Source organism: Mustela erminea, chromosome 8 (genome assembly GCF_009829155.1).
Source record: "Mustela erminea isolate mMusErm1 chromosome 8, mMusErm1.Pri, whole genome shotgun sequence".
Classification (NCBI taxonomy): domain Eukaryota; kingdom Metazoa; phylum Chordata; class Mammalia; order Carnivora; family Mustelidae; genus Mustela; species Mustela erminea.
The window spans coordinates 32772975-33061332 of record NC_045621.1 but is presented as its reverse complement, the minus strand read 5'-3'; the positions used below and the strand labels follow the sequence as shown (position 1 = coordinate 33061332).

The 288358-nt window shown below is 42.8% G+C and overlaps 4 protein-coding genes across 5 annotated transcripts; 3 read left to right on the top strand and 1 right to left on the bottom strand.

Annotated features, from left to right (window-relative positions):
- Positions 1-72943: 72943 nt before the first annotated feature.
- SERPINE2 (serpin family E member 2) lies at positions 72944-133294 on the top strand. Its single transcript, XM_032354976.1, has 9 exons — positions 72944-73148; positions 108644-108924; positions 111720-111947; positions 117277-117474; positions 125504-125702; positions 127268-127368; positions 129461-129547; positions 131885-131968; positions 132897-133294. Exons 2-9 carry the CDS (start codon positions 108666-108668, stop codon positions 132932-132934), a joined length of 1194 nt encoding a protein of 397 aa, XP_032210867.1. The 5' UTR covers positions 72944-73148; positions 108644-108665; the 3' UTR covers positions 132935-133294.
- Positions 133295-142591: 9297 nt separating this feature from the next.
- Positions 142592-152550, bottom strand: MRPL44 (mitochondrial ribosomal protein L44). Its single transcript, XM_032354975.1, has 4 exons — positions 152321-152550; positions 150304-150772; positions 146167-146345; positions 142592-143335 (listed from the first exon to the last, which is right to left on the bottom strand). The coding sequence occupies exons 1-4, from the start codon at positions 152497-152499 to the stop codon at positions 143164-143166; spliced, it is 999 nt and encodes a 332-aa protein (XP_032210866.1). The 5' UTR covers positions 152500-152550; the 3' UTR covers positions 142592-143163.
- A 5307-nt stretch (positions 152551-157857) lies between these two features.
- On the top strand, positions 157858-200479 carry WDFY1 (WD repeat and FYVE domain containing 1). 2 transcript variants are annotated; one of them, XM_032354974.1, is made up of 12 exons: positions 158025-158247; positions 173280-173347; positions 178589-178662; positions 181735-181789; positions 183568-183718; positions 185351-185463; positions 187241-187367; positions 188705-188810; positions 194400-194501; positions 196048-196178; positions 197023-197131; positions 197867-200479. In XM_032354974.1, the coding sequence occupies exons 1-12, from the start codon at positions 158111-158113 to the stop codon at positions 197924-197926; spliced, it is 1233 nt and encodes a 410-aa protein (XP_032210865.1). In that variant the 5' UTR covers positions 158025-158110; the 3' UTR covers positions 197927-200479. The 2 variants fall into 2 exon arrangements, with proteins under 2 accessions (XP_032210864.1, XP_032210865.1); XM_032354973.1 differs by lacking the exon at positions 181735-181789 and having other exon boundaries at positions 157858-158247.
- A 26456-nt stretch (positions 200480-226935) lies between these two features.
- AP1S3 (adaptor related protein complex 1 subunit sigma 3) lies at positions 226936-282286 on the top strand. Its single transcript, XM_032354972.1, has 5 exons — positions 226936-227131; positions 266621-266799; positions 269060-269168; positions 276228-276365; positions 281450-282286. The coding sequence occupies exons 1-5, from the start codon at positions 227129-227131 to the stop codon at positions 281483-281485; spliced, it is 465 nt and encodes a 154-aa protein (XP_032210863.1). The 5' UTR covers positions 226936-227128; the 3' UTR covers positions 281486-282286.
- Positions 282287-288358: the final 6072 nt, after the last annotated feature.

Sequence of the window (288358 nt, the reverse complement as noted above, 5' to 3'; positions counted from 1 at the left end):
TCAATAATTCCTTGAATTTAACCCGTAAAAATTCATAGGTGGGGCTCTTACAATGGAGTTGTTTTGTCACAGTATCACTGCCTTTAGTAGAATATTTGAAGATTTTAGTATTTTCAAATTCAGAGACATAAAATCTCAAAAGACAATTGTGGCAATGTTACTCATAGAATATTCTTAATACATTTCTTTACTGAAATATACATCTTCACTGACATACCTCTCTAACACAAGTGCTATCATCCCGCTCTGATCACAAGATTGGGAGTTAGTGCCAGGACAAACCATTGCCTGGTGGAGGACTCCTTAAATGCTGAATAGTTCCAGAAACATCTGTGTGAGTCTACCCGGCGGACTTGGATATTACTTGGGGTGTGGTTTCTAGGTGGTTGGTGATTCCTAGAAGGACGTAAGGATCAAAAGTGTAAGGTAGTTTGACTCCATTTATTGGTGAGCTTCTGGCTACTGGTTAAGTCCATTGGCATCCATAATCCCCCAAATTAGTGTTTAAAAGGAATGCAAAAGAAGACCTTGATGGGAGAGGGCCAAGATGACACCCAATAAAGTACAAATATTTATGAAGCCAAACAATAAGACATTGCTTCTGGAATTCATATCATCCGATTTTATTGGTATTTAGACAGAAATGCATTTCTTCCTCTCCTCCTGCCACAGAAGGAAAAAAAAAAGTTACTTATTGGTTAGAAGTATCTCTCAAGATTATTATATGCTTTCTCTTCATTTATGCAGACAGCAGACAGGAGATAGGAGAAAATGAAGTCCTTTAGTTAGAGAAATTTTTCATTTGATCCAGTGAAACAATTTTGTTTTAATTTTTCTTTTCAAACACAAACACATTTATTATTAAGTATATAAACATATATTATATATACAAATAAATTATAAATAAATGTATTTATTTATAAAAATAAATACATTTAAAATATTTTTATTTATTTATTTGACAGACAGAGATCATAAGTAGGCAGAGAGGCAGGCAGAGAGAGAGGGGGAAGCAGGCTCCTTGATGAGCCGAGAGCCCGATGTGGGGCTCGATCCCAGGACCCTGAGATCATGACCTGAGCCGAAGGCAGAGGCATAACCCCCTGAGCCACCCAGATGCCACAAAATAAATACATTTATTATTGTTTTGTTTAAATTTTTCTTTTCAAACACAAACACATTTATTATTAAATAGATACATATATAAATAAATTATAAATAAATGTATTTATTTGTAAAAATAAATATATTTATTATTATTTTTGCACCTTTTTATTTTCCAGATGTTATTTGGTTTTAAATTTTTTGTCACCATTTACTGGCCAGAAGAGGGCTCGCTCAAAAGTGTTGGAATTTTAATAGGCAACTCCTGTTATTTTCTTTCTGTTGAACTGATTTGTATATATTTAAAATTGTTCATGTAAATTATTTCTTAGGATCTTAGGTCACGCTTTTAGCTAAAGTTTTTCTCTTTTTTTATACACTCCGAGATTAACGTTATTCACTTCTGTGCAACTCAGATTTTATGGTTCTGTAATATTTTTTCTAATTACAAATCTCTTGTATCTTTTATGCAGCAAGTCAATGATACATTCAGAGCAATTTGATTAATACAACATTTTTTAAATAGTCAACAGAATTCTGATCACGTTTCATAGTTTCATTTCAACATAAAAAATTTAAATGCTTCAATTCTTATGACAACCTCAATTTAACACATATTTCAAAATTTTTAATACATTTGTCTCTATATAGTCAATGCTCACTTTTATTACTTCCCTTACTTTGTTTTGCTTGTCATTCCCCACCCCCCATTACTTGTAGATTATTTGTAAGAACAGATTCTACATCAAATTTTGTACCCTGAGGTTCAAGTTTCCATTATTCAAAATGACTCATGTCAGAGAAAGTAGATCCCAAAATAACTAGCCCTCTTTCCCTGGGCAAGTCTCTTAATGTTTTTGAAACTCCAAAAAACAAGATTGAGGATCTCTAAGGTTGGTTCAAAACACAAGCTGTGTAATCTTCTTGCCAGAAAGGCAGGTCCTTAAGGAAAACATGAGGGTGTCATACTTTCCTTGAATACAATTCTCATATAAGATGATAAGTAAATCTCTAGCATGCAGCCCCATAAACTGGAACCAAGGTAGCCATATAAAATACAGGACCCAAGGAATGCATGGGATAGACTTATATTAAAAAATTAAACCCTGATTATCTGAAACTCAAATTTAACTGAGTATTTTGTGTTTTCATTTGCCACCTACTCAAATGTTAACCAGAACAAATTCTTCAGTCATCAAGCAGGCTAGCCCCATAGCATTAGAAGAAAATTTCAACATCATTTCTATTAGCCATACATTATGTATCCACAATAGGTAAATTACAGTTGTCTAAAGCCCTGTAATATCTAATAGTCTCATCACTATTTCCCCGTGTGCAGCAGGGAAGCCAACAACATGTGATATAACAGAAACTCTACTTCTAATCTTATTATCCCCTTAGCCTCTAGACCATTGTCTTACATGCACACTACACATCCAGGGAATCCTGTTAAAATGCAAGTCATTGGGTAGGAGAAGAATAAATGAAACAAGATGGGATTGGGAAGGAGACAAACCATAAGTGACTCTTAATCTCACAAAACAAACTGAGGGTTGCTGGGGGGAGGGGGTTTGGGAGAAGGGGGTGGGATTATGGACATTGGGGAGGGTATGTGCTTTGGTGAGTGCTGTGAAGTGTGTAAACCTGGTGATTCACAGACCTGTACGCCTGGGGATAAAAATATATGTTTATAAAAAATAAAAAATAAAAAAATTTAAAAAAAAAGAAAATGAATAAAGAAAAAATATAAAAAAGAAAAAATATATATGTTTATAAAAAATTAAAAATTAAAAATTTTAAAAAGTGTTACAATAATAAATTCTATTAGAGTAGAAATAAAATAAATTCAAAATTTAAAAAAAATGCAAGTCATTGTTTAGGTCAAGGTGGTGTCCTGGTGCTGCATTTCTAACAAGCTTCCAAGAGGCACTACCGATGGTGACCACCATTAGTTAGCCTAAGAATAGGCAGGCTAACTAAAACCATTCCCTGGGCAATTTCACACCTGTTCAGGGATGGACAAGATACCTAGTTGTTCCCATCAGGCAAGAAATACAGTCAAATCACTTAAAGGTACCATGAAAATCATCGTAATATTATCTTTTCCCCCCATTCCAGGTGAAATTCCCCCTTTCTAGCTGCTTAGCAGCCCTAACACATAGCCTGAGGGCCAATTCAACTAAAACAATCCTGGAGAAGATTAAATTTCATAATCTCTGACCAGTTAGCACTACATTTATTTACTACTTAAAAAAAAATCATTATCAAAAAGATAACCAGTAAAAAGACAACACTATTAATTGAAATGGCTTCCTTTACTAGGCTTTTACAGTTTTCCTATTGATATTGTACGATTCCCTCACTACTGGGGCACCTGGGTAGCTCAGTCAGTTCAGCAACTGCCTTCGGCTCAGGTGGTGATCCCAGGGTCCTGGGATCAGGCTCTGGATCGAAGTCCCTGCTCGGTGGGAAGCCTGCTTGTCCCTCCCCAGCTTCCCGAGCTTGTGCATGTTCCTCTCTCTCTCTCTCCCTCTCTCTCTGTTAAATAAATACATAAAATCTTTTTTAAAAAAAGATTTCCTTACTATTAATTGCATAATCCCCTTGATTTATTCAGAAAAACGTCCTGGCTCTCATAATAATCAACCTGTTTTCAGGACCCATTCTGCCTAAATCACTGCAAGGTCAACGACGAAGCAAAAACAGAAAAAAAATAATCTATTCTTTTCCTCAAACATAGAAACATTAAATGCCTACCAGCAATTTTCTTGACTATTTATTTTGCCTCTTTGAATTTTTACAAGAGCCCTCTGGAGTGTTGATGATCCTAATCTCCATTCTTTTTCTTTTTTTTTTAACTTTTTTAAAAAATATTTTATTTATTTATTTGACAGAGAGAGAGATAACAAGTTGGCAGAGAGGCAGGAAGAGAAAGAGGGAGAAGCAGGCTCCCCACTGAGCAGAGAGCCTGATGCGGGACTTGATCCCAGGACCCCAGGATCATGACCTGAGCTGAAGGCAGAGGCCCAACTCACTGAGCCACCCAGGCACCCAATCCTAATCTCCATTCTAAAGTTGAAGAGCTACAACAAATTCAAAAGCTTCTGCATAACAAAGGAAACCATCAAAAGAAGGAAAAGTTCCTCTATGTAGTGGGAGAAAATATCTGCAAACCATCTATTTGATTTGGGGTTAATACACAGATTATATAAAGAACTCAAGCCATTCAATATTAAAAAAATCCTAACTTAAAAAATGAACAAAGACTTGAGTAGACATTTTTTGAAGAAGATATATAGATGGCCAACAGGTATTTGAAAAGGTGCTCAACATCACTGATTATCAGGAAAAGACAAATCAAAACCACAATGTAGGATATCACCCCACATCCGTTAGGATGTCTTTTATCACAGGGATAAGTGGTAACCAGCGCTGGAAAGGGTATGGAGAAAAGCGAACCCTTGTGCACTGTTGGTGGGAATGTAAACTGGTATAGTCACTGTAGGAAACAAGATGGAGCTTCCTCAAGAAAGTAAAAAAAAGAACTACCATATGATCCCACAATCCCACTTCTGGGTATAATTCCAAAGGAAATGAAATCACCATCTCAAAAAGAAATCTATACTCCCACTACACTGCAGGGTAATTCACAATAGCCAAGGCATGGAACCAACCTAAGTGCCTGTCAGTAGTTAAGTAAGTAGATAAAAACAAAACAAAAGTTGAACTCAGAGAAGAAGAGAGCAGAAGAATGGTTGCTTGGGGTTGTGGTGTGGGGGGAATAGGAAGAAGCTGGTAAAAGTGTACAAACTTTTATTTATAAGATGGATATGGTCTGGGGTCTAAAATATAATATGGCGACTATAGTTGATTATAATGTGTTGTATAATGAAAATTGCTAAGAAAGTAGAACTTAACTCCTCCCATATCACACAAAAGTAAATATGTCAGATGATGAATGTAGTAACTCAAAATAGAAATATTTTAACAATGTATATATGATATAAAATCATCACGATGTATATTTTAAATACCTTAAGATTTTTTGTCAATTATACTTCAAAAAGCTGAACAAAATTGAAGAAACTGGGGACAAGTTGTTTATTCAGGGTCACATGGCTAGTAGATGGTAGACCAGGGCTTGAACTCAGAAAGTCAAGTTTTGGTGGCTGGATTTTCAAGCAGTGTGTTCTACTGCATGCCTATCTCATTGAGGCAGCCACAGATATATCTACTTCTTGGAAAGGATAATGACAAGTGGATCTGGAGGCTGGAGGATAGTTTGCTATGCAAGTAAAGATACTAGGATTTCCCTTCCAAGGCCAGGGGCATGAGGGATGGCACAGAACACACTGAGCCAACAGGTGTGGTCCAGCCCTGGTGCCAGTACTTCTAGTGTGATCTGGGGCTGTGTATTCAACCTCTTTAAGCTTTAGTTTCCCTTGCGTAAATGGGCCACCTCATACAGGTGTTATTATAGATAAAGAAAATAATATAAGTTTAGAATACAGGTGCCCTCCAAATGTTAGCTGGTAGTGTTAAACAATGCCCAAAATCAGGTGGCAGCATGGAAATGAAGGAAGGGAATGAAGACACCTCATGCAGAGACAATCCACACACAGCTGGGCGGTTAGATGTACAAGGCAAAAGAGAAAAAAGAGGGGAAATTCCTGAGGTCTCTATGACCAGGAAAATGGGAATGCCACTGATGTAGGCAGGACAGCAGGAGGGAGGATAAGTCATGAAAAATATGAAATTCATTTTATTCAACATTTACTATATGCCACCCAACTAGCTGTTTAGAACCACTGCTTTTTTCAGTCCTCACCAAGAAGGAGATACCATTCTTCGTATTAATATTACCATCCCTGTATTACATATGGGAAAATTGAGACTACAGAGGGTAAGAAATCTGCTGAAGGTGATACAGCCGATCAAAGACAGAGCTGAGAGATAAACCCACCTGTCGGACTCAAACCCATGCCTTTGGGGAGACTGGATGGCTCAGTGGCTAAGTGTCTGACTCTGATCTCGGTTCAGGTCTTCATCTCAAAATTGTGAGATCCAGCTGTGTTGGGTTCCATGTCTAAGACAAACCCAAACAAAACCATGCCCTAACCCTTCTGATGGCTGTGACCTCAGAGGAAGGACTTGAGCAGGAACCAGAGCGTGAAACATGTGTTTCTCTTTCCTCAATACTCAAGTTACTCTTTTCTTATATATTTTTCATTGTATATCAAGTATTCATGAATATCAGAAGGATGTTTTATTTCCCCTTCTAGATTATAAACTCTTTGAAAGCAGACTCTGAAAATCTTGACTGTAAGTGCCTAGCGCTTAGGAGGTACTCTCCTACCTAGTGAATGAATGAATGAATGAACAAATGAAAAAATAAGAAGAGTAATAGGGACCAGACAGAAGGATCTTGAAGCAATTGTACAGATGCAGTATTTTACATATTCATGAAAAGAAAGCTGATAGAAGTTGGTATTAGAATAGCATGAGGAAAAACACATTCAGACTAAGGCACATCCCTGAGATCTGTGAGCATCTCTTATTATTTTCCCAAGCTCCTTAATTTTTCACAATTGCCTGCCATTGAACCCTGTGAAGATCAAATTCATGGGAAATGTCCACCATTTGTCAAGATGCCATCTATTACAATCGTTCATTTTCTTTTCTTTTTTATCTGCTTTGCCCTTTCATCCAGAAAATTAAAACAATGTGTTTTTTTTCCCTGTGATATTTGAAGTTCTAAAGGACTATTGGCATCACCCTTTATCCATTTATTAAAGTCCTCTTCCTAATAACAATGACAATTGATAAAGAAAACGTGAATTCATCTCTACTACAATCTAGATAACTTGTATACAAAGGAAAGACAATAGTACAGAATAGAACATTTGAGTTTTTAGTCATACAATAGTAATCAACAGAATCTTCAGAGACATCTCAGCTCAAATATTCTCTTGTGTTTAACACCAAGAGATGGGAAGTAAACTGAGGGAGAAGATTCTGTGCCAGGAACATTTCTCAGTGGGACTCTGACTCACAATCCAACTTGCCCACTTGCCTAGGATCAGCCAGTCATCTTGGGTAGATCTGGACCAAGCTTCCACTCAAATCAAGGCAGAGGAACCTTGTCTTCCAGAGTAAAGGCTATTTCCAGGAGAATAAAAGTGAATGTGATCTTTCACTGCACACAAGTAATTTCCTGGAAAAACAGACACTTACCTACAAACAGCTGAGTGGTGCAGAAGGACCTGCCTTTCCAAACACCTTAGAAGCCTGACACAGGGCTGCTGTCCACTCCCATGGAGCTGTCTGGAAATTTTAAGCTGGAGTCAGAACTTTAACCAGAGGATCAATGTTAGGCCTTTAAAATATCATAACGTTAATGACATAGGCTGCCTGGATAAGGTGGAAGTTTTTTTCTTCCATCCTTCTTCCTGGATTAAATAAAAAAATATTTTCTATTACTGGAACATAGGCTCATGAGAGTCAAGACCTTAACTGTTGTGTTCACTTTACGTTTCCTGCATTTATCACAGTGCCTGTCAGAGAAGAGGTGCTCAAAGAATATCAGGGAATCAGTACCCAAATCTATTGTGAAGCAAACAGATGAATGAATGAGATAATGCATTAGCATATAGGATATGCCATCTGGTATATGCCTTCTGTGCCTGGTGTTATTAATTTAAAGACAACATTCTCTGGGCACTGCTAACCTGTTTTTTTCTTCTGAAGATTCCAGGATCTTACTCTATAAGGTCAAGTCAGGTCCACTCATACCAGATACACACTTCTGAGCACAGGTGAAGGACTCTTAATTTGAGATTTATGAAAAGATAAAAGCCATTGATGAAGACTGAGGATGACGGATCCCATGCCCCAAAGGAAAACAAGTTCCAGGGTCTTGAATACAGTCACACATGAGAAACTATAAAGGAGGGACAATGGGTTTTGTATTGGGTTTTTGTTCCTTTTCACAAAAGAGCTGGTTTCCAGCTTAACCAGTGTGACTAAGGCTCTTCGTGAATCCGATCTCTATCCTTTCTTGAGTGTTCTGTATTTTGTCTCCTAAGCTCCCCTGCTTGCTTGAGAGTCCTTAGTATCATCACAGAGAATCTTCAGCCTATGTTAACCTGTGCTCTTTGCCCTGATATCTTGTCTGCATTTCACGACCTCCATGGTCTGATCAGAGGGAGGCTTTCCCAGGGTGCTGGATGATGGGACAGTTTTGTTAGCCCCTTTTCAGGGAATCACTTTGTGTTCAGAGTCCAACAGAGATTGTGCTCCCCATTTGTTGATACCAAGACATTTTTCAGGCATCACCATGAATCAGCTCTCAGAGGCTGAAACAATATTATTGTCTTCCATACCTGAAGCCCTTGCTTACACTTTCACATACAACTTCAATTAATCCTGATAGCTACCTTGGGGGCAATGATCATTATTCCATTTTTCAGAACTTGCAAAAGGCAGACTTGCCCTAAGTACACACCATAAAATACTACTCACCTAGATGCTTCATTTTGGAAGGAAAAAAAAAGCATGCATTGATCAAAGAAGTTTGAAAAAAGATACATTAATCCCCTTCCAGTATATTCCCACATTAATCCTGTATCAGGAAATTTATTTAACTTTGTTTAACCTAGAATATCCCACATTTGGATCTCTCTGTTCCTTTATAATACCTTTGGAAATGCTGTCTTAAATCGCAGAACAAGTAAGGGAGCAGAGGATGGGAGAAACATGAATCTACAGTCTTTACACAGCATACCACATGGTATACCTTCCCTTAATAGTTCGTTAATGTATATAAGTTTATCTAATATTTATAAATTTATCACAATGTACATACTATACCACACCACACCATCTTCTTCATTTTACTAGTTCATTGACATGCAAAACTTTACCTGAATATCTAGGTACAGTATTGAAAGTAGAAAATATGAGCCTAAGGGAAATACATACCGGACCCTTTGGGGAAGAAGCAAGATTAAGGACAAGCACACAAGACAGAGAAATTTTCTCCAGACTTAGTGTCTCTGTAGTGATTTAGGAGAAATAGGTGAATGCTGTAGAAGTGGTCCAGCAGATTCCAGGCTTTGGTATTACCATTAACAATATCTTTCATATTTACATGATATCCTATTCCAACACAGGAAGCACACTCTTGCCCCAGTGAGGAGTTACCCCTCCTTTAGTAGAGGCTGGTGGGACATTTGGGAGTGTTAAGAATGAAATGAGTTTGGGCAAGAACTTTTACAGGTTGGGATCCCTTCCCCCAAAGCAGGCATAGGGGCATTGAAGAAATTGGAGAGGCTGGTAAGCCAAAACAGGGTTAGGGTTCCTGGGCCCAGAGTGGGAGGATTTGAGTAATTCTGAGCTAAGAGGAAAGAGGCAGCTTGGCAAGTGGTAAAATTAAAAGTCCACACGTAAAAGGGAAAGAATCCTTCAAAAGAATGAAAACCAAGTGTTCAGACATCCCAGAAGGAGAAACTTCAAGGGAGTCCTAATTAAATTGTGATGACTGAGTCATAAATTATTTCCACGGGAAAACACAATGTATTTCCTTCTCTCGTGCATCATTTTCTTAGAATTTCTTTTGTATCCATTTTCCCAAAACACCAAGCATCGTGGCAAGATTAAAAAGTGGCTGGTCCCATTGACCATTACATGAAACAAAGCATAATCACCAAACTTTACTTCAAGGGAGAAAAGAGTAGTGATGCCTGTCTTTCCAGGTTCCTGTCTTCTATGTGCGATCCAAGCTCCCAGACTACATTCCCCACCCCCCCCAGAAAATGAAAGATTAGTTCCTAAAACCCTAGATTTTGAGGTAGAAATAAAACTGTTCCTTTATCAATCATAACCAGATTTCTTCCTTCACATCTGCAGAATGTTAAGGCAACAGCCTCCCCATCTTTTCTGAAACTCCTACTTCTCCTGGCAACTTGCTTCCAGAACTAGAAGCACCAGGAACTTCCTGAATTTCCTCCAGTAGCCTGTGACACAGGTCAGGATCCATATACCCATCCAAACATGCAGCATGTCTGCCTCAAGCCTCCACCGGACATAAAATACTTCAGTGGTCTCCCCAATGCCTGCTGGATAAGGTCAGAATTTGTTAGCATAATATGTAACGCCTTCATGATATGTCCTCAGTCTACATGTCTAGTATTAACTGCCAAAGGTCCACTCCCCAGCTTGCATCCTACACCTCAGACTCACTGGGATTTTTGCCTTTACTCAAGCAGGTCAACCATGTGCTCTCCCCTCTCCAAGGTTTGGCTCAAGGTGTCACCCCAACTTGAAATGCTGTCCTCATAAGGTTCCACCCCTGTGTTCTTTGTTGGCCTATCACCTTATAATCAAGGGTTCCATTTAAAGGTCATTTCTGGAAGTTTTTCCTTATCCTACCTACCCCACAACCCAAACCACATTAGATGAACATGGGTGTTTACACTACCATCACACTGAATATTGTAATCATCTTCTGACTTGTCCCATCAGTCTACATATATCACACAATAGTTTTTTGAGTACTCACTAGATATTGAGTAGTCAACAGTGAGCAAAACTAACATCCAGCTTGTAGTCTAGTGGAGAAAATCCGCAATCAAAAGATCCCATATAAAAATAAAAGCATTGACTGTGTTGAGTGTAATTAAGGGAAAGGATTCCATTTATGCCTAAAATTATGGGGTGGAGGAGGATTTGGAGGGGGGAGGTGATTACTGTGTCAAAACTTAAAATATGAATAAGAGTTAATTAAATGATGAGAGGAGGAAGCATTCCAAAGAGGACAAAAAGCCCTGCTTTTATTTATCTATGAGCCCTGATGAATGGAGGCATGAAGCCATTTGTTGGGAGATAGAACGCGTGAATGAGTGAGGGATTTAATAAATAAATGATAAGCTGGGATGCTAGAGTTCTGAGAATGGCCTCAGGCCTCTATGTTAGCAGCCAAAGAATTTAATCTGAAAGTTGTTGGATCTTCCCTGTTAGCCTGGTGTCAAACCCCCTCTTCCCACTGCTGTAGGATAAGGAAAACTGTTTCAGTTGTCAATCCCAAAGGACCACCTGCCACCAAAGGATGGTCAAGAGGAAGTCAGTAAGAAAACAGCCTTTTGGAAATTGAGACCAAAAGTCCAAGGCTAAATTATCTGAAAAATAAGGACAACATTAGGAAAGGGGAAAGGAAGGAAGTACAGATGAAAGAAAAGAGTGGGAACCATGCAAAGATGGTTCTGGCCATAGAAAAGGCAGCCGTTGAACCCTTTAGTTTGGGCAGAAGCCAGGCATAATTATTAAGAATATAATCCTGTTCTAGAAGTGGTGAGAGGAAATCTGAACCCTTGGGCTCTGTGTAAGTAAAAGTTTGTTTTCCCAGCCCAAAGTGTGTGCTTGCTTCCAAGCCTTAGGGCTATTTGTCACTGTCAGACCCCCAGGGGAGAAGGCAAGAGTCTCCATGGAGAATGGGGAAACTTAGGGACTGTTTGTTTATATTTTTGATATTATAAAGAGTGTCATTGTTATCCTGATCTCATTAAATCATTTTCTCTTTCATTTTTCTAATTCACTATGCAGGGAGCCTAGGAATTTAATTTCATTTACTCTTAAACCTCTAAAGTCATGCCAGGAGCAGATATACAAGTGTTCCCTTTGGGAAGGAGCATTGCCTTCCAATCTGAAAAAGCATGAAAGAGCTGGCCTCTATTGATTTTTAGTCAAAGCCATTGTCACTGGCATAATCACGAGCATCTGTCCCATGTTGAAGGGAGCTGTTTGTCCAAATATCTGCTCTTTCATGCTGTTGCAGACTCAAGCACTAATCTGAAGTTTCTTCTTTGGTTTTCTAAAAGGACCCCATTGCTTTCCAGAAACAAGAGCTATAAAGTATGCTATAAAGTATCTTTGACAAGAAACCTGCCACCTGAAATTTCAACTTTATAAGGAAGGTAGAGGGAAAGAGAGGAAGAAAGAAAGAAAGAGAGAAAGAAAGAAAGAAAGGCAGAGGGAGGGAGGGAGGGAGGGAGAGAGACAGAGGGAGGGAGGGAGGGATGAAGGGGGAAGAAGGAAGGAAGGAAGAGGAAAAGTGAGAACCAGAAAATTAAGTCCCATCAGCAGTAAGGAGCCACAGTGTAAGTGTCATGAAAGGAACTTTATATACATTACTTGAAAGAACACATTTCCAGGTCCTCACTGAAGCAAAATGACAGTAAGAAAAGAGTGCTAACTCTAAAACTAGACAGAACTCAGTCCATCTCCATCCCTGCCACTGATAAACCACGTGAATTGGGACAACTTTGGGGGATAGGCCTCTCCTGCGTTCTCATTTCCTCCATCCATCAATGGGCAATAGGAAACTTAGCTTAAAAGATTCTGATGTGATTAGGAGTTGGAAAATAAGATCTCAAAGTTAATGGTTACTTATTTAGTCTTATTTCCAACACAAATATAGCACACTTCCTTCTCTGGATTTCTCAAGGCCACCACTGAGCAGGCCTGGAATTTGAAGCAGGAAGAGGTTCCCCCATGTGGTGGTGAGAAAGAACCTGTGGTCAACTGATAGCAAAGAAGAGCTGACTCACCAGAACTCAAATAGGCATTCATCTGCAGTGTTTGACCCCAGAGCCAGAGACACTGCTCCTACCCTTCTCAGTAGGCCCTGAGGACAACTTAAAAATTCAGCAAGATGAGAGTGGTTCAATATAACACTCCCCGCTAGGCCCCCCCCCCAAAAAGCAGTTTAGGTTCTTTTCTAGAATATCATAGTTAAGGAGGCAGGCAGTTACGAAGATTTTGGAACCATTTTCATCTATGATTTTTTAAGTTTCCTTCATTCTACATTCACCCAGTTGAGCACCTGTCACATTCCAGGCACTGTTCCATACTTGAAACATATCAGGAAACAAGACAAAAATCTCTGCCCTTGGGAAGCTTAAATTTTTTGCAGAGAGAAACAGGCAATAACCAATGAATACAGCAAAGAAGTAAACAAACACATGGGCTAAATGTGATGAAAGAAATATAGGGCAGGGGTGATGAAAGTCAGGAAGAGAGAGACAGATTACATTTAAAATAGAGTAATTGGAGATGACGCAAAAACAGTTCTGTACTTTTTGATATCTGAAAAACCTGAAAAAAGGCTGGTTCTGGAAAAATCAAGAAGTCACAACTCTTTTTCTGTTATTGAATTCCTAAACTGAAGTCTATCTCACTGCCCAGGTAGACGTAAATTCTTTAAGAATGAGCTCAAACATGTTCCCACAGTGCCTATGGTTATCAACAGACAGTTACACAGTCAAGCTATTCTGAGGAAGAAAGAAAGAAAGAAAGAATGAATGAGTACTCAATAAGTGGGACACTCTCCTCTGAGAAATCCTGGCTTATTTTGTTCCAATTGAGCATCTATTATCTTCCAAGGGGTTTAGCCACCTTGTCCCCCAGACCAAGCATACTTCCTCTTCCCTTTCTCTCTCCCTGGTCAATATCTCATTCACTTCACTGTCCCCCAGAGAGTAAATCTCTTGGGACCAGTGTGGCACCTTCACCACGGAAGTTGACTCAAGGCAGCATCCCAGCAAGCTACCTCATGGCTGGATTTCTTTATAGTTCTTTCCTGTTATGGCAAAGAACAGAGGTCCAGTCTATTGTGAGCAGGAGGACAGAGACCCTGCAGTAGGCAGGTGAAAATAAAGACTGAATCTCCCAAGACACATTCTTCAGAAGGAAGCTACAAGAAGAACAGGCACACGTAGTTTCAACAATAAATTAGAAGAGATGGAACATGAGACATAGGTTATTAGAGAAGCTCCTGACTCGTGTGAATTTCTGTGGTTTTAATATTGACTCATTTCACGGGAAGCTGTAATAATAACTTGAATAGGTTCAGGCAGCTGTACAAAAGTGGGCCCTTAGCCAGAAAACAACTAAAATAGTAAATTCTCAAATGTATAATGTGTTTCATTGTATATATTTACATAGAGCGGTGTTTCTCATACTTAGACTTAGCACTTCCTATGCCATACCACCCATCTGCAAAATCCCAAAACTTAAGAGTCAGTATCATAAATAAGCACTGGGAGAAAGGCCATACTTAAGAAAATGTGTCCAAACCAAAACCAAAACCGCAGGAACTGAATTTAATGGAAGGGTTCACTGAACCACAAGTTCGGGCCTAAATCAGTTCCCAAACCTCTGAACTATATCTACCTTTTGTTGCCTTTGCAGGAAGATCCTTCTGGGCCAAGCAAGCATCTGTTTCCTCTTTGTAGCTATCTCAGGGCCCTGGACAAGACCTTCGGCAGAGCAGCAGTGGGATAGAAATGTGCTGAGGTTGCTCTAGTTACAAAGAGATGTGGTTAGGAGGGTGGCCTGGTGTGAATCCATCTGGTTTCAAGAGGAGAGGAACAACTGCAGCCCTTTGGGTTTCATTTTTAAGGTGTGATGGCATATAGGATTATGCATCTGATAATGATCCTTTTCTTTGTTAGAAAGAACAAGAAGGAGACATTTGCATGGGCTTAGATCTGACACGAACCAACAGTAACACTCTTCCCTGATGATGAGGTTTGCTTGGTTCTCCCTCAAGGGAATCTTTTCTCAAATGTCTGGGACTGTTTCAGACCATGCTCATCAGCAGTGAGAAAAATTTTGCCTATGGGCAGGATACAGGTCACAGGTAGTTTTGATGGGTCTGCCCAGACTTTGGGAAAAAAATTGAAAATTGTTTCCAGTGTTTAAAAACTGGGAGGTTTCCTATAATAATCCTGATATCCAACTTCTCTTGACAAATCAGAAGATTTGGCAGGTGACAGGAAAGCCGTACATGTGGGACTGGCCACATACTTTCTGATTCTCTTACCTGATTTCACTCATGGGATTTACCTGTCTTGCCCTTAATTTAAATCAGTGACAAACTGCTCCAACCATTTTGACAACTTGTCCAAAGCAGAGAGTAATAGCCATCACCTATCAAGTGTTCATGATGAGCCAGACACTCTACCGAAGTTTCTTCATGAATGAACTTATTGAACCCTCAAAGGACTCCATGAGGCACACCCTACAGATTATAAGAGGGGAAACTGAAGCAAGAAAAATTCAGTATTTGCCTGAGGTCACAGAGCTAGTAAGTGGCAGAAATCCAAGGAAAACTAAAGAGGGTTGAGTCTGGAATCCCAATGCCCGACTTCTGAGCTACGCTGACATTCAGACTGGCCAAATGCACTCTCTTCTTAGAATGTTTCCAGTTCCGTGACCTCTCCCCAGTTCGGTTCTAGCCTCACAAGTTTATCTCACCATAGGTGCGTGCACATTGCACCTATAGGCTGACAGAATATGTAATAAATTTTATATTCATGATATATGTGCCAGGGCCAGTGTGTGTATGTGTGTATGTGTGTGTGTATGTGTGTGTGTGTGTGTACACCAATGATCAGATTCAATGTTTTTCCATCTGTTCAAACTCTGAGGGTCCTAAAGGAACAGAAGAACTGAGTAATAGTCATTGGAGCCACAACCTGCTCTCTGAGGAGGTGGTTGCAAGGGCGTGAAGAGTTGACCATGTGGCAGTGAGGGGACCTGAGAGCTTCCAACCCTGCTGGCTCTTTGGACGCTACATGTGCCTGGGCCCAAACCACACACCAAGTGGAGCTTCTCAGATTCATCCCAGAACCTCCTTTGCTCAAGTTCCTGGCAACAACTTCAGGCCAGTCCCTCCCAGACCACCTTCCACAGCCTCCACATCAGCCAAACTTGGCTCTTCCCCAGAAGCGGCTCCCTGGGGTTCCTCACATCCTGCCTACTTCCCCTGCAGAATATTCACTCTGTTCTGAAGCCTCCTTTATTAACAAGGTTTGAAGGCTGAAATCGGGTTTTTTGTTCTTTTGCAACAAAATAAACTTCTTCCATGTTATTTGTTTTATTTCTGAAGACTCCCACTTTTGGGGTGATTTTTGTTGTTATTATGTTCTAAGGGTTGTTTAGGTTGTTTTGTTATTATTTGTTTAATGAAGCCCAGACTGAAGACACTGTGACATCCCCAAGGCCCTGCCTCTAGGCTCTGGAATTTTCCTTCCTCCCAAGCCAGCCACGCCCTCCGCTTCCTGTGGGCCCTGGCTAAGGGCTGCCTCTCAGGGCTGTCTCCTGCTCCTCTGTGCTCAGGTCCTGCCTGGCCTCTCTGGGAACCTGGAATACCCCAATTCCCATGCTCCTCCCTGGACAGTCTCAGATCCCTAATCTTCATGGAGAACATTTCCTATCTTTATTGTCCAGCACTTCATAATTTAAATAGATCGTGTTTCAGGGGAGGTGAAATTGATATCTTCCAAAAAAAAAAAAAAAAAGAAAGAAACTTCTTGGGAAGTCTTTAAAATGAACACTCCAATAATGAGGTACCTGTCCTACCACCCGTAATTTTTAATTTTTCCTTTAAGCACGGGGTACTGCTATCAACACTGATAATCCCTGAAAATTGGGGAACCCTTTGGATTTCAGCATACTGCAAAAGCAGGGCCCTTTGTTTTGTACACTGATACATTCCAAGTGTATTTAATAGGCAATCAGGAAAATGTTTACAGCGGAAAGGAAAAGCTCTTTGTCTAAAAACCATTATTATAAACTAGAAAACATATGAGGCATCCACTGATATGACTTGTTAAATATGAGCACTGAAATGGTCTCATCGATACCAAGGTCCTTACTGAGACATAGTGTTCCTTTCAACTTGTAGTCACCCTGTGAATTTAGGTTAAGATTTATCCCACTCCTTATGCTCCTGGATGTCAAATAACTAATATGTCCCGAAGAAGAAGAAGAAGAAGAAGAAGACGACGACAACGACACAAGAATACAGAAATTGAGGGTGTTAATTTTGAAACTAAACATCATATTATCTTTTTTAATACTCCTACAGTCCAAAATCTACCTGGATTTTCAAGATAATGGTTTTTGTCAATGTTTAGAGCAAATATATATGTAATAAAATATATCATTTGCTTAATACCATTAATTGTAAGACATTCCTAGAAAGCTTTCTAGCAATAAAATCCTCCCCTTTCTTCTAATAAACCCAATGTTTAAGCAAAAAGGTTGCATTTAATATCTTTATATTTACAGAACCTAGTACATACTAGAGACTCAATAAATATTTATCAAGGGAATGAATTCAGTGATACTTTTCCATCAGGTTATTAGCATCATATTTTGAAAGCTAAGTCTGACCAAATGGCCAGTAACCTTGGCATACAAGCACCATGGAGCTACAGTCTATTCCCAGAAGATGTTATTGTCCTATATTTTGAAAGAAGAACTAAATGGTTCAACCTGGTATATTTTGCAGAAAAAATAGGATTGGTAGAAGTCTTCACTTACTTCATCAATCTCAGAGAGGGAGGATGTTGTGAGTGAAATACAGTAGACTAGAAAGTTCTGTAGATTTTTCTGAGAGTACCTGACGGGTGTGGAATTGAATAGAAATCACAAACTTGTGTAGTCTTAAGATGGACATTGCTATCTGGGGCAGGGCCTGGGAGTCTGTATTTTTGAACAATCCCTACAGTGTATTTTTTTTTCTTTGAGATTCTCAAACCCCTCTGCCCTTCCCCATATCCATGTCATTTGCAATGTGGCATGGCAGCTTCTCTTGCGAAGATGTAATGTCTATGTCCCCACATTGGATCTGGGCTGGTCTTTGGACTTGCTCTGACCAATAGAGTGGAGCAGAAGTAACACTGGGCCAGTTCTGAGCCTAAGCCTCAAATGGCTTTGCTTATTTTCACTTGTTCTCTTACTCACTTGCTCCCAGGTGAGCAGGGCCTGTCTAGTCTGCTGCATTATTAGAAACCCATGACCTCTGTCACCCCAACACCCAATTGACAGCCAATCAGCCATCAGACATCTGAGACCATGCAAATCTGAGTGGGAGTTGAATGCAGACACACGGTGAGCCTGGCCAAGGTGAGCCAACCTGAACTGACTAGCAGACACACAGTCAGCCCACAGACTTGACGGCAATAATAGATGGTCGTTTTAAGCCACTGAGTTCTGGGGTAGATCACCAATGCACTCTTTTAATGATCCGTGTAATCATGCAAGCTTAGGAAATGTTAGTCTAGAAGATACTTGCAACTTTCTTGGAATAAAGAAATGTCTGCATTCCAGCTTCTATAAATCTCTTAATACATGGTTCTTCTGCCCCATTAATTGAAAACAAATTAAAATATAATTAGAAAAAAAATGTATACTGACTTCTAATAGCTTTTTGAAAAAGCCACTGACAGCTGTAAGAAACAAAAAAACAAGAATTATGACTTTTGGGGGTGGGTTTGGGGTTTAGGTTATGGAAATAACCACTAGTACTCAGGTATACGATCATTACAAACCAACACATATTTCAGTTTCCCCATCCCCAGAAGTGATATATAAAGCAAATAACGGTGCTTAATTGTGTTAATCTTAGAGTAACAGGTTATGTATAGCAATGATTTTCAGGTGCATAATTTGGAGGCCTGGAAATGGATACTGAATTCTTTATTTTTCAGCAATGGACACATTCCACACTCCTAATCCCTTGCCTAATGACAATGCTGTATTTTAATATTAATGATGAATGCCTATTGCTGATACATGCAGATTAATGGTTGATGACTGGACAGGAAATGCTGTGCGTGTCCACAGGCAAGTTGCCTTAGCTAGTTATTAATCACCAAAAAGTGAACTGTATGAAATCACAGCAGCAAGTGAGAGAGAATAAAAGTTGGTTGCATTGATCATTTTGAATTTGCCTTTAGGTCAGCTGGAATGATAAGGCAAGACATTATAGGAAAGTTATGTCTAGGAAAAATACCAGGCACCAAGGTGCTTGAGCGATTTCACATTCCTCCTCCTTCTTCAGAGGCTGATGAATTACAACACGATCTTAATGATCCGACAACAGCAAGGAAAACGAACTGCTTTTTCAATTAGCACATTGATTAAAGATTTCACAAGTACTTTTATCCTCCTTTTACCAGCTAATTGATTTTCTTACTGAAATTTAAAAAAAAAAAAACAAAGGCAGCCTAACATGGTCTTACCTATTATGATATTTGGCTAAGACCTGTGACATTTTGAAATAATAAAAAGAAAATAGTGTCATAAAGATGATCCAAAAAGTAACCCCTTTTTGAAAGATTATGATTGATAATTTAAAAGTTCTATGATGTTTTGTTTAGCATAAAATAGGTTAGAAGAGGAAGAGTCTATAGTTTGTGAGAAACTTCCTTTATGAACCTGGTTATGTAAGACGAAATAACAATCTCACACATGGGAGAAGACTGAGGGAATAAAATAAACCCTAGCTGTGTGCAGTTTTTGGGTTTCATAAAGCCCTTTGCATGCATATGATAATTTCCTTTGATCCCATCTAAGTAGACAGGCCTCGTTTTTTTAATTTATTTAATTTATTATATAATAATAATAATAATAATAATAATTTATTTAATTAATTTAATTATACAGATGAAGACATTGAAGTTCAGTGATACCAACTTGCCAAATACCCAGGTTGCATATCAATAACTAAATACACTTAAAACAAATAGTCAACTTTGGTTCAAAGTGATGTATTAAACATATATCTCTCTCCCTCCTACCTGAGCCTCCACTAATATGTTGCAAGGAGAATAATAATAATAATAATAATAATTTTTGAAGGTATAAACTTACAACAAAGAAGAGAAAGGGTGTTCTTAGTAGATTTAAGGTGTCAATACATTTCTTAAAAATAGAAAGCTGATGCAGGCACTGTGGACAATCCAAGTAGAACACTTTGTGGTCAAAAATAGGCAGAGATAGGTGAGCATCTGAGAAGGAAGACAGCCTGCCTTGATTCCAAGAACCACAGAAAAGCTTGAATTTGGGGATTCTAAGTGCAACAGAGGGTCAAGATGGACAACTGAAGTCTAAAGACTAATAGGTCGGTCCAACCTTCAGCCCAGGAGCAGATGCCCCAGTAAGCAGGAATTTACCCTTCCAGGAAGGAGAGTTCTCTTCTTAAAAATCCTAGATGAGAACATAGGCAATAACCTCTTTGACATTGGCCACGGCAACTTCTTTCAAGACACATCTCCAACGGCAAGGGAAACAAAAGTGAAAATGAACTTTTAGGACTTCATCAAGATAAAAAGCTCCTGGACAGCAAAGGAAACAGTCAACAAAACAAAGAGGCAACCCACGGAATGGGAGAAGATATTTGCAAATAACACTACAGACAAGGGTTGATATCCAAGATCTAAAAAGAACTCCTCAAACTCAACACACACGAAACAGATAATTAACGTCCAAAAATGGGCAGAAGATGTGAACAGACACTTCTCAAAAGAAGACATACAAATGGCTAGCAGACACATTAAAAAATGTTCATCATCATTAGCCATCAGAGAAATTCAAATCAAAATCACATTGACATACCACCTTACACCAGTTAGAATGGCAAAAACTGACAAATCAAGAAACAATGAATGTTGGGGAGGCTATGGAGAAAAGGGGACCCTCTTTCACTGTTGGTGGGAATGCAAGTCGGTGCACTCACTTTGGGAAACAGTGTGGAGGTTCCTCAAAAAACTAAATAGAACTACCCTACAACCTAGCAATTGCACTATTGGGTATTTACACCAAAAATAAAGATATAGTGAAAGGAAGGGCCGTATGCACACTTAATGTTCATAGCAGCAATGTCCACAATAGCCGAAGTGTGGAAAGAGCAGAAATACCCTTCAACAGATGAACAGATAAAGAAGATGTGGTCCATATACACTATGGAGTATTACACAGCCATCAGAAAGGATGAATACCCAGATTTTGCATCAACATGGATGGGACTGGAGGAGACTGTGCTAACTGAAATAAGTCAAGCAGAGAAAGTAAATTATCATATGGTTTCACTTACTTGTGGAGCATAAGGAATACCATGGAGGACATTAGGAGAAGGAAGTGAAAAATGAAAGGCGGAATGGGAAGGGGAGATGAACCATGAGAGACTATGGACTCTGAGAAACAAACTGAGGGTTATAGAGGGAAGAGGGGAGAGAGACATCAGTCAGCCCTGTGATGGGTATTAAGGAGAGCACATATTGCATGGAACACTGGTTTTAAGCAAACAATGTATCTTGGAACACTATATCAAAAATGATGGGGCTTCCTGGGTGGCTCAGTGGGTTAAGCCTCTGCCTTCAGCTCAGGTCATGATCTCAGGGTCCTGGGATCAAGTCCCGCATTGGATTTTCTGCTCGGCAGGGAGCCTGTTCCTTCCTCTCTCTCTCTCTCTACTTGTGATCTCTCTGTGTAAAATAAATAAAATATTTTTTAAAAAAATGATGTACAGTATGGTGACTAACATAACATAATAAAAACATGGAAAATTCTAGAGAACTAAGGCCCTTGTGGGAGATGTTACCTTAAAGAGATGATCTGTACATTTTAAGATTAGGTTTTAAGAGCAACACCACTGGAATACTGCTCTTTCACCTAAATTAGACAAAGAACAAGCTTCACCCCTTTCTATAGAGCTGCTTTCTTTAGAAACCTTTCTGGCATATTTGACTTTTAAATTATATATTTTTTTTCATTTTTAAAAGCTGTTTTCATATATTTGAAAATTAAAAACTAAACTAACTTTCTTAGTAAATTCTCCATCATCTTAGAGTTTATTTCCCATTCACGTTTATAATTTGACATTAATTATGAATTATAACATTTACCATATCTTCAACCTTAAAAAACCCTACATACTTTAAAGTAACTTCTTAAGGATGTGAGTTGATTACCAGATTGATTTTCACAGCATCAAATATTATGAGAAGGAAAATGTGGGGGAAAAGATAAATATGGGAATGATTAAGTAAATCACTTACATAAAAGGATGGGCTATGAAGTTAGTCACATTTTTAGAATACGACTTCTTTTCATGAAGATACATCTATCATGTTATTGAATGAAAACATAAGTTATAAAATACAGTATAAGGTGTTATGATAGTTTTTATTTAAAAGTTATACTTAAATGTGTATATGCACATTGCGAGAAGTCTAACAAGATATTCAACAAAAAGGAAACAGTGCTTAGTCCTGGATGTTGAGATTATATACAGCTTGTATTTTCTTTCTTTTTAAAATGTCTTTTCTAAATTTTCTACATAAACATGTTTTATTAAGTGATCTTATAGGATTTTTTTCCACTTAACATCATAATATGAGTTAAAGGGTTTTATTACAGTCTGCTGTTAGTAAAAATATTTTGTCTGATGCATTTAGACTCTTGTGTTTTGGAGACTGTGTATATAAAATTAAATTACTACAGCATAATTTATATAAACATTTCCCTGTTGGATATTTTTGGGAATCATAAATGATGCTAAAAGAAAAATCTTTCTTCAAAAATCTTTATCTCATATATGAGTTTTCTAAGGATGTTTTCCTAGAAGTGGGAATGTGAATTTTATTAAAGCTTATGGGATATGTCACTGTATTTTATACTTATAAATCTTTCTCCAACTCTACTTTTTTCATAATCTTATGTCTTGGATTTAACTTTCATATTTTTGTCATAGCTATAAGATTTTAAGTTTAATATTACCTCTAGATATTTTGTCAGTATTCCCAACAATGTTGTTGAAAATCATTCTTTTATATTAGACACGATATCTATATATGCACATACTCAGTTGATTATGGAACTACTTGCTTTTTCTGATGATTTTTTTTTACATCACTTTTTGGTACAAAGAATGACACTGCTTTGATTATCAAAGTCTTAAAGTAAGTTTTAATATCTTATACACAAAGCCTTTTTAAATTCTTCTTTTTCAAAACATTCTAAGCAATTCTTACTGTATTTTCTCGTGTTCTGCAATAGATTAAATCACCAGAAATTTAGTAGCTGAAAACAACACCAATTTATCATCTCACTGTTTTTATAGGTCAGAATTTCACAAGACTGAAAGGGTTTTAAAGTGTCAGTAAGGCTGTGATTCTCATCTGAGGTCTGGCATTCTCTTCTAAGTTCACTGGCTCCTGTGAAGGAGCCAGTGGTTCAAGATTCAGTTCTGTGTGGCCCTGTGACTCCATTTCCAGTACTGAAGACAGCCAGTGATCTAACAATAAAGATACTCAAAACATCACCTTTTGATACTCCTAATCAATGACTTATAGGAAGTATGGATCTGGATGACTTTACATGGATGACATTATGCTGATTGGACCTAGCCAACTAAGAGTAGCAACTACTCTAGACTTACTGGTAAGACATTTGTGTGTCAAAGGGTGGGACACAAATCCAACTAAAAACTGGGAGACTTCTACTCCAGGGAAATTTCCAGGGGTCCAGTGGTGAGGAACATGTCCAAATATCCCTTCCAAGGTAGAGAATAAGTTGTTGCTTCTGGCCGTTCTTACAACAGAAAAAGAAGCACAGCACTTAGTGGGCCTTTCTGGAACTTAAAGGCAGCATATTCCTCGCTTAAGTGTGTTACTCAGGTCTATTTACTGAGGGCCCTGAAAAGCTGCTAGTTTGGGGTGACGTCCAGAATAAGAGAAGCCTCTTCAATAGGTGCAGCCTGCACTGTTACTAGGGCCATAGAATCCAGCAGGTCCAATGGCTCTTAAAGCATCAATGGCAGAGAGGGATGCTGTCATCTTACGTCCCTATATGTGACTCACAGGAGGCCCTTTGAATTTTGGAACAAAGCCCTGCCATCCTCTGCAGATAATGACCCCTTTTTGAGAAAGAGCTTGTGCCCTGCTGCTGGGCCATTGCAGACTGAACACATAACCATGGGCCACCAAGTTACCACGTGACCTGGCCTACCCATCAGGAACTGGGTGTTGTGGGACCCACTAAGTCATAAAGTTGGGTGTGACCAGCCACACTCCATCATCAAATGGATGTGGTATATTCATGACAAGGTCTGAGTAGACCCTGCAGGCACAAATAAGTTACATGGAGAAGTGGCCAAAATTCCTATGGTCTCTCCTGCTACACTGACTTTTTTGTCCCATCCTGTACTTCATTGGAAGTTCCTTATGATAAGCTGGCAGAAGGAGAGAAGATTCAGATGTCTGACAGATTATTCCGCACAGTATGTGGGTACCACCTAAAAGTCAGACAGCTTCAGCAGGCTGGAACATCCATGAAGGGCAGCAGTGAAAGGAAATCCTTCCAGAACTTTGAGCAATATACCTGGTTGTTCACTTTGCTTGGAAGAAGAAATGACCAGATGTGTGATTATATTTTAATTCACGGGCTACATGCATTGGTTTGGCAGGATGACCAAGGACGTGGGAGGAATGTGATTGGAAAATTGGTGACAAGGGAATTTGGGGAAGAAGTTTGTGGCAAAAAGCAAACTGTGTCCTATGTGAATGCTCACCAAAGGGTGAATTCAGCATAGGAGGATCACAATCATCAAGTGACCCATTCTGTGGATATGAATCAGCCTTTTCTTTCCCCAGCTACTTCTGTGATCACCTAATGAGCTTGTGAGCAAAGTGGGGATGGTGACAAGGATGGAGGTTAGGCATGGACTTAGGAACATGGCCTTCAACTCACTAAGGTCAAGCTGGATATGGCCACCACTGACTGTACAGCTGCTAGCAGTAGAGAACAACACTGTGTCCCCAATATGGCATCATTCCCCACGATGATCAGCCAGTTGACTTGTAACAGATTGATTACATCGGACCACTTCCATCATGGAGGGGACACTGTTTTCTTTTTGATGGAGTAGACTTTTAGTCCAGGTACAGATTTGTCTTCCCTACATGTAATGCTTCTCTCAGAACTATGATCTGTAGGCTCACAGAATGCCTTTGCTGCTGTCAGAGTATTAACACCCAGCACTGCTTCTGCTCAAAGAACCCACTTTACAGCAAATGAAGTGTGGTAGTGGGCCCGTGCTGATGGAATTCAGTGGTCTAACTATGTTTCCTCCACCATCCTAAAGCAGCTGACTTGGTGGAACAGTAGTATGGCCTTTTGAGTAAGTGGCACTAGCTAAGGCAAAGTTCTTTTGAGGGCTGTATAAGCTCTGAAACAGTGTCCAATATACAGTGTGGTAACCCCCATTGCCAGGATTCCAAAGTCTCATAATTGGAGGTGGAAATGAGAATGGCACCATTCACAATTACCCCTAGTGACCCATTAGCAAAATCTTTGCTTCCTGTTCCAGAGACTATATGCTATGCTGGCCTAGAGGTCTTAGTTCCAGAGGGAGGAATGCTTCCACAAGAAGATACAACAATGATTCCATTGAACTGGAAATTAAGACTGCCACCCGGCCACTTTGGCCTCCTCAGGTTTCTGAATCATCAGGCAAAGAAGAGAGTTACTGTTGTCTGGGGAGACCAGCTCTGCCTGCCAATGGGAAACTGGACCACAACTCCACAATGGAGGAAAAAAGAATACATCTGGAATACAGGAGATCCCTTACAGTGTCTCTTAGTACTGCCATGCTCTGCCATTAAGGTCAATGGAAAACTATAACAACCCAATCTAGGCAGGACTATTAATGGCCCAGACCCTTCAGGAATGACAGTGTGGGTCATCCCACCAAGTAAACAACACAGCTAACAGAGGCATATGCTGAAGGCAAAAGTAATACAAAATGGGTAGTGGAGGGGCGCCTGGGTGGCTCAGTGGGTTAAGCCTCTGCCTTCAGCTCGGGTCGTGATCTCGGGGTCCTGGAATTGAGCCCCACATCAGACTCTCTGCTCAGCAGGGAGCCTGCTTCCCCCACCTTTGTCTGCCTCTCTGCCTACTTGTGATCTCTCTCTCTGTCAAATAATGAAATTTTTAAAAAAATCTTTTTAAAAAAATGGGTAGTGGAAGAAGGTAGCTATAAATACCAGCCTTGATGACATGATCAGTTACAGAGATGAGAACTGTAAATGTCATGAGTATTCTTTCATTTTTTGATGAATATGTGTGTCTCTTAACATATATACATATAAACACATATACATGTATATATGCATGTATGTGCAAATATAGCAGATATCTCTACATGTGTATTTGTATACCTATACACACATATATGTGTGTATATAATGGATATCTCTATTTTCTTTCCTCTATTATTCCCTTATCATGTAGCATAATATTTATATTTATTATTTATATCATATTTAAATATTGTTAATTTTTATAATAGTATTTAAATTATATGACATCAAGGAGGAGAGCAAGGACTATACCTCTCCTACTAGTTAGTGTGTTTTTAATTGTACATAGGATAGTTGGATCATGTTAGGTGGAATTATGACTTTGTTATTGTTTTTATTTGGAGATCAAGTATGGTTCAAGGAGATGCATATGGGTGCCAAGTTGACAAGCATTGGACTGTGGTGGTTGATTTTTGTGTGTCAATTTGACCAGGTTACAGAGTACCCAGGTATTTAGTCAAACATTACTCTGGGTGTGTCTGTGAGGGTATCTGTAAATGAGTAGGCTGAGTAAAGCAGACGGCACTCCATAAGTGAGTTGGCCTCATTCAATCAGATGAAGGCCTAAATAAAACAAAAAAAGCTAAGAAGGAACTGTTCTTACCTGACTGAGTTTGAGCTAGACATTTTGCTCATGCCTTGGGACTCAAATGGAAACACCAGTTCTTGCTGGATTTCCAACCTGCCAGCTTTCATACTGCAACTATACATTGGCTCTCCTGAGTCTCCAGCTTGCTGACTGCAGATCTTGGGAATTGTCAGCCTCCACAATCACATAAGTCAATTTCTTAGAATGAATATATGAACATTTTCTTTTTGTTTCTCTGAGGAATGCTGATTAATAAATGCACTTACTGTTATAATTTTCCAAATAAGCTTCAGAAGAGTTTGGTCAAGTTCTAAAATAAAATCCCGTGGAACCATTTCTTTACTTGCAGATGATGTACACATCTCATGAGTATAAGACATACCTACAGAAAAGTACCCGTCATCAGTGTACACCTAATTTTCACAAAACGAGTACTTTCCTACTTAGTTTCCAAATCAAGAGCCCCTCATGCCCTTTCCAATCTTTACTCCTCCACAGTAGCTACCATTCTGACTTCTAACTGTACAGATAGCTTTTGCCTGTTTTTGAATTTTATATAAATGAAGTCATACAGTATGCGTTATTTTGTGTCTGACTTCTTTTATAAACCCAATGTTTGCAAAATTTATACATGCAGTAAAGTGTAGCTGTTCTTTCCCACTGCTGTATAGAATTCCATTTTGGGATTACACAATTTTTTTATATATTCTACTGTCTTATTTCCAGTTTTCAGCTACACTTGAATTGTGCTGCTACAATCATTCTTGAACACATGTTTTGGGAACATATGCCTATGGGGATTTTAATTGGAATTTTTGTTAACTCTATATGTAACTGTGGCAATAATTGAATATCCATACCCTCTTTGATCCAGGAACATGACCTTCCATTTATGAAAAATTCGTGTGTTTTTCAATAATACCTCTCCCATAGTCACCCAGTTTGATGTCCACTGTTCCCGATCAAAGAGACAGAAAGAAGACAGAAGCGAGGAAATTTTAACCTTTCTTTTATCTGCTAATGTTGCACCATTTTGCAAAACATTGTTCTGAGCCATTTTTCTCATATTCTGTTCTGAGAATAGATATTATGCCTTTTGTTTTCTTGACTTTTCACAGTGTTAAATTGAGCCTAGTCATTAGCTTTTACAACATACTCCTTTGTTTTTCATTCTTGGTTATCTCTTACTCAATTTTTGTGTACATGACCTTTTCAAATGTACGTTCACTGGAGAGCTCCTTGGGAGACTGTTTAGGCTGTTTTAGAGACTTCCTTTCCTGCCTTATGCACTCTCACTGATGCCCTTCCCTCTTGAGTCATACTCTTGTTTAGAACACTTTCTTCACATTTAAGAAATATCTGCCTCAGTAAAATCTTGGAGACACATCTTCCTATGTCTGAAACTCCTCCCAAACAATGAAATGGCCATTAAGGCATGCCATGAAGTGACCAGAAGTCCTACTTTAGGCAAACAAAGCTTGCAGCTGATGGTGTAGTGTTGACCCCTCCTGTCACTATTCCATCTTACTTCTGAGCTGAGCTGGTTTGATAAATCTTCATTAGAAAATCATCTGTAATATGGAATAGTCTACAAATAATGAGGTTCTGACATAGACAGTGGCTTGTATGTTGGGACACTGAGCCCCTTCCAACATTCCCCAGAGGTTCTCTTCCAGGCTTTCTAGGGGCTGTGGGAAGTGCCAGTTTTTTCAGGTACCCCAGACCATAGTCCATATTCACTCCTTTGGCTCCATCTGTTCCATTAAACATCCCACCTTCAGGTAATTCCAGGTGAAAAGGAATTTACAATCTTTGTGTTTAACAATGACTCCAGACTCCTCCCAGAACCCATTAAACTCTTATAGTTACTACTTCACGACACTGTCCATTCTGTAGCTAGTCAATCATCTATCATCTATCCAGGAAGAAGATAATAAACTTTCTTCAGTGAAATCCCCCAGCTCTAGGAACAAATCTCTTGTAGACTCCGGGGTCACTTGATTGGGCTGGATGGTAGTGGGAGTAGAGGAAGTAACTTCCCAACATTCCACAAGGCCAGTAGACCCTGAACCCCCATCTCTCTCCCAATCCCCAACCATTTCCAGAAACCTCTTCCCAATATGTTGGGGGTAACAGGGACATATCTGCATTATTTAGTTAGATCCAAGGGAAGGACCTGGGCCTGATCTTTCATGGCAATTTTTAGAATTCAGGGGTATATAACAACTTACTTGTCCTCGGCTTTGAACCTAAGTCAGCTATTTAAAAATAATACAAAAGGTTTCAGTCAACAACAGGTTACAGAAGGAAACTCACAAGATAATAAGTTCAGATAATTATAAATGCTATGCAGAAAATGAAACAGAGCTCTGTGATCAACAGCAACAGTGAACCATTTTAGCTATGAAGGTCAAGGACAGGTGATATCCAAGCACACACTGGAGTGACAGAAATTGCCAAAAACTTTGGAGATCTGGGAGAAAAGCATTTTGAGCAAAGGAAGCAGCATATTCAAAGACTCTGAAAGAGGAGTAAACTTGAGAAACAGAAAGCCAATGCTTCTTACATGCATTTTGCCTGAGCAGGCAAGACTACACTCCCATCCTCAATCTCCTAGCCAAATGACACCATTCATTTACCAAGGAGTCTACAATGAAGAGCGTCTCTTCACAAAAGAGGGGATAGGTGATGCTCAGTGAAGCCACTCTTTAAAAGAACAACCTAGAAGCAAGTTTGACATAATTAAACCCTCGGCCCTTAGATCTCAGTAATGTAAAAATCATTCCTGTCTACTTTTATGTGATCTATATACTACTGGAAACACAACATGGGGTAATTATCTTCTGTTGTTGTCTGGACATTCTTTAAAATGAGGGAAATAATTGAAGCCTTCATAAAGGTCTCTGGTACCTGGGAGGCAGCAGTCTGCAACTTTAAGTAATATACTCAGGAAGGCTTTAAACAACTGGGTGATCCAAAGAAAATGTTTCATGCTATGCATGTTATGAGCAACAAAGCAAAATAAGCTCATGAACATTTCATTGCAATTTCTAGAAAGAGAAATGATAAAACTGTTTCTAGGAACAAGGGATGATAAAATAGAAATTAATTTCATGATTCCCATTCTGAGCTAGGATTAGAAAATGCGACTGATATTTCTTTCAAAATGAAATTTTTATTAATTTTTTTTAATTTTAGAAAAGCCACCCAAACTTATCTTCTCAATGTGGAATAATCATCAAGATTGATTGTCCTAGACCTCACCATTCCCCCGGTGTTGTGAGGTCCTGGAGCTTTGACAAAATGGCTTCTTCTGGGTACTTTTACACTGAAGGTTAAAGCTAACATAGGTGTTGAGAGCTGTTGAGTATGAGGGAAGTTTGAGGTCCGCCACACTCTGTTACTAAAATTTGTGTTTCTGATTCCCTGAACTCAGTCATTTTCTGCTTACCTATGCTCTTTCCTCATTCTCTATAGGGGCTCAGAGTCAGTTAGTTCATGGTGGTTATGAGGAATGTACAGGTTGTTTTCTTATTCTCTCCCCTCACTTGTGGACACCATTGACAAAAACAAGGCAAAACAAAGATTCCCCTCTTTCTTTCTTTAGTCAAAAAAAAAAAAGTCTCTATGCATATCAGCTCATGTACTCAAATAAAACTCAAACATAGTCCATATACACCTTTGCTTCATTGTCTGACCCTCCTGCTACACAAAGAGGGAAGTCTTTTAAAATACCAATAACTGTCAAGTTTTGGTACTGTCTACCACAATTATTAGATGGTCCCCACCTCCAAGCCCAATATGTACTCTCTGCATAGTTCATATGACTGTGAACTATGGTGGATTTTACTCCCATGATTAGGTGATGTTATATGACACAGTTGACCTTAAGATAGGGAGATAATCAGGGTAGGGCTGACCTAATCAAATAAGCCCCTTGAAAGCAGAAAGTTTCTCCAGCACATCATAGAAAAGAAAGTCAGAGATTGGGAGCTGAAGAAGGAGGTCATACACCCTTGCTAGTTAAAAGATGGAGAAGACCATGAGAGACTATGGACTCTGAAAAACAATCTTAGGGTTTTGAAGGGGTGGGGGGGTGGTAGGTTGGGGGAACCAGGTGGTGGGTATTGCAGAGGACGCGGATTGCATAGAGCACTGGATGTGGTACAAAAACAATGAATACAGTTATGCTGAAAATAATTTTTTTAAAAAGATATTAAAAAAAAAAAAAGATGGAGAAGACCAGGTAGCAGAGAACATGGGTGGCTTGAAAGAACTGAGAACAGCTCCTGGATGAAGGCCAGTGGGAAATGGAGACCTCAATCCTACAACTTCAAGAAACTGAATACTGCCAATAATCTGAATGTACTTGAAGTGAATTCTTCTCTAGACCCCACAAACAAGAATTCAGCTTGATTGATGTATTGAATTCAGCCCTTTGAGACTCAGCAGAAAACCCAGCATGTGCCTTCTGACTTATGACACTGAGAGTTAATACATGGGTGTTGTCTTAAGCTATTCAATTTGTGGAAATTTGTTATGCATCAGTAGAAAACTAATCACTCTTCGGGGAACTAAAGTAAAGATTCTAAAATAGCGGTGATATCCTCAGTTCAGAGTCCTTTTCCCTGGTCCAGGAAGGATGAGATACTGAAGTCCACTCCCAAGCCTTGGGAGAGTTGCAAAAGTGGGTTCTGGGACAGCCAGCTTGCTCTCAGATAACTGTTAGAAATACATTATTTCAATTTTTATATATTTCCCGAATCTTTCTTCTACTGTTCTCTGATATATAGGTACTGTGCACGCTCTCTCTCTCTCTCTCTCTCTCTCTCTCTCCCTTTCAGTCTTATTAGCTATTTTCCTCCTTTCTTAAATATGTTTTTAGACATAAGAATTAGTTTTTATTTTTTCTACAAGGGCTCAGCCTAGGAGCACTGAATGAACAGATAGATGATGGTATATACGACAGAAGAGGAAAAAAGGTAAGAGGGAAAAAAAAAGGAAAGGAAGGGAAAATAAATGGAAGGGGGTAGGGAGGGAGGCGGGAGGGAGAGGGAAAGGTAAGGGGAATGAGAAGTAGTGTTTCAATTACCTATTGCTGCATAATAAATCCCTCTAAAACTTATGGCTTAAAACAACAGCTATTTTATTATCTCATGATTCTGTGGGGTTGGCTGGCTCAGGTCAGCATCTCTTCAGCTCAATATGATATTGGCTGCGGCTACAGGCATGAAGGGAACTGGCTAGGCTGGCAAGTTCAAGAGGGCAGCTGACCAATAGTACTAACTGCTATCTTGGAGCTCCCCTGGGGTTGCTGAGGGCAGCTTCATTGTTTTCCTCTACATGGCATCTCTATATGCCTTGGGTTCCTCATAGCATGGCAGCTGAGTTTCAAGAGACAGAAAACAGAAACAGTTCATCTTCAGGTCTGGACTCAACAATCCAATGATGTTACTTCCCTTGCATCCCTGTGGTCAAAGCCAATCATAAGAAAAATTCAGATTCAAGAAGAGAGGAAATAGGCTCCACTTCTTGTCATGAGGACGAATGTACATGTGCAGATTGGGGAAGAACTGTGAGCCATTTTATTGGGACCAACTACTAGAAGGAAGAAAGAAGTACACACACCTTTACCATAAGGATCCTTCTAAAGCTTAGGTCAGACCATGTTGCTCCTCCACTCAGGGTATTACCATGATCTACAAAGTGGTGTATGATACGCTCTAACACTTGAGTTTCTCCTGAGTCCAACTCTTGCACTCTCTCACTGGCTCATTGAACACCGCACCTGCTGGTCTCTTAGCTGTTTCTATTGTCAGTCTCTCTCCACACACATTCTTATTTAGGGGACTTTGCACTTTTGTCTATCTGGAAAGCATTCTCTGGTTATCCACAAGGTTTCTTCCCATACTTCTTTGGGTCTCAGATCAAATGTCAGGGGAGCTTTTCCTGACTATCCTACGTAAAATAGCAACTTTCTTCATCTCAATGTGATAGACTGTGTCCATCCAGTATTGATATGTTGAAGCCCTAACTTCCAATAGGACTATTCTTGGAGTTAGGTATCAACTAATGTTGAATAAAATCATAAGGATGGGGACTCAATCTGATTAGTGTCCTTATAAGTGCCCCCTCTCCACCATGTGAAGAAATATCTGTCTATAAGCCAGGAAGAGAGTCTTCATCAGGAGCTGAATCAGCCAGGACCCTGATGTTGGACTCCCCAGCCTCCAGAACTTTGGGGACATAAATTTCTATTATTTAAGCCACTCTGTCTATGGTATCTTTTATGGCAGTCTGAGGTAATTAAGACCACTACCAACATTCTCTCCCCCACTCAACTTACCTGGTTTTTCTTCATAGCCCTTTATTACCATCTGAACCACTGTACATTTATTTATTTGTACACTGCCAGTCTCTCCAAACCAGACTGCCTTCTCTATGAGAAAAAACTTGGTTTGTTGAAATCCCTGCCCTCTAATACCTAAAAGAGAACTACTGAAAAATATTTGCTAGAAACTAGAATGAACGAGTAAATTGGATTTTTTTTATTTTTTATTTTTTTAACATTGGTAAGAGTGGAAACAGCACATTTCTCCCCATTACTAGCAAAGACAGCTGAAGTTTTCAAAAGATAGCAAGGATGAATCTGCAGAGATAACACCTTAGTTAAAACTTATGAGAATGGAGTAGAAGAGGAAATAAAATAGTCTGAAGATGGTAAATGACTTTGGACAGTTCATAGTCTAGAAACTCTGATATGGTGGACATACTTCGTTTTCATACTTGTTCATGTCTCTGTGTTGTACTTGAGTGCCTTGCACCCTCAGGATCCTGTCAGTGTAGCATGAGTTAGGTAGACCTCTCCACTGGGAAAAAGTACTTCATCACTTTGCAGACCCATGGTGTGTGTTTTGAATCTATGGCAACACTAAAGGTGTATCTCAGTGCATCTTCTAAGAGCCCTGGGGGTTCGTTTCCATAGCAGGCTTGCGACTGGTGCCCACTGAGACTTTGCATCATGAGTCTGAATATTGTGATGCCAGAACATTAACCCTTTGTGGGGTGTCATCACAAACTCTTTAACACCACAGGACAAATCTGCAACAATCTCTGGGACAGAAAAACTGGAAAGCAACTGTGACACTTGTCCCTCGGGCTTATCTCAAGCCTGTAACATTTCCTAAATACAGACTACTCGATCTTTCTGGCCAATGGCTGAATAAAGCAGCTGATGGTACAGTCCTGTTTACCAACCAGGAAAGTGATATTGATTAGATTGCTTAAGGTTAACCCACAAAAGGAATTAAAGAAGAATCAAGATGAGGAGTTGGAAAATTCAAACTAACGATCTGGTTTTTAGTGCCAGTTTAGACCATTCCACAGTGAGAATATAAAAGCTACCACCTAAGAGGTCACTTTAAGGAATGCATCTTTTCTAGTTCTAAACTGGAATAGCCAGCTCAGTTTCTCTCTTACCAAATCATTTCTCTAAAGAAGCTCCATAAACCCCTGAGAGCGACAAAAATGCAGGTCCACAGACATGCATGTGATGGGCACTCTGTATTGGTTTCCTAGGGCTCCCATAACAGATTACCATGAATTTGGTGGCTCACATAGAAATTTATCTTCTCATAGTTCTAGAGGCCAGAAGTCTGAAATCAAAGCATGAGAAAGACTAGTTGGCTCCTTCTGGAGGTTGAGGGAGAACCTCTCCTCTACACCTCTTTCCTAGCTTCTAGTGGCTCTGGAAATCCTTGGTATTCCCTGGCTTATGGAAAAATTCTTCAACATCTGCCTCTGTCTTCACATGGCTTTCCCTCTGTGTTTGTGTCTTATTTTCCATCTATTATAGGATGCTCGTCATATAGGAAAGTCATTAGGTTTAAGGACTCACCCTAGTGCTTCATGATCTCGTTTGGATATTCTTACCTTAATTATGTCCGCACAAACCCTAATTCCAATTAAAATCATATTCTAATGTTCCATGGTTTAGAACTTGGACATACCTTTTTTCAGGAGAGGAGTGTTACTACTTGACCCCCTGTGCACTCTTAACCCAAGTTCTCAAAAGGTTCCCAGCTCATAGCTACAAATAGTTACCTGGTTTCAAAGCACAAATAGGACGGGTGACATTGAGCTCTTTGTAATATTAATCAGTAGCAACTTCTTGCCACTTTAAAGCTCTTTCATTCTTTCCTCAAGTCTCAATGTGTACCTTCCTGAATACAGACCAATAATTTCTTAGATTGTTGCCTCTCCTCCACCCCAAAACCCACTTGTTTCTCAAACATATATCTAGTTGCACAGTATATTGAAAAGCATATGGACATTAGATCTGTCACATTAGCTTTCTAATGGCAGCTTGGATGAAGTACATACCCTTTCTGAGGTTCAGTCTCCTTATCTATAAAATAGGAGTTGCCAGAGATAAAAAGCATCCAGTTCAATGCCCTGCTCATACACAGCAAGGGCTCAGTCCATGCTAGCCAGTATTACTGTTCTGCTAGGGATCACATTTCAGTTGAATGTTGAGTGCTTACTCTGGGTAGAACATCGTAACAGGAGTTGTGGGAAGTTTCCTGAGGCCAAAGAAGAAACAGAAGGGCCTTTTGAAAACTCATAAATGGATTTCCCCATGTTTTGAAGTTCTTAGAAGGCGTTTGGTAATATTCTTGATTAAGAATGCAACTTGCATGGATTATGGCTCTTTCTGTGTCTAGAAGGCATGCACTTTCACAATTACTGATCATGGGCATTTATCCTAATTTAAAACCTCTCCCAAAAAGAAATTATCTTTCAATAACAACCCTCTTTCTCCTGAAAACTTGCTTTCTGTAGCAGCTTTCTGGCAATTCCTACAAATGAAATAAACCCATCTCTTCCTAATTTTCTAGGTGATTACTGATTTTCACCCATTTGGTCACTTTTTAGCAATCTTCTCTTGTTTTAAGTTATGGTGTTTTGATTTGCCCAGAAAATTCCATTGGTCTAATCTCACCACAGCAAATCTCCTATTAGCACTTGCACTATCAAGTGAAAAAATCCCTACAATATGAATTTGACTCTTGGCCAATATCATGCCCCCAGAAACATTGCCAGCCTCCTCCAGTGTCTTCTGAATCATTGGAATAATTGATAATGATCAGTCTAGTTTGGAGGCTAAATATATTTCTCTCTTTGCCAATTTCATGGGAATGGAAAATCTGCATATTGTTTGTAAGATAAAGCTGGATTATAACCACGAATTATAAAACATGATGTTGATAAGCCAATTATTCAGTTCTCTAACCTTACTTGCTAGGAATATGCCACTATTTTCTAGGATCATCCTAGCTGTTATTACTGAACTTTTACTTTTCCTTTTAAGGTCAAGACAGGGATTACACACTGTCATGGCTTGTAATTAATTCAGCCCCCAAATAAATTGTATTTGGAAGACATAGTATAAAATTTTTTCTTTTACTTTAAGGGGTCAAGTCCTTCCCAATTCAATATGTCTACCCCTCTATATTACATTTTTACCTATTTATGCTCTTGCTTCAGGACTTTGAAATAGTGAGTCCTAGAAAGATTTAGCAATCCCATTGGAAGATGTTCAGTAAGATGTTGGCTAACAGGTCCATTCAGGGTTACTAATAACTCCTGGTCTGTAGGCACACCCATGCAGAGTCGGCTTGGTCATGCTGACTCATGGATTCATATTTCAACCTTACTCAGACAGTTAATTGTCAGATTGTTTGATTCCAAGAACCACATGCTGAATTTCATTGAGTTATGGTACTTTGGTATTTCCTAAGCCATGCTGTGAAAGGACCAGAAACAATATGCTTGAAAACTTTTCCTCTGTAGAAAATTTAATTTTTTAATTTAGCATTTTAAATAAAATCTAAATTAGCCCAATAAAGCCCCCCCCCAAAAAAAAGTTAAAAATGTATCCAGGAGCTTGTGTTCATGTGGCAGAGTAAACACCAAACAGATACATCAGTCTCTCCTGCATGGAAAATTTGATCTATTCCAGTTAGTGGGTATTACACAGAATAAGTGTTTCTTGGTCAAATATATTGGGCAAACTCTCTGATAAGTATAGAGAACTTCTTTCTTTTCTTTTTTTACTGTAAAACATTTTGGGTTGTTAGTATGTTTCAAGAAGAGCTGCAGTATGTTGTTTCCCAAGTTCATTTGTTTAGCAAATTCTTTTTTTCATAGAACAACTGTTCACCAGTATTCCAATGCACATATTTTAAGAAAGGTTGATGGAGTCATCTGACGACAGAGTCACCCCTAAAAACTATCAGACCTTTATGAGACTTTGGGCAAATGTCACAACCGCCGTGAGTCACCCTTTTCTCATCTAGAAAGTGAACAGTTTAAGTTCTCTTCCAGCTTGAATATTTTTTGATTTGCCACAGAGCTTTATAATATTGTATTTGGTCATTTTCACTGAATGACTACAGAGGAAGAAGAAAAACAAACAAACAAACAATGAGTACTACTCTATAAAACAGAGTTCCATGACTTCCTAGACCCACTTAACTTTGCAGAAATACAATTAGGATTCCAAAGCCAAATGGTTATTATTTTCCTAAAGACTCAATGCATTTTCTTTAAGTAGAATTTCAAGACTTGAGTATTAAAATCACTAAAAATTTCTACTCTTGGATGCTTCATTAATCCAAGATATTTTATGGTTCACCAGAACCCTGAGATAGTCTTACTTGAGTAAGGACACTTAGAGATGATAATGCATCTTCATTTCCTAACCTTGGTAGAAGTAGGTCTGAAGTTAGGCTCCCCCACCCCCACCCCCACCCAGGTTTTCCAGTTTATCCATGTGTTGAGTTTTCTTTCTTCACTGTGGTGAATGAGGATGGAAATGGAGGTCATGGACACATCTCCTCTCCTTCTGAGTCTTTACTTCCTGGGGTTTAAATATAATGACTCATCTTCAAGATTGGCTTAAGTGGCCTGGCAACAACCCCGCTATTTTCAACAGTGATTTGTCTTTTGATGGTTCAGGAAGTTGTGGAAGCAGTTTGCACAAGTCACAAGTACAGACCACCAACCTCTTCAATTTATGACTCTTTTTTATAAATACAGGAAATAGAAAAAAAATATTTCTGCTTGTTTCTCAACCTAAGAAAGAGATAGTTTTCTGTTTACAGATCAAAACAGAGCTTTGTCTGAAAATAATACCTACAATTATGTAATAGGGTTGTAATAAAGTACATTCATAGGAAAATTAATTCCCATTAAGCAACTCATTCTTGGTACTGTTTGCTCTTAACACAGATGCAAACATACCCTTTGAGTTTTCTTCTGGATGGTAATCTGTACTTAAAGCATTGAAAGTCTTCTCTTACAAATTTGAGTGTGTCCAAGAAAACTACTCAGCTATCCTACATGAGAAATTGGCAATGTTTGGTGGTGAGAGAAAACTTTACATGAATTTATATCTACTTTGTACAGCAAGATTTAGTGGAAATGAAATATACATACATACATACATACATACATACACACATATATATATATATATATATATATACTCTTTTGAAGTAGATATATATTACTTTGAAAGTATGTACCTACTGATTGTAAGAGATACAAATCCAATTCAAACAAGCACTTAAACCCAAAAGGTAAAGCATTGTCTGGAAAGTCTGAGAAATGCATCTTGCTTCAGGTATGGGGAAATCAGGGGGCCCAAGTTGTGATGCCTACACTTTCTTCCTCCTTCTCTCCATCTCCCCACTCACATCTGCAGTGTTAATGTCAGCCTCTTTCTCTACCTGGAAACAAGGTGTCTGCCCATCATCCTAAACCCATTTTGTCTTTAAAGCTTCTAATCCTAGAAGGAAAGACTCTCCTCCAGCTTTCACATATCAAATCTGGCAGAAGAGTTCTAGTGGCCCTTGCTTGAGTCATGTGTTCATGGCTAAACCAATCATCATGGCCAGAGTAATGGTCTACTCTGATTGGCCAATCTTAGGTAATGAGTCCACTCTAGAGTCAAGGCAAACAGGGCCAACAACCTAGCAATATGATGGGGCAGTTTCTGGAAGGAATAGGGTTAGCAGGCATACACAGAGATGGCTAGTACAAAAGACACTAACTTCTTGACCAGCACAGGTGCTGAAGAACTGAAGATAAGCTCAGAGCTCAGCTAGACTCCTCTTTCCTACACAAGACACTCCTGAGGACTCCTGATGGTTGGGGTAACCCATAGCACATTTGCAAACCTTCTTCTCCCCAAGTAGTATTACTCCTGTCTGACATATTAGCTGAAAGGAGATTTGAAACCTGGCACTCAGAAATGTAGTAAGAACAAGAAGATAAATGAGACACAATGCTTAGAATTCAAGGAAAACATTTTTAAATTTACTTAGAGAAAAACTGTTTCTTTCTTTCTTTCTTTTTTTTTTTTTTTTTTTTTTTAGGGGCGTGGAGAGGAGAGGTAGAAACAGAGGGAGAGAGAGAATCTTAAGCAAGCTCCAAACATGGAGACTGATGGGGCCTCAATCTCAAAACCCTGAGATCATAACCTGAACAGAAATCAAGAGTCCCAAACTTAACCAACTGAGCTACCCAGGTATCCCTGGAAAATTATATTTCATGCAGACCTCAGGAGCTTCCTTCATTCCCCCTCCAGTTTGCAATTTCTTAAAATAAGGTTAATAAAAATGCTTTTTTTAAATTTAAATTCAATTAACATATAATGTATTATTTGCTTCAGGGATATAGGTCTGCAATTCATAAGTCTTATACAATACCCAGTGCTCATTACAACACATACCCTCCCCAATGTCCATTACCCAGTACCCTATCCCTCCACTTCCTTCCCCTCCAGCAACCCTCAGTTTGTTTCCTATGATTAAGAGTCTCTTATGGATTGTCTCCTTCTTTGGTTTTATCTTGTTTCATTTTTTCCTCCCCTCCCCTATGATCATTGCCTTGTTTCTTAAATTCCACATATCAGTGAGATCATATGATAATTGTCTTTCTTTGACTGACTTATTTTGCTTAGCATAATACCCTCTAGTTCCACACAAACATTACAAATGGCAAGATTTCATTGTTGATGGCTGTGTAATATTCCATGTATTTATATGCCATGTCTTCTTTATCCATTCATCTGTCAGTGGACATCTGGGCTCTTCCTATAGTTAGGAAAAATATTTTTAAATGCTATCTTACTATCCTACTGGAGTGTTCCTCAGCCCAACAACAAGTCAACTGATATGAAAACTATAAGTAACCTAATGATGAACATGAACGCCTGAAGACATACCCTGAAGACTCAAGTAGAATAAATGATGCACAGTTAAACAAAAATTCTGACTTGCCCTCTGAGTCATGGTTTTCACACTTGCTATTCCCCTGCGTAGAGCACCCATCTTGCTGTCTGTGTGGTTAGGCCTTTCTCTCCTACATTTTCACCTCCACAGAGAAGCTCTCTTGCCCCACCTATAAGAATATGTCACTCAGTTATTCACTGTCAAAAAGCCCCATTAGATTCCTTCATAGAGTTAACCATAGTTGATTATAGGTTTATTTATTGGTCTGTTTCCTGTTGGTTTTAGTTTATAAGCCCTGGGAAGGCAGAGGAGTGCTTTGTGTTGCAAGGCTCACCCAGCAATTAGCATCATGCCTGGCATGTTGTAGGTAACAAAACATGACTGAATAAAATATACTAAAAGAAAGAAGTAACCTAGGGTTTCTTGGCCATTGGCCAGGCTGAGAGAAGCAGAGGGAGGCTAACCTACAGAACACGGATCATTTCTTTCTAGCAGAAACTGAGAAAGTGATGAGATGGAATAGGGGGAGGGGTTCAGAGGCTCTGCCTTACCCATCATCTGTAATTCCTCCATCTTCTATAGTTCCCATTTTTGTATGTCTCCTCCACAGTCTGCCTTAGCAAAACTTGCTCTTAGGAAGGAACAAATAAGCTTCTTCACTGTGTTGTATATAACCTAAAACAGCTTAAAATGATAAAGTTTTAATAAAAACCAAAGTCTCAAACTCATGGATAGATTTCAGTCACAGGGGCTGAAAAGGATAGGAGATGTACTGGCATCCTTAGAGTGTGAAAAAAAAAAAAAGGCAAATATGCAAACTGTCCTCCACAAAATCTTCAATTTATAAAGAAATAACATATTAGGGACACCTGGGTGGCTCAGTGGGTTAAGCAGCTGCCTTTGGCTCAGATCATGATCCCAGCCTCCTGGGATCGAGTCCCACATCGGGCTCCTTGCTCAGCAAGGAGCCTGCTTCTCCCTCTGCCTCTGCCTGCCACTCTATCTCCTGTGTTCATTCTCCCTGTCAAATAAATAAATAACATATTTTTTTAAAAAGAGAAATAACATATTATCTATGTTTCTATACTTAATATACATCCTTTTTCTATACCTAATATACCTTATTTACTTCATATATATATATATATATATATATATATATATATCTTATATATTATGTTTATGAAGGGAAGGGAAAGGAATTTTTTTTTTTAAGATTTTATTTATTTATCAGGCGGTGGGGGAGAGAGCGAGCACAGGCAGACAGAATGGCAGGCAGAGGCAGAGGGAGAAGCAGGCTCCCTGCTGAGCAAGGAGCCCGATGTGGGACTCGATCCCAGGACGCTGGGATCATGACCTGAGCCGAAGGCAGCTGCTTAACCAACTGAGCTACCCAGGCGTCCCAGGAAGGGAATCTTTAAAACACATTTTTTAAAAAGTTCTGAGGCAGAGAGAAATTGGAGTCTTCTTGACTAGAAATAAAGAGTGGGCATAGAGTTTGACACTCTAGAGTAATTTTCAAAAAAGGCTGTGGGGTAAGGGAGGGAGTGAAGAAAAGAGAGGACTCAAGGCAAAGGAGAAGGATGAAGAGGAGGACAAAAGACCTCTTAATGAGTTCTAAGAGAGTGGTTGGAAAGAAATATTTTTTGCCTGGGGCAGATTAACCAGGGTTGAAACTGTGTTTACTTACATGAAGGAACATTTTTTGTCATTGTTGTTGTTCTTACTGAGACTTGAAGCTGAGGCTTGAATAAATCCATCCTTAGCCAATGTCAATGGAATTCAGATTTTAAAGAAGTCAGCTCCTTCTGGGACACGTCCAATTGGTTTACAGGTTTCTAATCTCCCTTAAAACACAGAAATGTATTTGATTTCTCTCTGGGTGTAAGTCCAAACCATAGACCCTGTCACAGTGCACCATTAATAAAAGCACTAGTTCATCTATGGTCACACGGATAAAGTCTGGCCACTTTGTGTAGGGGCTCTCACTTCTAGACAGGCCATTCTCAGCTGAGGTGGTCTTTTGAGCCCTTACACCTGAGCTTGCTTTCAATCTGTTACCTATGAGTAGTATTTAGGTCTCCATGTCAACTAAATACTTGATTTCCAACTTAGGAAAATATAAATATTGCTACTAATGATTATAGATGCTAGAAACTGCTTTCCATTTTTTTTCCTTCTGGACGCCAACCACTAGAGTTTTAAGAGTGATGAAATGAATAACTGGGTACCAGCAAGCATTTTAGTGCCAGAAAAGACTTGCTCATACCATAGACACTAAAAAAATCAGACATGACTTCCTTCTACTTGTGACACTGATAAAACTGGCATCAACCTGTATGAAGGGACCTGCAATGCCATTTGCTCAAGAGGCAACTCATGTCTGGGTCATGTGTTTCCATGAACGCTTCTCTGTGGTCAAATAAAAAATGGTGGTGATTTTATGCCTTTATCCTCACCAATGAGCCTGTAAGGATATTTCTCAACTTTTCAATATCTCTGTTCTTAGCATGAAAGAACAAATTGATACTCCAGTAAACACTGTTATTTCTTCAAACATTTGAAATATTTTGAAAAGATCACAAAAGCTTTGAGTTTCCTGTATCATTTGTAATCATTTTGAATGAACCCTACTGCTTAATTTAATTTGTATTGGGGATTTCTAGACTGACTGACCATATTATCTCTGTAAAGTGGTTTTAGAAATCATGAATACTGGAATTTAATTACATGGACATATTTTTCCAATAAGAGCTTGTTCAGTTTTGGCTTAGATATGCCTTGGGTCAAAACAAGCTGCTCCATAAAAAATGAGGTATATAAATCAGTTAGAAAGAGAAATTCTTGAGTAAGACTACTGTGTGAACACACAGAACTCCAGGATAATCCCAATCAGTTTCAGTTCTAGTCACATAACTCTGGAGCTAGGATGAACCTCTTCTAGCTTTCCATCTTATAGATGACTCCCAGAGAGGTTGAAGGTCTTGTCCAAAGTCAAAGAGCAGGTTAATGGCAGAGTTAAGACCAAGTTCAATACCTTGACTATAAAATGAAGTATTGCCATAACCTTATGATCCTTTTCAGGCCAAATCTGTTCAGTATAATTTATTCAATCAATGTAAATTTATTGTTTAATCACAAGGTACCAGGCATTGGGATTTGACTGTGAAATAATACAGTTGGTCCCTGCCCTTATGGAGCTTACATTCAAGTGGCTGAAATAGGTGAACATGTATTTTTAAAAAATTGCAAACTGGGATATATGCTACAAAAAAAAAAAAAAAAGTCAATGTGCTGAGAGAGAGTAATGGAAGTATCTACTTTAGATACAGCTGTTATCTGCCAAATGATAGTTCCTAACTTTTGGCAGAAGGGGCATTGAAGCTCAGAGATCTGAAGGATGCAAAAGAGATAGCCATGAGAAAAGTTTGGAGGGGCATGAGAAGATTCCAGACACATAGAAGTACTTTCAATGTTGTTGAGCATGAGGGCAGTCTAGACTGTTCTTTGATGAAGGACATATTTCGTTGTCCAAGGATGAATCATGCCTGGCCCCAGTGCATACCTGGTTCAACTCTTCATTCAACTGAAGACAATGCTTCTTATATTCATAAGAAGGGAGCTCCTCCTGTTACTTAGAATTAGACCCACGCTCTTACCCATCCTCTGCCCCATCCATCTGCCATGAACAAGATAAGAAACAGTTCATTTCCTCGTAGCCTCCTAACCCTGCTCAAGAAAGCCTGACTTTTGGGGCACCTGGGTGGCTCAGTGGGTTAAGCCGCTGCCTTTGGCTCACGAGTCATGATCTCAGCGTCCTGGGATCAAGTCCCGCATTGGGCTCTCTGCTCAGCAGGGAGCCTGCTTCCCTCTCTCTCTCTGCCTGCCTAGTAGATGGAGAATCCACTTGTGATTTCTCTCTGTCAAATAAATAAATAAAATCTTTAAAAAAAAAAAAAAGAAAGAAAGCCTCACTTTTTTTCTGATTAAATTGAGGACACATTTTTCTAGCAGGTGAAAAAATTATGAAACATAGGACTTAGGAAGTGATTCAAATAGTTCATGAGTGGTTGAATGAGAGGATCCACCTCTCTCATTGGTTATATTTATAACATAATAAGCTTGGTCCTCCATATTTTACACACAAAATAGAAAAATGATTCTCAGAAAGTGCAATTGCCTTGGGTTTGCTGATTTGATGACGTGGAAAGTTGTGCTCACATCTGAATCCACTGACCTTCAAATCTGTCCCATCAAGATATCCCAAGCTACTAATCGTCATCTTCCTTTTTTAAATTGTTTTTTATTTTCCGTTTTGGACATAAATAAGAATACTTTCTCAAAGTTTCAGCCAACTGCCTGTAGACTCCCTAGGGTCAGACCTCACAAACTATGATGTAACCGTTTTATAGATAACATGAACATAAACCCACCCCATCTGTCTGACTTTGTAAATAACTTGACCTCTTGGATAATCTTGGATTTGACTGCTACAGCCGGCCTGAAGCCTGGTTGTTCTCCAGCCAGTTGATTCAGCTGGGATGATACTAATGAAGCTGGAGCTATGGATTCAGCTCCCCTGGGGACTAATTAGATTCACACAGAGAAAAAAAAAATCTTCCAATTTTCCCTTATCACCCCAACCATTATTTTGGAAGTGTGCTCACTGGGGAAGAAAGGATATTTTAATTCATTCTGCCCAAATCTACAGAATCTTTCTTCTCAGCAAAGTTTCTTGCAAAAGAGGTTTAGACTCATTAGCTCAGTTTCCTAATTTCAGAGTTACTTCTTAATTATCTGGATTCCTCTTTCCTCCCAACACTCCATTGAAATAATTCCTGCTGAAACCACCAACAAAATGCTAACTGCCCTGAGTAAGGACCATTCAGGGCCAATGCATTTCTCCAGGGAGGAAAAACAATGGCAAACGTAGTCCCACTCATGGAAGATAAATGAGCCTCAGTTGATGCTGTGCTGCCAGATCCTTTCCCATCTGCTGGGCTAGCTGGGGGCTGAAGGCTCTCAGCTGAGTTGCTCTTTGGAAATCCACGTCAGCTAAAGGAAGCTGCTTCTCCAAAAGTCTTGTGCCTTCCAGGGGACAGCCATCATCCAATGACTGGTTGGCAGGGGAGTGAATATAAAGGTGCCAACCCTCTTGACTTAAAAAAAGACAACCCTGATGGCCCATTCTTGTTCCCAGTCTCCCTGTGGAATTGATTGAAGACTCTGTTGCAACTGCTGTGATATGACACCAACCTTGGTGAGGACTACATTAGACTCTTTTCACCACGGAAGGGATGGCAATTGATTCTGGTAGACATATAAACACATTTAGAGTGTCTAGGTTTTGCCTTTCCTTCCCACAAGGCTTTAGCCAGCAACACATTTAAAGGGCTTACTGATCCACTGATACGAGTCCAATATGACATCACATTGAACCAAAGAACTCACTTTACAGCAAAGAGATATGGAAATTGTCACATGACCATGGGATCTACTGGTTCCATTACTTACTGGACCACTCAGAAACTGCCAGCCTGATAGAGCAATGAGAATTTTGAAGGTACAGTTAAGGTGTGTCAGCTTGGAGATTACACCCTGAAAGGGTGCCCCCTGTACCCAGGATTCAGTATATACTCTAACTCATTCACCATTATATGGTATTGAATCCACAGAAGGTGAATACATATATCCAGAACCAAGGGGTGGAAGTAGGAGTGGTTCCATTTACCATCATGCCCAAAGATGGTTTTTTAGCCCCAATAATTTCAGTTTCTATGGATTTAAAGATCCTAGTTCCTAGAGTGGAAACACTTGCACCAAGGGATAAAGCAAGAGTCCCTTTCAACTTTAAGCTACAACCAGTCACTTTAGTCTTCTCATGGTAAGAAACAAGAAGGCAAAGCAAGTTGCTTCCAGTCTGATTGGATTGGTTCTGATCATTAGGAGGAGGTGAGGCTGCTGTTACACAGTGGAGGGGTAGAGAAGACTGTGTTTGGCCCCCAGGCAACCCAGCTGAGCTTCTCTTGGAACTCCCTGCTTTATTTTGATAGTGAATGGATAAATATAGGGTAGCACAGCCTGAGAAGAGTATATTTATCAGTGTTCAGAGACCTCAGGGTGGAGGTTCTGAGTTGTTCCATCAAATAAACCACCCAAACCAGCAGATATATTAAGAAATATTATTAAGATATATTATATATATATTATATTATTAAGATTATTATATTATTAAGATATATTAAGAAATCTAGAATGGGCAGATTGGTTGCAGCTTTAAGACCAGCTATGGTGGTGAGGCCTGTAGATCATCCTTGTAATTTATTTTCTTATAAGTTTGCCCAAGGAAAGAGATTACAGAATCCTCTGGGAGTTATTCTCAGAAGGTATTATATTTTAAAAATTGCATGTAAGCAGTGTAAAGGGTAGTAGTAGAGCACATTTTAGTACAACACTCAGATCCTCATTCTCAAGATTAAAGAAGCCATTCCCCCACTTGTTGGGAATGTTGATAACAGAAAACTTTCAGATTAGTTTCCCTCAGAAATTGCCTATGTTAAGTAGAGTTACCTCACCCAAGGTAATGACTTCTTCTCATGCTCACTTTTTCTCACTTCTCAATGACTGGGTGATCCTGGAAGGGTATACAGAACAAGGCCCTTTGCCTCAAAGACAATTCAGAAGGGCTATAGCAGTTTCTGAGCTCCCCATGGAATAAAAAAGTGCATCATAGTTCAGTTTCTCCCTATGACCAAGGCTGCTTTCATCAACCTCCCATTATTATTGATATTAATGATACTTCCCCAATGAATTTTCTGCACACCAATCTCCATCTCAGGGTCTCTTTCCTGGGGAAACTAAGACAGGAGCCCTCATAAAGGAAGAAGGTATTGCACGGGTTTTGAAGCCTCATAGAGCCAGTTCAAATCCTAGCTTCCCATCAACTCTAACCTGTGAACTCTTAAGTGCAGTGCTTACATTGTCTGAGCTTCTGATTCTGTATCTATACGATGATAATAATGTGGCACTAAAATGGTTATGCTGATAGAATATTGCATGATATAGTTCTTAACACAATGACATAATAAGTACTCAGTCAATGGAAGCACATATATTTAAATGTCTTCTGCTGGGTTCTTGCTGGAGCAGACCCTGAGCCACATATTTGCGTGTGGGTCGTTGATCAGGGAGGTGATTCTGGGAAGCACTAACTGGGGAGAAGGGAAGTATGAAGAAGAAAGGGAAGAAGGCAATGGTGGATTCAACAATGAGCAAGTTACTGCTATGAGCCGTAAGAACTCCGTCCTACCAGTGACCACTGAAAGACTGTCTCAAGCTTACTTCCCTCAAGTCGTACTACCAGAAGGCTAAGGAGGCTGGGATACATCCTATCCATCATTGGTTGAATTATTTTCCCTGGTGCATTAATTCCTTGGTATATTTGCTTCGAAAACCCTTAGGCAGAATGAGAGAAGCTTGCAAGTAGAAGGTGTTGGTGTATCTGGGAATCGTTGCCACGGAGGGGCTATGAACAAGGAAGTCACAGTCCTGGCTACAGTGTGTGTATGCACAGACTATACAACAGCAATTGTCTTACATATTTTCATGTTCATGTACTTTCCTTTTCTCTCGAGCCCCTTACTTTTATGTGTTGGGGTGCGTAGTGGATTCAAGGATGTGCCCTCTCCCTCAGAAGATATGTCCACATCCTAACCCCTGAAACCTGTGAATATAAACTTATTTAGGGAAAGGGTCTTTGCAGATGTAATTAAGCTATGGATCTTGAGTGGGGCTGAGTCATGTGGGCCCTAAATCCAATGACAATTGTCCTTTATAAGAGAGAGAGAGAGCATGTTGGGACAGAGGAGGGAAAGGCGATCTGACCACAGGGTCAGAGGTTGGAGTGATGCTGCCAAAGCCAAGGAACACCTGGAGCCACCAGATGATAGAAAAGGCAAGGAAGGATTCTCTGAAAGACTGGAGAGGGCATGGCCTCTGGAACTGCTCAAGAATCCATTTCTGCTGGTTTAAGCCACCCAGTCTGTGGTAATTTGTTATAACAGGCCTAATAAATGAAATTAGGTTCCCTGAATTTGTTTCTGGCCCATCTTCAGAGAATACCACCAGCCATTACAGTATTTGAGCTTTTTACTGGGGAAAGGAGAGTCTACACTGACTGTATTCCCAGGCTGGTACAGGTGAGGCAGGCCTTAAGACCAAGGCTCTGGACCCCCGGGTCCTCTGGCTCTAGACCACAAGCATGGCCTTTCTCTGAGGTTCTCAGGCCATTTCAATGAAGCCACAGAACATGTGATCTCTTCTGTGCTCACTCAGGGAGTCTGAAAGAAAATGATTTAAATTAAAGCTAATTGATGAAGCTGATTACTCCATCAGAAAGACTTCAAAAATGCTTTCTGAAAATTGATGCAAAGGTTGGATATTTATTCCAAAAACATTTATAAGCTTCTCTGTGTGCAGGAATTTTTCTGGGTGCTAACTTCCCAAAGGCAAGAATCCTTCAGGGAAAGTAACGGTTGTTGTGTTAAATGTACATTTATTGAAGTCCATATTCCTACTCCAGACAAGGGCTATATGGTGTGTCAGGGTGGAGAAGATCCATTTTGATTCCGTTCAGAGTTCTGACCCTCTGACCCTTTAGCTGGGGACTGATGTTCATCCTGCAGTCCCTTCAGTTCTGAAAGTGCTATCTAGACACAGTGTACAAGAGGAGGACCATCCCTGGACAAATTGGATGCAAAGGCTGAAATACCCACCAGAGTTCCATCCATATCTTAAAGAGCAATAACTGCAACCTTGAAATAGAAGGAAAATAGGTACCTTTCCCCCTATCCTTCCTGGACCAGTTAGTCCAGCCTCTTCCAGAATGCTTCCCAGACTTTTCTAACCCAAGTAATCCACCAGTGGTACTCTGGGTGAAACCACTCAAGCTGACCCAAGCATTTATATTGTCATTTACCTGGTTAAGTTTTATCACTCTTGTAGTGGTTAAGTGTTATCACTCCTGTATAGTGGATGAGAACCAGGAAAGCAAAAATAGGACCCCAACACTGCTTTAGCTCAGGAAATCTAATAGATATTCAATAATTTGTTTGAATGATTATTTTTTTAATTAAATTTATTTATTTTCAGCATAACAGTATTCATTATTTTTTCACCACACCCAATGCTCCATGCAATCCGTGCCCTCTATAATACCCCTCACCTGGTACCCCAACCTCCCACCCCCCTGCCACTTCAAACCCCTCAAATTGTTTTTCAATGAATGACTATTAAATGAAATTGATTAAGCACTTGGAAGAAAATGAATGAATTTCAACAATTAATCACTCAAAGCTTCCCACTGGCTTCCCATTACATGCAAAGGAAAAACCAAAGTTGTTACAGTGGCCCTCAGGCTCTCTGGAACCCAACTACCTGCCTCCTCTATGTCTTCAACTCCCATCAGACTCCCCTTGCTCCTGTCTCGGGTTTAGTCAGTGTTCCTTAAACACACCCACCATATTCTTTCCTCAAGATTTGGCAAGGGCTGCCAGATTTAGCAAATAAAAATATAGCATGACATGAAAACACAGCATGACCAGCTCAAATTGAATGTTAGGTAAATCATGTGTTTTTTAGTATAAACGTGTCTCATGCATTATTTAGTACATACTTACACTTAAAAATTTTGGGTTTTTTTAAAATATATAATTCAATTAAACCTGGGAATCCCATATTTTACCTGGAACCCCTATATGCTAATACTTCTGCATGGGCCACTCTTTCCCTAGGTGTTTGTGTGGCTTAGTCCCTCACTTCCTCAGATGTCACCTCATTGGAGAAGCCTGCCTTTAACATTCTGTCTAAAAGAGCACATCACCTTACCAAATCTGTTCCTATCCCCATTCCCAGACTAATTCTTCTTAGCACTTATGACAACTTGACAGAGTACATTTTTATAGGCTATTGTATATCTTCCCCCACTGACATGTCAACCACATATGAGCTGGGACTTGTTTCCTTCCCTGATAGATTATTCCTCATTTGTAGTACAGAGTCTGGCACAGGGTGGGCCCCTAGTAACTACTTGCTGAATAAATAAATTCAAAGGACTTCTAATTTGCTTTTAATTGTTGATTCCTATGAATGGGATTTGAAGGTAAATATCTAAGCTTTAAATTTTAATATCACTCCCCTTCAGGATTAATGCTCCCTTCCCTCTCCCCTTCATCCATCATGACAGACCCTCTCAATCAGAAAACATCTCAGAAGAGAAAGGAATTTACCTTGACTCTTGGGATTCGCTGGTTCTGTCTTTTCCCTCCTTTGCTCCGTGCTGAATGCCAGCTTGGAGACAGATGTCATTTATTTAGAAATCACAGAAAAACATTCAAGTTTTCATCTTTTAGTTGGCAGAAAAGTATTGCATAGAAGTCCCACAGACACTTAAATCAGAGGACTTGTTTGACCTTGAATTTTCACTGAAGTGTTGTGTGAGCCAGTTTATCTGTAATTGACAATCCAGGGAAGGCAAAAATAAACATTAGTAATTGAGGGGATGACCCATGTTATTCCATCCCACGTTCCACTTTTCTATTTGTCCCTTGCCCAGGGATAGGGAGAGAAATTTCGTTCTCTCTTATTATAGAGTTTGGGTAGAAAGAAAATTGTAGCTGTGGTATGAGCGCCAGGTGAGACATGCTGTTCTCATTCCCATTTCTCACGTACTTAAAGGACTAGGCATTGCTTGAGAGCATCTAACAGGCAATACCCTGGTTTCTGCAAAGCTGCCAATAAGGGAATCTCAGATCACTCATCCACTATCCAACATGACAGTTTTTGCCTTCTACACCTTTGCCCAAGGCAGAGGTTTGAGCCAGAATAGCACTGGTCAGCCTAGACTAGGTGGGGCTCAGAAGAACCTATAGCTCTCCCAAACTCCTATAGTGGAGAGTCATTGTGACTTTTTCCCATCCCTACCACCACCACCGACACCACATTGGACCAGGTTCCACTACCATGTCCCTGACTCCCCGCCAACCAACACTTGATTCCAGATGTTGCTCAGGAATCTGCTGGTCTCCTGCAGGGACTGATTTTCATGATCTCTTTCACTTATTTAGAAATTGTTAGTAATCTGTCTGCCAAGGGTCAACTGCCTGGTTCTCAAAATCCTCCATCTCTAATTTCTTCCTAGCTCATCAACCTCCCCACTCCCCACCCACTCATCTCTCCAATTTCTACCTTCTTTTCTCATCTACATCCACCCCCAGGCATTCATCCAGAGAGCCCCCCCTTTGCCATCTCTCTACCCTGAGACTGTCTCACCTTCAGTGTCCACTCAGCCTTTATCGATCTCCCCTTGAAAGTCCTAAAACTCCAAATTAAGCATTTGATGACTACTTGCTGCATTTCAAAGTTTTTCTGTTGTCTTTTCCTCCCAGCTGAATTACAAGTGCCTTGAGATCTGGAATAACTATATGGAAAATTAAAAAAAAATCTGTATCTGTTGATTTATTTTTCAATGGTTCCAGTAGCACTGTAACTAACACCTAGCACCAACATCTAAATTGGTAGCTATCCCTTTGTTTCTCTCCTACAAGCAATAATGAGAAGAGAGGTCTTTTTGGTTCAACGGCTTCCTGACCCTGGACTAAATAAGACTAGTTATTTTACCAAATTTGGGGAAGCTGTAGTAGTTTGACACTGGCTCAGTAAAGGCTGATCTATAACCCCTTTTTGAGGAATCATAGATGTACATTTATGTACTCAACACTGATTATACATTATCCCTCAATCTCAAAATAACCTTGTGTAAAAGGATTATTAACCTCATGTTAAGATTTTTAAAAAAGCTTATTCATAAAAGAAACATGCCCAAGTTCACATGCCCAAACTCACATAGTAGAGTTGAAATCAGGATTTGAATACAAGATAGGCTAACTTTCAAGCCCTCAGGTTTTGGCTTCCAGGGCATCTCCCATTCATTTGACAGGTATTTTTATAGAAGTCAAGCACCAACACCATTAGAACAGAAATGGGTGAACAAAAAAGTATGTGCTCAGTGGAGCTGTCAATGTTCAAATACACGGGCAGCATCATACCCTTAGGAATTAGTCAATACATCATTTCTTTACATTTCCACGGATATTTGGAAAAACTAAAATCACAAAGTCTTCAGAAAGCTCCATATTTGCTCAAAATTTTGACATGCTAAACCTGATGGTGCTCAAAATATATTAAATATCTAAATATGATTGATTGACCTCCTTGGCAGGCAGGAAATCAATGTTTTGCTTTTCCTCTAGTTTGGAAGAGACTTTTTTCTTTTCTTAAGCTCTTCCTTTAGAAATATAAATGTTTAATCCAAGTAAGTCCTGGGACCCCCACATAGCTCCTGTACAGTTGCATGGAAAAATGCATTGCTCAATAGCCAAAAAAAAGTAACTTAATGGAAATTCCATTCTTTATTTGCATCTCTTATAGAATATCAGAAGGGATCAAATTCCTAAACCATGTAAACACATATCCAAACCCTATTTCCTCTCACACCCATTTCTTTTCTATACAGAAGTTGTTTGAAGCCTCTCATTTGCCACATCCCCAAAATTCTTTCTGACATTCAACCCACATGAACTCTCACTCCCCTCCACCCCCTCCTCTCTGTTTACTACCCCTCTCTGCCCATTTTTCTCGTTGATGTGGCAAAAAATACCAGGCTAGCAGAGTTGCAGCATTCCTAAGTGTGGAAAATTAAAACTGTCCACAATGTTTCATGCCTCTCTATACCCATACCTTTTGCAGTATGATTTCACAGCTCTTTCTTGTTGAGAGAGAAGTGACTGTGTATCAATTCCGAGCTTAGACTTCCAAAAAAATGTTTTGCCTGTCATTTCTCTCAGAACACTGACATGGCAATCTGGAAAAAAAAAAAAAATGGCCAGCCTACTGAAGGATGAGTAGAGAAGAGCCTTGTTGTTCCAGCTAAGAACATCCTAGACCAGCACATAGCCAAACCTCCACCAAGCATGTGAGTGGAGTCAAGATCACAAAGCCAGTCAGGAGCTACCCTTCAACTCATCCCAGATTCATGAGCAACCCCAGCTAAGACCAGAAGAACTAGCCAGCCAGCCCAGAAACTCATGAGCTAATTAATGTTTGCTATTTGAAACCCCAGAGCTGAAGTTGAGCAAAATAGAAAATATTCTCTTTTAAATATGTTTTGTTTCCTTTTCATACTTACCAGTGAGTTTCTCACAGTCAATAGCACTGGTTTCAGTCCTATTTTCTTCTTCTTCTTCTTCTTTTCTTTTGGGGGGGGGGGGGGTCTGATCTATCAAAATAACATTGGTCAATTTTTTCAAATGTCCATGGACTTCCTATTGTAAATGTAGAAATATTTTCTAGCCCCTGTATGATCATAACAATTTAATCTGCAATCTCCCTTATAATCTGAAGAAAAGGTCCTTTGCCACCACCCACAAGGCCTCTGGTCAGAGTCCAGTGCTTGAGGGTTTTGCTGAGAGCAGAGCCTACATATCAAAGAAGGATTTATCATAATCTCTGATAGGTTTATGTGTAAGTGACAGCAGTGAGTAAGTCATTGGTTCCTGGGACAGAGCTATAATAAAATCTACATATTGGCTGCAGCCACTTAGGAAATATTCCCCTACTGAGGATATTTGTTTGCCTTCAGACATTTTGGACATAAATTATTTTGAAGTCAGGGTGCCTGTTTCTGAGATATTGCCAAAGTACTGTTTTCATCACGCCCAAATCCTGTCCCCACAAGACACTCTACAGCTAGGTTTTTAGACAGCAGAACTATAATATAATCATGATGACAAAGCATTTCCCCAAGATTTAACAAGCACACATTTGGAGATAAATTGGATTAGGAAATAATATGTAATGTCACCATCTGGTGACTCCCCCCAAATGTTACAACTATCTCCATGCCAATAATCAACATTTCATTAATGCCTTAAAGCAAGAAAAGATAATATTTAAAAGGACATATGGGAATTGTTTTGCTGTGTTTGATAATCTCATAAAGAACAGTGTATCGGCGTGTCTTTGGGGGTTCTTTGCTTACAACACAGAAATGAACCGTAACTAAGTTAAACAAAAAGGAACGCACTGAGAAGGATAGGGGATGGCTCTCATAATCAACAGAGAAGCTAAAAGGAAAACAAAACATGACAGACTCCAGAAAGATAAGGCATAGCAGAGCGCCAGGTACGAGATGCTAGAAACTATTTAATGTGTCACCTCTTCAAGTTGTTATTGTCATGATGAACCAACTTCAGCAGAGAGCGTCTACTTGGCCAACCTTATGTCACTTACTCAATCTTGCCCAAGGGAGGGCTGGGCCATCTCAACTGGCAGGCCCAAGAGGACTGCTCCCAGTAGGGCAGAGAATGTGAGAAGGGAAGGGAGAGGGTTCCCCGCAGCTACAGGGTTTCCATAACTTGACTCATAAAAACAAGAGCTGGGAAATAAAAAACTAGAAGTCTACACAGAAATCCAAGCTCAGAAGACTGTGGGAAGCTGAACAAAACCGAGAGCAAAGACTCCTTCCCCTCATACTCTATCAGCTCTGTGTACAGACTTACAAATAGTGTCAAAAACACTCCATGGACAAGGCCTGGGGGTGAAGGTTGAAGACAAAGTGTTTTAAGGGCAATTTGAAAGGAGAAAGGGTATTCGTTTTCAGCTTAATTAGTATTAAGAAGATCCTGTTATAATCACTAAGGTAATGTGAAAACGGGAGTAGAGCATGTGTGGAAAAGGGAAAATGAATACGGATAATGAAAAGCAAAGAAGGAAGTGAGTCTATTATCACTAACAAATGTCATAATAATTATAACTTCCTATGAAACCATGCAGACTAAATAGACCCATAATGGATGCCCGCCTGTGTTAACATCACAGCATTTTCCATGTGAAATGTGATTTTAAGGATTACCTAGAACAATTCCAATTTCTGTATTTTCTAAGCTGGTTCTTACTAGAACTACCTCTGTCTTCTTTTCTTTGTATCTCAACTGAATCTTTCTTTTTTTAATGAATTTTACTTAATCTTGTACTATTACTAGTGATGGTGTAGAATAAGATTTCATTACCCTTCCTATAAATATCTTCTCATATACTTACCATTCTAAACCTATCCCTGATCCCATGATGAATCAAGCTGAAAGATTAGACAATCTTCTGCCATCGCTCCTGTGTACTCGGACTTTAACAAGCTTTTTGGAAAGAAGAGGTGTCTACTTCACTGTGTTCCCAGAAGAGGCAGAAGTCTATTTGTTCTCCATTCAGAGTGGAAATTATTTTTTAAAAGGGAACGATCACATGGAACTAACTTGGGTTTGATCCCCTTCCTTCCTCTCAAATATATACACGTGAACATCCCCTCACACAAAGATAAGGATAGAGTTTCAACCTGAAGGTATACTAGCATCTCAGCATCTCAGAATGCTGAGGAAGGGCGGAAAGCCATAAGAAGGAGGATCCAGGACAAGCTTGGTGAGCAGCCCCAGCTATAAGATGAGCCCCCAATCAAATCAGACAATTGCGAGATTACTAATGATCAAGTAATATTGCTATGTGCTGGACCTTGCATCAGATGCTTTACATACATGATCTCATTTAATTCTCTTATTCACCTTTGCTTTAGGGTTATTTTTTTTTTTACCTACAAATGAAGAAACTAGGGCTTAGAGGGTGAAGAAATGTACTAAAGATCACACTGGTAGGAAGTATCAGACCCTGGAATTCAGATCATGTAACCTGTTTCCATGGCCCAAGTTGGAAATTTCTGTCTTCCCAGGGGCAATTCTCGATGCTGGAGGTGGAGATAGAGAACCCAGGCTGGTGGGAAGCTGCCTGAGGGTTCTGGGGGAAGGTAGAAGGGCAGGTATAGCAAATCCAGTTAAGACTCCTGGGCTTTGCCTGCAGCCACAGTGGGAACCTGTAAGCCAAGAAGTGTCAGTCCCTGACTACCTCAGGCATGCCCAGGATGAGGACCAGTGACCTGTTACCTGATGGGTCATTCAAGCAGAGCTCCTGAGCCAATGAGAGACATACCTGGTGATATATTAGCAGTTGCCAAACCACTAGAGCCATGCTCAGTGTTTGGCCCTGAACCTAGATAGATGATCACCCAAGAGTTTCAGAACTGGAACTAGAACCTATGTACTTACTCCCTACCCTAATCCCTGAATGTGAGATTCAGTACTTCATATGCCCAGTCACTATGTCCATCCAGGCTCCTGATCCATTCCCTGCTGGACCAGAACCCCAAGAACGTGCCCAGCTTTTTCCTGTCCCCTTCTTTCTCCAGTGAGTGGAACTCTGTTCCTCAGCCTACCAGCAATTTTGTCAGTAACACTGTTCCATTCCAAATATATTCTCCCTGGATTGAAAATGCTACTATCCACTACTCCTCAGAGAGCTTATTACTGTACCCTCAGTCCCCAAACTGGACCGCTAGGATCCTGATGCCTGTCACATTAAGCCTTTCTAAGATGGCTCTCTCCCTTTCTTATACAGGCTCTCCCAAATGGCCACTCCCCCATTGTATTAGTCAATGTGACCCCAGCCCCATTGAATCATCTTACCCCCATTCCCTGTGAGTTTGTGGGTGGGAACCCCAAATGTTTAGGAACAAAGATTAAACATGTCATCACAACACAGGTTGCAAAGCAGAAGTCCAATTTTATTGACTAGTCCCACAGAGGGAGGGGCAGGCTGTGGTGAGTGCTGACTGACAGGACATACATGCAGTTGCAGTCACCAGGATGGGCTGCTGTGAGCTCTCTGACTCCACACAAGTATGGATGGGGATCTTGGGGCCCACCAGCCCTACTCCTTCTCACATACACTTCCATTTCTTGGCATCCATACAAGACGTTCTATTACCATGGACCTGCCTCTTAACTATGCTCCAGGTTTCCCCTGGATAGCCACTGGATTTTCCCATTTGAACTTTGCATCTATTCTCTGCTCATTGTTTTTGGAAAAGAATATTTATGAAAGCCCTTTCTGTGGCTATCCCCTTGGCCTATCTCCAGGCAGCTAGGGCCTTACTTCATTCAAACACTGGGCTGTTGAAGCTGATGGCTTCATTCATTCGGGGCAACATGGAACCACTCCAGACAACCCTCACGAAGAATAACCTCAGCCTGGCTGCTGTTCAACAGGTATCAGAAGCTGGGATGAAGAGGCAGTTTTTCCAGTGGTCTGAAACTACTTCCCGAGAACCAGATTGAAATTCAGGAATGAGAACAGGTTTCAGGAGTCTATAACAAGAGTCATTATGATTATATAAAATTTTTGACGCCACAGGTTGGGGCAGTCAGTTAACTGTCTGATTCTTGGATTCAGTTCAGGTTGTGATCTCAGGGTCCTGAGATTGAGCCCATCGTCAGACTCCCTGTTGAGTGCAGAGTCTGCTTGGGATTCTTTCTCTCTCTCTCTCTCTCTGCCCCTCTCTCTCATTCTCACTCTCTAAATCAATCAATCAATCAATCAATCAATCAATCAATCTTAAAGAATACTTTTTTTAATGTGAATTTCATTGAAAATAGTAACCACAGCTTTGGTCAAATTCTTTCCCTTACCCCTCTTCTTATGCCTTATCAGTACTATCCCTGGACTCTGTCTGCACCTGTGTTCTTCTACCATCACCCTGGTCCAAGCTCTCAGGACTGTTACAGTAGCCTCCCAATGGCCTCCTGACCTATGCATGCTCTTGTCTGCTCCCCATCATCAGACTCAACTGCAGCCTGAATGATCTCTTGAAATACAGATCTGATGGGAAAAGTAACTTAGGCACTAAAAATTTTGGCTTTTGCTTCTTAATTTCCTCACCTTTTCTCTGCCCTCTATGGTTTTACTGCCTTTGTCAGCCCAGTTTCCAGGACTGTTGTGATCTAAAATCAAAATGAATGTATGGAGAGGTGATACACATTAGGTGGGAGGAAAGGGGCGGGTAGATAGATAGAACCATGGTCCTGTAGGCTGAGAACTGGGAAAGAGTAATGGTAGAAGAAGGGATGGGCAAGGAAGAGGTGACAGGTTCCAGAGCTGCCCTGCAATTGGGGTTGATATAAGTGGTGGTTTTAAGAAATACCACTCTGTATTATAAATTATATCCTGGATTAGTTTATTGTAGTGAGTTGAATGGTGTCTTTCCAAAATGAATTTCCACTAGGAACCTCAGAATGTGACTTTATTTGGAAATAGGGTCTTTGTAGATCTGATTGGTTCCATTAAAATGAGGTCACACTGGATTGAATTGGCCCCTAAATCCAGCAGTGGTGTCTTTAAAAGGTCATCTGAAGACACAGACAGAGACAGACACACATGGAGAAGAAACCCATATGAGGATGGAGGCAGAGACCGGGTGATGCAGCTACAAGCCAAATAACACCAAGGATTGCCAGAAGGACCAAAAACTATGAAGAGGCAAGGAAAGACTATTTCCTAGACCTTTTGGAGAAAGTACAACCGTGCTGACCCCCTGATTTCAGACTTCTAGCTTCCAAAATTGTGAGAGTATAAATTTCAGTTGCCACTCATTTTGTAGTAATTTGTTATAGCAGCTCCAAGGAGCTAATACAGTTAAATTATACCACAGTAACAAGAAAGACTAAAACCTCAACGCCTTTAAAGGCAGGAGGTTTGGGGCACCTGGGTGGCTCAGTGGGTTAAGCCTCTGTCTTAACCCACTCCCAGGTCATGGTCTCAGGGTTCTGGGATCAAGCCCCACATCAAGCTCTCTGCTCAGCAGGGGGCCTGCTTCCCCCTCTCTCTCTGCCTGCCTCTCTGCCTACTTATGATCTCTCTCTCTCTTTGTGTCGAATAAATAAATAAAAACTAAAAAAAAATTTTTAAAAAGGCAGGAGGTTTGTTTTTGTTTTTTTTTTTTTATCACCTACCCAAAGTCGGATCTCTGCAGGTCACCACAGCTGTTTCACATCTTGCTTACTGTGACCTCGAAGTTCACAGTAACAGGTAAAGCAAGAACTGGAAGATCATAGGCATGTTTTTAAGAATCCAACCTGGAAAAGACTTACATCATTAATGCCAAACCCAGTCTCATGGTCCCAAAGAAACTGTAAAGAAACCTGGAAAATGGAAAGGAGCCAACAGATACTGGGAGAGCTTTCAAACTTTCTGTCAAGATCCCCTTTAAGAGGCCCAAGTAATGATTAGAACGTTCACTGACAGTATTATGCATTTGAATGCAAGACTATGGCAAGCCTGAGCCCAAAAGTGCCCAGAAAGTACTGGTTAGGTCGTGATTCTCAGAGCCCATCATTATCTCTTTTTCTCTTAGGAGAGAAAGAAAAGTCCTTACTATGGTCTCTAAGATCAAGCCTCTGTTGTCTAGACCTTGCCAAATCTTTAGTCTTAGATGTGCTACTCTTTGCCCTTGTTCCACAGATCTCCTGCAGGTTCTTCTAAGGCATCATGCTGCATCCCAACTGGAGGCATGGCACAGGCAATACTCCCTCCTTAATACCTTCCACCCCCTACAATGGCTCTCAGATCTCAGTTCACACATCACCTGCTAAGTGATGTTTTACCTTAATGCCTCCCCTTCCCAGTCTAAATTGTATCTATTAGTTATTCTCACATAGGTCCTTATACTTTCCCTTCTTCTTAGTTATCATAAGTTGTCATTATTGTGATTGTTGTGATTATTTGCTCACTAACGTGCTCTGTCTCTCTCCCTCTCTCTCTCTCTTCTGCTGCCATTTCTTAAATATTTGTTAAAAATAAATGGATGGATGGATGGTGAGTTCTGAAAAGAGCTTTGGATCTAAATAAAAGCTAATAATTGCTTTAAAATATTCTAAAGTAGGACATGATTATTATGATCTTTCAGCTATAAGTAAAATAAATCATTCAAATTACCAAGAGAATAAGGAATACTTATTATCTTATATAACAAGACATTATAAGGTAGGGGCATCCTTGGGCTGGTTAGGAGTAGCTCAATGACATCGTCACAGACCCAGGTTCTCTCCATCTCTTGTCTCTTTGTCCTCAACGTGTTGCCTTAGTTCTTCTCATGGTCAGAAGATGGCTGGTGTAGTTCTGCGCAGCAAGTAGACATGATTTCTTTCAATATGAATCTCTTTTCATTATCAAGGCAATCTTTCTCAGAAGCTCTCCCACCAATTGACTTCCTGTAAATTATTTCTGCCTATAAACCAAACATTGGCAAGGAAAATGGAATTATCATGATTGTCCAAGATTAACCAGGGTTTACTTCTGAAACAGCTCTCAGAGAGATAGATGAATAAATGGCTGAACAAAATCCAATCTCTGTGAGCAAGAAAAGGGGATGGCATTTGCAGATGTCATTATATGTGCTCATGATTACTCAATCAATATTTCTCTCTTTTGCTGCCATTTCTTAGTAAGTATTTGTTAAAAATGAATGAACAAGAGTTGTTTAGGTAACTTACGTACTATATACAAGCATACCTGCTACATAATGGTTGGCAACCAATATGCTGCCGAGTATCATAATCTCTCCACAAGTATATTCCAGATTTTGACCTGAGTATTGGATTTATTATATGAATGCCCAACTTGATGTGTTAATAGGCATCAGAGAGAAATGTTATATTGAGCTGTTCGTACTGCTGTGGTATGGTACAGGAAATACTTTTCCATGAGTAAGATGCAAGAGGACATCAAATATTACCAAGGTGTGTGCACTGGAACACATGAAAACCTTTTCTCGTGAGTGAATCAGAGTAAGCTCTAGACATAGGGCTAAAGAGGGACCATGTGGATTATTTCATACCTATGTGTATAATAGCAAAACTTTAGCTTTCAAAACTGTTCCATGTCTTAGTATGAATAAACACCCAGAGTGGCCATATCTTGGTTTCTCAGTGCTGCTCTGCAACATCAGGAATCAGGGCTCTTTGAATAAATGACTGATTCTAGGATTGGGTAGGTAAGTAAGATGAGCCTGGAGCATCCTAGAGTTCCAGAAAGCAAGAAAGTGATCAAAAGACAAGAGCAGGGAGGGGATGGAAGAGGACATCCCAACGGCAAACTCTGGACAAATCTGAACAACAAAATGAATAGGGAGTTAGAGTATTACAACCCCAACTCTAAAATAAATAAAAATAAGTCCATTGGCATATAAACAAATAACTGAATTAAGTATATCCATGAGGAAAAGGGACAAATCTTTGCCCATGGAAGATCTCCCGTTTAATTCAAGTAGATATTGCTACCTCCAGGAGGTGGAGCTCATTCTCCTTGAGGGTGCACTGAACTGAGGGGCAGGTAGCCAAAGAACAGAGCATGAGAAGGGGGAAATTGGAGAAACATGGCAAATACCAGCTTACCCAAATAACCAAGGTTAATGACACCAGTGATGTTATTGATAGAATGCAGTTCTGATGTGTTGTGAAGGGAAGGGAACCTCACATTTGTGGTCTTTTCCCCCAAAACCCAGCACTCCAGTCTAATCATAAGGGAGACTGTAAACAAGCTCAAATCAAGAGATATTCTACAAAACACCTGCTCAGTATTCCTCAAACAGTCAAGATCATGAAAAACTAGGGAAAACTAGGAATCTGTCACAGACTGAGGACGCTACAGAGACATGACAGCTAAATCATTTTCTCAGAGGAAAAAAAAAAACTGGTGAAATCCAACAAAGTCTGGAGTTTAATGACTGTGGCAAGGTACATCTCTAGATTTTGACAAATGCTCAATGGACTGTCTATGTCATCTCTTCAGCTTTTCTGTAAACCTAAAATTATTCCAAAATAAAAGTTTATTTTTTTTGTAGGGTAATAACATTTATTAATATTTTCCTATATTGTTTGTGCTTTTTTTTTTCAATTTACTTATTTTCAGAAAAACAGTATTCATTATTTTTGCACCACACCCAGTGCTCCATGCAATCCGTGCCCTCTATAATACCCACCACCTGGTACCCCGACCTCCCACCCATCCTGGCCACTTCAAACCCCTCAGATTGTTTTTCAGAGTCCATAGTCTCTCATGGTTCACCACCCCTTCCAATTTACCCCAACTCCCTTCTCCTAACACCCCTTGTCCTCCATATTTGTTATGCTCCACAAATAAGTGAAACCATATGTTAATTGACTGTCTCTGCTTGACTGATTTCACTCAGCAAAAGTTTATTTTGTTTTTAAGTGTGGTTTGTAAAATGAAGAGAGAGAGAAAAAGGAAAAGGAAGGAGGGAGGGATAGAGAGAAGGAAGCTCTCTAGAGACTGTATTAATCAACATGCTGCTGGCTATTGCCAGACTGGCAGGATTTGTGGAAAGTAAAAGGATCCCACTGTCACTCCACTCAAAAATATCTGCGCCACGGGGTGATACACTGCTCACTATTTTAGGGTTGATGACAAGAAAATATCTCATTAAAATGCAAATAAAAGCGAGGGTTGAACTTGATTTATCACCTTCCTTGGCCAGTCCTCTGGGATGAAGCCCAGGGCAGGTGACTTCTGATGTGTGGAGGAAAGAGCCCGAGTTTATTGGCCCTCCCAAGAGTCAGAGAGAGGAAGAGCTCCACTTGGGAAATCGGTGAGGAGTCCCACCTGAGAATGTTGGGGCTGGGGGTCAGAGGATGCCTATAGCAATGAGACAAAGAAGCACCCAAAAGCTGAAGAAGAGTGTGAGTGAAAGCCTCGGCCACCTACATGTTTCTCCAGGGACTGGCTGGTTCTACAGGTCATCATGGAGAAACCGGGTTAGGGTCCTGGGGGAGCAGGAGTCTGAGAAATATCCCAGGTGTACCATGTTCTGTTTACTTTACTCTGGAAAAGTGAGGGAACCCTTGTCCTCATTCTTTCAAACCCTAGAATCTAAATTAGACATAACAATCTCAAAAAGACCAAATTTATGTAAAACACTATTTCTCATTTGTTGCATGCTATATGGGATGCCTATAAGCCTGCACAGAATCAGAGCATCTCAGTTAGGATAATGATCATAGAAGTTGTTTCTAAGTGCTTTTTACATGCTTTTTATTGTATCTTCTCATCAAGCCTATGAGGCAGTATTACTACTTTGTTTAACAACAACTAATTGAATATAGATATATATATATATATTTATGCATTTATAGATATTTGCAGGGAGTTACCTAAGACTTTAAGTTAATAAAGGTGAGAGCCGGGAGTTGAACAATGGTCTATCTGGCTCTTACCCAGTTATCCATATGGCCTCCTGGTCTACCTATGTAGCTTTGGACATGTCACTTGGGTTCTTGGACCCTAGCTGCCTTGTATATTAGGTAAGTGAATTAGACCAGTATTCTTAAACTTCAATATTCATATGACTCAAGTGGGGATCTAATTAAAATGTAGATTCTGATTCAGTAGGTTGGGGCAGGCCTGACATTCTGCATCTCTAACAAGCTCCTGGGTGATGTTGATATCACTGGATCTAAAAATTGCATCTTTCAGAAGTAAGGGCTTGGACTACATTGGTGGTTAGATGTGTATGTATAAGTGACACGTGGCAGGCTTGTTTAAAATATTCAGATTCAGAGGAATGCTGAATGTCTTGATCTTCGGATGGATTCCCAGGTGCATTTTTAATAAGAGTCTCTCAGATGATCTTGCAGACTATCCTTGGACTACATTTCTAAAACATCCTGGATGGAGGATCTATAAGGTCCCTTCTTCATCTTAGAATTGCTGAAAAGATGTTAGATACTAAGATAACACAGGCATTGACAGTATGTGTTAAGAGATGCAGTGAGTCAAACTCATGAGGACCACCTCCCGGTGGAGTTGCTTCTTCCTAGATCCTTTAGAAGTCAGCAGAGGGTACACTGGAGAGGCTGAAGAGTGTCTCCAGTGGTCCTTTAGGAGTTATTGCTTAAAAAGTGACCATGGGTCTCTGTGTCTAGTGTTACTTAATAATTGGCTTTTATTCTTTAATCAGAATCAGTCTTGGGGTACCTGGGTGGCTCTATTGTTTAAGCATCTGACTCTTGATTTCAGCTCAGGTCTTGATCTTAGGGGCTTTTGGGGGGTTTTTTTAGGGGGGAGGGACAGAAGGAGAGAGAGAGAGAATCTCAAGCAGGCTCCATGCTCAGTGCAGAGCCTGACATGGGGCTTGAACCCAGGATGCTGAGATCATGACCTGAGCTGAAATCAAGAGTCAGATGCTTAATGGACTGAGCCACCCAGGTCCATCTTGATCTCAGGGTTTTGTGTTCAAGCTGCATACTGGGCTCCACACTGGGCATGGAGTCTACTAAGAAAGGAAGAAAGAAAGAAAGGAAGAAGAAAGAAAGAAAGAAAGAAAGAAAGAAAGAAAGAAAGAAAGAAAGAAAGAAAGAAAGAAAGGAAGAAAGAAAGAAAGAAAGAAAGAGGAAAGGAAAGGAAAGGAAAGAAAAGAAAAGAAGGAAGGTAGGAACGAAGGAAGGAAAAGAAAGAGCGAGCCAGTCTGTCCTCAGGGTCTCACAGAGATGAGGGCAGCCTTATCCTCATTAAATCTAAAATGGTGCGCGAGGAGAGGTGGACGTGGAAGCAGAAGAGGGAGGGGGCACTCAGCGTCCTTCCCCGCGGTGGGAGGCTGGTGGCCGGGATCTGTGAGAAGTGTGCTGTCGTGGAACAAGATTCAGCGCGTGTCAGCTCCTGCCCAGTAACCAGACACGGAGCTGGTTCAGCAGCCTGCAATTTTTAAAAATTAATTTTTTTTTTCTCTCCTGCTCAGAAGCTCTTCTTGAGAAGGCTGGTTATATCCCCTCTCCAGTCTGAGTGTAATTTCTTGGTTCAGGGGTCTTCCTGAGCATTTGGAGACAGTGCTCAGAAAGCTCTCGAACCTGGTGTAAAGGGAGGGACCTAAGAGAGTAGACCCTTTCCTCTGCTTAACTGCAGAACACTTAGTTTCACTTTCCCTTCCCCCAACATCTATCCTTAGGGACTGGGACAATAGCAAATGCGATCATTTATTGATTTCCACAATGTTCCAGCAGCTGTAGAATGTGTGCAGAAAGTGCTGGTAGGGAGCAGAATCAGCAAGGAACCAAACTAGACTAATGAAGATCAATCGTGTGCTTCAGAATTAACAACAACGATGTTATAGGCTGACTGTTTGTTTCTACCCCACTCCCAAATTCATCTGTCGCAGCCCCGACTCCCGTGGGACCGAATCTGGAGATAGGGTCTTTGTGGAGGAAACTAAGGTTAAAGAAGGTCATAAGGGTGGCCCTCATCTAACAGGATTAGTGTCTGTACAAGAAGACACACCTCTCATTCTCCTGCTTTCTGCGTAAGCACAAGGAGGTCATATGAACTCACTGAGAAGGAAGCCATTTGCAGCGCCCAAGGGGAGAGTTGTTTTTTGTTTTGTTTTGTTTTGTTTTGTTCAAGAGGGAGAGAGGGGGCGGGGAGGGGCAGAGGGAGAGAAAGAGAATCTTAAGCAGACTCCATGCCCGGCTCGGAGCCCCATGCAGGCTTGATCTTACCACCCTGAGAATATGACCTGAGCTGAAATCAACAGTCGGATGCTTAACTGACTGAGGCTCCCAGATGTCCTTCAAGGGGAGAGTCTTATCAGAAACTGACCATGCTGGCAAGCTGATATTGGATTTCCGCCCTCCAGAACTGTGAGAAAACAAATTTCTTTTCATTTTGCCACCCAGCCTATGGTATTTTGTTATGATAGCCCCGCCAGAATAATCCAAGTACTCACATTTGTGAAATTCTTGGGACTTTACAAAACACTTTACCTAAATTATCATATTCCTTTCTCACAGCCCATAAAAGGATTGTTATTCTTCTAGCAGACATGAAGAAACTGAGGCCCAGGAGAAATCAAATGACTTGCCCAGGATCACAATGTAGAGGTTCCAGCACTGGGACCAGAACCCAGGCTCTCCTCTGTTGTGCCGTCTTCTGAGTTCTTCCCGCATGCAACAATTTGAAGAGCTGAAAGAAATAGAAGATAAAAGAACACGCAAACTGCTCACGTGCCAAACCTCGCTTGGTCTGTGAGTAGTCTTCATTTTTTGAAACAGTAAAATTAATTGTGTTGTTGATTCATTCCACAAACATCTACTGTGGCTTTCCCTATGCCAGGCACTGTATGAGAACTCAGAGATATTTTAAAAAAAAGAAAAAGAAAAACCAACTATAGCCATTGCCTTGAGGTTAGAACCTACACCAACCAAATGCTTACATGCAAGGCAGGATGTGGTCATGTGAACTAAGCAACCCACACTTAGAGCTGCAGGAGTGCTGAGTGAGGACCCATCAAGCCTGGCCAGGCTGAGGGAGGAAATTGTGAAGGATGGAAATTATTTTAGTGGCGGAGAAGTGTGGTGGGTGATGTCCAAAAGTGGGTCCAGACATCCCTTGCATCCTGCATGTGCCTTTGCCATGCGATTTTTCCACTCTTCTTGTTATGGACTAAACTATGTTCCTCCAAAATTCATATGCTGAAGTCCCAATCCCCAATGGACTGTGCTTAGAGCTAGGGCTTTCAAGGAGGCAACAGAGGTTAAACAAGGACGTAAGTGTGGGGCTCTAATCCAATAGAACTAGGGTCTTTATAAGAAGAGAAAGGGGGGGCATCTGGGTGTCTCAGTGGGTTAAGCCTCTGCCTTCGGCTCAGGTCATGATATCAGGGTCCTGGGATCGAGTCCGGCATCGAGCTCTCTGCTCAGCCAGTAGCCTGCTTCCACCTCCAACCCCCCGCCGCCTGACTCTCTGCCTACTTGTGATCTCTCTCTGTCAAGTAAATAAATAAAATCTTTAAAAAAAAAAAAAAAAAGAAAGAAAGAAAGAGAAGAAAGAAGAGGAAGAAGGGACCCCAAAGATCCAACTCTCCCTCTGCCTCTCTCTCTCTCTCTCTAAGAACACGCATGCACACAGCAAGAAAGCAACCATCTATAAGACAAGAAAAGAAGTCTCACCAGAAACCAATCTTGACGGTATCTTGGTCCGGAATTTCTAGCCCCCAGAACTTGAAGAGAATATATCTGTTATATCAGCCCCTGAGTCCGTGGTCTCTTGTTATAGCAACCTGACGTGCCTAGAAAATCTCTCATCAGGAGGGAATCTACTTCTCCTTGAACCTAAGATAGCTCTGTGATCTGCTGTGAATGCAGCCAAAGTGACTTTGTGCTAAACCCAAGGCTAATCCTTATGAGGTACTGCAACTCCTGTTTTCACCATCTTGGAGTCCTGAGCTATCACATAAAGGAGTCCGAGGGCTGCTGGAAAATCTGTGTAGAGGGAATGCCCTCAGTCTGAAATACAAGGGGGGAAAGACCCATGAAGATGAAAACTGGAGGAGATCCATGGCAGTGGGTTCCCACCGTCCTTGCAGACCATCACTACATGCGAGTGAGGCCACCTTGAATCCTGCCGTTGCACGACTGAGGTCAGACAACACTGGTGAGTCAGAGATGAACTATTCAGCTGAACCCTGCCCCACCGACCCACAGAATTGTGAACAAACAAAATGGCTACTTTAAGCGATTAAGATCGGGAGAATTTATAGTTCAAGAATAGGTAATCAATATAGTAGGAACAAGAGAAGGGTATACAGTGCAGAGAAGACAGTTTGAATGATGGTACAGTGATAGAAAACTACAATATGGATTCAGGTAAATAATTCTGATTAGTAAAGACTTTAGGACCATCTTAGAGAAAATAGAGCTAGAGGTAACCTAGAGGTAACCTGGAGTTAAATTGTGGGGAGCTTTCATTGTATTAAATTTTTTATTGAGCACTTAGCTCACTCAGCTAAACCCCTTCATGGATTAACTACTTCTCATATAAATCCAGGTTAAAATTATACTATTACATTCCTCCATTTTACAGATAAGGAAACTAAGGCTCAGAGGTTAAGTTACTTGAAAAAAAATCACAAAGTGGTGAGAAGTGAATTTGAACACAGGTAATTTAATTCTGGAAGCTGTGACCATGACCTCTACAGAAGATTGCCTAAGCCAAGGAATTTTGACCTTAGTGATAAACATGGAAACATTTTAAGTCAGGGCATTATGATTAAAGCTGGCAATGGTGGGTAGAATCTGAAAGCTGAGGTAATGGCTAGGTGCTATTGGAGAGAGGTCCAGGCATCAAATGATAAGCGACTGAATTAGTAAAAAAAAAAAAAAAAAAAAGAGGCGAGGGAATGGGAGGGATTTGGGTGAAAAACTGTTACTCTACCCCGGGGAATGACTGAATATGGATGAATAAAGGAGAGAGAAGAAGTCAAAACACATTCCCATCTTTCTGGCCTCAGTGACCAAGAAGGCAGTCATTCCTCTGAAACACTTAGGGAGTGCATGGAAAGAACTGCTTAGAGGAGGTAGAGAGTAAGTCGGGTTTAGACTCACTAAGTGGAGGTGACAACAGGACACTAGGTGGAGGTGTCCGCCAGGCATTTGGAGATATGCATGTAGGATCTGGGGACAGAGGCCAAGGTCATCTGTAGATGTGGGTGTGGAATGCACTCAGAACTAAGCAAAGTTACACACATCAAGGATATGCCTGTTAGGGGTCCCTTGTTGCAAGCAAAAGAAACAAAACCTGGCTAAAAGTGGAAAAGACTAAAAAAAAGGAAGGGTCAACTGTAGACCTCTACCCACAAGGGGCAGGAACAACGGTTTTGGGGGCCCCAGTGGGAAGAACTCAGGAACCCTCTCATCAGGCTGAGATGAGTCAGCTCCAATTACTTTCCCCACTCCTCAGAATTCAAAGTCCTGGGAGGGAATCCTCTTGGCTTGGACATATACCCACCGCTGGGCTAAAGGGAAGTAAGGACACTTCATCTTCCATTCCCAACTATGTGGCGCAGAAAGCAGGAGAAGCGATTTTCCAAAGGAAACCAGATTCGGCTACCAAAAGATAGGGGTGGGAATAGATGTGTGGCCACAACCAGTTAATGGTTACTCCCCTGAGCGAGTGTGCAGAGGAAAGGGAGCTGCCAGCAGCTTGCAGGGCAACAGGCAAGGTGGAGGAGGATTTGATGAGGGAAAGATAAAGGCTGGCTAAGAACCTGTTAGAGAGAGAATAGGCTGAGTTTCAAAAATGGGCAAAACACCAGAGTTCAAGGCTGCCAAGAGATCAAGGGTGATAAAGAACGGCGAAACACTGCTCGGACTCTGCCATCCCTGGAAGTCATCGGTAACCTTTGGGAGACAAGTCGGGGAAGGATGAAGGGGCTGAGACAGGTGGAAGACGACCCAGTGACTCAGGAGAGAAGGCAGATCAGAGAAAGGGGCGGGGTCAGGTGGCAGCATCCATTGTTTGGTGGTGAAAGGAAGAAGACCTACGCTGGGAATTGAAGGGGGCAGTACTCCAGGGGTCCTCAGTGCCGAGGGCTTTCCATCTCATTTGGCCAAATATAAAGACAAAATAATGCTCAGCGTGGCACTACTGATATCTTTTCTCTGAAGCTCTTGTGAAAAGCAGTGACAATGGGAAAGTGTGAATTGATGCTCTGCCTTCATCTGTTTCAGAAGTTACAGAAAAAGAAAATTGGATTTATTTAAAAGCCAACCAATAAGGGAAACAAAGAAGACAAATGCCATTTGTAAGCTTAAAAAAAAAAAAAATCATACAGATGCAACAGTCCCAGAAACTAATTGTCCAACTGAACTGTTAGAAGTATTCTCCTTTCCCCCAGTTGAAACAATCTTACATAACAACATTTGCATCCATAATGTTGTGTAACAAGTAGTCTTGTGGTGTAATGTTTTAAATAGGGGTTTGCTAGCAGAGGAGTGACTACTACCTTACTATCATGATATCGGTCACTCTTCCAGACAAAACACCATCACCCGTTGGGAAGTAGGGACAGTTTTTCCTTAAATACAAGGTCATACTGTTTGGGTGTATGGGGGAGCAGTGGGGGTGGGGCAGGGGGATTTTCATCTTCTTCCAAAGCACTCAACTCTGGATCTCTTCCAAGAGAGGAAACGAGACTAAATAGATCATTTGTTTTATTCTGTTTGGGCATTTCGTGTGTTTCTCTCAACTGCGGCTTATGGACACAAAGCCAAACTTAGAAACTGGCTGGAGCTGGCTAAATTCCAGGTCACTTTTGAAATTTTTTTAAGGAATAAACAATTTGAAGCTCTATCTGAGGATTAAGGCAAGCCACACAGTTGAAGGACAAAGTGAAATTCTGCTGTGACTGTGAATCGCAAAGGAAGAGGAAGGTAGGATAATTATTTGGATTTCTCAAATAAGACAGAGGTAGGGACAGGAGGGAAACGCACGCTTAAAGTACACATCGATGAGAAATAAACTTCAAAGAGGGCCAAATATGAGAAGAATGGCTGTTTCTGGGCACCAACTGAGGTAGGAACACAGCTGCTTTGGGGCAGCCCCCTAATGATGAGTGTCAAAGTGCCTTGTCACTTGAATGTCACGGAAAGCTTAGGAGATTGCTTCTGTATCCTCTTGCTGGCATCAGGAGGGCCAGCCAACACCAGCCATGCACATTCTGTAACAAGCATAGTTGGTATTCCCCACATATCCTAGTGGCAGAATGGGTCTTTGTCTTGAATCACTTCCCTTTGGGAGACACTCATTGGCAGTCCCATCCAATGTCCAAGGAGAGAGAAAGGCACATTCGTGGTTGGGCTTAGTTTAGCAGATTAGTTAACACTGCATCCTGTCTGATTTCAGAATTGACAAGTCATGTACAGTATTGCTCAAAATGTTCCTTCGACAGTACTGGGTAGGACAGGGAAGTGAATGGCAGTCATTAAAATGTAAACAAAAGAGGTAAGTCCCAAAGACTTCTGACTATCTTTTATAACTGAAGAATTCGGACCCTAATTACACCCTAATTGGGAAAATAAAACATTTTCCCCCTAAAAAAATGTTGGCTCCATTAAAACAAGAGACCAAAACCCTTTAAAATAGTATCTGTGTATTCTTTCAAAAACTTAGAGTAACTTTACTCTAAATTTCAAATTGTAGAAAATTAACCAAAGTGTTTGAGATATAAATCAATACATAATCTTCTGATTGGGATATCATATAATAGTTTTGCAAAATGTTACTCTTGGGGAAAACTGGACAAAGCATACCCGGGAACTCTCTGTGTTATTTCTTACAACACAAAAACCTACAATTATCTCAATAAAAATTTTCAATTAAAAAAAAGTGATTTGGGAGGAAATGGGTGCAGGGAATCAGGCAGGCTTTCCTAAATGGGCTCTACCCACACTTCTTTGTTCTAATTTATTTCTCCATCCACTAGTTCCCTGAATGACTCCCTTCCATCTGGAAGAGGCTACTCCCAGCTTCTCAAACACAGCTCTGGGCTTTTCTGCTCTTAGCTTCCCGCTCTGCCTCATTCCTCCCAACTCCAGCTGGGCCTCCCTGTCTAGAGTAAGCCCTAACACGCTGCCTGGAGCAATACTTACCATGTCAATAGTCACTTGGCCCTTGTTCACCCACCAGTCAACAAATATTTATTGAGCAACTACTGTATGTGTCATGTTGACTCCAGGCACTAGGGATGGGGTGAGGTGAGAACCATAGTGAAGTGGTTTCTCTTCCCTGCTTTCTGGGAGTATAGTTTCTAATGAGGAAGGGTGGAAGAGAATTAGCCAAGAAAAACGTAGAAAGAAAAAAAAATTAAATGATGATGAGTGCTATGAAGAAAACAGTAAGTTGGAAAAAGTTGGAAGTGATTTTAGTTCAAGCGGTCAGGGAATGTTTCCTAGAGAAGGTGACATTCGAGCTGTGACCTGACGTATAAGGAGGCAGTCATAGGTCGATCCTGGAGTGTGGGAGAGCATGTTAGGCAGAGAGAACAACAAGGAAAAAGCATTTATATCCTGCTCTGTAATTAAATATGAATATCAGGCATGACTGTAAAATAATGAAACAGGTTTTCTTTTTGTGGACTGTGCTTCCTTTTTATTTGAGGAGCCAACCCTCCCATAGCATGTTTCCCTGTAAGAGAGGCTGTGAATACCCTCAGGCTGGCCCAGATTTTACACTTTTAAAAAGTGACTCCTTCACCCCAACACACACACACACACACACACACACACACACACCGTCTAGCATGGCCGCCTACACACCAATTCTAGATCATGAAGTTGCTCTAATCAGTAGATACAACCTTATTTCACGGCTGTGTCTAGGAGATTTACCACATTTCCTTCTCACAGTTGGGGCCGTGGGCCTCCGGGGAGGGTTCTGCACTGAGGGTAACATAAATTATGTCATTAAAGTTGTGTCTCCACAAACCCGGGTGGACGCAAAGGAGGACTGCATATAGAGGGTGATATGTCGCCCGCCTCTGGGATCTGAGCCTCTGTTGCCCACAAGGTCCCATCCGTTGTAGTTACCGACTGGGAAGGCCGGATTCCCAGGACTCTGCGGGTACCTCATGCTGTCACCGCAGACACGAATCCAGATTCGTGTGGATTCGTGCCCCTCCGGGGCACCCTGCGAAGCGTCTCGAAGGGTGGTCTGCCCCTTCCGGGCCGCGACCAGACACCGTTATCCCCGTCACCCAGACCGGTGTGCACTGTCCCGGGGCAACCCCCTCCCCCCGTATCTCCCCCAGGGGGCGGCCAAGACGACCTGCCTGCGTCCCCGGGACGCTCCGTGAGCCCTTGGGTCCCTCCCTGTCCCCACACACACCCGGACCCCGGCGACCCACGTGCAGCTCGGCGGGGACTGGCGCCGCACCCCGGGCTCGGCGCGTCTCCCGGCGCGTTCCGGGCGCAACCCCACGACGTGGAGCCCTTGGGGGCAGCATCCGCGAGGCCGCGGCCGGAGTGGGGGCGTCCCGGCGTGCGGGCGCGGGGACGCTGCGGCCCACTGGCACACAAAGGAGGCGGCGGGAAGGCGGGGCGGGGCGGGCCGGGGGCGGGGGCGGCAGGAAGGGGCGGGGGCGAGGCGGGCGGTGATAAAGCCCCCGCCGCCGCGGCCGCCCAGCTAGCGCTGTGGGACTGCCGGGCTGCTCCGGCTGCGCATCGAGTGCAGGCGCCGCCGCCTCTCTGCTCCCCCGACCTGCCTCGCCGCCGCCGCCGCCGCCGCCGCTCTCCGTCCTCCGACTCTCCGCCCCGCCGCCACCCGGCTCCGGCTCCGGCTCCGGTTCCGGCTCGGGGCGCTCTCCGCCGCCGCCACCTGGGGATCGTGCGAGGGGTGGTGAGTACCGGCTGCGCGCCCCGCGGCCGATCGCGGGCGCCCGGGGTCTGGAGGGGCGCGGCCCGCGTGCCCCCTGCGCCGGCGACGGTCCCGGGGCTCTGCGCGCCTGCCGCTCGGCGACCTTGCGCCCGGTCCGGAGGCTGCGGGGCGTGCGGGGCAAGCGGGGCAAGCGGGGCCCCGGGGCGGCGACGTCGAGGCGGAGGAACTTTCTCAGTCTCCCTCGGGCTGCCTCGGCCGAGACTGCGTGCGCGCCCGGCTCTGTACCCGGCCCGCGGGGAGCCCGAGGAGGACCCGGGCCGGGTGAGGAGGGGGCGCGACGGCTGTGGCGTCCAGGTGTGTCTGCATCTGGGAGCCCCGGGGCCCGCGCTGCTTGTACCGGCGCATCCTTGCTGGCGCCGGTGACCCTGAACCTGAGGTACCCACGTACTAGGCAGGCTTCCTCTACCCTGTACTTTGCGTGTGCGCTGCCCGATGGGGAAAAAGACAAACCGACTCTTGTGGTTACCGCTGCCCAAGCAGGGTGGGGGTGACCGGTGTTTGGGGGGAGAGCCTTTAAATTGGCCTCTGGCGATCAGTTCAACCCTATGGAGCAGAATTTTGCTATTTTCATCATCTGTAGAAATGGGAATCGAGACATTGATTAGTGGCTACAGGTAAGGTGAAAGTCCTCAGAAATTCTGGGCGGAATCAGGTATTTCATTTGCCTACGAACTGATCGGGGATAGAAGGCTTCTATTACATAAGACAGCACCCCACCTTCAGGTGATATGGGAGATGCTATTGAAGGTTTTAGTGTTTTAATGAACGAAAAATAATCTTCATGTGTGTCTCTCTTGAGAAATCTCAAATGCTGCTGTGTCTTGCTTTGACCACTTTGCAGGGATCGTTCTTATATTTAGCATCAACATAAAAAGGTGTTTGAAGGTCTGACTGCCTCTTTTAAGCCAGGAAGCAGTTTACTTCTCTGAACTGTTTGGGAACAATTTACGTGATAATTTTATACTTTGGAGGTTTTATATCCAAAGTTGAGCAGAGATAACTGGAAGGAATGTAAGTATTGCTAATTTGTATATCTAAAGCACACTTCAAAAATTGAAGATACTTTCAATGCTGTCTGCATATCTAAATCAGTATTTCTGTTTGCAGCATTTCAGCAAAAATTATCTTCAGCTATGCAAATGAAAGTGTTAGCCTAACTAATCTAAGGATCCTTTCAACCCCCAAATTTTGATTCTAAATTAGAGGATGTTTGAAAATATTGTACAGGGTAGGGCAATTACTGAAGGTCATAAAGATGTCATACATCCTTTATGCTAAACAAAAATGAATCTATGCAGAAAATCTCTGCCCCCTATGACTTCATATATTAGTGTAATTTTAAAAGAACAAAACTGACTCAGTCTCCAAAGGACGTTAGTTTTGAAGTTCCTCACATGGGTGAATAAATACCAGAGAGAGACTGAGGTATTAGAGTTGGAAATGAACCGTGTCCCACCTACCCCTCCGTGTAGCCATCCTCTGCCAGCCAGTCGTTCTCCTCCAGGGACTTTGGCTCCTGGGCTTTTGCTCCCCCTCTGGTCCCAAAGTCCATGTAGGGAATGCTGTCTGTTGCCACTTCCTTGACCATCTCAAATCCAGTGACCTCCAGCCACTCTAGCAACTGAGTCCTCTAACTATATCTAAGTCTTGTCCTCGCTCAGAGATGCTCATCTTCTGATCTCAATGTCTCAGTCACAAGCTCCTGCCTTCCAGGTTGCCAACTGGCGCTCCTGTTGCAACTCTTCCTCAATACAAGAGACCTCTTCCCCTCCCTCTTCCAGTTTAACAGGTGGCTTCATGGCCCACTCTACCTGGAAAGTAGGGGCCACTGAACTGAAGTCTGTCCATGCCCTACTCCATTTCCCTCCTACAGACTTTTCCAAATTTACACCCTCATCCAGGACATTTTCTTCAACTAATCTACTGTGTTCAGGTGCCTTGCCTGGCCCTGAAGTGTGATAAATACAGCAGATCCTTACTGTCTTGGAACTGTCATTCTTGTGGGAGGAAACAGATGAAAAGCAAACATAATTAGGCTATGATAAAATGAATTGGGTAGAATAATAGAAGAAAAATCAAGTTGGGGCAGGAAACTCAGGGAAAATTAGAAGGCCTCCCTTTGGCACTGCTTGGTGTCTCCCCAGGAACGCTTTTCTAATTGGACAGTATTTATTTTTAGAATGCCATGATCTCCCTTGTCCCTGTACCCCCACCTGCTCTCCAGCAACCGTTGGGTCTCCCCAGCTTCTCAAATAAGTTAACATTTCCCCCATTCTCTGCTCTCTTAGCTCCCTGTGAGCTGGCCAGGGGCTCCCCAGAGTAGAAGACCCCGCAATTCCTAAACAGCGATCCTGCAGATTCTCTCTAGACTTCTCTGTGGCATTGGATATGGACCTTTCCTTCCTTTCTGGTACTTTCTCTTTCTTTCCTAGTGCCTGGTTTTCCCTCTGTCTCCATTGCCTCTCCAGTACCTCCCAGAGTTACCCAGGGCTCTGTCCTGATCTCTGTTCTGCTCTGTATAGAGTTATTCAGTGAAGCACTTTCCCAAGCTTCAGCTGTCTCCAGAATAATGTCCAGCAAGTTACCTGCAGTCCAGTGGCTTACCCATCCACACCTTGTAGGCAAAAAAAAAAATCCCAGAGTGAGTCCAAGACTGACTGAGTTTAGTTCTTACCATCTACCCCATACCCATTCCATCATCAGCCAAAAAAATTAATTTTTGTTCTTTTTTTTTTTTGGTGGCGGCTCTGCTAGTCACCAGGATGTTAAAGCAGAAAACTTCTGGGAAGGCTGGACTTCTCCAGCACTCCCCACATGCAGTCACTCCCTCCATATTGCTTCTCCGTGCTGTGAAGTCACCTTGCCCTCTCCTGTAGTCATGGTGGCCTGGCCCTGCTTCCAAGTCTGGAACCAGCAAAATGGTGGCCAGTGTGCCATTTCCAGTTGGCAGATGTGTTGTTGGCCTGCACAAAGTATAGAGAAATTGAGTTAATATTAGAAATATTAAAACACCACTTGCATTTATAGCTTCTCTTAAAAATCAGAAGGCCTGGGGTGCCTGGATGGCTCAGTGGGGTAAGCCTCTGCCTTTGGCTCAGGTTATGATCTCAGGGTCCCAGGATCGAGCCCTACATCAGGCTTTCTGCTCAGCAGGGAGCCTGCTTCCCACCCCTCACCCCCACCTCTCTGCCTACTTGTGATCTCCCTCTCTCTCTCAAATAAATAAATAAAATCTAAAAAAAAAAAAAAAAAAATCAGAAGACCTGGAACACGAGGCCTCCATTCCCACGTGGCAACACTTGGCTCGCATGGAGTTTCCAGCATCCAACTCCGCTGGCTGTTGCCTGCTTCCTAGTTCTCCCTGGACCCGTGGTCCTCATTTATGGTAGCCCCCGGCTCCCACAGGCTTCTGAGTTAGCAGCCATAGGCCAGGAGGCCAGCAGCAACCTGTGAAACCCTGGTGCCTAACTGTGCAGCCTCCCACCAGATTTCTTACATCCTACCATATGTACCCCTTTCCAACGTCTCCCACATCAGTGCTGGGTGACTTTCCTCAGTTGCTCCAAATCCAAATCGGCGGGGGTCCCTCCTGATAAAGACTCAGCTTCCCTCTTGCCTTTGGGGTAAACCCTGACTTGGAAGGAGAGGCTGTGTTGTATCTGGTCTGGAAGCTCCAGTGCAAAGGGAAGCTATTGTTTCTACAAGGTACTGTCCCTCCTTTTCTCAGCACACCTTAAACTCCTGTAGGGAGAATGGGGAATACATAATTCCGGTGTTACCTCGCCTGTGCCAAGATGCCATCTCTCCTGTTTGTAAACCCCTCCCACAGACCTCACCACCCTCCTGCCTCCTCGCAATCACTCTGGGAGCAGATGGGACGCAGTGGATTCCACAGTAGGGAGACCCCTGGAACATGGCAGGCTCCAATTAACCCCTGATGCCTAGAGTCCTACACTGTGCTCCTGAGGTCACTCCTTGGACCCTTGTGTCGCGGAACTTCTCCACATTCAGCCGGGGCACTTGCCACGGCGCCCCACCATCCTTCCAGCAGCTCCTTGGTCTGCTGGCCATTTGCAATGACCTGACAATGTCTAAGTTTCCTTCCACTCCTCCCCACCTCCCTGCCTCGTGCCCTTCCCCAAACTTTATTTTCTTGCAAAACCAAGCTGCCTGCAAGCTCCTCACACCGTGGGGCTGCCATGCCTCTTTGCCTGTGCTCCTACTGGACCTCGGCCTGGAATTCTCTTTCTCCATCCTCTGCATTCATTGTCTGGCTAATTTCCCCCTTTTCAAGACTCGGGTCCGGTGTCATCTGTTCCATAACCTCTTTCCTGAAAATCGCTACCCCCAACCCTCTCTGGCATGTGTGGCATGTGTGCACACATGTACGCCCTGCCCCGGGGAGGCCTCTCTGATGGCGGGTACCGTGTTGTAGCTACATGCTTTCCCCACTAGACTCTAAGTGCAATGAAGACGGGTCTGTGTTTTAGCTTCATTTGGTCTCATAGCGGTGCATGATCCAAAGGCACTTAATGGCTATCTGAACTGAACCATATTTATATTTTTCCTAAGTTTACTAGAGTTTTACAAAAGAATGCTTGTCTTTTGGACTTGAAGGGGAACTTCCCCCTGCCCCCACCATACCAGGACCTCTACTTCTCTTTTGGTACTTCTGCAGTAAATATATATAGTTTCACAGCAGAAAAATTTTTAAGAAATTAAAAAATCAAAGTCTTTTTTGATCAGTCATGTTTTTTGAGATAGAACGTACTTAGAAAAAAAGCAAAAGTCTAACCCAGGAGTACTTATATCCCTATAGTCACTTCAGTTATCCGTATCTGAACCTCTTTTGGCTTGGTTCTGTCTTCCTTGAGATCCACTGGTTGGGCTGTACTCCCTATTTTGTGGCTTGTACAAGGTAGAAGAATTCTCTCTGGCTTCCGTTAACCTTTTAACGGATGTGATGCATGCCCTCTAGCTGACTTTTTTTTTTTTTCCTTGCTAGTTTTTTGACTAACATCTTCAGTCAAGTTTGATGGAAAGAGCCCTACATTGGGAGAGGTCTGGGCTGTGCTGCCAATGATTTGTATAGTTAATCATCTAGAACTTAATTCTTTTGTCTATACAATGGGTGTGATGAAATCAAAGATGTCATTTAAAAAAAAAAAAAAAAAAAAAGAACAACCAACCTGGGGCGCCTGGGTGACTCAGCTAGTTAAGCATCCAACTCTTGATTTCAGCTCAGGCCATGAGCTCAGGGTTGTGAGGTAAAGTCCCTTATTGGGCTCCATGCTCAGTGAGGGGTCTGCCGGTGCCTCTTCACTCCTCCCCCCGCACCCCCTCTTTTTCTCTCTCTCTCTCAAAAAAACAAATAAAATCTTAAAAAAATAAGACAACCTATAACTTCTTTTCTCTCTCTCTCTCAAAAAAATAAATAAAATTAAAAAAAAAATAAGACAACCTATAACTTATTTTCCTTTTTGGTCTGGCTTTCTCATAAAGATCAGATCTAGATGAAATTTTTTCTTAAATGCATTATTTTATGTTTATCTACATGAAATTCTTATCATCTCTCTCTCTCTCTTTCTCTTTTAAGTCTATGAAATCATTCAGCTTGGCTCTTTAGTATTCAGAAATAGTGTTAAGGGCCAAAATGGAGATTTAGTTTATATTCCCACTTAAAGGCGTTTAAAAAATGTTAAATAAATTGGGTTCCCTATACTTGATCTTCTTTGTAAACCTCTGTCTCTATCCATGAATGTGCCTATCTTCTCTTTCCCAAACCGTTTTTCCTCATTAGTAGATGGCATGTCTGATCTGAAAGTAATGTTGGGTTAAAAAAAAAAAAAAATTACCCTTAGGTGTAGAATAGAGGCAAAGGCAATAAACTACATCTTTAGCTTATTTCTTATCTCTAAGTTCACAGTTTGTCTAAGAGCACTGAAAGAGTAGTAGGATTTTATTTCTCTTTTGAGAAATGCTGCCTTTCACCCAACAGGGCAAGTCTATTTACACAGTCAATGATTCTCCCCTTATTCTGCTGTTAGGTTTCTAGGTCTGGATGTAAGCCCAGTCCAGAGAAGTTGGCGTTGCTTCTGGGGCTCTTTTTTGTGCATGTGGATGTACACTGAGCCTAAGAAGTCCTCTGTTTGCAATTCCACTCCTGCATTTGGACAAATATGTCCCCTGTTTCATCCTTGAGTTCCTTCAAAGTTGGGGTGCACGCCCCAGTTCAAGGTCAGCCCAGGAACACCTCGTGCTCTCGCTTCAGGTTGACCTCAGAAGTTGTTGCCCTTTGCCTCAGGAGGGATAATTCCAGAATCAGAACCCACTGTACCTTTCTATTTTTGCTAGTTAATTCTTGGGAGAAAGATAGTGTGGAGGAGATTTTAATATAAAAGGGAAAAAAATCCTGTGAAAAGGCAAAAAGGGTTTCTTGTAGCGACTGCAAATCTTGGGAAATGTACTTTGTTTTGTTGTTGTAATGCCCTCCCCCACTTGCTGCAGTGAGAACTCTGGTAACCTGGGGAATTTCTCTTAAGAGCATACCAAAAATAACATCAGTGCTTTCTCCCTGCCACCCCCCCCCCACCAATTTTCCTTTCTCTTTAGTGCCAACTAATATAGCTACAGGGAAAATAACCACTTGTTTTTGCCTAAGTTTTTATGGACCAAATCTTGAAAGTGGGTGTGGGTATGTGAGAGCGTTTAACACCCAACATGAAGCCCACTTGAAAATGACTAAGGTGACTGCAAATGAAAATAGATTTTTCTTCCTTTCTTTTGAGAAAATGCTGTATAAATAAAGGCAGTGCTTGCTTCTTCTACTAAATTTATTTCTCATTCTTGAAATAAGGAATCTGCTTAGGAAGAAACGTTCATGTTGGTTTGGTCACTGTTCCGATTATATGAGCTATTAACGACTGCCTTATCTTTTGGTTACAAACGCAGAAACCCAATCAGTGTAAGTGATGCAAAAAGATGGGGTGCAAGGGAGGACCTAGTGGCTTATGCCACAGACCCTGAGATGGTGGGGGTGCCTCTGGCCCCGGAGGTGACTGAAACCAGAGACTCAGGGCTTTGGGGTGCTCTTCTCTCCGTGTGTGTCTCTTTGCAGGTGGTCTTCCTCCTCTCAGGGACCAGCCTAATGACCCGAGGGAAGAGGGGCTTCCTTCCAGTTCCAGGTAGAAAAATCCTAGGGAGGCATTCTGATTGGCTCAGTTTGGGGTCATTTGCGTTTCCCTGGACCAATGGCTGTGGTAAGAGGAATGGGATACTGTGATTGGCCAGAGTCTGAGTCACATGTTCAAACCTATGGTCAGGAGGGGAGAGAGTACTGAGAGGGGTGTGCTGGGCAGACTAGTTACCCCAACTGCCAGTAGTATTTGTTTTCATTTGACCAGAGACTCTCTGTTGTCTCCTGGAGCCTCATCTGTGTCTGTAGGACAGATAGTATCCTCCACTCGCTCAGTTGGGAAAGAGGAGTTGGCAGCAGCTGAAGTATCCTTGGCCCTACCTCCAGCCTGTATGTGTCAATGCCAGAGCCTGAACCCAGGTGTGTAAATGTGTGAACTGTGAGCTGATACCGTGAATTTTCAAAGATTTATATCGCATCAATATCTATAGCTTTTCAACATAAGTTCTTGTCAAACAACATGCCTCCTTTCAAAAGACCATCTTCTCACTTTGGCTGCTAGATAACCTTCAGTAACACAACCAGAACTCACTGAAAGAAGCTAATATTTTTGCCTTCGCTTGGAAGTATTATTTTTAGACCTGTTGCTGCCCCACACTCCTGCCCAGTTTATTTCTTAGACACTTTTTTTTCCCCCCTAGGACTCAAACTCTAAAATTAGTACTGACCTTTAAACTGAAAGGGTAGAGTGCATTTACCCAGAGTGGAGGGAATAACTTGGGCTGAGGGTAAAAGTCGAGGTAACCAAACAACGTCAGTGACATGACTTTTAGAAGATAGAGGGGAACCTGGGTGGCTCTGTTGGTTGAGTGGCAGACTCTTGATTTTTGGCTCATGTCAGGATCTTGGTCCTGAATCAAGCTCCTGGTGGGGCTCCTTGCTCAGCCTGGAGTCAGCTTGAGGATCCAATCTCCCTCGCCCTCTGCCCCTCCCCCCACTTGTGGTGCATGCTTTCTCAAATAAATAAATAAATCTTTTTTAAAAATACCTACTTGAACTTCACAAAGGTGTGGAGGTTTAGCTTAGAACATTGTTTGAGATCTAATTTTTGTTTTTATACCTTTTTTTTTTTTTTTTAAGAGTGAGAAAAAGAACAGCAGGCACACAGGAAGGGGGTTGAGGGGCGGAGGGGAAGAGAGGGAGAGAGAGACTCTTAAGCAGCCTCCATGCCCAGCTCATTAGGCTCAATCTCATGACCCTGATCATGACCTGAGCCAAAACCAAGAGTCAGGCACCTAACCAACTGAGCTACCCAGGTACCCTTTATAGTTTGTTTGTTTGTTTAATAGTTACATTTTCCCCCCCAAAATTTGTGTATCTAAATGGTATACTTTCCCTTCCCTCCCCCGTCCCTTTCCTTCCTTAGTATAGTATAGTACTTAAGTGTATGGAGGGTTTGGAGGCCAATAGACTGGTCTGCATCTAGATTCTGTCAGTTACTAGCTTGGGGTCAGGAGGCCATAAACTTCTCTGAGCCCCCGTTTCTTCATTGGTGAGTTGGGCATGAAGGTAACTGTGTCTTAAGTTTGGAAGGAGGCAGCGGAATGTATGCTTTAGGTGCGGAGCACAGGGGCCGGAACAGAGCTGCCTTCCTGGTGGTGGGGTTCTCTGTGCCACAGTTGTCCAGGTAAGCATTTCTCTCCTCTGGCACTCCGGTTGTCGTCGTGTCTTTGATCCAGTGAATGAGGGGCTTGCTGTGTGTGTTCATATGTTTGGTTTCCGGACCCGTAATAGTCTCTGTAGGGAGTACTCCCAGCAATCAGCTGGTCATCGGTCCTTTCGCCAGCCTTCCAGCTCTTCCAGTACTGGCTGTGGGGCCGAGAATGGCCAGTGCCGGTAATAAACTCCCTCTTAAACCTGTGTGAGGAATGTAAACAGCTGTGTTACCAGAAGGTCTTTCTAGGGCCACATTGCAGGCTAGCCCTGTCAGCTTGGGTGCTTTTATATATGTATGTTAGTTATGAAGAATTAATAAATGTCTCTGCAGCAGAAAAAGAATCTATTTGGTTTAATATCTGGGTCTTTGCAAATGTGGTATCCAGAGTCTTCTCTTTCTGTTCTTATTTTCCAGGCTGTGAAAAAGTCCTATATCCATTCATATCCACTGATATCCAAAAACCCAGAAATAATCATTTTTGAACACATACTGACTATACTTTCAGCACATAGTCATTTAATGATGATTTGATTCTCTCTGTATACGGGAGAGTTCTATGAATGTTGGACGAGCCCCAGCAAACTTTCCCGGATAGGAAATATATTTTCTGCTGCCATTAATATGATATTTTAGAATTTTACTGGTAGGTAGCCATTTGGGACTTTGTACAGCACGCGGTATATGCCCACACCTGAATTGTTGCTCGGACAATGAAATAGGAGGTGGCAGGGAGATTGATTCTGTGTGATGACTTAATTATAAAGAGAGCTTCCTTTCCCTAAAGGTGTGGATTTTCTCTTTGAAATTAATTTACTGATAGACTCCTATCATCTCATGCCAAACCTGTGTTCATTTCTTAATGACACTTAATTAAAACAGCAATTTAGAGGATTGGCCAGAGATGCCAAAGTATGCATAGCCAGCCTGTCCTTGTGCAGCACAGTGGTAAATCACGAATATCAAAGTGCTGATCATACTCATGGTGAATTAATGCAGCAAGTACTGAACACATAGTTGTTTCCATGCATGTGTGTTATTCATTAACCTACAATTTCTTTTGGGTAGGATAAGTATGTATTTTTTCCATGTACAGTGGCAAAATCATGCTTTTTGTCTTCCTCTCTGTCTTGTGTTGTGGTTCTTTGTGTCTTATCTGCCCTGTTAGGAACCCTTGAGGATTTTTGGTCTTTCTTATCCTCCTGGGTTCTTTCCACAGTACCTGACTCCGAGGAGGCCAAAAGGGAAAAAGGAAATAAATGAAAGAGCGTGGATCATCAGTGTGTCAAGTACTGTTAGGCACATTTTATACATGAGCTTATTGAATCTCAGCTACCCTTGGAAGGTTGAAATTAGTCCTAGCTGGCAGGCAAGAAAACAGAAATTAGCGTATGTGGAGCACCCTACTGAGAATCTGACCCATGGGATATTCACTCCAAGTCTGTGTATCTTCGCAGATCTTTCATCCTGAAACATTGTTTTCAGGGAGTGACTGAGACTAGACAGTGGTGTCTGAGCAACAGTGCGGAGCTCCACACGTGAGAGGTCAGAGCATCCTGGACAAGGTGAACTTGGGAACTGGATGAACCTGCATTTAAACCCCAGCTCTACAATTAGTCATATGATGTCCACAAAGTATTTTCCTCTCTGGGCTTCATTTCCAGAGCTGGAGAATGGAGCTGATGAGGTTATTCCCTTCTTTGTAGAGAAAGCTAGCACTGTCCCTCCTTCACATACAGGGAGATAACAAATAGTGACTTAAATCACTTGGCAAGATCAGAACTGAGGCAGGTTGAGAACTCGGGTCTCTGCTCCTATCCCTTGTTGCCTCTGCAGTCACCAAGTCTGGGTACAGCAGCCAGAACTGCCATCACCCGTCACCTCCCCTTGATTAGCTCTCAGAGTTCCCCGCTGACTTAGGGACACTCACCATCCATCCCTTAGAACCATTTGGCTGATTTATGTCTCCTCTTCTCTGTGTTGTTCAGCCCCATCTTCCTGAAGAGGATTATTCCCAGAGAGTAAAGAGGTTCCCCAAGACTTATTCCTGATGCATCTGCCCCACATAAGACTTCAGAGTGGCAGCCCTATTGTGTTTGGGTGCATTTGGTTTAAAAACTAGTTTTTCAGCCAGGTGCTCTGAGGGATGCAGAAGTCTCCACAACATCAATTGACCTTTGAGGGGCTTATATGTTTCCATTAGAAAGGGCGTATCTGTGATGCTTTAACAGTTCAGAAACTATGGTACACTGTCCTGGGTAGACGCAAAAAGGGGGTGCATTTTCTGTAGAGGATTTCAGGGCAGCAGTAAAAATATCTCAAAATTGTTTAGCTTTTTATATCATCAAGTACCATGGTGATCAATTCTTCTTCCCCTGGAGGAGACCCATCAGTCTGACTGACCCTCAGTACTGCACTAGGTCAGTAATACACAGCCAGAATGAGTGCTTTGCATGAGATGTCTAGGAGACCAGACCGGAGGGAGTTAGTGTGGACTCAGTCACTGGAAAAGCTGCGCAGAAGCCCTCGCCCCTCCCTCTTTGTGAGGAAGGACTCCGGGAGAGCAGTGTGTGACCCCGATGACTAGTCTAGTTGTGGGGCCACCATGAGTCATGGGCTGTGGAAGCTCTTTAAAGGCATGTTCCCCCTGCTTTCTCTTGACAGCCTTGAAAGGCTGGCAACCCAAGGCTTCTCTGTAGATGAAGAATCCAGAGGGTCCATGAGATTCTGGAATGAGGGCAAGTGATGGATAGTCTCTGGGTCTCTGTTTCCTTCTGCATGAAGTAAAGGTAGGAATGCCCAGCTTTTGGGGAGTGTAGGAGGCTCAGCAGTGCTAATGCTAAAGCCCTTTACTGATAGAAGGTTCTTAAATATCAGTTACTGCCAGTGGTCGTGCATGGGAGAGTTAAGTCTATGCACAATGTGAAATGTTGTCAAGTAGCTGATAAACGCAAATGTCTAGATAGCCCTCATGGGTAATGCAGTCCTTATTTTTTTCCTTTTGTATTTACTCTCCACAAAACCCTTTTTGCTCTAAATTTTGTCGATTGCTACTTACTAATTTGTAATAAGAATAATAAGAGTAGGCCATTTAGTCTCTCAAGTACTCTCCATGAGTAAATACAAGGAGATAACTCCTTCATGGAGGAGAGATCAGTTCTCAGAAAGAAAGAAAGAAAAAAATTGAATTGAATTGAATTTTAGTGGGCAACTTTGCAAAGGGGTAAAGCATTACAACTTCCCTTTCATTGAATGCCCATGAGTACAAGACACTTGAGAATGTAAAACTGCATGAGAGCTGGGTCTCTTCCGGGGCAGGCACGCAAGGCAAAAGTGCCAAAGTGATTACTTAGTCAGTCATTAAAAGGCATCAAAATGTATAATTTTTCTCTGTGAAAAGAAGTGTTTTCTAATTTGAGAACTCTGTGCGTGAATACAAAAGGAAAAATTTTCCCCAGAATCATTCCTCAGGGTTGCTAGATTTTAGGGGCCTTTCAAAGTCTCCCATTTGCAAAGATCATGATAAGTTCATTAGTCAGAGTTCACCAAAAGCCCTGGATGGATTAGATTAATGAATGAATCTTGGGAACAAAGGGAGAAGAGCACATAAGCCTGCCATCCCTTTAATCAGTATTTATTCTGAAGACTCATAGAGGTTGTACCATGCAAGAGGGTTAAAAAAAAAAAAAGGCACAGAATTAGAATACAGATTTAGTAATTATTCCTGAGGTCCTGACTTCTCAATTGCCTAATTTTGAATGCTGTGTTCATTAAGATAATGCTGATTGCTATAATAAATATTCCCAAATACGTACTGTGGCACAAACTTCCACTTGCATAATGCCCGAAATGGGCACGTCTGTTCCAAACCTGGTGATTCAGGGAGCCAGCCTCTTTCCACCTTCTGGCTCCACTTGATTTAGCAGGTGGTTTCCAAGGTCATGATGCTTGTCAGCGTCAAGCTGGTGGAAGCAGAAAGATCATAGAGGATTGCATATGGCGGCTCTTGGTGGGCCAGCTCTGAGAATGGCATATATCACTCCTGTTCCCGTTTCATCAAATACATTTCAGTCTCACGGACACTCCCACGTACAACAGAGGCTAGGAAGTGTAGCCCTAGCTCTGTGTTTGGAAAGGAGAAGAAATGGGTTTTCCGAGGAGATAGCTATTCTCAGTTAAATGAAGTTTCATGAAGACTATAAGCCACTTTAAAAAGTCACACAGTAACATGCCGTAACATGGCAATCATGTATGTATTTTCTTCTAAGAGGCAACTGTCCTGAAGGCCTACGAAAAGCTTCTTATGGCTTAGGAGAGGTTTTTTTCAGTGACAGCATGACACATAGATTTGAAAAGTGCTGTATCATAGGCAGCTTGGACAAAAAGAGGATGTGCTTGGGAAAGTTGTTAGACAACTCAGAGTGATGACAGGCTTGGAGAAGATGTTTGGGAAAACGCCGAGTAAAATTGCGTCATGGAAGGGGAGACCGGAAAGAAAAGTGCCATTTCTAGATCGTAATATACGTGATTCCGCATGTTCATGAAGTTTATTTAGTCAGGTTGACCAAAACTCAGGTGGGCGGGAACGGGAGGTGTTGGGGCTCTTCTCACTGGGAAAAAAGAGGTCTGTCTTAAATGGGAGCTAACCATCAACTCAAGCACATACGGGGATTAGAACTTAAAGAAGAAAAGACTTTCACCTTATGAGACAGGGTGTCTTCCCAGTGTGGGAGAGGGTCATCAGATACGCTGGGAACACCATGTGGGAGCCAAAGGAAAGACAAAAGCTCGGGAATGGGGTCAGTGCCAGTGCTGAGCTCTGACAGGAAATGAAAGGACCACGGATTGGACCAGGAAGAAGCAGGCGACAGGAGCAGCTCTGCCCTGTTTGGGAGAAGCCTCTGGCAGCATCTGACTTGTGGGCATATCCGTGTGGTTTTTTTGCTGTGTGATGTGGGCAGATTAGTCAGTCTTCTTGCCTCTGTGTTACCTCAGCTGTATCCGGAGGGGCTTATGTGAGATTCTGTGAGATGACATGTTCACAGGGCTGGGAACGCAGTAGGAGCTCTATAAATGCCCTTCCCTCCACCCATTTCCTGTGCAGCTACTCCCCGGCTCCGTTGTTAGTGAACGTCGTTTCCGTAGCTGCTTATGAGATATTGGGGATTCGGTTCTCCCCCATAAAATGTGACTTCATAACCAAAGAAGTGCAGCACCCCCCATCCCTAGAGATCCCTCCATGCAGTCAATGTCTTACAGCAGAGTTTAGGCTGAAATAAGGAGAACTTTCATTATGTCACCGATTTTTAATTCCAGAATTCCTTGTTCTTCTGCCTTAGCACTGGATGTGGGGAAGTAAAAAGCTGCTCTTGTGAGGAAAAGCTGTGCGATGCGTAAGAGCTGTCACGTTATTGCCCAGGATGGAGTCTTCTGTGATCCTCATAGCAACCTTCTGAGGGATATGGGAGAGGGGGGTTGTCATTGATTTTACAGATGAAGAAACTGAGTCACAGTCTATGCAGTTCAGCCAGTGCAATTTGTCCGCTGCGGGCAGGCCCGGGACTAGACTGTAGGCCCATCCCCCAATTGTGTTCATGCAGACGCAGGTTTCTGCTGTGAACTGGCTGAACATACCCCCTTCCAAATCCTTTCAGAAGGCATTAGCGGGGAGCTCAGCAAGAGAAATAAAGTCGGGCTAAAGGAAGAACCTCAGGACTTGGGTAGCTAAAGCCAAGTTTGGAATCGTGCTTCCCATCACGTCAGATGGTTTCTGAGCTTTGCAGAACTTTGCTCATTCCATGGTTGCTTGCCGGATATAAACATGTAAACATAGAGGGTTCATCTTTTTTAAAATATTACTTTGGGATTTTGTTTGTTTATAAACTCTTTGTACTGAAAGAAGTGAGCAGAGAATCTGAGATCATGGCAGAAGAGATTTTCTTAAAGTTATTAACTATTTTCTCTTATCTAATCCCATCCCTTATTCCCTCCTCCTAATTCAGAAGTATCTCCAGATCCTGTGCCTATAGTTACATGTATTGATTTCAGAAGATGTCTGCCTCAGATGATTTCCCCCCAGAAGTTAAAATGAGGGGACCAGGGAAGCTTACGCCCATTCCCAACCTCCCCTGCATGACTATTGCATTTGTAATAAATACCAAAAACTCGTTCTGAGAGATTTAGATGGGATTAGCCTGTTTGGGTCTCTTGAGCCACGCCTGGGTAAAGAGGGGGCTTACTCACCAGAACTAGACACAAAACTGAGGGAAGAGAGAGAAAAGTGTGCCCAGGTGTCACAGGATCACTTCTGGGGGCTCCCAAAACTTTACCTCAAAGCTGCCCCAGAGCCATCTGATGAAAAATGGAGCCTAATGGCTCTGTGTCCACAACCGAACCCATTAATACAACATCATTAATCTATTTAGAGGGAGGGTAGGAGAGATGCTGCCTGTCCATTTTCCCTAAGCCTTTCTTTCCTGAACTGTGTCCTTGAACCTCCCAGGGGATGGAGGTGGCTCTGGAGGCCGATGAAGCCATACTGCTCTCTTCCCGCCCCTTCTTCCTTCTCAGGCTCCTCAACACACGTTCAGCCCTTTCCTACCTTCCTCTTGTTTGCCTGGGAAAAAAAGATCATAAATAAGTACCCAGTGGTGCCAAAGGAATAAGGAAAACACAAGATGGGTCAGTGAAGGTTGTCGTATTTTATTTCCATGATGTCAGAGAGGCGGACTTTCTCAAGTGGGCTCCTCTGAGGTGGCCTCGCTTGGGGGGGAGGGGGTGCACAGTGTGCAGCACCAAGGAAAAGCTCAGATTCTGTCAGGAGCCACAGGAATGTTGCAGAGCAGAGAGGCTCACAGTTACCAGACTCATAAGAGATGGAAGACTGAGAAGATGGTCCTTTAGCTAATTAGCCTACTCCCCACTCTGACAGTCTTCCTAGAAAGCCCACTTGCCATGGGAAAGTTCTTTGCACATGGGACAATTGATGGTCCAAGTCCTAGAACTCAATCTGGGTCGGTTCCAAATGGCCTGTGGGGAAGTTCCTAGTCCGTCGGCACTGGAGGCTAAGTATTGTCAGCACAGTTCCCCACAGTAGATGCCTTCATTCTCAAGCAGCAGGGCCGTCTGTGTCTTAATTACAGAAAATATAAAACTTTAGCCCTTGGTGACAAGTTATTAAAAGAGGTCGATTTTGCATTTTTTCATTTTTTTCTAAATTCTATTGTTTAACTTTGTAGAACAAAAGCTAGGAGTTAAAGTTTGCATACCTGAGGAACAACACTAATTTGTGAGTGGTGCTGTCATTTATTGAATAAATATATATCGAGTGTCTGTTGTTGCTTTAAATTCCAGTGCTTGTGATTTTCTGATAGTTTGGTTATTACTTGTCGGTTGCCACCATTGCTGGTCACTCTTGTCTTGAGAGGGGAGGTTATGGCTACTTTTCTGGTTTTCATCTCGTCTGACTAATCTTCCCTATAGAGAGATACTGATGGTCAAATGCGGTGCTGTTGAATGTAAAATAAGGCTAACTAACACTTTTCTCATTTGCTTGGAAGTCTCAATACTACATACCAGGTCCACTTAGCTTCTTACTCCATTAAGTACTTCTGTCTCTGGTTTGCCCGTAGCTCTTAAGGTCAGACTGTGCTTTCCCTTCATTTTGTCATTTCTACCACTGTGACTTACTTAGGCCGCAGGACCAAGGAAACTCTTGTTGACTGAGAAAACGCATGAGCGTTGTGCAGAAATGGAAAATGATCGCGAATTTTGCAACTCCCTTTCCCCTGACTGGGCACTCCTTCTTTGGCACCTGTTACTCTGACAGCCCCTCTCATTAAGGCCACATACTCTGCTAGCCACCATTTGATCAACCATCAAGAATATTGAAGCATCCTTTCTCACTCCAGGGCAGTGCTGTGGGCACTGAAGAGATCGCAGTTTGGATTCCTGAGTGAAGGATGTTCTACACAGTCCCTTGCTCCTGGCAGGCATCTCACTGCCGTGTGGGGAGTTTTGTCTGGGCTGCAGAGATTTGAACCAGTCAAGTCTAAGAGTGTTTGTTTTCTCGGGGAAATGCAGCCCTATTAAAACTATTGTTTTTAAAGTCGCTGGGAGCATTAAAATCCTCAGTCATCAATTAGTAGTGTGAAAATGTAGAAGTGGTTGGGGCTTCAGGCAAGCAATATTGACTTAAATGTGTAGGGCACTTTAAGACAGCTCTTGATTGTACATTTTAAAATAGGGAATGCAAATTGAAATTCCTCCTGGGTGCTTTAAATCATGCATTATATGTGCAGTATTTTCAATTAGCTGCAGAAAAAATATGTTCCGTGTGGCTCTATTTTTACAGCTGGGAATTGCTCTGAGAACACAATTGACTATTTCATACATGTGAGATTTATTTAAATGACTCATGGGGCATTTGCAGTTTAACCAATAATTGAAAATATTGTTGCAGTGTGGCAGGTAAAAACTAGGATGTCATTTTGCATTCCTGAAGTGGTACTCCAAGCTCAAGCATTACGTTAGTCAGAGGGGTGGGCGGTGGACAGGAAATATTGAGATTCGGTTCTTCACATTTCATTCCTGGGCTGTGCCACACCACAAAAAGACCAAGGGTGCTTGACTCTCGGAGAGTTCTGTGGGTTGTGCTTTCACGAAAGACCCCAACATGAAGGCATTACCTTATTTCTCTCTTTTGTTTGCATATACCAGACACAGACAGATCAGGTCAGATAGGGGGAACCCCAGCCTTCCCCCAACTCTTCTCTTACCTCCCATTCCTTCCCCACCATGCTTTGCCAGCCATCTGGTGATATCAGACATCACCTATAGTGCTGATGCAGAAAGCTAAGTTGACGCTCAGGATGGACCAGCCAACCTCCCTGTGGTTGTTTATAAACGTTACTGGGGATTTAGAATGCAGGTTCTCACTGAAATCATGTTGTAAATGGTGGTTAGCTGATTGTTAGAATGCATTATTGCTCAATGTGATTTGAAGTATGGGTTAGTTAGGTATTTTGTGGTCAGCATTAAAGTCCTAACCACCAATTTTTTTAGTTTTTCTCTGGATCGGTGGTTCTCAGCCAGGGTGAGCCTCCCTTTCACCTCAGGGACATTGGTCAGTGTCTCCGAACATTTGGTTGTTGCACTTGGGTGGCTGCTGTTACTAGCATATAGTGGGGAGAGGCCAGGGTTGCTGCTGAACACCTGCAATACACAGGACAGTCCCTCCCAACAAGGAATTATCCTGTTCAAAGTGTCAGTAGTGCCCAAGTTGTGAAGCCTTGCTCTAGAATTCCTTTTAAAAAAAAAAAAAAATGACTTCCCCCAATACTTTAGAATACAGCCTGCTCCTAACATGGTAGTTTCTGTAATTAACATTAGCACATAAAGGGAGTTAAGGTCATGGTTAAAAACTTGGCTCTTTCATCAATGCCTTGACACATTGAGCTCCTCAGTGTCCCCTTGTGCTATGTTGGATGCTGGGGCAGAGTAGTGAACAGGACAGACATGGGCTCCCCTCACTCACAGACACAAAGAGAAGGGGAGATGACAAGTGTTCCAGTCAGGGGGAGCATGAGCATGGAGGCCTGAGGCTGGAAAGAGCCTGGCAGATCACGTGAACAGCTAAGAGGAAAGTGTGTCTCTAGAAGAAAGCCAAATCTGAACAAGGCAGGTCAACTCCTAGGCTGTGGGAGGGAATTTTATTTCATTGTAAGAGTTAGGGCTGCCATTAGAGGGTTTAACGCTGGTCTTGGTGCTGAGGGTCATGGCCAGGTTCCTGGTCAGCAAGGTCACTGGGGTCGTACAATGAGTTGAGTATAAGAGACTCATGTTCTATTCCAGGAATGCTGGTGGCTTGACTCTGGAGGCAAAGGAGGTGGAGAGAGTAGACCGTTCAGAACTGTGTCAGAGGTAGAGTGGTAGGGTTTGTTGATGATGGGTCAAACCGGGAAGAGAAGGATGAAGGGTAACTCGCACACTTTCAGCTTAGATTCTTGGATGGATGGGGTCCTGCACCAGCTGGGTTCTAGAACCTGGAAGTACAGCAGGTTTAGGAATGAGTGTGTACTCTTTCCTCCCATCTTAGAATTTCTATGAAAATGGGTGAGGGGACTTCTATGTGTCTTTTTACTTACTACGAGTCAGCCCTGCTTACTAAATGTAAGGTATTTCTCCTGTAGTACCTCTGTTCTCTGCTTACCATCATAATGGGCTTTCCACTGTAGCTCAGAATTCTTTCTAAATGGCTTCTTTGGGGGAAATTATCAAGCATTTTCTATATTAGATGTTTTTCTATCTAAGCAAGCGGAACAGAGAGGAGAGTCAGCTTACCATCAGACTTATACCACTGAGACTTTCAGCCACTAACGCAGGTCTCATCTGGCTTCACCACACTAAGAATTTTTCAAATTGTTTTAATCTAATCCCACCCTATTTCAGTTTTAGCCAGAAGGAAAACATTTTATCTTATTCTTGAGCCTGGCAGTCTTGGAAAGAGCACAAGGAAAGTCCCCAGAGCCTGAGTCCCAGTCAAAGTCACCCAGTGACCATCAGTCATTTCCTGACCCCATCACCAGGGCCATTTTTGGAAGCTGCATGGACCCTAGCTGCTGCCCCAAGAGCACAAGGCTACCTTCCCCGAGGACTTGTGACCAGCTGTCATGCTCTGATAAAGTCACATATTAGATCTTTGAATTCCTCCTCCAGCAAAGAAATGAAGGAAACAGCCCACCACTGAAAAAAGACCGCAAGCAAATAGAAACATTGGCTTTTAAATTTTTGTTTAGATTTTTTAAAATTGGAAATTGGAGATATTTTATGATTGAGAGAACTATGAAGATAGGTTGGCATGAGGACCTTAAGAGGCTGAGGAGAGACCCAAGGACTCTTGAGCTACCACGGTGATGGTAGTAAGTGGCAGTAATGGCAAAGCCAGCTTTGGTAGAGCCCTTAGTATCTTCAAGAACTGTCTAAAGAACCTGAGATGTGCGCCCTTTTTTATTCTCCACAACAGCTCATAAGGCAAGACTGCTATTATACATACCTATTTCACAGATGAAGAAACTGAGGCACGGTAATGTGAAGTACTTGTCAAAAGTCATGTAGTTAGGGCGCCTGGGTGGCTCAGTGGGTTAAGCCGCTGCCTTCGGCTCAGGTCATGATCTCAGGGTCCTGGGATCGAGTCCCGCATCGGGCTCTCTGCTCAGCAGGGAGCCTGCTTCCCTTCCTCTCTCTCTGCCTGCCTCTCCATCTACTTGTGATTTCTCTCTGTCAAATAAATAAATAAAATCTTAAAAAAAAAAAAATTAAAAAAAAATAAATAAAATTAAAAAAAAAAAAAAAAAAAAAAGTAATGTAGTTAATTGGTAACGGAGCTGGGATTTGAGCTTGGGTGGTTTGTCTCAGGAGCCTGCAGAGGCCAAGAAGATTAATCAAAGAACTGTGAAAAGTCATAATCATGCAAAAACATTTTTTTTTTAAGAATATTGAGTTTTTCTTAGCATGTTTGCCATGTTGGGAAAAGAATTAAAGTAAATTTAAAAAAGATGTCTTCAGGTGCATTTGTTGCTGACAAACATTTTTAGGTAAGGTTTTTTGTTCTTTCCTTTTTTTTTTTTTTTACTTTTTATCTTGAGATAGTTGTAGATTCATATGCAGTCATAAAAAATGATACAGCGAGATCCCTTGTACCCTTTTCCTAGTTCCCCTAATGCTAATATGTTCCATAACTATACACAATAGTAAATAGCGCAGCTAGGAAATCGACATTGGTATAAGCCATTCATCTTACTCAGGTTTCTGCAGGCACTCATTTGTGTGTGTGCACACTTACTTGTCTGCAGTCTTATCACGTGTATCACCACCACAGGGAAGATAGCAAAGAGCTCCATCATAAGGACCCTGCATATCACACACCCCCCACACTCCCAGCCTCCCTAGCTCCTGGTAACCACTAATATGTTCTCCATCTTTATAATTTTTTCATTTTAAGAATATTTTTATATTTTATATATATTTTATATATTTTTATATTTTTATATTTTATGGAATCATGTGTTATATAACCTTTTGGGAATTGACTTTTTTTTCACTTACCATAATTCCCTTGAGAGCCATCCAAATTGCTGAGTGTACCAGGAGTTCATTCCTTTCAAGCTGAGTGGTGTCTCCTGGTGTGGATGGGCCACAGTTTCCTTAAGCATCCACCCAGTAAAGACCACGTTGGCTGTTTCCAGTTTGCAACTATTACAAATAAAGCTGCTATGTACATTCGTGTACAGGATTTTGTGTGAACATGAGGTTTCATAAATGTGCGAGTCTGCTGGATTGTATGATTAAATGCATGTTTAGTTTTGTAAGAAACTGCCAAACTGTTCTCCAGAGTTTGCTGCACCATTTTACATACCCACCAGCAGTGTGTGAGTTACCCAGTTTCTTTGCCTCTTCTCCAGCATTTGGCATTATTACTAACTTTTATTTTGGCTGTTTTAATAGGTGTGTAGTGATGGCCCATTGTAGTTTTAATTTGCATGTTCCTAATGGCAAATGATGTTGAACACCTTTTCATGAACTTATTGACCATCACTATATTCTCTTCAGTGAAACATTTATCCATCTCTCTGTCCAGTTTCTGATTGGACTGTTTGATTTTTCTTTTAATGTTGCATTGATAGAGTTCTTTATGTATTGTAGATACTAGTCCTTGGTCAGATACGCAGTTTCCAAATACTTTCTCCCAGTATGTAGCTTGTCTTTTCATCAACCTCACAGAGTCTTAGAGCAAATATTTTTAATTTTGATGAGGTTGGTTTATCAGTTTTTCCTTTTTTGAGTCATTCTTTTAGTATAAAGTCCAAATAGAATTTTGATTCCCGTCTTTCCTAATGCAGTGGTCTAATTGTTGAGAAAGAAGGCAGGGGGACAGGATGGACATTGGAGCATGTATGTTTCTTCCAGCTCCTGTCTAATTTGGTCTCTGGTGTGTCATGAGCAGGTTGTCACATTTATGGCCCCAGAGAAGACCCCGTCTTAGAAACACTATAGGAGGAGGATAGTGTGCAAAGAATGGTATTTCCAGAGTCTCAGTTTCCAGAAAAATTTATGATACCTCCTAGCACAAGACTTTTTTGCAATTGAGATCTTCTGTCTGGAACATTCCTTCTGGCCCTCCTTTGTGTCCCCCTTTGTCCCATCATGTCTATCTCACACTCTGATGGCCCCACTATGCGGCCCTTCCTCAGAGCTCCCCCTCAGCCCTGTTGACATTCGGAGCAGACAACTCCTTATTGTGCAGGGCTCTCCTGAGCCTTGGAGGATGTCAATCAAGATCTTTGGCCTCTGTCTTCTAGAGGTCAGTATACCTTTCCCCAGTTGTGACAACCAAAAGTGTCTGCAGATGTTCCCTGAGGGACACACCTGCTCAGGCTGAGAACCTTGGCTCCAAGCCCTCAGTTCTGGGAGAGTAGGTGCTGAGTCTGTCTTGTTCATGTTCTCACCTTGGCACCGTGCCTGTCACACTGGTATCCACTAATGTTTGTGAGAAGTAAGTGGACAAAATGTAGCTACTGTCAAACCGTTCTTTATCTGGCAGCCTTGGAAATCCCACCCTGACTGTAAGAGAACCAAGTTGTGAATATGAGCCGTAGAAAACTAGAGTCCTCTCTACACAGAGGAATATGGGCTTCCTTGTCCTTCTGCCCACTGGCTGAGATGAGGATGCATGCGTCTTCCAGTTCCTGCCTGATTAAAGCCCACATCCTCTCCTAACACCGCCGATGCAGGGGCCCTCACAGCCACTCACTCTAGACCTCCTTCTGAGAAAAAGAGGGTGTCCTTGCAGACAGGACAGGAGCTCCTACAGGTGGCATTTGTGGGTAATGTGGTGCAGGGCACTCTCGGAGACCCAATTCAGCATTCACCTGCTGGGTCCCCTTTTCCTCTAGCTGAGCCCTGCTCCCTTTTCATGAGGCAAGGGAGGAAAAAAGGGGTTTGGGCTCCATTTTGCTTAGCAAAGCACATAACCAGATATAATTAGTGCAGAAAGTTCCCAGGGAGTAAGTACAGTGGCCTTAAGAATAATTTAGGGTATGTGTGAGTGATTTAGGTTTTTCTCTCTGTACCTGGTAGTTCTGCTCCCTGGGCCTGAATGATAGAGCTGGCCGTGGCTTAGCAAAAAGCCTGCAGTGGGGGTGGCTGGAGGGGAAAGCAGGCAGCCATTGAGGAGGACAAAGCCTGGTTAGGTCACCCCGGCTCCCTGCTTCTGCTTCATGGGGAGGCTGTCAGGGGTCCCAGAGGCTGCACAGCATCGGGAAGCTTGGGGACTCACCCTTTCTCCTGTGGAGGAGCCAGTGCCTGGTGGAAATGCCTTCCCCGATGCTTATGGCTCAAAGCTTTGTGTGACATGGGCGTCCCCATACCGCCCGCCACAGAACTTCTGTACAACAGGCTGTAGGTGAAGGTGCTTCGATGGGATGGACCAACCACCCAGAGCTTTAGATACTAGTAACACAAACCTTCCCCACTGGGATTCGCAGAAGGGAAGCCACTGGATTCCCTCCTCTCCCACATGGAAAAGGCTCAGATGGAGAATCCTCGGGAAAGCCGCCATGACAGTTGGTGTCCGTGCAGTTGTTGCTGTAACAGGAAACCATCTTTAACTTCAGGCAGAAGCCTTGATTCCAAATGAAGGAAAGTCAGTGTGTCACGGCATGATAGTGTTGGGGGGTGGGGTGTGCTTTCTTGTGCGCTAGCCAGGTTCTCCCCCTTGGCACTAACACACACAGATGATTCCTTGTGTGGGGTGTTGTCTTGCACATGGTAGATGTTTAGCAACATCCCTGACCTCAACCACAGGATACCAGTAGCACCCCTCCCAGTCATGACCACCCAAAATGTCTCCAGACATTGCCAAATGTCCCCTGGGGGAGTAGTGTCACCACCCTCCCAGTGGAGAAACCACTGCATTAGAGTAACAAACATTCTGTTCAATTCTTGTGCCTCGTAAAGCTGTGGTCACTTGTTTACTCCTAGTATTTGATGATTTAAGCGCAGGACAGAGAGGTAGAAAGAAGGCAGTTTTTCTTCTTCTTTTTTTTTTTTCCCTTTGGTTGACCCTTTAAACTCCATCACAGGACGCAGAGTGACACATTGGCTGAGTGTGTCCATTTTCAGATGTGTCTTCACCACCCACGATCTGGGCAGGCTCTTTAATTTTTCTGGGCTTCCGTTTTTGTCCTCTATAAAGTATAAATACTAATGTCTATGAAGTTGAGGATTCAGCTAGATGTTGAATGTGTAAAATTCTAGGTAGGGTGTCTGGTGTATAGGAGACCTTCACTGAATGATGGCCATTATTCTTGAGTACTTAAGAATGCACTCCACAAGTTGTTTTGTTGTTTTGTTTTTTTTAAGAGAGGAAGGGAGGAAGTGCAGAGGCAGGTTGCAGAGCAAGACGGAGAAAGAGAATCTTAAGAAGGCTCCATGTCTGATGCGGAGCCCAGTGTGAGGCTTGATCTCACCACCCTGAGATTATGACCTGAGCCGAAACCAAGAGTTGGATGCTTAACTGCCTGAACCTCTTGGACCACCCCCTGTACTCTACACGTTTTAAGCAAACTGGAATTTTTTTTTTCTTTAATTAGCACTAACAGTTGCTGCTGCTACTTAAAATAGTGGCTGGAACAGGTAATTTCCATTGAGCTACAATGTGTTTCATAAATATTGAGTTCCTGCTCTATGCCAGGTATTATAGTAAATGCAGGGAATAAAAAAAAATTAATAAACTGTTAATCCCTGCCTTTAAGTACCTAATTGGCAGATTCAGCTATATAAATGTGTCAAATCATGTTCATCAAAATAGAGCCATCACTTACTTAAAAAAACTTGCTGTGCCGTGATCTGTGGGCTGGAATGGGGTATGACATGCATCTAAGTGTATATAAAGGGATCCCACTGTATTTCTCAACTTTCTCCCTTTCCATAACTACCATTTTAATTCAGTTTTCTATGATCCTGTGACTTAACCACTGTTCTCATGCTCTGTAGTCTTCTCTGCTGTCCCTTACTATACATTTCAGCTGGTCTAAGTTCCCACTGCTGTGGTTTTATAAACAGAAAAAGGGATGCTTGTTCTAAAGTGATGTGTTAAAAATAAATAAATTAATAAAATAAAATAAAATAAAGTGATGTGTTCACTGTAGAAATTTTGAAAAATACAGAACAGTATAAAGAATGATAAACTCCGGGGCGCCTGGATGGCTCAGTGAATTAAGCCTCTGCCTTCGGCTCAGGTGATGGTCTCAGGGTCCTGGGATCGAGCCCCCCATCAGGCTCTCCGCTCAGCAGGGAGCCTGCTTCCCTCTCTTTCTGCCTGCCTCTCTGCCTACTTATGATCTCTGTCAAATAATTAAATAAATAAATAAATAAGTAAGTAAATAAATCTTATTTTAAAAAAAGTAAAATAAAAAAGAATGATAAACTCCTCTTCCCACCACCAGAATAATTACGTAGATAATATCTGGATATCTATCTTTCTAGTCTTTTTTTTTTTCCCCTTGTGGTGTGTATTATTTTTACATAGTTGATTATATCGTCGTTTTCCTTTTCCCATTAGGATATATCCAGAGTCTATTACCGTATCTTCAAATTTTTTTCCAGTATAGTTTCTCAGCAGCTGGTTGATATCCTGTTGGGTGAATGTCATGAAGTGACCCTTGTGCTCTCCCAGACGTAGCCCCTGAGCCAAGGAGAGAGTGTGAATGATTCATTGAGGAAGTGCTCGGGGGTGAAACAGTAAGAGGGTGGTGGAAGTGGGAATTGCAGAAGAAACAGCTGGCTAGGGAGTGATAGTAGCACAATCCCATGTGCACAATCCCACGGTCCTCCTTCAGGTGGTCTCTGCCACCTGGAGAGTGGGGGGTGGGGGGTGGGGGAGGTAGCAAAGGAATGCTGTACTGAACTCCCAGCCACTTAAGGCCCGCCAAGAAAATGGGCTCCAACTCCCAGAAGCAATCTGCTGCTGCAACAGGTGCAAATATTGGCAACAAAGCACACAAAGCTGGTAAAAGGTTACCCACAGGGTCTCCTTCATTGAAAACTGAGATCACAATGATCATTGTTATTCCAGTTATTTATTGCAAAGACTGTTGCAGTGATTCTGCTCTTAGAAATAACTCCACAGGGGGCCTGGGTGGCTCAGTGGGTTAAGCCTCTGCCTTTGGCTCAGGTCATAATCTCAGGGTCCTGCTATGAGCTCTGCATCTGCTCAGCAGGGAGCGTGCTTCCCCCTGCCCCCACACCCTCTGCCTGCCTCTCTGCCTACTTGTGATTTCTCTCAAATAAATAAATAAAATCTTTAAGAAAAAGAAAATGAATGAATGAATGAACTCTACAGTAGACATTTTTAGGCCCAAACCTATTTGATTATTACCTTCAGATTGATTAAAAGAAAGAGTATTACTGTTCTGATAGGTATATACATTTTTAAGGTTATGCATACCCCAAATTGCCTTTCAAAAAGCTGTTTTGCTTTGTTTTGTTTTGTTGATTTACACTCCCAACACCTACTGATCATTTTTTTTTTTTACTAGCAACAACCTGGAGAGCATTGATTTCTGACCTATGAATTGAGGACCTGTAGACAACATTGGAGCTATTCTAAGGGGTCAGAAAAGTCATGTTGGTAGTCCAGCTTTGAGTAGAGATTGAATAAATAAGACCTCAAAATATGATTTTTGGAAATGTTTCTAGGTGCTGTTATAGATAAAAAGATTCTGTATTTCATTGAACTGTTTGTGAATTCATAGTAGTTTTTATCCTGTAGTTTCACAAGTACTTTTTAAAAACATAATTAGTTGGGAAATATCTGTAGTACTTGTTTATGTCTAAAGAAGGTACCTTGTTTTAAAGATTGAGAACCGCTGGTCAGCATCACTGTAACATCTTAGATTGTCTCTTGGCTGTCAATCAGGAAATCACCCATTTGAACTCTTACATCTTAATGTGCTAATAAGAAAGTGTATAGAACTTGATACCATAAATAAATTAGACTTAGTGACCTGAGACAACAGACAGGAAAACATATCTCAGAACAAGTAAACGTTTTTTGGAACATACCCGCCTCCCCTCCCATCATAACGGAATGCCCCCATTCGCTTATAGAGACCAGGAAATACGCTAGCATTATCTTACTCTGCCTTAAAAATATGTTATAAAGATACAGACAGGGCTATATCAGAGTGGAAATTTTGTGTCTGACGCATTTTCTTAGCTTGATTGTTGACACTTTTTAAATTGCTATTGAAATAAAAATCAGTTTATTTCAGATCTTGAGCATTGAGGAAGACAAGGGGAAGGGAACGAACATTCACTGGGTACCACTCTGAGATGGGTACCATTATGTTAGTTACTGTCTTATGTTTCTGTTCGTGCTTACAGAATTCCCGTGGCCAGTACTGGAATTTGATTTCTAATGTAGTGTGGAGGAGAAAGCTGAGGTTGGGAAAGACTGTGACTTGCCCTGGATGTCTTGGTTAGTGGATGGTAAAATTGGAATTTGAACCTTGGATGAATTTCTCCTTACGCTTATAGGAAAATAGAATAAATGTCCCACAATCTTGTATTCTAAAAGATAGACAACTAACAAAGTCCCAATTGCATTCTTCTCCTAGCCTTTCCCTTTACCCCACAAGAGATTTCAGATAAATGATCTGTAGAGGAAAGGCACTTTTAGATGTCAGCTAGTACTTAACAAAATGTCTCTTCCAAGGAACCATTTAAACATTGTTGCCGTATATTTCACAGGCTGGAAATTTCGTTCCTGACTATTTTTAGGTTCCTTTTGGCTCAATTCATTAGTGTCACAGATCAATCAAGCAGTTTGAAGTGTGATAAAAATTTAAGAAAAAATTCCTCAGAGGTCTGTGAACATCTCTCAGTAACCTGAAAGAACATTTTAGAACCACCAGGCTGCTGTCGCGGTAATCAGTGGGCATTTCCTGTTTCCTAAGTTGTAAAGATGCTGATTCATTCTGCTAACACTCTGCACACTTCCAAGGGCATCACCATGCACTTCAGTGACGCTTGATCATCTGTCGTAAGAGAATGTGGTAGATATTAGTAAAATGAGGACAGATTTTGATGTGGAATCCTTTTCAGTAACATCAGCAGAAGTATGAGAAACCAGAGTCGTCCTCTTGCATTCATAGGACCATATTTAAGGCTTAATGTCAATTATTCGCACATAACAGCCTCTATTACTTTGCAGATCCAGCCTTAATCACCATGGATCACCTCCTCAAGTCCTTAGAAGGCCTCTTGCCAAACACCCTTCAGACTTAGACCTGTGCCTGTTGGCAAAGTACTGAAGGGCAGGCAGTATTTGGGCCTGACGGCTGGGCGGCACAGACTTAAGGCCACTTGGACAGCTGTCTTTGGCAACCTGGCACTTTTCCTTCACATTTGTTTCTCTGGGAAGAACTGGCAGGAGATGTCACAATTCCATATAACCCGATGTGCAGTTTTCCTCTGCGTGCTGTAGCCCCCGTAGAAGAAATGGTCCAGGGGCACCAGGGTGGCTCTGTGAGTTAAAGTTTCTGCCTTCAGCTCAGGTCATGATCCCAGGGTCCTGGGATGGAGCCCTGCGTCGGGCTCTCTGCTCAGTGGGGAGCCTGCTTCCCCCTCTCTCTGTCTCTGCCTGCCTCTCTGCCGGCTTGTGATCTATCTCTCTCTCTCTCTGTCAAATAAACAAATAAAATCTTAAAAAAAAAAAAAAAGAAGAAGAAGAAGTGGCCCCAAGGCAGAACAATATGGGGCCTTGGTTCTAAGAATCAGGAGCCTACAAACACAGAGACCAGAGGGATATCTCTGCACTTTCCCAGTCCAAGAGTAGCAGTCAGCCTTCATTGAAGAGAGGGAATGGTTGTCACTCCTTCCCACCTAGATAAACTGGGGGACTCTCCTTGTCATGCTGGATGACAAGGTACTCTCATTGTTTGGTTCCCACAAGCCATCAGGATGGCTTGTTTGATCCAGAAGACAAACTGTCTTCACATGAGGATGATCCATTTTTATTACCCCAGCCCAGCTTTGAATGTCCAGCTCTGTTCCCCATCTTTTTCTCATCTTTGGCCAGTAAGCAGTCTCTCTTTCATAATTTGAACTTTAACATCTGGCTGTGGTCCAGAGAGTGCTGTCAGTGGATTTTGGATTTTCCACATTGCCTGGGATTCCCACAGTTAATTTGGAGTTTATTTGGTGAGGATACTCAGATTGTCTCTAAATTCTGTCTCCCACTGAGGGGAACCAGAGCTCCTTCAGGAAGAGGCTGATTCTATCTAGGGCAGGAAGGGTGCAGAACGAACCCGGAACATCTTGTCAAAGGAGAAAACAAGGAAGCTCTTGAGACTATGAGGTTATATATGAGCTCCATCTGAAGAGGCTCATTGTGAGCATCAGAAAAAATAATAAAATTTCAGTGGATCAAGACCCTTTATGATAAGTTGAAAAACATAGGTTCATAATTATACTAAGCAAAGAAACTAAAAAAACCCTCTGATCAACTCTGAGATACAGGGTAACCAAATCCTCATTTTAAGAAGAGTCTAAGAAATGAATCACACATTCATCCTGCCCTTGCTATACATGAACCTCAGGATAAGGGAATGGGTTGGTTATGGAAAACGTCTTTTTATAGAAGTGTTCCAACTAATAAAGTTAGAACCGCAGTAGCATCATTTGGCAACCCTAATAAGTGCACTTAGGCAGTGATCATGAGCAGCTTATAACATCACAAAAAAGAGACATATGGCCACTTTCTCCTGCTTCCAGCACCCGCTACAACACCTCTGTGAAACATTTTTGCAAAAAAAGATACTTGAATCCGATCAGCCTCTACAGCAGAGGAGGCAAACCTTCTGTAAAGGGCCAGGTAGTGGATGTTTCTGGCTTTCGTGGCTGTATGGTCTCTGTTGTAAGTGGGCAACTCTTTTCAACTTGCTGTAAGAGCTCAGTGCAATCATGGCCAAAACAAAAAGTGTGAACAGGGTCTGGCCAGGAGTTTGCAGATCTCCACTCTGGGTCTAACTGTGAACTTACAGGAAGTACGGAAGGCAGAGCAACTTGTTAACCAGCAAGCATCACATGAACGCAGTTAGCAAAATCTAGACTGGGGGAAACTCTACAAGAGAAATAACCTGGCTTCTTCAACGATGGAGTTCAGAGGACGGCACCTGGGTGGCTCAGTCGGTTAAGTTTCTGCTTTCGGCTGAGGTCACAATCCTGGGAAATCCTGGGATTGAGCCCTGCATCCTGCTGTCTGCTCAGTCTGCTTCTTCTTCTTCCTCTTCCTCTGACCCTCCCTTCTGCCAGTACTGGAGCTCGCTCTCTCTCTGTCTCTGTCTCTCAAATTAAAAAATAAATAAATAAATAAATAAATAAATAAATAAAGTTCAGAGGAAAAAGCTGAAGATAAAGTAACTGAGGTAAGATATTTTTAAAGGGCAAGAGACCTATCAACCAGTTGCAATGTGTGGACCTTACTTCAGTCCCAATTCAAATAAACTATTAAAAAAAACTTAACCACTGGCTAGATATTAACGTAGTAAAGAGTTACTATTTTTTGAGGGGGATAATGATACTGTGTGTTTGTGTGTGTGTGTGTGTGTGTATTCATTCCTTAGGTGTTGAAGATATTTTGAATAATATGATGTCTAGAATTTGCTTCAAGACAGTTGTTAATTTTAGAAGAAATAAAATAAGCCATGAGTTGATCATTAATTTTTTTTAAGATTTTATTTATTTGACAGACAGAGATTACAATCAGGCAGAGAGAGGAAGGGAAGCAGGCTCCCTGCTGAGCAGAGAGCTCCATGCGGGGCTCGATCCCTTGACCCTGGGATCATGACCCAGGCCAAAGGAAGAGGCTTTAACCCACTGAGACACCCAGGTGCCCCAAGTTGATCATTATTTTATAAAGGATGGTGGGTACTGGGGATTTATGTTTTTTTTCATATATGTAAAATCTTTTGTGACATGAAGATTTTGATACATAGATTTTATGAAATATACCACTTGAAACATTTTAGAGAATGAGAAGGGATGGAATATTTGCCAATTTAGTAGACAGTCCTGGGTCCTCCTAAAACAGATGTGAATCGTCAGAGGAGTCCTCCATCGTTCCCCCCAAAAAGTGTTCACATACATCTTATTTGTTACACTAAATAGAGCTGACAGCCTACTATTTATCAGCTGACCAGTATCACTTTATCTATCTTTTGCTCATGTCTTATATGTAAAGTAGGTTTTATTTTGTAAAAAAGACAATTAGGTTGAACATAAGCGACATCTTTTGTGACCCACTGGATGAATGTGCCATTGTTGGATCAGTTAGCACCGATTCAGTGCAGGAGTCTGGTCACAAGCTTGCACAGCCGGGAGAGGTGATGTGAGTGGTGGCAACGGTGGACAGGGTGCCTGGGAGTGGAGGAAGCTTGCACCACAGCCCCAAGCGGTGGTTTGGTTGCTGTGCAAGGCGTCTGCCCTAGGAAGGAGAGCCCAGGGTTACCAAGGTCCCACTTGTTTTCATTTTTCCTGAGAATAACTCCAAATCTAGATCACATGTGACATCTTCCAAATTGTAGCTGCTTAAAATATTCTTAGAGTGCCTTTTATTCCAAACCAAACACGTGGGCATTGAGCAGCTGGGTTAGTCCCATGCGTCAACCTCTGATTCAGTGACTACCAGTGATAAGGCTCTAAAGAAATCCCCATAGCCACTAGGGTTTTAGAGTCCCAGGGCCCTACTTTCTGTGAGCTTCCAGTCTAGTTGGGAGGGAGAAGCACACTTGAAAAACAAGATGGAAGGTACAGTTAGGAAATACTGTGGAAATTCAGAGAAGCGAGTAAATAGAGGCATCTGGGACAATCTGGGGAAGCCTCCCACAGGCTGTGGATGGAGTTGGGGGACCACAGGCTGTCACCAGGTGGCGAGATAGGGACAGAACCAAAGACCAAGAGACCCAGGCCTAGAACCTTTAAGAAGACAGTTGGCAGGTTTCACAGACCAGTGACTCTCCATAATCTGCCCATGAAAAATTTTTCAGGCCAGGATAATGTCCTGAACAGTTGGGTGAGCGCAGGCAGCAAATAACTGAACGCATACCCTGAAATTCAGCGGAGGGTTTGAGGATTTGAGTTGCAAATCTGAGCATCGCCTGTGTGGACGTGACTGTTGAAGGGATGGCGTCTGTGGAGGGCGTGTTTCTCTAATGTCTGCCCTTGGGAAGGGAGACGGTGTTCAACGTTAAGGATATGCTCTGGATCTGGCATTTGTAAAACCACCAACTCTGGCATTTACTACTCTGAATCTCACTTGAAGCTCAGAGCCATGCCTAGTTCCTGCCCAGACAGACATCCCCCACACTGGAAAGGAAAGCTTGGAGTAGGAGACACTGGCGGTACCCGGGGAAAGAGAATCCCACATCTGAAAGGTTATGCCTGTGGTGACAGCTTTATTTATAGGTTTATGATCTCCCTCCAGTGATGGCCTCCACCAGAGTCTTGGAGTGTGTGTGTGTGTGTGTGTGTGTGTGTGTGTGTGTGTGTGTGTGTTTTACTGTTATGAAAAGATTATTCAAGAAATGGAAACATTTAAACAGATTTATGATCTTCCATACCAATGCTCTACATTTGGGCAACAGCTTTATTCCTTCTCTCTTATTTGAAAATTTCAAGTGTAATTTCTCCTAAAAATAAACAGGAGGTTACTATGTTCCTCCCATAATGAGAATCTCCTCATCGTAGAGAGTAAGCATTTTAGAGCCTGATTAACTTCAGCAGATACTTCATGTAAATGAGTGTCTATTTGGATATGAATATGTATCAGTTAAGAATTTCATAAGCCAAAGTAATTTATGCATCAGCACCCGCTCTCCTGGCTACTGAACTTTGGAGAGGAGCGAAAGCTTAGTCTCAGACATGTACATAAGCCAGGTGGGCCTAAACGAGGGAACGTTTAGCCTAGGAAACTGAGGCCAAGAAGAAGTTATGCCCAGAACATCAATCAAAAATAGCTCCGATTCCAAGTTCTGCACAGCTCTGACACTGTCCCGGTGCACTGTTAGGAAACTGCACATAGACCTCTCTCAAAAAACTTCCCAAATTTAAGAATCCAAGAAAAACACCCAAGGCAGTCTTCCCCCACTTCATAATGAAACTGTTCTTTTAGCAAAAAAAAAGTCCTAACGAAGCAAAATTCTGCTAAATAAGATGGCTCTTTATTTGCGAGACGATCTTTGCTGACTCTGAGAGGTTGGCACTGTTAAATGTTTCTCTTGTTGATCCCCTCTGCCTCTTTCATAGTTGTCTACACAAACCTTTAGCATGTGGGTGAATCAGCTTGAAGCAATCAGAGGCAAAACCAGTTTGATGTCCTTTCTGAGTGTGCACATTCAAATATTTTATTCAAACAGTTGCTAATCCAGGAGGATTGCTTTGGGAGGCTTGGGGAGTAGAGAGCAGGCATACGGGATACTGTCGGAATGGACTCTAATGCGAGAATCAACAATTCAGATTGATGAAGAGCTGGCACTTGTGACCGGACTTGACCATTTGTAACAAAGATTGTGCACATTGTTTTAGACTTACGGCTTTGTGGCATAGTAAGTTTTAAAGAGGAAATTTATTTCCAGAGGGAAGGAAGGCTAATTTTTAGATGAAATGAGTAAAGCCTTCACAGTCAGCCTTTGGAAGCTCTCCAATGTCCAGGAGACTGAAAGAAACTCAGGGGATTGTCATGGTATTAGAGACAGTCCTAGGTGCCAAAGTCAAAATAGGCCACGCTGGCCATAGGGGAAAGCCCCAAGTAGGAGCGTATGTAGGTCACTTGCATGTTTTGAATTTAGACAGACTGTCTTAACACAATTAATGATTTGACAAGTAAGTCCTGGAGAAGCTCTGTATGTTCTAATTTTTTTTTAAATGTGGTTGTTTCACAACATATGAGAAAATTGCAACATCACCTTGAATGATGGTCTTAGTGATAGGTCTTGTGGCCCTGGGTTGGGGGGCGTGGGCGCAGTGGGGGACTCTGCACTGAAAATGTTTGAAGCTCACTGTGCAGCTGAGGACTAAACTCAATCACTTTCTCTGTCACGCTCAATAAACATTATTTTGATGCAGTTAAAAAATAATTAACAAAAACCGAAAATATATAAGCCATCAGGCTTAATCCCACATGTATTTATTGAACCTCTACTATGACCTGGAGTGGGAAGCAGGGCAGATGCATAGAAAGGTAAAGACAAGGAAAGCCAATTTTACCTAATGCTCCTGGTACCCTTTTCTTTGGAGCACAGACACCTACTTTCCCTGGACTCTCCTCTTTCGTTTTCTTTGAAGACACTACGGGTCTCCCACTTGTACATGCGCACTCCTCTGGGAACTTGTGCTTCGCAAAGTTCGGGTCTCCAAGGGAGGAACCAAATTAGCCCCGTCAGGAATTCTGCTTTTGTTTTGCTGACTGCCTCCTTTAAGCTCTTATTTAATGAAAGTATTTGCTTTTCTGTAAATACATGTAAATTTCCTACCTCTTACTTGTCACAGCCAAAGGAAGCTCAGTAAGTGGTAATCAAGGAAGAAAGCATATTTCAGACAAATCACTGTAATTGAGTAGTACCATTCTCACAATTGACAAATTGACCAATTGTTCCGCCCTAGTGTAGATTTAAGGATACCATTTAAGTTTATTTTAATTAACAAGCCCTCAATTAAGAAAGTAATGTGCTTAGAGTAAAAAAAAAAAAAAAAAAAAAATTGAGGACAACAGGTTTTAAGATAGTCATAGCGACCCGAGGGATTCACTCTCTTTTTTTTTTTAAAACCTTCCTGTGGTTTCTTGTGACCCTTAGAAGAAAATCCAAGGACCATATACACTGGGGTATCTGGGCCTTAGGGGTCTGGGCCCTTCTTCCTCTTCATGTCCTCCCCCAACTCCCTCCTTGGTGGCCACATGCTGGGCGGGGGGTGGGGGTGGGGGGGGTAGGGGGATGCTTCTTTGTCATTCAGGACTCATCCCGTGTTCCCATGGCCGAGATCTCTCTCATGTCCCTGCCTTGTCCTTCATTTGCAGGCACAGTGTTTTATCTGTTTTATCGCCGTGGCCCTGATCCCTCCCTGAAGTTACTTTATTGCTGACTGGCTGATTTTCTGTCTCCCTTCTACAGGGTAAACTCTGTTACAGGAAGGCAGGGGTCTTGCGCATCTATTTATAGTTGTATGCCCAGCGCTTCAAAAAGGGCCTGGCACACCCTAGTTCTCCATAAATACTGCTTCCATTGGATGAAGGGTAGTTCTAAGTTTGAATGGGGTCTGGCGTGTAGTTGGGAGCCTACTACGTGGAGGGTCCCTTCCTCTTCCTCACCCAGCCCCCTAACAAAATATGGCAAAAACTGATTTAATCTATGCTATTCTATTTTAAATGAATTAACAGGACACTCAGTTATACTGAGTACAGTGAATCATACCTAGATTGAATATAAAGTAGTCCCCGCAAAGGTGTTCATGAAGAATTCACATATTTTTTTTTTTAATCTGCTTTTTCAGGTCGCCCTTGCCGAAAGGAACCATGAATTGGCATTTTCCTTTCTTCCTTGTGGCCACAGTGACGTTGCCCTCTGTGTGCTCCCAGTTCAACCCCCTGTCTCTGGAGGAACTGGGCTCCAACACAGGAATCCAGGTTTTCAATCAGATCGTCAGATCCCGGCCTCATGACAACGTGGTCGTGTCCCCCCATGGGATTGCATCCATCCTGGGGATGCTTCAGCTGGGAGCTGATGGCAGGACCAAGAAGCAGCTCACCACGGTGATGAGATACAGCGTGAATGGTGCGTGCCCTGTGGGCTCTGGCCGCCGGGGCCTGGGGCGAGTTCTGCTTCCGGAGGGTTCTCTCTGGTGCCATTCTGGCACCCAGGGCCAACGTGGCTGTCCTGGAAGTCAGGAGGCCTGGATTCTGGGCTCTGTTCTATAGCCTTGGAGCTTTGGGTCAGTCACTTGGTCTTGCTACACCCCCTCACTCATCTCTAAAAAGAAAGCTTCCCATCTGCCCCACCTCCGTGGTGCATCATGGTTGTGAACACACTTTTTTTAAAGTTGGGAACTGGGGAGTTGGGTGGGTGGGTGTGGCCATGGACGGCAACACAGGGGAGCCTCCATCCTGTGTCTTTTTTTTTTTTTTTTCAAGTTTTTTTTTTTTTTAACTTTATTTATTTACTTGGGGGAGGGGGGGAGAAGCAGACCCCTCCTGAGCCAGGGAGTCCGATGTGGGACTCCATCCTGGGACTCCGGGATCATGACCTGAGGTGAAGGCAGATGCTTAACTGACTGAGCCACCCAGGTGCCCCTCCGTCCTGTATCTTAACTATGCTGGTCACCACATGAATCTGTGTAGGTGAGAAAAGTGCAAAGAGACACGCATATGCACACACACACACACACACACACGAATCCCTGTAAAAGGCATGCATTGTCTTTGAGTACTGTGAACTGTACCAGTAGCAGTCTCCAGGTCGTGTGCTGTAGTCCTACACAGTGTTAACACTGGGGAAACCGAGCAAAAGGCACAGGGGGCCACCCTGTTTATTGTTTTGCAACTTCCTGTGAATCTATCATTATTTCAAAATAAAAAGCTAAAAAAAAAATTTTTTCTTTTTTTGAAGTCAGGCCCAATGGAGAAGGTTTGAATTGTTGTTTTGAATGATCTGCATACACTTCAAAGTCTCCATCTCCTAGCACTGGTGCCTCGTGGCTCTAGCTCAGGTTTCGCCCCCCAGCACCCACCTTGCACCGACTGGCCTCTTATGCGTGGGCCGCGCTGAGGGAGAAGAACCTTGAGCACTGTGGGCCTGGCAAGTTCCTCTGCACCTCTTGAGTCTTTGCTGCTTTTTTTGAAAATGAGGGACTTGCTCTTTCCATGTTCCTCCACTCCTGCTAGCCTCATAAAGTTCTAAGAATCTTGACTGCATTGATGCCTTCGGCTGGAAGAGGAAGATGAGAGGGGCGGGCAGGGGTTCAAGAACTCTGTGCCTCGCTCCATGCCCTTCAGTGGCTGTGTTCAGTGTCACCTCCCAAGCTGCCAACCAAATGCATAAGCATCGCACTCTGTTTACACGGCCTTCAGTTTCACATGAGTCTGCAGTTGGATCACCCGTCAGAAGCGTGGAAGGACTCCGTACTTGAACACACCGTTCTGCCCCTTGCCTGGACACTCGGAAAACAGTTGGTGATTTGTAGCTTGACAGTGAATCACTGCTAGGATTTACAGCCCTTCCCAGCGCCATCCAGACCCTGTCAGCCAGTACGGTTCCAGCTCAGCAACTGGACTCTTGTTTCACACTGAGCCACACTCATGCAAAGCGATATTTCTAAAATTTTTGGCAGTGTTGCCTTTGGGTGGCTTCCTTACCCTGCCCCTATGTTCTCCTGAGTTATTGGCCGTTGTGTTGTGGAATGGGGCTGCAGGGAGCTCAGGGGAGCCCAAGTGGATTCTCAGGCCTTCTGAGAACTCAGGATAGCGATGCTCTTACTGAGGGCAGAGGCAGAACTGTCTGGGGCAGGGGAGGAAGAACTACGCCACTCTTTCCCTGGCGGGAGACCAAGGCATGTGGAGGAGGAGATGGTGTGGCCAAAAGGGACAGGTGCTGGGTCTTGGCCTCTGCTGTTCCCTTACTGATAAAGGGGACCTGCCCCACAGGACAGCATGAAAGTGGGGTCATGAGAAGCCAAACAAAGGGCCAAAGGGTCACCTCCCTGGGCCCCATGGCCAGCTCACCGTGCCCTTATTGAATGGGTCTGGAGAAGAGACACGGCGTGTGCCAGGTCGACTCTCCAGGAGACCATCACCGTGACCCCTGCAGGCTGTTTTAGAACAGTGTCATTTTGAAAGGACCCCAAGCGAGGAACCCAAGAATCTGCAATTCGAGCTCACTACAGAAACACATTTCATCCTTACAATTTATTTTCCTCTTCATGTTCTAAAACCAAATGGAGCATGTATGAATGGCTCGTGTAAAATAAAGCTACAGTGCCATAAAATTAATCCCCGTGCTTTTTGAGCTTGAGATCAGGTAAAAATCACACTGTTCTTGGATGGCAGCACCTGGTAATTTTTTATGGTCTTTCTAATGCTCATTTTATTCATTTTTTTTTTTCCAAAATAGAACAAAAAAGAAATCGCAGTGTTAAATCTTTGGCAGGAAAGAGCACCAAAGATTGTTAAGAAAGAAAAAGAATGAATTAGGAAGATTCCTTGGATTTATTCCACCATGGCTATGTAAGAAAGCACTTGCCAGTGTTCCTAGTGACCTGGCACCAAGAAAGTCTCCCAGGAGGAAGAGTTCTATGTGGGGAAGATGTTGACGTGCCTTGAATATGCTGTTTTGGTGCTAAAAGCACCACAGATTTTTAAGAACTACTAATAATTTTACTTAATTTTACTATTTACCCCCTTCCGCCTTCTTAACACAAGGCCACTGAGGAAGCACAACACTTGGTCTCTTGTTACTCACGCTTATCTCGTCTATACTGTTCTGATTTGCCATCCTAAGAAAGATATTTAAAAAATATATATAGCTTTTCTGAATTCTCGCTAAAATATTGCTGCATCTTTCCATTTCTCCTCTAGGAGTCGGTAAAGTGTTAAAGAAGATCAACAAGGCCATCAGCTCCAAGAAGAATAAGGACCTTGTGACCGTGGCCAATGCAGTGTTCGTGAAGAACGGCTTCAAGATGGAGGGGCCTTTTGTCACCCGGAACAAAGACGTGTTTCAGTGTGAAGTCCAGAACGTGAGCTTTGAGGATCCAGCCTCCGCCTGTGATTCCATCAACATGTGGGTTAAGAACGAAACCAGGGGTGAGTGGCCCTGGTTCCCTGGGAACGGTTTTGTACAATCTTGTATTTTGTGAATGGAAACACGAGGGGGACTCTGAGGTTCTAATGGGTCCCATGGCCATTCCATTGTGAAAGGCCTGGACTCAAGCAGGTTTCATGACTCCGTCCATATTCCTTCCCCTTTTTTAAATTTTATTTTTATTTATTTATTTTTTAATTTTTTAAGAAGATTTTATTTATTTGAGAGAGAGAGCATGAGCATGAGAGAAGAGAGGTCAGAGGGAGAAGCAGACTCCCTGCTGAGCAGGGAGCCCGATGTGGGACTCAGTCCCCGGACTCCAGGATCATGACCTGAGCCAAAGGCTGTTGCTTAACTAACTGAGCCACCCAGGCGCCCTTCCTTCCCTTTTCTTGCCACCACCACTCCCTGTGCTGTTCGGGACTATTCCCCCTGCGGCCCTGGCAACAGAGTAGAATTCAGCCGCGCTGACTCTTCCCCGCCCTCGCTACATCTCCTCCCTGGAGGCCTTGCCTGCAGGCCCAGGCCCGCTCTGAAGGTTCAGCTGCTCAGTCCTTCCCACATGAGCCTCTGCGACTGCCCCTTTCCACCTGCGAGATTCGGGATTGGTCTCCCTCCTTGCTTTCCTTCCTTCTTGCTGGCGTCCCCTCCGGGAAGTAGGTGCCTCCTCTGGGCTTACAATGGGCATGTGATTATGCGTTGTCTGTGCCCCTCTATGACAGCGCTTTCCACGCCGCTTCGTGATTACGTGTTTACACGCCTTTCTCTTCTCATTAGACCGAGGAGATGTCTAACGTGGGTGTTTTAAAACCTGTTAATTTGTAAACTGGAGGTCTATGTGGAAATGTTCTGGACTACAGATGGGTCCAGAACAATGGAGGAAAGGGAAGACTGCAGATATAGACCCAGGAAACTTTTTTTGCAGGAGGTTGAGTTTAGGGCACAAGAAGAGACTCAGAGACTCCATTGGGACCCAAGGACAGAACATGAGGAAACTGGCTTTTCGGGTTGTATGTTTCCAAGCGTGGTTCCGGGGGCGCCTGCATCAGGATTATCCGGGGCATTTGTTCTGAATGCAGGTCCCTGGACCCCAACCTCCTGTATCGAATCTCTGAAGGAGGAGGCCTGGCTTTCTGCATGGAAACGCGTGCTCGCCCAGTCTGCCTCCGCCCCCCGACCCTCCAGCAGACTTGTAGACGCAAGTGTCCAAGAGCATGTGGCAGACTAGTGCAGAGGTGGACCAGGAGGGCCGGGGAGGGTAGAGGGGAGCCGGAACGGCATTCCTTCTCCACAGGGTCCTGGACAGCGCCATCTGGGCTTCCTTCCTAAAGGAGGAAGCAGGGATGAGCAGGGAGCCTAATGTGGGACTCAATCTTTTATAATCTTTAATGTGGGACTCAATCCCACGAGCTTGGGATCATGACCTAAGCTGAAGGCAGACACTTAACTGAGCCCCCCCCCCCCAGCCACCCCCGAAGTACACAAAATTCTTAAAAATTAGTATATGCTAAACTGTAATACAAGGAAAAACAAAACTAATTTATGTATGTAGTTCAGTAGGTAAACCCTTGGGCACCAGCTGCACCTGAGAACATAATAAAGCCGTCATATTCTTAGAATAATTGTGAACTGACAGCTACAAAAACAGATGGAGGCAGCTTTGTCATGCCAGTAACACGAAAACCACAAGCTGCCTTCCGCTTTCTCTGAAGCACTTTTTTCTAAAACGGTGCAAAATTCTTGGTAAATTTCAGAATAAAATAAGAAGAGTCTCCACTTGATATGCCCGGCAGTCACACACCTAGAAAATTCCCTGTACGTTAAGAACATGCCCCCAAACAGGTAACTTTGTGTTTACATGGAGGAGAGAGCGAGGTTCTGGGCTCCGGGGGTGCAAAGCCAGTGTGACGCTAGTGTGAGTAAGCCGCACAGCAAGCAGGACACTTCTTTAGTGCGTGGGACCCTTTGGAGCATCGCAGGACAGGTAGCTTCTTGGGCCACCTGCCACGCAGCTGACAACTCCCCCACAAGGTCCCGTGTTGCCCCCTTGGAGCGATCAGCCCCACTGAGGGGCACTTACCTACCTGGCAGAGCCCACGAGGACCCTGGAGATCCAGCAGTCCACATTTGGAAGACTGCCCAGTCCCCTTCCTGCCCCTCCGGAGGGGGAGAGCCAGACCCCATGTGATGGGGTGATGATGGCCCCGCCGGGGCTGCCCTGCCTGCACCTCCACCTCCGCTGCTCCTTCCCCTACTCTATGCTCCAGCCATGCGAGCTTCCTCCCTGTCCCTCCAGCTCACCGGGCTCTCTCCTGTCACAGCCGGCTACGGGCTTGCCTTTTTTCCTCTCTCCCCTTGCTCATGCCTGTTTATTTCCCCACCCGCACAGGAACGGCATCATCACCGTTAAAAGTACAGGTGCTAAGTTTGAATCTCAGTTCTGCTGCTTCCTAGCCGTGTAACCTGGGGCAAGGTCCCTAACCTCCCTGTGCCCCAGAGTCCTCACCTGTAAAGTGGAGATACGACAGTGACATCTACTAAAAGTTAGAGCAACATTAAGGTTCCCTACCCCTGAAACCTCCCACTGTGCCTCTCAAATTCTTCCTGTCAGGGAGATCATATGATAATTATCTTTCTCTGATGGACTTACTTTGGCATGAGCTGTTTTTATAGCTCTCAGGGCAAGTAATACTTCAGGGAACCCATCCATCCCTGACCCCGCCGACCAGATCGGATCCCTCTCTTATTTGCCCTCGCATCTTCGAGTACTTCTGCTTCAAGGTAGTTATTACTATTGCATACACTTTCCTAAGTCATTTATGCCAACCTCCCCCTCTCTCTTCTCCATAGCTTTCTGAGGGTGGGCCTCATTTTTTGTTTGTTCATTTTCTTGCCTAGAAGAGTACTTGGCACATGGTAGGTAGGTATCCAAGAATGGATGGTGGGGTGGTGGTCGGATGGATGGGTGGGAAGGAGGTGGGTAGGTGAATGCACGTCTACTGCACAGCTCTGTACGTAGTTCTTGATGACAGGGCCTCCAAGTGCTTCACTGCTTCTAAACCATGCATTGCTTTTTATCATTTCTCGTTATTTCTTCATCCCCCTTATTATATCTTGATCCTGACAGTGTCAATCAGAGGCCTTATCTACCACAACAAAAAGGAGTCTGTGGAGACAATAAGCGTCTTTTTAGACACTTAGACACTTACTGAGCACTGATGATGCACTCAACACAGAAAGAGACTTGACCTTCAGGAAGTGAATGACAGGGTCCTTGTTCTTGTGCAGTTTATGGTCCAGGTGGAAGAGAGAGACACATTAGATGGGTCTAAAACCACATGTATAATGGTGGTGCTGAGTGTTGAGCTTTATGGAAACTTCCGGGAGTTTGGGAGGAGGGTCTGAGGAAGTTTATTATAGATACAGAGTGGACCTGTGTCTTAAAGGCACCTAGGGGTTGGATTGGGTGATGTTTCCAGCAAAGATAAGACACAAACTCCACTGTCGGGAGCCAACTGTGAGGAATTTGCCATGGCTGAAGCACAGAATTGTGACTTCCTCCCACAGGACACGGGCTGCCCTTTCCTAGAATGATGGCCATTTAAGCTTGGGGATTTTCCTTCTGACCCTGACTGATGGTGGCATTGGTGCCCCCTTGTGTAAGTAAGGAGTAGTGATGAAGCTCTTCCTGAAGACACTGGAGTCTGGGCAACCTCTGGGTGTGCGTCTTGACTGGACCATGACGTAGGCAAACGTTTGTTTATTGGACATCAACTTCTTGAACATCATCTAAAGGGACTCAAAGCCCTCGCACCTGAATTCAGCAGTCTTGCTTCTTCAGAAACTATTGATTGTGCTCTAACCATTTAAAGAATTACAACTTAACGTTTATATTACGGCACCATGATTTTCTTTTTTCAATGCTGGGGTCAAAAGCTATAGTTAAACTAATTTTTAGTTTAACTAATTAGTAAGCTAATTTTTTATCACTTTGGGTATTAGTAATCCCTCGTTTAACACATATACAGCTGAATCTTCAAAGACCGAGCAAAAGGAACCTTAATGAAAACCCAAACCTTCAGAGAATGTTTGTGGCCTCAGAGAATGTTCTGAAACTGTCACAGTTGTTTGCTCCTTCACTCCTGACACAAACAAGATGGACCATTCTTGACATTTTGTGGAGCGAATGGCCCTTCAACTCCGGAGGGCTTCTAGGACAGACCCCATTTCTTTTTTTTTTTTTTTTTTTTTTTAAGATTTTATTTATTTGTCAGAGAGAGAGAGAGGGAGAGAGAGCGAGCACAGGCAGACAGAATGGCAGGCAGAGGCAGAGGGAGAAGCAGGCTCCCTGCCGAGCAAGGAGCCCGATGTGGGACTCGATCCCAGGACGCTGGGATCATGACCCGAGCCGAAGGCAGTCGCTTAACCAACTGAGCCACCCAGGCGTCCCATAATATTACACCTAGCTCAATCCCTAACTCATAAATGTATACACCAGTTTTTGGTTCCAGCCCTTCAGTAAGTAAGTAGCTGTGAGGCCTTGTGGTACCAGGAATGCCAAGCAAATGCCCGACATTTCTAAAACCTTCAGAGAAATTAAACATTTATCCTTGATAAAATTGCGCAGGCCAAAGAGCTTCATTTTTGCCCAGGATTAAATCCACTCGGTGGTTGAAACAGCAACTGCATCTCTCGTGCTGATGGCAAACCCTCCTTGGGAGTCGCACCTGTCAGTTATTAGCAGCAATAGGGAAATTCATCATTAATTAAGTATAGCTTATTTAGATGAGTAAGATTTTCTAAAACATGGGGTTTGCAGGCAATGAGTTATAAAATAATTTCTTTTTTGTTTTATTTCTTTTAAGATTTTATTTATTTATTTGTCAGAGAGAGTGTGAGCACAAGCAAGGGGAGTGGCTGACAGGAGGAAGCAGGCTTCCCACTGAGCAGGGAGCTCAATGCAGGACTCGATCCCCGGACCCTGGGATCATGACCTGAGCAGAAGGCAGATGCTTAATCGACTGAGCCACACCCAGACATTCCAGTTATAAAAATACTTTGATGAAAATTCTGGTAACCTTCAAATAGAGGCTGTCTAAAGTCCTTTTTGGATTCTCTGATTTTATCTTTAATTTCTCAGCTTTCATTTTTTAGTGAGGAAAAAAAAATGAGAAAGGACCAAAAGGGTGTTGTAAACAGTTCCCTTTCAGTCTTTTAAAAATTTTTTTCATTTTTTTTTTTTTTAAACTGTCTGCGCTCCAACACTGCCTTTTGCCCTCCAGTGGACTGCCAATACTGAGATCTTCCCGTGCTTGTTCTGCGACCCTCTAGGTATGATCGACAACCTGCTCTCCCCAGATCTCATCGATGGTGCGCTCACCAGACTCGTCCTGGTCAATGCCGTGTATTTTAAGGGTTTGTGGAAATCACGGTTCCAACCCGAGAACACGAAGAAACGTACGTTTGTGGCAGCCGATGGGAAGTCGTATCAAGTGCCCATGCTAGCCCAGCTCTCCGTGTTCCGATGCGGTAAGTGTCCGCGTGGCCGTGCGCCCCGCCAGCACCTTCACTTCGTCCAGGCGCAGAACTGACTGATTTTTTTTTTTTAAAAAAAAAGCTCAGGAGAGAGGAGGGCAGGACTTTTTTTAAAGCTGCAAAGTTTTGTATCCTTCACAGAGGTTATGTATTAACGTATAACATATAGGCTTTTAGGTCGACATTTAAAGACAGAGGACGGCTCATAAAATATGAAATATAAACAGGCATTAAGCCTACAAAAGCCTCATCAGATCATCATTAGCTACCTTACATTACCAAATTAAAAATAAAAATAAAAATTTGATTTCCTTTCCACTTACCAATTTGCAAACATTACAAAGATCGACAAAGCCCAGTTGTAGCTCTGGTGGGGGCTGGGGGAGATGTCGGTACCCCGATTGTGGCGGGCAGAAGAAGCAGTGGGATGGGGACTTCCTAGGAGCCCACGTAGTGATCCCACACCAAGGAACGTAAGCTCTTAAGATCCTCTCACCCTAGCAAATAAATAAAACCCAGATACGTATGTATAGTGGAACATATGTGATAAATAGATTAAGATTTACATAAGTAGAAAGATGATACAATATACGGTTGATTTCAGAAAACAAGTTCTAGAACAGCAGATGCTGATTCATCTCATTTACGTAAAATACTTTCTATATATTCCTCCATCTGTAGAGACACGTCTTGGAGGATGTTCAATAAAATGTGAACAGTGGTACTACTTCAAATGATTACTTTTCTTTGTTTGAATCTGCAAGTCTTTTAAAACAAGCCTGTGTCAGTTTCACGACCCAGGAAACAGTGACCAGCCCCTGCTGTCATTACCACAGCATTGACACACGAAGTCTGGTGATTCTTTTTTTAATCCTGGTTTCATGGAAGCATTTGTCGTCCAATTTAAACTGATCTTTTTCCTCTGTAAGTTAGCCTTTGTGTCTCTCATCAGAACCTGAACACATGGGCCCCGAGTATGACCTTTGCATATTCGGTCTCTGAAAGCATCCGGTGCTGCTCGGGGTCCGCCATCTGCGTAATTGTCTAAGTGAAGGAATGGCTCCCGAGAGGGGAACAAGGAACAAAGTCCCTTTCCTTCTTGCTTATCTTTCGTGAAGCTTCTAGATGAATTTTTGTCATTCCCTCAAATGTTTTCTTTTTTAGAAGATAATTTGTATTTAAAAGCCCTGCAGGAAGATAACATGCTCAGCAAGTGAGAATAATAAAAGGCTCTTTCTGCCCAAAAGTCATCCCCTCTTTCTCGTGGTAGCCCAGCCCTCCCTACTCCCTGCTGGTGTTGCCGGGAAGACCTCACTGGAACGCCAGCAAAGCCACCAGCTTGTATCCGAAGCAAAGCCGTTTTATTTTAGGTCATTCTTTATACACGTTATCTGTTCTAATAAAAAGGCTAAAAGTGAAAGGCCTTCAATGATTGTATGTTTCTGTTGCTGAAAAATAAATATCAGTCGTGAAAGATTAAAACACAGGGATCCTGTAGCCATATGAAAGACACATGAAACACTAATATGTTTGTTTTTACAGGAATGGAACATCTTTTCTTCATTATATAGTATGTTCCTAGAGAGGCAGTTACATATCCGGTTAGCCTCTCCATTAAGAATGGATTTGTCTGAGAGTGTGTGTATATGACAGACAGTAATGCACAAATGCATTCTCGCTGTCAAGGATTCTAACCGTATAGAACCACAGTAAGCGGGTGCCTTCTCTCCGCCTTCCGAGAGTCATGCCTTCCCTTCCCCACCCTCTTCCCCCCTGTTCTGAGGCCCCAGGAAGCTGCCCTGGGGCTCTCCTGCCTCCCCTTGCGTTGGCTGTGAGGTAAACTGGCAGGTGGTAGGGTTGCAGGAGGAGAGGGTTTGGGTCATTGACTTCCAGGCCCTCCTTGTGGTCCCCAGGGCGGCCGCTCCCCTGTAAGAAAGGTCTCTACTCCTGTCAGCAGGTGTGGCCAAGAGCGCGTTCTCTCTGGGTCACCGTGCTGCCCTCCCGCTCCCCAGCCTACGTTTGGTAATGTTCGTAGCCCAAGATACTATCTGGAATGGCTTCTCTGTTCTCTGCCCATGCTTTGTAAGTACTCCTTACGGTGACTTCAGAGCAGAAGGAAAGCTGCTTCTCTGCACCATTCTCACTCCCTCACAGTAAACGCTGTGGACAGCCGCCGTCCTCCCTGCCCTCCTCCCTGTGCCTCTCACGGGGGTTTGCTGAGTAACCGGGAAGTGGAACCCAGTCTCTTCCTGGGCCATGTGACAGAGCACACGGGGGTCCTATGTTCCCTGGTTTCCCTCTTGGGCCAGCACAGCTGCTTCTCGGGGTGACACAGGGCAGACTTGTCACATCTGTGAAGACAGCACAGCAGCTACTTGTTTTCGTGACTACAGACCACTTAGCTGGCCACCCCTTGCTGCCTGTCACCAGTCCGGCTGGCACGACCAGCCAGTGCTCAGAGATGGGCCATTGCCACTGAGCTCAGAGGCTGCCCCGCGTACTCACACGACCTCTGCAAACCACCCCCCCCCCGCTCCCCTCCCCCGTCGCAGGTGTTCTGGGTCTCACCACACCCCCTCCATCACTTTGTAGAAACATTGGTAGTCCGTGTATCTGTCCTCTGGACCGTCCGCCCAAGACGCCATCAAGATCTCTGAGAAGATTCACTTAGTAACATTAAGAAGAGAGGGTGGAAAATGAAAGATGAGGGGACCCCTTCTGACTATGTCCCACAGAGTAGAAGCACATTAAGGATAAACACTCTTCTAATTAAAAAAAAAAAAGTTCTTGAAATCTTTTTTTTTTAGAAGAAGTGTATTTCATGCTCATTGCAAAAATCTATAAAGAAAACATTGCAATGAGGCAAAACATAAATGTTCTCCTATAATCCCGTTTCCCAGCGTAAGAACCCTTTTAGTGGTAGGTGTATTATTTAAGGCCTTTTCTAGAGATACAGAAAGTATGTTTATGAAACTTTTTTGCATAATAGGATTATACTGTAATTTCTATTCTATAATCTGCTTTATACATTAGATAGTATATTGTGGAAAACTTTATGTTAATTCACATAGCTTTACTTGATCCTTTAATCAGCTGTATAATATTCCATGGCATAAATGTATTATACTATTCTATGGATATTAGTATTGGATATATTATTACATTTTCCTGCAGTAAACACTTCAGCAAGCATTCTTGTACATAAATCCTTAGCAACTGTCAGAATTTATAAAGGTACTTTCCTTGGATAGGAATTGCTGAATCAAAAGTTGTTATAATTTTTTTGATCTATGGCTATGAATTTAGACATTTAAAGACTTCATCTTGAAAAAAAAAAGACCACAAAGATTTCCAAATATATACGTATATATGTGTATATATATAAATATATTTGAATATACAGTATATTTCCCGTTTTCACTCTCCTCTAAGCTTCCAACTCATACCTACCTATTCACCTTACCTCTCTACCTGGTTGTCTATTAAGTTTTAGTTCCATAGATGAAACATGTTATTGTCCTCACCCATCTGCTTCTCCCTCCACGTTCGTTAGCTCAGCAGGTGTCACCTGCACTCACCTAGTTGCTTAAACCACACTTTCTTCCCCATTAATTCTCCCCAGACGCCCTTTGCATTTCAGCTAGAATATGGACCACGCTGCATTCAGTGGTTCTGTTTTTTGCTTTCAGATCTGTATTTCAGTTTCCTCTGAAGTAGAGCTGAAACAGTTCCCCAAGAGCACAGGAAATCCATAAAGCTGCTTGTAGTGGAAGGTAATTGGAAGGATTTTCATCTATAAAGTTTTCCTGATATTCAATATTTAAAATATTCTCTCTGAGTTTAGAGGCCAAGAGGAGTTCTTAACATTTCAAGCAAGCCTAGTTACTTCCTCCCTTGTAGGATTTAAAGAAGGGATCAGAGTCTTTGGGGGGTTTTCCAGAATATCTGGATCATCCCCAAAATACCATTTACAGAAAGTTCTAAATCTCTATGTTTTTAATACTTGGTTCTTTGTTACTTCTCATTAAAGGTTTTGTTGATCCCCATTCATCGAAGAGAGAAGATTGCTCTTCCCTTCTAATCTGTTTCCTCCTGTCCAGCATGAATGAACCTGCTTCATTCACATTTTTCTACACTCCAGCATCAGTTCTCATTAGAGAACACTCCATCTACTTCCCAGATGTTAAAGCACAGAGAGCCTGGCCGGGACTTTTTAACAGAAAGGCTCTGGGACAAAGACAAGCTGCCTGCTAGGACACAAAGCTCCAGCTCCCCTTCCTTGCTTGATTCCTTCTGCCCTGGAGCTGTGCCCACTGCAGTCGCTGTGGTTGCTCTTGGTGGACTGAGGCTGCGTTTCAGCTTTTTGGGCAGTCAAGAAGAAATGCATTTTATAAAGCTCCTTCCATCAGTAGATGAAAGTTTTTACGGGGTACAAGCAAGCCTCTGTGCTGAGCGCTGTGCTGTGTGTATCATCTGGTTGAATCTTCCCAGCAATCCTATAAACCAGGCACTGCTATCCCATTTTACAGATAAAGAAACTAAGATTGGCATTAAGCCACGTGCCCAAGATGCAGAGCTAGCATGTCAGAAGAGCCAGGATTTGAATCCAGATTCTAGACCTCCAGATTTCACGTGTTTAACCTCAGCCCTTGTTCTCCCTAAGACGATGCTGAGAAAGCAGACTTGGAGTGATCAGGGTAGGAGAGGAGAGGTGTTAATTTGTCCCCTACCTCCTCAAGCCACCAAGCAAAGATTAGCATGGAAGGGATGTGTGCAGAGAGGCATCTGTGATCAGAAGCAGAAGCAGGGCCAGGGAGAAAGGAATCATCGGGTGGACGTGAGTGCCTGGGTACAGAATGCTTAGGGGTTAGTCACAGAACTGATCAGTCACTGGTGTATCCAGTGGAGGGCGCTTGGGTGGCTCAGTCGGTTAAGCATCTGCCTTCAGCTCAGGTCATGATCCTGGGGTCCTGGGATAGAGGCTGCTTCTCCCTCTGCCCCTTTCCCCTGCTCATGATCTCTCTCTCACTCTTTCTCTCACTCTCTCATAAATAAATAAAATCTTAAAAACAAAACACGTATCCAGTGGAGGCTAGATTTACTGGTGGAGGTAGAAGCTGTCTCCCCGCTGGAAAAACACACCCCAGCTCATAATTTTTCTTTATTCGTGCGTGACCCTGATTCTTCTTATCAGAACAGTAAATGTTTCTAGAAGTGGTTAGCGGATGCCTCCAGGTCCTTACTTCATGCCCTGAAGCGATCATTAACTGCACCCCAAACCGCACACTTTCTAGAAGAGCTCTGCCAGATCAGGGCCTCGTATTTTCTTTGAAGATTAAAGGGCTCATTAGGAAATGGCGTTTTTTTTCTGACTCTCCCATTGATTTTCCAGGTTCTGTCAAGACCATTTTATTACTCAAGGTAAAAGGAAAGTTAAAGAATCCCATCTCTGGTTCTTAGGCAGCCCAGAGACAGAACTGGCCTTGAGCGACAGTTCCCAGGCGTCCGGAGCCAGACAGGTTGCTGAACGGCCCCACCGGCAAATGCAGCAGGATGGGCAGGGGATATCCTGAGCACCTCCCGAATTGCCCACAGTTTTCTTCCTGAAGGAGAAACTTGAATGTCATCCTGTCATGTCACATATTCTAATAACGTTGCTATGCTTTATCATATTTTATAGCTAAAAGTGTTCATTATGTAACAAAGACAAAGAAAGTTCGAGGTCTCTCCCTTTCTCCTGCCCTTCCAGCCCCCTCCTGTGGAGAACTGGCTTATTGAAGTTCCCTGTCTCACACGCGGTGACTGGCAGAGTTCGTCCCCAGAGAAGAGACAAGTGAAAATCATGAGAGAAACTCTCTTTTCTCTTTTTCTTAAATGCATTATTCTTCTGGGTCATCTAGAGCCGGGGGAGGAGGTGGAGGGCCCCCGTGTTCAGTGGGCATCGGCCATGGGCCCGGCCCTGCCAAGCGCCTTACATATTTTTTCTCATTTAATGATCACGGCGACCCTGTGAGGGACGTACTTTTAATGCCCCTGATATAGCCACTCTCCATAGTAAGTGACATGCAGAGGTTAAGTGCCTCACCAAGGTCACTCCGTTCTTAAAAAGTCTGAAGTGCTTAATAAACCATTTCAGAGATCCGCCAGAAATCTAGAAATGCTGGCTTTCCATTCACATAGTTTTAACTTTAATGAGTCTCTCATTACATGCCTGATGTAAAGGTTTCATGGGATCCTAAGGCGTGTTCCATGGGAGGTTCTTTCCCGGGGAGTCAGTGGCCTCCGTGGGCCCCGTGCCCCTGAGCTGGGCTTCCAGCTGGTGCCTTCCTGAGCTCAGTAACACCAGCTCCCATCAGTCAGTGCGCAGCTGTGCTGCTCAGCTGCTGAATGTTTTGAATGTTTTACATGGGATGAAAGGGTTCTCGGATCAAATGAGTTCAGGAAACCTGGGGATAGCCAAACAGCTTTCCTTCAGAACCGTCTCAGAGCCTTGACAGCACTGGTATATATTACGAATCTGCAAGAAGAATCAGTCCAGTGTTTCCTAAACTCACTGGGGCATGGAATCTTGTTTGTCTCCTGGGCGACATGCAGGTCTCCTGGGCATCTGTTCTCCAGACAGCCGCCATTTTGAGAAGTGCAGGACTAAATCGTTGTCAGGTTTTTATTAGGAAGTACAGATACCATAAGGTATCTAAAAGCCGTAAGGACGGTTACTGGAGTGGGTGAAGTGTGAGGAGGGAGTGGAGTAGTGGACCCGGAAGGTCATTGTTGGCGTTAGACATACTGAATCCAAGTCCTGGTGTTCCACTTCTTAGCCCACGTGTCTCTAGGCAAGTTACTTACTTTCTCTAATTGTAGCCTCCTGGCCTATGAAATAGGACTGCTTTATTTTATGCCAAGCATTAGAAGTCAGACTGATTGGCCAGGGGAACGAGACTGAAACAAGTTAAAGTTATGCAAAGCTTTATCCTATGCTAAACTGACCGGCCAGGGCCGTCTCCAAAGAGAGCAACCACCCCCAGCTTTCAGGCTTAAGAATTGACTGACCGATCAGGGCCGCCTCCAAAGACAGCGACCCCTCCCAGCTTCACAGACTAACTTTTATAGAGTAAAAGCCTGGCCACACATAGGTGGCCAATGAGATTGTAACATTGCATAGTCATGTTAGGCCACACGCAGGTAGCTAATCGAATTACAATTTACCCTTTAGTAGCTGTTTGAACTAACCTATTACTCTGGTCAGAATTGGCGCTCAAGTTTGGCGCCCAAAAGGCGGGGATTTACATTCTTTGGTGGTTAGGGAGAGAGTATGTCTGCTTTACTGATTGGATGTTTTTACCTGGCCCGACTCCTCCTTGTATTCTGGGCTCTGTTATTAGGAACTGGCCGACCATATTTTACTGGTTTCTCAGACTTGTTTCTAAGTAAGTTCCTCTTTGGGGGGTGGGGCAGGGTCAGTTTAAGTTTTACTGCACAAACAACAAAATGGCTTTTAACCAAGATGGAGTCGCTCTGGCTAAATAGGCCCTTATAATACTACTTCGTGGGGCGCTGCAGCTTCTGAATGTGTTGAGATGGTTGGGGTGGGCCCTAAACAATGGAGCCGTTCATCCCTTTCTCCTCTCTTCACATGCTCACATAGGCTCAGCCAAAAGAGCAGTTCTCAGGCAGCTCAAATTCATTCCTTTATTCACATGGTAAGGGCCAGCTTCTTGCAAAGCACTGTATTCTAAGTGCCTCATGATCTCATTCAATTCAACTCAACAGAATTAATGTTATTTTAGTGACGCCAAAGGCATTTTGTTAAGACATGTCTAAATTGAAGAAAGAATTCTTTACCAGGGAAAGAAGAAATAATTGTCTTTATCTTGGTCCTTTTAAGGAAACTATATTTATAAAAGAAGTTTTCAAACTGAATTGACCTCTTTCCTCTGAAGCTACTACCCATGTGGTCAGCAAACATTCAGGCCACTTCTAGAAGTCATCAGGGATACCCTGAACCTGCCTCTGATTTCTTTAGGGTCTACAAGCACCCCCAATGATTTATGGTACAACTTCATCGAACTGCCCTACCACGGGGAAAGCATCAGCATGCTGATCGCCTTGCCAACCGAGAGCTCGACCCCGTTGTCGGCCATCATCCCTCACATCAGCACCAAGACCATAGACAGCTGGATGAGCACCATGGTGCCCAAGAGGGTGCAGGTCATCTTGCCCAAGTAAGTGGTCCCTCTCCCTGAAGGGAAGACATTGGGAGTACTCCGTCCCTGGAGCGGTTGTGTCAAATACCAGACAGCATGAAGCTAGGAAATGGCACAGCCTAAATCCTAAAGCCTGATTTACTTTTCAGAAGTTGCATGGTGGAAATACAAGGCTCTGCTTTTGCGAAGCTTCCCCATCCCCCCTCCAGTTCCTGTGCCTCTCATGCGGCAGGATAATGATCATCAGGAGGGGAGCAAAGGAGGCAGCCTCACCTCTGAGTCTCCATAAGACCTCAAGCTCCTTAGGACCATTTTGAGGGCTTTTAACTTACTTAGTGTTGTCCAAAAGACTGAAATACACATGTATAACCATACAGTAAAGGTTAGTCGTGTTTTTGATAAGGAGTTTCATTTTAGTCTTTTTAAGTTTTAGCTGGAAGTTCCTGAAGACCAAGGTCCAAAAGCTAGGTGGTAAGGAAACGTTTTGAAACCATCCAGGCAGAATTCTTCCATTAGTATCACACTTTGGCAGTTCTTTCTTGCACCGTCCTCCCAAATTCTGCTTGAATCCCAAATTTCTAACAGGTGAGAGAATGCCTTATACCCAGACCTGTGAAAGAGGCAGTGAACCTCCCTTGTCTGTGATCGTGCCACCAGTTCCCGGAGCTTTTTTAGCAGCCATGTCTCAGCGGGGGAACGACACCTTCCAGTTCTAATAGCTTTTACTTCTCTGGTCTCTGAGTTAAGTATAATCCAAGGAGTCCATTCATAATAAGTATTAGTAATCCTCCTAAGAATTTTTTTAATGTGAAGGGTGCCTCTATGTAGGCAGTGCTTGCTATAAATGAATAAGGTTTATGACATTATAGGTAGAGCACAATTATAATGGTAAATTATCATTAGAGCCCATCTGTGATGAAAATCTGCTTGCCTACCCTGATTGCTCTTCCACCACATGGGAGAAAGCCTAAAAAAAAAAAAACCTTCCTCTGATGATAGATTTAATAGCTGACATTTATGTAAGTGTGACTCTAAGGCCAGACAGGTCGCAAGAAACTCTTGTGACACCCAAATAGAATGCATTGTCACCAATTCCTGTTGTTAGTTCGTATTTTCCTAGTAAAACGCTTTCAGAATCCCATCAAGAAGGAGCAGGAATGTGTCTCCTCTCTTTCGACCATCTCCAGTGCGGCAGCCACCATGATGTTTGGTTGGTTGGAAATGGGGAAAACCTGTAGATAATCCTGTTACTATTCTGGATATCCTCCCATGAGCGTGAGGGAAAGTGCTTCCGCAGTGCTTCTTCCCTAAGAACTGGAATGGGGGAGCCTGCAGCACTTGAGGGTGAGACCACCCTCGTTTGCCGTTACGGGGTCCTGCTCCTTTCGCCTGCTAAGTGTTTGAGAGAGGAGTCGTTCTCTGCTTCAATCTTGGAACTATAGTTTCAGATACAGTTTAGATTGGTGTCCAGAGCATACTTAACAACGAATCCGTTTACCAAGCCTTCTGCACCGGCACTGATAATATCGTTTTACATCGTTTATGGTATGATGATTTTCCCTCATTTTCTCCTTTCCTGCCAGGTTCACAGCTGTAGCACAGACAGACCTGAAGGAGCCGCTGAAAGCTCTTGGCATCACTGAGATGTTCGAGCCATTGAAAGCAAATTTTGCAAAAATAACAAGTATGTTCAATTTAAAACTTCTTCTTAAACTTGGAGACTGTGTTACACACTGGGTCTCTGATTTGTTCGGAAAGAAAAGATCAGGGGCGCTTGAGGGGCTCAGTCCACCAAGTGCCTGGCTCTTGATTTTGACTCAGGTCATGATCTCAGGGTCGTGGGTTCAAGCCCCGTGTTGGGCTCTGCACTTAGCCGGGAGTCTACTTGGGATTCTCTCTCTCCCCCTCTGCCCCTCCCCCTGCTCTCTCTTTCTCTCTCTCTCAAATAAATAAATCCATCTTTAAAATTAAAAAAAGAACAAAAGAAAAGATCAAAATTAGGAGTGTATGGCCCTGAAATTCCCCACAATTTACTCTGATTTATCACCAAATGATGCTGTTCATCCTCAGTCATCTAAATCAACAGAAATCATTCATCCCCATGTTTCATGTGTACATTTCATGGGAGGCCCGGGTGACTCTGCAGTTCCAGAAGACCTTCGTGTATCATCTTTAATACTTACAAATGTAGCTCTTAATTAGATATCAGTCTTTCTTTTTCAAACGCAAATGATTTCCCTGTGTTTGGAAAATGAAGATTTTTAAACTCTCAGATCCTTGCTTCCATCTAGCAACAAGAGGCATGCACTATATGCAGATGTGTATTTTGGCATTTAATGCTCGTTAATCCGAAACAGTATAAATTCAGAGGGGTCTGTCTGGAACCTTTCTTTGCCAAAGCATCTAGGACGCAGCTGGTGTTCTGTCACTACATTTGCCAATATATGTACCTTTTCCTAGAGCTATATTCCTATTGAATATAACTCCGCTCTTGGTCCTTTTAATGTGGAGCACAGCAACCTCCTTCCAAAGAGAAGTCATGGCCTAAACATTATTTATGCTCCTTTTGTGTTTTTCCCCTTGAGAAGTTCATTACTGAGCTCGATGGCCTGCAGGTGAGCACCTGGGTGCCCGTCCTGGGGCTACACATGACATCCCTGGTGAACTTGCAGCTGACGCCCTTTGATCCTTGGAAAACCCAATGCATCCCAGGTGCGGCAGCCTGAGTATCACCTGGCAGCTTGTCTGAGGGGCACAGTCTTGGGTCTCACCCAGACATACTGGTGAATCATTTTAATAGGATTCTTCAGTCCAGTGACATTAGAGGGCATTGTTTGAGCCTGCACGTTCCCCTCCAGGGTTCTCTTCTATGGCCCACAGTCTACACTGGCAGGGTAGTTCACAGGTGCTCAGAGGGAGAACCAGGTGCCTGAAATTCTCCTAGATGTTATGGTTAACCTGCTGGTGACTTCTGTCCTGCAGACATCCCTCTCATTCTCCATTGGTCATATTAGAGCCCAGCAACTGTGCAGACAGTTGAAAACCGGGTGACCTGGAAAGCACTTTTTCAGTTTGCTTCCAGACCTGTGTCCCATCAAGGCTACCGTTAACTTCTGTTTGCATTCTCCTACAATGCTGTAGCCAGTGGGTATTGCTGGAATGATAAGGTTTTGCTGAGAAGGAAAATGGGTTCACTAGAAGGTTCCAGAGACACAATTGCCATTCTGAGTCTGGTTCTGAACTCTTCTTACACTCAGCACTCTTCTCACTAATACGGCAGTGAGATGACTGGCTTTTGCTGTGAAAAACCACTCACCAACTATATGATCTGAGAGCAGATTTCTTAACCCTCTGGGCCTCGGTTTCCCCTTCCATAAATGCCATCTGAAATTCTTTCTGGATCTGACATTTTGTCCCTTACAAACAATATTGTTGCCTTGCTTCTTCTGGAAAACTGGACTTCTTTACTAAAGCTCTGCTCTTTTTATTTTTTTATGCAATGCTGAGTGATGAGAGTTGAACTGATAGAGGTACCAACACATTCAGGGTCGGTGAATCCCTCCTCAGAAGTGATATCACAGTTCACTTAACAGAGACTGAAATTCACGGCAGGTGACCGTCACCCTACAGCCTTCAATCACCAGACTGTAAGAGGTCACTTCCCCTGACACCTTTTAAGAACTGGAATTTGCCAAGGATTTGAAGTTACTTTCTGAGCCAAATGGATGGCCTGTGTATCAGATAAATGCTGTGTTTGTTTTATTTTCTGGAAACAGGGTCAGAAAACCTGCATGTTTCTCACATCTTGCAGAAAGCAAAAATTGAAGTCAGCGAAGATGGGACCAAAGCTTCAGCAGCAACAAGTAAGAACTGGGTCAGGAGCCAGAACGGGCCATGACGTAGCAGGGAACGGGAGTGTGCTATCCCTTGCGCAGACACTTAGCCAACTGGTAGCAAACCCAGTACCCCCAGCCCAGAACTGGGGATTGCCCCCCACCTCGGGTGACAAGGGTGAATTTAGAGAGAATGAGGACCTATCTTCTAAAGGCTCAGAGTCTGTTCCATTAAGCAAAGCCCCTCAGTATGAGACATTCCTCCAGGACGAGAGTTGGCAAGCTTTCTCTGTAAAGAGCTTAATAGTGTGTATTTTCTGCTTTGTGGCTGGTACTATCTCCACCCGAGCTTCTCAACTCTGCCACTGTAACAGGAAAGCTGCCGCTGTAGCGGGAAAGCCACAGAGCTGATCGGAGCCAGTGGACGTGGCTGTGTTCCAATAAAGCTTTATTTATAAAAGCAGGATCTGACTCTCTCAGACTCTGCCTGAAGGCAGGGGTTTGCTGACCCCTGCCCTCGGAAGGTTAAAGCATATTCTCGCTTCTTATTGGCAGAAAAGCCCAATCTTCAGATTGCAACCTAAAATAATAGCAACTACTGATAGGGACTAGGCAGGTCTATCTGGGACAAAGCGAAGAAGGAGCGAGCAGCTGTGGAATTACGGCAGGATTGCTGGGCCACCCCCTTTGATAAGTAGAACATCTACATCTGCTTTCTCCTTGTGGTTTACATAACGAAGGAGAAAATAGAACAATCTTAGGTTGGTTTTCGTAGCCCCTAATTATCCAACTGAGATTGGGTGGATCTGGCCAAGCTCTGAACTCATAAAGGGAATATCCCAGCTCTGCTTGTAACTGGGTCACATATTTCTGGTCATGAAAAAGTACCATTTATGCTCCAAATAGACACTTTATGGCCTTTCTAGAATAAACATTTAATTTGTAATTCTTTAAAATAACATTAAAAACAAAGACCTAGAATATGAGTGCTTCAAATTTCTCAGATGCCTTTTGTCTCTTCTAGGAGGTACTTATAAGTGAGAGCTGGATTTTGCCATTATTGGCCAATTTTGCCAATTCGTGTAATTATCGGGACTGGCTCCGTAATTTGCAGGGCGCTATAGAGATGGAGCCCTCACTGAATACTTATTAAGAATTTGAAGACAGCAGTAGCCGAGCACTGAACCAAGTGTGGGCCTCTCGTGAGTGTGACCAGCAGGCCATGTGCCCAGGAAGCCAGCACTGCTGGCTTAGTTCCTAGGGCTGCTTGTAGCACGGGACCACAGATGGGGCAGGGGGGCTTATGCTGCAGAAGTTTATATCAGTTCTGGAGACTGGAAGGCCAAGATCAAGGGCTGGTTTCTCCTGAGGCCTTGCTCTGTGGCTTGCCAAGGGTTGCTTTCTCCCTATGTCCTCACGTGGCCTTCACCCCGAGCACCAATATCCCGTGTGTCTTCTTCTCTCCTTAAAAGGACACCAGTCCTATTGGATCAGGGCCCCGCCTTTGTGCCCTCATTCAAACTTAAATACCTTGGGGTTTAGGGCCTCAACATAGGGATTTTTGAGGGGGTACAGTTTAGCCCTGACCTGCTAACTCCTGATTGCTTTTCAGTAACCCCAGATTTAGCTGTAGATGGTTCCTTTGCAACATCAAGCCCGAGTCATTGGTACTTCCTGGGGTTTGAGGAAGAGAACTGGGCCATTGCTGAAAGAGTGGTAGTTTTATCCCAACACCTACCTTCTTCCCACAAGGCCCTGTCACAGACTTATGAAATTGAAGCCGCCATGGGGAAACATGGCAGAGCAACCATGTCTAGGGCGGTGGGCTACGGAAGTTTGCTTTCTGAGTCCAGCGGCTACAGCAGCGTTGGGTAGGGGTCCCAGAGGAGAGGTCTCCGTTACCGTGCAGAGGGGACCCACTTGAGGAAAAGGCACAGACAAAATGGTTGAAAACACAGCTGGGCCTTGATGTATAAGAAAGCTTTGGCTGAGCGAAAAGGACCAGGGAGGCTTCATTGGCAAGGCAGACAGTATAAATAAAAAACAGCTAATAATAACAGTGAGTATGCACTAGGTGTTAAGTGACAAAACACTGTTCTCCAAGCTCATAATGTTTAGGTCATTTAATCCTCCTAAAAACCCTATGGTGTGAGTACATTGATTAAAGAAGGTGGTATTTGTATGGACTGAATGAGACATGGAGTGGAAAGGGCCTGGCCCATGGTAGGGGTTCAATAAATGAGGACCATTGGGCCAATCTAACCTGGCCAGCCTATGGGACAGGCATTGTGTCCTCGAACTCCAGCATCGAGGATCCTTGCTGGCCTCGCGCAGGGTGTACAACACATTTTCTTTTTCTCCCCGTAGCTGCGATTCTAATTGCAAGGTCGTCGCCTCCCTGGTTTATCGTAGACAGACCTTTTCTGTTTTTCATCCGACATAATCCTACAGGTAAGCGACTCTTCTCCTCCGTCCTCCTCCTTCGCGAGCTGTTAGAATTCAGAAAGGGATGTGGAATCATAGGGAAACCCAGCCGCGCTTCTCTTAATCCGTCTCCCTTGTGTCAACAATTGCAAACACTTTGAGTAATAGACCACCCACCTTGAAGAGATTAAAAAAACCAGGGCTGTGTTTACAGAGTGTGATAGAATCTCTTAAACAGCAGCCCTTTTGGGGACTTTTGACAGCTATTGATTTTTTGTCCACATTTTTGTAAGTACAGTAGTTAAATTTTATAAGAAACTATGTGTCCTCAACCTCTGGAAGACCCCTCTATTGCTATAGCCCGAGAACTGTTAATTTGATAGCAGACTGGCTCCCCAAGTCGTGGGCTCAATGTTGGCTCTGTCCTTTTAGCTTCATCTTTAAAATGTGGACAATAGTTCTTACCTTTTAGTACACTTATGAAGAATAAGTGAGATTGTCTTTGTGGAGAGGTTGGCTTCACACTGGTGCAGAGTAGAAACTCATACATTTCAGCATTTACTCTTTTTTTTTAATCAGTAACACAGGCTAGTTCCTTATCCTTTTGTCTTGTATCTTTAATGTCATAATTCATGTGCTCCTGCACAAAAGTCCAATATGGGAGTCTCACATGGTTGTTTCACCTTAACTTTCAATAATGAAAATGAAATATAATTTAAGATTCAGTTTCCTAGACTAGCCATGTTTCAAGGGCTCAATGGCCACATGTGACTAGTGTCTACTATATCGAACAATGGAAATAAAGACGTTTCCATCATTGCAGAAAATTCTATTGGATAGCGCTGCTTGAGAACAATTAATCACAGCCTAGGGACTATCCCTTAAACACACTTTATATCTTATTTTAAGAAATGTTTTTTATTGAGTTGTGCCTTGTTTCTTTCTAATTCTGTAGGTGCTGTGTTATTCATGGGGCAGATACACAAACCCTGAAGAGTGTGCAGGAGAAACCAGGCAAAGCTAAGGCTCCTTTGCAATGAAAATAAGACTCCTTTCCTACATCTTTCATAGTTCTGTTAAATATTTTTGTACATTACTTTCTTTTTCAAAACTAGTTCTTAGGAACAGAGACTCAATGATGCAAGCATTTCTGTTCTGGGATATATATCAAAGGGAAAAGGGGCAGGATGGCTGGAGCACTGTACTGACAGGTGAATAGAAAGGCTTCAAAATGTCTAAAAAAATCCTTTAAACTACTGAGCTAACCCTCTTGAGTATTTACTGTCCAGTTCAGGAGTTTTGTTTTGTTTACACGTGTGGCATTTCAGAAGAAATTGAATCAGTGTGATGGGGAAAAAAATAAATAAATTAAATAAAAAACACAAAAACACATTTTATGGTAGCTTTTACTTTTTTTATGAAAAAAATATTATTGGCCTTTTTAAATTCTTTTGTTTTGGTCTCATCCAAAGTCTTGATAGTAAGCATTATTTCGGGGGTAGAAATAGTAAAATCTCTAGCCTCTTTGGGTGTTTTTGTTGTTGTCGTTGTTGTTTTTCTATAATGCATGTATTCACTAAAATAAAGTCTAAAAAAAGAATGTCTTGCTAGACAAGGTTTGCTGTTCTGCAGTGTGCCTGTCACTACTGCTCTGTACTCTTTGGATTTGCATTTTTGTATTTTGTACAAAGTAAAAAATAAAGTGTTATGAGTAGTAAAAAAAAAAAAAAAAATTCCGTTTCTCTGTGATTGAAAATACAACAAAAGAAACAGAGCCTTTTAAAAATACTTTAACTTCAAGGGGAAGAAAATGAAACAAGATGGGATCAAGAGGGAGACAAACCATTAGAGACTCTTCATCTCAGGAAACAAAAGGTTCCTGCGTGGTTGAGGGGTAAGGATAGGGTGGCAGGGTCGCGGACACTGGGGAGGGTGTGTGCTATGGTGAGTGCTGGGAATTGTGGAAGACTGATGAGTCACAGACCTGTACCCTTGGGGCAAAGAATACATTATATGTTAATTTAAAAAAAATTCTTTAACTTCTTCTACTAAATCTTTGTACTCAGGCAAGTAGCAGAAAACCTACAGCCTCCCACCTTTTCTTTTCCTCTAACCCTGGCAATCAGACACTGTTCCTTGCTTCACCACCCCTTCTAAGTCACTGCTGAGCACTAGAGGGTGCAATCCCAGCCCTCATCTCAGCAGTGGCCCGCTAAGGGCAGGATTCACAAGTATTCCCAGCAAAGAGTAGGCTTTTCTATGGCAAGCGCACAGGGAAGGTGCTGGGTACTGAGACACTTTGAACTCGGAGTGAACCGTGCATGTTACAATTTCAGTGATGGGCTGGAGTGTTTGTTTCCTGATAGGGCAAGATTTTTTGTTTTATTTTGTTTTGTTTTTGGAGACTTCCTCACAATTCCTCATAATTTTTTATTTGCCTGGTTTGTTGTCATTTTTGTTACTTTTCTAATCTCCTAAAGGCTTGAATCACCTAATATCAGAATTGGTTTAAAATATGTATCAAAATTTAAAAAACTTTTTTTTAAATCCATGAGCTCTGCTCATCCTTCTTTATACATTAAAACTTTACATCCAACACTCCAACAATTTGCCATTGGTGATTCTTATTTGTCAAGTGGGCGGAGCTCTGCTGTTTGCAACTATTTAAGTGGGGATACTTTGGTTAGCCAAGAGAGAAAGAAAAAGGGTGAGAATTGCTTTCCTTAATTAAGAGTAAATGCCAGAGGCGCCTGGGTGGCTCAGTGAGTTAAAGCCCCTGCCTTCGGCTCAGGTCATGATCCCAGGACCCTGGGATGGAGCCCCGCATCAGGCTTTCTGCTCCATGAAGAGCCTGCTTCCTCCTCTCTCTCTGCCTGCCCCTCTGCCTACTTGGGATCTCTCTCTGTCTAATTAATTAATTAATTAATTAAAAAGGGTAAATGCCAGAAATTTATTTTGAAGGGTTAACACAAACTACTTTTACTCTAGAAACATGCTAGTATAGTTATTAATGCTTTTACAGCCAGTTTTACTCATTTTCTTGTCCCATTTTGTTACATTATTTTGAATAGTTAAAGATAGAAATAGTGTTAGCAGTAATCCAAGAATTATACACTCCATTTATTCATTTGGGTACCTACTGGGTACCAAGCATTAGGGGGTACAGAGATAAATATGTCCTTTCCATAGATAAGTTAATCATGGAAGGGAGAGTGAATTCTAGCTTGACCAAATCCGTAACCTGTATTAAGTGTACTTACAAGATACACAAGTAGAACCAAGTGGGCATAAGTCCATAAGAGAGAAGCCTAGAAGTGGCTACAGGACCAAGACTAGATCCCTAAGCTCTTGGCTTCCGCAGTGCTCACCACGGAAAAGACCAGAGAGTTTGCTTTGCTTCCCCTGACCCCAAGTATGCTCCACACCCAGGGTGGAGCCCAGTGCAGTGCTCAAACTCGTGACCCTGAGATCAAGACTTGAGCTATGAGATCAAGAGTCAGATACCCAACTGGCTGAGCCACGCAGGTACCCCCAAGGGTTTGCTTTTCTAATATCACCTAGTTGAGTGTGGCCCTGTTATGTGTTACAGATAGTCTACTCCTCCAAAATAGAAACGGGTCGCATTTTACTGAGCACATTAAAATTTGAAGTATCTGGTGCCATTTCTGAATGCCTCTTTAGTATTTTAGATAGTAAAGTTACAAATTTATGATATATAGACCTTGGAAGAATCTCATGGAAGAATTGTAGAATCAAGATTCCTAGACTATGTTTCTTCTGTTTCACTTGATCTTCCCAGCTCATCTTTACCCTCTCTTACCCATCAGCACTCATATTCTGACTTGACTCTAGTAGCCTCTAGAACCTGTTGATAATCTCTGGACTAGAGGAAAGTTCTCAACTTCTTACTTTTACAGAATTCAACTTTTATCTTTTGATACACTTCAGTCAATGAGTCTATAGGTCTTATCTTCAAAAAGATAAAATTTAGAGAAACTCCTTTACTTGAGGGAAACTGAAATAAATTTAAGATATGGAGACAAAAAATTGCAGACCTGGGGCACTTGGGTGACTCAGTGGGTTGGGCCTCTGTCTTCAGCTCAGGTCATGATCTCAGCCCACCAAATCTTCCCCCTGCTTCCCTGCTTCCCCCCTCTCTCTGCCTGCCTCCTTGTGATCTCTCTCTCTCTCTCTCTGTGTCAAATAAATAAATAAAAATCTTTAAAAAAAATAAAAATAATAAAAAATAAATTTAAAAAATTGCAGATCTGTCATAAAGTTCACATTTTCTGTGATACTGTGATTTTTTTCTTTTTCTTTTTTTTTTTTAGATTTTATTTATTTGAAGGGTGCCTGGGTGGCTCAGTGGGTTAAGCATCTGTTAACCCGGGGTCCTGGGATCGAGCCCCATGCCGGGCTCTTTGCTTGGTGGGAGCCTACTTCTCCCTCCCCCTGTTGCTTCCCCTACTTGTACTCTCTCTCTGTGTCAAATAAATAAAATCTTGGGAAAAAAAAAAAGAATTTTATTTGAGAGAGAGCATAAGGTGGGGTGAACAGAGGGAGAAGGACAAACTGACTCCCCACTGAGCACAGAGCCACACACTGGGCTTAATCCCAGGACCCTGAGACCATTACCTGAGCTGAAGTCAGATACCTAACTGACTGGGCCACCCAGGTGCACTGACACTGTGATTTATAATAAGAGATATATATATATATTTGGTTTTCATCCACATTTCTGGCACAGGGCTTCCCAAACCCTTGGGATTTATAAAGTGATAGCTATAAAGAGCTTTTGTTATGTTAATGAGGTAACATTTGGCCAAATAATGCAAGCATCCAGAGAGGTGGAATCATGGGAGGGAGCCCTTGAGGTTACAAGACATCTACCTAATTCTAAGCCCTAACCTACACAAATGTGCATTATTTCCACAGAAGGCAGACCTGCAGTAATCTGGACTGCCAGCCAGGGCTGGATCTGGTGGGCTGGCCTGGGTATCCTCCAAAGAGAGACCTGAGAGCTTTGAGGGCTACAGAATGGAGGCTGGTTGCTAGGAGACCCCACCATGTGACTGGGGGGCTGAAACTTTCAGCTCCACCCTCACTGACCCCTAGGGAGGGGAAACCAGCTTTAAGTTGAATCATGGCCTGTGGCCAAATGATTTAACCGACTGTCTTTGTAATGAAGCCTTCATAAAAATCCAAAGGACGGGTTCTGAGAGCTTCCGGGTCAATGAGCACCCGGGGATTTGTGTGAGTGGTGCACTAGGAGGGCAGGGAAGCTCCTCGCCCTTCCCCAGACCTTGCCCTATGCATCTCTTCCATCTGGCTGTTCCTGAGTTACATCCTTTTACAAACCAGCAATACAGTAAGCAAGATGTTTCTCTGAGTTCTGTGAGTCACTCTAACAAGTTAACAGAAGCTGAGGAGGGGTCCTGGGAACCTCTGATTTATAGCCTAACGGTCAGAAGGAGAGGTGACAACCTGGGTGCCAACTGGCTTCTGAAGTAGGTGGGGGAGGGGAAGCCTTTTGGGCCCGAGCCCTTAACCAGTGAGATGTGATACTCCCTCTCAGTAGATGGTGTTAGAATTGAATTCAATTGTAGGATATCCAGCTGGTGTCTGAGCATTGGTGATGCAGGTGGGGGGCACCCCACACATTGGAATTGGGTGTCAGAATCTTTATTTGCTATGCATGTAGACATTTGAGCAAACAATTTATCACATAGATTACATGTCACATTGAGTTTGGGTAGGAGACAAGCTGCAATTTTCCCGAAGTAACAAAATGGTAGACTTACAGAACCGAGGCCAACAACCAGTAAAATCACTCTTTTGACACTTAATGAAATGAGGATTCTTCCATTCTGCCCGAAAAAGAGTAGGCACTGACCCAAATAAGTCGAAAGCTCTAGGTCTTACTGGCCTTTGAGTCTTTGTCCTAAAAAGGAGATGACAAATAACTTGAAAATAATGCCAATCCTAAGACACAGGGAGTGACTTTTGTCCCAGGAACTCTGCTTTTCTGAAAGTGAAAAACTGAATGACCCATGAGCTCCACATTCAGGGGTCTAAGAAATTGAAGTGGAGGAGGGATTTGCCCTGAGCCAGCAGAGCAGCAAACACCACTTCCGAGGGCTGGTCTTTGGTGGCTGTCTGGGGAAAGGCACCCACCGAGTCAACTAACTGGCAGAAGATGTCTCAGGCCTTGGCCTCCCATGACCACTGAAAGACCCCGTGTCCCACCAAGAACCCACTTCAGGCCACCCAAGATTGGAAGACACTACTGGCTCTATAGCCCGTTTATTCTGAGTTTCCCCAACTGCCCCTTTGACCCTCTCCCAAATCTTGGAGAAAAAAAGGAGACAGATGTGATTTAAAGGAAAAATTTGCTATGAGAAATCACTGTTTATGTGGTGCCTGGGTGGCTCAGTCGTTAAGCGGCTGCCTTTGGCTCAGGTCATGATCCCAGGTCCTGGTATCAAGCCCAGCATCGGGCTCCCTGCTCAGTGGGGAGCCTGCTTCTCCCTCTCCTACTCCCCTTGTTTGTATTCCCTCTCTCAGGGTGTCTGTCAAATAAATACGATTTTTTTAAAAATCGCTTTTATATGATAGCAGATACATTATTAGTGTTTGCAGATTAAATTACTGAATAGGAGGTACCGAAATGGAAGTGAATTTTTAAATTTCTCAGCACTATACCTCCCCTTCATCTGAAGTTTCTAATCCCAGCCACCAAAGGTGAAAAGAAGGGTAGCCAGCCTTTGTGCTTGTCCTTCATAGACCAGGGAACAGTGCCAGCACGCACACCTCGGTCCCGGAGGCAGGCTGTCAGGAGCCCCAGAGACATCATCAGGTTGGTTAATCTGAGGATGATCAGCTGATTTTATTTTACTGTATTTGTCTTATTAACTATATTGCCTACTGATAAGTATCTCTGTCCCTGATTTGTTGTCTTGCTGATCAATAATGTACATAGAGGAATTGTCTTCAGAAAGTCAGGGATTGCTCTGATTAGAAATATTCTTCTCTAACACTCAATGACCTCATTACTCATCTCTTCTGCAAAACTCATTAGTATAAACTCATTAGTTCATTTGATGATTCTGATACATAACAGATGTGGTAAAAAGATATTCCGCAAACAATCAAATAATGGAGTTCTTCCTCAGTTGAAGGGAGAATACATTAATGTTTTTAATTCTCTTAATTGCTTTTCTCCCAGAAAGTTTTCTTGAAACTATTAGTCTTGCTGTGAGTGAGCACTAACAGACGAGAAACCTGATCAAGAACAAACGAATGCTATGGAAGGCACAGCCTCTACCAATGTCAAACTGCTCTTTTTTCAGGGGCATGTGTGCTTGTGGTTACAATATTTGATTGCATGAATTTTCTCCTGGGGGGTGGGGGGACTTGTTGCTAGTTTGCCAGATGAGATTTAATCTAACAGTCATTCTTGGTATTCTACAGAGAGAACCATGGCTTCCAAGTGCTCTGATAGCCAACCAAATTTACAAGCCTCAGCTTGGCTCCTCGGGGACAATGGTAGAGGGGCTTTACGAACTAGATTTGTAGATGACACCAGAGTCAACTGAAGTGAGGAGAGAACCAAGTGGGCTTAGGGATACAGACGTTGCTTACAGGCTGCCAGCTGGGCCTCCTCAGTGGGCACCCCTCAGCCAGGGAGATCTGGTCCCCCACATGGGAAGAAATGTCCACTTCTGGCTAAAAGCTTCAAGATGCCCTTGAGTCTGCAGTGCATCTTCTCCATTACCAACAAAAAAAAAAAAAAAAAAAAATAGAAAAAGAAGAAAAGAATAGCAAGAAGGGGCCAATAACGTCTTTAGAAGTTTAATCTATGGCAACCCTACAACTTTCCCTCTTTTCAGAAAATATGAAAGAGCTCAAACATCCATACCTTGGCATCATCGGTGAATTGTTCACATATCAGACTCAACAGCTTATGGGATAAGGTGAGCTAGTTTCTGCAACCACGTTAATAGGCTGTCAGAGCTCTAACAGGCCTCAGGAAATCATTTTTCACTGTAATCCTTTGCCCTAAATGTCTGTCCTTCCTGTATAGGGAGAAAAGTGTTCCCCTCAATGGGCACATTGCATACTAAACTATTGAGTAGGAGTACCACACCATCTAGTGGCCAAATATTAAAACAGGTTCATAGACACGAAAACAGTCCCTATTTGTTCCGTTCTTACTTGGAAGGTACTTTCTAGTAATAATTCACTTTCTCATGACCACATAAAACACTTTGAGAATATTGTTTCCTGCTTTATATATGCATATCATAAAAAGCAGTATGGACTAAAAAGAATAAGGTTTATGTAATGGAGTCTATAGACATCTATCGTGCATTTTTGGCTCAATGTTCTACTTTGGGCTTAGGGAAAGTGAGTGGGAAATGGTGGGAAAGGATGTCAATTTCAGAGTAAAGATTAAAGAGTTAAACGTCTTTCGGTGATGTGAGGCCACGCTCAAGTATTAGTGCTACTGTATTTCTTCAACTTCCTTATGGTCATAACGACTGTCTTCTCAACATGAGCCAGAGGTTAGTCAAGAGGCAGTGCTCCACCGGGTCACTCAATGCTCTTGGTCACAACACCCCTTTGACAACATTCTTACACCTATATTCCTCTTGCCCACACATCAAACTCACACAGTATTTATTGGCTCTTATAATGCAAATTAAGTTTCCTAGAGGTTGGCTCGAAGTTTCAAGCAATTTCATACGGAACTGAGACAATATGTGTTTCATTTTCTACATTCCAGCCGCTCATAGCTTAGTGGGTCCTTTTTTAAAAGTACAACTTAAATTCAGAGAAGACTTTACTTAGAAATGTGTTGAAACCACATTCTCCATAAAGGATTTGGATCTACTTGCAAAAAGTAGCTTTTATGAACTAGAGCTAGATCTCTCCTCCATGTAAATCTAAATCATTCAAGGTTCAGGAGCTTAAAAAACAAAGTATGAGGACAGTTCCCCTCCAACCTTGTAGGATAAGGTCCTGCAAAATGCCTTGAACAGGGGAAACCTGGGATCACGTTACCTGCACTACTTGTCAGGAAGTTTGCAAATGAATTCTCTCAAGAGCTTTGGAAAAAATGTTCATCTAAAGTAAAATTAGAGTAATACTCCAGCGAAATCTTACATTTTGCATACACTGGATGTGTAAGTGGTTGGAGGACATTTACTGTCTTTTGCTTCTCAGAAACTTTGTATCATCCCTTCTCTGGCATCCATGAAATCAAATCATGTTTCCTTGTGGATGACACACACAAGTGTGTTTTTTACTGCTGGGTTTGGCCCTCTATCCCTGAGTTCAAGTGTTAGGAGTTAAAGTTAACTCTCGAAAGTTAACTCTCAAAAATTGGGGTGCGTGAGTGGCTCAGAGGGTTGGGCCTCTGCCTTCCGCTAAGGTCATGATCCCTGGGTCCTGGGATCAAGCCCCTCATCAAGCTCTCTGCTCAGCGGGGTGCCCATCCCCTCCCCCCGCCACCTGCCTACTTGTGATCTCTGTCAAATAAATAAATAAAATCTTAAAAAAAAAAAAGGGTGAAATCATTTAACCTACCAATTTGGCCAGTTAGGTCGTTCTCAAACTTCCCCCTCTAAAAACAGCCTCTGCTTCACTTGGGATATTGAAAGCCCCCTTACATATGATAAAACTCCCACTTCCCTGACCAGTTTCAGGAAAGGGGTTCCAAAGGTCCTCTTCATTTCCCCTTATAAAGATTTTACAGCAAGCCTTTCACCTCCTTGCATTGAGAAAGCAAGATGGGTCACCAGCAGCTCTTTGGGAGCTATGAAAACTCAGCCAGGGGTCTTGTTTTTGCCACCCCTGCTCAAAGGAGCATGGTCTGATCCGGAAATACAGCCTCAGTGAGTACCACCAGCATCTCCATCAGTAAAAGGAAGCAGGCTTCAGGAAGTTGGATTAAATGAACTTCCCTGAATGGGTCATCCGGGATATTTACCTTAATGCTAGCTCTTCAAACAGAAAAATATTTCAATTAAAAAAAAAAAAGATTTTACAGCACAAGGGCCCTCAGTTCTAACATTTCTATTCCCAACTCCCAAGTCCCATTTTTCTTATTAGCCCCTGGGAGTGACTACTGACAAACTGAAACTAAAAATGATCACTATCGCCAAAAAGCTAAAAAGAAACAAAGAAACAAACAAACAAAAAATTGCAGCTGGAGAAATACTGCATCCAACAGGAAGGACTGAAGAACTAGAAGGGCATACTCTTAAGATTTGTTCTCTAGAAACTGAATGTGTTAAAATAAAACTTAGAACAGTGCTTGGGGGGTTGCCTGGGTGGCTCAGTGGGTTACACCTCTGCCTTCTGCTCAGGTCATGATCTCAGGGGCGTGGGACTGAGCCCCGCATCAGGCTCTCTGCTCAGTGGGGAGCCTACTTCCCTGTTTCTCTCTCTGCCTGCCTCTCTGCCTACTTGTGATTTCAATCTCTCAGTCAAATAAATAAATAAAACTTAAAGAAAACCAAAAACACTGTTTGGTACACAGTGGCTATAATTATGGAATACTAAATTGATACTTTGTTTTTCCAATACCATTGATAAATACATACTTTTTCAGTTAGCTGCTTTTGACTTCCTTTTCTTTTAAAAGTATAAACTTTATCTTTTATTTGTTTTATAGAAATTGAATAACTATGAATTGGTATACAGAATTTTAAACCTAGACAGACTCTAGGGATCATGTAAATAACTGTCTAATTGTGATAAGCTGCACTTTAGCATTTATAAGGGTTGAGGGTTATTACTATTTTAGCTAAAATCCCACTATGGAAACAGTTCACCAACGTGGGTATATCAAATTAAACTATAATAAAATCTTTAGAGAAAGAGTGCCTTTTTTGTTGGTATTAAAGTTCATGTAAAACATATATTCAAATTATGGTGATACCGCAAAGATAGCCAAGAATAAAACAGATCTAACTACACATGTTAAATGAAATAACAAAATCAAGGACTTTAGAAAAAACTTACTGGAAAAACATCTAAGACTTCTGAACCCGCCCCCAAAAATCAATGACCTGATAAATATTATTTATTTTTAGGAACTCATTATGAGAAATAAGACCTATTTATTTACAATTTGGAAAAATATCCAGCTTTGAACATTTTCAACATTTATCTCATTCTCTGGCTCACAAAATTCAGGCTGCAACAATTTTGACAGGTTAGTTGGCAGTGACAGTCTTTTCTACTCTTAAATTCTCTTTGGGCTTGGAATAGTCCCAGGGCCGTCTGTTCTCAGTGAACCCATAGAGTTTCCTAAGTGCCACTCGAGCCGCTTCTTCTTCTGCAACCAGCACTGTTTCCCCAGGTCCTTCTGCAATCAACTTTTTATCACTAGGAAAAAAAACAAGAATAGTCTGAAATTACCCATGATCATAAGACAGTCCACAAATCAGTTATGGCTTCTAAATCTTACTTTGGCAATAATATCTACCAGAAATAACACAAGAGCTTTGGATATTAACTAGTTTTGTTACAAATTTATCATATGCAGTATTTAGAAAAGAAATATTTACATTTCCATAGAAATACAAACAACTCACAAGATGGATCCAGTATTTTTCAAATCAAAAAACCAAGGCACATGTAAACAGGAATTTGTTCTGCGGCTGCTGTTGTTGTTGTTGAAGGAATTTAAAGAATATATACAAATCTTGCTATAAGAAACTATTAAAATGTTCATGGAAAATATAACTACATTATTTTTAATTCATCCTGAATCTGTGATATGAGAAAAGTTTTATGGAAAATAATTGTTGCCTTTCTGGTTTCTCATCTAAACTTTAAAGCAAGTAAGAAATCAGTCTGTCCTTTAAATTAAGAGCTTTAGATCTTTAAAACTTGCTAAGGTTTAAAACATTATTTTATATATTATAATCCACTCTAATTTATTCCCAAAAGATACTGAGGTCGCACAGTGAACACTTAAGGGTATCAGTATTCTAGTTAAGCCAAATTAAACAAAAATGGGTATTCCCGCTATACTGATATTTCTATTACAAAAAACTGGCAAATTCTTCTCCAAAAATGTAGAACTGTTCCCACAAGGAGCAAAGGATGTGCACTGAACAAGTGTGGCATGGATGTGCTACTTCTCAATAACATTTAACTACTTCCTAGAAATTCCCTGACCCCAAACTTTACTAACTAAAGAAGCATCTCTGGGGGCGCCTGGGTGGCTCAGTGGTTTAAAGCCTCTGCCTTCAGCTCAGGTCATGATATCAGGGTCCTGGGACCGAGCCCCGCATCGGGCTCTCTGCTCGGCAGCGAGCCTGCTTCCTCCTCTCTCTGCCTGCCTGTCTGCCTACTTGTGGTCTCTGTCAAATAAATAAATAAAACCTTTAAAAAAAAGAAGCATCTCTGAAAATCTCATGAGCAGCAATTCCACTTAATAGCTCAGATTCAATAGAAGTTGACTTGAAAGCTAAGGAAGAATAGAACCAAATTAAAGAAAAATGAGCAAAACTATGTAGGAAAAAGAAAAACAATACAGAAGGAATTTGCTAAGAAATATTTGCTATGGTAGTAATTTGAAATGAAACAAAGATTAATCATATAAGTTAAACTTTACAGTAATAATTCTCCATATACATATTTGTAATAGTATGGAATGAGAAAATCATCTGAGTGAATTTCAAGCTTTTACAAAATGTTTATTATGTTTCTGGTCCAATGATGGTCTTAGTGTATCACTGATGATTTTTTTAAAAATACCATTATGTAAAATCTAGGGAAAAACTAAATAATTTTACTACCCAGTGACAACCACTGGTAGTAGTAGGGCAAACTGCTTTGTTTAAAAATAAGAGGCCATTCTTCAAAATTTCTGTATGTCACTAAAAGTCTCTTAAAAAAATCACCTGTCCTAGTTGTAGTATATTCTGTCATGTGCATTTATTATTCTTCTCTTACTGGATTCCAAAGTTATTTCTAATTTTCTAATTGAAAAAAATAATATTAGTTCAACAACTGTTTACTGACTACCATGTTCTAGGAACTGTTCTAGGCATGGGGTACGAAGAGTAAACAACAAATGCGTATCTTGCAAATATGCAAATTTTTGATGCAATCTGGAGAGACACACCCAAAGTGAGAATACCAAGTCAAAGGATATGAAGAATTTAAAACCTCTTGGCGTCTGGTCAAAATTACTGACAGAAATACTGTACCACTCGGGAGACCCTTCATTAAACATTTATTGAGCAAAAAAAAAAAAAAAAAAAAAGAAATACTGTACCACTCTTTTCTTCTACTAGGAATATATGAACTGCTGATAAAAGATATGCTTAAGACTTACCAAGTTAATAAGCAAGAGTACCTCATTATTTTGCTTTGTATTTCAATTAAAACTAAAGTTGAAACTTTTTACAACATTGTCCATTTTCTCCGTTGTGATGTCTCCCAATGCCTTTAACCTATAAAATCCTACATCATATAAAGATCAGAAAAATACTGACCTAAATTTTAATCTAGGTTTCTTAAATATTCAATCAGTGTGAGGCAAGCCAACTGTTTACTAACAAAACTAAAACATTCTCAATGTGGGCTGATTTATATATTTTGATGGATAACTAGGCCCTTCTTTTTCTAGTCCTAGGCTCAGCTGAAGCTATTACAAGTGTGGATTAAGGGTAAATCTCTAACACTTATGAATCAGAATTTTTATTTTTCTACAGAAATATTTAATTAACATGAAATTCTTATTCACTGAAATGAATGGAATTCTATAATGTACAGTTGGTTAACAAAAGCTACTATTAGCAAACCACAGATTATTTACCTTCCCCTAAGACTGACCAGCAGGAAAGTAATCAATAGATAATTGTGGGAATGAGAGTGGGGCGCCTCGATGGCTCAGTGGGTTGAAGCCTCTGCCTTCGGCTCAGGTCATGATCTCAGGGTCCTGATCTCAAGGTCCTGGGATCAAGCCCCGCATCGGGCTCTCTGCTCAGCAGGGAGCCTGCTTCCCCCTCTGTCTCTGTCTGCCTCTCTGCCTACTTGTGATCTCTCTGTCAAATAAAGAAACAAAATCTTAAAAAAAAAAATCATGGGAATGAGATTTTTTAAATCTGTTAATGCAATTAGAGCTTGTATTAAGAACTGTGAAAAGTCAGTTGTAAGGCTTCCAATCAATGTTATGAAGTTAAGAATAAAATTTTACTAACCAGTATAAGCCAACAAAAAACACTGGCAAAGCTGTGGTACTTCCAGACTGCCTGGTAAGTCTAGATTCAGGAGGTGAAATATTCCTTTTCTTCAGTTCTTCTACCAGTAGCCCCATGGGATTTATTATCTTCCAAATCTCAAAAAGTTCTTTTCCAGTCATCTGAGGAATTAGGAAGTCCTGCATATAAAAATACAATTTATACATTTAAAGTAGTATAAAGAAAATAAGGACTGTAATCAAAGCACACTTTTAACAGAATTTAAAACTTAATGGGAATTGAAAACGACAAAATGTATTACTCCTTTTCATATCCATATAATTCTTCATGTAAGTTTTCTTACAAAAGTCATAGTTGCTGCAGACAACATGATATTCTGACAAGAGTACTCAAAGATTCCACAAAAAAGTTGCTAGAACTGAAATACAAGTTGTCAAGTCTCAAGATGAAAAATCAACGTCCTGAAATCTGTTGCACTTTTATACACCAATAATGAAGCAGCAGTAAGAGAAATCAAAGAATAGGTCTCATTTACAATTTCACCAAAACCCGTAAGATACCTAGGAATAAACTTTTTTTTAAAAAAGATTTTATTTATTTGTCGGAGAGAGAGAAAGAAGAGAGCAAGTACATGTACAAGCAGTGGGAGCAGCACCAATGCAGGACTGGATCCTAGGACACTGGGATCATGACCTGAGCCAAAGGCAGATGCATAACCAACTGAACTACCCAGACATCCCCTATCTAGGAATAAAGTTAACCAAAGAGGTAAAAGATCTGTACTTTGAAAACTATAGAACACTTACGAAAGAAACTGAAGATGACAGAAAGAAACAAAAAAACATTCTATTTTATGGACTGGAAGATCAAATACTGTTAAGATGTCTATACTACCCAAAGCCATCTACACATTCAATGTAATCCCTATCAAAATACCACCAGCATTTTTCAGTTAAAACAAACAATCCTAAAATTTATATGGAGCCACAAAAGACCCTAGATAGCCAAAGCAGTTTTGAAAAAGAAAATCAAAGCTGAAGGCATCACAGCTCTGGACTTGAAGTTTTATTACAAGGCTGTAGTGATCAAGGCAGTATGGTACTGGGGCACCTAGGTGGTGCGGTCAGTTAAGCACCCAACTCTTGATTTCAGCTCAGGTTAAGATCTCAGGGTTGTAAGATCAAGCTCAGCTCAGCTCAGCTCAGATTATCTCTCTTTCCCTCTGCCCTTCCTCACCCCCAAAATAAAATTAAAATAAATAAAAATTTAAAAAATAATAATGAAATAAATACATAAATAAATTTTTAAAAAGAGTAGGATACTGGCACAGAAACATATATAGATCCATGGAACAGAATGGAAAACTCAGAAACGGACCCAAAAGATATGGTCAGTCAACTAATCTTCAACAAAGCAGGAAAAAATATCCACTGGAAAAAAGACAATAAATTTGGGAAAATTGGACAGCAACATGCAAAAGAATGAAGCTGAGCCACTTTCTTATACCATATACAAAAGTAAATTCAAAATGGATAAAAGCCTAATTGTGAAACAGGAAACTATCAAAATCCTAGAAGAGAACACAGGTAGCAACCTCTCTGACATAGGTTATAGCAACTTCTTATTAGACACATCTCCAGAGGCAAGGGAAACAAAAGCAAAAATGAACTACTAGGACTTCATCAAGACAAAAAGCTTCTGCACAACAAAGGAAACAGTCAACAAAACTAAAAGGCAACCTTCAGAATGGGAAAGACATTTGCAAATGATGTATCTGATAAAGGGTTGGTATCCAGAATCTATAAAGAACTTATCAAACTCGGCACATAAAAAACAAATAATCCATTTAAGAAATGGGCAGAACACATTAACAGGCATTTTTCCAAAGACATACAGACACATGAACATATGCTAACATCAAGAAAGACACATCAAAACTGTAAGATACCACCTCACACCAGTCAGAATGGTTAAAATTAAAAACACAGTAAACTACAGAAGTTGGCGAGGATTTGGAGAAAGGGGGAACACTCTTACACTGCTGGTGGGAATGCAAACTGGTGCAGCCACTCTGGAGAACAGTACGGAGGCTACTCAAAACAGAATTACCCTGTGATTTAGCAATTATACTACTACGGGTTTACCCAAACCATACAAAAATACTGATTCAAAAGGACACATGCATCCCAAAGTTTATAGCAGCATTATCAACAGTAGCCAAATTATAGAAAGAGTTCAAATGTCCATCAAATGATGAACGGATAAAGTGGTGTACACACACACAACATTACTTAGCCATAAAAAAGAATGAAATCTTGCCATTTGCAATGGCATGAGTAGAGCTAGAGAATATTATGTTAAATGAAATAAGTCAGCTAGAAAAAGACAAATACAAAATGATTTTACTCATATGTGGAATTTAAGAAAGGAAACAGATGGACCCGGAGGGGGAAAAGAGAGGCAAACCATAAAAGAGACTCTTAACTACAGAGAACCAACAGAGCTGCTGGAAAGGAGGTAGGCAAGGGAGTAGGTTAAATGGGTGATGGGTATTAACAAATACACTTGTGATGAGTATGTGTTATATGTAAGTGATAAATCACTGAATTCTACTTTTTTTTTTTTTAAAGATTTTATTTATTTATTTGACAGACAGAGATCACAAGTAGGCAGAGAGGCAGGCAGAGAGAGAGAGGAGAAAGCAGGCTCCCCACTGAGCAGAGAGCCCGATGTGGGACTCGATTCTGGGACCCTAGGATCATGACCTAAGCCGAAGGCAGAGGCATAACCCACTGAGCCACCCAGGTGCCCCTACTAAATTCTACTCTTGAAACTAATATTACACTACACATTAGCTAAATGGAATTTAAATAAAAACTTGAAAAAAAAACACCACCGAAGTTCATAAAGGTAAAATCTTATCTCACACCTTAGAAATGTATTTTTATCAGTAAGAAAAATATTTTTAAAACAAACGAATTAATGAATAAATAGTGGTAACTTCTCACAGAAACTCCTATAATAGTACTTCACTGTCTAAATTCATGATTTAAAAAAAAATCATCTAAGTAATTTCACAATAACTTTCTTTTAAAACTATTAAAGACTTGATAATATTTTCAATTTCTAAGACTAAAAAAATAGAAAAATTATGACCATTCAAAGTAGAATTCATCTGCCAATAAAAAAAATTACCAGTGTTGACAGAAAATATGGGAATATGAATTGTCACAATATACTGCAATTAATTCATGTTAACAAAAACAGCATATAATAAAGGATGGGTGAATGGGGACATGAGGGGAGAAATTTTAAAAAGAAAAATACCTTAGTTCACAAAATAGTTAATTTCGTTACAACACCTGCCCAAGCACTAGAACTCTATTTCGGCTTTGTCAATAAATAATATTTATCACTGAAACTAACAGAACACTGAATGTTAATTATACTGGAAATTAAAAAAAAAAATTAAAATTTATAGGTCATCAATAGGGGACTTTGAATTTTCTAATGTATAGATCTAGAGTTGTCTTATGAGACACATAGAGTTAGTTACACTATGTATGGATCACTGAATTACTTCCAATATAGAATAACCAACTGCAGGGTAAAGGAAAAACAATGTGAATACCTAAGATATTAGTAGGAATATAAAAAGAAATCCAGATTTTTTTTGGTGATCACCTATGCCTCCTATTTTTCCCCACAGGAAAATGGTCTTATTAGTTTATTATTAGAGCTTTCAGTGGGAGCACAAGTTGAATTATTCTAATCCCATCTCTCTAGAACAGTTTCTAAAATGCACATATGGGGGGTGCCTGCGTGGTGCAGCCGGTTAAGCCTCTGACTCCTGGTTTCAGCTCAAGGTAACCTCAGAACCAGAGATGGAGCTCCGCACCAGGCTCCATGCTCAGCAGAGTGTACTTAGGACTCTCTCCCTCCGTCTACCCCCTATCATGCACACATGTGCACACTCTCTTTTCTCAAATAAACATTTAAAAAAAAAAAAAAAAAGCTTTAGGTCTTTCTCAGAATTTGGTAGGGAGAAAAATCCACAGATCACCTTCAAGAAATGAATTACAACCTTACTGTTCACCCCAAGCAGGTCCCAGCATGTGCACTGTAAGCATTACCTACCCTGATGAAAAGAGCAGTTCTCTCAGGGCCACTGCTCTGTAGCAGGGCTCCAATCACTGCAAAGAAAGTCTTCTGTAAAACAGGTGGGGGAACTGGAAATTCTGCACTCAGTGTTAACTGCTCCACAGCCAAGTTTCTGGCCACGTGACATACCACTTCCTCACTGGTGAGAAAGTCAACAAGACTTTTAATGCCTTCAGTGGGCAAGTCTGGATATGCATCCTCAAAAAACTGTGTGAGGCAAGTTTTTGAAAAAGACGTCCCCTGTTCAGCGAGTTCTTCATTGTCTTTAAGATTCAGAAGAACAGCTTCTTTCTCTATTCCAAGGTTTTGGCGTTTGGCCTCCTCACTTTTAATATAGCAGGTATTAACAAATGCAGTTTTGAGAAGATCTAAGGAAAAGGTTTCTTGTAACCGATGTCCAAATGCTTGTATTTCAGCATGGTAATCCCAGTTGGGCTTCTCTGAACTAAAAATGTAAAACAGGAGACAGTAAGAGATGGTAAAGAGAGCAATAAGAAGCTACAATAACGTGAAAACTTTAACTGAGATGCAACTTTATTGATTATGTAAAGGAAATAAAGAAAAGACTGAGTTTCATTTTAACACCACACTTCGGTTTTCTGAAAGTTAAAATTGAAGTCAGATGATTACTCCTGGTTCTTTGCTATATATATTGGTGGATTCATTTTGCCTTTGAGCCAACTGCCAAATTAAAGTTCTTCAACATCAGAAATTAAGTCATTACCCTATCTTTTTGAGTCTTTATTTCTGCTATAACCATGGAATTGTGCTTTATATGTAGGTACAAAATAGGAGTTATAACTTCACAGGCTCAAACTCTAAACAGTAAGTACGCTACACTTCCCATATTTTATTAAGTTTTAAAAACCCCCACTTAAGTTAGCATCTAAATAATCTAATATCATTACAAGTAGATTAAAAGTTCATAAGCATTCCCAAGAATGCTAAAAGGTCTTTCTAAAAAGAGACAGTGAAATCCAAATAAAACTCTTTTAAGTAAAAATGGATAATAAAATGTAAAGATCTTGGTTATGTCATAAAATGTACATTAACTTATACAATCCTTAGTTTCTTCCAACTGTAAAAGCCAAAAGTGACTAAGCTCTCAGTAATCAAAGCGGGAGTTAAGAGATACTGTTTTCTGCCTATTAGGAAAATAACAATATTGTTTTGAAAGAGTATAGGAATATGAACACATATATATTCCTACTGACAGATGTGGAAGTTGGTTCAACTTGGGGGGGGGAGCAATATTGAAGTAGTTATCAAAATTTCACACTACATTTCCCAAGGAGTAAGAACTTCAGAACTAATCACTGTTCCATCGGTTGTAATAGCAATAACATGGAACTCAAACACCTACAAAAGGAGTCCTATTTTACATCGCCACGACTACACGTCAAAGTCACACTGTTAGAGAACAAGACTCAAGACCGCAGGCACAGCAGACGTCACTGGGAGCTACGCGGCTGTCTCTTCATGCCACACTACTGGACTTGGCCTGCTAACGCCAGACACTACTGGAGCAAGACTGAGAAGAAACAAGATTAACTGGGGCAAGAACGCTAAAGCTCAACCGTTTTCCTTTTATTCTGGCAAACAGACGTGTAGCTGCACATACTTAATTTGGCTCTTGCAATGCTGTGCGACGGTTTCTCCCCTCTCTCACCCAGGAACTCTCAGCCATGACGAGAGAAACGACACCCCCAAGCCTACACAAAGGCTGGTTAGCCTCGGCAGGCGTCGTTTCTCACAACTCAGTGGACAGGCTCTAAGTAACAGTTCCAAAGCGTCGGGCACAGCCCCGCGCTCCACCCCGCGGCAGAATTCCCTGGCCCATTCCCTGGGCCTCAGCCCACGCGTCCACGTAACACCGGTGTCCCTACGGCAAACGTCCTAGGCTCAAGCCAGGCGCGCTTTAACGAGGAACAACCCTCCCGGCAGCCGTCTGGTCCACGACGCCCATCCCGACCCCTTCCGAGGAGCCTCCTACCGGCGCACGGGCGGCGGCGGGCACCGGAACAGGCGCCATCGCTCTAACTCCTTCTGGAAGCGGAAGGCGGCACGGAATCCCTTCTTCATGCCCCGAACTGGCGGGACGAGAGTGGGAGTGGCCGGTGACAGGAGGCAGCGAGGCCCCCGCAAAAGCAGTCTCCCCAAGCCGGATGCCATTTCTCGGGAAAAAGCAATGGAGGGCGGAAGGAAGGAAGTCGGACCAGTGTCTCGGTAACACAGTCCCCCCCCGGAATTGGGCGAGGTGAGCGAGATCCGGGCGGGGCTAGTACCCGGAGGCGGGCGGCTGCCGTAGAGTTTTACTGCGCGTGTGCGAGCTTTGGTTCCTGCCAACCCAAAGATTACTTTCAGGTGATCGGGGCTTGAGGGGCGTTTGGGTCCGGAAATGTGTGGGAGTTGTTTCACCCTCAGTTGCTTCTTCTTCTTTCCTTTCTCATTAGCGCAAAAACCTGTTTCACTCTCAGTCTAAAGAAACACGTGAAAGTCTTAATAAAAGTAATAAAAATAAAAAGTAAATTAAAATAAAAACACTTCTTGTCAATGTATGTGTATTTAGTCTTAAGAGTTACAGACCCTCAACCCAGCCACTATTTAGGAGCGAATATTTACCCAACATGTCTCCAGAAAACTTCTTTTCAGGAACCCTAGACGAAGTGATAGTGACTTAACCAAAATTTCAATTTCTAATAGTACAAACTTTTTAAAGCATCCCCCCGCCCCCCGCCAAAAAAATCTGAAAATATATATAAAAATGAGAACAGTGGGATTATAAGGGTTTCTTTCCCCCTTTATATTCCACTTTTTAGTGGAAACTTTCCTACCCAACTGTTCATATAAATGTTTTGCTCTAATATTAATTCACAAAGGAGGGCTTCTCAGAATTTTCGATTTTGAGTTGCAGGCTGAATATCTAGCCCCCAAAAGATACCTGTTTCTGTGGTCTCTCTACTTGTTCATGGCATCAGTGTCCCCCCACAGTTACCCAGCTTGGACTACTATGTCTTCAATTATTCCTTTTTCCACAAACACCCACTTTTGTCTAGGTGTCACATCTAGCAGCGGTTGGCTACCTGATGGTGATCCTCACCTCCTTGCCAGACCTCCAAACACATCTTGCACCTTCCTCTCTTCCCCAGACTCTGTTCATCTTCATTCATCTCCCTGGAACGCAGACCCAGGGATGTTACTACTTAGCTCAAGAATCTCTAATATTAGGCTCTGGCAAAGGTTCTCCCCTTGACCAAACTTTAGTCAGACTCCCCTATGCCCTCTTTGTAACGAGGCTTCAACCTTAGGTTTTGGTGTCTGTTGGGACTGCATAGCCTGCTTTCAGCGAGAATCCTAAGTCAGTTTAGAAAGGCTGCCCCACGGGGCACCTGGGTGGCTCAGTGGGTTAAAGCCTCTGCCTTCGGGGTCATGATCCTGGGGTCCTGGGATCGAGCCCCGCATTGGGCTCTCTGCTCCGCAGGCAGCCTGTTTCCTCCTCTCTCTGCCTGCCTCTCTGCCTACTTGTGATCTCTGTCAGATAAATAAAATCTTTAAAAGAAAAAAAAAGAAAGGCTCCCCCACCCTTAATATATGATTACCCTCAATATCTAACTAAATTCATCACCCACCACTGTCCCCTGGTGATACCTGATCACCCTGGCCTGCCTTCAGAAGAATCCTGTTGGTTTAGCTAGAATCCTGCCCCCCATCCTTACCTTTGATGCTTCCACTTAGTTCAGTGTTCTCGGACACCTCCCAGCCCCCATGGCTATAATTGCCCTGGTCCATGTTGTATTTGGAATTGAGCTCAGTTCCATACAGAGGTCTGTTTTCCCTTATCGCAATAGTTCCAGAATAAAATCTGTTCTTAACTATCGTCTAGCTCTTGTTTTTCTTTGCTAGATCATACAACTCGATTCGGTCTCTTAGCTTAACCTTTCAAGAGGGAACATCTGAATGGTTCATTAGCCTAGAAAAGGGTTCTCTTTGGGGAGGGAGGAAATAGCAGGTTGGCACATATCATAAAACAGAGCTGATGGATTTCTGGGTGAAGCAAATTCTCTAAGAAGGGATGAAAAAAGATCATGACTGGTCTTTGTGTTTCAATAAATGTACACTGCATGTTTAAAAAGTTCACTGAAGGGCACCTGGGTGGCTCAGTGGGTTAAGCCTCTGCCTTCGGCTCAGGTCATGATCTCAGAGTTCTGGGATCTAGTCCCGCATCGGGCTCTCTGCTCAGCAGGGAGCCTGCTTCCTCCTCTCTCTCTCTCTCTCTGTACTCTCTCTCTCTCTGTGTGCCTACTTGTGATCTCTCTCTGTCAAATAAATAAAATCTTTAAAAAAAAAAAAAGTTCACTGAACATTCATTCATCAGATAAATGGATTATAAGCACAGGAAACTGTTATTTCTGTAATAGTCCACTTAATGGGAGAAATAATCTAATAATCTAGTTGAAGCAAACAATGTATATTAAAATGAGTTGTTTCTGTATGGAGAGTTTCTCAGTAAATACAATGAGAAAATTGTTTATGGAACCAAAAATGTAGGGTCTCAGAGACTTTTTACCACTAACTCACAGAGTTGAGGAATTAGCCAGTTTTTAAAATTCATTCATGAATTTGTTTATTTTTTCAATTTGTTTATTATTTTTTCATTTATTTACTTATTCAATAAATGGATAATAGTCCCGTTATTCAAAATGAGACTACATGTTTCTAGGACCCAGGCCCAGGAAACATACCCTGCCCAGGGCGGCTTGGTACACTTCATTTACACCCCTTCAAATTCCAATGTTATACGTTCAGAAGAGGCCTCTCTGCTCTTCAGTTGTGTGTACAAAACTCCTGTGCCTGATCATCCGCTAACTCCTCCACCTGGACATCTATAGGTCCTTCGAGCTTCATATATCCAAAACCAAACTCCCTGTGTTCTTGCCCAAATACCTTCCCCAGACTGTTCCATTCCTCTGGTTGGTCATCCCACAAATCCTGGCTCCTCTTTATTTCATAACCCACATCCAACAAAGCTCACTGGCTTCACCTTCCAGAAATATCTAGACTCTGCTGTCTTCTCACCATCTGCAGTCTGTGCTAAACCATCATCAACTCTCAACTGCCTTATTTTCTTAGCCTCCCAACTGACATCCTTGCCTTTTAAGACTAAAAGCAGATTAAGGCAGTTTTCTGCCTTCAAAATCCTCCACTGGCTTAAAGGAAAAGCAGTCACTTAAAAGAAAAGCAAAAGTCCTTACCATGACCTCAGGGCTTAACATGATCCATCTGGTGACCCTTCTTTCTCATCTCTCTGTATTCCTCGCTCACTCTGCTCCAGCCACACCAGCTGCTTTGCCAACCCTAGAAAACTGCACTCACCTCAGGGCCTTAGCACTCGCTGTTCCTTTCCAGGAAAGGAGATCTTCCATATTTCTACATGGTTTGCTCCCTGCTCTCCTTCTTCGCTCAGATGTCACCTTCCCCGTGGGGCCTTTCCTCAGGCTGTGTTCTCTGCAGGCAGAAGCTGAGACAGAGATTGGTGTGCAGGATATTTATTAAGCACTCATAGCTGTGAAGAAAGGCAGATATAACAGGATTCGGCAGAAGTCTGCTGAAATACAGGCCTGACAAAACCTCATCCAACCTGGGAGAGAGCTCTATCAGTGTGTCCTGCACCATACCAACATGGCCAGGCCTTTATAAACCTTTCTCTTTTAGTTACTGAATTTTGTCTGTGCCATGAAGGGCATGGCCAAGCCATGGTGGCTCCCTTCTTCTGAAGCAGACCCTGAGTGAGCTGCAGGCCAAGAGTGTTTGCTGACTGCCTCCCTTCTATGAAGGCAATCTGTGTAGTGTGTCTTGAAATCTTCAACACCACCCTGTTTAAAATTGTAATACCCTTAATCGTCCTTATCACCCTTCACTGTTTTATTCTTTTCACAGCACTTAACACCTTTTAATATACTATGTAACTTAGTAATTTATTTTATTATCTGGTTCTTTCACTGGAGTATACGTTCTAATGGACAAGTGATTTTTGTGTCTTTGGAGCACAGCTGCATGCAGAATGGTGCCTGGCTCATAGCAGGCACTCAATAGATATGTGTTGTTTAAAAATGTCGTTTAGTAGCCTGTCTAATCATCATATTGTAAAAGCCTTGCAAGAACCATGTCTTATTAATCTTGCCAGTGTATGGTCCTTAGTAGGTGTATAATACATGTTTGTTGAATAAATGAATAAATCCACGAATGACTATTTTGTGAAACATATGTAATTTAAAATTCATTAGCTATCTTAAAAAATAGTGAGAAACAGGTAACATTAATTTTTAAAATATCTAACTCAGTATATCTAAATTTTATCATTTCAACATGTAAGCAATAGGAAAATTATTAATGAAATATCTTTTTGTTTTGTTTCATACTGCATCTTTAAAATTCAGTGTGTATTTTGCCCCCATATCATAACTCAATTTGTACTAGTCACATTTTAAGTGCTGGATAGCCCTGTGTACCACACAACTGTATTGGAATTCTGCAATTCATTAGTCAGAATAATACAGTGTTGGGGGGAGTGTGGGTTGAAGAGGGGAGGCCTCCAGAGTCAATGATTTTCTGGGTCCCCATCATGACCCTTTAACTTAGCTACTGATGTACTCCAGCCAAAAGCTACCGGAAACACATTCATAGTTAACATGTTGCGTTGGTTGGTAAGTGGCAGAAGGCATATGATGAGAACTATGGGGCATTGGTGAATGAAAGAACTTATTGTGGGACTTAGGTTTGTATTAGGTGATTTCAGGGAGGGTTTAAGGAAGAAGGGTTTTCCTCTGGACTGGGCTGGATGCTGTTGAAAAACGGGGATAATTCTATGATTGGAGGTTTTAATTTGGTCAAAAGGGAGGAAGACCAGGCAGAAGCTAAATCTGTAATTGGTAAAGAAACAGGAGTCGCTCTTATTGGCCAGAATAGAGGGATATTTGTTCATTTTCATGGCTTGAACAATTTCATGTTTTGCTGTGTTTATATATGATTATAGAGTGGCATTGTCTAATGTTTATGTTCCGCAAGAACCAGCTGTGAGCACCAGGCCAGCTTCCAGCAATGCAGGCGCCTGGCTCAGAGTACCAAGCCAGCTCCTGAAGTTCTAGAGCTAGCTACTTTCCTCTTTCTAATAACTGTGCGACTTTAAGCAAGTGATTTAACTTCTCCATGGTCCAGTTTTCTTGTCTCTAAGATGAGAATACAAGAACACTCACCTCTCAATCTCTTAAAGTTTATTAGCAGCATTAAGTAAGACAATCCGTGTAAAGAAACTGGAATAGTGTCTGGTATATAGTCACCACTCAATGAGTGTCACCTACTGTCATTCATGGAATCTAAACTGCCCTATATTTTTTCACAATTCCACTATCTTGGAATGTCTTCCAAACAATGGCTTCTTAGAATAAACACAAAGTAGTATTATTTCCAGAAGACTCTGGTTTGGGAGACAATTCCTCATCCCCTCCAACTGCTCAATCCATTCCTGGGTAAATGCCTTCACTTTCCAACCTTTATCACTTCCCGCGTCCGCAGGAGGCGCGGTCTGGAGCGCTCCGCAGGCCTTGGGAGTTTTGGGCTGCGCGGCTTCCCCAGGCAATACGGGCCGGGGCGGCAGCACTCGGGAGTTTACGGCGGCGCAGCGCCCACGCGGCCCCGGGAGCCGGAGCAGAACCGGCGCGTCCCCGCCCGCCTGGCCGTCAGCTGATGGGCCGCCCGCCGGGGAGGCCGCCGCCGCCGCGCGAACATGGCGGCCGAGATCCACTCCAGGCCGCAGAGCAGCCGTCCGGTGCTGCTGAGCAAGATCGAGGGGCACCAGGACGCCGTCACGGCCGCGCTGCTCATCCCCAAGGAGGACGGCGTCATCACCGCCAGCGAAGACAGGTAGGGCCGGCGGGTGGTGCGCCGGCCGAGACGCGATCGGGGCGGCCCGTACTCCCGCAGGCGACGGGGTGTGGGGGCAGTAGGGTCGGCGGTCTCCCTCTCCGCGTGGGGGCAGTAGGGTCGGCGGTCTCCCTCTCCGCGTGGGGGCGTCCTCGACCCCCGGGATTGCGCCGCGCCGCTCCAGTCCGGGATCTTCACCCTTTAGCTCCAGACCCTGGTCCCACCGCGCTCCTCCAGACCGCCCCGCGGTCTTACCGCGTCCTTCCAGCCCAGGACCCCAGTCCCGGTGCGCCCCTTCAGTCGGGAACCCTCCCCGCGCCCCCCAGCCCGGGATCCCCCCCCCTTGTAGCCCTGACCCCGGACCCGCCCCTCCAGCCCGGGACCCTCGTCCCCTTGAGCCCCTTCAGTCAGTGACCCCCCACCGCGCCTGGCTGGCTCGGGATCCTCACCCTTTCCAGCCTAGCAACCCCGTCCCACCGCGCCCCTTCCAGTGCGGGACTCCCGTTCCTGCTCTCCTTTGTGGGGTTTTGCTTGCTCCTCGAAAGCGTCGCGACCTCTATGGGGTGGGGGTGGGGGGTGCTTGGACCTCGGCGGTCAGTTCCAAGCCTTGGAGCCAGGAGCACTGGCGGCAGTGCCAGGGATTCCCTGCTCTCAGCAGAACTCCGGGGCTTTCACTCTCTTACTTCTCTGCTCTGGGGTTGACAACTCTTTTCGCACAGCACCAGCTCCCTAGATCAGTTATTATTACTTTTTTTTTTTTTTACAGCTGCTATTACCATCTGAACTCTTATTTACTACATAGTTTTTTGGGTGTTTTTGTTTTGTTTTGTTTTGTAAAAGAGATTTATCTTTGAAAAGGTTAGATGCTTTTATTTCAAGGAAAAATTTATTTTCCACCGTTAATGGAAAACCAGTATCACTTGCCATAAAGAATTAAACTCTTAGCTAAAGCATGTCTCTGTGCACCTAAAGTCACTTCTTTCCAGCTCATTGGTCGGCCCAGGGCTGTGTGATTGGATTGAAGACATATTATTTGTATTAAAACTTTAGTGTTTTTAAAACCTTAAGTGTTTAAAAGGTTTGTGGCTTTACGGTGGGAATTTGGAGGAAATGACTGATGTTTGCAGAGTGAAATTGTGTTTCCTTGCTACAATGAGTGCTCTTAAATGGTGATATTTCAAAAGTCATAAAGGCCTTCTGGAAGATGGGAGGTACTTGCTGTCCCCTTAGAGCTAACAGCATAGTCCAGCCCTCCGCAGTCATAGCTTTTGAAGTACTGTTGAGAGGCCTGCCCTGATTGGGAAGAGAAAACCTGAAGCCTCCAGTGCCTACTTGACCTTTGTATTTTGCTTTTTGAGGCCTTTTATTGTAAGCAGGCAGTAGTCTCTCCAGTTTATTTGCATGTAGCTAACTTCAGAGGAGGTGGGGAGCAGTGGGAAAGACCTGGGTGTTGGTGTGCAGAAGCTGTAAGGGAAAGGAAGAAGGGGGTGGGAGCATGAGCCAGAGGGAGAAGAAGGGAACGTGGGGGGGGGGGGCAGGCAAAGGACACAATAATGATATTTGCATGATATGAACTTAGATGCAGACAACACTTTATAAAACTTAGCTATCTTATTTAGTAAAATATCGTGACTCATGCATGTTCGATAAATTGCTGAATATTTGAGATTACTGGCCAGGAGCAGTGCTGATAAATGTTTTATGGAAAGTGATTACTTAGCTGCTCTGGGACTGAAATGTTCTGGGGGAGCCTTAGATCAGCTCATTTTTTCACTGGGGCACAGCAGGGCCCTTGCTGATGACTGGACCAGATGATGCTTGGAGTCTTGTGTTTTTCATTTGTGTTTCAGGCCCCCTGGAGCTTCCTTGAAGGTAGGACATTTTTGAGCAGGTGCCTTACTTTATCAAATTTATGAAAACACTTGGCTATGGGTTTTTGTTGTTGTTGGATGTGCTGCTGCGTCTTTACATTGTCATATATGTGTGCCATCCTCTTCATTCATTCATTCATTCATTCATACATTCATATATTCATTGATTTATAGATTTGGAAATACTGTACCTATTGAGTCCAGGCTTGGGTAGTAGAGCAGGGGTGAAAAGTCACAGCATCTGCCCTCCCAACTTCTGATTCATTGATTTTTATGGCCCTTGACCTGATGGAACCAGCATATTAGGGAAACAGAATACTGACCACCCTTATTCATCAAACAAGCATTTATTAAACATTGGGCTGGATCTGTGGGGTAGAGTGGCAGTGATGCCAAAATCTCTGTTTCCAAAGAGCTGGACAGACCGGTGAGGAGGTGGCCCTGTGCTCTCAGCTTTCAGGGTGCTGGGGAGACACAGAGGAAAGAGTGTCCTTGAGGACCAGGGTTCAAGGAAAGTCTTGGGAGAGATGTCACTGGATAGAGGAGTGGGCTGTGTGAAGGAAAGAGGGTGCACAGCCCTGCACCAGGCAGATGGAAAGAACAGGACGCGATGAAGGACCACCCTTACATCTAGGTGACCAGAGCAAAAGGTGTATGAGTAGCCATGGCAGGGGAGAGTCCTGAGAGCTGGAGGGCCTAGTGTCCAGTTTTGGAAGGGCCTTCCTTGTGCTCCACTCTTAGGAATTGGATTTCAGTTTGCCGGTGTTGAGGAACCATGAGATTGCAAAGCAGGTGATGTGATCAGAATTTATACTTTGGAAATAACAATGGCTAACCTTTTAACCTTTTCAGTAGCTCCAAAATTCAGTGTATTCTAAAAGTCACAGGTGGGTTAGTTTGTTTGTAAACTGGGCCTGAAAACTCACTGGTGCAAAAACTTGGCCTGAAGAGACGAGACTGTACTCTTTATTTATCCCATGCTGTGTGAGTGCTCATGCGTTCTCCTGCAGAAGCAGCCGTGCATGTAACCTCAGGGGTTGTCCCCAGGTCCTGCTGGGGGTTTTTGAAACAAACAGTGGGTTTATGCATCCCACTGCGGTGGGCCTTTAACGTTTAGGAAATGGAGGCATAAAGGATCCTGAAGTCACTCCCCAAGGCCTTATAGCTAGTAAGTGATTGGATGAAGATTTGAACCCAGGTCTGATTGGGAGGCTCTGGTTCTTTCTGCCATCATCCAGCTGCGTGTTTGGGCAGAGTGAATCCAGGCAGTATCCGTCACCGATCGACTGTTCCAGCAGCAAGTGTAAAATGCTAGGATTCTACCTTTTGCTATGATTCAATTATCCTTCCTTCTTTTAGTTTTTTTTTTTTTTTTTTTTTAGACAAGCTTATACCTTTTCTGTATAACTTCTGCTTTAATGCTTAGAACACTAACTCTTAACATTTAAAGTAGGTTCCAGCTAAAGTTAATTCCTTTTATAAATGTTGAAAGCAGCGGGAACTGGCTTGAGAGCATTTTGAGAGGAAAAGTGAAAGATGTGAGGGTCACCTGAAGTTAGTGTCCAGTTTTCTAAACTAGACCAGTGGTTCTCAAAGAGGGTGGTTTGGGCCCACAGGGCAGTTTGGCAGGGTCTGGAGACATTTTGGTTGTCGCAACTGGAGGAGAGTATTGCTGGCATCTAGTGGGTAGAGGCCAGAGATGGGGCACAACATCCTGCAAAGCGCAGGAAACCAGGTACCTCACGAAAAGAATTACCAGCCCCAGATATCAGTAGTGCCGTGTTTGAGATACCCTGGGTTGGGCTTCGTGTAATTATTTATCTGGTGTTTCTCGACAGTGGTTCTCAAACTTGAGCCTGTATCAGATTCTGACACTGAGGCTGGGGTGGGGCTTGAGAGTTTGCCTTTTTTCCAAGTTCCCAGTGATGTTGATGCTGATGCTGCTGGTCCAGGAACCCCACTTTGAGAACCACTTTCTATCAGAGTTACTTGTCCTGGTGCTTGCCTGTGTAGGCCCACTGGGGGTCTTATACTTTGCCTTCTTTTCTGTCAGTTTCTGGGATATATTTACCTGGAGTCATCGATTTCCCATTAAAACCAAACTGGGGGGGCACCTGCGTGGTTCAGTGGGTTAGGCCTCTGCCTTCGGCTCAGGTCATGATCCCAGGGTCCTGGGATCCAGCCCCGCATCAGGCTCTCTGCTCAGCAGGGAGCCTGCTTCCCCCCTCTCTCTGCCTGCCTCTCTGCCTACTTGTGATCTCTCTGTCTGTCAAATAATAAAATCTTTTAAAAAAATAAAAAATAAATAAAACCAACCTATGTACGACAAATCTGAAAACACACAATCCCCTCAAAGAGTGTTAAACTCATGTGGAACACTGAGCCTAATTCCATTGTACCTGGAGTCACTGGAAATGGTTTGGCCTGTGAGCTTAGGGGTCTGATCCGAAATGTTGGAATTCCTGTACCACAAAGGGTTAACAGAAAATGGGACCTCCTCTCTTGTGTGCATTCATGTAGATTTTGTTAGTCATAATTACCCCAAACTCCTTTGTCACACTAGAACCTGAATTGGTGTTTTTAACTTTAGTTTGCAGTTGCCTGAACTTGGGAACTGCTGTTTTTCTGCTTGCCGAGTCCGCTACGTTTGTAAAGCTTAAAAAAAAAAATTAAAAAAATTCTTGAATCAATAAAATAGGACGGAATGTCTCTCTCTCGAGTCAGGAAACTGTGAAAGTAAAAGTACTAACCTGAGTGGTCAGTTTAGGAACTTGAACTGCAGCAGTCATTTTCCTGAACAGAAAACGAGACTCAGCTTTCTGAACAGAACTGCAATGTGGTTAGACGGTGAGAAACCCATTCCCTGGACACATTTGCCTTTTGAACTTTTTCTTTTCCTACGGACTGCACCAAAAATTTCTTAAGAGTCAGTGGAAGGGTAGAATTTTTAAAAGAAAAAACTTTATGATAAAGCCTTAGAAGTAAGGCAAGGCTGCCGTCCTGCCGTGTTCGTGTCTGGAAGACAGTTGGAGGATGAACATGCTTATGCTCTTGCATCAGGGTCTGGGGGCCATGATCGATTTCTGCTAGGAACTCAGTTTCCTGGCCACAGTCAAACAAAGGCAGATCTCCTGTGTTTTGGACGTTGCCCTTAGGCTGGTAATCCCTAACAATTAGAGAAATCCAACTTTTAACATATATGGGTACATCTACGTTTCTTACTGCTGTTATGTTGACGTACTTGCTTCCTTTTAGAAACTTCTAAGCATATTAAGGTAGTTTGAGGGGAAAATTACATATTTACTGACTGTTCACATGGAAGCAATTTTGAATCAACAACTTGATGTTTAAGCATTACACTTCAGAGAAAGCCTGGCATAGCTAGAAGCTGTTGGCTTTTACAGAAACCCGGAGTGTTAACTGCTGTGTTTTTGTTGTCACACGGTGCCTAAAAGTAGACTCTTTGATTTGTGTTAGAAAATAAAATGAAGAAGCGAGAAGGCAGGAAGCATTTATTCCTCTGTTGTCAGGGTGGCCCTTTACTGTGAGGATCACTTTCTTTTTATAGCATAGTCGAGAGCGGATTCTGGATCAGAATGCCTGAGCTTGAATCCCAGCCGTGTGACCCCGGGGCGGGTTGCTTATTCTTTCAGTGCCATAGTTTTCTCATCTGCAAAATGGAGGTAGAATCTGCCTCGAAACTGGGTTAATTAAGATGCAAAGTGCATTGAACAGAGGCCAGCGCAGGGAAGGCGCTGTGTATGTGTTGGCTGTTATTATTTCCCATGGAATTATTTTAATCTCATCAAAAGCTAAAGAGTTTGCTTTGCGTGTGTATGTGTGTAAATAAAAAACATTCTGTATGAAGTAGCACAATAACAATTTGGGGAGTCACTTACAAGCCCAAGTTCTTGTAACTGTCTTTGAGTCATGTCTTCTCATCATTTCCATCTTGGTCAGGAGTCATTTCAGTCATGAGTTTTCTGTTATAAAATCTTTGCCCTGCTGTGTTCGGGGGCCCCAAGACCACCCATCAGTTCATTGATTCATCAGGAGGACTGCTAGCATATGGTCGTCCTTACGGCCATAGTTTATTACAGCGAAAGGACATAGACAGAACAGGTGAAGGAAAGGTAAGGGGCGGTGTCCAGAGGAAAGCGGCTTGAGCTTCTGGGAGTCCTAACCCTGTGTAGAGTCACGCAGAAAGTGCTCCATTCCTCCAGCATTGACTTCTGACCACACACGTAAAGTATTGTCTCCCAGGAGGCTCATTAGCGACTCTGTACCCCTGCTTTTAGAAACTTCTCCCAGATGGAAAGCCAGTGGGCAGTGGTCTCTCAGCTGTTAGTTTGAAGGAATCAATAAACAGACCTGGTAGGAAGAAAGAAGCGTGGAACAGAATTGGAAATGAGGCTGCTCTTCCTGAGTGCCTCAAACTCTGCTCTTGGGGGGTTAGTTTAACCTTGTGTTTCGAGACGTGTAGAATGGATAGAGTTTGGATAGAGTTTGGACTTTATTTTTCCCCTAAGTTGAAGTGTTTAATGGACCCTCTGTTGACGCCTCCTGCCTGGATTGCTTCTACTGCTAGAGGTTCTGATGGCTTTTTAGCCTTCTTGGTAGCACAGAGGTCACCAAAAATCATTATGATGCTAGCAGTGAGCAGATGACAACAGGAATGGTTCCTCAAGTAAAAAAGAAAACATGTGCAGGTAGAAAACCATCCGTCTGACTTCTGCAGAGGCATTCCTCATTTAAGAGCTGCTGGACGTGCCATGTAAGTGGCCTTCCTCTTGGGATTAGAAATCTGCCTGTGACAAAGTCAGGAGTCCAAGCGTCATCATCACGGGGAGTTAAAGCTGTTCAGAATTCCTTTCCTAGACTGTAGAAGGAGATGGAAATTTAAATTTTTCTCAGCCAATCTAATTTTCCTTGGGGGGGAAAAATGGTGGTTTCCTTGCCTTTCTGTTAAGATAGTCAGTTCAATAAAAATCTAGTGTTTCCCCTTTTTGTTACCAAAGGAGAAAGGCCTCTTTCCACAGCAGGAATGAAGAGGGCAGAGTTCAGGAGACTTGGCTGAAAGGAAACTGCTATTTACTTGGTAAAAGCAGACTGCACTGATGACCATATCCTTTTCCTTCTCTTGTAGGCTAGCATCCTGATGTTAGAGAAGGCACTGAGGCTTCCAGAGTTACACTTGGTGTCTGCAGCCCTGGAAGGTAGTTAGAGTAGGGAAGAATATCCTTTGCTGAAAGTAACAGAAATGTTTGATGATTTATCAAGACATGAAATAGTATCAGCAGTCCTAAAAGTGACTGGGAAATCAGATTTCCTCAAAAGTAACTAGTGTAAGAGTTTTAAAATATCAGGACTTGGGCTTAATTTGTAACATATGCTGTCCTCTGTATTCTGTGTTTAATTGGTTAATTGAGTAATCCTCGTTTATCAGTTTATAATGTAAAAATGGTTGAATTGCTTCCATTTAGCTGTTTTGGGATAATTAGGGTGTTTTTTGAGAAATTTAAAAAGGGGTGCCTGGGTGGCTCAGGCCAACGCCTGAGTTTAGACTAGGTCTTGATCTCAGGGTCATGAGATCAAGCCTGGGGCACAGCGCTGGGTACTGAGCCGACTTCAAAACGAAACAACAACTGGTTTTAGAAATGCTGATGTGTCGGTCTAGACAGAATTTGGCCTTGTGATTTTACCAAAGCACTGGTGTGCTTTTTCAATCTATTTATCAAAGTGTGGGCCTGATTTTCAGGGTAATCGTATTGGAAAATAAACTGTATTGAATCCAGATGTCCGTCTCACGGAGTTTTAGGTTTAAAAGTGATACTAATCTGCACTCCCACAGATGCTTTCGGGTTGGAGAGCCATTGCTTTTCACAAGAACCTGCTTGGAATCTATCTTCATTCCTCCTCTTTCTAGTTTAAGCAGATGAGGTTTTATAAATGCTTGTGATTTCCTACATTTTCAACTGGCTTTTAATGAGTGTTTATTCAGTACTTTTAAATCCTTGATACTCAGTAAAGGCCATATGCTATTTTTATCCTTCATTTTAAGGTCAGAATCCTAAGTATTCTTCAGAGTATTTAGGGGCACCTGGTTGGCTCAGTCAGGTAAGCGTCTGCCTTTGGCTCAGATCATGATCTCTGGTCCTGGGATCCAGTCCTGTGTCAGGCTCTTGGCTCGGTGGGGAGCCTGCTTCTCCTTCTGACTGCCACTCCCCCTGCTTGTGTGTGCCTGCTTTCTCTCTCTCTGTCAGATAAATAAATAAAATCTTTAAAAAAAAAAAAAAAAGGAGGGTATTCTATTTTTGGAACAGATAGCATCGTATCACTAAGTTATTGCTATGAAACAAACCACTTCAAAATTCAGTGGCTTAAAACAGCAAGTACAGTTGACTCTTGAACAACATGACTTTGGACTGTGCGGGCCCACTTCTGTGTGGATTTCTTATAGCATAGTACTATAAATGTGTTTTCACTTTGATTTTCTTAATAACTTTTTCTCTTCTCTAGCTTATTTTATTCTAAAAATAAGTGCCCATCAACTGATGAATAGGTAAAGAAGGTGTGTGTATGTGTGTGTATGTGTGTGTGTGTATATTTTTTTATATACATATGATGTATGTAACGGAACACTGGCCATTACAAAGAAGGAAGTCTTGCTATTTGCAATGACACGGTTGGAGCTAGAGTGTATTACGCTGAGCAAAAATAAGTCAGAGGAAGGCAGATACTGAATGATTTCACTCATATGTAGAATTTAAGGAAAAAAACAGATGAAGATACGGAAAGGGAAAAAAAAGAGAGGGAAGCAACCTGTAAGAGACTTTTAACCATAGAAAACAAACTGAGGGTGCCTGGAGGGAGGGGGGAGGGGTGGGCTAGATGAGTGACCCGGATGAAGGGGCCCACTTGTGATGAGCCCTGGGTGTTGTATGGAAGGGATGAATTCTCCTGAAACCAGTATCGCGCTGTATATTAGCTAGAATGTAAATGAAAATTTGAAACAAAACCCAAAATACGTGTTAGTCAAGGGAGATTTTGTTAAGTCACTGTTCCTGTTTAGCATGGAAGTCAGGATTTCTTTGTACCAAATAAGAGCTTCGAAGTTAGACCTAGACTTTTCCACACTCTAGATTTGTTTGGAGGGAAAAAGTTACTTAATTCTTCATGTTTCCTTATTGTTTAGAGGTTACTGCTTTGGAGGATAAAATGTAGCATTTTCTAAAAAGGGTTTTTTAAAAAAAAATTGTTCTTTATTTACCATATAAAAGCTGCTCAGCTTTGAATTATTTACTTTTGTAATGTTTTGAAATGTGAAATTTTCATCATCCTCTGATAAAAGAACAATAAAATTGGACAAAACAACCAGACAAACTGATGTTGGTTTGTTTGATTTTAGGACTTTGACTCTCCTTACTTTTGCTAAGTATAAAATGGAGGTCTTAGCTGTCGTCATTGCCATGAGGATATGACATCATGTTCTCAACCGACAGTAGCCTTTCTTGGATCCCAATGTGTTTCTAGAATATACGAAGTAGCTTTATCTGCCATTACAATTCACTTGCTGTGAACTTAGAAGAAGTCAAGCAGGGGCACATTTATCACGAGGCACGGTGTGTTGCCTTGTGTCTTTCAGGCCTTGTGGCCCTAAGTCTTTTGGGGTCTTCTCTTTCCTGCCTTTCTGCGTCTGATTCCTTCACCCGCCTGTGCCCCTTGCTCACTTCTCCTGGCGGGGTGGGGGTGACATTCTCAAGGTTGTGTCCACATAGCACTTCTAGTCCTTGAGTCCCAGTCCGTGGGTCCGTGTCTCCTTCTTAGCTCTGGGCGTGTGTGGCCCTCTGCAAGGACCTCCTCCAGGCATCAGATCCCTGACTAGACTTGATGGGGGTGCAACAAGCTCCAGACTTCAAGGCCTCACCCGTGGCAGGAGTGTCTGTTGAAGACAGAATCCGCCTCAGAGAAGAACTGTCAGGGAGGGATGACCAGAACCTCTTAGGCTCTGCCTTACTGAAGAGAAGTGGCTGCAGCCTGCTTGGAGATGCCTCGGATTCTAGAGCCTGCGCTCGCCCTGGAGCGTCAGTCCGAGGCCTGTGTCACTCCTCAGCCTTGTTAGCTCCTGTTGGGAGTGATTTAACGGATGCATTCGTAGGGATTGCACAGTCTTTGCATTTATTTATTGATTGATTTTTAAAATTTTATTTACTTAAAAGAGAGAGAGCACAAGTGGGGTGAGGGGCAGAGGGAGAAGCAGACTCTCCGCTGAGCTGGGATCCTGACTCGGGGCTTGATCCCAAAATCCTGGGATCAAGACCAGAGCTGAAGGCAGACGCTTAACTGGCTGAGCCACCCTAGGGGTCCCCAGTCTTCACATTTAGATAGCCTCCTAGAAGTTGAACAGATAACATCCTTGAGTGCCTGAGGGCTCGTCAAGAGTTGTTTAATGGTTGGCTTGTTCTTCTGCTTACCTAGTAGAGGTTGGGGACCCTGGAGTTCTCCGAGTCTCAGGGCTCCAGGACCTCCCCCTCTCCCCGAAAGGGAGCCGAAGGCCTCGATCGGCTGCTTCAAAGGCGTGTTCCCAGCCTAATTACAACAGTTAGATACATCATTTTACATTATGCTTTTTTTTTTAAACAAAAAAATGAACATTTCGGGACGCCTGGGTGGCTCAGTTGGTTAAGCAGCTGCCTTCGGCTCAGGTCATGATCCCGGCGTTCTGGGATCGAGTCCCACATCGGGCTCCTTGCTCGGCAGGGAGCCTGCTTCTCCCTCTGCCTCTAGCCTGCCACTCTGTCTGCCTGTGCTTGCGCTCTGTATCTCTCTCTCTAACAAATAAATAAAATCTTTAAAAAAAAAAAAAAAAAAAAAAAAAAAAAATGAACATTTCATAACATTTTCTCATGGGTTCATAGTCTTTGCAACTATTTTTTTAAAAGATTTTATTTATTTATTTGACAGACAGAAATCACAAGTAGGCAGAGAGGCAGGCAGAGAGAGAGGAGGAAGCAGGCTTCCCGCTGAGCAGAGAGCCCGATGCGGGGCTCCATCCCAGGACCTTGAGATCATGACCTGAGCTGAAGGCAGAGGCTTTAACCCACTGAGCCACCCAGGCGCCCGTTTGCAGCTATTTTTGATGACTGCGTAAGCATACTAATTCAGTAGCTTATCTGAACTCATGATTTTCAGAACTATTTGTAATGGTTATGTCAGCTGTTGAATTAATATGACATTAATCCATTTCATTATTTAACATTTTCCCCCAGTTTTTACTCCTTGGAATGATGCTCATAGGAACTTTTTAGTAATGTGTGATTCTTTTTTTCCTATTAAATAATTTCTTCAGACTCACTTGCCAAGTGTGGAATTCCTAAATCACTTTCTGTTGCCATTACTATTAGTAGGAGTGGTAGCAGCCGTATTAGGCAGGAAACGTTTTACTCAGTATATGGAACAAATTCTGGCCGAAGTGTGAGTTCCGATTTACAGCGCTGGCAGAAAATTATGAGAGCCCTAGAAATGGCATTTCTGTTACTGTTTTCACTTGTTCATTTGCTTAGCCCTCCATGGCGATACATTTTAAACACATTTCAGTCAGAAATACTTAAAATAAAAATTTACCATCCAGCTTTGGCTTCTCCTTTATCTGGAAAACAAGCAGATCATCCACCTAGCTGAAGGATGACAGACAGATGAAGTGATGGTCGCGGTGGGCATCCGGCGTGATCAGACATGTATCACATGACCGTCTCACATAGAAACAGCTTTTCTCACCTACCCTTGGAAAATACTGCAGCTACATGTAAGCCCAAGGATCTCTAACTAGGAGGGCACAGGAGATCAGTGTAGGTAACAGTAGCATGGAGACCTCTGGAAAAATTTTATGTAGGCTCTGAAAGAAATGACACATTTCCCTTCTAAGTACCTTTGGAAAACTATCAGACTATTGTTTTAAAATAACTTAAAAATAGAGCCTGGCAAAGGTGAATATGTTTCTAAGGTTTTGGTTTTAAGGAAAGACTTTTTTTTCAGACTGGCATGGTCTTAGAATCTCAAAGAAAACCCATCCATTATAAAAATGGCTAAAATAAGCAGCAAGCAAAGCATAAAAAACGAGTTTAGGTAAGTGGGTGTAAACTTGTCAAAATATTAAAGGAAAAGTTAAGCTGTTATATTTTAATTTAACTCAGAGAGACTGGCTTAGACATTCAGCTAGGCAGAAAATACTGTGGTTTTTAATAGAAATAAAACAATCTGATCTTGATACTTGGTGATCATATAGTCTATTAATAACATACTAGAGTTTTTAATAGTTTTGTCCTGTAAATGTTACTAAACTGTATTATTGTATTGCTCTCAACTTAGATTTTACTTCCAGTTTACTGAATAGTAATTTTTTTTTGTCTTTCGAATTTGTTGATTTTTTTTTTAATAAGCAGCCCAACTTAAGCCTATTGCAACCATTTATTACCCAATCAAGAAACATTCTAAACACAATACAAAACAAATTCTTATATTATTTAGTAGAAATTATACAACTTTGTTTAATACGTTGGTTCTAGGTAGAGTACTGGAGTGTTAGGTGTTAAACTTAACATTGTTTTGATTTAGTCTTGGAAATGGGAGATTTTAGCATTTTTGTGGAAGGAGGGGAAAGAGCGAGGCTTGAAAAGAGACGGGACAGAATTCCAGGTAAAAGATGTGAATATGGAGAGGTAGAGCGGACTAGCAAGGTCAGGTGCCAGTTTTGGAACTTGATTCTCAAGCAAGGATGGTCTTCTCTCAGCCCGGGTGTAATCGATTTTCAAACGAAACATCATGTGAGATAATTTAAGCCTTGCCAGTTTCTGGTGTGTCAGCTGGACGCAGACTAAATTATAGTACTAATGTTTGTCCTCCAAAGGAAGTAATACTGTGTTCCCAAGATGCTGGTGTCTGGGTAGTTTCTGTGTTGACCTTGGGCTATTTTATATATCATTCTAAACTTCATGAAGTAAAAGTTGGACTTTTCAGGGTTAGGTGACTGGATGGCAGAGCTGACCTTTAGGGTTTCGCACTCACGGTCAGCTTCTCTGCTACTGAGTTTCGCTCTTCTTCCCATGAGGGAGAGAGCATGTGCCACTGAGTCCTTCTTTGAGCTGCCTGTGTGTTTGTGAGGATATGGAATTACAAACTACGAAAATTAAAGGTCCCTTCCTATATGCTTTTTTCTTATCTCTCGTTTAATTTTGCATATGAACTTAGACTTTTAGAACTTACTGTCACAATACAGGTACCTTGAAAGAAAGTCTACCTGATTATCCTGCCTTGTGAACCTCAACACATAGGAGCTTGTTTAATGGTGCTCAACGGAAGAAACTGGGTTTGGTATTCTTGGTGTCATCAGGTAGATGTCCTGTATTAATATCTGCTTGATTGCCAACAACAGAAGTAACTCAGGCTGACTTAAGCTATTGAGAGGGTTTCTGGTAAGGATGCTGCGGTATCTGCCTCAGAGAACAGCAGACTAGGGAAATAGCTCAGTCTAGGGCATGAGGGCCTTTTACCTGGACCCTCTTCAGATTGCTTCGGCTTCTTTTAATAGATTGACGTCATTCTTTGCCTTTTTTTGATGTGCAGCATTCTGCATCCAAATTAGAAAACAGTATGTGACGAGAAACAGTCGTTTCAACTATCAGAGATACTGATCTATTTTTCTCTGTCCCTGTTCCCAGTTTCCCCAGGGAGGAGCTGATTGGACCAGCTAGGATCAGACGCCCCATTTCTGGTCTAGCCAGTTGTGATCAGGGGTGGGATGTGGAGAAAGTTGGTAAAGGTTCCATTGTGACCAATCAGCAGTGGCTGGCAGCTGGCGTGTTGTACACATGGCTTCTCCTACGCTGAGGCCTGTATCCAGTTCATATACAAAGTAGTCATTTGCCCACTCTGCTGCTAGGTCCTCCTATTTATTTGGATGAATGAAGGTCAACATCTAGTCTTTATTGCAATCTAATTATATACAGTAATCTGTATAGATCTGAACTGTAGTTGGGTCAGTCCTGACAAATGCATGTACTCATGAAACCAACTCCCCAGAGCCCTTATCATTACCCCGAAAGTTGCTGCAATTCCCTTTTGTCTTCCTCCCCTGGAAGCAACACCATTCTGATTTTTATCCTCATGGACTAGTCACACTTGTCTTGAATGCCAAACAAAATGAAGACAGATCGTGTCAACATTTATACTTACGTATTTTAACTTAAGGTGCGGACATTTAATCAGTGTCAACTGTGTATGAGAATCTGCGTTGCTGTTAGAAATCCTAGCGTGACTGTGACGGAGCTAACAGTCAGGGGCCTTGGGATGGGTGGGACTCAGCACAGAAGCAGAGTGAGCCTGTGTGGGGAGAGGCAGTGAGCGTCCCGGCACTGGGAAGAGGAAGGGACCTGGAGCTTTGAGGAGCTTCTGCGAATGGAGTAGGAAGAGCCCTAGTGTTCCTTATTGTTCTTCTGACATGATAAGCCAGAATATTAAACTTTGGCTATTTTGGTCATTTGTCATTTTCCTGCCTGTGTGCAGGATTTCCTCATCTCCCTATGCGGGTTCTGATGAAAGGAAAGGCCCAGAGACCTGGCGTGGGATGACTTCCTCCCCCGGGGCAGGAAGACCAGGAATTATCGGGAACCAGCAGCAGTATGGGCTCTGCACATCTCTCCCGGTTCTCCAGAAGCGTTCTCTTTCTGTTTATGTCTTCTGCTCCCCTCCTTTGGCTCAGATGGCAGGCGACCAAGTTTGCATAGTTTGTTTTTTACTAAGAAAAGCAGCAGTTCTCATCGTATATTTTAATATAATAAGATTTTCCATATTATTAAAATTACTTGAAATTCTGACTCATCGCTGCCACGTAACTTGCCATATATGGGCATAGATGTGTAGCTAGATATGGTGTGTGTGTGTCCGTGTGTGTGTGCCTGTGAGGTGCGTGCACGCATGGTTTGTATATAAGGTACTGTGTGCTGTACTTGCGGGTGCTGCTGTATTTCCCTAATTTGTCCAACTGATCGATGTTATAAGGTCAGTTGGGAAACAGGATTGAAAATAAAGTAAATAATTATATTTCCCTGGAGCACAAATAGGATGAAGTTGCTAAAGACTGCTCTTCCATTCTTTTCTCTACAGAACCATCCGAGTATGGCTGAAAAGAGACAGTGGTCAGTACTGGCCCAGCATTTACCACACCATGGCCTGTGAGTAGCAGAACTGTTCCACTTGCGGGAAGTATGTCTAATGCCTTTGGTGATTCAGAGTTCAAAGTGCTTGATTAAAAAGTGCTACTAGAGGGGTGCCTGGGTGGCTGTCAGTTAAGCATCTGACTTTTGATTTCAGCTCAGGTCTTTATATCAGGGTTGTGAGATCTGCTCAGCAGGAAGTCTGCTTGAGATTCCCTTCTGCTCTCCTGCACCCCCCAACAAAAATAAATAAATGAATAAAATCTTTTTTTAAAAGAGTGCTATGAGATTTCACAATGGGTTTCTTAGTTGCCTAATACTCCAACAGACTGTGCTAAGCTGCAGGAACACTCCTTTTCTTTTGCAAAGGAAGTTAGGTCTGCTGGCTTACCTAAAGCTGACTTGAGCAAAACTGAAAAACAAGGAGAGGCACGGGGAGGGGCGTGCCTCACCGCCCCCAGGTTTTCCTTTGTTTTTGTTTTGCCAGCCTGTGTTCGGAATGACTGTGTGCTTCGAAGTGGCCGAGCCTAGCACTAAAAAAGAGCTGTGTACTCCCATGCCCTCATAACCCGCCTTCTGCTCACCCTTTTCACAAACTTCCGGGTACTGCTGAGAGATTGCGTCTGAAGTATAATCCATTCTGCATGGAGAATTTTCTCAATAGTTCAGTAGGTTCACAAAATAAATCCAGAAGATAAAGCTTTTGCACTGCGATTTTAAAAGAGCCCTGAGAGGCAGTGACATAAAATTACACCGAATTTCCAGCCCTTCCTGCGGATATGAGCAGCCTTGCCATCCGTCCCTGCCCCTCCTTCTCTTCCTCCTTTCTTGGAAAGAAAGCCCTGGGCAGAGGCCTGGATGCCCCTGGGCCCACTCTGGAGTTGGGCCCTGCTATCCCAAATGGCCACATGGAAGGCATCATCGCTCCTCACTCCCCCGTGTGATGTTGGTCCTTAATGAGGAATTTTCCTCCGTTAATGGTTTCGGAGTTCGGAAGACCCCTGAGGAAGAGAAAGGATTTGGGGCCTGCTTGATGTTTTGTTCTTCTGAAGGCTGTGGTCAGATCCTCCGAGGAAGAGCTCTTGCCGTTGTTTGCAGACACTCTGGACAGTGTTCCCAGCTTTCTCAAGAGTTCATTCCAGAGGCAGTAGAGTGTGTTACAAACACAGAACAGCCAGTTCTTCGGCAAGTTCCGAGGAATCCGTCTGGGTCGTCCTTCGGAGCGCCTCCTTTCTCGGCCGGCACGCTCTCCTTCCTGCATCTGTCCCGGGGCGCGCACTGTTCGGCTCCTGTGGTCACGCTCAGAAAAAATCAGAAGTCGATCAGGAGTTTGATTTTTCCTGCCTTCCCGGGACAACTTGGGCAGGCTGCTCACCTCTGTCTTGGTAATTCCGCCACGAATGTGAAGACTTTGTGGGCTGCTGCTGTAACGATAACTGTTGCAAAGGGAGATACAGAATTCTACAGTATGGCCCCTCTGAGAAGACCCCCTGAAAACCCAATCACAACTTACTGTGCCAAGCAGTAGCACTTGCTGCCCACGTCCGCGTGGACTGCGGCTGCGTGACCTTGCTAACTCTCAATGACGATGACCCTACGTCTCAGTATGTGCACTCATAGAGCCCGTTGGACAGATTTTCAAACCCGAGTTTGATTGTTTCGGACCAGGGCAGAGTTTGATTGTTTCGGACCAGGGCAGAGCACCTCTCAGACTGATAAGCCCTTCCGTTCAGCGGCCTAGGGAAGCGTCTCACAGCTGGAAAGGAAGTGCTGCCAGTGCTGGGGAATGTTCTGTCATCTTTGTGAACAGTCTTGTTAACACTGCTGCTCGTATTCCTCCTTTTCCTCCATTTCTCCGCACTTCGCATTTTGGGCATAGCTTCATGTCCTTGCGTCCTCGACCTTGGAGTTCAGGCTTCCTGGAATAGAGACAGAGATGGATTTTGTCCTATGTTCAGTTCACTTCCTCCTCGGTTTATATTTATCCCAGCGAGTTCGTACAGCTTTGTACTTGCTGTCTCCGAATTTAGCAGAAGTGTGCACTCTTCCATGGCTTTTAGGTCTTGGGCTCACGGCTTTGGCTATCTCAGTTGCGGTCCCTTGCTAACTTGGTTTAAATGTTTCCCTGCCCCCTCCAGCCAAGGCAGCTCCCCGAATGCTGTGTCTGGAAGGACCAGCAACAACTGGAAAGAACAGGCATAGCGTCTCTGTGAGTGGCTGACTTCCATATGTTTGCACCTGAACATATTCAGCTTATGGCTTCCAGATGCTTCCCTACTGTGCCTTACACTTCCATCTGGAACTGCATCACTGCTGGGACTGTTCGAACGCCTCCAGCAGAGAGCAGGGTGAATGAATGATGAGGAACGATTGTTTTACAGGGACTTCTAATTGAAGATGAGTTCAAAATATGCAAAGTGACCTGTTCTAAAAACTATCTGCAGATTATCCAGTTGAGGACATTTTAATGACAGTCCACCAATTTAAACTTTTTCTTGTGATCTAATAGAATGACCATTAAGCCAGTCCTTAGTGTACTGCTCTGTGTGATTGAGTTTTTTCATAACTACTTCTTGTAACAAAAATAAATTTCAGAATATGCTTTAGCTGAAGAAAAATGGTAACCCCTAGTTTCTGTGATCTACTGTATGACTCCTGCCTATTTTTTATAATACCATTTTTATGAAATCACACAGCTCTACAAGGTAGATGATTTTTTCACCATTTGGTGAGTGAGGAAACTGATGCCAGAGGTTGAGTCAGTTGCTTGTGGTGGGAATTCCATCCATGCCCATCAGACTCCAGAACTGTGCTGCCTGCCAGAAAAGGGTCGACCTGTAAATATCTAGACGTTGTGGGCCAAACAGCCTCTTTGGCAACCACTCAACTCTGCCATCATAGCGAGAAAGCAACCATAAACAGTACATAAACGAAGGAGCCTGGCTGTATTCCAAAAAAACAGAAATAACCTTTATTTATGAAACTCCAGTTTTAAGCTTATGATTTTGGATTGCAATGATGCTTTTTTAAAAGGTCACTGATTTGAAAGATGATGTGTGTTCTGTGTGTTTATACAACTATGAATATCTAATTTTTTTTTTAATGAATACCACTTATCTCATTAGAATCTTCCCTTCTAGGGAAAAATGCCAGGACATCTTTGGATACACAGCAAATAAATTAGGGAAGCTTTTTCTTCCCCCCACAATGTGAGAATTCTCTAGCCTCATAAAACTACTCAGCACATTGTAAATTTTACACAAGAGGATGTTACATATTTATGTATAGTTTGTTATAGGGTTGGACATAAAAAGAATTGAAGAGAAGCTTAAAACTAAAGCATTAAGATTTTGTACCAACCTAAAAGTAAGCAAAATGGTGACAATGAATCAGAAATCACCAATGCATGTTTATTTGCCAAAGATAATTTTATTATTATTATTTTCTAAAAGAATTTATTTATTTATTCATGAGAAACAGAGAGAGAGGTGGAGGCAGAGGGAGAAGCAGCTCCCCCCTGAGCAGGGAGCCCGATGCGGGGCTCAATCCCAGGAACCTGGGATCATGACTTGAGCCGAAGGCAGACGCTTCACCAACTGAGCCAGCCAGGCCCCCCCAAAAGATATTTTCATGATAGTTATTAAAGAGTACTTTAGGGGCACCTGGGTGGCTTAGTGTGCTAAAGCCTCTGACTTTGGCTCAGGTCATGATCCCAGGGTCCTGGGATGGAGTCCCACATCGGCTTCTCTGCTCAGTGGGGAGCCTGCTTCCCCCCACCTTTCTCTCTGCCTACTTGTGAGCTCTGTCAAATAAATAAATAAAATCTTTTTAAAAAATAAAAATAAAGAATACTTTATATGACAAAGATACTTACACCTTTGTGGTTATAATTCTTAAACTTTATCATTCTTTTTTAGAGAGAAAGAGAAAGGGAGAGGGAGAGAAAGAATCTTAAGCAGGCTCCACACCCAGTGCGGAGTCCCCCACGGGGCTTTATCTCATGACCCGAGATCATGACCTGAGCTGAAATCAAGAGTTGAACACTTAACCTCCTGAGCCACCCAGACACTAATTCTTTATAGGCTCCCGCTTCGGTATGGTGGGTGAGGGGTACAGGCTTCCGTCACGTGTAATTGCTTCGTGTGCAGACAGCTGCAGCTCCTCCCCCGCAGTAGGGTAGTTCTCTGAATGCACCTGAAAAAAATCTCTTCCCGTGATCTGATCATGCAGCTCACCTTGTTTTTGCCTCCAGGTGCAGTGGAGCATTGTAGTTTACCTTCGTCCTTCAGTAGAAAATGTCAGCCCTTTGTAGAGAGAAAACTTGAACCTGTTTTCAAGTGGTCATGTCACTTATAAGCCTTTTTTTGTTGTACTTTTTTTATAAGAAGTGTTACCTTAAAGTAAACTCAGGTTTGTTTCACGGTATGTATTCCCTCGCGGTTCTCCTGTGGTCAGTTAAACTTCTTTAGGCTAAAATGAACCCAGATATTTCTTTTTCCACATGTTCCATTTTCCAAATCACTTCAGTCTGATTTTGAGCAGAAGGAGATGTTGTAGAGTTTCCCCTTTCTGAAACTCATTCTTTGGCCCAAGCTTTCTGGAAGAAAGACAGGTAGAACCTGGAGGGGGATATGAACGTGGGAAGAAGCAGGTACTGTCTCAGGCACTTAACACTGCTGCGGACAAAGAACATGTGTGTACTCACGTGTATACCTCCCATGTACACCTCACTTCCTACACACTGAGGTTGTGTATGTCACGGGAAGGGGAGCCTTTCTTGACCCTTCAAGAGAGCACATAATCCCAAAGTGGCTTGCCCCGCTTGCTCCCATGTACAGTGGGATAGGAATTCTGGTGCTGGGAAGCCCTTTTCCACAGATCCAGCCTCTCTGTAACCACTCTGTTATGGGGAAGGGGGCATGGGGCCAGGTTGGCCTGCTGAGATTGGGTAACAGGTTCCTCACTCTGAGCACTGGCCCCCACACTCTTGCAGCCTCCAGGTAGGAGTTTCAACCAGATGAAGCTTCATGCTGGCTCGCTGCCCTCAAAGTCAGAAAAATAATGTAGAAGATTTTTTGAATTGGTATTTTAAACTAAAACAACAGAAAGAACTTAAATAACATATTCCATTTACATCATTATTTTCTCTAAAACAGTCTTACCCTCTTGTTTTAAATGTAAATTATATAGTAATGTATTTTAAACAATGACTCAGAATGCCTAGCTTTGCTCGTAACACGGTCTTTGTCTTTCCGGCAGCTCCTTGCTCTGCTCTGGCTTACCACCACGACAGCAGACGGGTGTTTGTGGGTCAGGACAACGGAGCCGTAATGGTAGGTCACTTGCAGAGCGCTCTTGTTCTACTGACCCCCCTGTGTTCAAGCCTGTGGACAGTTTTAATAAAGAACAGTGAATGCCTGATTGTTTGGCATAACAAAATGTTTAATTCAGTATAGATACAAGGCCAAAAAATGGATTAATTTTCATTTGTACTTATTTTTACACAAGTCATGGAGTTCAGAATGCTTGGTACTCAGGCTTCATACACTGAATATATGGTCTGCAGCAGCCCTGTCCTTGAACTACAGGGAAGCAGGGCAGGCACAGTGGAGAGCCTGTGGGTGTTGGTGTGTGTGTGTGTGTGTGTAAGTATAAGCAACAACGGAGCGGGACGAGAACAAGGTCAGTGACTAGTTATCCAGCCGACAATTCCTATAACTCTTTAAGGCAGTGCTTCTCAAGCTAACCCTGGCGAAGGACCAGATAGTTAAAAATTCAGTTTATTATAGATTGATAGATATTTTTGTAGGTCTAATCGTATGAGACCGAAAAAAGAGGCAGGTCACTCCACATTGCTGGGTGGCAGTTTTAATGAGCAGGGTTGCTTACGTACAAGACTTGTCTTGAGTGGCTGCAAGACAAGTAAATCTCTGTCCCCACTCACCAGAGTCTTCAAAGTTTATGTAGAGGCCTGAGCTGAGTTCAGTCTTGTATATCATCCTGATCGCCCTAACACCACATCGCTATCCAGTCTCTGCGCTTGGGACAGCCTCTGGAATGGGGAAGGCAGTGGGACATACATACCAAAGACGGGGAAGCGATGAGGAGCCTTGGACAACTGACTGCCAGGGCCTGGCTGGTGGTCATGCCCGCTGGCGGTCATGACCTCTCTCAGAAGTGAGCCTTAGGGTCAGGTGCAGTAGGGAGTCACTGCACGAGGGGGAGACATTGAGGAGCATTAAGCAGGGGAGGATAGAATGGTCGGTTTCTGTTTTTTTGAGCTTACTGTGCCCCTGTGTGGAGTTTGAGGGGACAAGGCTGAAACTGAGGCGTCCCAGTTAAGAGTCTGTTTCAGGACCCCAGTGTGACACTGAAATGCTGGGGTAGCGCTGGAGAAGAGGTGTTGGCTTTGACAGCTATCTGGGTGGCAGACTTGATGTCTTGTTGGATGTGGGTGTTTTATAGAGAATGGGGTAAAGGTGGCTTCCAGATTTTTAGCCAGGATGATGGTGGTGAGTAGTCAGCTACGCTTTAAGACAGGAAAGATGTGATGTAGAGGGAAAAGTGATGAGGTGAGTACTGTAGTTGGGTTCATGGACGTAAACCTCAGGGTTTCGTGGGAGTGTAGGGTTGGGAGTTCTCTGACATAGGTGTCAGTGGGAACTACAGCAGTGACTGGCCTCAACTAGGGAGAGCAGGTAGACTGAGAAGAGCAGAGAGCCAAGGTCATATTCCCTGGGAATACCAGTATTTAAGGGAGATTCAGAGACTGGGAGCCCATGAGGGAGACAGAGGCAGAAGGGGCAAAGTGGGAGGAGAGCCAGCCAGGACACTGTGACCGTGGAAGCCGGAGAGACAGTGAGTTTCATGCAGGGGTGAGTCACAGGGCCAGGTGCAGTGGGGAGAGGATGAGGTCAGGCCTGGAGAATGACCTTGGGAAGCAGCAGTTAGCAGCTGGTGCTGAGCAAGGGAAGCCCTTTCCGTGCCGTATGCCGTGTGCCATGGTGGGTCATCAGTGTGGGCTGATTTTTAGAGAAGGATCTGAGGAAAGTCGTAGAACTGCTAAAAGTGTTTTGTTGTGTCTACTTGTTTTGTTTTTAGAGTTAAAGGCTAAGAAGCCTTGAGTGTGTATTAAAGGGCCAGGAAGGAAAAAGCCGGTGGAAAGGATGGGCTCTCTGCCCAAGCAGTTCACTTAGCAGTAGTCAGATGGCGAGGGCGGGAGGGTTGGGCTCTCCCAGGTCTTTGCCATCAGCTAGGGACTGTTATGAGTACTGTAGTAGGAGTAGATGTCAGTGTTCACGTATTCCTCCTTCTGGAAATTTTATAGGTATATCGTGGTGTGCAGACACGGTTATAACCAGAAACCATAAAGCACAAATAGTTTCTCCAATGGTTGCACTTTGTCTCTCTAGGGATGCTTTTTGTGGCTCCCAGTTCAAGGGTAGACTCTGTGATTGTAGAACAGCGTATAAAAACTCACAGCTGTTCAGTGCAAAGGGGCAGTGCGAACCCAGTGTGTCATTTGTTAACAATTGATCTATCGATTTTCCACCCAATACAGATCAGTATATGTACAAATGTACAATGATCTATATAATAATACATTTATACTGTCCCCAGTGTGTATGTATGTATATATCTGTGTAAATGTACACACACAATATACTGTATATATTAATGCATACATATACACATACTTACATATACTTACATATTTTTGTACTTCGCAATATCAAGATGGAGAGCAAGGAATCAGTATTCCTGTGTGTGTGTGTGTGTGTGTGTGTGTGTGTGTTTAACAGTTCCTAATGCCCATGTTCCTTAGTGTCTTAAGAACTTTTCAGTTAACATTGATCAATAGAATTCTTAGTGTTTTTTCTTTAGAGTTTTGTCTTCTTGGTTTTATGTTGAAGCTGATTTTTTCATTAAAAAGCATATACTTTTATTTTTTCCTACTTATAAAGTATTACATACTTTATTTCCAAATACTTGTATTTGTTCCCAGTGCCTTATTTTCACTGCGGCTGAGAATTCTCTTAACGGACCTTTGCAGTCTTGCTTCATGTGTGTCATCCTGGGAATACTCAGTGTAGCCAAGGGAGCAGAATTAGCAAGATGCCTCCTTTGCAGTAGAGGGAGGGGGACCACAAAGCTTGCACTTGTGGAGGAAGAACTGAACAAAAACGCCATGCTGATGGGCAACACCTTTCTTCCGTCTGGCCCCCAACAGAGATCGTGGCCTGAGGACGAGTCTGAAGAAGGAAGCAATTCCCTATTACTCTGTTACAGCTAATCTTGAGTCCCTACTCTGGTGATAGCTAGTCTTGGATTTTACTTTGTTTTGAAAGTTAAGTTCCTGTTTTTAAAACCATAACTGTGTTCTTACTGCATATGTTTACTTTTAGGAATTTCATGTTTCTGAGGATTTTAATAAAATGAACTTTATCAAGACCTACCCAGGTAATTATAATACAAATACATACTTGCATACACATGCGTATATAGATAGACACAAAACGAGAGCTCTGTCTCTTGTGATCAGAATTAGGTTTTCACATTAACTTTGTAGATATGTTTCCCCCAGTTATAGAGGATGCTGTCAACTCTTCAGGGTTATTTACCATCCTTTACCTGCTTATCAGTGTTTAAATTTGCATTTACTAGTCCATTAGGTGCATTATCAGATTTAATTTAACCATTCTTCTATTTTTGAGCTTATGTACTGCTTCCGTTTTTTGATAACACACACTAATATATATGACAATGTGTGTGTGTCTGTGTGTGTGTATATATGTGTGAGTGTATATTTCATATATACATACATAGTGTGTGCGTGTCCTTGACTCTGACTCTAATCCTCTAACCCTGGTTGCTTCTATTTAAGACAAATTCCTAAAAATGGAGTAACTGGGTTGAACATTAAAAAGTGTTTTAATGCTCCAGATTTATTTTGCAATCTTCTCCCTGCATTAGCGTAAGCTTTTACAGGCCCATGAGTGGTGGTTGAGAGTATTAGCTCATCCAGCCTGTGCATCTTTGCTCTTACAAATGTTTTTTGCCTGTTTAATGATCAAAATAGTTCTTAATTTATAAATTATTTAAGCTTTACTTAATGGCGATCATTTGTTAGGTTTGATGAATGTCTGTTCATGATTTTACCCCTGTACTCACAGAGTTGTAGTATTTCCTAATTAATTTATAATAAAGTGTCACTCGGTTCTTCCAAAACAACCTGTACAGCTGAGAGCAAGGACAGAAGTTTCTCTGTTTAGCCTCTGACTTCATTCATCAGACTGGGCATTTATTAAACACTTGCTGCATGCCAGGTCCTACACTAGATGAAGTAGACTGACAGGTCACTGTCCCAGTGTGGCTTACAGTCAGCTGGAAATGTAACATTTCAGGAGTAATAGAATACTTTCCTCATTCTCAGCTATTATTTTGGAATACAGTACTCTATAAGTACTTTGTTTTTATAAATAATAAAAAGTTACACAAGTAGAAATTATTCCAGAAACAAAATGCTTACACTATATTTTTTTAACTTCAGAAAATTTAAGTTCTCTTGTTTACAGTTCTGGTGTTTTCTTTTTCTTTTCTTTTTTTAAGATTTATTTATTTCAGAGCAGTGCCTGAGCAGGGTTTGGGGCCATGGGGTGGGGCGTGCCGAGGGAGAGAAGCAGACCTCTCACTTCCCCAACCTGGGCTCCATCTCACTACCCTGAGATCACGACCTGAGCCAAGACCAAGAGTCAGTCGCTTAACCAACTGAGCCACCCAGGCATCCTTACAATGCCAGTGTTTTCTAAAAGGTCAAAGTACTGAAGTGATAGGCTATAGAAACACATTGCTCCTTTAAGAAAATACTACCTCCTTCCATATGGACCTTATTGATAGTACTAGCAAAGTAAAAATGTTCTTGAGTACAGAAAAAGGGGAATAAAGGTCTGCTCTTTGATGCGTTATTGGAATCCCCCTTGAGCATCAGTCTTTAGTAACCTGCAGCTCACGATTGTCCATCAGGTGGGGAGACAGGGTGGCTGGGCCGTGGAAAGCCTGTTGGTGAGGTGGGGTAGGGCAGTTAGCTGAACGCTGCTCTCAGCGCACAGGTGTTTCCCTGGTACCCCTGTTCAGACTGAATCTCCCGGCTGAACAGCTGGAGAAGGTGGGGCTCGGTTCTGATCCAGAAGTTCCTGTTCCTTCACGAAAGGTGCCGACTTCCCTTTCTGTCCCCGCAGCTCATCAGAACCGGGTGTCTGCGATCATCTTCAGCCTGGCCGCCGAGTGGGTCATCAGCACCGGCCACGACAAGTGTGTCAGCTGGATGTGCACCCGCAGTGGCAACATGCTGGGGAGGCATTTCTTCACCTCCTGGGCTTCGTGCTTACAGTATCCTTCCAAGGGCTGGACCTCCTCCTGCCCAGCACCTCCTCGGCTCAGTAGTTGGCTTTGAGTATGCTCATAACCTGTCCATTGAGATTCAAAGACCGAGTGACTCCTGTGTATTTCACTTGAAATGCAAGACTTCCCGTATCCGCTTTGCTTTGGTATAAAATTGGTGTATTAAAAATAACAATTAGGTGAATTACTGTTCTTATTGGGAGGTACTATCCATTCTTAATACAAAAATCTTGGAAACCTAAATCTCATTAATGCAAACCCCCACCCCCTTATTCCTTTGCATTTCAAGGTAAAAGAAAAGACTTTTTTGTTGAATAAAGATAGAAAGGAACCGATCTTTTATTTGCTTATTGGCAGGTCCTGAAAGAGAATATAGTAAGGATTTGTGACCCTAGAGTTCATAAACGGGCTTATAGGACATAGTTTGTGTGAATGTGTGGAAAGGGTTCATAATCCTTTCCATATTCTCAGAAGTGCCTCAGGATCCCCCAGAATGTTAATAAATTGCTGCTTTCACAGTTTTCTACCACTGTATGGAATTTGTTTCATGTAGAATTTGCCCTTGCTAGGGACTTCTTATGGTAGCTATGTATCTTAGTGACAGCAAGATCAAGGCTGTCAACAGGCAGATGCCCCACATTAGTTTCTTTTAGAGTTGGATGTCTGGCATAGTAAATTCTTTTTTTTTTTTCCATTGAAAACCTCTATAAAAAAATGTTTGCTACAAATCAATGCACAGCATGAGATATTTAAAGTAAGCATTAAAGCAGAATCAAATAAGGGAAATCAGAATCAGAATCAAATAAGGGAAAAATACTCAGATATTTAATTTGCTAATTAAGTGTTTCTGTTATGTGCTGGGCTTTTCATATGGACTGATAGAAAATGGCACAGAATCACAGAGTCATGGCCCAGCCTGTGTTGCTCCTTTTGACCTGTGTCTTGGAATCAAAGCAGTGGTTATCCTGATGTGTTTACACTGCCACTGGCCATAAAGGTCTATCTATGCCCATTAAGTGACTTAGAAAGTAATGAGTTGTTATCAATAGTTAGTATATTTTTCAAATTTAAATTTACCACTGCCCCAAATAGCTGTCTTTTGGATGATTAAACTCTCCACAGCAATTTAAAATAAACCATGCTTTTCATTTAAAGCTGCATCATCTAGGCCAAAGAAAGATGGGTGCGCATGTCATATTTGCTATCAGTTTTATATTATCTCCAGAGATCGTTCACAAAAAGCAATTTTGTTCCAATTCTTTTTTGCTGTTTTCGCTGTTATCCTACTTTTTTAAACTCTGTTATAATTCGGTTATAATTACTTGTTTTCATGTCTCACTTCTCTGTCACTCCTTAACCTTTTTTACTCCTAATTCCTAGGGCATTGATTACAGTAGTTGTAGGTACTCCATGAATTCTTGTTAAATGAACGAATGTTAATTTTCCCAAGAAAATTTACCAGCTTGAAAACTTGTTTTCTTAAATATGTACATAATGCCTGAATTTCGGTTGGGTACTTCCTGTCTCATAGTTTTATGCTTAGGTCTTTAAAATGCACGTTTTTCTGTTTTATGACTTCTAGATGGATTATGTTGCATATCCTTGACTGCTTCTCTACAGATATGATTTTGATACTCAGTATGCTTTTGTTGGTGATTATTCCGGACAGATCACACTTCTGAAGCTGGAACAGAGCTCCTGTTCAGTCATTACGACCCTCAAAGGTCATGAAGGTAGGCTTTGTGATCACCCACAGGTTTTTCTCCTAATTTGGGCATCCAGACTCAGTTCTCAGCCCTGCAGCTTGGTGAATGATCCACTCTTCTGACCTGTCAGTTTCAGTTTGATTGGCCAGATGTGGGATTGGATCTGAAAGACTGAAAGCGAAGTGAAGATAGGGTGTTGAGCTGGGTTTCATGTCATCAAAATCCTTTCCAGATTGCTCACGGGGGTAATACTTTCTTTTTGTTTGCCTTTTTAAGTTATTTTCAGAAGGTCTTTGAAAATTTCTTGTAAGTGGTGAGAACTTTAGAAGAATTTTTTGAGGTGGGGTTCGGTTTCTGGGATACCGAACAAGACCTGATAGAGCAATACAGTTAGGAGAAATGTCTGGGCTGGTTCTGCCTCTGCTCAGTTAGGGACTGAGGGGAAAGAATGGGTGGAATTTACTCTTTTTCCAGCGCAGTTGGCCAGGTTCTGTGGAAGGGTTTTAAAACTCATTTGGCTGTATTGGGTAACAAATTAGAAGTTTTGCCACTGTTTGGTTTAGATCGAAGAATTGGGGATTTGTTCAAAAAGTTAATGATGAACTTGTTTTTGAAAACAGTGTTTTTAGTATAACAAGTTGAATGTACCCTCTGCTTCCTAGCTGATCTGTTTGGGTGAAATCGAGTGTGTCAGATCAGGGACCTTTTTGAGCAAAGGGGAGAGAGGAGAACAGCACGTTAGAATGTATTTGGGCAGGAAAGCACAGCCCCTGAGGAAACCACTTGTGTTCATGACTAATGGTCTCATGATCCCCAGGCTCACAAGTATTCTCTGTGTTGCTAAGGACAGACCGGGTTCTGGTAACTGCTTCATGGTGTTTATAGCAAAGCCCCATGTTTATCTGCTGTAAGGCCTCTCGCTGAAGTGTATGAGCACAGGCTTAAATTTATGCATAATTGTTCCCTGAAGGCAGTTTTGCAGAACACTTTTCTTTTCACGTACGTTAAGTTTCTGTGAGAAACTAGTTACTGTTTGCTTTTGAATATGATTTCATCAGTTTTCTCTATAACCACCAAAAATATTATTAACTTGTGTGATGGGTTCTGTTTTATTAAGTTTATTAATAATTTTTCAAGACAGGCAGTAATCAGTAGAATAATGAAGAGAGAAATCTGTTGAGAGAGAAATAGATTAGAGAGCTGTAGAAAGAAAGATTTACCAAGGATATTGAATCTGATAAGTTCGCCCAACAGAGAATGTAAATTGTGAAGTTTGGACTTTTTTACGTAAATTCTTTGGCATAATTGTGTGGTATACCTACAGACTATTTTTTTTCTGAGACCCTCAATTTAATTTTCTTAAACATGCATCGTAAGGTAAAACATCTGCAAGGTTGGAGACCTGGAATAATCTAGGTTTTTAGATTACCCAGGTTGACCACAATAATCTTCACCGTCTTTTCTCATTAAATAGCGTTAGGTTTTTATATATATATACATACATATGTGTGTGTGTGTGTGTATATATGTATATGGCTATTGTATAATTTTTTTTGATACAGAATGAAAAATATTTCTTTGAACATCTTTGTGTCCAAAGTAGTTTGATGTCCAACCAAAGATCATTATCTTACAAGTCTGGGGGATGGATGTGCTCTGTCTTCTCAGCGACTTATGATCAAGTATTGAATGACCTTTCACACAGCAAAGAGACGTTTTGACTTCGGGGCTCAGCTGGTCCTTGTTCTGTCCAGCTGTGCAGCTGGAAGGCTGTACCTAACCTCGCCCTCTCTCTGCCCTGTAGGAAGCATCGCCTGCCTCTGGTGGGACCCTATTCAGCGGTTACTCTTCTCAGGAGCCTCTGACAACAGCATCATCATGTGGGACATCGGGGGACGGAAAGGCCGCACGCTCTTGCTGCAAGGCCATCAGTGCGTGACTGTTTGTGGGGGTGGGGACAGAATCAGAGTCTGCGGGGGCGGGAGGGCAGCATTCGTAGTCTGCTCCTGCTTTCTCAAACCCCATCTGTTAAGACAGCCATTTACTGGGGCTCACTCAGTCCCTTTTAACTGCTCTTCTGTGAGTCCTGACTGACTGATGTTGTAGAACAAAAATAGAGCCCAGGGTCGTCTTCCTTCTTAGTCCAAAAAGCACTTGCCACCTGCCTCTCCCGAGGAGTCACCCTGTTGAACTACCTGCTGGGGGGCTGTTGAGGAGGTTCCGGTGAGACTTTGACCGTGGAAGATGGCGTGGAATGCCGTGCTGAGCCTGTCTTGAACTGGAGGCCCTATTTGTTCTTTTATTCTGAAATGTCACATGTGGGTGTGGTTTGACACAGTCAGCTGAGCTAGGACAGTGTAATACCCAGGCTCTTGCCTTCTGGTTTTGAGAGGGAAGGGGCACTGGCCTTTCCTCCCCATTGGTTAGCCTGTTGCTGCTTACCATAAGCAGAATCCCATTGAAAATTAGCCAAGGAAAGATTCTTTTTTTTTTTTTTTTTTTTAGATTTTCTTTATTTATTAGACAGAGAGAGATTGAGAGAGTGTGCAGAAGCAGGAGGAGAGGCAGAGGCGGGGAGAGAGAGAGGCAGATTGCCTGCTGAGCAGGGAGCCTGATGCGAGGCTTGATCCCAGGACCCTGGGATCATGACCTGAGCCGAAGGCAGAGTCTTAACTGACCAAGCCCCTCAGATGCCTCAGGAAAGATGCTTCACACAAGTCTGCAGGGCAGGAGATTCCTTTGTAGGGGATCCAGAAAGGAGTCTGACAAGCACATGGGAAGGAGGCAGATTTCGTTCCATCATTGTGTGTGCACATGTGTGTGCATATGTGTGCACGAGTGAGCGCACGGGCAAGTGTGTGTGTCAGTTGTCTCTGGCGTCTCATCACCTATTCTTATGGGTTGTGTCCCAGTAAGGGAGTCACCCCTCCTTTGTTCTTTGTTATGAGCAGGTAGGTGAGTCTCGTATACCTGAAAAGGCATGGACTACAGCGACTGGTCCTGAAAACAGAGCCATCGTCCTATCTGTGGCCTGCAGTTCTGAGAGACTGACTTGAAAGTAGTTTTTATTTCATAGAAGCGACTATGCTGTGTAATAAGTTACAGAACGCTGATCCAAGTTTAGACTAGAAGCTAGGAAATTATACCAAATTGTCAATGATAAAATGCCAGTGGCTGGTTCCAGCCAGGGGAGAGATTGGTGCCTAAGTGAAGACAGTATCTATGTTTCTCCACATTAAGACAAGTGACCGATGTGTGTTGTTTACAGTGACAGAGTGCAGTCGCTGTGTTACCTTCAGCTCACAAGGCAGCTGGTCTCCTGTTCCTCGGATGGTGGGATTGCAGTGTGGAACATGGACGTTAGCAGAGAGGAGGTAAGGGAAGGAGCAGGGCGAGGCTGATGTGGAGAGGTCCCCGAGGACCTGGCTTCTTGGCTTCCCACCCTGCGGGCTCTCGATGCTGACCAGGTCACAGACAGCCCCAGCCCCTCTCCCTTGTACTTACTGATTATTATCTGACAAGGTCCTGCCTGTCAGTTTGTCCCTTGTCCTCTCCCCACGTGAGAGTTTCCGCAGTGACAGGCCTTGCCCACAGATTGAGGATGTGGGCTGTTTTCACTCTGCAGACGTGCACTGAGAACACGCCGGAGACCGTTCCCTGTGTCGCCTGGGGTGCACGGTGTGCAGCCCCAGGAAGCACTGTGGCGGCCCCACGGCATCCCTGTTCCCCGATGCTCTGGGATGCCTGCTGTGACTAGTGCCTGGGACCTTGCCAGGAGCCTCATGTTTTCCTGGGAAAGAATATCTCTGTCCTCTGCTTTATTTTCCAGTGAACACATGTTGACATATTGTTCTTTTTAGGAGACCTGTGTTCTAATTTGCTGGGGCCACTAACTAGTTGTGAGACCTCGTTCAGAGGAGTGTCATTGTCTCTCTGAGTGTCAGTTCCACCCTCCTTCAAGGAGGATCGTTCAATGACACAATTTCCAAAACCTCTTCTAGTTCTTGAGGCAGATTCACTGATTGTCTAAACAACCTCGCCATCTTCTTTTAAATTGAGAAATAATTGACATATATCTTTATGTGAACTTCAGGTATGAAAATAGCAATTCGGCATTCTTAGGTATTGGACCGTGATCCCACAGTGAGCCCGGTTAGCATCCAGCACCACCCCTCATTTCAAAACTTTAATTTCTTGTATTGAAGAACGTGTACTCTATAACCGTGTAATCTTGACGGCGGGAATCTTGCTTTTAGTTTGCAACCTTTTTTTTTTTTTCTAAAAGAATTTATCAAGGGTAAGAGTAGTGGATTGAAATCCAAGTGGGTAGGCCCTTTGACCCCCAGATTCTTGGGTCACCTTTTGACCCCTGCACTCCTTTCCCCCACCTCCATACTTCTCCTCTAGCAGCCACCAGTCTGTTCTCTTATCCATGGGCAACTTGGTCGTTTTTTCTCTTTTACATAATGCTGCAGTGAACATTCTTGACCTCGTCATTGTGTGATTGTTCATTTATTTCAGACAGATTTCTGAAAATAGACCTCTGGGACAAGGAGATGTCTTAAGGCTTTTTATAGATGGTGTCAGCTGACTTCCAGGCAGGATTTCCATTGTCATGTCTGCCAGCATGGTTATTATCTGTCTTTTCCAACCTGGGATGTAAATAGCAGAAGAGTTGCCTCTTTGTGGACTCAGAAGAGATTTTAGAGTGTGAGGAATGAGGGCTTACAGTTGAACTTCAGACATCTTCTGAGCCCCTACAGGGTGGCTCACAGGTCTGGAGGCAGGTGCATCTGCCTCATAGAGGATTGTGGCACTGCATGGCACTACACACGGGCTGTGTGACGTCACCGGGGTCCTGCAGAGGCCCCGTGTGCCCCTCGAAGCAGACTCTGGGCATGGGTGCACTGTTTCCACCCCACTCTGCACCCGTCTGCTTTGTGGGGCCTCCTGATTACTTGGGAGTCTCGTTTTCACCAAATAAACCTGCATCTTAGGCATACCAGAGAAATAGTAATCAAGGCGACATTACTCATTTTCAGGTTTTATGGCTACCATGCTCATTACGCAGATTCTTGCCTGCTTTTTGTAGGCTGGTAATCTCATGAAGGAAATATACTAACCTATACATAAATAATAAAATGAAGTCCATATGTGGAGAAGTAATGATCGCTAGCTTTTCTAGTTACCTTGTGAGATGACTTAAGTGTAGGAAATCTGGATTACCTGTGTGCAGCAAGATACTTTGGTAATTCTTAAGGTAATTCATTAAATCATATAACATTGGCTTAATATTAATTATGGACACTTCGCTTACAAAGATTTACTGTAGCTGTGTTTTACAGTAGCTGCTAGATTCAGGTGTGAAGAACAACTAGTACACTGTTCGGTTTCCTAAGCTTTTGGTCTCTTTGTTTTGATTTTGTTGAGAACACAGCTAACTCAGAAGCTGTGTTCCTGGTTCACGTGGGAAGGTACCCCCTGGGGCCAGTGTGGCTGGTGGTTCCCCTAAGGGCTTACCCACTTGGATTTCAATCCACTGTTCTTATCCTTAGTAAATTCTTTTAGGAAAGAATGACAAAATAAAGCACAATTCCATCTCCCCTTCAAGATTACACAATTATGGAGTTTATCTGTATGTCTAGGGAAAGAAAATACAGTGCCATCACTCAGGCCACTTCCTGTGTAGGTGGTTCTCTCTTTAATTGTTTATGAAAGATTACCCAGGATCACTTGCATGCTGGCTGGTAGCACATTGCGCTCGACTAGCTTCTCTCCCAGTAGTTGACAATGTTGGTGGGGAACCAAATTATGTCAAAAAGATGCATTATTCGGGCACCTGGGTTTCAGCTCAGGTCATGATGTGAGCGTTCCGAGATCAAGCCCCACATTAGGGTCCATACTTAGTATGGAATCTGCTTGAGATTTTCTCTCCCTCTCCCTCTGCCCCTCCCCCATGCACTATATCTGTCTTTCTCTAAAGTAAATCAATAAATCTTTTAAAAAATGCATTATTTTTAGTATTTTTTTTTTAAAGCAGCTTAGTATGGCACAAAGGGAAATAGCCTGTGATCTATAAGGTTCTGGCCCTGAGTTAGGGTTTGTACAATTTGTAGGACTTCCTTAGGCAAAGGCATAGAGAATTAGTCCCAGATTCTCTAGGCCCACACTGCTTGCTTGGAATTTCTTTCTGAGTCACCTGGAGATGCTGATTGGGGCAGTTGTTTCCCTGCCAGATCATAATTAGAAGGGCTCCTTTTTGGAGATAGGCATGAAATATAAATGAGCAAGTAATCATTAGAATGGATCCTCTTTAAAAGAGAACTTTTAAACTAGTAGATCCCAGGGTGTGTGATGGCACGCATTAGTGTGTGTGGTATACGTTAGTACAGTGTGCATTCTTGCCCAGCCGGTGATGGTGGTGCAAGGGACTATTCTTGCTGCGTCATCTTTGAGCAGAATTCCTGATTAATATTCCCTTTTGCTCTTCTTAGGAAAAGAGTTTTTCCTCTGCAGGGAGTAAGCACATAATCAACTGCTTCCTGACAGCCTAGAGTATAGCAGTGACAGGTATTTCTTGCAGTAAACTGTTCCAGAAAGCCTGTTTCTTTCTGATGTTTTTGGTTTGTTACCTCAGATTACTTCAAGCTTCCCCTTCTTCCTTCGAGCCGCTCTCTCCTGCAGCTCAGCAAAGTAATATTCTTTCCAAAACCCCTAGACAGAGCGACGCTCCTGAGGGCAGGGACCCGGTTCCGTTGGCGGTGCCACCCCAGAGCCGCGGGTGGAGACCTCACAGGTCCCCCCCGCAGAGGCCCACGTGCGGCAGCTGTGTGGAGTGTGGCTGACAGGCACCGGGGCTCAGGCTGCGGCCACTGCGTCTCCCGGGGTCAGAGCCCCGGTTCGTCTGCGGCACAGTGAGGACGGTGGTGCCTGTGTGCCCTGCGGTTGTGTGGAGAATTGGGTGAAATAAGGCACAGCCGATCTCAGCACCCGGCTGGCACGTGCCTGACGCTTCGCATATCGGGCACCGTGCGAGCACTTCACCAGGGTTCACTCACACCTTCCTCACGCCCTCACCCGGGGCTCCTCCTGCTTGGATCCCGCCGCCCTGAACACGTCTCGTGCTCTGTTGCACGCGCGTGTGCTGCTGTGGGCGTCCGGCCGGCGGGGGTCCCAGCCATGAGACCAGGCCATGGCTCCTGCGTGCCCTCCCCTGTGCCGCTGACGGCAGGGCCCTCCGTGGGGGCTGGGGTGCTCAAGCACTCTTCCCAGACCTCCTTCCGCCTTCCACGGACCACAGAAGCAGAGGTGGTTCTGCAGCCGGACGGTGCTCTTCCTCGCCGAGGTGCCCGTCCCTGCCAGCACGCCTCCGTTGTTGAAAGGGACCTCTCTTCTGTCTCAGCACATTTCCTGCGATTTGTGAGTGCCCCCGCCGCCCCCCACCAAGAAACCCCTTTGTCATGGCTGTCATGTGTAGAAATATTTCTGGTGACATGGCTAAAATAAGAAGTAGGAAAGCCAAAAGTTCTGATGCAATAGGAAGCAAAATAAGGAAGTAAGGGCACCGGTCCTTGAAGCCCCCAGAAGTCCGGGTTTGAGTGTTGAAAGCCCTCTGTCTCTCCTGCCTGTGTTAGAAGGGTTGGTGTGATGCGGTGTGTGTGCTCTCCCAGCATTGTCTCCCCTTACCGCGGATATTTTTCTTTTGTGTCCCGATTTCAAGATCAAAAAAGGATTATTTTGTCATAGTCTTTGGTTTAATTGATAGAAATGCTTGTTTTTCTGTTTGTGCACCTATAGAATGATAAGTGATTGAGGCTGAATCGTAACTTTGAATGGTTTCATCTTGTAATAGGGTACAATTTGGTTTTTGGGTTTGTTTTTTTTTTTAAAGATTTTATTTATTTGAGGGAGAGAGAGAAAGCAGGAGTGGGGGAGGGGTAGAAGCAGACTCCCCATTGAATGACGTGGGGCTGGATCCCAGGACCCTGAGATCATGACCTGAGCCCAAGGCAGATGCTTAACTAACTGAGCCACCCAGGTGCCCCTAATCGGGTACAATTTGTAATGGTTTGTTTAGAGAAATATTTTCTCAGCTCTTTTTAAAGTAATGCTGAGACTTTAGTCATCCTCTTTTAATAAAAATTCATCAGGAACCTAGTCTGTGACAGGCTGTCCCTACACAAAGATGGGTGAGCCCGGTGAATAACAGGTTAGTGGCAGAAAGGAAATGGGCAGAAAGGATGACAGCACAGAGAGGCCAGTGCTGGAGCAGAGGTCTGAGGGTGGTGTGAGACACAGGAGCTCCCAGGAGCTGGGGGCAGGCGGTGGGTGGCAAATCTGTCTGACACAAGATATACCCGGAAGAACGCTCCTGTTGGCCACCCTGTGACCTCGCAAGACTTCCCAAGTGGTAGTTCACTAGATTCTGTAAGAAATGGGCTTTCACTCAACTGGATATAGATATTAAACAATATCTGTCACAGAAAAGAAATACATGAAGACAACCCTTAGGAGTTCACAGTGAAAACTGAATTACTCCTTCCTGTGTATATACATTAAAAATGGAACAATCTTTTTTTTTTTTTTAATTTATTCGACAGACAGAGATCACAAGTAGGCAGAGAGGCAGGCAGAGAGAGAGGGGGAAGCAGGCTCCCCGCTGAGCAGAGAGCCTGATGCGGGGCTCAATCCCACAACTCTGGGATCATGACTGAGCCAAAGGCAGAGGCCTTAACCCACTGAACCACCCAGATGCCCCAAAAATGGAACAATCTTGTCAACATTGCTAAAATGATAGAGATTATGGAAAATACATAATATTGAATATGGCAAAAGCTAAAATGAGGAAGTTTTTAAAAAAATGCTAACAACCCAGCAAGGTCTGAAACTGTGGTATTAACCCTGAGAAATCCTAATAAACAAGGAGATGTTCCAATGATGGCTTTGACTTTCTTCTCCCCCAGGCTCCTCAGTGGTTAGAGAGTGATTCTTGCCAGAAATGCGAGCAGCCCTTTTTCTGGAATATAAAGCAGATGTGGGACACAAAGACACTGGGGTTGAGACAGGTGAGTAGCCAGTGTTGAACTCTTACTGGATTAATCATGTATCTTGTTCTTTGTGGTACTAATTTGTCATTTTGTTTGCAATCATACTTTATTCTGTAAGTGCTGTGAACTCCTGCATTTCTGAGATCATGATCTCTGTGTAACAGACCATGAGTGGGGCTCTCCTGGTGCAGCAAGATTATTACCCAAGTGTTCCGTCACTTGTCCAGTGTTGGAAAAGCATGGATGCACGGAAAACACTGAGAGCCTATTTGCAAATACATGAAAGATCCTTCAGGAGTGTGACTTATTCAAGTCAGTGTTCCGTGCTAACCACGCTCAGAATGAGAATGAAGCAGGTCATGTGGTTGTAAACCTTACGCTTTCACTGTTTGTTAAAAATGTAACAATTTGGCCCTCACTGGAGTACTGTGACACTTAAGAATTTTAAATTATTCACAGATTGTTCCATATAAGGGTGCCTGGTGTACCCGGAACATTTTTATTAAGCATGTTTCTGGTACACTCTCTCTCTCTCCTTTTTTTTTTTTTTTTTTTTGGATAAGAGAAACATGTCCCAAATAGCCTATAGATTTCAAAGACTCCCTTATCACTAGGTATTCTTGTAATTCTAAAGTTCTACAAAAAACATATTTCTACAGCAACCTTGAAGGTAGTCCACTCAGATTGAATATGAATTCATTATGAATTGATGCAGGTAAGTAATGAAGAATGCTGATTTTATTTCTTTGCGCCTCTGTGAGGGATTGGCCTAAAGTTTGTGTGTGTTAATAAACTTTCTTTAGTGTCACTTACAAAGCTACTCCCCACAAGGTCTGCTATGAGACTGGCAGGCAGTGCAGGGGTGATCTTAGCATTCCTATAACATTCTGGCTCAGAAATGGAACTCGAGTTCTGAGTTCCATGGTTAGACTGCTTCCTGCAATGCATGTCTGCTGGTAACTAGTGCATTGTAATTGGTGGGCGAGATAATCCCTACCTCTAAACGTGAAGACATTAATTTCCATCTTACGAATTAACTACTAGAAGAGAGAGGAAAGGTATGGGTTACTAAACTTTTAGTGGTAAAAAAATACGACACAATTAATAACCGGACTGTTTTGAATGTTCGTAAAGCTTATTTCCAGAATCACAGTTTGAAGGATTAAAAGAGATGGTAAAACATATGATTATGAATATTTATTTCTTAATGAGGTCATATTACTTTATTTGAAACCTTTTCTCTGACATAGGAATAGATTTTTTTTTTTCTGAAACCTCTAGTCATTTAAGCTCCTAAATGAACTTGAAGTTGGTTTTAATAGTGTTGTTTGTGGACCTCTAGACAGATAATATGAATGAATAAAAAGCAGTATTTGACCAATAAAACAAGGATCTTTGGAAATCCTTGACAAATGTTGACACTGTCTGCCCATTGTGTTAATGGTACGTTGAATAGGGTAATTATAATTCAGGGCGAATCTTCCCCACTCCCACCCTCCTGCCCTGAAGCGGAACAGGAGCGAAAGTTAAATTCCTCCTTTTCCTCCCTCCGGTGGTCCTGAAGCATCACTGCCGGAAATGTGGGCAGGCGGTGTGTGGGAAGTGCAGCAGCAAGCGCTCCAGCTACCCTGTCATGGGCTTCGAGTTCCAGGTCCGGGTGTGCGACTCCTGCTACGACTCCATCAAGGACGAGGAGTGAGTGTTTGTGGGTCTCCGTCTTACTAGGCACCTGCAGGGGGAGGACTGAGAAGTGATGCCCTCCGTTCGTCTCTTCCCAGCTCCCTAAACGTTCCTGGGGAGGGCGTTGTGTCCTCGCTGTATGACCTTAGACAAGTTTCTCCCCAGCACTCTGAGGCATGGTGTTGCTCAGACGAGTGGGGCTGCTGAGCAGCGGGACATCCCTGAGCCCCCTCCGGGTCAAGGCCAGCACACACCAGTGTGGTGGCAGAGGTTGCTGTCCCTCCAGTGTCCCAACCCTGGCTTGCATGGGTCTGCGAATTTCGTTTCCTTTGCCTTCTCTTTGAATCATCTTAGAAAGTGCTACATTGGCAGACCTTGGCCGAGGCCCAAGTGGAAAGGCTAGTCAGCATCACTGGGGTCAGTCCATGCGTGCTCGTGGCGAGGCCGGGGTTTGGGTGCAGGAGCAGAGGGAGAGCCGGTGCCCCGAGCTGCTCCTGGAGGACCCAGAATCTTCAGGGGCCTGCCGCCTCCCTATGACGGTCTTGTCCACGGGGTAGGATCTCCTGTCGTGCAGTTCCTCTGCACAGTTAAGGCCCTTGTTCTATGTCTAGGAGTATACTAGCCTTTCTGCTAAAAAATAAAATCAGTTATCTGGAGAGTTTTGTCAGACCTTATGTAAAATAATCGTCAGCCTATCCTGCCTTTTGTCCTCTAATTATAAACAGTTTTCCGAACTGTAGCCACATTTTTAGGAATAAATTTTAACACTATCATTGTTACGTTGCAACAAAAACCTCTTCCCTTAGCTCTGGAAACAGGTGAGCTTTCAGTGGTCTCTTTTCTCTCTTCTCTTTGTTAGTCGGACTTCTCTAGCAACCTTTCATGAAGGAAAACATAACATTTCCCACATGTCCATGGACATTGCTCGGGGACTGATGGTGACCTGTGGGACCGACCGCGTCGTAAAGGTAGCCTGCTCAAGTGTCCCAAGGAGCGTCTGTGTGTGGAGTGCTCGGTGGCTGTGCTGTGGACAGATAGCTGCTGGGCTGGTTTCACTCTCTCGTCAGTGGGCTTGCCTTCCCTTTTCATGAGCAGCCGTGCAGCCTGTAGCAGGATGGAAACCCTGAGGAAAAAACTGCATGTTTGCGAGTGTCCCGCATGCAGTGGCCCCTCCTTCCGGGGGGGGTTTCTGGCCTCCCCAGTCGGTCAGGGCTTAGCCAGCCCCTCTGCCTGGTCATCCTTCCCCAGCTGGTGTTCCCCTTGGCCCAGACAGGTTTCCTAGTTGTAGGAAATAACCAGATGTTCTTTCACTAGATCCCTCAGGTCACTAACACAGAAACTAAAAGCAAGTGTTTCATACTGATTACCACTCCAGAGCTGTGAAAGCATGACACACTTTATTTCATAATCTTTTTTTTTTTTTTTAAATAGGGAATTTTCCCAGTGGGCTTTTTATTAAAAAATGAAATTAGATTTATAATAAAACATCATTATTATGTCATTTTTGGATCTCAAGATAACACAAGCTTTTTTCAAATTTTAGTGCACTGAGGGGTTTCGTCTATAGATCTTGAGAAGGTTTTGTAGTGATAGAATGACAGATTGAGTTTCCCCTTTTCCAGGTTAATAACTGTTTGGTGTGAGCTCTGCTTCTGGGCCCTGTGATGAGCGCAGCCTTCTCTAGCATGTTCTTTCTCTTGCAGATATGGGACATGACGCCTGTGGTGGGCTGCAGTCTGGCAACTGGCTTTGCTCCACGTTGATCCAGGAGCTGGTCAAGGTCTGCACCTTCCCCGCGGCACCCTTCACCAACACAGCCCTTCCCCGTGGCTCCGTGGTCACAGTCACGTGAATGGATAGTAGCCACTAAAAAACAAAGCAACATTTTTAAAGAGAAAAAAATGTAAGGTGTGTTTGGGGGCCTTTGCGGAACTACCTGTAGGGACAAATATGGAAAAAAAGTTCATCTGTTGTGGTTCCCTGAGGAAAGGAATGACTTCAGTGAGACTTCCTCATGAGCCGTGAGCTCACGTGTGCTGAAGGAGTCATTCGGCAAATGAGAGTTTTAGAGGAAAAACCATTGAACAAAAGCGTTTAAGCAGTTCCAAGTGCAAACACCCTTCCCCTAAGACTTGCCGGCCCTCCACGGGCTCCTGTGGCTCTGTTGTTAGAGCAGGGATTAGGAGAGGAGGACTTGCTGTCTCCCTCTTGAGGGGTGCAGGAGGACCCCAAGAACCCAGAGATCTCTCCTTCCTCACTGGCAGTATGTGAATATTCTCTGCACGTAGTGATTCTTCTTAAAGATCTCTGTTCTCGCCGGGTAGCACCCTTACCTGCGCTCGGTGTCAGGAGCGCTCAGTTTCCTCTTCCCAGCCAGCCGGTGTGCCAACCTTCCCCGTTGTTACCAAGTGAGCTGTGCAATTTCTCTATTAACCTAGGCAGCCCACATCCTTCCCTTTCCCCCAAGTGTGCCCTGAAGACAAAACGTTTTTAATGGTGCTGTTAATGTGGGAGTCACACAAGCCGCCTGATACTGCTGTCAGTAACGACTCTCGGAAAATGGAAAAACAGCCCTGCCGGCAGCATGACGATGAAGGGAGATGATCATCTGCTCCATGGAACAGCCCAGTCCTCCTAAAAAGACACCTTCTATTTGTAGTCCCAAGATGGGCCCCTGCGATACTGTGGCAGTTTAATAATAATACACCTCAGAAAAGAACTCCAAAGCTTTTTAAACTATGTTGACTTTTTGTTGTAAGGAATATTATCAGCATCTCATAGAAGGAAATTAGTAACCCAGAGCAGGAATTGTTAACCAGGTCCTGCACAGTAATTCCTAACTTGTAAATTGCTTTCATAGCAACTAGTGAATTCTGTCGTATCAAATGGCATTTTAAAAGTTTTTGGCCACTTAGTATCAGGATGGGGAAGAGAGAGGGAAAGGGAAAGCCTGTCTTTTAATATTCCAATATTTATTTCTTTGATTATTTTTAACAGTAGTACAGTACCTATTCCATTAGGGCTATGCAGATGAGTGGAGAGAGGCCTACTTTCCTTAAAGACAAATTTTAAGTAGACAGCAACAGTATTTTTGTTAGTCTTCTAGTGGATATTGATTAAAAACTCAATACTGCGTCACTGTGTTGGGATCATATCAAGACAGCATGGTGGTTTGCTGTGATATGAGGAAGGGATTAAATCTTTTTTTTAACAGCTGAGAGGGACTGTAATATTGGAAGACAGGTAGTTAAGATGTCTTACTGGCCAAGTGACACACATAATAGGGAAAGGAGATCAGGTACCTCATATTTAGAATAATCTGCATTAAAAATTGACTTGCTTTCACAAATAAGACTGAAGGGTTTTGTTGCTCCATATGATTTTTGTGTTCTATCACCTGAAAAGGTGTTTGCTTTTTTAAAACTTTTTGTGAGCTCTTTGCAAAATGTATGATACTAAGACAGAAGGAGACTGGAGGGATGGGCTCTTACAGGGCAGTTTTGAATGTTAGCTCTTGTTCAGTTAATGGTCCAGCTCATACAAAGGTGCTATCCTGGGGATTTCATGAAGTCCTGAAAGGAAAATAGGATATGATCTGTTTCTTGCCATTTTGACAAGTACCGAACTGTGGTTTTTGTTTGCCTTTAACTTCTGTAAAATGTGATTTTATAATGTCTGTGGTAGACTGAGCACAATATCATGCTGTAGCTTTCAACCTTCTTTTATTTTAAAAACTGAATAAAAAACACAGTGTTCTATGGAGAATATATAAGGTTGTGAGAGCACCTCCTAAGGGATTAAGCTAATGTAAATCAAAGAGGAAAGGCATTATGTAAGGGACAGTTAGAGAGGGGTATCGGCAAAAGGAAAGAACGTTTCAGTTCACTTTTCTCTCCACCAGAGCCTATTAGCACTTTTCATTTTAGGGACACACATAGCAGGCTTGTCTTGTCTCTACTGCACACTAGGGAGCAAGTGGGTAATATTTTTTATAGAGGTTAGCAAAAATTATTTTCACAGTTCTGCTGACCGGACACAGAAGGAAGATCCAACTAGGTTTCTAGTTATTGCCTTATTTTGACTGCGTTATTCTTAAACGGGTCATTTAAAATAGCTCTTCAAGTAACAGTTCATGGTTTTTCCATTCCTGAATACTCACGCTAATTCCTATAACTAGGGATTAAGAAGTACAGAATGTTAGAGAAGATCCTTATGTTTTAGATCTAGTATGTCTGTGATAAGGAAATGTCAGTTCTTCATTTGAGACGTATTCTCAAATTGCCCTCCTTTTTTTTTTTTTTTAACTGCAAATGACAGAAACACCCCCATGGCATTAGCTGGAAACAGATTATTCATTATACTGTAAATCTCTGTTTACAATGTCCTACTTTCTGTCCTGCTGCCTGGAGGATATGAACAAAAAATAGCTCTCTAGAACATGTCACTTGGTTCTCCCCTAAAGAATTCAATTTACTAGTACCTACATTTTTAAACTGTTGAAACTGGCCTAAATATGTTATAAATTCCATGGTGGCCCAGATCCAAGGAAATAACTTTCTGAATTGGGTTTCATTCAGTTACTTCCTACTTCCGTTACTGGATCTGGTATCTTCTAAAGTGTAAGGAACCAGTTAACCAGTTATTAATGATAAACCATCTGCTCATTATAAACCTGAGGTTTAACAAATAAGTAATACATGCTCTATTTATTCAAGTGTCTATTGCTTAATTGTTAATTGTGAGCAGATTATTGAATGCCTACTCTATTTTCTGCAGTTTACTATACAGTAACTCCTTGTGCAATGAGTTTATATTAGAATACAATTTAAAGTGTTTTACTCTATAGCCTTTTTGACTGGGGAAGCAGAGGGCAGTGTCAATTAGTACATTTTGTCTTGTACTAGCTGTGTTTCTATAAGATATGGTGCCCCAGTGAATCCCAGAGAGTTAGAAAACTTTGTTCTTTGCTCCTGTTTGTGGGTTCTGTTTTTGTGGGTTTTTTTTTTTTTTTTGAGAATATACATAATAAAATGTTCCTTGCTTGTTACTCTCTTGCTTAATTTAGCTTTTGTTATGTTTGATACGGACCCAGGGCAGTAATACTAGCCAACCTGTATTTAGCACAATATGTTGCTGCTCTGCCAGCATTTTGCTGTTCCATCCTGGAGACACTTCAGGGGTGTTCCTGTCCCTGTTTTACAGAGGAGAAGCTAAGAAGATCCTGTCAGTCTGACTTGAAAGGACTTGCCTTCTCCATAATACACGTGCTAGCTTGTCATGGGTGTTTCCTGTAAGGGTTCGGGGTTAGGTATTATCATCTCTCTCCAAGTTTGTGAAGGCCCAGAGTCCAATTGCCCTGGATGTCTAGGCTCCCTGAGGTGCATGGGGACACACCGGCATCCATGCCTTAGTTCTCCACATCAGCAAGCAGCTCCATCTTGTGAATAAACACGGGGTGCTTCTGACCTAGGAGAGCTGATTCCTCTGCTTCACTGATAAGAAGTTGATTTCTTAGAAACCAGCATGGCAGTTCACTGTGTGTCTTCAAAGACATATAGCTTTATTTAGTAAATAATATGTAATAAAACAATATGTAATTTAAAAAGTGAAAATAAAAAGATAATACCAAAAAGTGTTAAAAAGATGTGCTTTAAGCCCTCTGTCCGAACCCCCCAGAGAAAACACTGTTAAACCTGGGCTGTTTGTCTTTCAGTGTTTTCGTTAAATGCATGCAGGCATATGTAACAAGACCCCTCTGGATAGAGTGTTAAGGGGCCATACTTTTACCCCTGCCAAGGTACTATGGATCCTTTGCCCACATCAACAAATAGAGCTCCACAGGAGCATTCACACTTGTGGATGCGAGCGCCGTGCAGCAGGACCTATGCTGCGGGCTTTGAGGGTCAGTGAGGCCACGTGACTTGCTTTAGTCAGTGAAGTGTGGGCAGAAGCGTTTAATGGCTGGGGACAGGCTTAACCTCCACGGGTTTCCCACAGGGAACACAGAAGTGCATGTTGATAGAGAAGATCTGAAGCCTGACTGCCCTGGACCTGCAGTGGACTTTGCGTGGGAGATCAATAAATCTTTGTTGTTCTGATCCACTGAGGTTGGTGTGTGTGTGTGTGTGTGTGTGCGCGCGCGCGCGCACACTGGCATCACCTAGTCTGGACCGCGGTATCATTGTTCTATTACGTGGCTCAACTGTCAGTTATTTTACAAATAACATGTTAAAACTAGACCATATATTTTTAGAATATATGTAATTTTAATTAAAATACTTTCAGAAATGCTAAATTCAGCATGCTTGTATGTTCATCTTTGTCCACTTTTCCGATTATTTTCATAGGATAAATACTTCAGTGTGGGAATTACTAGGTCAAAGAATATGCATATTTTAAGTTTTTTATTCTTACTGCTAGAATCTTCACCCTATTGCCAACACTTGAATTTTCTTCCTTTGACTAGGGAATAAAAAGGCACCTCTTAATGTCTTAACATGTGGAATTCCAGTTTATTAATTTACCGTAAGAATTCTATCTGCCAAGCAGATCATTTTTTTTCTTTCTTTCTTTCTTTCTTTTTTTTTTTTAAGATTTTTTTAGTTCTTAGAGGGCACAAGCAAGAGGGCAGAGGGAAATAGAATATCAAGTAGGCTCTGCACTGAGGGAAGAGCCTGATGTGGGGCCCAAGCTTATGACCCAAAGGTTTCTGACCTGAGCAGAAACCAAAAGTTGGACGCTTAACCTGCTGCACCACCAGGTGCCCCCAGGCCACATACCTTTAGGACAGTCCACATAGAACCCAAATCACCATTGGAAGGTTGCTTAGCAGCCAAGATCACAGAAAGGTTGGCTGGATGACTGATGCCATCGTGACAGTCTGATGTGCTCATTGCCAAGGTTTCTGAACAGTGGAAACACATGAGCAAGTTGTTTCTGGACTTCCCTTTGTAGACTTCACCCAACTTACCACTGATTTGTAAAACACATGCTCAGATGAGCAGCTCAAGTATTAGAGTTCCAGCCTTCCTTCTCTTCACTGCTTAGTTTCCGAATCTCCTTGGCTATACGTTAGATCTCTCTCTCTGTCTTTGCACTGTACATGCAAACTATCTCTCACAAAGCCCATTACATATTGGTACATGCAATTTCTCATGAAAGCAGAGAAACACATTCTGGGTCTACCTTCAGTGCTGTCATCTGTAGTGTAGAAGCAGGGACTGAGACAACCTTGCAGGTCAAACCCACGTGGGAGACTGAAGGTTCAAGATTGTTCTTTCGGACGTCAAGGCCCATGCTCCTTTTTGTTTTACCCGATCTGACTCATTAATATTTGAAGAGTTTTAGATCCTGAGTTTTGATTTTCTGGAGAAAGCCACGGTGATAGACATTTCATTACCGCATTAGCAAGGCAGTGTGGTGTATTTTCGCACACCCAAGAGTTCCAGTAGAACTCTGACAGCCATGACATCTAATATCTTGCTGCCGGAGTCCTAGCAGCTGTTACTGTATGAAATGGATCTGAAGTTGCACATGTGTGCTGAAAACATGGGCGGGCTTGCGGATACAAACCTCGGTATGAGCCTATGGGCTCTACCTTCAAAATGTATGACAGCATGGCCCCTTTGCACCACTGAGCTGCTATTACCATGGTCCAGTACAGTGTTATCTGGATGATTCCATTAGCCTTTTTTGTTTTTAAGATTTTCCTTATTGGGGTGCCTGGGTGGCTCAGTCGTTAAGCGTCTGTCTTCAGCTCAGGTCATGATCCCAGGGATCCTGGGATCGAGCCCTGCATCGGGCTCCCTGCTCAGTGGGAAGCCTGCTTCTCCCTCTCCCACTCCCCCTGCTTGTGTTCCCTGTCTTGCTGTGTCGTTCTCTGTCAAATAAAATCTTTTTTAAAAAGGATTTTATTTGATAATATTTATTTGATAATCTTTATTTTTTTTAAGATTTATTTATTTATTTATTTGACAGAGAGAGAGAGAGATCGAGATCACAAGTAGGCAGAGAGACAGGCAGAAGGAGCGGAAGGGAAGCAGGTTCCCCGGTGAGCAGAGAGCCCGATGCGGGGCTCCATCCCAGGATCCTGGGACCACGACCTGAGCCGAAAGCAGAGGCTTTAACCCACTGAGCCACCCAGGCAGCCCAATAAATAAAATCTTAAATAAATAAATAAATAAATAAATAAAATAAATTCTACTACAGTATGAAGAATGCCATGGAGACAAGAAAAAGCAGGTTTCTGCAGATGGAGAAGGCACGTGGGTAGGGGCCAGTTTGCCAGCTAGAGTGGGGTGATACAAGCTCAAAGAATTTGAAAAAGTTGAAGAAGATAGAGTGAAAATCAAGGAAAGAGGTCCCAGTTAGAGAAAACAGCTAAACAAAATGCTGCAAGACAGGAGTGAGCCAGGGTGTATCCGAGGAAAAGCAATGAGCCCAGAGCGACTATGCCGAGTGAGGGAAAGTGAGAGTTTTAGCACAGGTGTGAGAGAGCTCAGTGGGGGCGGGGTCATGGAGGTTTGGCGGGCCTTTGCAAAGACATTGGCTTTAACTAAGAGTGAGGTGGCAGCCATCAGAAGGCTGTATTATCTGACTTGCACCCTGGGAAACTCACTCTGGCTGCTCTACTGTGCGTACCCTGTGGAGGCAAGAATAGAAGCATGGAGGCTGCTGGAGAGGCTGTGGGGTAACCCAGGACAAATGACAGCAGCTCCCCAGGGGCAGTGATGAAGTGGGTAAGAAGTGGTCATGTTCTGGACAAATGGGAGCCAGCGTGACTTCCTCCTGCCTTGGAGGGGAGGAGGTATGAGGGAAATCGTCAAGGGAACAGGGACTCCAAGGTTGGCCCCAAGCACCTGGAAGGGAGGAAGTGTTGTATATATAGCTCAGAATTACTCCAGTCGATGCTGTGGAACTCTGTTCTAAATTTGCGCTAGAAAAATAACACAGCGTATTCAGAACCGACCAAGGGCCAAGCCAATACTCCGCTACGCCACATGATTTTTTTCTTTATTTCACACCACTTCCACAAATGAGGCAGGATCTGGGTTTCACAGTGGAGACGAAAGGTCAATGAGGTTTAGAAAAGTTTGAACTTGCCCAGCCTAGTGGAGAAGCAGGGTATGGGACGCAACCCCATCTCATCCCCAAGACTTGCTCCTCTCTCTTGTTACTCGTTGTTACTATTTGCTTGTTTGTTTTCACAATATGTTCCTTAACTGCCCAGTTGTATAAGACAAAATTAATTCTTGATCAAAGGGCATCACTGCCTTCTAAACCTCCCCTCTCCTGGGTCTGTAGATACTTCAGTGTATTTTACCTACAAATCCATTAGACTTCCTTTACCCTGTTTATTCGGTCTGAATCGTCCTCTGTTTTTTTATGATCTGAAACGGCTTGAACATATTGATGCCAAAGTCTGTTGAAGGCAGATTGCTTTTGGTCCCACCTATAGTCTTCTAATTATTGATACACAATTTTTAATTATTGATAAGTATTTATGACTTCCAAACATAGGTATGTGAGTTACCTATAGTTTCTCTGTATCTTTGTTGTGCTGACTTGGGAATCGTTTTATTTCTGAAATACTGTGGATTCACCTGATGCCAAATGATCTGTTAATTAGGAATGCTTGATATGACTATATTTTGACATCTCGCTAGACTTCTGTCACATGCAGATAATCCTTAGAAGGAGGAAATTGGTGAAATGGGAAAAAGTGAGCATCATTGTTAACTGTTGTGTAAATGCCTGTGCCTCTTGGAATGTCCAGCCCTAGCCAAGATGTGGGGGTGAGGACTCCTCCAGGCTATTTTGTTAGATGCCTAGGTCCTTCATCTGAGAAGAGGGGGCTGCAGGTGTTTTATTGTCCCATTGTGAAAGAGCCATTCCAAACACCATTTTCGATCCATGGTTCCTTTCTCATTATCATCATCAGCTGGTAGTGTAAGCTCTTTGGTTTGTGGGATGCATGCAAAACCTCGGCTGCTTCCGACTCTGCCTCAAGGCTTTTTAATCTTGGCTCCCTGTTTCCAATTATAATTTAAATTAAAATTGATCATGATTTAATTAAATTGATACTTGCGTGGCCTGACTCCTTAAATTTTCTGCCCTCAGAGACTCACAGGCTGCACCCTAACCCCATCCCGAGTCACATTACCCAGACTGTCTTGGTATTTTCATAATCGGAAACTATCTTCTTCATTTATTTACCGAGGTGAATAACGTGAAATAGTCCCCTCTCCCATCACACTATATATAAAAAGCTCCATGAAAATGTAAACTCTTACCATGAACAGGGCTTGCTAATCCAGTAGTTTTAGAAAGCACGGCGCCTACGGAACATGACGACACTTGCAGGGGCTCACGCAGTTGTCTGAATTTTAAGTTCTTTTAAAAATCAGAAATGCTATTTTCATACTGTTTAATTTTGGTTACACCGTTTAATTTTTGTTGTACCATTTAAATTTTGTTGTCGTACTGCTTAATTCTTGTTAACCAGAAAAGGTGAGAAATGGTATCTCTGTAATTTTAATTTGCACTTCTCACATTATGAGTGAAGTTGAACGTCTTTTCGTATGTTTAAGGGTCATTTAAAACGTTCGCGTGCAGGTGTACACGCCTGTGCGTGCACCTGTACCTGTGTCTCTGTGCCTTTTGCTCATATTTCTAGCAGGTATTTTGACCTCTTCCTCCTTAATTCCAAGGTGTTCTTTGTATGTTAGAGAAGTAGCCCTTTATCTATGGCCAATGTTGCAAATATTTTGTCCCCTTTTTCATTTGCCTTCTGACTTTGACATAGGGTGTTTGTTTTCCTGTAATAACATTAAAAAAACATTATGGAGTCAAATTTATCAATCTCTGATTGAGTCTAGCTGTTTTTAGAAATCCCTTCCCTAGACACAGGTGAAGAGGAACTTATGTTTTCTTCTAGTACTTACGTGATTTTCTTCACTTCCTTTTTTTTTTTAACATTTGTGATGAGGGAGTAGAAGGCAAGCTAAGGGCGAAGCACAAGCTGACATGGAGCAACAGTCCCCCCAATACACACACACACACACACACACATACACACCCAGGTGGGATATGTGTGACCTTCCTCAGGCACTCCCAGCTGCCGTAAAAGTTAAGGAAAGAAAAACAAATGGTTAAATAATAGAGGTCATGGTCCTGTGGGATAGCAGTTTACAAACATCTTAGTGATTCACAAGTTAAAAGCTTTCTTATCCGTAGCCTAACTTCCAGAAACCCATAGCCACAATTTCCAGGAGTCTGAACATCACCCACCCATCCATAGTGATGTGGGAAACAAATGTAGAAGGAAATGTAGATAAAATTAAATTTCCTTATAACAAGCAGCCCATTAACAAATACTTGAGCCAGGCAAAGTATAACTTTCCTCCAGGAAACTCCCAAATGTCTGAATGTTAAACAACCTTAGCTTGACAATAGGCCTCCAGGATCCTGGGAGTCTTCAGCATATCAAAGCCCTTTTAGACGTCTCCCTTTTTCCTTACCCCGCCCTCATTCCCAAATATGTAATTAGTAGCTCCTCACAACCCTGGTCAACAGCTCTTTTTGCCCACAGGTCCTGTCCCTGTGCTTTCATAAAACCAACTGTTCGCATCAAAAACGTCTTTCTTGGCCGTTGGCTCTGGACTTCACCCACATTCAAAAACCACATGATTTAGATCCCTGATTCATGTGGAGTTTCACACCATCTATCTATGGTATGAGGTAGAGATCTAACTTTATCTTTTTCCAAATAGTAAATCAATATCCCAGCATCATTTATTAAAACGCCCCTCCTTGCCTTGTCCATATTTGAGATACCAGCTTTGTCATGAAGGTGCCAATGAACTTGGGTCTATTTCTAGAGTTTGTGCGCCCTTCTGCTGGTCTGGTCACCTCTGGGCCTGCTAAGCTGCCACAGTTGTAAAGACCTTACAGTACCTGGCCGTGTCCCATAGGCCTGGTCCCACGCTGCAGCTCTTCATTTTAAATGTTTCCTGACTGTTGTTCTTGCACGTTTATTTTTTCATAACAACTTGATTCCTACTTGTCCTGCTCCATAAACAATGACTTCTCATTTTATTGGAACTGATTCTTTTATACTGTTGAGTAATCCTATGCAAAATAGAGAATGTGTGCCCTTTTGTTGAAGTCTGCTCTTGGGTTCCCAGGAAAATGTTCGTTTTTCTCAAATAAGGTTTCTAACATTTTGTGTTAAATTTATTCCCAGGTAATTTTTTTTTTTTTTTTTTTAGTTTTTGTTGCTATGGTAAATGGAGGTCTGTCTGCTATTATATCCTTTAATTGGAAATTGTACAGATGAAGGATATTGGGTTTTGTTTTGTGTTTGGTTTTTTTTTGCCTTTGGAAATTATATCCTGCTTCTTGACTGAATTCTTTTATTGTTTGAGTGCTGAGTGCTCTAACAATTTTGTGTTTCTCTCTCCCTGAAAAACTACATTCATAAAACCTGGACGTCGGTGGCTCGGTTATCATGAATTATTTGAAGACATTTTTGGGCCACACTTCAGCCACCATTGGTGAAAGTGCTTAAAGGGAAATGAAGAAGTGTACCTATTTACAGGATGTTATCTCAAATCTTCATATTTAATTTTGATTAAAAAGTTCAAAGTCCTGGGGCACCTGGGTGGCTTAGAGGGTTAAAACTCTGCCTTCAGCTCAGGTCAGGATCTCAGGGTCCTGGGATTGAGCCCCACATCAGGTTCTCTGCTCAGCAGGGAGCCTGCTTCCCCTTCTCTCTCTGCCTGCCTCTCTGCCTACTTGTGATCTCTCTCTGTCAAATAAATAAAATCTTAAAAAATAAAAAAGTTCAAAGTCCTAATTATGGAGCCAAGTCCAATTTGTGAAGTATACTTTTTCACAAGGCTCCTTATAAATTTCTTACAGGGACTTAAACAACTGTTTACAACTTAAGCAAATTACACTTGTGAATTTGAACCAATGAAAACTTTAGCAACTTGTTGGGTAGGGGGTAAGAAGGAAACGTCATACATTCTTTTCTAATTTCCAAAAGCAGTGAGTAAAAGTAGCTTTAAAAAAAAAATCCAATGTTTTATGTGTTAAAATGTATTAACTGAGAGTAGTACACAATTAAGTACCTAGTTATGTTGAAAATGCAGTTGCACATTTAGGGAACATTAGGGGACCTAGTCCCCTAGTTGCAAAGTTGTTTCTGTGCTCCTGTAATCATTTTAATGGCTCCTTGATCTCCTATTTAAACTATTTATCTGCCTCCTAATGAATGCACTGGAAGCTTCTAATTACGTGCATGGTGCTGGTTTTATTTTAGCCTAAGTCTCCAAACCAACTCACAGCAGGATCCAGAGGGCCATGTACATCTCAGGACATCATATACCATTAGAGACTGGATGTCGGCATTTGCACTTAGTGTCTGAAGATCAAATATCGAAAGGAACGTAGAAGGAAGTATGTGTGTCTCGAATAAGTCTGGCAGCCTTTGCCCAGCTTTTGGCCTCAGGAACTTTATTAGAGTTAATTCAATGAAATTATATGTCTCATTATTTTTCTAGCTATCTCTGATGAAATTTAGGAAAATTAGGTTGTTTCTTAGAGCCAGTTGGTTATTTCGACAAAGTCAAACTAAAAGGTAGGGGATCGACGAACCACTTCAAAAAGAATAAATAGTCATTTATTTGTTCATTTCTGTCTTCATTTGAATATCTTCTGGAACATTCTTGGTTCTGGCCCGGGTTGATCAGGACGATTGCTTACCCGTTCTAGCCACGTGCTAAATTCTTCACCTGGCTTACTTGATTTAATCTTTTTAAGAATTCTCTGCAGAAATGGTCCTCAGCTTCCAGATTTTCTGCTTCTAAAACATACCCCCTCACTCCCTCCCTAGACAGTGATCATAGAACCTGGGAGGAGGCCAACAGTCAGTGCTAATAACCACCTTCAGGACAGCATCAGGTAGAAAGAGCATGGACTTTGGCTCCAGACTTATCTGGGTTTGAATTCCAGGGCTGCTACTCATGGGCCAAGTTAACACTTGCAAGTTATGCAAACATTCTGGGCATTCATTGCTTTCATTACCTATCAAATGAGTACAATTATATCGGGTGTATAAAAATTAAGGCATTTAGGGGCGCCTGGGTAGCTCACTTAGTTAAGTGTTTGACTCTTGATTTCAGCTCAGGTCATGATCTCAGGGTCATGAGTTGGATCCCTGCTTCGGCTCTGAGCTGGGTGTGAAGCCTGCTTGAGATTCTCTCTCCTCCTCTCCCTCTGCCCCTCCCCACCCTGTTGGCTTGATCTCAAAAAAAAAAAAAGATTAAGGCATTTAATCTTTTTAAAAATTTATTATATAATATAGTAGTATCTGTATCTACTACTAATATCCATAGTAGATAATAAAGAGTACTACCTTTCTTCTCCCTCCCGTCAATTAGAAATGTTAGACATGAAGCAGGGATTGAACCTGCTTTGGGGAAGTTGATGGACAAGAGAATGCTGTGTGGGATGTGCCCCTTGAGGCAAAGCTCACTTTGGGGTGGCATTGGAATGTGTGGGTTGATCCCATCTGGGGTTTCTGGTTCACAGCTTTTAAGAAAGGCTGATACTGGGCAGTGCCATGCAAGTGTTCTCTGGCCCAGCTCCTTGGGGGCTTGATACCAGTTAAAAAAAGGACTTAGAGCTGCTGGCTGAGAATCCCCGAAGGTCTAGAAAGGAACGGGAGGTGCTAGGAGAATCTATTGCCTAGGAACATTTCTCACTGGGAATTTAAAATGAGTTCTATTTTGATGCATTCAAACCTTCGCTGTACATTGGTTCATTCGGTGTGTATTCATGGAACATCTACCGTGCAGCGGCTGCTATGGGGTTTGACGGGTGTTGGAGGAGGACCAAGAGCATGGGCTTTGGTAATGGCCACCTGGACTGAAATCCCACCTAAGAGCTGTGTGGTCCCAGACCAGGTATTTAATCTCTGGATTCAGATTTCCTTACCTGCAAGGTGGGCAGAGTAATTACCTCTAGACAATGTTGTAGTGAATATTAAATGAGTTAATATGTACACAGTGGTTTTTAAAAAACATTTATTTATTTATTTATTTTAGAGAGAGAGAGAGAGAGACTGTGCATGAGCAGGGGGAGGGGAAGAAGGAGAGAGAGGAGAAGCAGATTCCCTGCAGAGTGGGGAGCCCAGTAGGGGGGCTCAGTCTCAGGACCCTGAGATCATGAACTGAGCAGAAACCGAGAGTCGAAAACTTAACCTACTGAGCCCCCCCAGAAGCCCTGTACAAAGCATCTTGAACTCTGTCTGCCACATATCCAATGTTCGGTAAATTTTAGCTATTTTCATATGTCAAGAGGGGCTAGAAGATCAGAATTTCAAAGACTAATGAAGTCTCAGAGGGCTGCAAGGCACTCAGAGGCCCCTCATCCCAGCAGGTGGAGTCTGGGTATCCTTGTCAAGGCAAAGAGGGTGTTCAGCAGCTTCCAGACCCAGTTCCAAGCCCTGCTTGGGATAAGGTGCTGTTGAAAAGCCTGCCTGCCATGGTTTCTGGTTCTTCTCTTCTGGTTTCTTCTCTGGTTCCTGACCGGTCTTTATCATTCACGTCCTTTCTTCTGGGGGCAGAGACTGCCGTGTGGGGGAGCTACTGTAGTCTGAGAGCCAAGCTTGGGGGAGGCCACAGGCTTAGACAAGTTGCAGTGGTGACTCTTTCAAGCTTGTGAAGTTGGGTGGACGTTTTGAAAGCTACACATTTCGAGTAGCCGAAGAGAGTAGAGAGCACTGAATCCTATCCTGCACCTCTTCTGGGACCCTGGAACTTGACCACCCAAGCCAAAGGTAAGGTGAAAGCAAGGCTAGAACCTGGGTCGCCAGGTCTCATCACAGGCTGCCAGGACTTTGGAACACAAAAGGTACGGTCCAAAGTTTATACGTATGTCCATATGTACACATATATGCCCAAAGTTTGGACATATATGTCCAAAGTTTATACATATATGTATATGTATATATTATATATACATGTATATATATAATATAATATATATAATATATATGTATAAACTTTTGTACACAAAAGGTACGGTCCAAAGTCTATACATATATGTATATGTATACACATACATGTGTATGTATATATACAGGTATATATGTGCATACATGTGTATATATACACATATATAGATATACATATATGTATATGTATATACAGGTATATATGTATGTGTATACATGCATATATGTACATATATGTGTATATATACGCACACATGTATATATATACATATACATATATGTATAAACTTTGGATCGTACCTTTTGTGTTATATATATATATATTTTTTTATTTATTTAAAGATTTTATTTATTTATTTGACAGAGAGAGAGAGCGAGAGAGCGAGCGCACAAGCAGGGGGAGCAGGGGAGGGAGAATCAGGCCTCCCCCTGAGCAGAGAGCCCAATGCAGGACTTGATCCCAGGACCCTGGGATCATGACCTAAGCCAAAGGCAGAGACCTAATCTACTGAGCCACCTAGGCACCCACAAACTTTGTATTTTTGCAGATGATAACGCTCAGGCTCAGTGACATGAAAAGACACTGCTTGCTGTTTCCACTGAATGTAACCTGACTTCTTGTTGGTGAAGTTGTATTTGGAAAGGTGGCAGAGAATAAATAAATTCCTAAGAACGACCCTGGTACAGAAAGGACATTTTTCCACTTAACACCTTTAATTTTCTTTGGGTGGGAGAAAAAAAAGTGTTGACGCAGGTAGCTATTACTCAGAATGAACACAGGGGGTCTCCACTGCCATGTCTTAGCCTTCAATTAGCTCAGTTTTCTGGTCTTCCTTGAAAGCCATAGAAAGGGTTACTTACTGCTCTGGGAGCTTCATTTTACCAGAAAGCCAGCTCTGAGCTCATATTCAGACTTTCCTTTTGCCTGGAAGTGTAGGTTTGATGCAAGAGGACTGTCTAGGCACATGTTGAATATTTACTCAGTGGGAACAGTGAAAAATGTGGAATGCTCTCCATCACCCCATTCCGCGACAAATGACTTCTTGTGTGGCACAGGGGCGCTCGGGTAAGTGGATGCCACGCCGACATGACCGGGGAAGCACAACACCGCGGAACATAGGATTCCGACAGGGGAACCAGTGTTCTGTTCATGAATTCTTTAACAGTGGGAACTAATGAGTGCCATTTTGCTCAGAAAGCTAAAAGAAGGAAGTTCTTTTTCTAATAAAAATTTAAAGATTTCATTTTATTTTATTTTTCTAATAAAATACTATGTCTTTACTAGAGCCGGCAAGGTCTGCCCCATCTAGAACCAAGATCTCCTTGAGGGCTCTGGTCCCCGCTACGCTCCTGCCTCACCCGCCTTCATTCTACTCTGCCAGCCGCTCACCTGCTTACCTGTCCTCTCCCATCCTCTTTCTTGGATGAATCTCGTCGAATCCTCCCAATCCCCTTCAGCCTTCAGAGTTAATGTTCCTTCCTTTATCCCTTTCTAAGTGTATCCCCCACTCTTCTTCATCCCTGGTCCCTGGTACTACCTACTGTGGAACCCATTACAGTTTCCAGGTACGCTTCATTACTGCTTTTGTTGGTGTACTGGTTTATGCTTTTTTAATTCTCATCACAAAACTATGAGTTGTGGGGACACCTGGGTGGCTCAGTTTGTTGAGCGTCTGCCTTCGGCTCAGGCCATGATCCCAGCGTCCTGGGACAGAGTGCCACATGAGGCTCCCTGCTCAGCGGGCAGCCTGCTTCTCCCTCCCCCTCAGCCTCTACTCTTGCTTGCATGCTCTCTCCTCCTCCCTCGCTCTGTCAAATAAATAAATAAAACCTTAAAAAAAGAAAAAAAAACCCCTATGAGTTGTGTACTAACATCATCTGCATTTACTACTCTTCTACTTGTCCTAGGGGAGACATAGTCTGAGTGAGATGTTTGTTTTTGCCTATGGCAGAGGTTCTTGAACTTTGGTATCAGCAAAAACAGCTCACCCTTATCAAGCACTTACTACTACAGGGGCCATGTAAATATCTGTGTGTATTACCATTGTGTTTAATTCTCACAACAACCCCATGAGTTGCATGCTGATACCATCTCCATTTACAGTCAAGGAAACTGAGGCACAATCAGTCCAAGGTTGCAGACTTAAGAAATAGTGAGGCCACTTATTAAATAAGAGCCATGTAGTAGATCTGAGCTTTCAACTCCCTCATTGGAAGCCCTTGAAGAGATCTTCTGAATCAGCATTTCTCTGGGCGTGCCTGTCGTTAGCATGTTCTGAGCGATTCTGTGCACACCAAAGTTTGAGGTCCACTGGCTCTCGTGAGGGGGGTCTAGAGGTTCTGATGGCTTCCACGGTCTCAGCAGGACTTTTCTTGTAGGTGTGTGAGTCTTCCTTTCTAATCACGGGGACCCCATCCCATGTCGAGAAGTGTGAGCACTGCTGTGTGCGGGAGAAAGCCGTCTTTAGAATCTTACTCACAATTCCCGAGAGGGTTGGCTAGAATAAATGCAGCGGAAAGAGAGTTGGGAAGGATGAGGACGAGATAAAGGAAAGGTCAAAGTCTAACTAAAACATGCTGGGGGCTGAAAGATAACCATAGTGGAAAGACAGTGGACTCTGGAGTCAAGGTCGCCCATCTGAATCCCAGCTCTGCACCTTACAAGTGAGGAGACCTTCGTAAGCTTAACCGTTCTGAGCCTCAGTTTCCTCATCGATACAACAGGGGTGAGGACTTACACCATGCATCTGGAGTATCTCTTCCCAAAACGTGTGACCAGAGAGGAAACAAGAGTTAAGAGAGGAAAAGAATGTGTTTGAAGAAAATAAAGCGGGGGATGAACTTGCTCGGAAAACCCCCACTGCGGAATGGATTCCTGGTGCTTGTTTGCGTCACTCAACTCCGAATACTAGATCAGAAGGGCAGAATGTTTGTCTTAAGAGATAAGATTAACAGCTAGTATCGATTACCTATGAATGCTGTTTTTAAAATACTGACCCATACTAGAGAAAAGTCAATATGTAAGTGGATATTTATGATGGTGCCATATTGTAAGGACAGACATGGAAGTCAATGTTCTGAGTCTCTCTCAACAGAAGAAGAGAAAGTATTCTCACACCCAAAATTCTGAATGTAGGAGACGGCTTGCTGATGTTTTCTCAGGTGACAATCTCTGCCTTTGCAGACTTAGCCAACAGCCATATGCATTCATGTTACTCACCATAAAGAACGTCGAGTCCGTGCGGTCACCCACACTCGGGTTGTGTGTGCAGATCACTATTCTGCTTATTTCTTGAGTCTCATGCACCTCACCTGGCATGTGGCTTGCACTGCTGGGAACAGGATTGCTGGGGCCATGAAGCTACCCTGCCATCCCACTCACTCTCTCCATTGCTTTGAAACAGGCACAAGAAGTCTCATTTTAATATGCTTTGGAAAAAGTATTTTGGTCCATGAGTATACAAGGCTCCTTTTTAATAAAGGTAACACAAATGAAAACTTACTACTGGTAGTAAGACTGGCTAGAATTATTGAGTACTGACTTTAAATCCTGGCAGCATCTTTAGGAGCATAAGAATGGTCATCTTCACTTTACATATGAGGACACCGAGGCACAATGAGGTTAAGCATCTTGCCCAAAGTCACATGGCTGATGGATAGGAGAAGCCCTCAGAGCTTCTGACTGCAGAATCATCTCCTCTTAGGAGGCAATCCCATCACTCAGGTAGGTCTGGTTTCCACCTTTTCTTGTCCCAACTCACTTGAGGGCTAGGAGATTCTGTTCTTCATCACCCTCCCCACTGCCTGTCCCAGATTTTGAATCACTGGCCTAGAAGCCCAGTTCCTTGCCCACCATCTACATTTAATAACATTTAATAGGGACTCTGTTCTTTTTTTTTTTTTTAAGATTTTATTTATTTATTTGACGGACAGAGATCACAAGTAGGCAGAGAGGCAGGCAAAGAGAGAGGAAGGGAAGCAGGTTCCCCGCTGAGCAGAGAGCCTGATGCAGGGCTCGATCCCAGGACCCCGGAATCATGACCTGAGCCAAAAGCAGAGGCTTTAACTCACTGAGCCACCCAGGCGCCCTGAGGGATTCTGTTCTTATGCTCAGCTGATGCACAGTCAAGATTATATGGGGAGTTCACAGCTAAAAGCTACAGAATCAAAGATAGCTGTTCATCCCGAGAAACAGCGCCAACAGTTTTCTGGTTGATGTTGCAATTTAAATATCAACCAGGGACTTCACCATATTCCATAAGGGGCTGGCAATGTAAGATACCAAGGTGGCATCAAGTTTCAGGCCAAACTGAAGGCCCCTTGCACGGAAGAATGTCTCCTTCCCACCTATTAAACTGGGCCTTCAATATCATGTCTGTGTCTTAGGGAATTCATTGCTATCATCCCTGGATCTGCTGAGGAGCCTGGGGGTGTGGCTATTGTTTGAATCTGCAGAATTCCAAAGGTGGGTGGATACGTGTAGTGAGGAAATGTAGCAAAAATCAGACAAACGTGGAATGCAGCTGTCAGGAATGATGCCAACCCTTTTAAACCAGGACCCAGAGTGGGGAAAGCGACTGGACTGGATCAAATCAAAGGCTAGTTCTTACATATGAAATGTTTTGGTTGCTTCAGAGGTACTCAGTCTTACCCATGACACCGACAAAGTCTCTGTTTTTATTTTTATTTTGTTTTATGTTAATTAATTCATTAATTAATTTAAAGTAGTCTCCATGCCCAGTGTGGATCCCAACACAGGATTTGAACTCAGGACCCTGAGATCAAGACCTGAGCTGAGGTTGAGTCAGACGCTTAACCCACTGATCCACCCAGGTGCTCCCTATTCTGTGTTTTTAGTGGTGATTGTAACTGCCCACCAACATCGGGATGCCTCCGCATTCCACTTTTTTCTTGGTGTAGCAATGCTAACCATCAAGCCTGTTTTGTTGAAGTAGCTTGTATTTGACAAGCCTCATCAAAAGAGACACCCAGGAGCTGCTCTTCCCCATCCTCTTTATCTTTAGTTTAGTTAGCCTTTAACCGGATTACCATTATGAATGGAAAGAAAGACCTTGTTCATTTCCTGACCCATGTTGTTTGGTATCAGTGAGTCTTATTTATTTACAGAGATTATGGTTCAGAATTCAATAGCCACCAGGAAGCATTTTGCACAATCACACAGAAAACGGCATACTTTACACCTTTGTCTTTTCTAAAGAAAATCTGGCATCTACCATGTGATAAAATAACATTTGAATCATGTTAATTGGTGTATATGTCATCTGGGTAGATGGCTGAAACTCTAAGGCAGACAAGCAGGTCACTGCAGGGATATTTGTCTCATTCTGGGATCATTCCACTTTCTTCAGGGTTTGACATGTATGCACGCATCCTTTGGTATGTCCCAAAGAGATGCCAGGCCGACCACTCTTGGTACTATGCATGTAGTGATGCTTTTCTTTTTTTTTTTTTTTTAAGATTTTATTTATTTATTCGACAGAGAGACTCACAGCGAGAGAGAGGGAACACAAGTAGGGGAGTAGGAGAGAGAGAAGCAGGCTTCCCACAGAGCAGGGAGCCCGATGCAAGGCTCGATCCCAGCACCCTGGGATCAGGACCTGGGCGGAAGGCAGATGCTTAATGACTGAGCTACCCAGGCGCCCCATGTAGTGATGCTTTTAAAACCAATTTGTGGTCTCTAGAGACCATGGACATAATTAGCTTAAGGATGGACCAAAAGGGCTTGGCATTCTGGGACTTACCTGAAGAGGCAGGGACCTACTCAAGGTATCTGCCCAGAAGAACATGTGGGGGTGACAGTAAATCTTCAGCATCTGACTTGCTGGCTCCCCAACCCCTCACCTTTTTAAGGATCTGTCTCTATCCCACAGTACAGCTCTGGCTCTGCAGTTTGCACTCCTCTTTCCATAAATCCGCATTGCATGGAAGCCATGCTGGAAATACATTCATGTAGAAATGGAAACAATTTGACAGCTGTGGACTGCCTTCCCTGGAGATTGATTCCAAGAAGCGGTAAAATCCAGAACCTGAAGGAACTGAGTGAGTGTGCAGGAGTGTGTGGGCATGTCTTTTTATGTGTGTGTGCATGTGGCACCCATGCATGTGTGTGAATTACGTTACACATACACTCTAAATTTCTTGGCCAGAATTACTCGTCTCTCTCAAATCTTCAAAGGCATATTGAAGGTCCCACCTGATTGAGCATGGGGCTATTAGAACAGTTCCTGCGCGCGGCATCCTGCAGCCAAACACTTTTTCAAGTCAATTTCCTTCAAGCCCAGCTGTGTTCCAGCCACACACTAACCCTTCCCACCACACTCCCCAGCCCCAATGTTCTCACCTACCTGAAAAAAAAAAAACAAAACAAAACCCAGTAACTTTTCATTGTCTAAAAGTAAGGCATTGGGCACCTGAGTGGCTCCGGGGGTTAAAGCCTCTGCCTTTGGCTTAGGTCATGATCTCAGGGTCCTGGGATAGAGCCCCACATCGGGCTCTCTGCTCAGCAGGGAGCCTGCTTCCCTCTCTCTCTCTCTCTCTCTCTCTGCCTGCCTCTCTGCCTACTTATGATCTCTGTCTGTCAAATAAATAAATAAAATCTTAAAAAATAAATAAAAGTAAGGCATAAATTAGCTGAGTGGCACTAGTGCCCTTCAAAACTTGGTCCATCAGCAGCTTTAAAACCCCCACTGTCTGAACTCATGCCACATCTCAGCTAAACTGGGGAGTAAGCAGGCCAATGCTCAGAGGACTGGCAGGTGGGGGCAATTTAGTGAAGGCAAAAAAGGACATGGCCAATGAGTTAGAAGAGCCGAGAAAGTGGTGTACTGGAAGCCAAGGACACAGTTTCTGGGAGGAGGTCGCGAGCAGTTTGATCCAGCGCATGGATGGAGCGGAACGCTGATCAGAACTCCTCCACTGGGTTGAGCACGATGAGCTCATTGGTGATCTGGATCAATTTGGCTTGGCAGGACCAAAAACAAATGGAAGGAGGTTCAGAAGAACGTGGGACGAGTAGATATGAAGACAGAGTAACAGCAAACTGTTCAAGGCATGACCAACAAGGGGAGCCGATTCACAGGTGGAGGCTGGAAGGGAATGGGATGCCGAAGGAAGTTTTGGGTTTTTCTGGAATTACCGCACGTGTTCACATAGCAGGGGAGTGCTCCTGTGGAAGGGGAGGAGGGGGGGACACAGAAGAGGCTGGTCAGTGCAGAACAAGACCTTCGCTCTGTGGGGCAGGAGAACTTGTGCCCAAGGGGACTAGCCAGGCTGGCTGGCACAGTGGTCACAGGAGGGACGAGCATGTGGCAGAGGTAGTGGAAGTAGGAAGTCATTTGGTGTTTTAAGGATGAGGAAGTTCTGTTCTGATTGCTTCCATTTTCTCAGCACAGTAGAAGCTTAGAGGGAGGCAAGGGGAGGAGATGTTGAAGGATAAGGGAAGGTGGAAAATCCTTCCTCCAGGAGAGAGCCCCAAGGTGACTGCGGAGCCTGCCTGTGGGCCGAAAGACCTATTTAAATCTGCGGGCACAAATGTAAAGTGAGACCAGCCAGCCAAGTGGTGAGTTTTCTCCAACTAAAGTCAACAGGAACTCTGTTTATATTGAAATGCATATTCTTTTTTTTTTTTAAATTAATTTATTTTTTTCAGCGTAACAATATTCATTGTTTTTGTACCACACCCAGTGCTCCATGCAATCTGTGCCCTCTATAATACCCACCACCTGGTACCCTGACCTCCTACCCCCTGCCTCTTCAAAACCCTCAGATTGTTTTTCAGAGCCCATAGTCTCTCATGGTTCACCTCCCCTTCCAATTTCCCTCAACTCCCTTCTCCTCTCCATCTCCCCATGTCCTCCATGCTATTTCTTATGCTCCACAAATAAGTGAAACCATATGATAATTGACTCTCTCTGCTTGACTGATTTCACTCAGCATAATCTCTTCCAGTCCCGTCCCTGTTGCTACAAAAGTTGGGTATTCATCCTTTCTGATGGAGGCATAATACTCCATAGTGGATATGGACCACATCTTCCTTATCCATTCGTCCGCTGAAGGGCATCTTGGTTCTTTCCACAGTTTGGCGACCGTGGCCATTGCTGCTATAAATATTGGGGTACATATAGCCCTTCTTTTCACTACATCTGTATCTTTGGGGTAAATACCCAGTAGTGAAATGCATATTCTTTTTTTTTTTTTAATTTTTTATTTTGTATAAACATATATTTTTATCCCCAGGGGTACAGGTCTGTGAATCACCAGGTTTACACACTTCACAGCACTCACCAAAGCACATACCCTCCCCAATGTCCATAACCCCACCCCCCTTCTCCCAACCCCCACCCCCTAGCAACCCTCAGTTTGTTTTGTGAGATTAAGAGTTACTTATGGTTTGTCTCCCTCCCAATCCCATCTTGTTTCATTTATTCTTCTCCTACCCACTTAAGCCCCCATGTTGTATCACCACTTCCTCATATCAGGGAGATCATATGATAGTTGTCTTTCTCCGCTTGACTTATTTTGCTAAGCATGATACGCTCTAGTTCCATCCATGTTGTCGCAAATGGCAAGATTTCGTTTCTTTTGATGGCTGCATAGTATTCTATTGTGTATATATACCACATCTTCTTGATCCATTCATCTGTTGATGGACATCTAGGTTCTTTCCATAGTATGGCTATTGTGGACATTGCTGCTATAAACATTCGGGTGCACGTGCCCCTTCGGATCACTAGGTTTGTATCTTTAGGGTAAATACCCGGTAGTGCAATTGCTGGGTCATAGGGAAGTTCTATTTTCAACATTTTGAGGAACCTCCATACTGTTTTCCAGAGTGGTTGCACCAGCTTGCATTTCCACCAACAGTGTAGGAGGGTTCCCCTTTCTCCTGAAATGCATATTCTTAATTCAAAAGTTACACAGGTTGTTTATTACTGCTGGGAATGTGTATCAGTGTAAATTAGTACAACCTTTCTAGATGGACGGGCCTATATAGAGACAGGTTAGAAAACAGTTTACTCTTTTAACCAGCCATTTGAATCTTATGGATTGATCCTGATATTATCAGAAGCTTAGACCAAAACTATATGTACAAGATTTCCATTGTGATATTAATCCAATAAAAACCAGTAGCAATCTCACTATTTTGTTGTAGGGACTTTAAGACTCTAAGAATTTCATTATATATCAGTTATAAGGAAATAAAATGACTAGCCCAAGAATGGGCTATTTCTGTGTCCTCTAAGTATCATTTTTTAAAAAAAATTAGAAATTGATGTTGAGAAGTTCTCACAAAATAATATGAAGTAAAATAAAAATCCATTATGTGGTGCCTCGATGGCTCAGTTTGTTAAGCATCTGCCTTCGGCTCCGGTCATGATTCCACGGTCTTGGAATCAAACCCCATGTCAGGCTCCTTGCTCATTGGAGAGCCTGCTTCTCTCTCTCCCTCTGCCTGCAGCAACCCCTCCTTGTGCTTTCTCTCTCTTTCTCTCTCACTACCTCTCTCTCAATGTGTATCAGATCAATCAATCAATCAATCAATCATTAAAAAATCCATTATAACCATCCTGGTTGAAGTCACAATATCATCTCTCACTTGAAATATTGCGAAGGTTCATAAGCAAATCTCCCTATGTTCTCTCCCACCTGCCTCCAGTGCTGTGTTCCATGCTGCACACAAAGGTATTTATTCTAAACACATTTAAAATATAACCTGGACAATTCTCTGCTTATAAGCTTTCAATGGTTTCTCATTTCTTGGTCTCATATTTCAAACCCTTGAAATGACCTCCAAGACTCTACGTGATCTGTCCCTTCCCACACCCAGGCTTTCCTGTTCCAACATTGTCCAGCTTCTGCTGCTCTAGGCCCCTTGGTCAGGTGCATGCTTCTCCTTCTGCTTCAGCTGTGCTCCTCACCTCCCTCCTGGTCCAAGCCTGCTTAACTCCGATTCCATCCTCAGATCTCACCTTACACCTCCCAGCCTCAGGAAAACCTTTACATCCCCAATCATCTTAATTACCCCAAAATGTGACAATCCAAACTAGTTCAGTTAGCCGCAAAACCTGAGGTTAGTTTCAGGCTTGATTCAGGAAGAAATCACCAGATTTATCTGATTGCCTCTCCACCTCTAGACCCCATTTCCTTGGGCTTGGCTCCATAGAGAAGCTCAACCTTCACGGTGTTAAGATGACTGCAGCTGCTCCAGCGACTTCATTCACCTTCAAATCCAGTAGGAAGAGGGGATAGACCTCTCTAAGAGGATTCCAAACAGTTTCCCAGATTCAGTCCTATTGGCTTGGGTTATTTGACTCCAGGCACTTGCCTATTTTAAAGCCAGGTATTGTCACTGAGACAATGCAATGCTCTGATTGGCTAGGACTAGGTCCGGTGCCACCCCTAAGACTAAGAGTTCACATGTGGGTTGGGTCCCAAAGCTAACCTGGGAGCACAAGAAACAGGGGCAATGGGTCCTGAAAAGGTAAACAATATCCTTTCCCTTAACTTTCACAGCATTTGTGATAAACTATGTTTATCTATGCTATTATTTATTTAGTATTTGTCTTTCCCATGACACTCTGCACTTACTTTGACAGGGACCATGGCTCCTCTTCACTGTTCTATGCTTGGTAGCCAGCACAGTTCTCTTGGCACACAGCAAATGCTCAATTAACATTTGTTCAACAACTGTGTTACTAAAAACAAAAACCAAAAGACCCACAGCAGACTATAAAACAGAACATATGATAGGATTCCAATTTTTGTTTTAAAAACTATGTATCTTGGGGCGCCTGGGTGGCTCAGTGGGTTAAGCCTCTGCCTTCGGCTCAGGTCATGATCCCAGGGTCCTGGGACTGAGCCCCACATTGGGCTCTCTGCTCAGCGGGGAGCCTGCTTCCCTTCCTCTCTCTCTGCCTGCCTCTCTGCCTGCTTGTGATCTCTGTCTGTCAAATAAATAAATAAAATCTTTAAAACAAAACAAAACAAAAAGCTATGTATCTTGATGTGCCTGGGTGGCTTAGTCAGGCAAGTGTCAGCCTTTAGCTTGTATCATGATCCCACAATCTGGGGATGGAGCCCAGGGTCTGGCTCGCTGCTCAGCAGGGAGTCAGCTTCTCCCTCTCCCCGGGTCCCTGCTCAAGTTCTTTCTCTCTCTCTTAAATAAATAAAAATCTTGAAAACAAACAAACAAACAAACAACCCTATATCTCTCCCCTCCTCTGTCTCTATAGATTGCAAATCTGAAAAGAACTACACCAAATGTAACAGTGGTTATTTCTTGATGGTAGAATTAAGAATGGGATTTTGAAACAACACTTTTCTTGATTTTCCTAATCTACAATTAACCTGTAGTATTTTTTTTTAAAGATATTTTTTATTTTTTATTTGACAGAGAGAGAGAGAGAGAGAGGTCACACATAGAGAGGCAGGCAGAGAGAGAGAGGAGGAAGCAGGCTCTCTGCTGAGCAGAGACCCCAATGCGGGGCTCGATCCCAACACCCTAAGATCATGACCTGAGCCGAAGGCAGAGACCTTAACCCACTGAGCCACCCAGGTGCCCCTAACCTGTAGTATTTTTAACTAAAAAATTTCCTGAAAATACCCTTTAGAAATAGAGTAGTTAAGGTTCCCACTTGGAATAAAAAACGTCCTGTTCGGACAAGAAAAGAGATTTTCTAAAGCGTGTACAACCTTAAGTCAAAAGTTTTCCCCATGACAAGATGAGTTCCTGTGCACTGCAGAGGGGATGACAGGAGAAGCTGATTACTTAGGATGTTAAGAGGAGGGTGCTGGGGAATGGGAGGTCCAGGTTTCAATCAAGGATGTGTGTGTTGCTGGGGAGCCATCACATAAGATGGCTTGGAAGTGGGCCTCTCTTTTACTTCTTTTATTTTTATTATTATTATTTTTTAAAATAAAGATTATTTATTTATTATTTATTTGACAGACAGAGATCACCAGTAGGCAGAGAGGCAGGCAGAGAGAGAGGGAGAAGCAGGCTCCCTGCTGAGCAGAGAACCCAATGCAGGGCTTGATCCCAGGACCCTAAGATCATGACCTGAGCCGAAAGCAGAGGCTAAACCCACTGAGCCACCCAAGTGCCCCTACTTCTTTTATTTTTAAAACTTGTGGCTTGACCTCTCCTAATTTCTAGAAAGGTAGTATTTTGGTTTATTAACATCATAGTTTTACTTTATCATCAGGTCCCTAATTTTTCCACCTCCCCAACCTCCATGGTTGGTGGTGGCTTTCACCCTCTCTTCTGTTACCTGGCGGTTCTGGAACCATCTTGAGAAGCGAAGCTCCTACCTTGAGTTGTTCTATTACAGGCATCGTGTGGGGAGTAAATGCACACACACAGAATCGCTACGCCAGCTTGCGACCTCATCTGAAACACGTAGCACACTGTGTACACCGGTCTCTGCCTAGGACAGCAGATTCTGAATCTAAAGTCCCCCTCGGGATGGGACCAGGGAGTCCCTTTTTACAGTGGAACATCTTGAGCTCCAGGGCCTCTGGGTTCCCCCCAGGGGTCAGCTTCATCCTTGGTAGACTTGCTGTGGAGTTCGGAAGGGAATAAAGATAGGAGAGGGGAGTGAAGACTCAAAAATGCAAGTCACTCCTCTGGGACACGCAGGCATTCTACATAAACACTGCCCACCACCCACTGTGGTGAACTGAGTGGGTCTGTCTCACATGAGGCTTCAAGGGGAATCAGCCTGAGCCTTGGTGCCGTGACACCAGACGTGCTCTGCCCCTGAGCTGTCTGTGCCTGCCTTGGCCTCACTTCCTCTCAGTCTTAGGCTCTCGTCTGGATGATGGGCACAGCACCCCCTTCTCTACAAGCTGTTTTGACAGCCAGATAAGATAACCTCTGTGAAGTGTCCAGCTCTGGTTAGGGGAGGGAGGATCTGGGTGCAATGGGAGAATCTGGAGGGAAGAAGATTGAGGGCAGAAGCCCAGGAGAGCTTCCACTGCCCATCACAGCAAGACTCCTCTCATTTTCTAATCAAACGTGTCCTAGCATGGGCCATCCTATAAGGGAATTGTATGTAACCGTCATGGCAAGAGCACTGAGATTTCTTTAGTTTCCAAGCACACCTTGAGTCCCCCGGCTGTTTGCACTAGGGAAAAAACACTTAAAGCAGAGAGTGCCCTGGGTGCTTTTCATAGGCTTGGCAAGACAGGTGAGTCAGGGCTGGGCTTTGCCCTGAAGTCAGAAAGAAAAAGACACAAAGGTTAGGGTTGAATTGAGTAAAGTCGAAAGGCCAGAGATAGGGAGAAAACACACCCTGGGGTGACAATTAGAAGTTTAGAAAGCAGCTCTGTGACTCCTCTGTCCAGAGGCAAACTCACCCCATTGACTGGGGTTTAATTGTTAAGTAACCTCTTCAGAGCCCTCTGGAACATGCACCCTGGGGTGGAAGCCAACAGGAGGTGTGTAGCAACATTGAGGTGAGCTTTTTGAGAACTGAGGCTGTCTAGGCTGATGCACTTACATCAGGTGTAGGGAAGACCCTTCCCTGCCTTCTGATCTCCTGTCACTTAGGTCTAGACAGAGAGGCCTGCTTTAGGGTCTTTTGAAAATGACAAATCTCTTTTCTTTTCCTTCTGAGCACTGGCTTCTCACCTTCAGGTCCTCCGTCACTGCCCCAGGCTCAGCCTTTCCTGCGCACCCCCACCCCCAGCTCAATGAATGTGGCTTTCCCCGAGCCTATCCTAGCCATTTGCACTTAACCTCCTTATAATCTCTTCACCTACTTAATGCTCATCGTACTTTACAATTATTATTTCAAATTATTATCATTTATTTATTATTTGTTGTCCCACAAGAGACTGTAAGCTTAGGAAGAAGGGCATCTTGTTTGTTTCCAAGCTGGACCCCCATGAACTTGGCAGAGAGTGAGTGCTGATAAATGTGGCAGCGAGGCATGGATGGAAGGAGCATCCCTTGTTTTCCATCACTTCAGTTGGCCCGCACCCCACAGAAATTACACAGTAAATCCTAGGAAGGACTTCCACCAATTTGGCTTCCAAGGACCACCCAGGCAAAGCCTTTTAACTTTTCCGCACGGATCTCTTCGGGTATGTCACCAAACCAACGGACTCTCCCAAAAGAACATCCGTATACACTCAAACCTCTGCTTACAACCTGGGGGTCTGGAGACTTCTACCACCCCAGGTAAAAACTCCAGACTTAAGAAAAATCAAGTGGAGAAGAAGACAGGAGACTCGACGCCACAACGTCTTAGCAGAGACATCTTATAAAACCGGGCCTGTAGAAAGCAATCTGTGTCCTTGGATTGCAGGATTAAAGGATATAAAGAAAGAAAGAAATCGGGGCAAGTAGTTGCTTCTAGCTCCGGATGTGCCAACCACTGCTTCTCCTCGCGGTTTAGGACTAGCCTGCCTCTGCCACTTTCCCTAAGTGTATTCGCAAGGGCCAGGGCAGATACACGTTTCTCAAATAAATGAATGACACATTCCCCGGGCAGAATCCGGAAAGCAGCCCCCTCGGGGCTCCCTGCTCAGCGCTTCCCAGTGCGGGGGTGCAGAGGCGCGCGGCAGGTGCCAGTGCACCTGCTGCCGCCCTCGGGGCGCGGGGCTGGGAGAGCAGCCGCGGCGCGGGGCCGGGGGAGTGGGGGAGAGGAGGAGGGGGAGGAGGAAGTGGAAGAGGGAGGGGAGGAGAAAGCCGGGGAGGAGGGAGAGGAGGAGGAGGGAGAGGGGTAGGAGGGAGAGGGGAGGAGCGCGGGGAGGAGTCTGCGAACTTTCCGTTCGAGGGCATTGTGGGAAGCAGCCATGGTCTGAGGCGGGCACCTCACCTGTCAGCCGCGCCCGGCTCCTGCGCTCGCCTCGCGCCCTCGTGACCACCGCGCTCGCCGCTCGCCGCTCGGCGGGCGGGGACGGCGGAGGCCCGGCCACCATGGTGAGTGAGCCGGGAGCGCGCGCCGGCGGGAGGCACCTGCGGCGGCGGGGCCGGGGGTGGGCGGAAGCCGCGGACGGGTCCCAGCCCGCGCGCGCCTGCGGTCCAGCCGCCGGACGGGGCGGACGCGCGGGCCACCCGGACGCCCGCCGGGACTCCTGCCACGGGCGCAGCTCCTTCATTCATTCTCTCGCTCGCTGAGCGCGTCGCGCGTGCGGGGCACGGGGCCAGGCTCCCGGCGTCGCGGGGGACCCGGCGGACCTGTGCTGGCGTGTGTGTGTGTGGGGGGTGCTTACATTCTCGGAGGAGGCTGCGGGTGCGCGGGGAGACGTGTCGTCTGCCGGGAATTAAAGGGTACCTCTGCGAGTGAGCGCTCTGAAGTCTCCGCTACACCGGATGGAGGGGTGGAGGTGGCGGGGAAGGCCTCTTTGGGGAGGGGACGTCTGAGCTGTTGGAGGTCCTGAAGGGGCCCTACCCGTAGTGGGCGCGGACAGAGCGAAGGCCCGAGAGAGAAGAAACCCTGGCTTGTATCAGGAAGATAGACGGAGGCCAGAGAGCCGGTTGAGGCGGGTCCTAAAGCCAAGTTTGAAGGAGTTTGGGTGTTATTCCCACGGAGTTGAGTCTTGGGAGAGTTTTAGCAAGATCACAGACCTCATTCCTTCTACACTGGAAAAAAAAAATGCTTCAGGCTGTTGGTGGAGAGTGAACTGGGGCGTATGTGAGGAGAGGTGTCCACGTAGAAACAAGGAGACACAGGGAGAGGAGTTTTGATGCTCCAGGTGAGAGATCCTGGCCAGCAGTTGGATGAAAACAGTAGCTTCCCACGCCTCTACTAACGCCTTCAGTCTGGGGTTTGTGTTTTGGGAGTACGGGGGTCCCACTTCCCCAGGTGACTTCACTTCCCAAAAGAAAGCAGGAACAGAAGTGACCTGCACTCTGAGGGCTTGAGCCCCCACTTCAGGCAGGAGTGGGAGCGCCTGTGGGTTCAGAAAATCGGTGGGGAAGGAGTGCAGTGGGGTGCTCAGCCCCTGGACAGGAGGGCCACAGATGCTGGTTCCTGGAGGAGGTCTGGTTGCACAGACTAGAGGTGGCTCTGTTGTTTGAGGGTTCCTTGTAAGGACAGTGGGATGCAAAAAGAAGGCTGTAAATAATGGAGCAGCTCTGTTGGCTTGCTCCGGTTTCCCGAGGAACACGGTGACAGTGTGTCTAGCTCGCCGTTACCATTTGTGGAATACGGCCCTGGCATTTCTGAGTACCAGATGCTACTTCCACCCTGAGAGCAGGGGCAGGATCCTTGCTCTAGACAGTACTTGCTGTGGAGTTTTCTTTTTCCTTGCTGGTGTCATATAATCAGGTAATCAAAAGTATGTGAAGTTTCCCTAGCTTTTCCACCAGGCCTTGCCCAACAGAAATGTTCATGTTATTATTGAGCACCTGATGGGCCGGGTGGGATGCTCAACCCTTCCTGTTCACCGTCTCAGGCAATCCTTGCAGCAACTGGATAAAGGTAAGGATTATGCTCTTTGCCTTTTACCTGCTCTGACCTGTTTCAGCAGTGTGTCCTTGCACAGTCCCCTTGACCTCTCTGTGCTGGTTCGCTGATTTGCGAAATGGGGATAATAAGAAGGAGTTCTCCAAGTGCAGTCTGGGGACCCTAAGGAGTCCCTAAAATTTTTCAGAGGTCTGCAAGACCCAAGTATTTTCATAATAGTTCATAATAGCACTATGATGTTATTTGCCTTTTTCATATTTGTTCCCTATGTGACTCAGTGTGGCGTTTGCTTGAGGCCAACATGCCCTGGGATAGTGTGACAGTTTGAAAGCAGAAGCAGCTCAGAGAGCCCAGCTGCCTTTGATTGAGCCGCACATGAAGGGGATTTGAAAAAACTGTGCCACTCTTCTCACAATTTTTTTTCTTTTTTTTTTTTTGGAAAATATTGTGACCGTCCATGAGAAAGTAATTTCTGTTAATGTGTAATACTACTTAAAAATGAATTAGTAAATATCTAAAAAATTTTCCTATTTAAATGTGTATTACAGTACGTACCAAAGGAAACAACCTATGTAAATAAAAGGTCTTGGGGGCCATCTATTTTTAAGAGTGTAAAGGAGTCAGAGACAGGCTCTGTGAGTCAATGCAAGTGAATGAGTTTAGAGCAGCTTTGCCCACGGTAAGAGCTCAGGGACTATGGCATGTTATCTGTTCTTCCTGCCACGAGGTAACCCCCCCTCCCCGAGCAGCTTTGTCCTTTCCTCGAGGGCCACTTGCTGACTCCTTGTTTTTCTCCTGCTCCATTTCTGACTGTTGCCAACTCTCACTCTAGGAAACTGGAAGATGGCTTACAGCATCCCGTCTGCTACCTCCCCAAGGAAATGGTTCTTCATTCCCTTGTGTGGGTGGTCCAGATTTCTAGCACAGAGACTTCATACCTCCTGAATCTTGGGACTGTGTTTGTATCTGGAGTATCTTGTTTGAATCAACTTTGTACTTCTGTAGCCTGTCTTTGTTTTTGAAACCTCTGGCATGGAGAACAATGTAGGGTTATTGTATTTCAAGGAATCCCGTGGTTTCTGAGCCCAGTGTATTTAAACATCTTAGTGGGAAGAATTTACTATTGAATGGTTGACAATGTTGTTGGAAGAAGGAGGATTTTCTTTTATTTGTTTCTTTGTTCTGTTTTTCTGTAAAAAGGTAGCAGTGAGGATTTAGAGGGTGATGTTTAAAAAGCTGTGGGAACACCTTTAGTAAAAACGCAAGTCAGTTTTGCTCTATCTAGTCTGTATGCTTCTGAAAAGTTGAAGTGACTTTTTAAACCACATTGTCAACAAAATAGAGGAATTACCCATTGAAAGAAGCTCAGAGTTTTTTGAAATATGAATCATCTTGTGTTGCAGAGCCAGTTCTCGTAATGGATGTTGTTTATCCCAAGTGAGATTTGCTTACACTAAAAAAAGAAGAAAAAAATGGATTCTTTGGTGTGATTTTAAATCTTCCTTAGAGAGATAGAGAGAGCTTCCCGAGCTGAACTGTGAAGCCATTTCTTTATCAGAACTGTTGTTAGTTTGAAACAGCATGAATGCACCCTTTCCCTAAATCAAGTAATTCAGAGTTGCTCCTGATCATCCTCATCTCATTGTATTATGTGGGAACAGGAGGGTGACGGGGAGTGCAGAGGCTGAGGGGGAGAAGTCTAACAACCTGTATCCTGCTATGATCCCTCTCTCCCCACCCAGTGTATCAATTTAATTGTCCCACCTTAAGGGAATTGTAATAAGTGTGTAGTTATTTTGGTAGTTTAAGTTGTAGTTCGAGGGTGAAGTCGTTTATTATAGTAATGAGTGCCTTCCTGCTCCGAGGCTTGGTTTGGGCTGCTGGCCAGAGGTGAGTGTGGCCAGAGGTGAGTAGAGGGGGTTGGGAATAGGGGAGGGGATTGCCTCTCTGTGGTATTCAGTTGTCCCCAGAGGGTAAACCACCACAGCCCTTCTCCAAGGTCTCCCAGCAACATCAGTGAGACTTGTATTTACCCCTCGAAGGAATTTTACTTTTGAGTTCCCATGACTGGCTTCTGTGGCAAGTACCATGAATAGCTTGTGATTTTTCTATGGCATTTGACTAACAGCAGCTGGAAGGAAATGGTCAGCAGGTTGTGTATTTCCCACAGGGCATTTTCAGTGTGTCCTTTTGGGTCCCATGAATGATTTCATTATCGACCAAAGTTAACCCTCCTCTTCACTCTACCCCCTAACACCAACAAAGAGAACTCCTTGAAGAGTCCCTAGAGATAAGCAGTTTTGGGTATCTCCAAGACTCATTCCTTCGATGTTATTTTGTAGTTACAATGGCCAAAGGTTCCCCCAGTGGTCCAAGACTCCCCTGGGGTCACTTCTTTCCTTGGACCCTTACTTGCCTCAGAGAAAGTCTCCTTTCTGGCATATCTTGTTCTTCTCTAATGGAATTCTTTGTTTTCCCCAAAGTATCGTAGTCATTGGCCCAGGATAAACTCCCGTTGACTGCCTGGATCCCCCAGATCCTGTGGCAGGAGAGAATGTACACAGAAGCCAGACGCAAAGCCCCTTGAATCATCTCAAGGCTGGATTTAGCTGTCTTGCCAGCATCCTGACCAGCTGGAGAAAATGTGCTCATTATGTGGCTCCTGATAGCAGGATAAATTGTGGATTTTAACTATGAGAAAGGAGTGCTGCAAATTATTTACAGTAGGAATGAAATCCCATTGACTATTATGAGGAACCTGGCCTTTGGAAAAACTCTCAGTCTCAGGCCTGAGAACTCAGATCTGAAATGGCTGTCTCTAAGGAGTTTTTGAAATGTGCCTGGGGGGAAAAGAATACAAGCTTTCCTTAGTCTCTCAGTGTGATGGGACACAGACCTATAGTATGTTAGGTCAAAAAGGGCATTCAGGATTCCATAATTTAATGTCCTTGATGGATCTTTTCCAGGAGGACTTCAGAGCTGGTAAGAAATGGTAGGTGTGTGGATACTTAAATGCTACAGGAGCTTTCTTTCCACACTGTGTCATTAAAGAGGGGAAACTGGGGCGCCTGGTTGGCTCAGTGGGTTAAAGCCTCTGCCTTCAGCTTGGGTCATGATCTCAGAGTCCTGGGATCGAGCCCCGCATGGGGCTCTCTGCTCAGCGGAGAGCGTGTTTCCTCCTCTCTCTCTGCCTGCCTCTCTGCCTACTTGTGATCTCTGTCTGTCAAATAAATAAATAAATAAATCTTTAAAAAAAAAAAAAAGAGGGGAAACTGAGGCCATTACTTGCAAGCTACTGTGCTTCTGCTCTTTTTTTTTTTTTTTTTTAAGATTTTATTTATTTGTCAGAGAGACATAGAGGGAGAACAAGAGCACAAACAGCAGGAGCAGCAGGGAGAGGGAGAAGCAGGCTCCCTGCTGAGCAGGGAACCCAGGACCCTGGGATCATGACCTGAGCTGAAGGCAGACGCTTAACTGATTGAGCGTCCCTCTTCTACTCATTCTTATAGAGAGGGAACAGCAAGGGATAAATGTGACATATACAGATCATCTTAGATTAAAAACCTCTACACAAAATCACGAATGCATTTGGGTCCAAGATGCAAAATTTGTACAAACTTTAAATATAAAAACCCAAGAAATATCTTGTTTATGGCCAACTGCTTAAGATTAGCACACTACATCTCACAAAAAAGTTGAGCTGGTGTTCTAAGGCAAGGGTCAGAAAAATTTTTCTGTAAAGGGCTGGGTTGGAAGTATTTTAGGCTTTGTTGGTCCTCTAGTCTCTGGCATTGTCACTTAACTCTTCTCTTACAGAGTGAAAGCAGTCATGGACAAGATGCAAATGGGTGTGGCTATGTTTTAATAAAACTTTATTTATAAAAACAGGTGGAGGGCCAGAACTGGGCTGTAGGCTATGGTTTGTTGACCTGTGTTCTAAGGTAACTTCCATTACTTCACTGTATATTTGACAAATGAATTGGACACCTGCCCTATGACAGGCATAGGACTGGCTTTATCATTTGTGGTACCCAATAGAAAATGAAATTGTGGGGTCCCTTGTTCAAAATTACTAAGAATTTCCAGATGACTGCAGAGCATCAAACCAAGTTTAGGATCCTTCTGAACTCAGGGCTCCGGGTAAGGACCCCTGTGTTCATGGAAACTAGCCCTGGGTCTAGGCCCCAGAGGTTGCATACATAAACCGGAAGCTCATGCTTTCCTGGAGCCCATGTTCTTGGCGGGAAGTTCTCTGAACTTTCTAAATATTTTGTATCAATTACACAGAAGAAGCTATTATAAGGCATTAGAAAATCATCATCTCTTTTTTACTCCATGGAAGTTGCGGACATTTCTGACGTGGGCAATGTAGGGACCAGTTGGGGCATGTGGAATTAGGAGCAGTCCTGGCCTTGGTGGCTATGTCAGCCTCTGCCATTTCAACCCTTTGTGGCCTAAGGAGGAGGGTCCCTTCATCCAGGCTCCTCAGCTGGTTCTTGGTCACTTCCTGAACCAGTTCTGGCTGGACAGAGAGTTCAGGATCCATACCCTTCTCCAGGCATTGCCTTTGTCCATGTCACATGGAGTCTTGGGTGCCAGACGTCATGGCTTCTTCAGCCCCTCCCTGGTGGGCCCTAAAAATCTGAGTGTGGTATCATTTATCAACATAAATCCTGTAAATTAGCTCCCCATTTGTGTAAAATAAGGCAGATATGCCCATATAGAAACTGGGGACTTCTAGCAGGGTATACAAGAAACAGTGATTCTTTCTGAGAAGGGCTCGAAACATCTAGCGTGATAAAGTTTCACTCTTTATAGTATGCTCTATTCGGCCATTCAGTTTCCTCTGTTGGAATGTCATATCTTCTAAATTATATAAAAAATGACTTTTAAAAATTTTGTTATTTATATTACTTCTCCAGCAAAACTCTATTTTATTTTCCCCTATTTTTGTAACTTTTTAAGGTTGGATGTGTCTGGAATTTGGATGGAAACAGAAGTTCCCTGAAAATACGCACACGGATGCACGCGCACGCATACACACACACACACCGACACACACATGCACACACACACAGACACACACAAACATACACAGAGGCTTTCTCTAACTTGAGCTCTTGGCCAGATGTCTGAGATTTCTGTTTGTACCTTGCTTTCATGTAAGAATCGAGAATAGCTGAGGGGGCAAAAATCTGATTCATCTCTCTCACTTCAGTGACTCTCAAAACTTATGCTAACAATGTTCAGTGTTTCTGGTTGCTTCATAGGACTAAACCATTAAAATACAGAGACGGCTGTCAGATCACCTGGGGTTGGCCTCTCTGCATTCAATAGAGAGCCAGACATTCCAGTGGAGATTAAGAAGTCATGTCTCTGAAAAAACCCAGAAGCGCCATTAAATGTGGTATCAGATTCTGATTATCACTGAATTATCCTTTTTTTTTTTTTTAAATAAAGATTTATTTATTTATTTATTTGATAGAGATTACAAGTAAGCAGAGCAGCAGGCAGAGAGAGAGAGGGAGAAGCAGACTAGGACCCTGGGATCATGACCTGAGCTGAAGGCAGAGGCTTTAACCCACTGAGTGACCCAGGCACCCCTATCACTGAATTATTCTGCCCCCAATTTCAGTGTCTGTTGCACACCCCCAGCTTCCCTTGCCTTCCTGAAAAAAAAAGAAAAAAAAAAAGGTATCAACTTTTTGTTAAGCAGGTGAAACTAGAAAAGACTTGAAAAAAATGTTGACTTTTAAGAGGAGAAGTGTCAGAATTTCATCAGGGGGACAGGACATGCTGTTGGAAGACACATCTCTGTTGTGTAAATATTTAGCTGCTGGTTCCCTGTGGAAGTGACACAGAGGGCGTTTTGCCCAGTGTGTCCCCCCCCACCACTCCCTCCACCGTCTGCAGCCACTTGCAGAGGCGGGTGTCAGATGTCAGGGCAATGTGTCCAGGAAGAGAATGAGATGAGGCAGACAGCCTAAGGCCCTGCATGTAAGCTCTGTGATCTTGACCACTCTGCTTATCCCTCTCACACTGGGCCCACTTCCTCAATTTACCTGAAGATCGAACAAGATAATTCAGTCCAAACAAACCCTTTGCGTGAGTCCTGGCACCTAGAATGCATTCCATCAATGTAAGCAAGGCTATTTTTAAGAGAAGCAGGAAAAAAAATGTTTAAAAATAGTTCATAAGTTTTTTTTTTTTCTCTCCCTAGGAAACTTAGCTGAACCAATGAACTAACGGAACAAAATATCATAGACTGTAAACACTGGGGAGGTGGGAGAAGGTAAGGGTTATTGTAAGATTAGTTTTCCCAGTGGGATTCAATTACTCGGCGTAGGTCTGAGACATTTTTCTTTTATTTCTTAGACAAGTACTTTCAGTTTCTTTACTAAGAAGCCAAGTCCTCAATTCTAGGTGCAGGGTGCATGAGTCCTACCTTTCAAAGTTTATTCAGTCCCATGACTTCTGTATTTTAAGGATTCAGATAATCTACATCAACTGTCTTGGTAAAAAGCTAAGAGGGAAGGGGAGACTTAACTGTATAGCCAGGCAGATCTGTCTCTCATATTGAACCTGAACTTTGAAAGAAGTTGACAGATATGCCATCTCCCGCCTCCTAACAAATTTCGTTCAGGCTGTAGACATCGTTGTCAAGGTATAAAGGCCCTGGGGACAGATTTTTAATGAGTGCTAGCTAGGTAGGCTGCTGTAGGAAAAAAATGAAAGTTCTTAATCAACATTTAAGTGGTCATTACCATGCAGGGTGCTGAAGTTTGCATACTAAGCATAGTCTCTCAAACCAGGTTTGTTCCTGATCACAAAAAAATTGGCATTAAAAAAGATCAAATAAGCATCACTATGAAATACGAATAGGGTCCCAAGATATTAATGTTTCATTCGACTTCAAAGTCGTAGTGAAAGGTTGCCTGGAATGTTTGCTATTTCCAGTATCTTTTTGCTCCTTAAATGATTTGAAACAGAACCGAAAGCCAGTCTGCCTCTCAGAAGACTCCAGGAAAAAAACCTAATGAGAGGCGTATTTACTATGAGACAAAAGTTAAATGTTTAACAGGTATTGTTGGTATATTCCCAATTGATTACTCTGTCCAGAGGAAGTGATAAATGAAGAAATAATATGTGAATCACTTTTCAGGGGTTTTTTCTTTTTTTCCTCACTTGCTTTCCTCTTTGAGTTCTTTTTTTTTTTTCTTAAAGATTTTATTTATTTATTTGACAGACAGAGGTCACAAGTAGATGGAAAGGTAGGCTGGGGGTGGGGTGGGGTGGGGTGGGGTGGGGAAGCAGGCTCCCCGTGGAGCAGAGAGCCCGATGTGGGGCTCGATCCCAGGACTCTGGGATCATGACCTGAGCCAAAGGCAGCGGCTTGACCCACTGAGCCACTGAGGCACCCCTCTTCTTTGAGTTCTTAATTGGGGAGGTTATTAGAAAAGCAAAACCCACAGGTGTAAGATCTGTTCCTTGATTTACAAGACACTCGTGTCGTTGGGAAGACATTTGTGACATGCGTAGCAAATCTAGATGAGTGTGGGAGTGGACAATTAAGCACGAAAGTGTGTCGTTCAGATTATATAATTGCTGCAGGAATTCCATGGCGCAGGACTTGGGAGGGGCTCGTGGGAGAGAGAGAGGCTCAGGACTGAGTCCAGAAGGGCAGGGCGATCCTGCCCTCAGCTTTTCAGAAGAGCGCATACTGTGTGGGTGCTGATGTGTGTGTCAGTGGAAGGGGTTAATAAGCAGACTGTAAAGACAGGCAGTTAAAAGGAAATGCAAATCCTGGAGGAGAGCCTGGTGTCTCACTGATACCCCTTGTCAACCCCACTAGCCCAGGATTCATCTGGTATTATCTAGGAAGGAGTCTTTCTCACAGGTGGATTTTCCAGGTAGCTCAAAAGGACAAAGTTTGTGTTTTTTTTTCTTTTTTTTTAAATTTTAGAGGTAAGAAAGATGTTAATACCCTCCTCAAGCTTTGGGAAAATGGATCAAAAGTGCTTGAGGCTTGTTCAAAGTCAGGAGTCATCTCACTTCACTCCTTCATTCCACTGCTTGGTTTTGGAGATGAGTTGCCTTCTTACCAGCCAAGTACAGTGTTACTGAAATTGCAGGTGTGTTTAAGAGTGTGTGTGTGTGTGTGTGGTCTCCCAAGTGGGTTAGTTCCCTTGTATATCTCTAAAACACCCTCTGCTCTTCTTTCCCTCGCCTACCCTGCAGCTCTGTCTCCAAAGTCTCTTCTACCACTTTCATATAGTTTTGAGAAGAGAAGGAAAGGTCATTTTAATAGTAGCATAGGAGACATCACTAGAAAGACAGAAGAGCCTAACCCTTGGAAGGATGGCTGCCCTGGAGCTAAGGGGACTCGGGCCGTCACCCAGCTCTGCTCATTGCTCTTACCTTCCCCACTCCCCTACCTCCCTGGGCCTGTCCTTGCTGTCCCAGGAAGCAAGCACGGACCTGAGGCATAGTCTCTTAAAAATCCTTTCTGGCTCTCACAGTCTGTGATGAGCCACAAGAAAATCCTCTGCCTCTCTGAACCTAACACACTATTCCGAATGGGTCAGAATCCGAGGCAGGGCTGGCCTGATGCCCAGTTGCTGACCTGTGTGTCCTTGTGTTGCTGCCGATGAGGTTTGGGCTTGTCCTCCCTGCAGCGTGCAGGTGGAGCTCTCATGGCTGCCGCCGGCCCGAAGGAACGATGACCCCGCCAACTCCGAGCGCACATAACTAGTTAGTGAGTCACTGCGCGGCTCACACATCTGTTTGTTGACAGAGTCTAGGCATGGTAGGAGGTGCAGTTTTGGCCTCAGTCAGGTCAAGTGTAAAAGAAGCACAGCATTATTGTTTTGCTTTAGGTAAAAATTACCAAATACCTACTGTGGTCTAAACCCAGACTTGGAGATGAAGAAGGAGCTCGAAAGGAAACAGAACTGATAATGCTTCTGACCCCATGGTGGGGGTCGTGGAGGGGGGGAACATGTAAGTAGAGCAGCTTGTATGCTACCGTAAACTGTGGCTTTCTTCAAAGAATGTTGGAAATGAAGCTGTGGTCCGCAGGGGCTAGGGCTCATAGGGAAGTGGACAGACATCTGGACAGGAGTCCTGAAAGCATGTTACTGCTTTGGGGGAGAAGCCTATTTCAGACATGGGCAGGGAGGAGGGGCCAGATGGTGAGACCGGTCTGGGCAGGAGGTGCTTCAGGGCGGGAAGCCCCCTGGCATGGGTGCGTGGGGGAACAAGTTTGGAAAACACAAAACACACACACACACACACACACACACACACTCACACACACACACACACACACACACACTTCTCCAAAATACCCAGATATCTAGTACAGAAGAAAAAGTGGAGTACTTCGGTGGAGGGTGTTGAAAGACAGGAGATTTTCTCCATGTCATTCATCTGGAGGACCATCCAGGAAGGTCTGGCTTTTTTTCTCTTCTGTTCAGGACCAGTGTTTCATAGATGTGGACGATGAGCAGTGTGACAAGCCCTGCTTGGGACAAGCGCCTAAACTAAATCCTCGTCCCTCTGTCGTATTTTTGGATGGTGGAGGGTAGTATGTACGCAGACAGATGCTATTGATTTGAGGTGTTAAAATGAAATGTAAAGTTTCATGTTCATCTTCTTTGTCTTAAGTAAGTTGAACAACTATACCCATTTCTCAGAAGAACTTGAGCCTATCTTTGTGTATGATAATTTTACTTTACTTTTTAAAGATTTTACTTATTTATTTGTCAGATTGACAGAGAGACAGAGAGCACAAGCAGGGGGACTGGCAGGTGGAGGGAAAAGCAGGCACCCCGCTGAGCAGGGAGCCCCACTAGTGGGGTTTGATCCCAGGACCCTGGGATCATGACCTGAGCCAAAGGCAGATGCTTAATCCACTGAGCCACCCAGGCATCCTGCCTATGATCATTTTAAAACAAAATTCAGGCAGTAAATATTTATTGAGCGGCTATATGTCAGTGCCTATTAAAATTCAAACATTACACTTACTTAAAAATAAAACATTTTGAAGCATGCAGGACTGAATGTGAAGGCTTCGACTTTGGCTCCTTGTCTAGATCTGTGAGAGAAATAACGTTCGTTCTGAGAAAAAAGTTGTTCAGAATGACCTTCTTTGAAATAATAGGCTTGTCTGATTAAGTGATGTTTATCCATATTTATGAGTAAAGTCAATATCAAAAGTGTCTTTTAAATCATGGTAGAAAGTAATTTTTGGAGCAACTAGCTTAGCAAACATTATCCAGTAAAATTTGCATTGGTGCTATCTCCGCCCCATGTAAATCAGTTTCAGGGTCAAAATGCTGAGGTTTTAAAGACCACACTAAATCTTGCTAACACAGTGACATTAAGACTTTTTAGAGCAGCTCTTTCTGCCCACAGCTCCTGTCCCCATTCTTTAATAAGCCACCATTTTGCACCAAAAAAAAAAAGACTTTTTAATAAAACCAGCCTTTAAATCTCATTTTCCCGAGTTCCTTCTTACACACAGTGAATATAACTACATTTTATCAGTAAGAGTTCAAAGAACAGATTAGCTTTTCAATAATCATCGTATTTTTAGCAAATATCTACAACCTGAATGCTTCTATGACATACTTCCAATTTAGAATTATATTCTGTAGTAGAGTCTTGACTGTGGGAGCTAAAATTTTTAGACCTTGAGCAAAAGTGACCCCCAAAAGCTGTGAAGTTCTTTTTATTAGCTGCAAAAGAAGACATTCATGAACAGAGTAGGACTTCCTTTTCTTTACAAAAGTATCTTTTTTCTCCCCAGTTTTATTGAGATAGAACTGACCAATGCATCTTGGGATGGTATCCTTTTATAACATCATTGAAAGATTTATGATTAAATATCAGTTTGACTACCAACTCACACATTTATGGGTGCCAATGACTTCATCACTTCTGTAGCTACACACTGCTAAAATTAGATTTGATTTCTGGATTTTAAAATAACAATTTAAGATGTGCAAGGGAAAGTAGTGAGAAAATAGAGTGTGCTTTTCTAACATTGCCAGTTTCTCTACTGGGTGATGTAAAGAATTGTTATTTCTAGCAAAAGTGACCCCAAAATATCTGTTGTATTCTCCCTTAAAAAAACAAACAAAAAACAAGGACGCCTGGGTGGCTCAGTTGGTTGAGTGGCTGCCTTCGGCTCAGGTCATGATCCCAGCGTCCTGGGATCGAGTCCCGCATCGGGCTCCTTGCTCGGCGGGAAGCCTGCTTCTCCCTCTGTCTCTGCTGCCACTCTGCCTGCCTGTGCTCACTCTCTCTCTCCCTCTCTGGCAAATAAATAAATAAAATCTTTAAAAAACAAACAAACAAAAAACAAACACCCGCCCCCAATACTTCATGCTGTTTGGGAGATCTCATAAAAGAAAAACAGTTGTTCAAATTGAAGATGTTAAGCCCATCTTCAGTCCTGTGGACACGTGGTGGACTGCGATGACCACCCCTCCCCGCACCCCCTCCCCCCGAATGCAATGCCTAGACCTATATTTCTTGATGACTCCAGGAAAGTCTTTTAAGTGTCAGAAACGTAATGTCTTTTATCTTCAATATAATACGTCACCTAAGTGTGTGGATTCAACAGTATAATATATGTAAATGTGCCCCAAACCGTACCCGCCATGCAATGGGTCGTTTTTATTGATAAGTATAATTGTCATGTGGAATACTGTGTTCAACCGTGGTCAACAGACTGGAGTCTTCCTGAAGGAAGGGGTCCCTGAGAAGTTACAGAGGCCAGACAGGGCATCTTTTCTCCTGGAGCTGTGTTCACAACTTCTTCCAAATTGTCTTTTTTTCCCAAGGTTTGAGCAGACCACTGCTGCTAACACAGCTGTTGTCAGACAAGCTACTGTTGAGTAGATCCTGAAGCCTTCTTCTGGTTGCTGTCCCTGAGGTGGAATGACCACACCATGGTTGATTGAACTGTGTCTTCTGTAAAGAGCTAATCTAGCTAATCTGTTTTATTCTAATTGTCAGGTTATGAGGATTACCTGTAGTCTTCGATTGAATGGTGTTGTAGATGGTAGTGTTATGCATCTATTTAACACAGACTAAAGGGAAGGCTGGGGAGCTGTAACTAGCGGTCTCATGTATGCTGTGCACATTCAAAGACTGCCTCCGGTTGGTAGGAAGGATTGATATGTGGATGGTGGCAAGACCTCAGGCTTTAGAGCCAGATGTATCTGTGTTGGAATCCCTCTCTGCCAATGACTACCTTTGAGGTTAGTCACTGACATGGGTATTCCAGGACATCTGTCTGGGGCCTCGTATCAACATTCACTATCTGTTTCCTGCTGGTAGTTATCGTGATTGTGATGGCTTGTGGCTACTCACACTTCCTGCTTCTCTTAGCAACGCAGCGTGTCCATGGCCTGGAGCCCTGACTTTGCTCAGAAAGAGGCCCTGTGATCTCTTGATTTACTTTTGACAAGTGACCAACTGAAGTGGTTGTTTTCACATGTATGGAGATGAAAGGAATAATTATCCACTTTCTGTCATAGAGGCTTATCATCACCTGTGTTATATCCCATTCTTCATTAGCCAATTAAACTAAGATGATAAAGTTCTGTCTGGTAGGATAGTGTTCTGTGGAATGCAGAGTAATGCACACATAAGAATGGTTAATGGGCTTGAATTCGTTGCTGTGGAATTAAAACCTTTTTAGATTTCTTTGGAAGCTTGGATCCATTGCTTTAGTTTTTCTGACAAGGTCCACATGTTAAGTTGGTTTACAAATCTGTGTATCATTCATTTGAGGTTAGTTAGTGCCAAGGTCTGAAGTTGGTTCATAAACCTTTAAGGAAAATGATTATTATCTGAAGGTTAAATCAGAACCTAAAAGAATTATTACTTGGGTCTTTCTGGAATTAGTTAACCCAGTCTCTCAGCTTTCTCTGGATCGAATCCAAAATCAACCCTGGACAGTTTCTCCCAGACTTACCTCCTCCAGATTCTTCCTCCCAAAGAATGTGTATCCTACATGAGCCCATGACTAAAAGTTACCATGCAAGAAGCATCAAAGACTGTCCTTAGTTTTATAGCAGAACATATTCAGATGTTTTCCAGTGTGGTTTGTAGAATATTTATAGAAGTAGTGGTATTGTTTTACTAACTCTATGAAGCCCTATTGGTAAAATGAATTAAAAGTCCAAGTCAAAAATTAAATCACGTTCATTTAAAATAAAGTTGGGTCTCTGTTATTACTGTCAGCCTGAAATCTCTTGTACAGTCTTAGAATTCTTGCTGTATTTTTTAGTTTAATATGCAAGCCTCATTTTGATTGAAGTACAAACAAGAGTTTCTGTACTTGAAGCATGGGCCTGTTTTGCAAATGGCAAATGTTCCCATGACCAGTGAAAATTTTGTTCCTGAAGTTTGTTAGGGTCTTTGGAAAATTGGTCCTGGCCACATGCCCCTGGAATGGTGACCATGGATGGTTTAAATGTTACTTTCAAATACTTTTGGTATCAGAATATTGTGATGTCTGAGAAGCAGAAAGACCAACCCTTTGTCATTTTGCCTCTTTATTAAACTCAATTCTGATGGGTGTGGTTTCTGTTCCTAGGCTGCAGGCTCTGAACGAGACAGAGCAGAACAGAGAACAAAAGGCAGAGAATAACCATTTCCCATTGTTAAGAGAGTGGAGTGTGAGATACTCAATGATTCCAGCTATGCCCACTGCAGCCTCTTCTCTGTGGTTTTGCTCAAACTTACTTAGCATATTCTTCCTCCTAGTGAGAGTCACAAGGGGACAGGGGTAGGGGTTCGAAACCTAGGCCACTTCCATATTCTGAAGCCACTGGCATGTGAAAAAAAAACAAAGTGGCTAAACCAGGCTATAAATATTGTGGCAGTTTTTCAAGCCTTATGCTTAACAAGTGAATGCATGTAGCATATATAAAATATCGTGCACTTTCATTTTCCCTTTTGCAAAATGTTTTGCAAAATGTTTTAAAACACGTATTGATGCACTGTGTCAGCCAGGAGCTTAGTCTGGAAATGGACACAAGCTTATATCCCGTATGAAGAACATCTCTGTCTTTTGGCCTCCCTGGGGCTTCCCTGTGACCTCCTAAATAAATACACAATTCTAAGTTTGAGATCCTTTGTGGATGTCAGGCTGGCCCCTTCCTTGTTACCTCTTGCACTCAGAAGAGTACCTCTGCTTCTGAGGATGTTATCTGGCATTACTGGAGGTCAGAAGGGCATAGCATACATGAGGCAATGGTGGAAGAAAAGAAAAGGCTATTTTGTCATTGGCTATATGACCAGTTTTGATTCCAGTTTACTTGTTTTTGTGACTTCATGGCACAATCCTGGCTTTACTTCCCCCCCCAGCTCTTTGAACAATGAGACAATGGTGTTCAAGCAAGGCTCCGTGGAGATCCCCGAAAACCCCCAACATTTCTAACCAGAGCTGCTCAGCTCTCACTTTTGACTCTTTGTCCCTGACTTTTGTTTAGATATAGACTTCATGTTTAACAAAAACCCAAAAAGCAAAAAGCCTCAAACTTGAAAACCACTTCTCTAAGGGCAAAGGGTAGAAGAGAACCATGCTTTATTGCGCTTGCCTTATTCCAGGAAAGCAATGGCTCTCATATCTTGGGGGGGTGGGCAGGGAGGGAAGACTTTGGTCAGAAAAACTTTTTTGTGGAGCGCCTGGGTGGCTCAGTGGGTTAAGCCTCTGCCTTTGGCTCGGGTCTTGGTCTCGGGGTCCTCGGATCAAGCCCCACATCGGACTCTCTGCTCAGCGGGGAGCCTGCTTCCCTCTCTCTCTCTCTCTGCCTGCCTCTCTGCCTACTTGTGATCTCTGTCAAATTAATAGTAAATAAAATCTTAAAAAAAGAAAAACTTTGTGTTTTCCTAGAATATTTGGTTTCTGAGAAGTATGAAAAATTGCTTTATGACTGTCCATCTAAGAAGCACTCTCTGCATCCTATCATTTGAAAGAATTTGTGGTTATTGTTGCCTTGTGCGATAGGTATCTAGTGTCATGTGGTTGGGGTTGAAAGGAACTGTGGAAATAATTTCAGGTCCAGCACCCCAGAGATGCCGGTTAGGTTGCCAAGTCGCATGGGACTGGTTCTTGGTAAAATCCGGGACTGGAACCATAGTCGATGCAGCTAGGCTCTGTTGTTTTTCCTAAGGCTATTATTTTGCTGACTCAGTTAGTAAATAGGTAGAGAATAAGCAAGGCTTAAACTACTCACAGGGCACCTAAAAACACCAAATCACTGGGGAACCTGGATGACTCATTCTGTTAAGAGTCTGCCTTCAGCTCAGGTCATGATCCCAGGGTCCTGGGATCAAGCCCTGTGTTGGTCTCTCTGCTCAGTGGGGAGTCTGCTGCTTCCTCTTCCTCTGTCCCTCCCCCATTTTGTGCATGCTGTCTCTCTGTCAGATAAATAAATAAAATCTTAAAAAAAAAAACCCTACCAAATCACATATTCTAATTTCTACAGCTTATGTGTAAGAGGCCCCAAGGCATAAACACAACTCCCGTGTTCCAAATAACCCTCAAACCAGAATGCCCCCAGCATCTACCGTTGTGTATAGATGAAATTGTTAAAAATGGAGCCAAACAACTCAATGAAAAAATGGACAAAGGCCTTGAATAGACATTTCTCCAAAGAAGACCCAACATGCATGTGAAGCTCAGCATCAGGATTCATTAGGGAAATGTAAATCGGTATGATAATGAGATAGCACTTAAAGCCATTAGAATGGCTACTGTTGGGGCGCCTGGGTGGCTCAGTGGGTTAAAGCCTCTCCCTTTGGCTCAGGTCATGATTCCAGGGTCCTAGGATCGAGCCCCGCTTCGGGCTCTCTGCTCAGCAGGGAGCCTGCTTCCCTCCCTCTCTCTCTGCCTGCTGCTCTGCCTACTTGTGATCTCTGTCTGTCAAATAAATAAATAAAATCTTAAAAAAAAAATAAACATAGAATGGCTACTATTTAAAAAACCCGGAAAATAACAGGTGTTGGCGAAGATGTGGAGAAGTTGGAATTCTTAGGTTTGAAATGAAATGGTGGGAATAGAAAATGATGCGGCTGCTATGGAAAATGGTATGGTGTTTCCTTAAAAAATTAAACAGAGGATAACCATGTGATCCAGCAATGTCACTGCTGGGCATGTACTCAATGCTTAATTGAAAGCAGGGACTTGAAAAGATTGTGGGGGCACCTGGGTGGCTCACTCAGTTAAGTGTCTGCCTTCAGTCCTGGTCATGATCTCAGGGTCCCGGGGTAGAGTCCTGTATCAGGCTCCCTGCTCACTGGGGAGTCTGTTTCTCCTTCTTCATCTGCCCCTCTCCCGCGAGTGCTCTGTCTTTTTCTCTCTCAAATAAATAAAATCTTTAAAAAAGAAAAGTTTTGTGCATCCATGTTTGTAACAGCATAATTCACCCAAAAGTGGGAGCAACCCAAATGTCCACTGGTGGATGAATGGATAAAATGTGCGATATATACATACAATGGAATATTATTGAGACTTAGAGAGGAAGGATATTCTGACACAGGCTACAACATGGGTGAACCTTGAAGACATTATGCTAAGTGAAATAAGCCGGTCACAAAGGACAAATGCCGTGTGATTTCACTTATATGACATATCTAGAGTATCAAATTACAGAGACAGAAAGTAGAATGGTAGTTGCCAGGGGCTGGGGGGAGGGAAGGAGGAGTGGGAAGCTGTTGTTCAGTTCAGTGGGGGACAGAGCTTCAGTTTGGGGAAATGAAAAAGTTCTGGAGATGGATGGTGGTGATGATTGTGCAATGTTACGGATGTATTTAACGCCACGGAACTATACACTTCAAAATGGTTAAAATGACAAATTTTATGTTAGGTATATTGTACTACAATAAAAAATCTTAAATCCTTAAAAATGGAGCCAAACTTTAAACCATAATAAAATGATCAGGCACTTCTTAATAGAATATTGCAGTGAACGGACCAGTAAGAGAGGAATCTTTAATGGTCTATTAAAAATAATGGCTGTCTAGTTTATTGGGAGATTTCTCTCCATCACACAGTATTTGTTGAGCCTTTTCTGGATAGTATTTCTTTGGTAAGTGGAACAGCAGACCTTTACATTTAGATAAGTAGACATTACTTCATGTGTTATTTCAAGAAAGGAAATAACAGCGCTTCTGTGGGCCAGCTGCAAACTTCATAGTAGTGTATTTCAAAAAACTGCAAAAGAAAGAAGGGGGTCAGGTATCATTTATTTCCCTCTGTCATGTATTAAGCCACTTAGTCTAAATTTTCACCAGCCCAGCAGCATTTTGCTTTGGTCAAAAGACAGCTGTAACCTGGAATTTAAAATAAACACATATGCATGTGTGTGCATGCACACACATACACACAGACACATGACAACAGTGTTTGAGGTCAGGAACACATGACAACAGTGTCTGAGGTCAGGATGCCCAGGCAGTCATCCTGACTCAACTGCTTACCACTGATACAACTGTGGGCAGTGCCTTCTCTTCTGGAACTGAGTTTCTGTTAGATTGTATCCAGTAGTCCTATTCAGCTTTAGCATTTTGTGAGCTCTCTGGTCATGCGTTGGGATTTTTAGTGCATATACCGATTTTGAAACACCTCACTCTTGGCTCTCGGTCCGTCTAGCTCTTTTTTCATTTCTCAATCAAAAAAATCCTCAAAGACTGCTTTTGAAGAAAAAGTAGGAGACCCAGTAGACTCAGTAGATAGCCCAGACTTGAGAAGAGCCATGGACAAAGATGTCAAAGCATCTTGATGTTAGATGGTGTTCTGTTAGGTCATTCTCGGTTCTGTAACAAAAGAAAACCACCATTAAGCTCCCTTGATACTGGTGCTGATGGAATCTGTTATCACCTCCCTCTGAAGTCAGCAGGTGGGCACTGCCGCTCCTCTGCTATTCGAACAGTACCTGGAAAAGCACGAGAACATGAAGGGATGGATGCTGACAGAGGCTTGGATCCCTGTTCTGAAAATATTGGCTTGGAATTAAAACAGGGTTTTCCCAGGAGAACAAAAAAGTGAAATGGCTACCTGTAATGAATGGTTTTAGGAAAATTCTTTTACTTCCTACTTACCTAAAATTTCACAGGCTAACGTTTAGAGATTTGCTTTCTACTTGCTGTACCGTGGTAGTCCACATAATCTAGGTACATGCTAGATGCAAGCCTGGTCTCCTGTTGTGCTGTCAAGGTTCTTTGGCTGTAACTTTTTTCTGATAGTTGATCGTCTCCTTTTCTGGGAGGGGTAGTATCGAATGTGCTGGAAGAACAGATATTTGTATCTAGTTGAGAAGTTAAATGTTAATCAACTAAATGTCGTGTCCCCGTGGCAATTACTTCATGATTGTTAGTCTTTCCAATAAATGGGCTAAGGGAGATTTTCTTTGACTTTAGATGATGGATTATTCTTTTTTTTTTTTTCACTCTAAAATTTATAGCAAAAAAAATTCATAGTGTTCTCATGTTGCTTTTTCATCTGTTGTCCTGGATGTATCCATCAAAGATTGGCACCGAATATACTTGCATGCTGATAGTATATCAACATTGCCCGGAAGAAATTAATTTATCTTGTCTCCCACAGGCAAAAATCTGCCATTAAGAGGTGAAGCAGTGGTTGATTTAGACATAATTGAAAACCCATCAATATTATTCTACACATTAATCTTCTAAATTCTCACAGCTCTGTTGTTAGCTAAATAATTACATTTTACACATTAGCTTTTCTTTCTTGTATTATGGAACTACTGTTGAGTAAATTACTGTTTCATTGTCTTCCTGCAAGAGCAGATCTGCCATCATCATTCATTCATTCAAAAAGCATTTATTGAGGGCCTACTATGTGCCAGGCACTGTTTTGGAAGGTTGGGATACATCAATACACAAAAGACTTCTGGACTGCCTCATGGAGCATTCTTTGTATACTATGGAATAATAACGATAATAAAATAATAAAGTGGGGCTCCTGGATGGCTCAGTTGGTTAAGCATCTGTCTTTGGCTCAGGTCGTGATCCTGGAGTCCCAGGAAAGAGCCCCATATCGGGCTCCCTGCACAGAGTGGAGTCCACTTCTTCCTCTGCCCCACACACTGCTCGTGTTCTCTCGCTCTCTCTCAAATAAATAAATAAAATCTTAAAAAAAATTAAAAAATAAAATGTCAAGTCACAAATACTTGGAAAAATACTGGAGTAGGGTTGGAAGATTAGGAGTGTTGAGGCAGACCAGTGGGGGTAGCACGTTATATACAGAATGGTCAGGGTAGGCCTTACTGAGAAGTGGATTTTTGAACAGTATGATGGAGTGAGGGAGTGACTCATGCACCACTCAGCTGGTACAAAGGCCCTGAGGTAGGGGGTGGTAGTGTGGCTAGGATACAGGGAGTAAGGGGAAGAGTGTTTGGTGATGTCGGAGATAGGGAGGGGCACATTGAGTAGGGCCTTGTGGGTCATGGTAAGGACTTGGCTTTCTCTTGGAGAGAACATTTTGAGCAGAGGAGTGACCTATCCTCTATTCAGTCTGGCTGCTTTATTAAGAACAGATGGTAAGGGAGCAATGGATGAGGTCATTGTTATGACCTGTCTAATCAAGTCTCTTAAAACTTCACTAACCTGTTAAAACTCGTTGAAAGGAAAATGTTGAGTATTCTAAGGAAATTGAGTTGCATTGTCTTCTAGAGCTAATATTAGTCTAGGGCATCTTAGTTGATTTACCATGAGAGTATTAAAATTTAGGGGTCTTTTTAAGTCTACCTTAATGAAAAAGATGAGCTGTTTAAAAGTAGAAATTATATAGTATACCCTTCTCTCATGTAAATGTGCTTGAAAAGAATCCTTTCTCCTGTTGTGTTTCTGGTGGCCTATGGAATAACCAAAGCAGAAACAAATCCCCCTTCCATGTAGTATTAGATTAAATTCTCAGTAATAGGGGTGACTGGGTGTCTCAATTAAGCATCTGCCCTTGGCCCAGGTCATGATCCCAGCCTGGAATCGAGCCCCACGGTGGGCTTTCTGCTCAACATGAAGTCTACTTCTCCCTCTCCCTCTGCCTGCCACTCCCTTTGCTTGTTCTCTCTCTCTCTCTCTCTCTCTCTCTCTCTTTCTGTCAGATAAATAAAATCTTAAAAAAAAAAATTCTCTGTAATAGCCTAGAATTTAAAATGTATCCAAAGGGAGAAGGTTGCCCAGGGAGGAGCAGAAGCAGCACTTCCCAGCCTGGATCCCTGGGACCTCAGGGATAGATAGGATTGGCTTGAAGCTACCAGTGATGCCATCAGAGCAAGATGGCGTTCTCCAGATCGTCGAGGCTCAGTTCTAGCTACCTCGCTACTCAGTTCTAGCTTTCCTCCCTGTGTTTTGGGTCATACTTGCCCTCTGAGAAGAATTTATGTTAACTGTTTTTTCACTTTTGATGAAGGAAATGCTGATAAATACTGGGCTGTTTCTTGACCTAAGGCTCACATCCACAAAGCCTTATTTTCTTGGGCAAGGTGTGTGGGGTGTAGGGTTGGGGAGTGTGGCAGAGTCCAGGGCCCCTCTCATGCCCCTGAGTGACAGCTCTGCCTCCAGCTGCTCAGCATCCCAGAAAACCCAGTTCTCGCCTTCCTGTGTTACGGTAGACACTGTATTCTGTAGTTCCTTAGCAATCTTCACTTAAATTTTTAAAACTATGACTAATGCATAATTATTACAGAAAATTTGCAAAAAACAAATGTAAAGAGGAAAATACAAACCACCTGAAATGATGCCTGAGTGAACCTTGCAACGTTGTTTATACAATTACTTTTTCCTTCAAATATTGTAAAAAATAAAGATGAACGGTATCTGAAATTATTGGGGCCCCAAGAAAGAACATTAACAATCTCAGCCACATGTGTATAAAAGAATGTAAATATATTCTAAATATCAGAAGTATAAAGTCAACTTTCAAAAGTAAGTAAAAGGGAGAGTCTAAGATGATATAAAATGGGGGTGCTTGGGTGACTCAGTTGGTTAAGCATCTGACTCTTGATTTTGGCTCAGGTCATGATCTCAGGGTGGTGAGATGGAGCTCTGTGTCAGGCAGCATGGTGGGCGTGGAGTCTGCTGGGGGTTCTTTCTCTCTCTCTCTCTCTCCCTCTGCCCCTCTACCTCCCCCACTTAAAAAAAAAAAAAGAAAGAAGAAAAAAATGATATAAAATGATAGCAAAAATGATCTAAAACACAGCTAAATGATATAATATGATATAAAAATAATCAGCCACATGAAATTATAGGCAAAATGATATAAAGTAATCCTTTGTTTATTTCAACAACTGAAATGTGACTGTGAATTTTACAGGGCGTGCGTTTTACTTTACTGGAGTGATTCCCGGGGTTATTTGGGTTTGGCACATTTAGTAATGAAAGCATGTGGTCATTTGGAACCTGTCTGGTTTCTTTTTAACTTGGCAAGCTTGCCTGCTGGAGAGCTATGCAGTTTTTCTAGTGTCTGTAAGTGAGTCTATCTGTATTTATATTTTTTTAAATTTATTTATTTATTAATTAAAAGATTTTATTTATTTATTTGACACAGAGAGAGAGAGAGAGAGAGATCACAAGTAGGCAGAGAGAGAGGAGGAAGCAGGCTCCCTGTGGAGCAGAGAGCCCGATGCGGGGCTCGATTCTAGGACCCTGGGATCATGACCTGAGCCGAAGGTAGAGGCTTTAACCCCCTGAGCCACCCAGACACCCCTGTATTTTTATTTTTCTAGACGTTAGAAGTTTGAGATTCTTTCTCTCTCTCTAACCTTTACTTGGTACAGTACCAATTCCCCTTTAACAAATTTGATTCTGGACTTGACGAATCAGGGTTAAAAATGGAGATTTCTGGTACACTCAGACTAGTGAGGGCACACAGTAAAAGGTTTAATCTTAGAATCATCATTGTTTGCAAACGTTCTGAAAAACATTATAATTAAATTGTATATATTGCTTGGGTAGAAAGCATAATGCAAAAGGAAAAGAAAAGACTCAACTCATTGAAACTTCAAAGTAAAATAGGTTAGGGATCAGCCTATTAGATACCAAACTGCATTAAAAAAATTTTTTTTTCTTACTGTTTCAGGTTTTTACTTAAATTCTAGTTAGTTGATATGTAGTGTATTTTTAGTTTCAGTAGTAGAATTTAGTAATTCATCACTTAAATACAACACCCAGTGCTCATCACAAGTGCCCCCCCAATACCCATCACCCTTTTAACACACCCCCCTGCCTCCCCTCCCCTCCAGGAACCCCCAGTTTGTTCTCTATAGTTAAAGGGTCTCTCTTATGGGGGTGCCTGGGTGGCTCAGTCTGTTAAGTGTCTGCCTTCAGCTTAAGTCATGGTCCTGGGGTCCTGGGATCGAGCCCCGCATCGGGTTCGCTGGTCAGTGAAGAGCCTGTTTCTCTCTCTCCCACTCCTGCTCCCTTTTCTTGTGCTCTCTCTCTCTCTGGGTCAAATAAAGTCTTTAAAAAAAAAAGAAAGAGAGAGGGAGAGAGCCTCTCTTTGGTTTGCCTTCCTCTCTTTTTAAAATTCTTTCCCCTATGTTCATCTGTTTTGTTTCTTAAATTCTACATGTGGGTGAAATGATATGGTATTTGTCTTTCTCTGACTTATTTCACTTAGCAAAATACACTGTAGCTCCATCCACTTCATTCCTAATGGCAAGATTTCATTCTTTTTTATGGCTGAGTAATATTCCAAACTACATTTTTTTTTTAAAGAAGTATGTAAGAAGGGAGATGGGATTCTGAACTACAGTAAAGCATTAGCATATACTTGAGCATGCATTGTTACTCTGAAGTAACTTAGAATGGTATTCGATACACATCTGAAGTATCTTATGGATCACGTACTTGGCAGAATGAACTTTGAGACTAAACGCTTTTGTCTTGACTTGAGAAGTGTGGCACTGTATGTCGTTTTCTGCCACTTAATGGCAGAAAACACAGTCTCCACAAGTATTTCAGGAAATCGTAAACCTATAAAGTTTCAGTAGTCCCTATTTTTTTCTTCCTAAGCCCACTGACAAGTTGTCAAGGCTTCTGTTCAATGCTGGCACATTCTTTGCTGGGCTATTCAGAGGCAAATTCTTTCCGTGGTGGTTTCTCCATGAGTATTTTCTCACAGGGTCTTTTTACATGGCTTATAGTTGTACATGTTCCAAGCCTGTATAATTTCAGGTGTTGGCTGAAGGTGATTTTCAACTAACCAGCACTAAACCGCCCATTCCCTCTAGCACTGCTACAAAATGCAGTCTTTTCCTAAGAGTCACTGTTTGAGGTGGACATACAAACACAATTTGCCAATTTCACCTACGTACAAACACACACAATTTGCAGATTTTACCTACATACATACAAACACACGCAGATTTTAATATCCTTACTTTAAAAACTCCCTTCCTTCCATGTGGTCCAGAAGACCCAGGTCTTTTCTGTCATCCCATAGTTTGCAGTCAGTGAGCTGGAAAACTGGAAGAAAGGGAATTAAGGCATTGGCAAAGCAGACGTGTTTACTTGAGTGTGCATTGTGACGCTAATTAGTGGTTCGCCTCCGTGGGGGCAGCACAGATCGGCAGCCACTAACCTGGAGCATTTGGGACATGAGCTAAGCCACTGCCTGATGGCTGTTTTGTCATGCCTGAGCTGTGGGGGGGACCTAAATTTAGGAGTGTTCACTTTGGCATCAGCATTGGTTGGGAGACTCTGCATGTCTAACTTCACCTGACTCTTATCACAAGAGTTTTTGGGTGTTTTGTTTTGTTTCTCAAGACCTTTGTTTAGCCCGTGGGAAGGGGAGATGCAGGATAGGGTAGGTCCCAGTTCAGCATTCTACTTGAATTTGAATAATGACAGCCTTGCATTCCACATTTCTACTGTCCATTCTACCTTGCAAAGGCAGGTAGATTAAACTTGTTATTCAATGTCTTTTGGAGCTGATACTTCCATCATCATGGCTCTTTCTCTCTCGGTTGAGTTCTGTCCACTTTCCCACATGTTTTCTGAAAACAGGCATCCTGTTTTCACCCCTGTGGTAATAAGTGACCTGCCGTCCTGGGCCTTTCAAGAGCAATGTTCTTTGAGTACACAGTATGGCTGGACCCGTCACCTCTGCCCTCATGCCAGGCATCATGCTGTTAGGATAAAACCAATTAATTGTTGCATGAAGCGAAAAGCACTTAGGAGTGGAATTCTGAGAAATAACACTTAGTAATACCAAAGCTGCATCACAAAATTGGGGTATTATACCCATAACAGCATCTAACTTTTGTTTGCCATTTTGGCTCCCCTTGACTCATCTTGGATATTAAAAAAAAAAAAATCAATTGGCAGCATTTGACTTTGAATAAAGCTTTAGCTTTCTGAAAGAGGAAGACTTTCTGTTTGGGAATAGAAGATCTGAGACCTGGAGTGGATTGTCTTCATTGCGCACCAGTGATTTAGTAGTTGGTAGGTCTGTTTGTTCGCCATTGATGACATCATTGCGGCTTAAAGTTGTTTTAAACAGGGTTCAAGCAGTCATGGAAAAATGTTGCCTTCTAGTGACAAAGGGTGATTCAGTATCATAGTGACTTTAAAGGTGGTGATGGCAGCCCAGTTGGTGCCCATGTCACCTGTGTGGCTCAGTGGGTTAAAGCCTCTGCCTTGGGCTCAGGTCATGATCTCAGGGTCCTGGGATCGAGCCCCACATCGGGCTCTCTGCTCAGCAGGGAGGCTGCTTCCTCCTCTCTCTCCCTGCCTCTCTGCCTGCTTGTGATCTCTGTCTGTCAAATAAATAAATAAAATCTTTAAAAAAAAAAAAAAAAGAAGGCAGTGTTACATAACCACTTAAACGGTGGGCTCTAGAACCAAAGCCCAGGTCTGGAGTCTTCTACCTGATGAAACTGAAGGTCGGGACTTCACTTTTGGGGGGCCCCATTTCCTTATCAATAAAATGGGGGTAATAATAACATTTTGATGAGGATTAAATGAGGTATTGCATGTGAAGTGCTTAGCATAGGGACTACCACATGCCCAGTATATGTCAACCATTATAAGTAGGTCTCTGGTGTTAGCGTAAGGCTCACTTGGTTATGGGGCACCTGGGTGGCTCACTCTGCCTTCAGCTCAGGTCATGATCCCAGGATCCTGGGATCGAGCACCATGTTGGGCTCTTTGCTCAGTGGGAAGCCTGCTTCCCCTCCTCTCTATGCTTGTGTTTCCTCTCTTGCTATCTCTCTCTCTCTGTGTTAAAAACTATGGACTCTGAAAAACAATCTGAGGGGTTTTAAGTGATGGTGGGGGGTGGGAGGTTGGGGGAACCAGGTGGTGGGTATTAGAGAGGGCACGGATTGCATGGAGCACTGGGTGTGGTACAAAAAACAATGAATACTGTTATGCTGAAAATAAATAAAAAATAAATAAATAAAATCTTTAAAAAAAAGACTCACTTGGTTATAATTATTTGGGTAAAAAGAAAAAATGAGGGAAAATAGTAATTTTAGCTTTGCTGGAAAACAAAAAGTGGTTGAAGGCACCAAGTGCAAAGAGCCTTGGGCTAGGAGGCTCTTGGGAGCTCTGGAAGGCAGGAGCTTGTTTTAACTCTGCTGCTTAGTAGCGGCAGAGGGTCCAGCCATAAGCATTCTGGGCCAGCAGTTCCTCCTCTTCAGAGGAGAAGGTTTGCACCAAAGCAGCTCTGTTGTCCTTTCTGATGTTAGCATTTTGTGAGTCCAGGAATGAGTGATTATTTCGTTTTAAATACCTCACTGTGGTAGACAGTGTATAAATATTTACAAAGCTGAATGGAATCTGCCCACCTTATCTTTGGAATGTAGATGATTTGGTTTTATGATATGCATTGTAATAACATAGAAAACAGTAGTGATGCTTTCTGAGATTAAAAATCAAAGCCACAGGAAAGCTGGTGTAATAAAGGATGACAAATGGATTGGCCTAAACAACAGAAATTTATCAAAGTTCTGGAGGCTAGAAGCCCCAAATCAAGGTTTCAGTAGGGCTGATTCCTTCTGGGGACCCAGAGGGAATCTGATCCATGCCTCTCTCCTAGCTTCCGGGTGTTGGCTGGCCATCTTCGGCGTTCCTTGGCTTCTGCTGCATCATCCCCTCCTCTGCCTTCAGTCTCCCCTAGCATCCTGTCTGTGTGCATGCCTCTGTCCCCTTTTGAGAATGATACCTGTCATGTTGAAGTAGGGGGTCTCCCTACTCCGGTGTAGGGAGTACTCTAGTATGAACTCGTCTTAACTAATGACATCTGCAGTGACCAAGGTCACATTCTGAGCTACTGGGGGCAGGACCTCAACATACGAATTTTGGGGTAATGCAGACCAACCCATAGTAGCCTGCTTGTCCTGTCCTCTAGCTGCAACCTTTCCTTCCTTCCTTCCTTCCAGTAAATGCTATTGTACAGTATAGGTGGATGGATACTGGACAGTTTTATAAGGAATTTTCTTCACAGGAGCTTTAAAGGTGTACATAAATGGTCACCAGCTAATTCTCAGCAGTTAATCCTTTCATTTATGGATTACCTATAACTTTTGTTTCTGACATCATTCCTTTCTTTTTCTCTCGCTGCCTCTCTGATGCTCTTCTCTTTCCTCCTCTCCTCGTTGGCCTGGCTCTGGCCTGCTTCACTGGGCATTTCACTTGGTCGAAGCAGACCATTCTGCCACCAGGTGGTGTACAAGGATCAGGAAAGGAATTGAAAGACGTTGGCTGGTGGGGCTGCTTTTCAGTATTTTAATTCTGGGAGAAAAAGACTGACACAGTGAATCAAAAATGTGATTCTGAGATTTCGTGGATCTTACTTTCTTTCCATTTAATGTTATCTTCTTGTATCGTAGAAACAGAAACCAGAGCTGGAAATCTTGAGGAAAAGAAACCTATACTTGATGAATTTGGTTAATAGGAGATTCTGATTCACAATAGATTTGACAGTAATAGGGGGCTGAGATGTGGAAGCAAGGTTCTCAGGTTGGTGGGCCGCTTCCTCAAACAGAGAGATTCAGAAATAACAAGGAAAGGAAATCCACTGTGTGGCCACATGCTACAGAATGACATTAGTACAGTAGGTGACTTCAGCTGTCCCCTAATGCAGCAGTGTCACATGAGACCTGTAGCCCAAATGTCCACAGCCATCACAGTGTGCTTGGCTTAGCGTGAATACTATTTTGGTAGTATTAGTACTAAGATTAATGGCCAACATTAAAATAATCCCAATATTTTACATAGTTATCAGATTTCAGGCTTCTTTTAGGGGAAAACAAAAACAAAAACAAACCAAAACAATCTGAAGATCCAGCAATACCGTCAGATCTTTCTTTTTCATGGCAATACTTCAGTGTGGCTGAGTTGTGCCTGTCCCTTCAGTCAGGACAGGTGCTTTCCAGTCTCACTCTGTGTTTTCGACCCCTATTATATTACCCTGAACCTTTACCTTCATTTGAAAGGTTACCTGCCTCTGCACCCAGCCCGGGAAAGGTATTTGAGTATTTGACCTGCTCTCCGGTTTCATAGGGGAGGACACAGGGCCTGGGGTGGGAAGCCGGTGGCTGGTGGAGGGCCACACCTGCCCCATGGTTCCTGCTAACCCCTGCCGCCCTGTGAATAGGACCTGGGCGGGGTGGGGGGGGGGTGGGGGGGTGGGGGGGTGGGGAAGAGGAGACGAACACTAATTAACACATGAACTGTTGTCACTCAGTTGTGGAAAAGGAAACTGGAGTCTCACACACACATAGGTGAAAAAAAGGGAAAGCCTGAAGCACACGCCTTACAGAGAACTTGGAGAGGATGAGTAGAGACAACCAGAAGACCACCGGTCAGCAGTCAAAAGAGAGAAAGGGGCTCTGAGCGACTTAGGGGCAAGTTTGGGCTGTCTTTGGGGCAACCTCTGTATTTGAGGGTTGGGAAGGTAACGAAGGGGACTAGGTAGCCAGCAGGTCAGGTAGAAACTGGATGGCTTATGATTACCCCAAGAATCAGCAGAATGGCCCTCTGTGTCCCTGCGGAATGCCTGCCAGAGCCTCTTTCCGTCCCAGTGTGGGAACCAGTGAGGGCAAATAGATGGAGGCGCAGCGATTCCAAAGGAAGAAGCAGAGGACGCGGTGCTGGCCTCCGTGCAGAGGGAGGGCGGTGTCAATGGGCGGACCTGCCTCCCCGGTGACTCGTTAGCAACCGCAAGCATTTACTGAAGAGTTCTCTGTGCTAGACTCGGCCCCGGAGGCGGACGCTGGTGATACCGTTGCAGCCCCCCAGGGCCCGGCCTGGTGATGCATTTCCTTAATCAGATTTGGGCTGGCCTCATGGTGGAGGCGTAGCCTACTCGGGACCGAATCTGAAACAGTTGTTGAGCTGCATGTCGCAGGTACACAAACTCTGTAGCCCTGAAGGAATGAGTGCCCAGAGCAGTTTGTGCACCCCTTTTATAACTGATTCCAGAAGAGTAGCTCCATCTCTGAGTTTGTGGACACTTCTCTGCATTCGGGGCCAGAAGACTGTTCAACCAGCCCGGGTAAGCGCCCAGGAGATCTGGGGGATCCAAGGGCTATACTCATCTACTCATCTAGAGGAAAGTGGTTCCAGTGGTAAACCTATGATGTCCAATAAAACCCCGGGCTTTTAAAAGGTCATCTCAAGAAAACTTTCATGTTCTCTAAGCCCGAGAGAAAACCCAATTCTCTGCTCGGTATTATAGGGCTTGGTGCCATCGCTCAAAGTTCGCCCAGTCCCACCCGTATTTATCGTGTCCCAGTTATGAGCAACGAACAGAACTGGACGTGATTCTGGAGAACTGTGCCGATGAAGAAGGGCCCGTGAGAGTTTCTTTTCTCCTTGCTTTCTTACCGCTTCCAGCTGTGTACTTTTCCCCTGTTCTAAGGGCAGAGTCGCACCCATGACAGAGTGAGGCATTTCCCTGTATTTTACTTGCTTATTTAGTTTGTCTGTACGGAGGGAAAAAAAAAAAGAAGTTTCAGTTCATTCCTACTCCAAAGAGGGCATCTTCCTCTTTGACACCGATTTAGTTCTTTGGCCTGAGGTCGCCCTTCCTGGAACTTGGCTTTCTCACCTCGTAGAAGGTCATGGTTTGCTTCATCAAATGGTGGCTTCTCAGACTGGGGAAACAGTGTTGTTTATGGGAGTTTTCTTCCTGGTCGGGGCAATTCTCGAAGAGCTTCAGTATCGATACTGAATAAAGAGCTGCTCTTTTCTGTTAACATTTCCCTACTGACCAGCTTTGCATAAACATATTTTTTTCCCTGCTTCTTTACCTCCCTGTGGATGACCTTTTCACCAGGCTCAGTGTCTCTGTCCTTGATTTCTTTCCAGTGTCCTCCTCCTTCTCCCCTCCTTCTTTCAGGCACAAGCGGTAGCAAGACATGCACTTGACAGTACCGCCCAGTCTGAGTATATGCTGTAGGAGCAGGGTGCTTGAAACACACACCCCTGATATCCATGATAGCTCTGCTGTGTTCCGTTCTGTCCTTTTTAATTAAAGACATGCTGATTGTGATGCCTGAGATTGTCAGCCTGTTATAAAAGCAATGCTCTAGTTCGTGTGAATAGAGCCTAAACTATTGGCTCACGCTTTTGCTCATTCTCCCTTTTTTTTATTTCATTGCCAGAATTAAATAGCCTTGATTTGAAATTACAGAAAAATAACTATGGGCCCCCATCTTAGTAGGGCAACAATGACCTTTTAAAAAATTTTTTTAATTTTTTAAATTAACATATAATGTGTTATTAGCCCCAGGGGTACAGGTCTGTGAATCACCAGGTTTACACACTTCACAGCACTCACCATAGCACATACCCTCCCCAATGTCCATAACCCAACCACTCTCCCCGCCCCCCAACCCTCAGTTTGTTTTGTGAGATTAAGAGTCTCTTATGGTTTGTCTCCCTCCCCATCCCATCTTGTTTCATTTATTCCTTTCCTACCTCCCAGATCCCCCACATTGCCTCTCAAATTCCTCATATCAGGGAGAGCATATGATAATTGTCTTTCTCTGATTGACTTATTTCACTCAGCATAATACCCTCTAGTTCCATCCACATCATTGCAAATGGCAAGATTTCATTTCTTTTGATGGTTGCATAGTATTCCATTGTGTATATATACCACATCTTCTTTATCCATTCATCTGTTGACAGACATCTAGGTTCTTTCCACAGTTTGGCTATTGTGGACATTGCTGCTATAAACATTCTGGTGCATGTGTCCCTTTGGATCACTACATTTGTATCTTTAGGGTAAATACCCAGTAGTGCAATGGCTGGGTCACCCAGGTAGCTCTGTTTTCAACTTTGTGAGGAACCATCATGCTGTTTTCCAGAGTGGTTGCAACAGCTTGCATTCCCACCAACAGTGTAAGAGGGTTCCCCTTTCTCTGCATTCTCGCCAGCATCTGTCATTTCCTGACTTGTTAATTTTAGCCATTCTGACTGGTGTGAGGTGGTATCTCATTGTGGTTTTGATTTGTATTTCCCTGATGCTGAGTGATGTGGAGCACTTTTTCATGTGTCTGTTGGCCATCTGGAGGTCTTCTTTGCAGAAATGTCTGTTCATGCCCTCTGTCCATTTCCTGATTGGATTATTTGTTCTTTGGGTGTTGAGTTTGATAAGTTCTTTATAGATTTTGGATACTAGCCCTTTTATCTGATATGTCATTTGCAAATATCTTCTCCCATTCTGTCAGTTGTCTTTTGATTTTGTTAACTGTTTGCCTTTGCTGTGAAAAAGCTTTTGATCTTGATGAAGTCCCAGTAGTTCATTTGCCCTTGCTTCCTTTGCCTTTGGCGATGTTCCTAGGAAGAAGTTGCTGTGGCTGAGGTCGAAGAGGTTGCTGTCTGTGTTCTCCTCAAGGATTTGGATGGATTCCTTTCTCACATTGAGGTTCTTCATCCAACAATGACCATTTTTCATGTTCTTTCCCTGTCCTCCTTCTCCTTATGCAGGCTTAGTCCCATGGCCACACCCCTGGTGGAGGTGTCCCATAGGGAGACATGGGGGGACCAAGGGAGGAGGCGTTTGTCTGCAGGATCTCTTGAGTAGCCAGGAGCGTGCAGTCTCCTTGAGGTATAGTTTTATTTGTTGAAAACACTTTGACATTTACTTAGTATTTGGCCTTCAGATAGAATCCTGACTAATTTTTATTGAACTTGCTAATATTCTTTTCATTAAGCATTTTTTCTAATTATAAAATCATCCATATGAATTTGGGAAATTCCAGGTAAGTACAAAGAAGAAAATAACATTTGTAATTCCAGTCTTCCAACATAAACACCAGGAGCAGTTTCATGTCTTTCCCTTATATAATGTCTATGTAAGTATAGTTTTAAATTGTTGCTGTAATGCTCCATGTACCTTTTTATATTCTTTTTTTAAATGTAACATTATACTGTAGGCCTTCTCACTTATTGAATCATTTAACAAATGGCATTTAAAAATGTCTCTATTGTTGGTAATTTAGTTAGTTTACAGTTTTATAGTTTATGTGTTACTATAAAGAACTACAGTAAGCATTAATGCCTAAATGATCATCTGCATTTTAAGGCATTCTTTAGTCCAGATTTAAACAGTAGGGTCATTGGGTCAAAAGGTATGGGGACTTTTTGGACTCTTGGCACTGGCTGAGTCAAGATTGGGATTCTAGAGAGGACTGTTGTTTTTTAAACATGAGAGAGACGTGGAATTATTTAGTATGTGCATGTAAGGAGTCTCAGAAGGGAGAGACAGTGTCAGAATGCTGAATCCACCTTCCTGAAGACAAAGATGAGGACGGGCAACCAGAACAGAAGGTGATAGGGAGCAAGTCAATTGGTTGGCAGTGGTGGGGGTGACTGAGTTTGTGCATATAGATGTGTACTAGTGTGGGAGGAGCTAAGGAAATCCTGTGGAATGATTTTGATCCTCTTGACTTTTATCTTCCCAGAGTCAGGGAGTAAGGATGGAGGTAAGGAATAGGAGGCGCTTGGCCGTGACTTAGCAATAACCCCTGTGGGGAATAGAAGGGGGCAGTTGCTTAGCAACCCCTTTACTTGAAGAGGTAGATGGAGAGTTTCCAAGTAACACTGGAGATTTCATACCCGTCAAATAGTACCGATCTGCAAAGCCCTCTGCAGTTTTTCTCAGGAGTGGCTGATGCTTCAGTAGAGAAGCAGAGAGGAGGGTGGATGGGCTGATCTGGATTGGGAGTTTGTTGAGTGGCTGCAGCAGTTGGAAAGGGGGTTAAGGAGGTGAGGACTACAACAATAGTGTTATTTAAGTGATGTATTATGGGTTATAGGGTGCCATAGGATTGTATGGGTTTATATTTGCAGCTCAGATCTTGAAATACAAGCCAGCCCTGCTTATGTGGTGTTGGTGAGGTGACAGTGTTGGGGATAGTAAGAGGTTCCTGGATGCCTCTCTTCTTGTAAGCTAGTCGTGGGTCTACTAGATTTGCAAACTTTAAGAACCAAAGCTGCTTCTGGATGCTTTTGCCTTTTATCTTTAAGGAGGAGGAAGATGCTAACACTGGTTCAAAACAGCAGGCTAAGTAGATTGGTATTGGTCTGCTTTGTGCTTCCTGCAAAGGCCTAAGGGTACCTCCTTGGACATGCTTCAGAAATATAATTACAAAAATGCCCAGAGTAGTTTGCATTCTGGGTCAAAGTTACAAATTTGGGCTATCCCCAGTTAGGTCAAGGATTATACTAGTGGACGCTCTGAGGACAAAGAATGCTTGGATTAACCAGACATGTTTGGATTTAAAGGATCATCTGGTACAGAACCAGACCCCTCAGAAGGGCTTCTGAGATAAGAACGGGGGGTCTTGGTGAAGCTGTGTCCATCTGAGGCCAAAGCATTTGGGCTAAATGTAAGAAGTCAACCCCGCTCAACACAGTTCATTGGACTTTATGGTTATTTCTGGAGTTAGCATTTTCCAGAAAGGTATTACCAGTCAGCCTCTCCATTACTCCTCCTATCTCAGCAGTACTATGGAAGGGGAATGTCTGGGTGTTATTTTCTGAAGTCAGATGAAGTTTGTTTATGACATCACTTGAATGTAAGTTGGCTCTTTGTAAATATTGAAAGAATCCTTCCAATTGCTTTCCTCCTACTCTCAAGCTAATGCTAATCAATAAAGATGTTTGATTAACCTCTTGAAACTCATTATTCAAATATGCCTTGAATGACTAAACTGATAAATTAGATAAAATTAATTACTGGAGGTGATGAACTCCTGTGAGTCACTACAAATCATTCTGCTGGTTCTCTCAAGCCACCCTAACTCTGGAGGCGTGACAGACACCAGACACCACAAACACGAGCTATGTTCTGTCTCAGAGGAGAACTTGGGAAGGCTAAATCTCTCAACACTGTCTTAAGCAAGGCAATTATGGGATAAACTTGAATCAATTTGTTGCTTCTTTTGAATTTAGAACGTATTTCTATTTATATGGGCTTTTATGTATCAGGTTCCTGATCATCTTTTCTCTTTGAACTGGTTGTTAGGAGAAAGAGTTGCTCTTTGTTCATTGCCCTACATTGTTGATCTGTTTTTAAGAAGGGAGGCCCTTGATCTTGAGAGACTGTTGCAATGTAGAAGAACTAGAAAGTAATCCACAATGAAACTCAGCCCTACTTCCAGCCTCTCTCTGGAACTTTGGGTATCCATCTGAGTGCCCCCAATTAAAAGTAGCACTTACTTAGCCTGTGGAAAAATCTGGGAGGAATCACAATGATGATCTTGAGGTCTGGAGATAGAACCAGTAAGAAGACAACAGGAATCCAGGGTTATTTCTCCTGTAATGAAAATGATTCATGGTCACCTGAAAGGCTTTCTTCAAATATGTGTAGACTTAGTTATGACATACCATCTTTTAATATACTCTGTGGATAAAATCAGAGAAAACTGGTTTAAACTTTAACAGAAGGGATTTAGGTTAGATGGGAAGAAAAAAAATTTTCTGACAGGAAATGCAAAGTGAACACTAAGAAAATGTGTCAATTTCATTTTCCTAGACATCTCTAGACCGTTTGCTAGACATTGGATTAAATAGACTTATCCATTGGTGATGATCCAAAGCTGACGCTTGTTCTCAAGATTCTGAGATTTTATGATTCTATCACCATTCCACCTTATACTTTTATTTATTTATCTATTTATTTATTTATTTATTTCCACCTTGTACTTTCAGAATGTCACTTTTAGGGTGATCTCTTCTTGGAAGTAAAAATACCTTTCTCAATTCAATTCTTAGAAAACAGTGACTGTGTTCCCTTACTGAATTATTTATACCTGTGCTGACAGTGAAATGGGTATTTAAGAAAATGCTGCATTCTCAGCAGATACTTAAAATTCCAGTCTGAGGGTGATGTTTCTTAAATTTGCTAGATGAGCAAGGCTTTCACACTTGCTTTTCCTCGCTGATGATACCTTGGTCCTTAAGTCCTTGTTCTAAGAGATGTTTTCTTTCTAAGACACAATATAACCTTATTAAGAAGACCTCAAATTCTGTAGGTTGGAGGTACGAGGAGCTCTGGGGAAAGAGCCTGGTTACTTTTGGCTCTCAGATCACCGCCTAGTGAGTTTTTATGACCTATGTTCTGATATTCAGAGCCAAACCTCTTCAATAAAAGGAGGTGGATATTTTATTTATAAAAAGTTTTTAAAGGGGCAGCTGGGTGCCTCATTCTGTTAAACATCTGCCTTTGACTCGGGTCATGATCCCTGAATCCTGGGATTGAATCCAGAGTCGTGGGGCTCCCTTGCTCAGTGGGGATTCTGCTGCTCTCTCTTCCTCTGCCCCTCCCACCTTGTGTGTGCTCCCTCCCACCTCAAATAAATAAATAAAGTCTTTTAAAAAGTTTTTAAAATTTTAATTATTTTGGCTTCCAGTATATATCATTCTTCTCTCCATAACACACTTAACCTCTACTGAACTTTATTTTTTTAAGAAAAGAAAACGAAGCAAAAACCTGATGAAATAAATTATGATTCTAAACTTCTCACATGGTGCATTGAGAAAATTTAATCTCCCATCAAATAAATATACCATCTGACAGTTTCTGAAAAGCATTATCTACTGTACCTCCAAGTTACCAAAGTAAATTTCTGCATGTTATGATGTCTTCCATTCATTTACAGCTTTTAAAATGCGTTAGAATATAAACCCTTACTTAAAATACACATTTTGAAACTTAATTGAATATAAGTTCCGGTTGCTTCCAGATAGGCAACACACTATCTCAATTGTTACAGTTCTATCATGATGACAAAGGCAACTCCTACATGAGATGGTCTATTCTAAAGCTCTCAGCTAAGTTACCCACAAAGCAGAGGAAAGACCTTTGGGTTAAGGCAGTTTGATCTTCAACAAAGCTATCAAGAACACACAGTAGGAAAAGGACAAGTTTCAATAAGTGGTGAGGGAAAATTTGTTATTTACATGCAAAAGAATGAAACTAGACCCTTCTTTCATTCCATATTAAAAAAAAAAAAAACCCAACTCACAGTGAATTAAGACTTAACTGTAAGATCTGAAACTGCAAAATGACTAGAAGAAAGAATAGGGAAAAAGCATTATGACATTGGTCTGGGCAGAGACATTTTGGATATTACCCCAAAAGCAAGGGGAACAAAGGCAAAAATAGATAAATGAGGTTACTTCAAACCAAACAACTTCTTCACAGCAAAGGACACAATCAACAGAACGAAGAGACCACCTGGAAGAAAATCTTTGTAAATCATACATCTGTTAGGAGGTTAATATCCAAAATATATAAGTAACTTAAGTCAATAGCAAGAAAATAAGTAACCTGATTAAAAAGTGGGCAAAGGATCTGAACAAGGGCACCTGGCTGGCTCAGTCGTTAAGCGTCTGCCTTCGGCTCAGGTCGTGATCCCAAGGTCCTGGAATTGAGCCCTGCATGGGGCTCCCTGCTCGGCTGGTAAGCCTGCTTTTCTGTCTCCCACTCCCTCTGCTTGTGTTCCCTCTCTCGCTGTGTCTCTCTCTGTCAGATAAATGAAAATCTTAAAAAAAAAAAAAAAAAAAAAAAAAAAGGACCTGAACAGGTATTTCTTCAAAGAAGGTGTACAGATGACCAACAGGTATATGAAAAGATGCTCAACATCATTAATCACCAGAGAGATGCAAATCACAACAATAAGAGATCACCTCACATTGGTTAGAATGATTGTTGCCAAAAAGACAAAAGATATAGTGTTGATGAAAATGTAGAGAAAAGGGAATATTGTTGGTGGAAATCTAAACTCGAGCAACCGTTATGGAAACCAGTATGGAGGTTCTGCAGATAATTAAATATAGAACTGATGTATGATCCAGCAACCAGCTTCTGGGTATATTTTTAAAGGAAATGAAATCACTATCTTTTTTTTTTTTTTAAAGATTTTATTTATTTATTTGACAGAGAGATCACAAGCAGACAGAGAGCCAGGCAGAGAGAGAGGAGGAAGCAGGCTCCCTGCCAAGCAGAGAGCCTGATGTGGACTCGATCCCAGGACCCTGAGATCATGACCTGAGCCGAAGGCAGAGGCTTATCCCACTGAGCCACTCAGGCGCCCTGAAATCAGAATCTTGAAGAGATACCTGCACTCCCAAGTTCTTTGCAGCATTATTCACAATAGCCAAGATATGGAATTAACCCAAGTGTCCATCAATGGATGAATGGATAAAGAAAATGTGGTATATGTATGTGTGTATGTGTGTGTGTTGTGTGTGTGTGTGCATGTGTGTGTAAATAATGGAATATTCTCAGTTATAAAAAAAGAAAGAAATCAGGTGCCTGGGTGGCTCAGTCAGTTAAGCGTCTGCCTTTGGCTCGGGTCATGATCCCAGGGTCCTGGGTTCAAGTCCTGGGTCAGGCTCCCTGCTCAGTGAGGAGTCTGCTTCTTCCTCTGCTCCTCACACTGCTCGTGCTGCTCTCTCTCTCTCTCATAAATAAATAAAAACTTTAAAAGAAAGAAAGAAAGAAAGAAAGAAATCCTGTCATTGGTGATATCATGGGTGAACCTGGATGACATCACGCTCAATAAAATAAGCCAGACAGAGAAAGACAAATAGTGCATGATCTCACATATGAAGAGGAGTCTAAAAAGTTGTAAGTCATAGAGGCATATAGAGTAGAACCGTGATTACCAGGAGTGGGGAGGTGAGGGAAATGGGGAGATGTTGGTTGAAGAGCACAGAGTTGCAGTTTTAATATGAGTAAGTCTAGAGATCTGCTGTTCTTGATGACGACTACAGTTAATTACACTGGGTTGAATACTGGAAACTTACTAAGGGAGTAGATTTCAGGACTCTATCACATATACACAATAATAACCAATATGAGAAGATGAAATATTAATTAATTTGACTATAGTAAACATGCTACTATAGACAGATGTAGATTCGATCACTCTGTTGTATGCATTCAATATATACAATTTTTATTTAAAAAAAAAAAAGACTGAGAATGTAGCCCCTTTCTTGCTTTCTCACCCTTTTCTAGTGCTTTATCTTTCTTTCCTTCCCTTCTCTCCCTTTTCCCTCTATTGTCGTTATGTTGCCATAGTTGTGATATGGAACTTGGGTGTAATTTTTAAAGTAAACTCTTCTGCAGTTTTTAACACTTTATTTATTCTTGTGAAGGAAAATTTTATTGTTTTCTCAATAAGAGTATGTAACTCTCTATTTTTTTGCATATAATAATTTGTGACTCCAAAAGGGAATAATATTTGAAACTCAGATCTTTCCCCTCTAATATCAATAAGTCATGTTTGTGATGCACACGTTTCCTTGTTCTTGGATGGGTTAAATGTAATTTTCAGATGAGATAGTTTCATACTGGTGAGAACTTTTTCATTTGTGCAGAATTATCATTGCTTGTAAACCCTGCCATTTAATTTCCAGTGTCTATGTAGAATGATTTAGCTGATCAAGTTCTGTTTTTCTCTGTCCTTTGTTTGTTCTAGATACATTTCATATTGCTTTTCAGTAGACAGGGGAAATTGCGGCTGCAGAAATGGTACACGACTCTCCCTGACAAAGAGAGGAAAAAGATCACCCGGGAAATTGTTCAGATTATTCTCTCTCGTGGTCAGAGAACAAGCAGTTTTGTTGACTGGAAGGAGCTAAAACTTGTTTATAAAAGGTGTGAGTAACTGTCTATGAGATCTATCTTTCTCATTATTGCTTTGGATTGTTTAATCCTGAACATTTTTTATTACAACACCAATTGCATCATTTACTGAAATCTTTGGAGTCTGGAGCCCAAATATTTGTACCAGTAGACTAACAGAAAAAGAGCTCTCATTTATTGAAAGGCTTTCCATGTGCCAGGATGTGCCAGCATGGATTCTAGGGATGTGATCTACATGTGGATAATGCAGTGCATCAAGAAATAGCCTCTGGGGGGCGCCTGGGTGGCTCAGTGGGTTAAAGCCTCTGCCTTCGGCTCAGGTCAGGATCCCAGCGTCCTGGGATCGAGCCCCACATTGGGCTCTCTGCTCGGGGGAGCCTGCTCCCTCCTCTCTCTCTGCCTGCTTCTCGGTGATCTCCGTCTGTCAGATGAGTAAATAAAATCTTAAAAAAAAAAAAATTAAAAAAAAAAAAAGAAAGAAATAGCCTCTGGGCACCTGTTACATTTCCAGCACCTCTAATGACTGCAGATGCCTTAACAAACAAGACGGGCACCAGAGCTGCTCTTACGGAGCGTACTCATCGGTCAGGCAAACAAAACCCTATCCATTAGTAACAAATGCTGTGGGAAAAAATGCAGGTGAAGGGGCTAGAGCGATGGCCAGCCCTTATTATTGCTATTATTACTCATCTTTGCAAAGGAGGAAACTGAAGCCACAGAGAGTTTCTAAGTAATTAGTCTTCAATCACAGGAAATAAGGAGCAGTTGGGAGAGCCGGAATTCAGATGCATATCCTTTTTGCTTTTTTTTTTTTTTAAATTTTTAAAATGATTTTATTTATTTATTTGAGAGAGAGCACATGAGTGGGGATGGGGGAAGGGCAGAGGGAGAGGGAGAAGCAGGCTTTCCACGCAGCAGGGAGCCGCACTTGGGGCTTGATCCCAGGACCCTCACATCATGACCTGAATCAAAAGCAGATGAGTCACCTGGGCACCCCTCCTTCTGGCTTTAAAACCTATATATTTTCTCATTATTGCACATGCTTGCCATAGCAAGACTGTACTGGCAAGCAACCTCAGTTTATAGATAAGGAAACTTTACCTAAGAGGTAAAGCCATTTTGCCCATAGGCCCAAATAATTGAGGTCTAAGCCAGGACCAGAACCCAGCCAACCAGACTCTGCATTCAGCATCCTATTGCCACTTCCAGAAGCAACATGCACATTGGGAAGGCTCTTGCAAAGGGTGTTTCTAAAACCTGAAAGGCAAAAACAGAGGCAACTTGGCAGGCTATATTTAATGGAGTAAATTACCAGGAAGTGCCCGGGCAGAGCTGCTGCTGCTGGGTCCAAGGTTAAAGCTTTTAGTACGAGCCTCCGGAGAGATGTCCGTGAAGGCCCCTTTTAATAAGCATCCCAGGAACAGCAAGGCAAAGTCCCAGGAAGCACTTGTCAACAAGAAGCTTGTCCCTATCTACTCTCTGCCTACTGGCTTTTAAAACCTTTGAGTTCATTTGTGATTTAAGCCATTGTTTGAAGAATAGGCTTTAACAGTTCTCTCAACCGATATTTGCAGTGCCTGAGTACATCATGGTGAGCAAGGCAGACTCGGCGCCTGCCCTTGGGAAGCCAGTGACCTAGTGGGGCAGAGACAGGCCATGAAATGGGCAGTGAAGAGCACTAGCCGCTCTGATGGGAGAGGCTCAGGAGGGCAGAGCCTGGCATCCAGCCCAGGGTGGGAGGTCAGAGGTTTCCAGGAGGAAGGACATCCACACTCAGAGCTAAGCGGGGAAGTCGGCGTTAACCACACAGGTGGGGGTGGGGAAGAGGATTTCGGGTGGAAGAAAGTCACTGGAGGACGGGCTGGATGGGCTGAGGGCCGGTCACATACAGGAGTGCAACACCATGTCAGGTGAGAGCTGGGGGTCAAAGCCTTGGGGGTCAAAGGTTTAGAAAGGACACAAGCCGCGGAGGGGTGTGAGCAGGCACCCCCCATAATGGTGGGCCGAAAACCACGTCTGCCTGATTATAGTTCCTCAGGGTAAAACGGTGTTGAGGGTCTTTTATGTAATTAATCGGTACAGCCCAATGGGCACGCTATTTTTATATATTCTCTTTCACGTATTGGGAGGCTATTGGATGTGATCCATGATGGCTTCTTTCTTGGATTTGGTTGTGGGGAGCTTCGCATATTCACTGCAGAAAACACCATCTTTGGGGTATTGGATGTGTCATCTTATTTTACTTTTCTCTCTTCATGTTTTTCCTTTCAAGGTATGCTAGTTTGTATTTTTGCTGTGCTGTAGAAAATCAGGACAATGAGCTCTTGACTCTCGAGATCGTGCACCGTTACGTGGAGTTGCTGGACAAATACTTTGGAAATGTGAGTGCTGTTCTGGTCTCTTTGGAATCAGTTCCTATTTCAGCTCTTACGTCAGTTCTGTCTTTATCACATTCCTTCCCTCTCTCAAGGCTCAAGTACGAATTGCATTTGCACAAGGATCAGAATATGAGGCATTCTCCCCCTTCCCATGGTTCTTTGTAAACAAAGGAGCCAAAGCTTTCAAGAGACAGGCTGTGTCTCTCTCTGTCTTCAGACCACAACCACCATAGAGAGCTCGTTCCATGAATGAGAGTTTAATTGTGCAGGGTTCCTTGATATTTTCCTCTTCATTCTTCATCGCCTGTCATCTCTCTTCTATTTTGACTTTTTAATCCCCTCTTCGGCTTCTTTCAGTACGCTCGGAGTGTTCTCTAATATTATTTATACATAAAAAAATGCCAAACACATACACAGGGAAACCAAAATCCTTTTCCTTTTCCTATTGCTACTTAATTTCCGTGCACTTACTACCCAGTAATATCCTGTATGAGGTGCCCCCATCCTTAGAACTCATTTACTCTTACGGCTTGGGCTCCTCCTTGAGGGTTCCCAGGAAATCATGAAGGTACCACTGGCCCCTTCCTAATGGTCAGGACTAGGGAGGCTTCTTCAGCCTTCCCCTGACCTCCCTACAGCACCGGATTTTTGCTCGGCCCTGCTCCCCTTTCTTTTTTTGCCGCAACCCTGAGTTCTGCTGGTTCTCATCCTGTTTCTAATGGCTTGGTTTCTGCCCCTACCTCTCTTCCTCCTCCTGCCCTTTCTCCTTGTATGTCTGTCTCCCTGCCTGCCGCCTTCTGGAATCTGTGACCAGATGGCTCTCTTTCCCTCTGCCGAGGACGGTCTTCTCTGGGCTTCTCCTAGCCGTCTCAGTCGAAACGTATCAAGAACTAAAATCTTCTTCTGCAAACCTGTTGTGTCTTGTGATTGAGTTTATTATGTCCCAGGATCCTTCAGTGCTTTTTTCTTTCTTTTTCCTCCACCCTTTGCTAAAGGCTGCCTTTGTCTGTTCAGATGGGTCTACAAACCCTCCCTTCCTTCCACTCTCAGTAGTACAGGCTTACCTGAGATAGCAGTTTTGCTTTTGCTTGAAACCTCATCTCTGGCCCTTTGCACCTCTGGGCTTGTCTCTGCTTCCCTTTCCTGCCTTGTTAGTTACCATCTTCCTTGCAGTGCATGGATCCAGGTGACGGTCGTCCTCAGCCACTTTCCAGCATCTATACTGAATAAAAGCCCAGCTTCTTAGCCTGATGTTCAAGCTTTCTAGACATCAGTCCCAGACCACTTCTCCAACCTTCTTACTGTTCTCTCTCTTTTCACCCCTGATATGCTCAGGGCTCTGGCGACATAGAACAGCCTGGTATCATCCTTCACTTGTGCAAGGTTTGTATGAACACCAGACCGTAAGTGTCTTGAGATCATGACCTGGCACTTAGTTGTTTGATTTTTTCCAACACCTGTGAGTCACTCTGGGGCAGATTTTAGCAAATGTTCCAGGAACATACCAGCCAGTTCACGGTCTTAAGAAATAAATCAATGGATTTGGAATATATTTTCTCTCAGTCAGGTACCTTCCCTGCTCCAGCTCACTGAGGATTTCTAGTAAGTGTTGTTGGGACAGAGCACTTTCTGTGCTCCGGTCAATGGAATGAGTAGCATTTGCAGTGTTGGGTGGGGTTTTATCTGATTACTTGCAACTATTTCCACAAGGGTGAGTATTCGAAAGGCTTTTGAAAGAATGTTCTCTCCCTCCTTCCCTTCATCCTTTTTATTCCCCTTTACTTCCCTTTGTAAATGATGTTAGAAGATGACCTTAAATGTTGCTTGGGAGATTTTAGATCGTTGGTCAGTGTATAGAGAGTAAGATAGCCAGACCATTTCCCTTTCTCTTTCTCTTAGCTCCCCATGTTTATTTTCATGTTTTAAAGAGAGATTTGCAAGTGTATAATTGCATGTTTTTGAACATGGGTTTATTTAATTTTATGCTTTCCATTATTCAAAGGAAGCCTGACATTGTCAAATCCACTGCAACCTTGGCCTTTTGTAAAGGCCTGAAGGTGTTTTCCTGAGGCCCAGGTTTCCCAGGACCTGCCTTCTCTCCTTAATTTCTGAACTCTGGTTTGACCTGTTGTGTTTTCCTAGATTTCCCTGACTGTGGTAATGTGAATGGGGGTTAAATTTTGATGTCAGTCTTATGTGACCAAATATTAGATATTTCAGATCACGCTGCTTTCTTAAGAGAATCTAAATCACCTTCACCAAAGCTGAGTGAGCCCAGATAAGATATAAGGAGAATCAGAATGAATTCCCATTTCTCTAACATTAATTTTTCATCCTATTTTTGGCCTACCTTTAGACGCTCTGTCTTTGCCATGGACCAAAATTTAATTCACTAAAAAATTCAATGAATCTTTTATTAAGCTAAGAGCAGCTAAGAGCAATTCAAGGCTATCTGCCCAGTAGGTGTTCAGTTCTTATTAATTAACTGTGATGAGCAAAGCCTACCAGTGCTGATTCTCATTGACATCATCTCAGGAATAATATATTTCTCTTTGGCTCTCTTTTCCTCTTGTGTTAATCCTGAAGGTTTCCTGGAATTCTGCCCTTAATATTATTGAAGAGAAGACTTTGTACCAAGCTTCTCTTATAACACTGGAAAATATTATCTTCCTATGACAGATAAATCAGAATCTCTGGCTACTAATTTATGTGTTTTTCGAGCATTTTTCAATTCCAGGGAGATTTACAAGGATTAACCAGTTAATCTTTCGATCTTCAGTAAACAGCATTAACCCCAATTTATGGAGGCTAAGAGGAAATACCCCAGAATCTCCTGCTAGATAAAGGTCTGTCTGAGGATTTAGGCACCTGCCATATTTTCCCATTACAGACTACAGTGTGAGTTTTTGCAGATGTGCTCAGAGTGTATGGGAGTTGCTGTTCCAGAGAAGTTTGACCTTGACTTAGGAAGTTTTCTGGGAGGACGTGGAGGGCTCTAAGTCTTGCTGGGTCCTGGCGTCCACTCATCACTCACTCACCAGACCCATGATTTTGGCTGGGGAATAAATCCTTAATTGACATATAAGAAAAATAACACTCAAAAATGTTAATAGAAATATTTACTTTGCTAATCTCATGGGGCTGTTGTGAGGATAAAAGAGACAGTGTAATTAACAATACTTTTTACAAACTGTCAGTTGCTACGTTGTTGTGTCTTACACTGTATAAGTATTGTGTCTGGTTTTATACACTGTATATAATTTAAGCTTTTTGTATTTACTTAAGAACAGAATTTAGTAAGAGAAAGTTCTTAGACTCATTCAGAAGTATTGAGTTATTGAATTGCCAGGAATAATCTTCTGCATCATGTACTCTGCTATACAAGTAGACCCTCAGGCCAAATTATAGTAAAGCATAGACTAAGAGATCAGGGTAAAATTAAATTATCACTGTTTTTGCCTTTTATAAGCTTTCCTCCAGAATACAGATACACCAGAAATGAGAAAAAATCCTAACAGGCTCCTATGTTTATAAACATGGAAATCATTTGTTTTTTGCATTATTAGATGAAATGCAGTCATTTGAGTATCAAGGGCATCTTCCTGATGTATTGGGACAGTACCCTTGAGGTGGACTCACAAGTATTTGAGTAATTGGTCTGCATTTGGTCTAAGGTGCTCTGGGAGATGTTTCCTGTTCTTACTTGTGGCTGTAGTAAACCCTTGGGGTTAAGCTCAAAGAATAACCATAGAAGGAGCATTTTGGAGTTGCTCTATATGAAATAGTTGCTCATTTGTAACACTCTCTATAATTCCAGTAGAACTTGTGCATCTGTTTCCTTATGATCTAGATATAGTAATTGTATATCCGGGTTGCCTCTGTTGTGCGTGTGTGTGTGTGTGTGTGTGTGTGTGTTCGCGTGCACGTGTGCGTGCGTGTGTGTGTGTGTGTGTGTGTATCTGGCTTTGGGTGCCATGTTACTTTATTCCCATCCCTTGAAACTAGATGCAGTAAATTAATTGCCCCATGGCTGCTGGCCAACCCTACAGCTTGTCACTCTGAGAGTGGGGTTTGAGATGGTCCTAGAGAACCAGAGAACTTGCATTAGTATCTGTCAAGTTCATCTTGCAGGATTCTGATTGCTGGTTTCTCCTAATGAGGCTCCTGTCTGTCTCAGATTCCTGGTCTACACCTGCCTTGAACTTTGAGGTTCTTCAGCTCTTGCTACTGTAACTCCTGACTTCCTGCCTCTTCTGACTTCTGGTAACTGCTTGCTTCTTCTACCTTTTCTAATGAGCATGGATGTTTGATCTATTGTGCTTTCTTTTTGATTCTCTGTATTGTTTAAAATTGCATTTTTTTTAACATATCCTTCTAGACATGTACAGTTTTATTTTTAAATGGGATTGTATTATGCATATTATCCTGCAAGTTCTTCTTTATTTTTTCCCCCATGGCCATCCATGGAAATCCGTCTCCTTCGTTTCCAACTTCTACATGGAATTTCCATGTGATCACGGCAGGCAAAGATAGACTATTGAGGGAAGAGGGAAGAAGCTCTAGATATATACACCCACTGGTTGATTTACTTATTTGATGCTGCTTTCTAAATGAGATCATGACCTTTGCAGATGAGTTAGGTGAGTTTTTCTGAGCTGGCCATTTATGATAATGGTATTTACCTAACTGTTTACCTTAAGGGGTCTGCAAGTTTATTGACCTAAACCTTAAGTATATGGAACCCTTTGCTAAAATGTTGACATCTGTTTTATGTTAAGTTATAGCATTCAGTAGCATCACAGAATTGTTGATCTGGGAAGCCGTTAATTCCCAGCATCATAGAAACAAGGCCTAAGTGGTGAGTGACTCATTTATCCGACAGATGTGTATTATGTCCTATTTTGTAGCACTAGGTACGAGGGATAACGAGATGACTGATATGATAAGGTCTGTGCCTGAGCTCACACAAGTACTGGTGGAGAGATCGATCAGTCAGCATATACTAGTGCCCACAAGATATAACAGAACACAGAGCAACACAGAGTGACATCTGAATGGGGGAAAGAGGCTTTGGTGGAATCATTGTGCCCCTGACTTTTGAATTTGGCCTTGAAGAATGAGCTGAATTTTGCCAGCAGAATAAAGAAAGGCCATCTGGGGGCCATCCCAGGAATTGCTGGAATGGGCAAAGGGGAAAGGCAGAAGAGTCCCTGCGAGTTAGTGGAGTGTGGGTGTAGCCTGGGCTGAGTGCTGACGTGGGCTGCACAGAGCCCGCCCCGGCCGGGTGCCCAGGAGTCCTCTGTGCCAGGCAGAGGAATGGAAGCTTCGTCCTGAGTATAAAATCCCACACAGGGAAAGAACAGTATCGCAGCTCACTGGAGTGTTAGTGGTTGTTGGCTTTGGTTGGGGATGGACACCACCTAGAAGGTCATTGTAGTGGCCTTAATGAGAGACACCGCAGGTCTGAGCAGTGGCAATGAACGGGGAGAAGACAGGAAGGGTTGGGCTTTATTTACACGGCAGAATAAGTAGGAATTGGTGACCAGACTGAGGGATGAGACTGAAGGAGGGAGAAGCATGAGAGCGAAGGGGAAGGAAGTTGAACCCGTGGGATGATTCGATTGGGCCACAGGTAGAGGTTGCAGCTACAAAGCAAAACAAGGTCTACGGGAAAAAAAATTCGCTTAACCACAGCTTGGCACCTGGTGACTTGGGCTGAGGACTATCCAGGCAGAGAGGTCTAATGAGCAGGTGGAAACACGGGACTCCCCCCAGAAGGAGATTAGGGCTAGACACCTAGGTTTGTTAAGACACCCGCATGCCAGACACAGCCAGAGAGCATCCGTGGGATATTCTAGAATATACCCAGGGTTAAGAGAAGAGGCTTTCATGGAAAACACCAGCGTTTAAGCAGAAAGTGGGTCACTGGAAAGTAAGCCACATGTAGCAGTGAGGCCGGGTTTTGCTGATTATGTCCCAAGCACTCCATAAATACTTCCTAACCAAATGCTACCCCCAAGTAGCAGGGGGAGAACTCATCCAACAAGTCTGAGAAGGATTCAACAGCGATGGAAGACCAGAACAGGCATGGAATGGCATTGCCAAAGACAGGGAGTAAGGGAGAGAGGATTTTCAGGAAAAAGATTGCTGAAGGGTATCCAGTGCTGCTGGGAGGTCAGGGAGGGGGAGGGCTGACAACTTGCAGGTGGAAACCTTCCAGAGGGTGTGGCACAGGAAAGAGGAGTGCTGGGGACTTGAGGAATGAGCAAGAAGGAGAAGATCAGGAGGGCGCCTGAGTGGTGCCCGGCCGGGGCATTGGAAACAAGCCCTGTTGGATTACTGAGTGGGGGTAGCTCTTGCCGCTTGCTTTCCTTACACAGCAAAACCTGTCGGACTCCGCTTTGGTCTGGGACAGTCGTTCTCCCGGTGTGGTCCCCAGACCCGCACCATTAGCATCACCTGGGAACCAGTTACAAGGCCAGACTCTCAGTCCTTACGCAGACCCACCAAATCCGAAACTCCTGGGCTGGAGCCCAAGCAGTGTGTCCCTCAGGGAGCCTTCTGGATAACTCAGATACGCTCTAAAATTTGAGAACCACGGGCTTGTGACATGATTTTGAGAGAAAGTAGAACAGCTAGGTTAATTTGCCTCTGAAGAGTGAGCTGCTGAGAGTCCCAAAGCTAGGAGCCAAGATTTCTAGACAGAAGAGCAGGGGGAAGCAGGCGCCGTCCTCTGCCTGACTTGCTGTGGCGACTTGGCTTCTGTTCATGCCCATGGAAATATGAACCAAGCTTCCTGATGCCTGTCCCAAGTCTCAGATTTCTTGTTGTGACATAAAGGAATATTACTTAGGGACATGGTCTGCATAATGGAATGTGGTTTTACTTTTGCTTAAGGCCTACAATCCCTTCGCTCTGTTTCTCATTCCTTCCAGTTCCATCCGATGGTTCTGTCTTTGGTGTGCTGCGTGGGTGTAACTGTTGAGACGTCTTGAGACGCTGACATGGGTTTGCCCTGATATTCCCGCAAGTTTCTCAAAACATCTGTTTTTGTCCTACCAGGTCTGTGAGCTGGATATTATCTTTAATTTTGAAAAGGCTTATTTTATCCTGGATGAGTTTATAATGGGTGGAGAAATTCAGGAAACGTCCAAAAAATCTGCTGTCAAGGCCATTGAAGATTCTGACATGTTACAGGAGGTCAGTACCCAGTCTTGGTATCACGGGGGAGGGTGGCGATGGTGATGGTGAGGGTAATGATGATACTTACTGAGTGATTGCTTTACGCCAAGTGCAGCTTTCTAAGCAGCTTACCTGTTTTAACTCATTTAATGATCACAGTAACTCTAAGAGGTGGGTAGCATTTTTGCCCTCACTTTGAAGCTGAGGAAACTGAGACACAGAGAGGTTAAACAGCCTGCTTGATGTCACACAGCCAGTAAGTGTGGAATAGAGATATGAATGAGGATGTTGAGCTCCAGAATCTTTGCTCTATGTTTGACTGAGGAAACCTCCCTGTCAAAAAGGTAGCAAAAGCTTGGTGCTGTTTTATTTTTTCAAGGGTTTTATGAAAGGTATAAAAAGATTCTCATTAAAAAAAAAAAAAAAGATTCTCATTAAAATATCTGTGCTACCCTGGGAAAGAAGAATAGGAGTACATCGTTATTTCCTTTGCCAGGGATATTAGACCTTTATTATTGAAGATGGCATTTATCATTTTAATTAAAATTTCTCATACCTCCCAGCGAGGCTGCATATGTGCTCCTATTTGCATAAATAAATTGGGGATACTGTGGCTTGCTTGCCAAGGTACAAATGGGCCAGAAGCATACATGTGCTCCTGATTCTGTGATATTTATATAAAATACAGTGGGTCTTTTAGAAGCAGTCTAGATAGGCATCATATCCACTAAGGGGACTCATCCACATCAGCGCCTTTCCTCCTGCCAAGGACATGGAGAAAGAGCACATCACCGCTCTGACCTTTGGCCTCCCTAATGGGGTGACCCCAGCCACCCTGGAACAAAACTGAGCTCTGTCCCAGCTCCACCACCCCTGGGTCCTTCTTCCCGCAGCATCCTTGGGTCTTTCCACCTGCCTGTTTTACAGTAGCAGGTCAGGAGATCCCAGAGGATCCTAAACCCTCTCTTAAAAGTTGGCATTAAAGCCACCCTCCCTGCCGTTTGAGAAAGAAGATACTGATTATGTTAATAAAACAAGATCAGGCATGGTTTCCAAGCCACTCTTTTTGGCACGTCTCTGAACTGATGACTTGCTCCTGCCCATCCAGGGGAAGCAGTTCTCAGGTGAATGGACCCTGAGGAAGACCTCTGTTGGAGCAGGTACCCCGAAATGTCTGCGCGTGCCTTTTCAGAGGCTGCCGCATTTCTTCCCAGTAGTGTTCTCCCCTCAAGAAACGCATTTAAACTTTCGGCTGTTTACTTGGCTCTCTCCAAATGCCACAGGAAGGGAATTTTACAAGGTACTTGAGAACTCAGAGGTTTGGAAATTCCACAGAACCTTTCTTAAAATATGCTGGGGGTTATTTATAATTTTACCCTCAGGGCCCAGACTGCGGAGTCTAAGACTTACCAGAGAAAGGAACTTTTTAGCAGGGTCTTTGGCACTCGCAGTAATCAAAGCTTTTTGAATTGGGGCCAAGACACACCTGAGTTATTTTGAATTCCTCCTCTGTAAGACATACATAGAGTTTTAAAGAGTTTGCTGTGCACCTGGTGCTGCCAGTCCCACGGAACAATGGGAAGCATGGATTTTAGGAGAGAGCCCTTTCACAGGTAAATGCCAACCTGTAGTTCATGTCCCTGGTGATCGAGTGGGAGGTGTTAATGGGTAGGCCTCAGGAGCCCCTCCATTGAGCCCCTGCATCCCCCTAGTGAGCAGGCAACATCATGATTGCCCTCCAAATGTCTCTTGGTGAAATCACAGCACCTGCCGAATAGAGACTGCGTTATCAGCACTCTCTTGGGCTCTGGGTACTTCAACTAAGTCATTGAATCAGTGAACGTCTGGGGAACTGTTTGGGAAATTGATTGTGTCTATCTGATCAGATAAACTTGTCTATCTGACCAGTTTAGAATGAAGGAGCACAAGTATTATAATTACATTCAGGAAAAGAAATGACTGCTTTCATTTTTCCCCTGTCCTCTGGACCTAAGCACATCCTTGTAGCTACTAAAGGTTAAGGGAGGCCTTTGTAATATTGCTTGCACTTTTAGCCCCTGGAACTTTCCCCAGCTCCTACCTAAAAAAGGTTTCTTAGAATAAAAAAGCTGTCCTTGCATATTTAATGAGAAGGTACATGGTCTTAAATGTCCAAATGCTCAAAGATTATTCTGAGTGTACTGGGGCTTGATGTTAGTGATACAGACTAAGAAGAGAGCAGTTTAATTGGTTGGGGGTGACTTTAGGAGGTGCCTTATTTTGAGGGTGACAACCTGTGGACAGTGGTGTGAAGTGAGAAGAAGGGAACAGAAGCTGAAAGGGGGGGATGGTACTCATTACCTGCATGAGTTGTAATTCCTGGCATCACCAGCGGGGGCGACCGAGAGATGAGGTTTCACCACAGAATGAGGGGTGAGGGTCCAAAAGGGTATCTCATTAGTTCAGGCAATAGGATACCTCGCCTGATTATGTGTGGATGCATGAGAAATGGCTAGGTGCACCCCAACATAGTTATCCTTAAAAACAAAACCCATGTTAACAGCTAAGAGAAGCCATAGTGCAGTAAAAAGTTGCAACATGTACAGTGTTGAATACATAAGAAACTTGGGGGTACAGGATGGATAACAGAAGGGGTGCTGAGGGAGAGATTTGGGTCCTCTTGTGAATGGCCAGGGCAGAGCTCTTTAAGGTTGTGTCAGCCTTAAAAGTCTGTTCCAACCTCGAAAGGGGCGAGCTCAAGAAAATACAAACCTTGTGTGTTCTTGGTTCATATGACCTGGGGAAGAGCATGACCCAGAAACAGCAGTCTCTGCAGTCTTTAGAGGACTGAGTTAGCCAGTGGAGTGAAGCAGGCCCGAGAACGAGAGGCCAGTGGGCTGTGAAGCCAGTCAGGTGACAATTCCAGAGCCTGCTGGCCCAGGCCCCTTCCAATGCTGCAGGCTCATGTGGCCAGATTTGCAAAGGTAGGATATCTAACTTCAAAGCATATGTGCCCATATAATGAATATATTATAAAGTGTGTCAGGTACGTAATGAATGAAAACTATACGCTGTTCTGAATTTTGTGATATTTGTCATCTTTTAAAAATTTATCATCTGAGGGATGCCTGTGTGGCTCAGTTGGTTAAGCATCTGCCTTCAGCTCAGGTCATGATTCCTGGGTCCTGGGGTTGGGTCCCACACTGGGCTCTTTGCTTAGCAGGGAACCTGCTTCTTCCTCTGCCTCCCACTCTCCTCACTTGTGCTCTCTCCCTCTTTTTCTCTGACAAATAAATAAATAAAACCTTTAAAATAAATTATCATCTTGGGGTGCCTGGGTGGCTCACTTGGTTAAGCATCTGCCTTCAGCTCAGGTCATGATCTCAGGGTCCTGGGATCGAGCCCCACATCAGGCTCCCTCTAGCAGGGAGTCTCCTTCTCCCTCTTACTCTCCCTCTGTGCTCTCCTTCTCTCTCTCTCTCAAGTAAATAAAATCTTAAAAAAAAATTATCATGATATTTCTTTTCCCATTCTAAATAAACTTTATACCCAATTTTGTATCTGTATTTTTGTATTCCTCTTTTTTTTGAGAGAGAGAGCAAGAGAGTGCACCCACCATGGAGCCCCAGTGTGGGGCTTGATCTCACAACCCTGTGATCATGACCTGAGCCAAAATTAAGAGTTGGACACTTAACCATCTGAACTACCAAACTGCCCCTTTATGTTCCTTTTTTCATGCTATAAACTCTAGATGCTACAAAATATACAAGGGCCCCAGGCAAACGTGCTATTCCTGCTAACATTAAAGACACCCCCAGCTTCTGTAAGAAGAGGTATAGGGCAAAGATCTTAGGGTGTGGGCTTCTCTCGGTTAGTGTTCATCTAAGAGGTTTAAGAACTTCATAAGAAAGTGTGGATGACTGGGCATAAGTATTTCAGCAGAGGAGCCCTGGAATTCTAAACAGAGCTGGTGAAAACCAGTCAGAACACCTGATCTCTAACTTTAGTACCTCGGAGCAATGCTGCTTAGCCATGGTCTTGCTCCGTTTGGTCCGTGCTTATCAGCTTCCCTGGCAGGTGCAAGTGAATCATGCACCCTGAGGTTCAAGCCTAAGAACAGGTTGCGGGTTGCTGATTGAGCTGACTGTGGCTCACACGGAAGAGGCAGGGCCATTACCCAAGTCTGCCCCCTTGGACTTCCTTATTGATTCAACCCAGGAGCCACCGTGTTATACAAATATATATGTTTACAATAGGAAAGAATGCAAGAGAAAGTCCATTTATCTTGCATAGTAAAGGGCTCGCAATATTTTAACTCTACCTGTAATTGCAAATCTGTCCAAACATTTTTGTTTTTTAAAGTACTGGAAAAAAATTATCTTGTGTCATGTTAGCAAACTTGCTAGCTGATGGGAATGAAGAAAGTTTGCATACTTTGGAGGAAAGCCGTTGTGAAATACATGGAAGAAATTCTTTTTTTTTTTTTTAAGATTTTATTTATTTATTTGACAGAGATCACAAGTAGGCAGAAAGGCAGGCAGAGAGAGAGGGGAAAGGAAGCAGGCTCTGCGATCATGACCTGAGCTGAAGGCAGAGGCTTAAACCCACTGAGCCATCCAGGTGCCCCCATGGAAGAAATTCTTAAGAATCATAGTCTGTTTATCCTTTATAGCTTGCTAGTAAGTGTAAAAGGATGTTTTGCACAGAATCTATGGCAGTACTTATGTTCTACAAATACAGTTGAGATTTCCCTAATACATGTGTCTGGAGGGGGTGTTCATGATCATTTCAGTAGGCACATTTATCTGAAGTCAACAGCAATATATACTGGCAGCTGACACTTTAGTATTTTTCTTATCCGACATTCTTTTTATGATCAAGCTCAGCTTTGTCTCTTTTGAAAGTTATTTAGTCCCAGCCATATGGAGATGTATGCAAATTATTCTCAAATTTTGAACCACCATTCTTGATCAGAATGCAAAGATTTATGTGCATACATGTTTCAGGAACTTCTGTTTAGGAACAGCAAAAAATGAGTAAGTAAAATAGTGAAAAAAGGTTTCACATTCTGCTAAAGGCTGTGGTTTAAGGGGAGATTGTTCTAATTTATTGTTGTCTTTCAGACAATGGAAGAATATATGAACAAGCCTGCATTTTAGCTGTGAATCTACTTGAAGAGTCCAAGGGCTATGCACTGGGTGCTTGTACCTGAGCAATGCCTGGCATCCAGTTCTTTTGACAGAGCCCCCGGCATCATGCCAAAAATAACCTAAAAGGGATTCTTTGTTAACTAGCAAAAAGTTGTTTAACATAATATATTTATCATTATTACATACCTGTATTATACTGTATATACCTACTTACTGTAGTCTTGATGTTCAAATAACTGCTTTGTGACTCAGTTGACTGAATGTTTTTTTGCAACATTTGAACTCCATGTGATATTTTTAAGCTAATTTAAATAAATGCTTTGCAATATGTTTTTTGTTGCATTTGATCCTCTACTCACAGATGAAAACTGTATTGTAATAACCCATGATTTTGAATGTAAGATATATGTTATATTAATAATTATTTTCTAAATGTTTAGCTTTTTAAATTGTGTAATAATTCCAAGTCACGTTAAGAGTTCAGAGTTTATACATAATGCTAGGCATTTTTAACATACTTAGTAAAATGTAATTTCAGTCCAGATACAATGTATCTGATTTTAATGTCCTGAATTCATTTATTTTTTCAGGGTTGGAATTAAGGAAAATAACCAAAGACAATAAGGGACTTAAATGGTTTTGATGTCTTGGAAGCTGCTATCTAATTGAGGTTTTAATTTTACCTTTTAGTTGAATATTAAGGGCATTCTGATAAGGCTGTGGTTCCTACCAACTCTGTGTATTTATTAAGGATTTGAGACGTCTGGAGATACAGTGTGTCTGACTTCCCTTACTATAAAAATAGTATAATGAAGACTAACACCAACAGCAGTTATTATTATTATGACTATAATTTTAATAATTTTTGAGGTTCCAAGCCCTCCCTGCTTGAGAGATTTTGCTTCAAATATGTTTTAATGTATATCTGCTGTATTTGAAGACTTACTGTTTATTAGGCTTACTTAGAGAATGGACTATTATTGCAGCCTATATGGCAGATGCTCTTCCTTTTTTATTTCCTCATGTCCCAGATTTTGCTGCTGACCATGATTATTGTGCCTGTGTTGCATTCGTGCTTCCTGGAATGAAAGTTCTATATACCCAGGTAGTAAATGTGATCAGGCATTATAAGGAAATAGCTCATATTCTGTCTTGATGTCCCACTTCTGATGTTGTATCTGTGCATTTTCAGTGTTGGTTTTGAGGCCTGGTATCATTCCTTTCGGAGTAGTTAGGGGCCTGTAGTGCTTCTCCTATGAGAAGAGTGTGCTTGCTGTTGTCATCTGTCTCTAGAAGATCCTATATGGTAGATCTTTAGGGGACATGATGGAAAAAATGTCCTCTTTGGGGGAAAAAATGTCCTCTTTGATTCATCTCGCCAGATAGATTTAGGGGAAAAAAACAAGACGAGACCACAAGAACAGAAGAAAAAATTGACCAATTCCTCTCTAGAGTCATTACTAAAAAGAAATAACTCAGATTAGTAAAAGAAGGAATTATTGGGCTTTTAATATCTGATATGTACTCAAATTAACCATGTGATTACAGTGATAGCATCGAGTTGAAGTTTAACTGTCATTTTTGATTACTTATGTTTATTTTATGTCTTCCGATTTGTGGTTTTGCTTTTTTTGTTGTCAATATGGTGGAACTCTGTTTTTAAAAAGTTTTGGAGAGATGGGCTTTATGTAAATCAACACAGTTTTTCTGGTTCTTTTGAAGTTTTCCACCATTTGGGGGTGAAGGTATTTATTCCTGTATTCTTTTCAAATTGGATAATTCTACATTAGACACTGTTGAGCTGTGTGTAGGGCTTTCCAGACTCCGTATCAGTGTCTCACCTAGAAAATGAACATAATGATATAGCACATTGTGTAAATTTGAGGGATTTGGGAGGCATTTTATGTGGGTCTTGGTGAAAATAATCATTATATTTTCTTTATATTATATAATTGTAATAAAACTACCAAGTGAAAGGTAAATATAAAATTTGTATAAAACTTACAAATAAAATGTTTTTAAATTTTTTAATGAGAAACTTGAGTGTACTTTTATGAATATAATTATTTTTTAACCCAATTTTATGCTTGAAATTGCTACCCACACTTCCTGGTGAAGTTCCTTTAGCATGATCTCTTTGTTTTCTTGGTACTTACCATTCAGGAGCAACTTCACGATCATGTGACAGCAGATGAGAGATTATTTAATGCTTTATGTATATATATATATACACATATATAAAAATATTATTCATATATTATATATTTATATTTATTATATATTATTTGTAGATCATATATTATTTATTTTATTTATTATTTATTTGTTATTTAAAAATTATTTATTTATTTGAGAGAGAGCAGTGTGAGAACATTGGTGGGGAGGGGCAGGGAGAGAGGGAGAAGCAGGCTCAGGGAGCCTGATATGAGGCTCAGGGAGCCTGATGTGGGGCTCTACCCCAGGACCCTGGGATGAAGACCTGAGCTAAAGGCAGACTGAGCCACCCAGGCACTCCCATTCAGCCACATTTTGATAATCTGATCTCTTTGCATGTACTTAGTGATGCAATCATTCTTTAAATCTAGTAATTTCTTTTCTTGCATGAACAAATGTAAAGTTGGCATTTACTGTGACAAAGTAAGTGAATCTTCACTTCATTCAAACCCATTTTCCAAATCAAGTCTCCTAAAATAATGATAAATCTTTTTCATCAGCTGTTGTTCTTCTAGAAATTCCTGTCTAGGATTCATGTTGTTTGTAACATCACTATGAAACACCACTGAGGAACTGTGTTTAACTTTACTTTTCTAAGGTTTAATCAATGAACTTTGTTGGTAAATGTAAATGTATTCTTTCACATGGTTCCGCCATTTTGGATTAAGTCCAGTCAGATGCTCTGGGATGTAAGTAAAATAAGCCAGTGACTATTTTTCAGTAATTAAAGGGAGGGCCATTAAAATTGTCTTCAATTCTTATTTTAGATTTTGACAAACTTGAAAAAACTCTTTTCATAGACAGTATATTTTGGTATCTGACAGTGATAATGTTTTGTGACATAGAGCTAAAAACAGGAAGGACTATAATAGCTAGGGCTGTTTTAGCTTCACCTTTTTTTTTTTTTTTTTTAAAAGTAGGCTCCACACCCAGCATGGAAGCCAGTGTGGGGCTTGAACTCACAACCCTGAGATCCATAAGAGATTCTTAATCTCATGAAAGGTAAACTGAGGGTTGCTGGGGAGTCAGAGGTAGGGATACGGTGGCTGGGTTATGGACATTGGGGAAGGTATGTGCTATTGTGAGTGCTGTGAAATGTCTGTCTGTGATGAATCACAGACCTATACCCCTGGGGCAAATAATACATTCTATGTTAATGAAAAAACAAATAAAAATAAAATGTAATTAACAAAATAGAGCAGGTTAAGTTGGAAGAAAATTTAAATCTTTAGCAGACAACCTGAAGAATGATAGATCATGAAGAAAAATGAGACTAACTCAGTAGTTTAGAAAGTATTACATGTGCTGACATAAATTCTAGCCCTCTGCCTTTTGTCAGTGTGTTCTAAATTCAAAATTGTAGGAGCTAAAATACATAATTACTAAATATTTCTGAAGTGGTTTTTTTTTTTTTTGAGGCAACCATCCAAATACTAGTCAAATACAATTCCCACTGTTGTGAACTTTTTGAAGTGGTGGGGAATAATGGCTTGATTTTTTTTTTTTTAATCTTTATATATGATTTTCAGCCATCAGTCTCTCTGAGCAAACAAGTGGACCTTTACTCACTGGTTGGGACCATGAGTCATAACTTTTAGTGTTGGGATTTTTTGAGCCATAAGACTAGGTATCATATTTGTGGTCAGAACATCAAAATGGACTAGAAATTGGGGACCTTTGTACTGGTACTGACTGTACTGCTAAGAAGGCTCATGAACTTGCCCTTTGGAATGAATGGAAAGTTAGAATCAGGATCTTGGAAGTGAGCTAATCTCTACTACTCGTTATACAAAGAAAAAAGAGGAGTCAGTGCATTAACATTTTACACTTTGATCAGGTCTCAGTGCTAAATCATTTGCTTAATTAAACCTTGTCTTTTTCAAAGGTCTTACCTCCTGAAAGTATTTGATGAGCTTGTTTTCCTGGTATGAATTACAAGCCTAATGACATTTAAACATGTTTTTCACCCTTTTAAATGATACAGATGAAGTATATTGAGTGCACTTTGAGTGAGGGATATGCTATTATAGGAGTAGAAAAAAAAAAACAACGCTACTGCTGGAATATAGGAAAAGGGTGAATTGCCAGGTTTGTGTTTGTTGAGTTTTGGAGGTGGAACTTCTTACATATTTCAGAGGAAAGAGAGTACAGAAGAGGAATACTTTTTTTTTTTGGCTGGTCTTGAATAAAAAGAGCTAATGATCTGGAAAAATCCTTGAATTCAGTGGCTGCTTCCTGCATGTAGCTCAGATTTATCATTTCAACCCTCTTTGTACCTAACTATGAAAAGAAAACCTTTGCCTTTGGTTCTGAGCTGAGGAGTCAGTGTGGGATGAAACCAAACACTGCTTGAAAAAATGAGGCAGATACCAGCTGCTCATTTATGAGATCGTTTCTTATTTCCTCCTGAGCACGCAGGTGGACTTCATCTCCCAGCCCCTCCTCAGCTGTGGTTTCTCCATGGTGAAATGGCGGCCAGTGGAATGTGGGTTGATCTCACAGAACCCCCACGCTGCAGCTCTGGCTCATAAAACATTTCCACCCATGACCCTTCATTTTCGGTCTTTCCCTGTTATGGCTGAAGGAAAATACTCCAGGATCCAGAGACGGTAGAGTCATGAGATGGAAGGAGCCTAAAAAAGGCTGTCAGGAGGGCTAACTAGGTAGGAACAGGCACATGGGACCTTTCCATGTGACTGAAAGAAACAATTGTGAACTGAACTCCCATGGTGGATTTGTTTCAGCCACGAACCCAGACTAACACGTGGAATGATCATGGGTTACCATCGGCAGCATCAAAATGGGGTAATCAAGTTTATTGTCAGATAATGGAAAAACATAGCCCCTTTTAGAGCGAATACAAGCAACTAATTATCTAGATGAGGGTGGATAATAAATCTGATTGGGAGAGTAGGCTGCTGAGCAGTAGAAAGATGTTGATGTTACTACCCACACATTGTGCCGGTTTTCTAGAAGGTCAAACCGGGTCCCTCCCAATGGGTACCCTGAACCTGCATACAGATTTTGTTTGTTTGGCTCTTACTGGGTAAGAAAACTGAATCAATTGAGTGATTTCACATGAAAATTAATTTTTTTTTTTTTTTTGCTTTGCTTGGAAAATTGCAAGTACTTTGGGCTTGCAGCTTTGGAGAATCACTGGGAGCTGGAGGGCATGCACTGCTGCTTTTTGCAGTCCTCACCATTATATCTGCCCCCTTCACTGAGTTATAGACTCAGCCAGCTTGAAGAGGGGGTGGGGGTTTTCATTTTGACCCCCGTGCTACATTTCACTCTGCTTCTGTGGTTGCTGATGCAGCTTCTTAGTCTGACTTCTGAGACCTTTCATAATCTGACCCCTTCTGGATCTTTAAATCTCCTGGGCACTCCTTCACAGGTCAGCGTGTTACTCTCTTCTTTGCTGGTGCCATTCCATTTATTCCTTTACCTGAAGCACTGTTTGCTTCAGTTGGATCCAGATGCTTTAGTACACGACCCGACTGTCACTTCCGTCATGGCCCTCCTCGAGGTCCTTCTGTCCTTTCTCTGCAAGCTCTTTGCGGTAGGTACATGCTTCCCAGGACACTCGTTGCTTTAATTCTGTATTATAGATATTCAAATACACGTGCTATCTTTTGCTTAAAAATACTTGAGAGCAGTGCGTGTGTGTGTGTGTGTGTATGAGAGAGAGAGAGAGAGATTACTTTTTTGACTCTCCTAAAAGGCCCGTTAGTGTCTTGCATACACGAACATAATTATCAACATCTATAAGATCAGAAAGTGAAAACCTCCCCTTTAAAAAGGCACATTTTCCTTAGTACTCCCTTACTGGAAGGTTTTTGAAGAATCATAAGAAGTTCACGGCTGTCCCTCTCAGTGGAATCCCATGGGGCTAAGCTGAGCTGTGCACCGTGCGTGTGGTTCCACCGTAGAAGCCTGGTGTGCCGGTCACAGAAATGGTACTGAATGAAGACTGGCCCAAAAGTGTGGTGGCTTCCCTTCTGGTCCAAACCCAGTAGCTCTCTGTGTCTTCTTTCGCAAGAGACCAAACATATCCATCTGGTACCACTGCTAAGTGCTCAGTTTTAATTTTATAAATCACTTTGCTCCATCGCAGAAACAACCATGGCCAATTCATTGGCACATTCCACCCAGTCTTTCATCACTCAGCTCCCATTCAGCAAACATTTCTTGACATTTTACTGTGTCTTGGGCATGGCGAAGGGCACTGGGGACCCAGCAGAAGATGAAATCAAACAAGTCACCCGAAGCTTCAGGGATCCAGTCACACATCAGAAATGTGTGTGTAGGAAAGGGTTAACTCAGCAGGTCTGGGTGGGTCCAACCCTGCACTTCCAGCAGAAAAACCTGCCTCCTCCAGGCTGGGCTGGCGTAACCTCTGAGACCTTGGAATGTTATGCCTGATTAGAGTGTTTTCGCAGGTCTCAGGGCTTGGGCGGTGATCTACCCATGTGGCCAGACAAGTTTATCCGGACAGTGTGATTTATGGTGAATGCTTGTTTTTGCCATGGGTTGGGGCCTGGAGCCCAAGGACCTGAGCTCAGTCACATGGGCCCTGAGTACCAACAGGACTGATCCCCAGTGAAACCTCCAGATCCCAAGGCTGGGGAGCTTCCCTGATTGGCAGCCCTTGGCATGTGTTTTTGCACA

What these genes read in the sequence shown, in the direction of transcription:
- SERPINE2 (XM_032354976.1), top strand. Translation starts at nt 108,666, where the DNA reads ATGAATTGGCATTTTCCTTTCTTCCTTGTGGCCACAGTGACGTTGCCC. An exon ending in GGTTAAGAACGAAACCAGGG is followed by an intron (nt 111,948 to 117,276) that starts GTGAGTGGCCCT and finishes GCGACCCTCTAG; the next exon opens with GTATGATCGACAACCTGCTC. An exon ending in CATCCGACATAATCCTACAG is followed by an intron (nt 131,969 to 132,896) that starts GTAAGCGACTCT and finishes CTAATTCTGTAG; the next exon opens with GTGCTGTGTTATTCATGGGG.
- MRPL44 (XM_032354975.1), bottom strand. Translation starts at nt 152,499, where the DNA reads ATGGCATCCGGCTTGGGGAGACTGCTTTTGCGGGGGCCTCGCTGCCTC. An exon ending in GAACTGCTCTTTTCATCAGG is followed by an intron (nt 146,346 to 150,303) that starts GTAGGTAATGCT and finishes TTTTATATGCAG; the next exon opens with GACTTCCTAATTCCTCAGAT. An exon ending in TTTTTTGTTGGCTTATACTG is followed by an intron (nt 143,336 to 146,166) that starts GTTAGTAAAATT and finishes TTTTTTTCCTAG; the next exon opens with TGATAAAAAGTTGATTGCAG.
- WDFY1 (XM_032354973.1), top strand. Translation starts at nt 157,858, where the DNA reads ATGCCTTCACTTTCCAACCTTTATCACTTCCCGCGTCCGCAGGAGGCG. An exon ending in ATCACCGCCAGCGAAGACAG is followed by an intron (nt 158,248 to 173,279) that starts GTAGGGCCGGCG and finishes TTTTCTCTACAG; the next exon opens with AACCATCCGAGTATGGCTGA. An exon ending in AGACACTGGGGTTGAGACAG is followed by an intron (nt 194,502 to 196,047) that starts GTGAGTAGCCAG and finishes GTGGTCCTGAAG; the next exon opens with CATCACTGCCGGAAATGTGG.
- AP1S3 (XM_032354972.1), top strand. An exon ending in CTAAAACTTGTTTATAAAAG is followed by an intron (nt 266,800 to 269,059) that starts GTGTGAGTAACT and finishes TTTCCTTTCAAG; the next exon opens with GTATGCTAGTTTGTATTTTT. An exon ending in ATTCTGACATGTTACAGGAG is followed by an intron (nt 276,366 to 281,449) that starts GTCAGTACCCAG and finishes GTTGTCTTTCAG; the next exon opens with ACAATGGAAGAATATATGAA.